The following is a 288358-nucleotide window of genomic DNA, read 5'->3' on the forward strand; positions in this document are numbered from 1 at the left end:
TCCTGGAAGATACCGCTGCCAGCATGTACCGTCCGTCCGGTAGCCCCGCAGTCCCCCAGCCCACGCCCGGCACCGCAGCGTGGGTGGAGGTCCGGACTGTCCAACTGAGCAGCCGTGTGCAGGTTCAAATGCAGCTTCTCCTGGAGGAGTGGGAGGCCGACATGGCGGATGTGGTGGCAGCCATACGGAGACGCGAGGTGGATGAAGTCTTGGAGGAGCAGGTAAGCGACCCACGCCCCTGTGTTCCTACGGGATCGGTCGTCGCGGCTGAGGGGCCCGCTCTGCGCCCGCTCACACTGCTGCCTCCCCGCTACCCGTGTTGGCTGCTGCCGCCCCGTCACTAGGCCCGCTACCCCTACAACCGGTAGCGGAAACCTGCCAGTCCGCCCGAGCGGACCAGCCTGCAGACAAAGTCCGCAGACGACCCGCACCGCTTCCGTGGAAGCTCCCGAGGGCAGCGTCAGTCTGCGAAGACGCACCGGCGGCATCGGAAGTGACCGCACCCTGCATCGTTCCGGCTCCGGTGATCCGTGCCATCCAGGAGGAGGCGGAGGCTCAGCAGGTGAGGACCCCTGTACCCATATCCCACGCCTCGGCTGAGGCTGCGCCGGGTCGCCGCTGAGAGGCAGCACCCCAGGCCATGACACCGCGGGACCTTCCACAGCGAACGCCATTAGTGGGCAGTGTGGAGGAAGTCCTGCGGGGCCCGTCCCGCACGCAGGGGCAGCCAAACGCCCCTTATTGGGACAGGGAGCCAAGCCAGCTGGGCCGGGAAATCGCGGACAGGGAGAAGCGGAAGGCTGAGCTGATAGCCCGCACGATTCAGGAAAAAGAGAACCTCTGCAGAGCCACCTTCCGGGTACGGGGCCCGAGATACGAGGGGCAGGTACAAAGATTTGACCCCCGCCGGGGTTATGGATTTATTTTTGAGCCGGGCCTGAAAGCCCAGGTGTTTGTGGCCCGTCGGGATGTCAATGCCCACCTACCAGAGGGCCACCCGGGTCGCAACTTGTTCCCAGGCGATTTAGTAACCTAGACGCGGCACTGTGGAGAGGGGCTGGTTTGCCCTTGATGCCAAGCTGAGAGGAGGCCAGGAGGCCCAAGAATCGGCCCAGTCCCCTCCTCCGGCCTGTGGTGTGGACTTGAAATAGGGCAGAGGTTCCCCCGTTGCACCGTTGTCCCCGTTGGGACCACCAGTACCGTTAACCTGTTAAGCAAATGAATGAATCAACCGAGTAAATCATCTGATTATCCGTCCGAAGAGAACCGTCCCCGTTGGGACTGGAGTTGTTGTCCCCTGATTAACCGTTGATTACCCCCCACCGTGCATAAGAAACTGCTTATGGACATGCCTGAGAACTTGCAGGGCACCCACGAACTTGTGGAATTGTAGATAAGTTGGGGCATGTTTCCGTTGCCGCCTCCGGAGAGGCAGGTTTGGAGGATGGGCCTGGAGGGAAGAGATGGCCCAGGCCCGCCACTACCGCAACCGGTGGCAATCCTCCGGGGGTCAGGGGTCCCCCATGGATGTGGGGTCCCCTGAAGTGACAGCCGGGTGCGAGACACCATACCCGTTCCCGCTCGGGCAGCCTAGATCTGGACTGGGGTCAAGGGGTACTACCCACTTCTTAGGGGCAGCATCAGGGCTAGTTTGCTTGGGTGGGAGAGCGGAAGCCGTCCGTTGTTATTAAAAATGTAAATATCTATGTGTTTTTTGCAACGTTCAAGATGACCTGAAGTATGCTTAATGTTTACCGTTACATGTTATTTATTATTTTTACAGTTGAAAAGAAAAATAAAACCGGCAATGCACGGGCAGCCCGCGGACGGTCTACATTTAACCAAGGGGGAATGTGGCGCCCTGGACTAGCCAGGTCATCACAGGTACTACAACATACACCCCCAACCTGAGACAGGCACATCAGCCAGACACAAAATCCTTGTTGCCTCCCTCCAGGGGCTGATGTCCACACCAGGTGGGGTGCAGCCAGGCGGTTTGCCCCACCCACCGAGGAGTTCACAGTCCTGGAGGCGGGAAAAGGAAGGCAGATCAGTTAGGGAAGTGCAAGTGGAAGGAGTGAAGTAGTAGTGGAGGAGTAAACTGGCCATGTCCGGGTGTGTGGCCCGGGCAACAAGAGCAAGGTTGGCAGACGGTGGTGGCCGTCTGCTGGAGAGGCAGATCAACGCAGAACCGTAGGACCGGGGACGGGCGGTGGCCCGCCGGTACCGAACCGGGGAGCGAAGTGAAGCCAGCACACACAGGCAGGGCCTACGGACCCCGACCAGGCTTGGAGTCGCCATTAGAGGTCAAATCCATCAGTGACCGGAACCCCAGGGGTTTCCTAACAGCCAAGACCCGATTGAAGGCAACCGTCCAACCAACAGAAGGAAATACAGCTACCGCCACAGCTAGAGTTCCAAGGGCCAGAGCCTGCGGGTAAAAGGTTTCCTCCGGCACATACACACGCTGGGGAGCGGGTTACCGGTGGGAATCCATCGGGACCGAACGTACACAAAGGTGCAGGGAAAGGCAGCCACCACTAACCGTCCAGGAGAAGCCACAGCAGCTGGCTGCGGGACCCGTCCATCCAGCCGTTTGGTTTACCAGAGACTTTGCGTACCTTTGTGGCTGAGTGAGTACTACCGTGCCGTCTGGCACCGCGCTGCGCAGCCCAAGCAACCCTGCACCCATCCAACCCTGCCTCCCTGTCATCTCACCAGGACCCGGGACCACCAACCCCTACCCACGGAGGGGGAAAACAACATCCCAGCTGCTCCCTGTCATCGCTCCCGGGATCCCCGTCACCAGCAGCAGTGGTGCCCAACCTCACCACAACCCGTGGGTGGTGTCACGGACCAAATCACCAAACTACCCCCTTTCACTCACGGGCGAGGAGCGCCGCTCGAGTCTCCGGATCCGGCCCACCGCTCGAGCCACCGAGCAGCCATCGCAGCAGCGCCGGACCCAAGCGTTAGCGAGCGCAGCGCAGCGGCGTCCTTCTCCGCCCGCAACAGAAGCGCCAAAGGACCCGAGGCTTGTAGCTTCCAGCTCAACCCAGGTTCTCCACAGCTACACAGGATTCTAGGGTCTGCGGCAAGAGCAGGAAAACACCCACGGCCCATTCCACACTTCACCACACCGGGATTGTAGGGACTCCGACCAGAAAGGACTCACAGTGGGAACACCGGCGGGGATCTCGAATTGCTCGGGATCGGCTGGGCCCATCATGGCGGTGACCAGCATCTTCCGGGTAACAACCAGGACAGTGAGAAAAGAGACCTTGTACCCACAGAGACTGTGTCTGCCCCTCCTTGCCGGCGCCGGCACCCTTCACTTCAGTGCCCGCCATTACTACTCCCCTCATCATCCTCCCCGAGGTCCGCTCCACCTGTGGGAAGCATGAATATCTTGGCTGCTACTACCAGCAGCCCCGGAGGACAGCAACAGCAGCGGCGGCTAAATCCCTGGTTGTGTACTGCAGGTAGCATCACGACAACTTTCACATCCAATTACTACCTCCATCCTCCCCCTCCATCCTCCACCATCCATCCTTCCCTTCTTTATTGTACGTCGCGGGGGCACGAAACCGGGCAGGGCCACCCGTGACATCCCAGACCTGACATCACCGAACCCGGCGACAAGTAAAGTTAACCCCTTGCCCCGTGGGTGCTACACATGCCTGACAAATGACTCATGATTTGGAATGCAGATGGGTTTAAGACGTGGATGCATACTTGAATTGCATCACCTCAAAATCCCATCCTTATGAGTAGCACTCCCTTTAGAAAATATCACAGCTTGTAAATACTTTTTGTAGTTTGGAGTCTTTCAATTCTTTGTGTGAGGGATTTTCATCCATTTGTACAAGCCATCCTCTTTTCAACCTCACCTATTTTACAGCAACATTTCTGGAGAAAACAAAGGCAGAAAAAGAGGGAAATAGGGTCTTAACTGGCCACCAAAAACAACAAGAGGTCCAAGGACACTTTAGTGCTTGGGTGACCAAGAACCATGTTATGATGCTCCCCTAAAATATTGAGGCTCAAATGTAATGACACATATAATTTCCCTGAAGGACAAACAGAAGAGGCATCCCCCTGAGCCTTCAACACCTCATCCTAACATCAGAGCACACGGTGAAAAAGGTAGAGAGGAGATTGTTCAGACAGTTATTCTTACAGGAATCACGTCATCTAATAATCTTCCTGGACTGCCAATCAACCAGCGGATTTTGCCTATTTATCCACAGGTTGTGCCTATTTACCCATGGGAGACTCAGTATAAAAGGTTTAGGAAGTCCTTCAAGAACATGACAAGATATAGGTTCATTTTGAAGGACCCCTATGCAAATGTTCAAATTATGCACAATTTTCATCAAACACCCCTGTGTTAGAGGCACAGAGTTGATACCAAGTATGAGGATGAGGTTAGGTTTCACCAGAATACTACAAGAAAGTCCATGAATCTGGCAAACCAAGCATCCACCATATTGGCACCCGCCCCATAATCCGAAAGAACAGAAATATTTTCAGTTTTCATACCTATAACCTGTGCAGGTAGGACAAACTGAGATGCACATGTGGAGGAAATATATACTCCCAGGCTGTAATCTTCAACACAGCTTAGGTTTTTTTTGTTTTAGTACCGAAGGACAGGCACCAACAAGATGACCCTTTTGGCTATAAACAAAACAAACTCCAACCTTGAGGTGAACTGCAGAAGGCCCAGACCAAGGAGCCAAGGAGAGATCCCCCCTAACTGCATGGTTTTATCCGGAACCACAGATGAGCTTTCACCCCAAGGGAGATCTATAGAACAAGGGGGGTCAATACAGGTCTATACTTTAGGCGTCAATCAATCCGGATGGCTGAAGCTATAGCGGCCTCTAAAGACTCAGGAGCTTTGTACATAGCCATGGAATTTTTCAGACAGACCCTGACAAAAATCACTTCTAAGAATGGGGTCATTTCAACCAATGTCAGTGGCCCATCTGTGGAATGCTGAACAACTGTTCTGCTGACTGACTGAACTCATTTTGTTTCTAGCTTAGGTTTTCCCAATTAAAAAGAAGCGGCATGCATTGGGACAAACAGCAATGGCTCCCCCAAAAATTCTGAATAAGCAATTAAAGGATAGCTGAGTCAAGTCCCCTAAGGGGAATAAAAAATAAAGTAGAAATAAAAAAAGGTTTTTAAAAACGCAAAAAAAAAATTAAAAATAGAAAATGTCAAATTACCCCTTTTTGCCCCATTAATAGTAAAGAAATTAAAAAAATGAACAATTTTGTATTGCCTTTATTTAGTCATACAAAAATCAAAGCCTCACATAGCTTCCCTGGCATAAATAGCTAACCATTATGTGTCTTTTTTTTTAAAAAAACTTCCCCCAAACATTTCATCACTTTAATAAAAAAAAATGTGCTAGTATGGTATCACCATAATATTACTGAGCCAGAGAATTATGTTCCAAGGGGATTTTTGTGAGACAAAAAATGCAGTAAAAACAAAATCCCCAAAACAATGTAGAAAATGTTTTTGTTTTGTTTTTTTCAATACTTCTTCCCAACTAGATTTTTATTTTATCATAGGATGGTATTTTATTAAACTAGGACTCACCCCACAAAAAAAAACATACTCTCATATGTCGACAGAAATATAAAAAAATGAGGCTTTTGGAAGAAGGGGAAAAAACCTAAAGAGCCCAAATAAAAAATTGCCTGGTCCTTAAGGGGTCTATATTCCACATTATAAAGATAGATTACTTTCTATGTCTGGCTAATCAGAAAGAAAATGATCTTGGATTATAATTGAATTTTAAGATCAAGTCTCTTAACATCTGCATCCTTTTGGACGACTGCCAGGAATAAATAAACTTTGCACCTGCACCACTTTGGACAGCTGCCTACTTGTTGGCAAATTTAAGATCCTTTAATTGGCTTCTCATTGCTGTATAAAACTGTAGCCTTTACCGCATTTAGGGTAATTCAGTACATTATAGAATACTTAGCATAAGTTATACAGAAATAGAATGTTCCATTTTTATTTTCCAGGGCAGAAAATGTTGATGCAGATACAAGTGCATTATCAATAAATTAGAATATCATCAAAAAGTTAATTTATTTCAGTAATTAAATATAAAAAGGGAAACACATATATTATATAGTCATTACACACAGAGTGATCTATTTCAAGTGTTTATGTCTGTTAATGCTGATGATTATGGCTTACAGCCAATGAAAACCCAAAAGTCTTCATTATCTCAGAAAATTATAATACTTACTGCAAAGGCTTTCCAAGCGTTTAAAAGGGTCCCTTAGTCTGGTTCAGCAGGCTACAAAATCATGGGGAAGACTGCTGGCTTAACAGAGGTCTACAAGGCAGTCATTGACACACTCCACAAGGAGGGTAAGCCACAAATGGTCATTGCTAAAGAAGCTGGCTGTTCACAGAGTGCTGTATCCACGCATATTACTGGAAAGTTGAGTGGAAAAAAAAAGGGGGTAGAAAAAGGTACACAAGCAACCGGGATAAACGCAGCCTTGATAGGATTGTTACGAAAAGGCCATTTAAAAATGTGGGGGTGATTCACAAGGAGTGGACTGGTATTAGAGGCAGTGCTTCAAGAGCCACCACACACAGATGTATCCAGGACATGGGCTACAACTATCGCATTCCTTGTGTAAAGCCACTCATGACCAATAGACAACATCAGAAGCGTCTTACCTGGGCCAAGAAGAAAAAGAACTGGACTGTTGCTCAGTGGTCCAAGGTGTTGTTTTCAGATGAAAGTAAATTTTGCATTTCATATGGAAAGAGTCTGGAGGAAGAGTGGAGAGGCCACAATCCAAGCTGCTTGAGATCTAGTGTGAAGTTTCCACAGTGATGGTTTGGCAAACCATGTCATCTGCTGGTGTAGGTCCATTGTGTTTTATCAAGACCAAAGTCAGTACAGCCGTTTACCAGGAAATTTTAGAGCACTTCATGCTTCCCTCTGCCTACAAGCTTTTTGGAGATGGAAATTTAATTTTACAGCAGGATTTGACACCTGTTCACACTGCCAAAAGTATCACTGTGCTTGATTGGCCAGCAAACTCTCCTGACCTATACCCCAAAGAGAATCTATGGGGTATTGCCAAGAGGAAGATGAGACACCAGACCACACAATGCAGATGAGCTGAAGGCTGCTATCAAAGCAACCTGGGCTTCCATAACACCTCAGCAGTGCCACAGGCTGATCGCCTCCATGCCACGCTGCATTGATGCAGTAATTAGAGATGAGCGAACCGGTCGCGGTTCGGCTCGAGTTCGGTTCGCCGAACGGGTGTCTCGTTCGAGTTCGGTTCGGCGAACGTTCAATGAACCGAACTCGAACCGCATAGGAAACAATGGCAGGCAATCACAAACACATAAAAACACCTAGAAAACACCCTCAAAGGTGTCCAAAAGGTGACAAACAACTCACAACACAACACAAACATATGGGAAAGTGACAAGGACATATACTCATGCGAAAACAAAAGAGCTGGACAAGGAAAAAGAGGAGGAGACACAGATATAGGTATGGCACGCCCTTCTAAAATCATGCAAAACACCACAAGGTGACTCCAAGCGGAGTCTCCCTTTTTTCCAAAAATTGGGCCCCACACACACCCACCCCTTCAGTGGCAGCATTTGTGTCCCAGTTGTACACTTCACAGCTAGATCTGCATCAAGCACATTCAAAAATACGCCATACTTAACCGTCCCCAGGATGACTCCGGGGTAGGTAGCAAAGTCTTTGCTGAACCATGACTTGTTCATCTTGGCTCCTTTTAAAAAACACAGCAAGGGTTACTCCAAGAAGAGTCTCCCTTTTTTCGAAAAAATTGGGCCACACAGACACCCCATCAGTGGCAGCAGTTGTGCCCTAGTTGTACACTTCACAGCTAAATTTGCATCAAGCACATTCAAAATACGCAAGCATTTACTCTCCCCAGGATGACACAGGGGTAGTAAATTCCTTGTGGATCCATGACTTGTTCATTTTGATGAACGTTAGTCTGTCCACATTGTCACTGGACAGACGCGTGCGCTTATCTGTCAGCACACACCCAGCAGCACTGAAGACACGTTCAGAGACAACGCTGGCAGCTGGACACGACAAAATCTCCAAGGCGTAAGTGGAGAGCTCTGGCCATTTTTCAAGACTTGAAGCCCAAAATGAGCAAGGCTCCATTTGCAAAGTAATGGCATCGATGTTCATTTGGAGATAACCCTGTATCATCCTCTCCAGCCGTTGACTATGTGTCAGACTTGTTGTCTCTGGTGGCCTTGCAAAGGAGGGTCTAAAAAATTATGAAAAGATTCAATAAAATTGCTGTTACCAGCACCAGATACGGTGCTACTGGTACGGGTAGACTGTTGAAGATGACGAGACCGTCCCATGTTTGTCAAGTTACAACTGGGAGATTCACTCCCTGCACCTGCACGGTTGTTTGGTGGAAAAGCCAAGCTAAGATCGAGTAACAGCTTCTGCTGATACTCCTGCATACGTGCGTCCCTTTCTATGGCTGGAATTATGTCACAAAATTTGGACTTGTACCGGGGATCTAATAGTGTGACAAGCCAGTAGTCATCATCACTTCTAATTTTGACAATACGAAGGTCATGTTGGAGGTAGTGCAGCAAGAAGGCACACATGTGTCTTGCGCAGCCATGTGGACCAAGTCCACGCTGTGTTTGTGGCATAGAGGTGCTAACCGTTCTTTCTTCCTCTGACATCTCCCCCCAACCTCTTTCAACTGAAATTTGACCAAGGTCTCCCTCATCCGCTGAGTCTTCCATGTCCATGGACAGTTCGTCCTCCATTTCTTCATGTTCTCCTGCACCTTCCTCAACATTTCGCCTGCTACCATGCGCCCTTGTTGATCCCTGTCCCCCATGGTCCCATGCCTGCCGCGTTGGTGATGATGAACGTCTGGACCTTAGTGATGTTGTTGTGTCTTGCGCATATGAATCCTCCTGTAGTTCCTCCCCTTCCTGTTGTCCCACCCCCTGACTCCGAATAGTGTTTAGCATGTGCTCCAGCATGTAAATGACTGGAATTGTCATGCTGATAATGGCATTGTCAGCGCTAAACATATTCGTTGCCATGTCGAAACTGTGCAGAAGGGTGCATAGGTCCTTGATCTGAGACCACTCCATCAGGGGGATCTGCCCCACCTCTGCATCTCGTTGGCCCAGGCTATACGTCATGACGTATTGCACCAGGGCTCGGCGGTGCTGCCACAGTCGCTGTAACATGTGGAGAGTCGAATTCCAGCGTGTCGCCACATCGCATTTCAGGCGATGAACCGGCAGGCCGAAAGACTTCTGGAGCGATGCAAGTCGCTCAGCTGCGGCGGTTGAACGGCGGAAGTGAGCAGACAGTTTTCGTGCCCTGGTCAGAAGGCCATCTAGGCCGGGATAGTGTGTTAAAAATTGCTGCACAACAAGGTTCAACACGTGAGCCATACAAGGCACGTGTGTCACCTTGCCCAGGCGAAGGGCCGCACCCAGGTTTGCAGCATTGTCACACACGGCCTTACCAGGCTGCAGGTTGAGTGGAAACAACCATTTATTAAACTCAGTCTCCAGAGCTGCCAACAACTCAGTCACTGTGTGACTCCTATTTCCAAGACATGTCAAGCTAAAGACCGCCTGATGCCGTTGCTCTCTGCTGCCAGCATAGTAATGAGGGGTGCGTGATTCCTTCTGCGCAGTGAGAACGCTGGTGGCCTGACCAGGCAGGCTTGGGGCGGAGGTGGAGGACCCAGATGAGGTGGAGGAGGCAGAAGCAGTGGCGGAACTTGGACAGATAGAGGATTGACACACAAGTCGTGGGGACGGCAAGACTTGTGCAGCAGACCCTTCACCATCTATCACCATAGTTACCCAGTGCCCAGTCAGCGACATGTAACGTCCCTGTCCATGCTTACTGGTCCAAGTATCGGTGGTGAAATGCACCCGTTCACACACAGAGTTTCTCAAGGAAGCGGTGATGTTGTGTGCGACATGCTGGTGTAGCGCGGGCACACCTTTCTTAGAGAAGTAGTGGCGACTGGGCATCTGGTACTGGGGCACAGCGACAGACATAAGGTCTCTAAAATCCTGTGTGTCCACCAGGCGGAAAGGCAGCATTTCGGTAGCCAAGAGCTTACAGAGGGATAAAGTCAACCTCTTAGCTTTGTCATGGGTCGCAGGAAATGGCCTTTTATTTGTCCACATCTGAGGGACAGAGATCTGGCTGCTGTGTGTAGACGGTGTTGAGTAGGGTGTCCCTGGAAAAATGCAGGTTTGTGAGGAAAGTGCAGGCGTAGACATGATGTTGCCTTCATCCAACGTTGGTGCTATCGATGTCTGAGAGAGCTGTACACACGCACTTGTTTCCCCTTCCAAACCAACTGACGACCTACCAAGCAAACTGCCTGTTGCGGTTACAGTGGTGGAAGTTGTACGTGGAAAACCAGGTGTGACAGCTGTCCCCACAGTCCTAGAAGATGAAGAGCACGCAGATGCACTGGAAGGGGCAGGCGGTGGATGGTTCGCTCCACTAGGTCACATTGCAGCACGGTGAGCTTCCCACTGGGACATATGATATTTATTCATGTGACGATTCATGGAAGAAGTTGTCAAACTACTGAGGTTTTGCCCTCTACTAACAGAATCACGACAAATTTTACAGATCACATAATTTGGGCGATCTTTTGCTATGTCAAAAAAGGACCAGGCTAGGCAAGGCTTAGAGGGCATGCGACCTGCTGATCCACCCCGACTAGTGCTCAGAGGCACAATGGTGGCTGATGATGCAGTTGGAGACGTGCTACCAGTACATCGACTCTGTCCAGGAAGGCGGAAGGTAACTTCGTCATCAGTTGCATCCTCCTCCACCATCTCTGTTGACCTCCTCGAGGGCCTGACTGTGGGTTGACAGTAGGTGGGATCTAGAATTTCCTCATCAATTGTTGTGTTTGCACGCCCCTCGCCCTCAAACCGAGCCTCTTCTTGCCCTGACCGAATATTTAAGTTGTCATCCCAATCTGGTATCTGCGTCTCATCGTCATCAGTATGTTCCTCATTGTCTATTACAACAGGTGTTTCAGTTTGTGAATAAGGGTCAACATTATGCTCAGAAACTTGGTCATCACGGCCTGAATCTGAGTCACAAAGGTTCTGGGCATCACTGCAGACCATTTCCTGGTCTGTACTCACTGTAGCTTGGGAGCAGACCTCTGATTCCCAGGCTATAGTGTGACTGAACAGCTCTGCAGACTCAGCCATCTCAGTTCCACCATACTGTGCAGGGCGGATGGAGACTTCAGAGCTGGGAGAAAGCAAGTGTGATTAAGATGACAACTCAGAGGACTGGTGTTTTTTGGATGCGGTAGTTGAGGTGGAGGAGAGGGCACTTGTTGGACCACTTGAGATCCATTCAAGCAGTTTCTTTTTTTGGCCATCATCTACCTTTGTTCCAGTTGTTCGTGTCCGTAAAAAAGGGAGCACATTGGATTGTCCACGGTAAGTAGTAGACATCTTACTTTTGCTGGAAGATGGTCTATCTTCAGCAGATGTTAATGGAGCTTTGCCACCTTCCCCACGGACAAACCCTTTTTTTCCTTTTCCAACACGCCTCTTCCCCTTTCCACCAGCATCTGTCATTTTGCCACTCATGTTGATTGCGACAAGATTGTGCACTTAAAATGTGGTAGTAAAAATTGAGAGGTGGTGTAGATTGCAGCGGTGGTCTATCTTTATTAACAGCAGAATAAACAACAATAACTATCCCTGACAATGCAACTACGGTGCAATTGAGTGTGCAATGCAGAGGTGATGCACATAGATTTGCACCAGTGGGACACTAATGGAAGTCCAACAGCCACTTTTAGGATGCCACTAAGTTTCCTCAGTGTTTGCTAGTATAATGGCTTAGTAACAATGAGTTTGAGTGTGCAAAGGGCAGGAGGGTACAGTGGCAGGGTTGTGGGTCTCTGGGTAGAGGAATGGAAGCCTGCTTTTCTATCCCTCCTAATGGGGAAATGCAGCGAGGAAATCCCTGACCTTAGCTACACAGACGCTGTTATCTGTAGCTGTTAAAATCTGTTTTCACGGACCTGACTGTCACCTATGGCTCTGACCCTGCCGGTATTAGCCCTTCCAAGGACTAATAGAAACTTCTATCCCTATTCTGTACAGCGCTGTGTATAGAGCGTACACAGCAGTATCGGAGATAGGAGCTGCACCAGCGGTGACTGACACCAAGATGCAGAAGGCAGATAATGGCGTGCTGGAGGAAAATGTCAGTTTTTATAATGCAGGGACATGTGACATGGACATCCTATCACACATGCCGTTGTTTCTCTGGCTAAAAGTCCACTTAGCTGTGTGTGTGTCTGGGATTGGCTGACATGCTGGCCCGCCCCACTACAAGCGCGCGCTTAGGAAAGGAAGACAAGGAAAAAAAAAAAAATGGCGATCGCCATTATCCATACAGCAGTGATCGGAATGCGCTTTTCCCGCACACTATACACTGAAATTTCATAATAGTGTGAGTCACAGAGTGTCTTACACTATTACAGCGGAAAGCCAGCTAGGAATTAGCTGGTCTTTTTGCTGCTAGAACGGTTCTTGAATGTATCTAAAACTATCGAGCTTTAGCAAAAAGCTCGAGTTCTAGTTCGATCTAGAACAGCCCCCAAAATCCCTCGAGCCGCGAACTGGAGAACCTCGAACCACGCTCAACTCTAGCAGTAATTCATGCAAAAGAAGCCCCGACCAAGTATTGAGTGTATTTACTGTACAGACTTTTCAGTAGGCGCCAATATTTCTGAGAAAAAAATCATCTTTTAATTTGGTCTTATATAATATTCTAATTTTCTGAGATAATGACTTTTGGGTTTTCATTGGCTGTAAGCCATAATCATCAACATTAACAGAAATAAACACTTGAAATAGATCCCTCTGCGTGTAATGACTCTATTTAACCCCTTCAGCCCCAAGCCTATTTTGACCCTAAAGACCAGGCCATTTTTTGCAATTCTGACCAGTGTCACTTTATGAGGTTATAACTCTGGAACGCTTCAGCGGATCCCGGTGATTCTGAGATTGTTTTTTCGTGACATATTGGGCTTCATGTTAGTGGTAAATTTAGGCCGATATTTTTTGCATTTCTTTGTGAAAAAAACGGAAATTTCGCGAAAATTTTGAAAATTTTGTAATTTTCAAACTTTGAATTTTTATGCTCTAAAACCAACGAGACATATGACACAAAATAATTAATAAATAACATTTCCCACATGTCTATTTTACATCAGAACAATTTTGGAAAAAAAAAAAATTTAAGGAAGTTATAGGGGTTCAAAGTTTATGAGCAATTTCTCATTTTTACAACAAAATTTACAAAGCCACTTTTTTTAGGAACCACATCCCATTTGAAGCAATTTTGAAAGGTCTACATGACACAGAACACCCAAAAGTGACACCATTCCAAAAACGGCACCCCTCAGGCTACTCAAAACCACATTCAAGAAGGTTATTAACCCTTCAGGTGCTTCACAGTAACTAAAGCAATGTGGAAGGAAAAAATGAACATTTTACTTTTTGCAACAAAAATGTTAATTTAGCCTCAAATATTGCATATTCACAAGGGTAGCAGGATTAAATGAACCCCAAAAATTTGTTGGGCAATTTCTACTGAACACGCAGATACCTCATATGTGGCGAAAAACTACTATTTGGGCGCACGGCAGGACTCGGAAGGGAAGGAGCGCCATTTGACTTTTTTGAACAGAAAATTAGCTGGAATCGTTAGCCGCACTATGTTGCGTTTGGAGAGCCCCTGAGGTGCCGAAACAGTGGAGCTCCCCCACATGTGACCCCATTTTGGAAACTAGACCCCTCATGGAATTTATCTAGATGTTTATTGAGCACTTTGAGCCTCTGGGGGCTTCACAAAAGTTAATAGAGTTGAGCTGTGAAAATAAAAAAAAAATTTTTTACCACAAAATTGTTACTTCAACCAGGTAGCTTTTTTTTTCACAAGGGTATCAGGAAAAATTGCACCATAAAATGTATTGTGCAATTTCTCCTGAGTACACAGACACCTCATATGTGGTGGAAATAAAATGTTTGGGCGCACAGCAGGGCTCGGAAGGCAAGGAGCGTCATTTGACGTTTCAAACGCAAAATTGTCTGGGATAATTAGCGTATTCCATGTTGCGTTTGGAGACCCCCTGAGGTGCCGAAACAGTGGAGCTCCCCCACATGTGACCCCATTTTGGAAACTAGACCCCTCATGGAATTTATCTAGATGTTTATTGAGCACTTTGAGCCTCTGGGGGCTTCACAAAAGTTAATAGAGTTGAGCCGTGAAAATAAAAAAAAACTTTTTTACCACAAAATTGTTACTTCAACCAGGTAGCTTTTTTTTTCACAAGGGTATCAGGAAAAATTGCACCATAAAATGTATTGTGCAATTTCTCCTGAGTACGCAGATACCTCATATGTGGTGGAACTCAAATGTTTGGGCGCACAGCAGGGCTCGGAAGGCAAGGAGCGTCATTTGACGTTTCAAACGCAAAATTGTTTGGGATAATTAGCGTATTCCATGTTGCGTTTGGAGACCCCCTGAGGTGCCGAAACAGTGGTGCTCCCCCACATGTGACCCCATTTTGGAAACTAGACCCCCATGGCATAGAAAAAAAAAACAGCGGAAGATGGGGGGGGGGGGGCGGCAGATGGGGCGGCAGCAGATGGGGGGCAGCGGCATATAAAGGGAGCATCTGTGATTGTGAGACGGCGGCTGGGATAGGGTGGGGGCGGATGGGAGAGGGCGCAGTGGATGCAGGAGCGGCAGAGGATGGGGGGAGGGAGCGGGTGGGGGGGATGGGTGGGAAGGGGAGTGGGAGGTGAGATTGGGGATAGTTACCCTACAGGATGGATCTAGGCAGCTGGATCACAGGAGATGAAGGAGGCAGCAGATCGGGGAGGGTGAGAGGTGGGGGAGGGAGCGCAGCGCAGATCACGGAGGAGACAGGTGAGCAGAGCATGGATCACGGAGGAGACAGGTGAGCAGAGCACAGATCACGGGGGTGAGAGGTGAGGGAGAGCGGACAGCAGATCACGGGGGTGACAGGTGAGGGAGCACAGATCACGGGGGTGAGAGGTGAGAGAGCGCAGATCACGGGGGAGACAGGTGAGCAGAGCGTAGATCACGGGGGTGAGAGGTGGAGGGAGAGTGGACAGCAGATCACGGGGGTGACAGGGGAGGGAGCACAGATCACGGGGGTGACAGGGGAGGGAGCACAGATCACGGCGGTGACAGGGGAGGGAGCGCACATCACGGCGGTGACAGGGGAGGGAGCGCACATCACGGCGGTGACAGGGGAGGGAGCGCACATCACGGCGGTGACAGGGGAGGGAGCGCACATCACGGCGGTGACAGGGGAGGGAGCGCACATCACGGCGGTGACAGGGGAGGGAGCGCACATCACGGCGGTGACAGGGGAGGGAGCGCACATCACGGCGGTGACAGGGGAGGGAGCGCACATCACGGAGGTGACAGGGGAGGGAGCGCACATCACGGCGGTGACAGGGGAGGGAGCGCACATCACGGCGGTGACAGGGGAGGGAGCGCACATCACGGCGGTGACAGGGGAGGGAGCGCACATCACGGCGGTGACAGGGGAGGGAGCGCACATCACGGCGGTGACAGGGGAGGGAGCGCACATCACGGCGGTGACAGGGGAAGGGGCGGGTAGCTGACCACGGGGGTGAGAGGTGGGGGGAGCGTGCAGCACATCACGTAGGGGAGGGAGCGAGCAGCACATCACGGAGGGGAGGGGGCGAGCAGCACATCACGGAGGGGAGGGGGCGAGCAGCACATCACGGAGGGGAGAGGGCGAGCAGCACATCACGGAGGGGAGGGGGCGAGCGAGCAGCACATCACGGAGGGGAGGGGGCGAGCAGCACATCACGGAGGGGAGGGGGCGAGCAGCACATCACGGAGGGGAGGGGGCGAGCAGCACATCACGGAGGGGAGGCGGCGAGCGAGCAGCACATCACGGAGGGGAGGGGGCGAGCAGCACATCACGGAGGGGAGGGGGCGAGCGAGCAGCACATCACGGAGGGGAGGGGGCGGGCACCGATCACGAGGGGGAGGGGCCGGGCAGCAGATCGGAGGGAGCGGTGGCACTATGACAGATGGAGGAGGACAGGGTGCACGATCCCTGTCCTCCTCCATCTGTCATAGTGCCACTGCTCCCTCCGATCTGCTGCACGGAGGTGAGGGGCCGGGCAGCAGATTGGGGGGAGCGGTGGCACTGTGGCAGATGGAGGGCGGCAGCGGCAGCGGATCGGGAGGTGTGGGGGTGAGGGTGCGGGCAGGAGATCGGGGAGACAGGTGGCAGATCGCGGAGGGCAGCGGCGGCGGCGGATCGGGACGCTTTTCGTACAGTGCAATGGCAGCGCGGCAACTTCCGGGTCCCATGCTCCGGTCTCATAACAGCATGGGACCGGAGCTTGTCGCCCTGCCATTGGACTGTGTACACTCACTGTGCTCAGTGTGCTGGCGTGCTGCAGGGACAAGTGAAGCTGATGGGGGCGGTCACCGGCAACAGGTCCACTGTGATTGGAGAAATCGGTCACAAGGCCGATCTCTCCAATCAGAGCATTGGAGCTGGGGGAGGGTGATCCAGTGAGGTCACCCAGCTCCAGCCAATGGCCAGTGCTACAGCTGCACTGGCCAGGGCTGGATTTCAATGTTTCAGTCATTTTAAATGGCTGGAACATTACAGTGGCTGTGTTTGGTTGAGCGGCGTTCGTCAGCCAATCACAGCCTCCGTAGGTCCGGGGAGGAGGCACCACCCCTCCTAAGGTCAGGAACAGGTCCCCTCCTCCCCGAATCTGCGGTTTTTGTTAACATATTGCAGTCACCGGAGGCTCCGGTGCCGCGATTCCGCCATGACGGAAAGATCCGTCCTTGGTCGTTAAGGCCCAGGGCACAAGGACGGATCTTTCCGTCCATGGTCGTGAAGGGGTTAAAATAAGCATTTCCTTTTTTGTATTGAATTACTGAAATAAATTAACTTGTTGATGATATTCTAATTTATTGAGATGCACTTGTATCTTTTATGCCATTACTAATTTTATAACATGAGAAAAAAGTGCTCCTATGTGCGAGCCTGAAACCAAAGAGAAGACACAGACTCTGTGTGAAATTGCTCACCTGGGTGAGTTGTGCTTTTTAGGCACAACTCTGATGAGATCTTGGGAACGTGAGTGTAGTAGACTGCTGTACCGACATCATAAGCCCCAGCTTGGAGATAACGGGATACAAAGAAATAAAACATTCGGATGAAAGATGTGTCCCTGCTATGTTCTGTGTAATGGCCGTGTCTGACCATACAGGGATATGGTCTGATCATGCCACAGATCTTGGCAGAGGGGGGACACAAAAGAGTATACAGATATTACAGCATGTGATCGCATTTGATTCTTTTTGTGAGGTAAAACATTTCCATGCCTGTTGTTAAATACACAGGGAAATGTTTTACCTCACAGAGAGCAGCATCAAAATAAAAAGTTAAAAGTCAAGTTTTATATATTGAAATATATTTGTTTCAATCTGTTTTTATTATTTCAGAAGGAAACGTTTCAGGATTTTACATAAAAAGTACTACTCACAGTACGAAAATTTTCTAGCCAGAATGTCTTTACAAGAACAGATGATAGCAATCCAAACACTCAACTTCTTTTACTGAGAGGCAGCAATGACTTGAAAGGGATTTGTACCACATCGTCGACCTACCACGCCATTATATAAGTTGAGGTCATTTGTTTGATGTTCTTTGAAGATGAAACATGTTGTAAGTTTCTCCCTTCTGATATCAATAACAGGAAACTTACAAGTCTTAATGGCTCAAACATTTTTACAGACAGAATTTACTTGTTATTCCAAAAAATCCTCCAGATCTGGGTTCTGTCACCAATGACTTTTGGCTACCTGTCCTGTATTATACAAACAGCTCTTTGATGGGAAAGAGAATTGTATAATACTTTTACGTGGTGACGCTACGAGGATGAACCTTTATTGCCATTTTTCCCTACAGATCACAGCTGATCACTGGGGACCACCCGCAGGTTGGCGCTTTGTTATCTCTTCATTGTCACATGCATATTTGCCAAAAAGGAATGTGTTTAACATCCCTAAAGCTGCATTCACACATTCCACCTGATGTTTTAGTCTTTTTGGCATGATAGTGGTAAAACCACAGGGTTTTGCCATGATTTCTATCAAAAATAGCAACAACCACAAAATATGAACACAGCCTTAAGGGAATATCTGATATGTTTAAAGTTAATTTCATTAATGAGATATACTGTACGTATATAGAAAAGGAAAAATGGGCAAATAATAAAATCCTAAATTCACCAAAATTCCAAAACTACATTGGTAGGTCATCAATTTCAGAGCGATAGAAGCTCTGCAGATGAGGGCAGATGCTTTGGTGGACAGAAGTAAATAGTGTATAGAGCTGGAGCTTGGGTATTGGAGCTCACTTTATATTGAAATGAATGAAAGCTAAGCTGCAGTACTCAAGAACAACCAACAACCACTATACAGTTAACAGAGTTGTAGTGGTGGCCTATCCTATGGATACCAAAGTCATGGACATCACCTTTACAGTAGTAATCAATGAGTAGCAAATCAGTCAATGAGTCTAAAGGGTGCTTTACACGAGACGATCTATCGTGTGATAGATCGTCGGGGTCACAGTTTTTGTGACGCACATCCGGCGTCGCTTGCGACGTCGGCCTGTGTGACACCTCCTAGCAACGCAGTATCTCTCACAAATTGTGAGTCGTGTATTCGTCGCTAGGTTTCATAAAATCGTTTATGAAACATGGCACCGATTGTTCATCGTTCCCGTGGCAGCACACGTCTCTCCGTGTGACACCACGGGAACGATGAACATCGCTTACCTGCGTCACACGGCTCCTGACGGCTATGTGGAAGGAAGAAGGTGGGCGGGATGTTTACATCCCGCTCATCTCCGCCCCTCCGCTTCTATTGGCCGGCCGCCGCGTGACGTCGCTGTGACGCCGAACATCCCTCCCACTCCAGGAAGTGGATGTTCGCCGCCCTCAGCGACGTCGCCTGGGAGGTCAGTACGTGTGACGGGGGGGTTAATGAGTTTGTGCGCCACGAGCAATAAATTTCCCGTGATGCACAAACGACAGGGGCGGGTACAATTGATCGTGAAATCGCACGATCGGTCGTCCAGTGTAAAGCAGGCTTAAGGCTCAATTCGTGTTTTGGATAATAAGCTGCTTTAGTGACTGCACCATATTATTCACCATCTTCCATCTATGCAGTAGCATTCACTCCCTGACAATGCCTGGTGTGATGCAATCTTTGGCTTATTGTTTGTAGCTTGTCTATCCACCATGGATATTCGGCCACTCTTTCTTTTGTCCATACAAGCTAAGCATGTACTATTAATTTATTTAAAAGGTGATCCATGCTTGATAAACACTGTCCCCTGCTTCAGATAGAAAGGTGCCTACCTGGCTTTAAATCAAAATATACTTCGCAAAAAAATAAGGGGAACACTTAAGGATTTTGTACAGAGATGATTGAATACCTCAAATATTCGGCTTTGCGAATATTTAACGAATAGGTTGCCGTTATTCGACTATTCGTGAATATTCGATGCGCAATGTAAGTCTATATGGGGCTTTACACGCATCGATATCACTAACGATATGTTGTCGGGGTCACGGAATTCGTGACGCACATCGGCGTCGTTAGCGACGTCGTTGCGTGTGACACCTATGAGCGAGTGTTAACGATCAGAAATACTCACCCAATCATTGATCGTTGACACGTCATTCATTTGTCAAATATCGTTCCTTGATCTGGACGCAGGTTGTTCGTCGTTCTTGAGGCAGCACACATTGCTACGTTTGACACCCCGGGAATGACGAATAACAGCCTTCCTGCGTACTCCGGCAATGAGGTGGGCGTCGTTAATGTGGCTGGTCTCCGCCCCTCCGCTTTTATTGGCGGGCCGCTGTGTGACGTCGCTGTGACGGCGAATGAACCTCCCCCTTAAAAAAGAGGTTGTTCGCCACCCACAGCGACGTCGCTAAATACAGTCAGGGCCAGAAATATTTGGACAGTGACACAAGTTTTGTTATTTTAGCTGTTTACAAAAACAAGTTCAGAAATACAATTATATATATAATAGGGGCTGAAAGTGCACACTCCCAGCTGCAATATGAGAGTTTTCACATCCAAATCGGAGAAAGGGTTTAGGAATCATAGCTCTGTAATGCATAGCCTCCTCTTTTTCAAGGGACCAAAAGTAATTGGACAAGGGACTCTAAGGGCTGCAATTAACTCTGAAGGCGTCTCCCTCGTTAACCTGTAAGCAATGAAGTAGTTAAAAGGTCTGGGGTTGATTACAGGTGTGTGGTTTTGCATTTGGAAGCTGTTGCTGTGACCAGACAACATGCGGTCTAAGGAACTCTCAATTGAGGTGAAGCAGAATATCCTGAAGCTGAAAAAAAAGAAAAAATCCATCGGAGAGATAGCAGACATGCTTAGAGTAGCAAAATCAACAGTCGGGTACATTCTGAGAAAAAAGGAATTGACTGGTGAGCTTGGGAACTCAAAAAGGCCTGGGCGTCCACGGATGACAACAGTGGTGGATGATCGCCGCATACTTTCTTTGGTGAAGAAGAACCCGTTCACAACATCAACTGAAGTCCAGAAAACTCTCAGTGAAGTAGGTGTATCTGTCTCTAAGTCAACAGTAAAGAGAAGACTCCATGAAAGTAAATACAAAGGCTTCACATCTAGATCCAAACCATTCATCAATTCCAAAAATAGACAGGCCAGAGTTAAATTTGCTGAAAAACACCTCATGAAGCCGGCTCAGTTCTGGAAAAGTATTCTATGGACAGATGAGACAAAGATCAACCTGTACCAGAATGATGGGAAGAAAAAAGTTTGGAGAAGAAAGGGAACGGCACATGATCCAAGGCACACCACATCCTCTGTAAAACATGGTGGAGGCAACGTGATGGCATGGGCATGCATGGCTTTCAATGGCACTGGGTCACTTGTGTTTATTGATGACATAACAGCAGACAAGAGTAGCCGGATGAATTCTGAAGTGTACAGGGATATACTTTCAGCCCAGATTCAGTCAAATGCCGCAAAGTTGATCGGACGGCGCTTCATAGTACAGATGGACAATGACACCAAGCATACAGCCAAAGCTACCCAGGAGTTCATGAGTGCAAAAAAGTGGAACATTCTGCAATGGCCAAGTCAATCACCAGATTTTAACCCAATTGAGCATGCATTTCACTTGCTCAAATCCACACTTAAGATGGAAAGACCCACAAACAAACAAGACCTGAAGGCTGCGGCTGTAAAGGCCTGGCAAAGCATTAAGAAGGAGGAAACCCAGCGTTTGGTGATGTCCATGGGTTCCAGACTTAAGGCAGTGATTGGCTCCAAAGGATTCGCAACAAAATATTGAAAATAAAAATATTTTGTTTGGGCTTGGTTTATTTGTCCAATTACTTTTGACCTCCTAAAATGTGGAGTGTTTGTAAAGAAATGTGTACAATTCCTACAATTTCTATCAGATATTTTTGTCAAACCTTCAAATTAAACGTTACAATCTGCACTTGAATTCTGTTGTAGAGGTTTCATTTCAAATCCAATGTGGTGGCATGCAGAGCCCAAGTCGCGAAAATTGTGTCACTGTCCAAATATTTCTGGACCTAACTGTAGGTAAGTACGTTTGATTCTTCCAAGCGATATTGTGTGCCACTGGCAGCGATTTGCCCGTGACGCACAAACGACGGGGGAGGGTGCTTTCACGAGCGACATCGCTAGCGATGTCACTGCGTGTAAAGCAGCCTTATGAGAAACCCGAATAACAACTATTCAGAACTATTCGGGCTTCCCATAGAATTACATTGTGCATCGAATATTCGCATAGCGGTGAGCTATTCGGAAAATATTCACGAAACCGAATATTTGAGGTATTCAATCATCCCTAATTTTGTATTTGGGTGTTCCCTTTATTTTTTTGAGTGTATATACAGTATACAGTCCTGTGAAAATGTATTTAATTCTTCCCACATTTTTTTATTTTTGCATATTTATCATACTGATTAATCATATAATTAAAATAATTAAACTACTTTTAATATTAAAAGATATTACAAATTATTTCTGAAGACAAAACACACTTAAGCCCAATCCGATCCTAGGTGAAAAAGAAATTGCCACAATACCTATTAAATCAACCAGTTAAAGGAACCTGTCAGCTGTTTTTATGCAGTGGTGTGAAAAGGTGTTTGCCCCCTTCATAAATTCTTATATTTCTTATTCTTTTGAATGTTTGCCACACTTAAATGTTTAAGATCACCAAATAAATATTAGACAAAAATAACAAAAGTAAACACAAAATGCAGTTTATAAATGAAGGCCTTTACAGGAATTACAGCTGAGTGCTCAGGGGACTAAGCCCAAACATCCGCCGCGAACGGTGCGCCACTGAGAAGGGTCAGGACAGTACAGGAATTACAGCTGACTGCTCAGGGGACGAATCCCAAATGTTTGCCGCGAACGGAGCACCACTGAGAAGGGTCAGGACAGTAAAGGAATTACAGCTGACTGCTCAGGGGACAAATCCCAAATGTTTGCCGCGAACGGAGCACCACTGAGAAGGGTTAGGACAGTACAGGAATTACAGCTCACTGCTCAGGGGACGAATCCCAAATGTTTGCCGCGAACGGAGCACCACTGAGAAGGGTCAGGACAGTACAGGAATTACAGCTGACTGCTCAGGGGACGAATCCCAAATGTTTGCCGCGAACGGAGCACCACTGAGAAGGGTCAGAACAGTACAGGAATTACAGCTGACTGCTCAGGGGACAAATCCCAAATGTTTGCTGCGAACGGAGCACCACTGAGAAGGGTCAGGACAGTACAGGAATTACAGCTGAGTGCCGGCGGGCATAGGAGAACGCAAGGGATGTGATGCAACTGAATGTGATGATGTGAAAGACTGTAACCCCTGTATTGAAGCTTGCCAGTGAAAGTTAGAACTGTTTGGAATAAAGCTACCGGTGTTGTCTCCTGTTTATCACAAGTCACTGCAAGGAAAGAGGTGATCCTGACAACCCCACAAAGGCAAATACGCAGACGAACCCCACACATCGATGGGCCCGGTTGTCTGTCTGTGAGCAGGGGCCAGGGGATCGCACGACCACGACTGCTACAGCGCCCCCCTGTGCCACCTGTTTACTTTGTGACAGCTGGACCCAGGGATATGGACATGGACGGTCTCAGATTTGGTAGGTGCACCTAGGATGGCTGATGCAACAGGCTTGGCCGATAGAGTATGATGCAGCAGCGGCCAGTATTGTGGTTTGCTGAAGTCCCAAATCTTTAGAAGTGGGTTTAGAACCTTTTCCAGACTTATAGATCTCAATTACTTTGTTTCTCATTTGTTCCTGAATTTCTGTGGATCGCAGCATGATGTCTACCTTTTGGAGATCTTTCAGACTACTTCACTTTGTCAGGCAGGTCCTATTGTGATTTCGGGATTAAGAACAGGTGTGGCACTAATCAGTCCTGGGTGTGGTTAAGGAAATTGAACTCAGCTTCCCAAAGATGTGATACACCAGAGTTATTTTTTGTTTTAAGAGAGGGATCACTTTTTCACACAAGACCCTGCTGGTTTGGCTTTCTATGTCTCTGTGAAATGTTGCCAGAGTCAGCGCATGTGAGTACTGCGATCTTCAGTGCCATTTTATTGAAGACACTGTGGAGACGATTATGAGAGGCAGGGTGTATGTGCAGATGAAAAAAAATTAAATCTGCACATCCTCGGACACCATTTTATTGAAAACAACATCACAATAGCAATGCACATGCGCCGCTAACAGCAGCAATGGCAGCGCGGCATAAAATCTAAATAAAGAAAAGGGGCAAGTCAGGAGGACGCAGGAGGAGGAATATATATAGAGAGGACCCAACCGACATAGTCCAACCCCAATGCACATGCCACTCAAGTAATGCACTCATTTCTGGACCTTTGAGAACGTTTTTTTCGGCAATCAAACATCCAATCTCTAAACTGAAGGTATGATATTGATTCACCTTCCTAGCACCAGTATGGCACTGCCTTTACTTTTTATTGGAAAAATCCTGCTGTTGGTTCCCTTTAATCTCTGAAGAGACAACTCCGGATATGACCCTGAGCATGTGCGCTCAAATTCTGCCGTGCTGCAGCTTAGTGTCAGGGTGTTGGCAATCTTCTTATAGCCTAGGCCATCTTTAAGTCCTGTATCATTCCTGTTTCACCCTTTACATGTGCACTTTTCTAAAATAAACTCTTTATATATAAAAATTATCTGGGCGTTTGGTCGTTTGTCCTCCTTTTGTTTTCTGTTAAATATTGCGACTAGCCCTTAATAGTCCATATTTGCACAGTGGTAGTTTTTTCATATATCCACTAATCCTATGTACTATCCATGTACTGGGCAGCAGTATACTATCTACCATGTGTAGTAGGTTGTTGGTAATTAATTATGTGGCCATCTTTATGTAGAGTAACAATTATTTTTCAGATACTCTGAGAATTCTTTGCCATGAAGAGCCATGTTGAACTTCCAGTGACCTGTATGAGAGTGAGTGTGAGCGATAACACCAAATGTAACACATATGTAGAAATAACACTAAGGAGACAATGTGCCAAAAGGGCACTGGGACCTAATAAATATACATTATATCAAAATGTACAAGCCTGCATATGTTAAACAGCAAAATTTATTAAGTGACAAAAATCCATTAAAAAAATCTTAACAAACATAACATACACAATGATGTACACAGTCCTAACATCCTCAGGGGTACTTTGCACGCTGTGACATCGCTAGCCGATGATAGCGATGCCGAGCGTGATAGCACCCGCCCCCGTCGCAGATGCGATATCTTGTGATAGCTGCCATAGCGAACATTATCGCTACGGCAGCTTTACACGCACTTACCTGGTCGGCGACGTCACTGTGACTGCCGAAGAATCCCTCCTTCAAGGAGGTGGTGCGTTCGGCGTCACCACGACATCACTAATCGGCCGGCCAATAGAAGTGGAGGGGCGGAGATGAGCGGGATGTAAACATCCCGCCCACCTTCTCCCTTCCGCATTGTCGGTGGACGGCGGGCGCAGGTAAGGAGATGTTTGTCGGTCCTGTGGCTTCACACACAGCGATGTGTGGAGCTGCAGGAACGACTAACAACATCGTACCTGCGGACGCACCGACATTATGAAAATGAATGACGTGACACAGATCACCGATTTTTGACTGTTTCACGCTCGTTCATCTTCTCTCCTAGGCTTTACATGTTGCGGCGTCGTTACCGGTGCCGGATGTACGTCCCTTTCGATTCGACCCCGACGATATCGCAGTAGCGATGTCGCAACGTGCAAAGTACCCCTTAGTCTCTCACCAATGCATAATAAAATGTGGATACAGGGGATACCCTGTCAATATTGAACAGGACAAAGAAAGAAGAAAGTAAATAAATGTACACATTACACATACGTCAAACAAAATGCATTAATGTACATGGTACATTTACTAAGCATTTAAGCAATATTCATGGTTATCAATAGAATACCTGTGGAGTCAAAGGGATAAATAATCCTGAGCCCATGTATCAGAAAGGGAAACACTGGGAGCCGACTGCTAGCCCCACGCATTATGCCATAGATCGTGTTAGGCTTCCTCAGGGGTGCTGTATGTAACACACCTGCTCTCCATTAACACCTGAGACCTTGTAACAATAATTTTACATTTCACCGGGGAAGGAAATGGCTATTTGGGCACAATTTGGCCATTTTAATTTAGGAGTGTACTGTCCTCTGTCCTCCAAATCTGCATGTGGCCCCCTCCATTGTCAAATAGAGGTGCTTGCCTGGGGTGTGATGCGCGGGTATCCTCTTGATCGGCGGCGGGTCCATACACCAGGAGGATGACAGAGGTCATGGGCCAATTGACTGTTGCGATTGACTACATTGGTGGCAGTGTGAGGATATCGGCTGTTCTCTGTGTGCGGCTTCCCTGCTGACAAACAGTGGTGCCTGCACCCTGACACCATATTTGGGTGTCTGATGCGCAGGTGCTCATCTGACTAGCAGTGGAGCTGCATTGAGGATAACAGTCATAAGAAGAGGATAACAGCAGTCATGCACCTACACACCATGTGACCGGAGGTCCTATTAGTTAAAAGGGGAATCTTTGCCGAGTTTTGCCACGCCCCCTGATGAAGAAACCAATGCGAAACGCGTGTTGGGGCAGCAGCAGACAGACCTCTGGCATCCCCGCTATGGATAAAATTATTTAATTTATGCCTTTATTTATTGAGTTCCACTTCCATTCTGGAACTTTTCTCATGCTTCTTATATCTGCACTTAGCAGAAATGATGCATTACACTGACCACCTTTGTGATAGATCTTAAATATGTGTCTTAAAAAGAGAATAACAAGTGGAGATCCACTAAGAGATAAACTTAAGGGCCCATTACACGCTACGATATATCTAACTATATGTCGTCGGGGTCATGTCGTTAGTGACGCACATCCGGCATCGTTTGACATATCGTAGCGTGTGACAGCTACAAGCGACTGTGAATGAGCAAAAATACTCAACTTATCGTTGCTCGTTGACACGTCGCTCATTTTCAAAAAATTGATCTTCCTTCTGCACGCCGGTTGTTGATCGTTCCCGAGGCAGCACACATCGCTCCGTGTGACACCATGGGAACGATGAACTGCAGCTTACCTGTGGCCGCCGGCAATAAGGAAGGAAGGAGGTAGGTGGGATGTTACGTCCCGCTCATCTCCACCCCTCCGCTTCTATTGGGCGGCCGCTGTGTGACGTCGCTGTGACGCCAAACGTCCCTCCCCCTTCAGGAAGAGGATGTTCGCCTCCCACAGCGAGGTCGTTCGGGAGGTAAGTACGTGTGACGGGGGGTTACCAACTTTGTGCGACATGGGCAACAAATTGCCCGTAACGCACAAACAATAGGGGCGGGTGCGATCGCACATGCGAACGCACGGTAAATCGACCCGTGTAACGGGCCCTAACTATGTGAGCACCTTTATTCAAAAAAAGATGAATAGTTATTGATATGGCCACCAGGTGGCAGTGTTTCCATACAGACTTTTTAGGGACATTATTCAAAGAATCTCCGAGTGTTATTATTACTATATCTTTCTCTCCTCTCTCATATGACATATTCTATAATACTTGATATATGATTGCAAATTTAAAACACTAATTCTACGATTGGGCTTCTGTGCAATTTTTGTATACCTCAGGGTCTGCCAAGCTCCTGTACTGTGGTCATTTACTGAAATAATCAATTGTATTTTTAATGTTTATTCAATAAAATGTTGTAGATTTTATCTTCTGTGCAAAAAAGACTCTGATTTCCTTTTTCTAAAATATGACCTAATGAAGTCAGCACTCAAATGTGTCATAAAACTGGGATTTTATTGATGTCAGTTTTGTTACTAGCGGTTTAGGCATTAAAGGGAACCTGTCACCAGATTTGGGGCTTATAAGCTGCGGCCACCACAAGTGGGCCCTTATACACAGTATTCTAACATGCCGTATATAAGAGCCCAGGGCGCTGTGTAGAATGTAAAAATCACTTTATAATACTCACCTAAACGGTCGCTGTGGTGCAGACAGGTTGGATGGGTGTTTCCGTTCTCCGTTACCAGCACCTCCTTTGTTGGCCATCTTTGTCCTCCTTCTTCTGAAGCCAGGGTTCATGACGCATACTACGTCATCCACACTTGCCGGCATTGAGGTCCTGCGCAGGCGCACTACAATACTGTCATCTGCCCTACATTACATTGTATCAAAGTGTCAGATCTTTAGTGTTGTCCGAAAAAAAAAAAAATAATAATATATTTACAAAAATGTGAAGGGTGTACTCACTTTAGTGATATTCTGTACAATAATCATTTAAAAGTTTAATTTTGTCTTTATCTTATATTAAAATAAGTTGGAGAATGTGAAACACTGAAATGCTAAATGAAAAATACTTTTTTGCACCACTGTTTGTTCAACAAAAATATCAGATATTCGCCATCATTTTACAGATAACAGATTATTCCACTACAACCATTCCAGAGCAGACATTCTTTAGAACAGGACTTAAGCGCCATCTACTGTAAGAATGGAATACTACAAAATAGCTTATATAAGCCAAATCTATATAGTATAAACGTTTCAGGAGATGCTAAAACCTATAAACATTTATTATACAGATGAGAACATGTTTTTAAATTCTATCTTGCGGACTTTGCAGAATTTTCCCCAAAAATTGATTTGCAACAAATAAATTTGCATGAATTTCAATACTAAAAAGCTTGTAATTACTCAAAAAATACAAGTGGGGGAGAGGAGAGAGCAATGACCCCACTAACCATAAGAGCTAACATTCTACAGAAGAGAAAGCGGTACTTTGCACGCTGCGACATCGCAAGCCGATGCTGTAATGCCGAGCGCGATAGTCCCCGCCCCAGTCGCAGATGCGATATCTTGTGATTGCTGCTGTAGCGAACATTATCGCTATGGCAGCTTCACACGCACTTACCTGCCCTGCGACGTCGCTCTGGCCAGCGACCCGCCTCCTTATTAAGGGGGCAGGTCGTGCGGCGTTATAGCGACGTCACACGGCAAATGGCCAATAGAAGCGAAGGGGCGGAGATGAGCGGGACGGAAACATCCCACCCCCCCTCCTTCCTTCCGCAGATCTGGCGTTAGACGAGGTGACGCAGGTAGGAGATGTTCCTCGCTCCTGCGGCTTCTCACACAGCGATGTGTGGAGCTGCAGGAACGAGGGACAACATCGTACCTGTCACTGCTGTTAAATTAAGGAAATGTCGGACACTACACCGATGATACAATAACGACGCTTTTACGCTCGTTAATCGTATCAAAGAGGATTTACACACTACAATATCGACTGCGACGCCGGATGTGTGTCACTTTCGATTTGACCCCACCGATATCGCACCTGCGATGTTGTAGTGTGCAAAGCCCGCCAAAAACTTAACCAGTGACTCTGGAGAAGGAAAAAGCCAATTTGCCATACAATCTGCGCTCTGCTGGGAACCGCTGATTTGTGATGGCCACCGCTACTGACCACCACCGTACAAGGTAGGATGATCCACTAGATGTCATAGCTTCAAGGCATTATGAGAGGCACGGTCCACTCTCTGATGCTTCAGCAGTGTGGGAAATGGTGGCGGGCAAGTTTTTTTTCTTGCAGACCTGAAATCAAATCTAAAAACATTAAAATAAATTAAAAATGGACACTAGCGCTCACCCATTGGGATAATGGGGGATGGGGAGAACCTAGTTGTAACTGTGTTAGAACTAGTAGTAGCTGCAGGTAGTAGGCAGGGTCTACGTAAGCCTGTCAGAGTTAGGGTAAAAAAAATACAAGTACTACTGCGCTCTCTAGAGGAGGTAAGAAGGGGTTTAGTGGGGGTGTCAGTCAGAAAAATAAATAAAATAATTAGATATGGGTGAGAATGTGGTAAATGATACGCTATAATACTGGTAATATAAAAATATATAGGTTTTATTAAATAAATATAAAATTCATTCAGGGTAATGCACTAAGGTGAGGCTCAGAGTGGCACTGAAGAGCCAACTTAGTAGGTGTGAAAAACCTGTCAAGAGACACACCTACCAAGTTGGCTCTTCAGTGCCACTCTGAGCCTCACCTTAGTGCATTACCCTGAATGAATTTTATATTTATTTAGTAAAACCTATACAGTGTGTCCACCCATATCCTGTCCACCGCCATTAACTTGAGAACGGCGGCAGCTATAGGCATAGAAGTGGTGTCTAGGTATAGTAAAGTAGCCATGCACTACGTAATGAAACCACCTATAGCGCCACCTGGTGGAAAGCAACAGAGTTAGCATTTTTACGGTATCTCGAAAACGGAACGAGATAGAGAAAAAAAGGAAATTAAAAAGTTGTACGGCATCATCAATTCAATATGAATCGACACCTTGCATACAGAAATGCTATGATTAGAACGTGTAAAACTCACAAGGCTGCAGACGTGAAACGATACCTCGTGGAGACCTTACTACAAGTCATTGGGTTTGGTGGCTACATGGAGTGGCCTCCCCACTCATCTGACCACATTGGACTTCTTTCTGTGAGGTCACATCAAACAGCAGGTGTGTGCGACCCCTCCAACAACATTGCAGGACCTACGACAACGTATTACAGATGGTTGTGCAAACGTGTCACCTACCATATTGCACAACGTGCAGCAAGATACAGTATGCTGTCCAGAGTCCAGATGTGCATTACAGCTGACGGGGGCCACTTTGAGCATAAAAGTTAAATGAGCGCCATATGTGTGACCAGCATTCAATGTTTTGGGGGGGTCATGGGTTTCCTATCATAGCAAGGTGTCGATTCGTATTGAATTGATGATGCCCTACAATTTTTTAAATCCCTTTTTTTCTCTATCTCGTTCTGTTTTTGAGATAAAAATGTTAACTCCGTTGTTTTCCACCAAGTAGCATTATAGGTGGTTTCATTGCGTAGCGCATGGCTACTTTACTATACCTAGACACCACTTCTATGCCTATAGCTGCCGCTGTTCTCAAGTTAATGGTGGTGGACAGGATATGGGTGGACACACTGTATAACAGCATGTGACCCAGGCTGGGGGACATTATATATCCTATAGATAAATCCTGGCTCCCATGCTGGTATATACAGTGCCTTGCAAAATCATTTGGCTCCCTTGAATTTTTAAACCTTTTTCCACATTTCAGGCTTCAAACATAAAGATGAAAATTTTAATGTTATGGTGAAGAATCAACAACAAGTGGGACACAATTGAGAAGTTGAATGAAATTTATTGCTTATTTTAAACTTTTTTCAAAAATGAATAACTGAAAAGTAGGGCGTGCAATATTCTTCATCCCCTTTACTTTCAGTGCAGCAAACTCACTCCAGAAGTTCCTTGAAGATCTCTGAATGATCCAATGTTGTCCTAAATGACTGATGATGATAAATATAAGGGTACTTTCACACTTGCATTTATTTCCTTCCGTTACAATCCGCCCTTTTGGAAAACAGTGGAATCCGTTAACGGATTCCGCTGTTTCCCATAGACTTGTATGGGTGACGGATTGTACCAAAAGGAGCTGCGTTGCTTCCGCTGGGCGATGCTCCATTGCTTCCGCCCAGCGGGAGGAACGCAGCATGTAACGTTGTTTTGAGCAGTGGAATCCTCTGGATTTCACTGCGCATGCTCCTTTTTTTTTTTTTTTTTTTTTTTTTTTTTTTTAAATCAAACTTTATTTTGGCTCGCGGTGGCCGAACGTTCAGCTGAGCGCCCGGGCGTCGGCAAGCGACAGCGCTCAGCTGAACGACCGGCCGCCAGCATGCCCGGCCGCCAGCAAGTCACAGCGCTCAGCTGAGCGCCCGCCCGCCGGCATGCCCGGCCGCCGGCAAGTGACAGCGCTCAGCTGAGCGCCCGCCGTCATGCCCGGGCGCCGGCAAGTGACAGCGCTCAGCTGATCACCCGGCGGCCGGCTGCAGGGAGCGATCAGCTGATCACCCGGCGGCCGGCTGCAGGGAGCGATCAGCTGATCACCCGGCGGCCGGCTACTGGGAGCGATCAGCTGATCGTTCACAATAGTCTGCCGCTGGTAAAACTGTAAAAAAAATAAAAAAAAAATCAAAACGAATTGCGTTGTTTTGCAGCATCCGTTGCATCCGTTGTGCCACTATATGAAACACATCCGTTGCATCCGTTACACAACGCAATGCAACGGATACCGTTCAACGCAAGTGTGAAACTAGCCTAAGCCACCTATGTGTAATCAAGTCTCCGTATAAATTCACATGCTCTGTGATAGTCTGTGTTCTGTTTAAGGCCGCTTTCACACGTCAGTGATTCTGGTACGTTTGTGCTTTTTTTAAAACGTACCAGAATCACTGACATATGCAGACCCATTATAATCAATGGGTCTGCGTACACATCAGTGATTTTTCACTGAACGTGTCTCCGTGCAGCGTGCACGCGTGGCCGTGATTCTGCACGGAGACATGTCAGTTTCTTTCTGGCATCACTGATGACCCACGGACCACACTATGGTGTAATCCATATGTGATCAGTGAAACACGTACAAAAAAATCAACTTACCTTGCCTGCGATGCGCTCTGCAGCCTCTGCTTTCGGCAGCTCCTGCCTGGCTCATGAATATTCATGAAAGCAGGAACTGCCGACCAGGAAGTAGGTGCTGAGAGCGGTGGGCGGACGCTGGAGACCCGAGGAGATCAGCACCATGGACAGCAGGAGCGAAGGCAGGTGAGTAATGTCCATATGCAATCACGGGATCAAGGATCACGGATTGCACATGGACAACCCACGTGTGCCGTGAATCACGGAACACGGAGGGACATGTGCGTGTTTTACACGTCAGTGAAGAACGTCAGTGTTTTTCACTGACGTGTGAAACGGGCCTAAAGCGCAGAGAGCATCATGAAGACCAAGGAACACAACAGGCAGTTCCATTATACTGTTGTGGAGAAGTTTAAAGCCGAATTTAGTTACAAAATGATTTCCAAAGCTTTAAACATCCCAAGGAGCATTGTGCAAGCGATCATATTGAAATGGAAGGAGTGTTGTCCAGCCCCAGGGCTATGGGGTACTCTGTTCCAGGCGGTGTACTACTGGGACGTGTCACTGGGTGGACGTTGCCCGATTCCGTGACCCTAGGGGGTCGCCTTAAAAGGATTCATGTACAGGGGAATATTTAATAAAGTTTATGTCGTGATGCCACTTGCGGTTATGGTAATGGTGTGAAGCCCCTCCAGTGTTGTGTCGGTGCATTACCTTCAGGGACTCCACGTAGCTGGATCTTGTCACAGGTAGGAGATCTTCTTTTAGGATTGTCGTGACGCCACTCTCAGAATTGCGGTCAGTGGGGACCGCCACTGCAGGTTAAGGGATGCCTGGGGCTGATGGTGGGTGCAGCCAGTTGTAATAGCCTCCTGAGAGTGAGGCAAGCCCCAGGGCCCTGTGTAGGTGTGTAGAACCACAAGGCGCAGAATAACTCCACACAAGCAGAATGTCTTTCAGGGGTTTTACTCACAGAAGGTGGCAGAGTGAGTAACCCGGGCGTAGCTGGGATGAACCAGGCTGGAACCAGGTGTCCTTCAGGCTGACTGATGAGGGTGGCTACCGACTCGCCTTCCTTAGCCCTTCTGTGGTTTGTGGTAACCCCGACTTTTAGTCCCTATGGGGGTCACCCAGGGAAGTAGCTGCTCCCCTCGTTTGTTTGCCGTTTGCTTGTCGCCTGGACCAGATCACTCCAGCTGCTTGCCTCCTGTGAACTATGGGCCCTAACTGTGGCTACGTGGCTGCGGCCTTTGGGGTGTTGTGGCGTGGGCTTTGAGGGCCCCACACCGGCAGGTTTAGCAAGGAAAGGTGGATCTATCCCCGCACCGGGATCTGCCGCCCGTTTGGGCCTGGTACTCCCTGACAGTCTCCGTACTTTCCACTACGCTGCTCTCTCTAGCTGTGTGTGGGGTTCGGGCAGCACTACCAGGTGACCGTTCTCCCCCGTCGGTAGTCACTGCGCGGACGCTGTTAGACTGCAACAGCTCCAGGGTCTGCTTCTGCTCTTCCTGAGCTGCACACTAAACTGACTCACTGTTCCCTCCTCTCCTGTTCTTGCCTACGTCACCTAGCAACCAGGCTCTCTACCACACCCCTTGAGTGGAGATGGAGGCTTTGCACCGGCTTCGCCCCCTCCTGGGATCCCCAGGGGTCCTCCCAAAGGTACATGTGTGAGACCTGATCACTATGCGCCTGTGTAGTCACACCTCGGTCAGCCTTCTGGATTACCTGTTTGTACTGTCCCCAGCATGGGTGCAGTACTCAGTGGTGCCTGACCAGGTCAGGGGCGCCACAATGGAACCGCCGCTGCACAGTCTCTCCGCTGGGGGTGATGTTGATGGCAGCCTGGATGTTGGGTTCTCCGCAAGTAGGGCCAGGGCCCCAGGGGGTGGGTGATAGAGTAGGCGCGGAAAGAAGGTAGGACACACAAGGGATTGCAGTGTAACTGGGTTCTTTACTCACAGCAGGTTGGTAACTAGTACCCAGAGGAAGGCGGGTGTTCACCACTGGTTCCCTTAGTTCCAGTGCCGGGTTGGTGACCTGGTGGCTTCTTTCCCCTGCACCTTTCTCAAGTTGGTGGGTCCCTGTGGCTTGGAGCGTCTGGGGGTCCCCTCCTGTTAGTGTCTCAGTCACTGGTCCGTACGGCGGGCAGTGTGAACCCTGTAGTGTCGGTGTTCCGTTCCAGTCCCTGGTTCTCCCGTTACTGCTGGTGCCCCCGGACTTCTAAGGTCAGTGAGGTCCTGGATGGTCCCCTCACTGTGCAGATTTTATCAGGTCTGCCTGGAGCATTTGCCTGACCTAGGGCTCTGTACCCCGCTGTACTCCACCGCCAACCACACGCCTGGTTAACATTGATGGGAAGATGGATGGAGCCAAAAAAAGGACCATTCTTGAAGAAAACCTGTTGGAGTCTGCAAAAGACCTGAGACTGGAACGGAGATTTGTCTTCCAACAAGACAATGATCCCAAACATAAAGCAAAATCTACAATGGAATGGTTCACAAATAAACGTATCCAGGTGTTAAAATGGCCAAGTCAAAGTCCAGACCTGAATCCAATCAAGAATCTGTGGAAAGAGCTGAAAACTGCTGCTCACAAACGCTCTCCATCCAAGCTCACTGAGCCCGAGCTATTTGCAAAGGAATAATGGGCAAGAATTTCAGTCTCTCGATGTGCAATATCGATAGAGACATACCCCAAGCGACTTGTAGCTGTAATCGTAGCAAAAGGTGGCGCTACAAAGTATTAACTTAGAGGGGCCGAATAATATTGCACTCCGCACCGGACAGTGACCCCCAGTTGATCTACGCCACGGGAACCCATTTACCAGAGACAGGTGCAGGGGAAGAATGTACCAGAGTACTGAACTGGCACTGGGACGAAAGGGACCTGAAGGCGAAACCAGCCGGCCTGGGGTAACCTGTGACCACCTACCAGTCGTGAGTAAAAAAAACAGTTGCACTATACCTCTGTGTGGACTAACTTCTTCCGACGCCCATCACAACACCCATCCATCCTCTGGGGCACGGCCCTTCTTGCGGGGGGCCTACCATCCAGGGTGCAATTACCACCAGCCCCAGTAGTGACATTTTAGAGAGGCGGCTCCATATACAGTGTGTCCACCCATATCCTGTTCACCGCCATTAATTTGAGAACGGTGGCAGCTATGGGCATAGAAGTGGTGTCTAGGTATAGTAAAGTAGCCATGCGCTACGCAATGAAACCACCTTTAGCGTCACCTGGTGGAAAACAACGGAGTTAGCATTTTTATCACGAAAACGGAACGAGATAGAGAAAAAAAGTGAATAAAAAAATTGTAGGACATCATCAATTCAATACGAATCGACACCTTGCATAGAGAAATGCTATGATTAGAACATGTAAAACGTATGTACACTAACCTAAATCCTCTGTAAATACACCCCACTACAAAAAGGGCTCAGGGCACGGAACCGGGCAACAGCCACCACCGTGACATCCCCAAGAGAGGAGGTCGGGAGCGGGGACTCCCGTAAGAAACTGTCTAGGTTGCAGACGGTGGTCTGGGCCTAGAGGAGTCGGACCCTCGGTCGCAGGGGATGGTGGCAAGGGGCTCGGATCTGTCAAGCAGGACAGCCGGCGGCCTTGCACCATCACCGGTTCGGGACCGAGGCACGACGGGGTACGTGGACCCTAGGTCGGGGAGTAGCTTCAAGCAACCCAATAATTTACCCGTGGAGAACAGAGCCTTCAAGATTCATTCCCAACCGCTCCAAAATCGGGGCACTAGCGCAACGAGGGGGATAGGACTTTACATCCAAAACGGTCCAGAAAATTCTAAGCGTGAGCCCTGAGAGCAAGCTCCCACACTTTGCCATAGTGGGGAGCGGGACCCGGCAAGTTTCACACTACCGGGACCACCAGAGAAGTAAACTCAGTGCCAGGAGGCAAGTCACGGATCACCAGGCAGCACCATTAGGGACATTACCCGAACTAGCTCCCCTCAGGGGCAGCGGTGTCCAGAGACTTGGTTTACCCGGTTGTCGGTGTCTGCTTAATGGACTGAGTGAGTACGAGAGTGATCCCTGCATCCCACGGCCTCACCCTCCCCCACCGAGTCCCGGGGCATTTTCCCTACCGGTGGAGGTTTACAACACCTGACTGCCCCCCGGCATCACCCCAGGTACTCCCCAACAGTAGCGGCGGTATTCTCCCCAGTTACCGCGCACCACGGGTGGCATCACAAACTCTATAATCCCTTGTAAATTCCCCCTTCGTGGCCGCATGACCCCCGAGTCCGGAAACTCCCGAGCCACTGAGAACCCGGATCCGAGCAGCTCGGGTGCTTCCACGGGGGCGGCACACCTCAAATTCCTGGCGTCACGGGCAGGATTCGAGCAGAACCTTACCTGGGTGACGTGCGCCTTAGAAGTCGAAACCGCGAGTCAAAAATATCATTTCCCTCCATTTCCGCCATCCTCCGCCATCTTTTGGCGCCAAAACGCCGTCTTCTCCACCAAAGCGCGTGAAGCCGAAGCCCTTCGTCCTGAGAGTCAGCCCGGAAACGGAAGTTCCCAGAGAGCCACAGCATCGAAGTGAGTGCTGGGTGAAAACCGAGGGGGCGTGACGGCATGTAGCAGCAGAAGAGGAGCAGGGATGCCAGGACTCTGCCATAACGTTCCTGGATCCCACAGAGGAAAGATGGCGGCTGCGTGAGACTGGTCACCGAAGCGTGCTGCTCCCGGGACCGCGACCTGGATCGAAGAGGAGACAGAGCAGCTCTGCAGGAGGATGCGGACTGTTGTGAATGTCAGTTATGCTTTTGCTGCTGTGAGGCTCCCTCTTGTGGCCAGGAATGGTTTGGTCAGAGACCAGGTGTGTTGAGCAATGGGCATTTCCATTGCTAACTCTCTGCTTATTTAAACCCTGGTCTGATAGCAGGCTATGCCGGATGTCAATTGTTCTTTGTAAACCAGCCTGCTTCATCCTGCTCCAGACCACATCTACCCCAGATAAGTGCTTGGCTCTCTATTTGTTGTTTGTTTGTTTTTTTGCTCTTATCTGAGTTTGTCATTTGCTGTGGTTGTTTTCAGTTTATTTGCATGCAGGGATCTTCCCTCTCAGTTGCTTAGCTGGGAAGCTCCCTGCAGCTATGTTTGGAGTATTGCTCCTATTAGCCCATGTGTTTGTTGCTTCTTGAATTTGTAATGATTCCTGCTTTCTGTTCATTGGTATGACAAGAGCGCCTGGTATAGGACGGAGTTCAGATCTAGCGATCTGAGGGCTTTTTGTACTATTAGGTTTTTGGATTTTTGCAGGGTTTTTCTCTGGCCACCATCAGTCCCTTTCCTATCCTGTCCTATTTAGTCATTAGAGCCTCACCTTTTGCTAATCCTATCATCTATCTGTGTATTGTGTTTTCCTATATCTCTCTCTATTTGTTGTTTGTTTGTTTTTTTGCTCTTATCTGAGTTTGTCATTTGCTGTGGTTGTTTTCAGTTTATTTGCATGCAGGGATCTTCCCTCTCAGTTGCTTAGCTGGGAAGCTCCCTGCAGCTATGTTTGGAGTATTGCTCCTATTAGCCCATGTGTTTGTTGCTTCTTGAATTTGTAATGATTCCTGCTTTCTGTTCATTGGTATGACAAGAGCGCCTGGTATAGGACGGAGTTCAGATCTAGCGATCTGAGGGCTTTTTGTACTATTAGGTTTTTGGATTTTTGCAGGGTTTTTCTCTGGCCACCATCAGTCCCTTTCCTATCCTGTCCTATTTAGTCATTAGAGCCTCACCTTTTGCTAATCCTATCATCTATCTGTGTATTGTGTTTTCCTATATCACCGCAGTCTTTGAATGTGGGGGGCTTGCCATTCTTTATCTATTTTCTGAGGCAGAGAGTTATTCATCTTTCCTTCCTTTAGGATAGCTAGTTCTCCGGCTGGGTTCGCGGTGCACAGGATGTTAGTTCACCCCTCGGCTACTTCTAGTGTTGATGGTTAGTAAGGGGATGGTGGCCAGATTAGTTGCCAATGCTCTTGTCACCTTTTACCAATGATTTATGGTGGTCTTCCATGGTTCCGGATCATAACAGCGGACGCAATTCCTTTTCATATTAAACCACTGGAGGGAAGAGATGAGGAGCCTGGCAGTGGCGTGCGAGCCTGTGAGATCGAAATCCCACATGAAGAGCGGGTAACCGGTTACCCAGTCCCAGTTGATTACCCTAATCCAGCCAATGTGGCTGTGGGATCTGGACTGCCCCCTCTCCGGGCAAGTACTCCACCGCCATCAACCCTGTCCTCGGTGGACGCCGAGCTGCCTATCCCCACCATGGCAGCGGAATCTTCAGCCCCAGTTTATGAAGAGCCAGCTGCGGAACTCCCGGTCCCGTCACCTGCCCAAGTCACGACAGCGGTCACCCCGGCTTCGGCCCAACCAGACCCGGCCACATCATCGGGCCTGTCCTTAGAGGCGGAGCACCCAGACTCCGCAACCCCGGCTGCGGAGCAGTCGGTTTCTTTACCCACGATAGCGGAGGTGGAACCTGAAGAGCTACCGGTTCTGCCACCGCACGGCATCCCACCGGCTGTTGGGGCCGCAAGAATACAGCTAAAACCCATGCCAGAAAGGGAGGCGAGGCCAGACGCTGACGCCCTCTACTGGGAAAAACACCAGCGAAAGCTACAACAGGAGATGACAACACAAGATCAGCGACAACGGGAGATTGCTGCCCGTACTCGGAGCAAGAAGGAGCATCTAAGGAGGGCCACCTTCCACGTCAGAGGGCCGCGGCACCGGGGCAGTGTGATGCGTTTTGATCCCGGAAAAGGATGGGGTTCCTATGGGAAGCGAGCCTCCAGGAGGAGGTGTTTGTCGCCCGGAGAGATATAGAGCAACATCTCCCGAGGGGACACCCGGGCCGTAACCTGGAGGCGGGAGAGGTAGTCACCTATACGCGGCATTGGCGAGAGCAGGGATGGTATGCCCTGGATGTAAAGAGGCTCGCCATGGTTAATGAGCAGGTCCTACCAGCTGCCGCCGTTGATTACCAGCCTCCAAGTGAGTGGTACCTTACAATTTAAGAATTAAAAACCGTTAGAAAATTGTTTTCTTTTATTATGTTTCATAGTTTGTTATTTTTCATAAAGAGTGGTGTCATAAAAAGAAAAGTTTTAATCAACCAGTTTAATCAACAGAGAATGTTACCTCATTAAGAAGAAGATATAATGTGTGCACTAGGTGCATGGACCCCGTTACTTTTATTATGCATCTGTGTTTTAGTAGTAAAAATGGACCATGGCTGTGGGACTGGTTGCGGCCAACACGAACTTGTGTAATGTAAATAGTTGCACCTCCTGTGCCCACTAGAGTCGTCTTTGCAACACCCGGGACCTTAACCTGGTCACGGACCCACGGATAGGTATGCAGTGGGTCAGGTTGTTTGGGTGGGGGGTTGATGGGATCCGGGACGTTGGGACTGGACTGTCGCAGGAAGAGGCTGCAACGGAGCAGGTTGAGTCTCCGCTATTAACATAACCGGTAGCGTTCCATTGTTGATATGATGAACTTAAGAGTTACCGTAACATTTAAGTAATGAGCCTCCCTAATGTGGGATGAAAACTTTGAATAAAAGTGTTCTTTTTCTATTTTTGCAGTTTTAAAAAAATAAATAAATAAAAAATAACCTCTGATGTCCTGTAGCTTGAGGACGAGCTACGTTTAACCAAGGGGGAATGTGACGCCCCTGGACTATCAGGTCGTCACAGGGTATTGCACAATCTACCCTCCCGTGCAGTATCCACCTCCCTCTTGGTTATGAGTCCCTAACCAAATGGTGTTGCCTCCAACAGCAAATCAAATCCTAGATACACCCTGAACCACACCCACCAGACACACCAGTGGACAGCTTGAATGGAATAGAGTCGCCCATCTGGGGGGTTAGGGAGGGGAGGTGAGGAGTGTAGTCAGTTGAGTTGAGTAGAGTGGAGTGGAGTTAAGGAGAGGAGAGAGAGTAGCCCTCGAACTGTGAGGAGCTCTGAGGAGGTCAGGAGCGGGGACTCCCGTAAGAAACTGTCTAAGTTGCAGACGGTGGTCTGGGCCTAGAGGGGTCGGACCCCCGGTCGCAGGGGATCGTGGCAAGGGGCTCGGATCTATCGAGAAGGACAGCCGGCGGCCTTGCACCATCACCAGTCCGGGACCAAGGCATGACGGGGTACGTGGATCCTAGGTTGGGGAGTAGCTTCAGACAACCCGATAATTTACCCGTGGAGAACGGAGCTTTCAAGATTCGTTGCCAACCGCTCCAAAATCGGGGCACTAGCGCAACGAGGGGGATAGGACTTTCCATCCAAAACGGTCCAGAAAATCCCAAGCGTGAGCCTTGAGAGCAAGCTCCCATACTTAGCCATAGTGGGGAGCGGGACCTGGCAAGTTTCACACTACCGGGACCACCAGAGAAGTAAACTTAGTACCAGGAGGCAGGTAACGGATCACCAGGCAGCACCATTGGGGACGGGACCCGAACTAGCTCCCCTCAGCAGCAGCAGTGTCCAGAGACTTGGTTTATCCAGTTGTCGGTGTCTGCTTAATGGACTGAGTAAAGAGTGATCCCTGCATCCCACGGCCTCACCCTCCCCCACCGAGTCCCGGGGTATATCGCTACCCGTGGAGGGTTACAACACCTGGCTGCCCCCCATCATCAACCCGGGTACTGCCCAACGGCGGCGGCGGTATTCTCCCCAGTTACCGCGCACCACGGGTGGCGTCACAAACTCTATAATCCCTTGTAAATACCCCCTTCATTTGAGTGGCCGCATGACCCCCATGTCCGGAGACCCTCGAGCTACTGAGAACCCAGATCCAAGCAGCTCGGCTGCTTCCACGGGGGCGGCACAGATGCACACAATCAAATTGCAGAGCATTTCTGCAACTTTGATTAAAGATATTTAATCAACCAAGCATCAGATCTTTCTATAACAGGTATACCTGCAATCAGCATCCGAGTGCCTGTATGGCACTGCCTTTACCTCACATAGAGAAAAAGGAGCCAGCACGATCTGAAATTGGCATGCATCATAGAAGCGGTTATATATACAGGTTACAGGTATGTGTGCTCCATTATGGTTCTGCTTTTAACTTTATCTAGGAGGCCGCATGGCACATGAAATACAGAATATAGAGTAGGACCCCCCTATTGAGATTTGCCGTGACGTTGGCAGGGGTGGCTCAAAGAATTGATCAATTATTTGCTAAAAATCTCATTTATATTACAGTACAGTTGGAATAAATCTGTGAATTTGCACCTTTTATATGATGCATGCCATTTTCAGATCGTGCTGGCTCCCCTCTCTCTCTGTTTGGTTGTAGTTATGCTACAAATGTCTGGTGGCTGGTCACCACCATGCTATGCACGCCTGATCTTGGTTTGCAATATATTCCTCCTGTTGGTAGCTGTACACATTCAGTTGCCTCACCCTTTCCACAAGCATTGCTAATTAAGCACCATACTTGGATCTGGTCCGCCTTTATCAATGGTTGCTGTCTGGCACTGGGAGGGTCAGTTCTGATATAGTACTGGTATGTGTAGAGCTTGCTCCACATGCTGAGACCTGGGCTGGCCTCTATCCACAATTGCCTCTTTTGCAACATAGAAGCGGTTATATATACAGGTTACAGGTATGTGTGCTCCATTATGATTCTGCTTTTAACTTTATCTAGGAGGCCGCATGGCACATGAAATACAGAATATAGAGTAGGACCCCCCTATTGAGATTTGCCGTGACGTTGGCAGGGGTGGCTCAAAGAATTGATCAATTATTTGCTAAAAATCTTATTTATATTACAGTACAGTTGGAATAAATCTGTGAATTTGCACCTTTTATATGATGCATGCCATTTTCATATCGTGCTGGCTCCCCTCTCTCTTTACCTCACATAGCAAATTCCTGGTGGTTGGTTCTCTTTAAGGTGTTTACACCAGATTTCTTTAAAAAAAAAAAAACTTTACTAAATCTTCCCCTAAAGGGTGCTTTACACGCTGCGACATCCCTACCGATATATCATCGGGGTCACATCATTAGTGATGCACAATCGGCACCGGTAGCGACATCACAGCGTGTGACACCAAGGAACGACGATCAATGATCGCAAAATCGTTCAAAAACGGTGATCGTTGACACGTCGCTCCTTTTCTTAATATCGCTGCTGCCACAGGTACGATGTTGTTCGTCGTTCCTGCGGCATCACACATCGCTATGTATGACACCGCAAGAACGACGAACATCTCCTTACCTGCGTCCACCGGCAATGAGGAAGGAAGGAGGTGGGCGGGATGTTACGTCCCGCTCATCTCCGCCCCTCCACTTCTATTGGCCGGCCGCTTAGTGACGTTGCAGTGATGTCGCTATGACGCCGAACGCGATAATGTTCGCTATCACCACATATTGCACCAATGACGGGGCGGGTGCTATCGCACTCGACATCGCTAGCAATCGCTAGCAATGCCGCAGCGTGTAAAGCACCCTTTAGTCCTCATTTCATTAAAACTGCCATTTTGTATTCTAGCCTGATGAACAGTGCTTTGGAGCACCTCTTAATTAATTGGCATATCTTTTAGCATGCATCAACACAATTAATTCCACATTTTTTTCCTTAAATCATGATGACTCTCTTGGCCACACTGGACCTAGCCCCTTCGAGTGGTCAGAAATGGAGTAAAAACATCAAAAGTCTGAACATTTTTGTACAATTTTTCAGTTGTGCAAAAATTTTGCAATATTGCAAGGAGTTTTCTATGATAAGGGCTCATTCAGACGACCGTTCCGTCTGTCCTGGTCAGTTCCTGTCTTTTTGCGGACCTACTGACGAGTCCATCTTTTCAATGTCTTTTGTGTAGGATAGGATGGCACATGGAAGCACTTCTGTGTGCATACGATCCTGCAAAAAACATATCAGATGCCGTATGTCCGTTTCGTTAGTATGGAACATATCCTATTCTGTTCCGTAATAATGGACTGTGACTCAATACAAGTCAATGGATCCGCAAAATCCACAGACGCCACACGTAAGCACTTCCGTGTGACTTCAGTCGGGTGCCCTGCAGTCTGTGTCCCTCTCCCATACCAGCCCCGCGGCTATTCGCACTGCAGTGTATCAGCATCTGCCCGCTCAGCAGTGTGTCAGCATCTGCCCGCACTGCAGTGTGTCAGCATCTGCTCGCACTGCAGTGTGTCAGCAGCTGCCCGCACTGCAGTGTGTCAGCAGCTGCCTGCACTGCAGTGTCAACATCTGCCTGTACAGCAGTGTGCGAGCAGCCACTAAGATGATGAGTGTTGCCGTCAGGAGGTTAGTAAAGTTCATTCTCTGCTGTGATGAAGTCTTGCCCTCCTGACATCAGCGCTTGTCACTGACTTCTATGCCCACCGCGTTCTCAGATCACCTCTCGAGGGCGGCCCCAGACTGTGACTAGCGGTGATGTCACGGGCCACTCTTGATAATTTTCTTGGGAACGCGGTGGTCATTGACAAGCGCGGACATAAGGAGTGCAGCAGATTCCATCACCGCAGGTGTACCTAGCTAACCTTCTGACATCGGCGCTCGTCATGCCCTGCAGTGACCTGGGCTGACCTCATGATGTTAGCTCAGGTTACTGCACTCTGCATTGCTCTTTCTGCCAACCGGGAACGTTCTGTTCTTCACTGACTGGAACAGTGAGTATGGATCGTCATGGGACCCCCTTATTAGATTATGCTGGACTCGTATTTGTTTTTTCTTTCCAATAAATTGGTGAAAGAGAGAATGTTTTGGGGAGTGTTTTTTAAATAAAAATTTGTTTGTCGTCTATTTTTTTTTAATACTAACTGGATTAGTGATGTCAGGTATCTGATAGATGCTGTGATATCATTAACTTCTGGGCTTGATGCCAGGTGACATTACACATCTGGTGTCAACCACATATATTACCCTGTTTGCAACCGCACCAGGGCAACGGAATGAGCAGGGTAAAGTCCCAGGACTGTCGTATCTAATGGATGCGGCACTTCCGGCTGGCTGCATGCTGATATTTTTAGTCTGGAGGGGCTCCCAATGACGTGGGTCTCCCCAGCCTGAGAATACCAGCCAGCAGCTGTGAGGCTTTATCTTGGCTGGTATCAAAATTGGGGGGACCGCACGCTGTTTTTTTTAATTACTTATTTATTGTACTGTACTATATAGACCTGCCCACTGGCGGCTGTGATTGGTTGCAGTCAGACAACTGTCACTCAACGTGGGGGTGCGTCTGACTGTAACCCATCACAAACGGGGGAGGAGTGAATATGTATGAGCCTAGTGAACGACCATCTCGGGAAGATCAAACAGCTGCTCAGTGATCAGTGAATAAGACAGAAGACAGCACTTGCTGTCCTCCTCGACAGTACTGTGCCCCTTACCACGATCTCCTGTGACCGGAGGTCCAGCTCCTAGTAGGCCCAGACTACCGTCTGTCACCTAGTACTTCCAAGGAGCCTGGCTCCTAACCTCCTCTCTTCTTCACTGCTCTACTCCTGACACTCCTGACCTTCCCTTAACCAACCCCCAAGGGTTAGGGCGGCCCTATTTCACTCAGACTGTCCACTGGTGTGTCTGGTGGGTGTGGTGCAGAGTGTACCTAGGACTTTGATTGACTGCTGTTGGCAACACCATTAGTTGGGGACCCACAACCAAGGAGGAGGTGGATATTGCACAGAAGGGCAGATTGCACAATACCCTGTGATGACCTGATAGGCCAGGGCGTCACATTCCCCCTTGGTTAAACATAGCTCGTCCCTGAGCTACAGGACATCAGAGGTTTTATTTATTTATTTATTTATTTTAAAACTGTAAAAGGGTAGAAAAATAAACATTTTTATTCTTACAACATACGTCCCTCATTAGGGAGGCTGGAAACTTGAACGGTACTTAATTTATGAGTTCATCAGATCAACGGTGGAACGCTACCAGTTTCAGTAGTAGCGGAGACTCAACCTGCTCCGTTGCAGCCTCTTCCTGCAACAGTCCAGTCCCAATGTCCCGGATCCCATTAACACGCCACCCAAACAACCTGAACCGCTGCATACCTATTGGGTCCGTGACCAGGTTAAGGTCCCGGGTGTTGTAAAAGACGACTCTGGTGGGCACAGGAGGTGCAACTATTTACAAGAACACAAGTTTGTGTTGGTTACAACCAGTCCTGTAACCATGGTCCATGTTTACTATATATATTGGTGCATAATTAAACAAAGTCCATGGCGTATCAGGTTGTCACAAGGGTGCCGTGCAATCTGCCCTTCTGCATGGTACCCGCTCTTCCTTGGTTACGGGTCCTGTCCCTTTGGTGTTGCTAAGAACAGGTATACACAAATCCTGAGGAACACTCTGCACCACTCCCACCACACCCCCCATTGGGCGGCCTGAGGGGAATAGGGCCACCCAGATGGAGGGATGGTAGAAGGAGGGCCAGAAGTGTCAAGGAGTAGTCAGTGAGAGTCAGTGAGCTGTGACAGGAAGAGGTCACGCTGCGGAGCTGGGCTCCTGTACCCATCCCAGGTGCCAGACGTTGGCCTGGCCTGGAAGGAGCTGGAACCTCGGTCGCAGGGGGTAGTGACAGGGGGCACGGTACTGCTAAGGAGGGCAGTTTGGCTGCCTTGTGCTACAACCGGGCAGGGACCAGGGCACGATGGGGTACGCGGACCCTAGGCTGGGAAGTAGCTTTATGCAGCCCAGTAATTCACCCGACGAGGACGGAGTCTTTCCGAGCTGTTCTCCACCCGCTCCAAAATCGTGGTACTAGCGCAATGAGGGGGATAGGACTTCCCAAAACCGTCCAGAAAATCCCAAGCGTGAACCCTGAGAGCAAGCTCACACCGCTAGCCATGCGAGTGAGCGGGACCCGAGTAGTTTCAGGCAAAAGGGATCCACAAAAAGTAAACACAGTGCCAAGGGACAAGGCTTCATACCAACCAGCAATGCCAAAAGGGCACGGACACAGCATATTCAAACAAAGGCTACAGGGCATTCAAGACTTTGGTTTACCCGTTGTCGGTGTCAGCATCTCTCTACTGTGTGAGTACGTTGTGCCCCCTTACTCCCGACGGGTCCCCAGCCCTCCAACACCGAGCCCTGGGACACCTTCCCACGGAGGGGTTAACATCACAAGCTGCCATCCCATCACTCCCGGGCGCTCCCTCCCAAACGCAGCAGCGGTGGTATCCCACTTTTACCACAACCCGTGGGTGGCGTCACGAACATTACTCAATTTTTCCACCCATTTTGTAAATATCTTTCCCCCTTTTTCATTTCAAGTGGCCGCGCGACCCCGCCTCGGGTCCGGAGACCCCTCAAGCCACTGCGAATCCGGTTCCGAGCAGCCCATCGGCTGTCGCGGGGGCGGCACACATGCATCGGTGTACACATTATGACAAATCTTCTTGATAATCTGGTAACCTTTCTCTTTTCATTCAACCCTGTTGATTAGACTTTACCTTTTAACATGCTACATGAAAAATAATAAACTGCGAAAAATAATAACCGAAAACACAGATACCTGTACTACACACATTTTACTGGTACCACTCACTGGGAGGCTGATAATCAACAGCGGCGGCTAGCACAACTCACTCATCAACCATAGCGAGCCATCCTCACATCTAGGGCATACCAGCCCCGCTCGCTCTAATGCCGCGTGTAAGTGACCACCTCTCCTGGCTCCAGGGTACGGCCCGGGTGATCCCTCGGGAGATGCTGCTCTATATCTCTGAGCGACAAACACTTCTTCGGGAGGCACGCTTCCCAGAGGAACCCCCACCCTTTTCCAGGGTCGAAGCGCCATACATGGCCCTTGCACTGCGGCCCTCGAACACGGAAGGTGGCTTTCCTCAGATTCTCCTTTTTCCTCCGGGAATAACTAGCTCCCGCTGCCGCTGGTCTTGGGTTGTCATCTCCGATTTCAGCTTTTGCTGGTGTCATTCCCAGTAGGTGCGTCAGCATCAGGCCTCGGCTCCCTAGCTTTAGGTGTATTTCTGCGGACCCAACAGCCGTCGGGATGTCGCGCGGTGGTAGAACCGGCAGCTCTTTAGGCTCCAACTCCGCTGTATTGGGTAGATGTACCGACTGCTCCGCAGCCGGGGTTGCAGAGTCTGGGTGCTACACCTCTAAGGACGTTTCCGGTGATGCGGCCGGGTCTAGTCTGGTCGGTGTTGGGGTGACCGCTGTCGTGACCGGGTCGAGTGACAGGGTTCTGCAGCTGCATCTTCATACACAGGGGCTGAAGGTTCCGCTGCCAAGGTGGGGATAGGCAGCTCGGCATCCACCAAGGACGGGGTTGGTGGCGGTGGAATGCTCACCGGGAGCGGGGGAAGAAAACCTAGATCTGCCTCTGGTTTTAGAATCTCCTACAATCTTTATTTCTACATTTAAATGCTTGTATAACTATATTCTTCCAGTAGATGGTGATACAGTACTGTTCTAGAAATATCTCTGCTAGAATGATTGCCATTGATCAGATTGTTATATTTTGGTATTTTGGAGGCTTAAATGTAGCCTCTAGCATCCCAAAACACTGTAGGGTAATTACTAAATACTTACAGGTATGGTTAACCCTTTATTGCACTCTTTGCAAGTATCAGTTTTAAAAATATTAGACTCTGTGGTCAGTAAGACGATCTGTGTAGTTATATACAGTTAGGTCCAGAAATATTTGGACAGTGACACAATTTTCGCGAGTTGGGCTCTGCATGCCACCACATTGGATTTGAAATGAAACCTCTACAACAGAATTCAAGTGCAGATTGTAACGTTTAATTTGAAGGTTTGAACAAAAATATCTGATAGAAATTGTAGGAATTGTACACATTTCTTTACAAACACTCCACATTTTAGGAGGTCAAAAGTAATTGGACAAATAAACCAAACCCAAACAAAATATTTTTATTTTCAATATTTTGTTGCAAATCCTTTAGAGGCAATCACTGCCTTAAGTCTGGAACCCATGGACATCACCAAACGCTGGGTTTCCTCCTTCTTAATGCTTTGCCAGGCCTTTACAGACGCAGCCTTCAGGTCTTGCTTGTTTGTGGGTCTTTCCGTCTTAAGTCTAGATTTGAGCAAGTGAAATGCATGCTCAATTGGGTTAAGATCTGGTGATTGACTTGGCCATTGCAGAATGTTCCACTTTTTTGCACTCATGAACTCCTGGGTAGCTTTGGCTGTATGCTTGGGGTCATTGTCCATCTGTACTATGAAGCGCCGTCCGATCAACTTTGCGGCATTTGGCTGAATCTGGGCTGAAAGTATATCCCGGTACACTTCAGAATTCATCCGGCTACTCTTGTCTGCTGTTATGTCATCAATAAACACAAGTGAACCAGTGCCATTGAAAGCCATGCATGCCCATGCCATCACGTTGCCTCCACCATGTTTTACAGAGGATGTGGTGTGCCTTGGATCATGTGCCGTTCCCTTTCTTCTCCAAACTTTTTTCTTCCCATCATTCTGGTACAGGTTGATCTTTGTCTCATCTGTCCATAGAATACTTTTCCAGAACTGAGCTGGCTTCATGAGGTGTTTTTCAGCAAATTTAACTCTGGCCTGTCTATTTTTGGAATTGATGAATGGTTTGCATCTAGATGTGAACCCTTTGTATTTACTTTCATGGAGTCTTCTCTTTACTGTTGACTCAGAGACAGATACACCTACTTCACTGAGAGTGTTCTGGACTTCAGTTGATGTTGTGAACGGGTTCTTCTTCACGAAAGAAAGTATGCGGCGATCATCCACCACTGTTGTCATCCGTGGACGCCCAGGCCTTTTTGAGTTCCCAAGCTCACCAGTCAATTCCTTTTTTCTCAGAATGTACCCGACTGTTGATTTTGCTACTCCAAGCATGTCTGCTATCTCTCTGATGGATTTTTTCTTTTTTTTCAGCCTCAGGATGTTCTGCTTCACCTCAATTGAGAGTTCCTTAGACCGCATGTTGTCTGGTCACAGCAACAGCTTCCAAATGAAAAACCACACACCTGTAATCAACCCCAGACCTTTTAACTACTTCATTGATTACAGGTTAACGAGGGAGACGCCTTCAGAGTTAATTGCAGCCCTTAGAGTCCCTTGTCCAATTACTTTTGGTCCCTTGAAAAAGAGGAGGCTATGCATTACAGAGCTATGATTCCTAAACCATTTCTCCGATTTGGATGTGAAAACTCTCATATTGCAGCTGGGAGTGTGCACTTTCAGCCCATATTATATATATAATTGTATTTCTGAACATGTTTTTGTAAACAGCTAAAATAACAAAACTTGTGTCACTGTCCAAATATTTCTGGACCTAACTGTATATGTGGCTAAGCATTTACAAGTTGCATTTATTTTCCCCAGATGGCAGCATATAAAAATCAGTGTTGCTTACAGCTTACATTGTGCATAAACTGTAAAAAGTACATCATGGTTATAGCATTTGGCAAGATTTTTTTATTATTATTGACATAAATTATGTTTTAAGAGGGCTGTTAAGTGAAAACAAGTTACCATACAGTATATCCACAGGATTGGTGATAATATGCTGATTGATGGGGTCTGACCACTGGGACCCGCACCGATCGGTAAAATAGGTAATTTTGTTCTCTGATGGGGCACTTTAATCCCAGTTACACAATGGAGAAGCAGCTCACATGCCCAAATGCTGCTCCATTACTTTTCTATTGGGCAGAAAGAAGAAGCCAAGAGTTGTAATTAGTTTTTGCACCAAATCTGCAAGGAGAAAATACTCAATGTGTGCACTACACTTCAGAATTCTCATAGACTTTGCCTGCACCAGAATTTTCTTGCAATTTTAGGCCCTGTACACACACTGCGGATTTTACCGCGGAATTGCCGCGGATTTCACTGAAGGAATGCTGCAGAAAATGTTTATAACAAAACCTATAGGGATAAAAAAAAATGATGTGTGCACACTGCGTTTTTTTGTCCCTGCGAGTTTTGCTGTGGAATTTCCGCTGCGGAATTAATGAGCATGTCACTTCTTTTACGCAGCTTCCTGCCGTTTTTGCCATAGATAATGGTAAAAAACGGTAGGGAACAACCTGCGGAAAATTTGCAGCAATACCGCGTCAAAATCGCGTCAAACCGCGGTAAAACCGTATGCGGGTTTCGGGTGCGGTTTGCTGCGTTTTCTTACTGCAGGTGCAGTAATCTTTCAGAGGGTGCAGAATTTTCTGAAGAAAATTCCATTTTCTAGTGCGCACTGGGCCTTAGATCAAAATTGCACTCAAAAACGCATCAAAAAATGAGATAAAAACACACCGTGTGCACACAGACTAAAAGTTCCCATTCTGCTGAACAGTTCAGTTACCAGCAGTTGGAACGCCACCGATAAATAAGTTATATCCTATCTGGATAAGGATTAGATGGTAAGTTGGTTTCACCAGACAACCTCTTTAAGCATCATCTTTCTAAATGGCTTTCATTAAAATTTTTCTTCCATCTTGACACTGAAAAGTATCTGTAAGTTCTTCACCTAGATGAGTGGTCTGCAAGAAAAGATCTGCTCACCACTTCGGGCTCCGTGTCACCTTCCCAGGTCCGCAGCCCCTGGGTCTCACCCGCGCTCCTGCCGGCATACATGCGGCCGCCCGTGCTGAAGCGCCGACAGCCCGCTCCAGTCTCCTTCTGTGTACTTCCTGCTCTGGCGTCTGGGTCCTGGGACTAACGCATGCTCACTAGGGTGCGGGTCCGTGCACTTCTCTCTTCTAAAAGGGCCAGCACCACCCAACCCTGATGTTCCTCCTATAACCTTTTGCAAGTACTGGGTACTTAAGGTATCCATTGGGAGATGCCTGTTCAACATGTCCCTGTAGCTTAATCTCTCGTGCTAGTTGTCTCATCCCTCCGTGCTGTTCTGCACTCAGTATTTGTGTTGAATTAGCTTCTGTTTCCGCCTATAGTGCCTGTGTTCCAGTCTGACTGCATCCGTCTATCACCGCTCCTGCAAATACCTTCCACCAGCCTGCTACCACCTGCACCAGCCAGTCCCAGACCACACCTGACTCTGTCTTCATCTGTCCCAGTTCCAGACCCACATCCTGTGGCGCCAGCTGCTGAGGTATTGTTAGGGCCAGATGGACGGGCAGACCCGGGAGGTGGATCCACTGGGCCGAACTCCCCGATGAGGGAAAGGGGTCCGGTAGCCGGAGCACTTTAGGTAGCAGGACAGTCCGTGCACTGGAACACAATGGAGAAGTCCCTGGGACCACGAGGTCACTGATGGTGGTCCGGGTGACGGAGCTCAGGTTCGGAAGCCGTGATGATGTCAGGCGGGGTCCGGAACCGTTGGAGCGAGATGACGGGTTACCGCAGGGAACCGAGATGGTACGGACTGTCAGGATGGCAGATGGGCAGCGTTCGGGGTTCGAGATACAGCAGGACCGGATGGCGATGCAGGATCGGCTCTAGAAGACAGAGAGGTAAGTATCTCACAGAACACAAGGAGACCTGACTCCTAGCTTGGGAAAACATGAAGAACAGGCCCCGTTCCCTTGGACATTAACCCCCTTTATACCCTGTACCTGTATGCATCATTTCCTGTCAGTGGACACTGGCCCTTTAAGAAAGGGTCAGTGACCGTGCGCGCGCCCTAATGCGCATGCGCGCGGCCCGGGTGCCAGAAGCCAGGGCAGGAAGCTGAGAGGAGGACGCAGCAGAGCCGGCCAGGGACTGGGAAGCCGACGGGCGCCGGGAGCGGGGACCAGGAGGCCTGGGAAGCGCGGGTACTGGAGGCTGGGGAGCGGGGAGCATGGCAGGTGAGCCGGGGAGCGGAGCAGAGGACCCGGGGAGCGGAGCAGAGGACCCGGGGAGCGGAGCAGAGGACCCGGGGAGCGTGACAGTACCCCCCCCCCCACGCCCCTCTCCCCGCAACCGGGACAGGAAGGCACGGATCAGAGGAGTGCCCACGTTCTCCCTGGGCTCCCAGGACCTATCCTCAGGACCATACCCTTCCCAGTCCACCAGGAAGAACTGTCGACCTCGTACGGTCTTCATGGCCACGATATCCCTTACCGCATAGATGTCGTCCTCAGCAATAGGAGGAGGAGCCGGACTGGCGGCAGCGGAGAAGTGACCAAGGACAACCGGCTTGAGCAGAGACACGTGGAAGGAGTTGGGTATCCTCATCGTGGCCGGGAGCTGTAGTTTGTAGGAGACCTCATTGATCTTGCCGAGGACTTTAAATGGTCCGATGTAGCGAGGTCCCAGCTTGTAGGATGGTATCTTCAGTCGGATGTATTTGGAAGCAAGCCAGACGAGATCTCCTGGAGAGAAACACGGAGGATCCAGACGTCTCTTGTCCGCGTGTCTCTTCATCCGCAGGGATGCACGTGCAAGGGAGGCCTTAACTGAGTCCCAAATGGTTGTAAAGTCACGGAGTACTGCATCAGCAGCAGGGATGTCCGAGGAAGAGGATACAGGCAAGGGGACAGACGGCTGAAGTCCGTAGACAACATGGAAGGGAGAACTGGAGGAGGACTCACTGACGTGGTGGTTATGGGAGAATTCAGCCCAAGGAAGAAGCGTAGACCAATCGTCATGATGGGCGTTGACGTAGTGACGTAAGAAAGAGGTCAATATCTGATTGACCCGTTCCACTTGGCCGTTCGACTGAGGATGGTAGGCCGAAGAAAAGTCCAAAGTCACTCCCAGATGTTTGCAGAGAGCCCTCCAGAAGCGGGAGGTGAACTGAGTTCCTCTGTCGGACACTATGTGTGATGGAAAGCCATGCAAGCGGAAGATGTGATGTATATAGGCGTCCGCGAGTACCTGGGCAGAGGGCAGTCCAGCCATAGGAACGAAATGGGCCATTTTAGAGAACCGATCCACCACGACCCATATGACTGTGTGTCCGGAGGACAATGGCAAGTCCGTAATAAAGTCCATCGCTATGTGTTGCCAGGGAACTGAGGGTATGGGCAGAGGCAGAAGACGGCCATATGGCAGGTGTTTGGGAGTCTTGTTCCTGGCACAGGAGGAGCAGGCAGAGACAAAAGAGGCGACATCCGTGCGAAGAGATGGCCACCAGTAATGACGTGCAATCGCACTCCATGTTCTCTTCTGACCTGCATGACCGGCTGTTTTCGAGGCATGGCCCCAGTGTAACACTTTTTGCCTGTCAGGCTCAGAGACATAGGTCTTCCCAGGCGGTATCTGGGCCAGGGTGACAGGAGCCACCGGAATGATCTTACTAGGACAGATGATGGGTTGGAATGTCTCTTCCTCCTGCTCCATGGGCATGAAAGACCTAGACAAGGCATCAGCGCGTACATTCTTGTTCGCGGGTCGGAAATGGAGCTGGAAGTCGAACCGGGCAAAGAACAAGGACCACCTGGCTTGCCGGGGGTTCAGACGCTGAGCCGTCCGCAGGTATTCCAGGTTTTTGTGGTCCGTGTAAATAATGACGGGGTACACTGCTCCTTCCAGAAGATAGCGCCATTCCTCCAGAGCCAGTTTGACTGCCAATAGCTCTCGATCACCGATGGTGTAGTTGCGTTCAGGCGCTGAGAAGCTCTTGGAGAAGAAACCGCAAGTCACCATCTTCCCGGAGGAGGACTTCTGCATGAGCACTGCTCCGGCTCCCGAGGAGGAGGCATCCACCTCCAAGGTGAACTGGCGGTTTAACTCTGGACGGTGGAGTACAGGAGAGGAGGCAAAGGCTCGCTTTAGAGAGCCAAACGCGGCGTCGGCCGCAGGTGACCAGTCCTTTGGATTAGCCCCCTTCTTGGTCAAGGCGGAAAGAGGAGCAGTCAGAGCCGAGAAGTGAGGAATAAACTGGCGGTAATAGTTGGCGAATCCCAGAAAGCGTTGGATTGCCTTCAGTCCAGAAGGAGGAGGCCAGTTGAGAACGGAAGAGACCTTCTTTGGATCCATCTGCAGTCCGGTATCGGTGATGAGGTAACCCAGGAAGGGGAGAGAAGACTGTTCGAAGACGCACTTCTCGTACTTGGCGTACAGGCGATTTTCTCTCAGTCTTTGTAGAACCAGTTGCACGTTCTCTCGGTGGGTCTGGAGGTCCGGAGAGAAGACAAGGATGTCATCCAGATATACCACCACACAAACGTAGAGAAGGTCCCGGAACACATCGTTCACTAATTCTTGGAAGACTGCTGGTGCGTTACACAGGCCGAAGGGCATCACGCAGTATTCATAGTGCCCATCGCGAGTGTTGAATGCGGTCTTCCATTCATCCCCTGAGCGGATACGGACCAGGTTGTAGGCACCCCGAAGATCCAACTTGGTGAACACACGAGCTCCTCTGAGCCGATCAAACAATTCGGGGATGAGCGGCAGGGGGTACTTGTTTTTTACGGTGATTAGGTTCAATCCCCGGTAGTCTATACATGGGCGTAAGTCGCCCTCTTTCTTCTTTACGAAGAAGAAGCCTGCTCCAGCAGGAGAGGAGGATCTCCGAATGAATCCCTTAGCCAGGCTCTCTGTGATGTACGTAGACATGGCCCTTGTTTCGGCTGGAGACAGTGGATATATCCGTCCTCGAGGTGGTGTAGTTCCCGGGAGCAGGTCAATGGCACAATCGTAAGGACGATGTGGCGGAAGTACTTCGGATTCCTTCTTATCAAAGACGTCCACGAAGGACCAATAGGCTGAGGGCAGTCCCGGTAGGGACTCGGGAACCGGAGGTCGCCGGATAGGTTGTATGGTCTTCAGACAGTTCTCATGGCAAGAAGACCCCCATCGAGTGATATCGCCAGTGCCCCAGCTGACTGAAGGCTCGTGTGTCCGCAACCAAGGAAGGCCCAGCAGGATTTGATGTGACATATGTGGGAGGACGTAGAGAGCGATGTTCTCGGTGTGCAGAGCACCGATACGCAGTTCAAGCGGCTTGGTGATCCAGGAGATGGTGTCAGAGAGGGGTCTCCCATCCACAGAGGCAATCACAAGAGGTTTGGCGAGTGGAGTAACAGGCACCTGGTACTTGTCCACCGTGGCCTGCTGGATGAAATTGCCTGCTGCCCCAGAATCGAGGTACGCCTCAGCCGTAAACCGCGTCTCTCCCGTTGTCACTTGCACAGTCCATGTAACTGGGTCTGAGAGAGTCCCAGCACCTAGGGTGGCCTCTCCTACCAACCCTAGGCTTTGGAGTTTCCCGGCCTCTCTGGACAGGAGCGTAGCAGGTGTGTGCCCTCTCCGCAGTAGAAGCAGAGACCCTTGGTGAGCCGCTCTGCTCGGCGTTGTTCAGACTGTCGCACACGGTCGATCTGCATGGGCTCATGAACGGAGACACCAGAGGCCGTTGAGTGGAGTACGGCGGGCTTCTGTGGAGGAGAGGAATGCCTTACCGGACATCTCTCACGGGACACCTCTTTGGACCGCTCCTGAAAGCGTATGTCCACTCGAGTCGCTAGGGTAATCAGGGCGTCCAGGGTGGACGGTACGTCACGTCCAGCCAGCTCATCTTTGATTCGACCCGAGAGTCCTTCCCAGAAGGCGGCGGTTAGGGCCTCGTTATTCCACCCGAGTTCTGAAGCCAAGGTGCGGAAACGGATGGTGTATTGACCCACTGTCAGAGTTCCCTGACGTAACCGGAGAAGAGATGAAGCAGACGCGGAGGCGCGTCCGGGTTCGTCAAAGGTGCTGCGAAAGGCCTGCAGGAACTCCTGGAGGTTCTTGGTCATAGGGTCCTCCTTCTCCCACAAGGGGTTCATCCACGCCAGTGCCTCGCCCTCTAGGTGAGACATGATGAAGGCGACCTTGGCTTGGTCGGAGGCAAACAAATGTGGCAGCTGCGTGAAATGGAGGGAGCACTGGTTTATAAACCCCCTGCAGGTCTTGGGATCTCCGGCGTACCGGGGTGGTGAGGCCAAACGCAGTCTGGAAGCATCCGAGGAGGCTGCCACGGGAGCGGGGGCCGTGGATTGACTAGTGGAGACCCGGGGCGCTGAAGATGTGACCGAGGCTTGTAGCGTGTTCAAGCGGGCGTCCACGGAGGTCATAAAGTTCAGCATGCGGGTCTGGACTTCACGCTGGCGTTGGAGTTCCTCATGCAAGGCCGCTAGTGCTTCGGCGGGATCCATGGCCTGTTCTTACTGTTAGGGCCAGATGGACGGGCAGACCCGGGTGGTGGATCCACTGGGCCGAACTCCCCGATGAGGGAAAGGGGTCCGGTAGCCGGAGCACTTTAGGTAGCAGGACAGTCCATGCACTGGAACACAATGGAGAAGTCCCTGGGACCACGAGGTCACTGATGGTGGTCCGGGTGACGGAGCTCAGGTTCGGAAGCCGTGATGATGTCAGGCGGGGTCCGGAACCGTTGGAGCGAGATGACGGGTTACCGCAGGGAACCGAGATGGTACGGACTGTCAGGATGGCAGATGGGCAGCGTTCGGGGTTCGAGATACAGCAGGACCGGATGGCGATGCAGGATCGGCTCTAGAAGACAGAGAGGTAAGTATCTCACAGAACACAAGGAGACCTGACTCCTAGCTTGGGAAAACACGAAGAACAGGCCCCGCTCCCTTGGACATTAACCCCCTTTATACCCTGTACTTGTATGCATCATTTCCTGTCAGTGGACACTGGCCCTTTAAGAAAGGGTCAGTGACCGCGCGCGCGCCCTAATGCGCATGCGCGCGGCCCGGGTGCCAGAAGCCAGGGCAGGAAGCTGAGAGGAGGACGCAGCAGAGCCGGCCAGGGACTGGGAAGCCGACGGGCGCCGGGAGCGGGGACCAGGAGGCCTGGGAAGCGCGGGTACTGGAGGCTGGGGAGCGGGGAGCGTGGCAGGTGAGCCGGGGAGCGGAGCAGAGGACCCGGGGAGCGGAGCAGAGGACCCGGGGAGCGGAGCAGAGGACCCGGGGAGCGTGACAGGTATCGTGATCCCCTGGGGCTGTCTCAGTGCAGACACTTACCAGCGTGTGTACCTACTGCCTCCTCCGGTGTCAGTAGCGAAGACTCGGTGACCACTCTCCTGGGTCAGTGAATGGTACCTTGGTCCAGTGGACCCACTTCCAACTCGTCCGGTAACCCAGATGTGACATATGCATTATGGATGCAACTAAACAACATTCTCTTTATCCTTTCCTATCTCTTGGTTGAACTTGATGGACAAGTGTCTTAAATTGTACTATTAAAAAAATTAGAAACAGAAGGTTGAACTAGATGGACCCAGGTATTTTTTCAACCTATGTAACTATGTAAGGCGCTCCTACATCAATCTGTTGAACCATATGAGAATATTAAGTAAGTGAAGGCCCTCACCTACTCCTGTTGTGCTGTCACGCACAACACTGAATCAGAATATGACTGTGAGTGGTCAATCCATAGGTAACCAATCACCACCACGGCACAGGATAAGAGGCCCACTACTGACCGATGACAATCCTCACGTCCAGACAATGGAACCCCGCGGTGCCACGGATTGATGACGCAGAACCACCACTCAGGTGAAGGAATCACCAATGGAGCCGGATCCTGCTGCTGCACAAGACATCAGCTCCAAACCAGGTGGGTGCTTGACTCAACGATACTTCCAAGAAAAAAGGCGGATAGCAGGGCGCTGCAGAATTGTACTATGTAACAGTACAGAGATTTGTTTAGTGATTTTTCATGCCTACGACTGTAACATGACAACTGGGGAGACCTCTGTTTATTATTATTTTTATCATTTATTTTTAAGCACCTTTTACTCCAAAGTACTGTACATGTGAAAATGGTTTACAGCACATAACTTTCCTTTAAAGCATCACTTCAGCGTTTCTTGCTTTTTATTTCCGCACTGGAATGTTGCTTTAAATGTAACTCCCCTGTTACAGGTCTTATATTCACCCTCCGGTGGCTTCATCTGTTTCCAGTATTGATCCAGTCGTTGTCCGGTGATTTGTGACCTGCCGGCAGTTCCAGTGTATTATGGATTGCACCGGAGGTCACAAATCAATACAACTCTAGGAGAGCCTCATTCTTGCTCTCATAAAATTGTATTAACCGCTTTTGATGTAACTTCTGACTTCTGGACAATCAAAAGCTATGGGCACAAGATGGCGCTGCGGACCAGAACTGCGGTGATATATGATGAAAACATTGAAGGGTGAGTGTACGTCTGGGAGCAGGGGGCTTAGATTTAAAGCACGACTCCAGTGCTGAAAAAAGAAATGCTGGACTGGGGGTTTAACAGTACAGAGCAAGGTATAAAATAAGTAAAAATAAACCAAGAAAGGTGATAGACAAATACTATGGCACAGAGAACTTTGCCTTGAATGGCTTACAATCTTTGGAGAAGGAGGAACGTGGTGACGCTAGAAGCTGTTGATTTGGCACGTGGTGGTACCTGGGTTATTGCATGTGGTCAGCTTTCTTGAAGAGGTGAGATTTCAGGTTGTGTTTGTATACTTTATTAAATTATAATGGGCTTACAATAACAGGGGAGGGGGTAATTGAAGTATTTAAAATGCATTCTTAAAAATATTGTTGAAAGAACAAAGAAGGGGAAGAGGAAGGGAAGAAAGGGTAGGCTAAAAGAGGATGGGGAAGGGGTATTGGAGGGGAGGTGGGAATGGAAGGAGTTAGGGAATATAAAGGGGGAGGAGAAAGGGAAGGAGGAAGACGTTGAGGCAATTCGTTAAGTTTCAAAGTCAAGCAAGATTATAAACTCTTATATTCATTTAGCACGGTAAATAAACACATTCGGAAATAACATATTATATTTATATTATTTAGAGAATGTCAATGAACTAAGTCAAAACAAGGTTTGGCATGTATTTCTGGGACCAAAGAGACCATCTAATTTTATATCTTTGATAGTTTTTTTCTTTTAACGCAATATTATACTCATATAAATTATGAGCTGAAACCCTGTCCGTAACTTCTGAAATAGATGGTATTCTTTCTTTTCTCCAGTTGGCTGCTAATAAATTCTTAATAGCTAAAAAAATGTGACAGACAATGTATCTATATTTTTTCTCGTATTCTTCTAACCCTATGGAAAGAATAACCAATTCTGGAGTAAGATTTATATCTTTTGTAGTTAATTGCTTTAAGAGGTCTCTGACTTCCTTCCATAAGGGTTTAAGTAAAGGACATCCCCAGAAAATGTGGATAAAGGATCCATTTTTCCCGCAACCTCTAAAACATAGTGGTGAGTTTTCAGCAGAAAACTTGCACAACTTTAGAGGGGTATAGTACCATCTGGAATACACTTTATAATATGTCTCCTGAAGAGAAGCACAGGTTGCAGTTGCATATTGTTTCCAGAGCTTGTTTCCATGTACTTATAGGGGATTCCTCGTGCAAATCTTTCTCCCAATTATTTAGGTTAAGCTTTTTCTCAAATTCATAATCTTCATTTAGCAAGGAATATATATTACTGGTTTTCCAAATAATTTGGTGTAGTGGATTAGGTTAAGTTCACACTTCAGTTGTTTTAAATCCGTCAGGTCCGTCAGCAACGGATCAGTCGTTTTCAAGATGTCAACTGATGCAACGGATGTGTTTTTTACAGGATTCCTTTCACAGGAATCCTGTGAAAAAACTGATCCGTTGCGTCCGTTACATCTGTTATGCGTCCGTTTTTTGACGGATCATTCATGATCCGTTTGTGTGTGGGACAGCCCAGGGGGTGTGCCAAACATGCTGGGCATGCTCAGTAGAGCATGACGGAATCCTGCGCTGGATTCAGTCGTAAGACGGATTACGACGGAATCCAGCACCATAGACATACATTACAAGCTTGACGGATGGCAACGGATTCCTGCGGGGCGCGTTTATTTTGACGGCCCGAAAAACGTTACATTCTGCGTTGCTACCCGCTCGGCGGTCAGTCAAAAACGACGGACCGCGACGCAGCGGATGCAACGCAGGGTCATCAGTGGCAATCCGTCATTAATAGAAGTCTATGGGGAAATACTGGATTCCTGCAAAATATTTTGCAGGATACCGTAATTCCCCAAGGCGACGGATTGTGACTGATGCAAAACAACTGAAGTGTGAACTTAGCCTTATTCAATAAATTTATTAGGGGTTTAGCAAGCTGAAATCTAAGTTTTTTGTTTGTAAGAAAATTTTCTATACGGTACCAAATTTTTTTCTCTTTATTTCGGATGTTGAATTTACTTTGTATGTTGGATTTTGTTATTTTCTATTAGGTCGAGAAAATTGTTTATGTTGTATTGTTTCCATTTTATTATGTTCATTTTGGGAGTCAGAATTTGTATTGTTTCAATTGGGCAGCATTTAATATCCTCCAAAGGTACATTATCTTTCATCAATGTTTTTAATAGGGATTTCCATGCCCATAGTTCTGCTTTACTTGTTTGAAATTTAGTTAATGTTTTTTGTGTGTTTAAAAGTTGGGCCAAAATGATATCTGATTTGGGAATCTTTCAATTATAATGTTTTTCTATATGTACCCAACTATTTCTAAATTCTGTAATTAGACTATTTTGGGTCTGTTTAATGAAACTAGTTAAATAATAAGCGTAAATATTCGGTAAACCTAGGCTTCAGGTTGTGTTTGATGTAAAAAAGTTATTGAAGTAGCTAGTTTAAAGGGAACCTGTCACCAGATTTTTCCCTATTAAACTAAAGAATCACCTTCTGCAGCTTCTGGGCTGCATTCTATGAAGGTGCACCTTGGCCCTGACTCCCCTTCCAGACCCCAAAAATAACTTTATAAAACTTGGCCGTTAGGTATGCTAATTACCTTTGTTGGCCAGATGGGCAGGCTCATTTTCTGCTTCTTTATCCCCCCTCCTGCCGCTGATCGCTGTCCTTCTTCCTTGATTGACGGGATGACGCCCTCCGTCATCATTCTCGTCGCATTTTCAAATCTTACGCCTGTGCAGTTAGGTCTGCTCGCGCAGGCGCAGTTCGCTCTGCCATATCGCGGCCAGAGCAGAAAACAGCTGCCCTAGCTCACGCCGGTGAGCTAAATGCGCAGGCTCGAGATTATGGTTGGCGCTGTGCATGACCTCAGCAGCGCCAGGCTCATACCCGCCCATAATCTCGCGCCTGCGCATTTAGATCACCGGCACGAGCAAAGGCAGCTGTTTTCTGCTCTGGCCGCAATATGGCAGAGCGAACTGCACATGCGCGAGCAGACCTAACTGCAAAGGTGCGAGATTTGAAAATGCAACGAGGAGGATGACGGAGGTCATCATCCTGTCAATCAAGGAAGGAGGACGATGATCAGCGGCAGGTGGGGGATAAAGGAGCAGAAAACGAGCTCTCCCATCTGGCCAACCAAGGGAATTAGCATACCTAACGGCCAAGTTTTATGAAGTTATTTTTGGGGTCTGGAATGGGTGTCAGGGCCAAGCTGCACCTTCATAGAATGCAGCCCAGGAGCTGCAGAAGGGGATTCTTTTAGTTTAATAGGTAAAAATCTGGTGACAGGTTCCCTTTAAGAGTAGAGGGAAGCACAGGACAAATCAAGGTTTGCTATGCTGTTCATGCAGAGAACTTATTGACCTCGCTACCACATCATATAGTGATGGTTTTTGCAATTTCCTTTTTTTTACCTTACCCTTCTTCTTAAAGTTATATTTTTTTCACAGACATACCCATATGATGACTTATGTTTTGTAGGATGAGTTGTAAGTTTGAATTACACCAGTAACAATATATAATACGCTGGAAAATGGGAACAAAAATTCTTAATGGGTTGAAATGGCCATTGTTTTTTACAGCGTTCATTGTCGGTACAAATGACTTGATTCTACTGGTTAGTACAATTAGGATGATGCCAAATGTGTGCATTTTTTAGATTTTATATCTATTTAAAGATTCAGAATATTGTAAAAAAAAAAGAGTGTTCTCTATTTGTAATGTCTGTCTCAGACTACAGGCTCATAAAGGCTACCTCGGACAGACGTGGCACAAACCACTCCAGTTGGCAGGTTCCAGAGAAATCTCGACAGACACCATTTAGCCCCTATATAGGGATCTGGATTTACAACGGGGTCCCGTGGATTGCTACCTACAGAGGTGATGCCGTCCGGAGGAGCGAACCAAAGACAAGAAAGGTTGCGAAGCAGAGTCAAAGCTGAGAAGTCGCATAAAGGACAAAATCAAGATCCATAAGAATAGTAAAAAAACATAAGCTGAGATCAAAACAAGGTGCAATGATAACAACAGACGTTAACAGACAAGACTGACCCAGAGAATCACAAGACTATATCTGGCAGCTTCCAGCAGTAAACTGGAAGCTTTAGTAGGGTGTGGTGCCTTCTAATAGGGTGAAGTAAGGAGCAGATAACTAGAGAGCATACACACCCATACTGTCAGGCAGGAAAATACTGCAGGTAACAGCCAACCCAACCTTAGTGGATGGACACAGTCTGCACTATCAAGAGCTTCTGGTTCTAACTAATGATGAGCGAGTTTCGAAATACTCGGATTCACTATACTACCGTGTTTCCCCGAAAGTAAGACAGTGTCTTACTTTCTTTTTACCCCCAAAAGTGCCACTATGTCTTACTTTCGGGGTATGTCTTATATTGGAAAAAATCCCACAGCAATCGCAGCAAGTCTCCATGCAATGTACCGTATGGGGACTTGCCGCGATTGTGCCCTAAGTGTACCGCAAGTTAAGGAAACTTAACCACCAGCGGCTGCAGATGAGGGCACTGAGGCTGTGTGATTTTGTATGTTGTCCATGGTCCTGATGGACCACGGACAACATTACTACAACATCTCAACATTTCTCGGTAGCCGAGCGCTCAGCTGAGCGCCCGACCGCCGGCATGTGTCAGCTCTCAGCTGAGCGCTAAGCCGCCGGCATGTCAGGGCGTTCAGCTGAGCGCCAGACCGCCGGCATGTGTCAGCTCTCAGCTGAGCGCTTTGCCGGCGGCATGTCAGGGTGCTCAGCTGAGCGCTTGGCCGCCGGCATGTTAGGGCGCTCAGCTGAGCGCTTTGCCGGCGGCATGTCAGGGCTCTCAGCTGAGAGCTGTCACATGCCGGCGGCATGTCAGGGTGCTCAGCTGAGCGCTCGGCCGCCGGCATGTTAAGGCGCTCAGCTGAGCGCTTTGCCGGCGACATGTCAGGGCGCTCAGCTGAGCGACAGACCGCCGGCATGTGTCAGCTCTCAGCTGAGCGCTTTGCCGGCGGCATGTCAGGGCGCTCAGCTGAGCGCTTTGCCGCCGGCATGTCAGGGCTCTCAGCTGAGAGCTGTCACATGCCGACGGCATGTCAGGGTGCTCAGCTGAGCGCTCGGCCGCCGGCATGTTAAGGCGCTCAGCTGAGCGCTTTGCCAGCGGCATGTCAGGGCGCTCAGCTGAGCGCTTTGCCGGCGGCATGTTAGGGCGCTCAGCTGAGCACTTTGCCGGCGGCATGTCAGGGCGCCCAGCTGAGCGCTCGGCCGCTGTAACTGTACTGTAAAGAGGAAAAAAAAAAAATAAATACATTTTTACTACGTCTTACTTTCGGGGTACGTCTTACATTAGCCGACCCCCCCAAAACCCCCACTACGTCTTACTATCGGGGGTGTCTTACTATCGGGGAAACACGGTAGTAACGAGTACTGTCTAATACTCTTGTATGCATTCCGAATAGTGCGTGCAATGCAAGTCAATGGGGAATACTCGCAATGTAACGAGTAACACACATCAGGAGGGTGGATGTGAAGAGGCCTGTTCCATGGCGTTAGTAACAGCCAAAACCCCTGAAACATCTGCTTCTGTTCTGTCTGAGATTAGGGGGCATGGCCTGTTCTCGGACTGCAGGGGTCAGCTTTTAACAGTGAGCTGTCTTATACCCCCTGAAGAGGGGAGGGGGAGCAGAACAGTGCATCTCCTATAACACTGAATTACAGGTGCAGGAACAGCACTGTGCATCTCATTTTTATAGTTTATGAGGGCAGGAACAGTGAAATTTTTTTATCTTTCTATAGTACCCCTTTAAAGGGAACCTGTCACCAGATCAAAATACTGTAGTGGGTATCTGTGGACGGTATTTGAATTTTTCTCATGCCTGCAGATTAAAATATTTTGCTCTGCCCTCAGCAGGGCAAATCAAAGTGTGCATATGCAGAAGCGCAATGATGGTCTCTGTGTGGATGACGCAGGACACGTTATGTACACGGGGCTGGGAAGGAGGACAGCAACTGCACAAGATTGAGGAGGTGCTGAACTGAGAGCAGTAACACCCATCAGACCAGACTGCTTCTTAGTTGAGTATTATAAAGGTGTTTTTTATGTTCTACACAGCGGCCTGGGGTCTTATATACTGTATTCTAGAATACTGTATATAAGCGCTCACTGGTGGTGGATGCAGCTTATAACGGAAAAACCTGGTGACAGGTTGTCTTTAAGGAAAAATAATACCACAGTGATCTAGACTGCCTCTATGGATTGGGAGCCTAATAGGAGCAGGTTTCAACTTAAACAGGTTGGCCAACACATTTTTTATTGATAGCTTATCCATAGGAAAGGCCATCAATATCTGGTTGGTGACAATAAACGTTTATCGATGCCTGCTGGATAGTTCTCGGATGCTGCCGGAACACAGCAGCACTGTCATTTCTATATTGGCTGTGGCCACTTTTATTTTCACTAAGCTGCTGTGTTCTGGCAGCATCCAAAAACTTCAGGCTGCTACTTGTGATAGTAACAGCTGGTAGGTGGGGGTTTCGGGTGCAGCAACCCCACCAATCAGATAGTGATAGACTATCCTTGGGATAGGTAATCAATAAAAAAAATAGTGGCCAACCTCTTTCATAGGAGAATAATGACAGGAACATACATTGTTAGGCCTGGTTCACACGTCAGTGATTCTGGTACGTTTGTGCTTTTTTTTAAACGTACCAGAATCACTGACATACGCAGACCCATTATAATGAATGGGTCTGCTCGCACATCAGTGATTTTTCACTGCACGTGTCTCCGTGCGGCGTACCCGCGTGTCCGTGATTGCCGCATGGAGACATGTCCATTTTTCTCTGGCATCACTGATGTCCCACGGACCACGCAGTGGTGTGGTCCGTGAAACACGTGCCAGAAAAAAACGTGCTTTTAAAATAAAAATCATTTTTACTCACCTGGCTCCAGCGATGTCCTCTGCAGCCCGTGCAGCTTGCTGGTTCTGAGCCGGCTCATTACTGTCGCGCATATTCATGATGCACGACACAGCCGACCTGGAAGCAGCTGCTGCGGGGGTCAGCGCCGGCCGGATGCTGCACCGCGGGAGCGATCAGCACCATGGAGAGCGGGAGCGCAAACAGGTGAGTTAATCTCTAAGTGCAATCACGGGCCACGAAGAACGGAGCCCGGATTGCACTTAGACAACCCACGTGTGCCGTGATTCACGGCACACGGAGGGACAAGTGCGCGTTTTATACGCCAGTGAAAAACGTCAGTGTTTTTCACTGACGTGTGAAACGGGCCTAATACATAGGCGATCACATCCTCTAAAAGGCCTAAATAACGTTAAAAATAATGTGAAATAAAAATATTTGTAATTTGTAAAAAAAAATTTTATAATTCTTTATTTAACCGAAAAACATGGGAATACATCAATCCAGAACAGTAGCATAACAATTTACGACCATTGTACATTGTCACCCATCAGGCTAACTGTAACATCTGATAACTACCACACTTTGACTCCTCCATGTTTACCCGGGAATTTTCAAGTATAGAGATTCTGTAGAGAATTAAGGAGAGAGAGAGAAAGAAGCAAGAGAGCAGAAGAAAGTAGACCATAGATGAATAGGAGGGAGCACACAAAAAGGGGGGAAGGAAGGGGGGGGTAAAGAGCAGAACATAAGGGAACAAACAGCCACTAGGCAGAGATCCATCATCTCAGAACACCACTGTCTAACGGCAGAAGAAGACCCCCTCAGTCAGGGGGGATCCAGGTACCGTATTCCTTGGAGAATTTAAACTCGATCCAGGGAAACCAAGTCCTGTGAAAAGCCTCATGTCTGTCGTGGAGAGACGCCGTCAGGTCCTCCATATGCAGCAATTCATTCACCCTGTTCGCCCACATTGATAGTGTCGGCGGAGTGGGGGATCTCCATCTCAGGGGGATGCACGTCCTGGCGGCCATCACCAGGAAGCTTAATAGAGACCCCTTATAAGCACGGACAGAGGAGTCGGGCAGTTGAAGCAAGAAGAGCTCCGGGCCCAGGGTCTGCGCGTGTCCAACCACATGCCCGATCACCCCCCGCACCCCCTCCCAAAACCGCTGCAACTCCAGGCATGCCCAGAATATGTGCAGGAAGTCACCTTCCCCAGTCCCACATCTCCAACAACTGGAATCTACACCTGGGAACATCCTGTGGAGTTTCGTCGGGACCCTATACCATCGAGAGATACATTTATAGTTGGCCTCTTGGAGTTTGGAGCTAACTGATGTTTTGTGGGCGAGTAACAGCACTTTATTTCTTTGCGAGGTCGAGAGGGTGAGGCCCAGGTCTGACTCCCAATGCAAGAGAAACCCTGGCGGGGACAGGTCTGTAGAGTTGCATAGCATGGAGTGTGAAATGGCCAGGGAGTGTCGGAGAGACCCCCTTTCCATACACAGCTTCTCAAAGTCGGTGAGGGGTCTGTCAAACTGACTATGGACCGGTAGAGTAACGAGAAAGTGTCGCAGTTGTAAGGAACGCCACAGGCCCAGGGGTCCAGGGACCCGGAAGCTCCGAAGTTCCTCTATTGTTGGCCAATGCCCCCTGACTCCGATTTGTTGAGCGCGGAATCTATTCCGTGAGATCCAGAGGCGAAACATCGGGTCAGAGAAACCCGGCGAAAAATTCGGGGCGCCAATGATCGGAGAAAGGGGAGAGGGCAAGGGCAGTAGGGCTCTCCGGACTACCTCCTGGGAACAACAAGATAGCGTAGCACCAATCGTAGGATGGGATTTGAGTTCTGTGCCCACAGGGGGAAGTGCCCAGGGAAGCCCCGCCAATGGCATGTCAGTAAAGCTCTGCTCCACCTGAACCCAAGCCTTGACTTTAGAATGGCGACACCAGTCCACCCCCCTGGCCATGTGTGTGGCAATGTAATACGTCTTGAGGTCCGGGAGACCCAGCCCCCCCCCCGAGCCCTAGGTCTACACAACAACGACCGTGCCAGTCTCGCCGGCTTGTTTGCCCATAGGAACTTCGTTTGTAGAGAGGAAACTTCTCTAAAGAATGGCCTGGGGATCCCTATGGGTAGGGTCTGAAGGAGGTACAAGAGTCTCGGAAAAATGTTCATCTTAAAAATCGCGGCCCGTCCGAACCACGTGAAAGTACCAGGTTTTACAGTCTTCTTTAATTTTTTGGAGCAGAGGGGTAAAGTTCAACTGGAAAAGGGAGCTCACGTCGGCCGACAATTTAAGTCCCAAGTATCGCAGGTACTGAGGAGCCCACTGAATATCAGAGGTTCCCCGCAGCTGCGAAACTACCTCCGTGGGGAGGTTAACGCCCAGAGCCTCCGATTTAGACAAGTTGACCTTGAAGTTGGAGAGGAAGGAGTAACGATTAAATTCCTGCATTAGCACTGGGAGTGATTCGGCTGGGTCAGCGATAAAAAATAATAGATCATCCGCAAAGGCTGCTATCTTATGAGTCGCTCCCCCGATCTCCGGTCCCTTAATGCTAGTGTTCATCCGAATGTGTCGCAGTAGGGGCTCTAATGTGAGTATGAATATCATTGGGGAAAGCGGACAACCCTGCCGGGTGCCATTGGTAATTGGAAAACTCTCTGAAAGCACTCCATTAACCCGAACATGAGCCGACGGTGCACTATATAGAGAACCTATCCAACTTAGCATGTTCCCCCCAGCCCTAGGAAAGCAAGGACACCGTCCAGGAACGTCCAGCTGACCCGGTCGAACGCCTTCTCGGCGTCTGTCGACAACAACATGAGAGATCCACCATCAGACCTGGCCCTATGAATCAGGTTTATGGCCCTCGTGGTGTTATCCCTAGCCTCCCTGCCCAGCATGAACCCGGCCTGGTCAGAATGGACTATACCCCCTAGCAGTGGGGACAGTCGCTCGGCCAGAATCTTAGCAAACAACTTTAGGTCCACATTGAGCAGGGAGATTGGGCGATAGTTGGCACAAGTGGAGGGATCCCTCCCCTCTTTAGGAATAACCACATTGGTAGCAGCGAGGGCATCTCTTGGTAAAGGTGGGGATGGACACGATGGGATGTTGTTGAAGGCTGCTAGAAAATGGGGGGTCAATATAGGACCCAGCTTCTTGTAATAGGCCACCAGGAGCCCATCCGGCCCTGGTGCCTTACCCGAAGGGGAATTCTTAAGGGCCGCAGATAGCTCCGCCTCAGAAATCGGTGCCTCCAGTGCCTTTATATCTTCCGGTTTAAGCCTCAGGAGTCCTGAGGATCTTAAATAATCCTGGATTCTTTCCCTGGCTGTCTCCCTATCGTCCGTAAAAGTCCCTAAATGCAGCAGCAATGTCAGCTGGTAGTGAGGCTCTCTCCCCAGATTGTTTCCGTATATGTGGTATAAACCCCTTCAACCTTTGAATCCGCAACGCCCTTGCTAGAGTCCTGCTATTTTTGTTTCCGAATTCATAAAAATGCCTTCGGCATCTTGCTAATGAGGCTTTAGCTTTGTTGGAAAGTAGCGATTTCAACTTTTCTCTTTTCTGAAAGAGAAGGGTTTTGGTCTCATCATCTAGTCGGTCCTTGTGAATCCTCTCCAACGCGTGTATGTCTGCCAATAGCGACTCGATTTCCGCGTTTCTCTCCCGTTTCAACCGAGCGCCATGTTTAACAAACAGACCTCTCACTACACATTTATGTGCTTCCCATGTTACCGCGGGTGTGGTGTCTCCCCGGGCGCAGAGGTTGAAGCACTCCTCCACCGCCTCCCGAATTTCCTGCATGGTCCCACGATCCCCCAGCAAAGAAGTATTCAATGTCCATTGGCCTTGTTTAACCAATGGGCGCACTAGGGAGACATCTAGAATTATTAAAGCGTGGTCAGAAAACAAGATCTCATCTATTTCAATACCCACCAGGTAGTGGAGATCCCTGTGTTTGATAAAGAAGTGGTCCAACCTTGAGTACGTATTATGGACAGTGGAGTAGAAGGAATAGTCCCTATCTGTCGGGTGTTGCACCCTCCACACGTCGACTAGCTGGTATTCGTGTAACCCCCGTTTGACCCGACTATGAGCGGCTCTAGACATAGTTGCGGCACTCTTTGAAGTATCTATCTCTGGGTCCATAACAAAATTAACATCCCCTCCCACTATCAACGTGCCCTCTGAGAACTCGTCCAGGATGCTCAGGTATTTTAGCAGGGCTGAGCATTGCCCCGTGTTGGGAAGGTAAAGGGCCGCAAAGGTGAAGACCTGGGACTGGACACGACCTTTTATCATGATCAATCTCCCCTCCTTGTCCGTGTGGGTCCCCATCAACTCCCATGGCAGAGAGCTCGCAACCAGAATGCTTGTCCCCCTGGATCATGGGTCAGGTGATGGCGAATGGTAGACCGTCGAGTATCTCCGGTCAGACAGCTTATATGGTTTATCCAGGCAATAGTGGGTTTCTTGTAAGAAGATTACCTGAAGTCGCCTTTTCCACAACAGGTTCAGGAGGATTGAGTGCTTCTCTGGGCTGTGAAGGCCCTTGACGTTCAGGGACCCCACTCTAAGATCAGGTTTGGACATCGGCTTCGCAGCTTCAACAAGGACCTATGGGGAAACGACAAGGACAAGACGCACAAACACACCACGGGGAAAGGTATTAAAGGGAACCTGTCATCAGAAAATTAGCTATAAAGCTAAAAGTTCCCCCCTCTGCAGCTCCTGGGCTGCATTCTAGGAAGCTTCCTATAGTTTTTTTGGCACCTTTTATAACAAAATAAACACTTTGTAAACTGGTACCTTTTCGTATGCAAATTTCTAAAATCGTCCATGGGGGCGGGCTGCCTGGGGTCCGTTGCTGTCCTCCTGCAGATTTACGCCGCCCCCGAACGCTGAATTTCAAAAGCTCAGGATGCCGCCCCCTCCTTCCCATCTATTTCCTGCTGCTGAGCAGGATGGGAAGGAGGGGACGTCCGGGCATCAGGCCAGCGAGCGCTTGCGCATAACGCTGGAGTCATAGGGGAAAGTGCGGTCACGAGGTTATGGGCGGCACTTACTGATGACACTCACAGCGCCGCCCATAACCTCGTGCCCGCGCCAAGCGTCACTAGCGGTCACACGTGCACGCAGTGCACGGCACCGCTACAATGGAACAGCACATGCGCGGGACCACGGGCACCCAGGGGCGGCATCCTGAGCTTTTGAAATTCAGCGTTCGGGGGCGGCGTAAATCTGCAGGAGGACAGCAACGGACGATTTTAGAAATTTGCATACGAAAAGGTACCAGTTTACAAAGTGTTTATTTTGTTATAAAAGGTGCCAAAAAAACTATAGGAAGCTTCCTAGAATGCAGCCCAGGAGCTGCAGAGGGGGGAACTTTTAGCTTTATAGCTAATTTTCTGATGACAGGTTCCCTTTAAGGGGGGGAGAAAAAAGGGGGAGATGTAGAAGTAGAGGGAGGGTGAAAAAGGAGAAAAAGGAAAAGAAAGAAAAATTAGGCGAAAAAAGGAAGAAAACGGAAACCAAGAAAAGACGCTCTCAAAGAGCTTGCAGGCCTATGGGCCCACTCTAGGCCTACTAGGGCAGTCTCAACGAAGACGGTAGTGAACACACGTATGAAGCCTACCTGCCCCCCCACCCCGCTATATACTGGCTATCACCCCTGTAAAGCCACAGAAGGCAATGCTTATTATGAATTCCAACAGCCTCTCCTCCGCAGCCACCTTCAGACCATATGTATGGCACACCTCCACCCCCCCCCACACTGGAACAGAAACCCCAGAAAATGCAAGGGTACGCAATACACCAAAACAGTAATCCAAGAATGGAGCCTTGTAAACTTCTCAGCCACTGCCACCGCTTGGCACGAAACCTGGAACCTTTCCCCTCTTCTGCATCTGGGGGCTCGTGGACTCCCAGGATAACTAGTCTGGAATGGGGAGATCGGGCAAATCCAGGAATTTGTATATGGCCGGCAGGTCCGCAGGATGCTTCAATAGGAAGACAGACGACCCTTTCCGGACAATAAGGTGGACTGGATGGCCCCAGCGATACGAGGCGTTCACCTCCTTGATTTTAACCAGGAGTGGTTGAAGCTGACGCCTCATGTAAAGTGTGCGGCTAGAGACATCAGAGAAAAGCTTAATAACTGCACCGTCCATCTTTACAGGTCCGAACTCCCAGGCCCTCCTCAGGATCTGCTCCTTGTCCGTGTAAACGGCAGAGAACGTCTCTTGGTGCGGGCGAGCCGGCTCCCTGGGTGGCCCTGGCAACTCTGTGTACTCTGTCGCATAAAAACGTGGCATCCAGTGGTCTATTAGTGACAGTATTAAATATTTCTTGCACCTTGGTACGGAGCAACTCAGTGGGCCAGTCCTCTGGGATACCTTTTACTCTTATGTTGTTGCGGCGTCCTCTGTTCTCTTGATCGTCCAGCAACAGTGTCATATGCTTTAAGCGGTTATTGTAGGCCACACATTCTTTCTCCAGCCGTGTGACTCTGCTTTCCATAGAATCTTGAGCCTGTTCAGTGGCTGTGACCCTGTTGTCCAAGGCCCCTATCTCCTCTCTCACCGCAGTGATGGCCTGTTGATGAGATTGCTCTATTCCTCAGACCAGTGCATCTAGGTCACTTTTACTTGGAAGGGCTAAGATTAACTCCCTCAGTGCATGTATATCTGGTGTATTATGAGCAGGGCTCGCACATGTGGGGGAGGGAGCCGGGCTGCCCAGGGGAGGCCCCCCCACAGGGAGGAAGATAGCTGGAATGTCTCTGCCTGGGGATTTCTCTGGTGAGTGCAGGGAGCAGCTCTCATGCACTGGGCTTGTGCTGGCCGGGTGCTGCAGGCCCGTCAGGGCCCCCACGATCTGGGCCTCCCCCCCACTCCTCCGTTTCTCCTCACCTTCCTCCTCGCGGTGCCCTGCGGGTCCCGTTGCGTCCCCGCTGTGGAGCTTTTCAGCTGTGCGGTGTCCTTTCATCGGCTGGGCCGCCCTCTCTGCAGCCGCTCTCGTCCCTGCTCCGTTGCGGGGGCTCACGCCGGCCGCCGCTAACTTCTGCGGCGTCCCTGCCTGTGGGGATTCCCCCCCAGCGGGCCGCAGCATGGGAGCCGGCGCCATCTTAACGCTGCTGCCCGCGCTCCTTATCTCCAGCGGCGCCCCGCTGAAGAAACGCTCCATTCCTCCTCCTGGTCGCACAGCTCCAGCCACCGTGGTGAGTGCTCCCTGGGGCTTCCTGTGGCGCCCCTGACCTGGTCAGGCACCACTGAGTACTGCACCCATGCTGGGGACAGTACAATACAGGTAATCCAGAAGGCTGACTGGGGTGTGGAACACAGGCGCATAGTGATCAGGTCTCACACATGTACCCATGAGAGGACCCCTGGGGATCCCAGGAGGGGGAAAAGCCTTCACCTTCACTGGAATAGTGGAGGGGGCCAAAAGCCTCCATCTCCTCTCAAGGGGTGTGGTAAGAGAATCTGGTTGCTAGGTGGCGTAGGCAAGAACAGGAGAGGAGGGGCAGTGAGTCAGTTAGAGCAGAACTCCATAGGGCTCAGTGAGGAGCAGACCTGTGGGGCTGTTGCTGTCTAACAGCGCCCGCGCAGTGGCTACTGACGGGGGAGAACGGTCAACTAGGAGTGCTACCCGAAAGCCATCTTCAGCTAAAGAGAGGGCACGGAGTGGGAAGTAAGGAGACTGCTAGAGAGTACCAGGCCCAAACGGGCGGCAGATCCCGGAGCGGAGATAGATCCAACTTTCTTTTGCTAAACCTGCCGGTGTGGGGCTCTCAAAGCCCACGCCACAACACTACCAAAAGCCGCAGCCACGTAGCCACAGTTAGGGCCCATAGGTCACAGGAGGCAAGCAGCTGGAGTGGCCTGGTCCAGGCGACAAGCAAACGGCAAACGAAGGGGAGAGAGGCTGCAGCATCTTCCCTGGGTGACCCCCATAGGGACTAAAAGTCGGGGTTACCCCAAACCACCAAGGGCTAAGGAAGGCGAGTTAGTAGTCACCCTCACAAGTCAGCCTGAAGGACACCTGGTTCTTACTTGGTTCATCCCAGCTATGCCCGGGTCACTCACCCTGCCATCAACTGTGAGTAAAAACCCTGAAAGACATCCTGCTTGTGTGGAGTCATTCTGCGCCTTGTAGTTCTACACATCTACACAGGGCCCTGGGGCTTGCCTCACTCTCAGGAGGCTACTACATCTGGCTGCACCCACCATCAGCCCCAGGCAGCCCTTAATCTGCAGTGGCGCTCCCCACTGACCGCAATACTGAGAGTGGCGTCACGACCATCAAGAAGAAGATCTCCTACCTGTGACAAGATCCAGCTACGTGGAGTCCCTGAAGGTAATGCACCGACACAACACCTGTGGGGCTTCACATCTGGCGTCACGAACAGGATAAGGACTAGACCTGTTCAGACAGGTGACCATGTGCCTGGGCGGTCCGCTTGAAAAATTGGAAGCGCCGCCATATTGCCACCATGAAAAGCGCGCTGAAAAACAACAGCAGCCCGCGCTGGAAGAAGATACCGCCCACGAAGAGGTGTGGCTACCCAGAGATCCCCTGCAGAGTTCTGACCTCGCAAGTGATGAGAGCGGAGGCGTCCAGAGACGTCGGGAAGGAAAGAGAGCCACAAGCCTGCTGCTGCAGAGAGAAGAGATGGAGTCCGGACGTGGATACCCAGAACCAGGCTCTGCTGCCTGGTGGTGCCGGGAGCTTGCTATCTTCTGCGATCAGCTGGAGGCCAGGATTATGCGACAGCTCAGTGAGGGACGCACGGAGCTTCTGGAGATGGCTGCGGCGGTTCGGACCTACGAAGAGGGAGCCGCGCGACGCATGCCAGATCGAGCGGCGACGACTCAGATCCCGATGGTGCCACCGATGGGTGAGTCCAGAGTTGCCCCGGCCAGCGCAAGTGCTCCGACCCCTGCTGCTACGACCACGGTCCCAGAAGAGGCGACTGGCGCGGCGACGCTGAGCGAGGCCGCAGCCACGCTAGGTGCGGCCCGCCAAATCCAGGCCGCCGCAGCGACACCCCGCCTGGCCCGCAAAGGTCCGACTGCCACGGCGATACTCATCCGTGCCGCAGGTGTGACGCTGACCCAGGCTGCCACCCTGCTGAGCCCAGTCCGCCAAGACCCCACCGCAGCAGCGACGCTCGTCCGAGCCGCAAGTGAGATGCTGAACCAGGCCGCAGCCCCGCCAGGTGCGGCCCGTCAAGCCCCGATCACTGCAGCGATGCCCAGCTCCACCTGCACGGACCCCATCGAGGATGCGACGCCAATTCAGACCGCGGCTGCAATGCCCAGTCCGGCCCGCCAAGAACTGGCCGCAACAGCGACGCAGATCCAGGCCGCCGCCACGCCAGGCTCGGCCCGCACAGACCAGGCCGCCGCCATGCCAGGCGCGGCCCGCCAAGACCAGGCCGCCGCCATACAGGGCGCGGCCCGCCAAGAGATTGCATCACCATTTACCCCGGCCTGCAAGGCCAGAGCAGACACCGCTCCCCAGCCTAAGGAAGTCCCTACTAGGAAATCCCTGATAGGTGAAGACTCCGCATACTGGCAGCTGAAGGCTGACCTGGAGGCCAAGTTCCCACAGGAGATGGTGGACCGATACATGCTCCCTCCGCACACCCCTAAGGCAACCCCTGCGGCAACCACGCTGAAGAGTCCACCGCCTGGGCCAGCTGAGGAACACTCATCCCCGGCGCTGCCACGACCAGAGTGCAGCGAAGAACTAAGGGGGAGAGGAGGGCAAGAAGCTGAGGAGTTGCCCCCGGAGCCAGCAGCAGTGCTAGTCCCAGAGCCGGAGATGCTGCCATATTCCCGCTGGGACGAGGAAGACCTGACACCTCCTGCTGACGAAGAAGACCTGACACCTCCTGCTGACGAAGAAGACCTGCCCAACCGCCCTACCTGGGAGCTTGTAAGCTGCACTTCGCAGAATCCAGCCCGCAAGACGCAGCGCCGCAGCAGAACTCAGTTTTCCCCTGCACCGCCATCCCCAGAGCAAAGAGATGACATCACGGCCAGAGACCTACAAGAAAAAAGGTTCCTGAGAAGAGCCAAAGCACAGGTCCGAGGACCCCTTTGCAGAGGAGTAGTGGAGGACTTCAGCCTCAAGTCAGGATACGGGTTCATCGTAGCACCTGGTATCAAAGAAGGCATTTTTGTCAATAGGAGAGACGTCAGAGCTCATCTGCCCAGAGGACATCCTGGCAGAAACTTAAAAATGGGAGACTCCGTACAGTTTACCCTGCATCAAGGAGAAAGAGGCTGGTATGCCCTAGATGTAGTGCCATGTCCCAAAGAAGAAAGGAAAGACAGCCATAAAGAAAGAAAAGACCAAAGACCTAATGATGAGACCACTACAGATGAGGAAAAAGGTCAAGAAACCAACAGGTGCCGCAGCCCTACAGGCCCAAGCCCTGGTGAAGAGGAATCTGCCTAAGTTCAAGTAAAGTACAGCAAGTTTTGACCAGTTGGAAAGTTTGTTTTGCAACGTTTTAAAAGTTCAAGCATGTGCCCACAAAAACTCATGTGAGAAATGAACCTTAAGGCTATGAACTGGCTATAGCCACAAACTCTCGCAGTGTAAATAGTTACACCAGAGGGCACCACCACCACCAGAGTCAGCCTGTTTAGGGGCTTGGCTCGTCTGCAACCAGGAGGAGCCCGTCCGTATATAGGGCCTTGGCTCACCTGCGACCAGAGAGCATGCCTGTTTATGGGGCCTGGCTCTCCACCACAAAGAGGGTACCTGGTCAGCACCAACTGTGGAGGCCGCCTCTACATCCTGCCAGAAGAGGCTGAAGGCGCGGATCCACCAGGCCAGGTATACCCTGAAACCCCCAGCCCATGAAAGCCGCCTCTACATCCTGCCAGAAGTGGCTGAAGTCGCGGCCAACGTGAAAGGGTTTTGGGTGGGTTAACGGACTTGTGGGTGGAGGGTGGTGATGTATGGTACCTGGTGCTTTTAAAATGTTTTACATGTTTTAATGTTTTATGCACTTTTAAAATGTTGTCTTGCAGCCCGAGGACGTGCTGGTGATAACTAAGGGGGAATGTGGCACCCCTGACCTGGTCAGGCACCACTGAGTACTGCACCCATGCTGGGGACAGTACAATACAGGTAATCCAGAAGGCTGACTGGGGTGTGGAACACAGGCGCATAGTGATCAGGTCTCACACATGTACCCATGAGAGGACCCCTGGGGATCCCAGGAGGGGGAAAAGCCTTCACCTTCACTGGAATAGTGGAGGGGGCCAAAAGCCTCCATCTCCTCTCAAGGGGTGTGGTAAGAGAATCTGGTTGCTAGGTGGCGTAGGCAAGAACAGGAGAGGAGGGGCAGTGAGTCAGTTAGAGCAGAACTCCATAGGGCTCAGTGAGGAGCAGACCTGTGGGGCTGTTGCTGTCTAACAGCGCCCGCGCAGTGGCTACTGACGGGGGAGAACGGTCAACTAGGAGTGCTACCCGAAAGCCATCTTCAGCTAAAGAGAGGGCACGGAGTGGGAAGTAAGGAGACTGCTAGAGAGTACCAGGCCCAAACGGGCGGCAGATCCCGGAGCGGAGATAGATCCAACTTTCTTTTGCTAAACCTGCCGGTGTGGGGCTCTCAAAGCCCACGCCACAACACTACCAAAAGCCGCAGCCACGTAGCCACAGTTAGGGCCCATAGGTCACAGGAGGCAAGCAGCTGGAGTGGCCTGGTCCAGGCGACAAGCAAACGGCAAACGAAGGGGAGAGAGGCTGCAGCATCTTCCCTGGGTGACCCCCATAGGGACTAAAAGTCGGGGTTACCCCAAACCACCAAGGGCTAAGGAAGGCGAGTTAGTAGTCACCCTCACAAGTCAGCCTGAAGGACACCTGGTTCTTACTTGGTTCATCCCAGCTATGCCCGGGTCACTCACCCTGCCATCAACTGTGAGTAAAAACCCTGAAAGACATCCTGCTTGTGTGGAGTCATTCTGCGCCTTGTAGTTCTACACATCTACACAGGGCCCTGGGGCTTGCCTCACTCTCAGGAGGCTACTACATCTGGCTGCACCCACCATCAGCCCCAGGCAGCCCTTAATCTGCAGTGGCGGTCCCCACTGACCGCAATACTGAGAGTGGCGTCACGACCATCAAGAAGAAGATCTCCTACCTGTGACAAGATCCAGCTACGTGGAGTCCCTGAAGGTAATGCACCGACACAACACCTGTGGGGCTTCACATCCCTTTTAGGCGGCATTAGATTGCGGAGAGGCTGTATTTTAGCTGAATACGGGCAGTGGGTGTGGGAGCTCAGGTAGTTTGCTTCCTCACACCACTATGTTCAAGCCACGCCCCCCGTAATTTGTAAATTTAAAAAATATATAAAGTAATAAAAACATAATTGGTATCACTCCAGATGTATAAGTCCAACTCAAGCCCTGGCATAGCTTAATCTACAGAAAAATTGGTCATGGAACACAGTACAAGGTGACCCAACCAAAACTCTTTGTCTTTTAATTTTTAAGCTTTTCTTTTGTAAAAATAGTAAAGCATAAAAAAATGAAAGATTTGGCATTGCTGTAGAATAAACTGAACATATCATGTTTAATGAAAAGTAAAATTGAAACCCAAAATACAATGGCCGCACTGGTGACATTGTCATTAGAGTGCAGTAAAGAAAGTCAAACATGGCATGCGCACAATAGAACTCATATATAGTCCATAGCTAAGAATCAGACGTGCAACCATTGCAGACACACAGAGGCTCCATAGACATAATACAGTAATATTGTCAGCTGTTTCATACCAGAATTATGACTGACCTGCTCCCTTTTAAGGTTGATACGGGAATCTCCATTTTTACAGGGAGCACAAGGCTTCAAGGTTGGCATCTTGTCTGCGGCTTATAAATCATTTATTGACATGGGGATGACAAAACCAAGCACACGTGTTTATAAGTCTCATCCCCTGCACAATTGTCGGTAGCAGCTGCTGATGGGTGACTCAGAGTTACCATAAAAAATCCCTAAGTTGACGTAATCATAGAGCAGATGTAGAAACATAACCGAGTGATCCCAATTAGATGCAAATAGATACAGTCATGGCCGAAAGTGTTGGAACCCTTGAAATTGTTCCAGAATATGAAGTATTTCTCCCTGAAAATTATTGCAAATACACGTTTTCTTATACAGATATTTATGACCTTGGAACAACACAAAAAACAGGCAAAAGGCCAAAAGGCAAAAAAAATTCACACAAAACCCCAAAGCTGGACAAAATTGTTGGCACCCTCAACTTAATATTTCACTACACACCTTTTAATATAAATATCTGCAATCAATCGCTTCCTATAACCAGCAACGAACTTCTTACACTTCTCACCTGGAATTTTGGACTCTTCTTTTGCAGACTGCTCCAGGTCACTAATATTTGAAGGCGCCTTCTCCCAACAGCAATTTTAAAGGGGTAGTTTACTACTCACCATTAGTGGCCACATTGCTGTAAAACTCATAGGGAAGGCTTTTGTCAAATACTTTGTGTAGTACATTCTGCCTCTGAGCGGCGCTATTGCGGTCCAGTCATCCCCATCACATGACCACCGGGCTCCGTGAATGCTGAGATATGATGATGTCATATTAACTTCTAGTTGACCCGACATCACCGAGATGGCCCCAATCTCCCTGATTGACTGGGTTGTGGGCGGAGTTTCACTGCTCATCACAGCTCAGCATCTTGCATGCTCTCTCCTTCGCTGCAGAGCGCCACAAGCAGGAGCAATACTGGGCTGTGATGAGCAATGAAACTCCACCCACAGCCCAGTTACATCACTGGGGCCGTCTTGGTGATGTCGGGTCAACTGGAAGTTGACGTGACATCACCGGATCTCAGAGGTCACGAAACCCAGGGGTCACTTGATGGGAATGAGCGGACCGTAATAGTGCTGCTCAGAGGCAGAATGTGTTACACAAGGTATTTGACAAAAGCCTCCCCTGTGAGTTTTTTGTGGCCACTATTGCTGAGTAGTGAACCACCCCTTTAAGATCTCTCCACAGGTGCTCAATGGAATTTAGATCCGGACTTATAATTATCTCTTCAGAACTCTCTAGTGCTGTGCTTCCATCCATTTTTGGGGGCTTCTTGAAGTATTTTTGGGGTCAAAATCGTCCTAAAAGACCCATGCTCAAATCCCGCAGCAATGGCTAGCTGCAGATTCCAGGGAGCAGCTGCAGGAAACCTGTAGACAAACCTGTGGCAAAGTCTGCAGGTACATTGTCTCATGGCACATGAACTAAAGGCCACTTTACCCGCCCCCATCTGTTGTGCGACACGGGCAAATCACTGCCCGTGCTGCACAACATCGCCCAGACCCGTCACATTACTTACCTGCCCGGGCGACGTCGCTGTGACCAGCGAACCGCCTCCTTTCTAAGGGGGCGGTTCGTTCAGCGTCACAGTGACGTCACAGCTGCGTCACTGAACCGCCGCCCAATAGAAGCGGAGGGGCGGAGCTGAGCGGGACGAACATCCCGCCCACCTCCCTCCTTCCGCATTGTGGCCGGGAGGCAGGTAAGGAGAGCTTCCTCATTCCTGCGGTGTCACACGGAGCGATGTGTGCTGCTGCAGGAACGAGGAACAACTTCGTTACTGCTGCAGTAACGATTTTTGAGAATGGACCCCTCATGATGAGCGATTTTGCACGTTTTTGCGACGATGCATAATCGCTCATAGGTGTCACACGCAACGGCATCGCTAATGCGGCCGGATGTGCGTCACAAATTCCATGACCCCAACGAGTTCGCATTAGCGATGTCGCAGCGTGTAAAGCCCCCTTAAGGCTATGTGCGCACTTTGCGTCGAGGTAGTTGCAGTTCTAAACGCATCCTCTGGCAGAAATGTTTCTTGCCAAACTTGGTTTTGACAAAAACGCTATAAATACGCTTGCATTTTTACTGCGTTTTGCCGCGTTTTTACCCCGATTTACGTGCTTTTTCACTGCTTAAAGGCAGCTGCGTTTTGACTACAAATACAATGCTAAATAAAGTTTAAACATACAAACACTATGAAAAAAGAAGATAAAAATGATAACAAATATCATGATTGAAATCATACACATAATGGCTTATTTTATTACAATGATAACTGTTTGTTAATATTTTTGCATAAAATAACGCTAATTTCTTGATTTTCATAAATTTAATTGTCAGACTGTGTGTGTGTGTAAAGGGACACATCATGCCCTTAATATTTAGTTAAAAACACATGCATTTATTTGGTCCAAAAAGCATGCGTTCTGCATCAAAAAAGCATGTAAAATGCTAGAATTTTGAAGAATGTGTTTTGAAATTTCTCATTGACTCTAATGTTAGCAAAACGCTGCCAAAATGGCAAAAACAATTGACATGCTGCTTCTTTAAACGCTGAGTTTTTGCCCAAAATTATGAAAATGAAATGCAGCGTTTAGAACAGCATAGTGCGCACAACAAATCTCTATTTCCCATAGACTTTACTTGAACATCAAAACACATGCCTTTTGGCATTAAAACGCTGCGGAAACGGAGGTAAAAACGCAAAGTGCGCACATAGCCTAAAGCACTATTGCACTGCAGCGTAAACACATTCGTCCCCAGCACAATCTATGAAGATTGGGCATAATCCTTGTGCACAATGCTTTTTTGAACGCAGCGATTTTGGATGCTGAAATTTTTAGCCAAATCGGTGCGTTCAAAAATGCAGCATGTCACTTCTTTCGTGCGCTTTGGATGCAGCTCCCGCTCTGTTTATGGCATTGCGGTGACAGCGCTGGAGACAGCATCGCTGGGGACATCGCTAGTGACAGGTGAGTATCCTGCCAGCAGTGTGTGTGTGCAGGGACGTCCAGTCCAGGAGGTCATCGGATTTCCCAATGAACTCTGATGACCTCCTGATGACACCCCTGCGACAACTGCGCTACAGCGAGTGTCACGACGGTGACATCCAGGGGTTCATGAGAGTTCATTGGGAACTGCAATGACCCCCTGGATGTCACTGCACAAACTGCTGTATACTCACCTGTCACCGGCGATGTCCCCGGCGGTGCTGCTCGGCGCTGTCCCTGCGATGCTCCGGCTTCCAAATCCTCGGGCAGTGAATAATCAATGAAAATAATGAGCAGGGGTTAGGAGCGGGAGGCAGCATCGCTGGATACAGGTAAATATAGAACATCTTTTCATTGCAGAGACATGTGTTTTACCCTGTACGTGTCACACGTATGCAAACACGGATGTTACACGTGTAACCATAACCATTCGTGTGACTGGTACCTGATTAAACATGGACGCCTGAAACTGGCCTATGGCAGAGGCAGCATCCCGAGCGAATGAAATCGGCATCTATTCTGCAGACTCACTGCATCTATTACACAGTGGTTCTGCAGCGATTTTCAATCGCATATGAGCTGTCAAATCACTGCAGAATTTTCTGCAGTGACACGACGCAACGTGCGCTCATGCCCTTACACTCAAACGTGCGTATGACATGTCTGTGTGCTGTCTTATTTATCACATAGAGTCTCATGGAGCCGTTCACAGATCCCTGAAAATCCCAGATCCAGGTGTGAGATCTGTGACGCGCAGGGCAGGTCGGGTTCTAAGCTGATTTTGAGGATAATAATAGGATATTACTTAGTGGGTCTGTGTGCTGTCTGCTAAATGTTGTGCCGACAGTCACACGAATGTATAAATTCAGCATTAGATTAGTTAAAAAAGGGGAGATGAAAGCAGCAGAGTAACAGAAGCATGTGCGCCCCAATGCAAAGTCTTCAGCAACATGGAAATAAGCAAGTTTACAATTGACTTGCTTCTATCAATCACCTGAAATGAGAGCTTTGATCTTACATGGTGTACAGCCTTTTTTTTTATCTTACATAGTGTACAGCTTGTTTTCAAGGTCAGCCACTACTCTATCCTGGCAAAATTATGTGAACTGTGGCCAATTTTTTATATAAATACAAGTCACAGCCCTATTGTTTTCTAGCCGTTATGTATCGGATAAGTAACAATCAGATGTCGCTTACATTTTGTGCAGTTTTGGAAAACGTAATCTGATTGGTTGCTGCAATGTAATCCACACTTATGCTGTTATGACAGTTATGCTGTGGAAAATTGACTTTCTGTAGGATTAATACCCAAGGCGAGGTGAGGACAGAGGGCTCCGCCACACACAGCGACGAGAACTACAACTCCCACAGTGCACCGGTGCCGGGGAATCCAGGGACTTCCGTGTTTACGCGTCACGTGACGACATTGCGCAGCAGGGCCGTTCCTCAGACCCCCGGGCTGGCTGTACTTGTGAAGCAGTCGGTGGCCGCCCACCACCACGGAGCACTACACCGGCACCAGGCAGCGGCGGCCCCTGCAGCGCTCCCGGGGGCCGGCCCGTCACACGCAGCTCCTGTAGGCCGCGGCTGAAGGTGGCGGGGGGAGCAGCAAATGGTTGGGCCGGAGGATGCCGGCGGCCGCTGCGGGGAGAGCGTGACCGAGGAGGGAGAAGAAGCGGAGGAGGAGGAGACCGGGCCGTACACCGCGGGCATGAGACTCCCCAACGGAGACCTGGGCTACATGCCCGGCGGGGCCAAGCTGCCGAACGGCGGGGGCTGCGCCTGTCACCGGCAGTGCTGCTCCGCCCCGGCCGCCGGCACCCCGCCGCTCAGCCCGTCCAGCTCCGACTCGTCCCCGCTCAGCGCTCACACGGTGGCCGGCTACTTCGTGTCCGCAGAGGCCGATCGGTTCCGTTTCCTGGATGTGACTCTGAGCTCCCGGAATACGTACGAGGTCAGCCGGCGGCAGAGCGCCCCCGACCACCTAGCGGACGGCCTGAGCCTCGCCGAGGGGGGCCCGGAGGAGCAGGATGGGGACCGGCCCTGGAGGATGGGCATCACCGACTTCTTCACCAGGTGAGGCCCTCCTGTCACCATGGTGACAGCTGCTGTGACGTCATAGAGGACCAGGAGGGCATGTCACCTGACTCCCCGACTGTGGGAAAGCTGTCTGACAACGCGCGCCCTGCCGTCTGACAACGCGCGCCCTGCCGTCTGACAACGCGCGCCCTGCCGTCTGACAACGCGCGCCCTGCCGTCTGACAACGCGCGCCCTGCCGTCTGACAACGCGCGCCCTGCCGTCTGACAACGCGCGCCCCTGCCGTCTGACAACGCGCGCCCCTGCCGTCTGACAACGCGCGCCCCTGCCGTCTGACAACGCGCGCCCCTGCCGTCTGACAACGCGCGCCCCTGCCGTCTGACAACGCGCGCCCCTGCCGTCTGACAACGCGCGCCCCTGCCGTCTGACAACGCGCGCCCCTGCCGTCTGACAACGCGCGCCCCTGCCGTCTGACAACGCGCGCCCCTGCCGTCTGACAACGCGCGCCCCTGCCGTCTGACAACGCGCGCCCCTGCCGTCTGACAACGCGCGCCCCTGCCGTCTGACAACGCGCGCCCCTGCCGTCTGACAACGCGCGCCCCTGCCGTCTGACAACGCGCGCCCCTGCCGTCTGACAACGCGCGCCCCTGCCGTCTGACAACGCGCGCCCTGCCGTCTGACAACGCGCGCCCTGCCGTCTGACAACCTCTGCCTGGCGGGGATGTGTGGCTGCAGTCCCTACAGGAGAGCCTGGGAAAGCTGGAGGAGGTGCAGGGGGCTCCACAGAAGACACTGATTTGTGGAGCCCCACTTACTTTGGTGGGCAGTGAATGGACTGACATACTTGCACTTATTGCTGCTTCTTTATTCATTGCCTTTGGGTTTGCCATAATGGTGACCATGACGCTCCACCACAAGCCACCATGCGTGATCCTGACCCACAGTGACCCGACATTTATCACATGTCATAGATGGATCCCTTTAAAAAAACCTGCTGACAGATTTTCATCTATGTATTTTGAGAGCAGCAAAATGTAGGGGCTGAGACCCTGATTCCACGGATGTCACTTAGGCTGCTTTCACACATCCGTTTTTTGCAGAGCCGGCCAATCCGGCTGTGAAACCTATGCAACGGATGCAACGACAATACCGCATCCTTTGCATAAGTTTTTTACATGCGGCCCGTCCGTTTTTTGCCACTTGCGGCAGGCTACTGAGCATGCGCAGTGTTAAAAAATGCATTCGGCGGCTGAATGCGGTTTTTGCCGCAGGAAGCTGCATGCGGCGTCCATAGGCATGCATTGCAAATCGCGCCGCATCGGCCGGATGCGGCGCAATGTGTTTTCTTTTTTTTTTGCCGGATAAAAAAAACGTTCCAGGCAACGTTCCATCCGGCCGCCGCATCGGCTAAATCTGCTGCATGCAGCAAAAACCGGATGGAACGCAAGCCTATGCGGCACAATATGGCACTAATGTAAGTCTATGCAAAAAACCCGCAACCGGCGGCAAAAAAAAAAACTGTTGCGTTTTTTCTGCAAAGAGCCGGATTGTGTCGCACAGGAAAAACCGGATGTGTGAAAGCAGCCTTAATGGACTCTGAGTTATTTCAACAAAATCAGTAATTAATCGGCAGATAAACCCTACAGGACTATTTACCTTGTGCCATGTAGTCCTCCATATAACCCACCCACACCACTGATGTTATAGTGTACACAGGAAGCTGCAATCAGCTGTGTGGGTGGGTTATACAGCGCTCCACATTCAGAGCACTGCTAGATCTACAGCAGAGAAAACAGGGATTTTATCTCAATGACAGCAAACAAGCTCAATAAGTGACACATCACTAGATTCAGGATCTCTTCCCCTACATCATGTTGTCCTTAGATGACATAGAAAAAACCTGGAGACAGATTCCCTTTAAAGAGACTGTTCCACTGAGTCCAATCATATACACAGTAAGCCAAATATATACCATGGTTATACAGTGGATATATAAAGTCTACACACCCCTGTTAAAATGGCAGGTTTTTGTAATGTAAAAAAGATGATGCCATGAAGAATTATTTGAGAACTTTTTCTACCTTTAATCTGTGCATATCCATTAAGAAACAATCTGAAATAATTTTGATGAGCGAAATAAAACTAAAATAATGTTGCATAAGTGTGAACACCCTTTTTAATAATTGTGGATGTGGTTGTGTTTAGAATTGGCCAATCACATTTACACTCATGTTACTTAGTAGTCAGGACCCAGCTCTCTCATTTCCAGGGATTCTGGTTAACTCTGTGCATACAGTTCAGCTGTTGTAGGAGTTTTTTTCTGAGAATTTCTTAGTTTTGTTTTATAGCAAAAACATGGTCTGCAAACAGCTTATAACACAGCAAAGGGATCTCTCTGTAGAAAGTTATCAGGAGCTTGTAGAATTATTTCCAGGACATTAGATATACCATGGGACACTGAAGACTTCATGAAGAAGTGGCTTAAATTTGGCACAAATGGTGACATTACCTAGAACTGGATGTCCCACAAAAATTGATGAAACGAAATGAAGAGTATTGGTCAGTGAGGCTGCTGGAGATCTACAGCAGCATTAAGGAGGTGCAGGTATTTCTGCAAATACTGATTGTGTACTGCATGTGACAACGATCTCCTGTATTTTGTATGTCTGGCCTGTAGGGTAGGGTGGCAAGATGGAAACCTTTTCTTCTAAAGAAAACCATTGAAGCCTAAAACCTACATCAAGTCTGCCAAAAGTATGTGGGAAAATAGGTTATGTTTTGATGAGACCAATGTTGAATTTTTGGGCTATAATTCCAAAAGAGATCTTGGGAGCAAAGCCAACGCTCTGTTATCGCCATAAGGACACCAAACCCACAATGAAGCATAGTGGAGGCAGCATTATCATTTGAAGCTACTTTTTAGCAGCTGGAACTGTAGCTTTAGTAAAAGTGGAGGAATTATAAACATTCCAAAGTTCAGTAAATTTAGCTTCAAAACCTGCAGGCCTTTGCTAAAAAGATTAAAGGGAACCTGTCACCAGAATTTTCGCTATTAAACTAAAAGAATCCCCCTTCTGCAGCTCCTGGGCTGCTTTCTATGAAGGTTCATCTTGCTACTGGCCCTCCTTTCAGACCTAAATAACAACTTTATAAAATATTACCTTTTGCTATGGTAATGAGGTTTGTTGGCCCCGGGGGCGGGCTGTATTTCGTCTGTTATCCCCCCTCCATGCCGCTGTTCGCCGTCCCCCAGTGTTCATTTACTTAGATGAGGCCGCCGCCCTCATCTTCTGCAGTGCTTTGGGAGTCTCGCGCATGCACAGTGGCACTATCGCGGGACTGTGCACAGTTTTCAAAACGCGAGCGCCAGGGATGTTATTGCGCAGGCACGAGATTATGGGCGGGTACTTGGATGATGCTGGCGATGACCTTCACAGCGCCGCCCATAATCTCCCGCCTGCGCAATAACATCACCGGCGCTCGCCTTTTGAAAACGGTGCTCTGTTCCGCGATAGTGCCACTGCGCATGCGCGAGACTTCAGGACCACTGCGTCAGATGAGGGCGGTGGCCTTATCTATGTAAATGAACACTGGGGGACAGCGAACAGCGGCAGGAGGGGGGATAACGGACGAAATACAGCCCGCCCACCGGCCCAGCAAACCTCATTACCATAGCAAAAGGGAATATTGTATAAAGTTATGTAGGTCTGAAAGGGGGGCCAGCAGCAAGATGAACCTTCATAGAAAGCAGCCCAGGAGCTGCAGAAGGGGATTCTTTTACTTTAATAGCGAATATTCTGGTGACAGGTTCCCTTTAATTTCACCTTTTAGCACCACAACCACCCACAGCATCTCAACAAAAGGATGGCTTCACCAGAATATGACTGGTTGGGAATGACCCAGAGCGCAGACCTAAATACAATTGAACATTTGTGGGCGACCTGAAGAGGGCGCTGTAATCAGGAGATGCCCTCACAATCTGACAGATTGGGAGCTGCTGCCAGGAAAAGTGGACAAAGATCGCCAATTCCAGATGTGCCATGGTGATAGACGCCGACCAAATAACTGAATGCTGCCGGAAAGTCAAAGGGGACGTCAGCAAAGTGTTAGTATTGGGGTGTGCAAGAGAAATTGACACATTGCGGGTTTGAAGAAAAAAAAAATGCATCTCGGGTCCAATTATGCAGATTAAAAAGCTCAGCGGGCCGGAGATTTCTCTGCAGCTCATCCGCTTCGCTGGAGGTGGCAGACGCTGTGTTGTTGACAGTCAAAATATGTAGCATCAAAATCTCAAGGTGGAAAAAAAATTGTAATGATTCTTCTTGGTATGATTTTTTTTTTTTAATGTCAAAAGCCTGCCATTTTAAGTGTGTAAACGTTTTCTATCCTCTGTATATTTTCCCTGCTGGAGCCTCTGGGGTGTGGACCCCACAAGCCCAGCTCCTCAGTGTTACCCAGGGACAGATGTGGCCAATTATGGTCTCTGCTCTGCGCTCCGGACACATTTCGACTGATCGAGGCTTGTATAGTTATGCCTCTTGTGTTTACCCCTCCGCCTCATCTCAGATTGTCCTTGTGAACGTGAGGATTTCGCGCTTGTCACTGCTGACCCCGATGTGTACAGGGTCATCCCATCACGGCTCGGTAGTTGTGTGGTGACATCTATGGTGGATTTGCTGTTGACATGTGTACCATGTGCATGTATCTTTCACATGAATGTTTTTTGTTTTTACCATCCATGCCTTGAGGCGCTGTATCCAATGTACAGACAGTATAGTCGTACAGCGTCCGGCAGGTGCTGTTCATACTGGGTGTGTTGGAAATCCTTTGTCATTTCCATCATTTTGACAGGTGATCATGTGATCATGTGTGAATATATTCACTGCCCCCCGCACCATCATCAGTGAATAAGTTCGGTACACTCACCGTTCCCTGCAGCATTGCGATGTCCTCCTTCTGCTGGCCCGCTGATGTGTGTGGAGCCATGTGCACAGCAATGATGTCATTCCTGTGCGCCCTGCTCTCCACACACATCAGCGGGCAGGCAGAAGGAGGACATCGCAATGCTGCAGGGAACGGTGAAGGTCAGCGGCGCTGCTGCTGGCACAGACAGGAAGATGAGCGATGCTGCTGGCACAGACAGGAAGATGAGCGATGCTGCTGGCGTGAGGAAAGGTGAGTATAAACGTTTAATTTTTTTTTGTGTGCCACAGGTTGCAAGCCATATAGCAGGGTGGGGGCTATGCCAGGATGAGGGACATATGTACAAGGATGGGGATCATATATAAGGCACGATGATCATTACCTTAGAGAATTTGGGGACATTACCCCCATAAGTGTCAGCAGCAGATCCTCGTCCCATAAGTGTGTCATGACCACACTTTTTGCTTAAAATTTTATTTTCCTATCCTCCTCCTCTAAAATCAGGGTGCGTCTTATAGTCTAAAAAATAAATCCGGTAATCTTCTCTGATGAGTCTTAATTTTCAGCTTTGCCCAACGCCTGGTCATGTAATGGTTAGACGGAGACCCGGAGAGGCTCTTACCCACTGTGACATTTGGTGGAGGATTGGAGATGATCTGGGGACGCCAGGGCTGTGGAGTCGGAGTCGTGGAGTCGGAGTCGGAGTCAGAGCTCATTTTGGTGGAGTCGGAGTCGGAGTCGGTATAAAATGCACCGACTCCGACTCCAAAAATATATAATAAATTGGGGACAGGAGTGCAATGCAGAATGTGCTGAATATTTTACTAAATAATAACATTTAGTATAATGCTTATATTTAAGTGAAAAATTTATTGTAGTACAATGTGAACATCAGACATTTAATTGTTTTTATGATACAATAATCAAGACATTTGGATAGAACATAAAATATTTATTGGAATACAACTTTAGAACACAAAAAACTAATAAATTGTAAATATGTAAAATATATATATATATATATATATATATATACACACACAAGATATATATGTAATCTACTGTATATTACATAGTGTATTACATATTTACAATTTATTACAGTTTTTTGTGTTCTAAAGTTGTATTCCAATAAATATATTTTATGTTCTATCCAAATATCTTGATTATTGTATCATAAAAATTATTAAATGTCTGATGTTCACATACACATAGTCATGTACTACAATAAATTTTTCACCTAACTATAAGCAATATATGTAGGAGTCGGAGTCGGAGCCGGAGTCGGAGTCGGTGCAAGAGAATTTGAGGAGTCGGAGTCGGAGTCGAAGGTTTGGCTTACCGACTCCACAGCCCTGGGGGACGCTTCAGCAAGGCTGGAATTGGGCAGATTAAACGTTGCGAAGGACGTATGAATTAAGCCGCATTATTTCTTTGCATTATTTAAGGTCTGAAAGCAATGCATTTTTTTTTTTCATTTTGACCATTTCTCATTTTCAGAAAATAAATACAAAACTTATTGCTCGGAAATTCGGAGACGACGTCAGTAGTTTATAGAATAAAAGAACAATTTACATTATACTGAAAAATATACCTATAAAGAGAAAAATCAGAAAAACTGACCATTTTGCAGTGGTCTCTTAATTTTTGCCAGGGCTGTATAATGACAGTGTAGCTCATTACAATGTAGCGCAGATCACGCACACCCTGTAGTACAGTGATGATGAGCGGTGATCTTGGCATCGCAAACTATTATGCTGCGGGCCCAGAGGCTTCCTGCCACCAGGAATGTGTAGTGCGATGTGCACGCCTGGTTCTGATCACAGCCGGATGTAGAACCCCTGGAGGGAAAGCAGAAGTGAACCCGGCCCCAGCTGCGTCCAGTAGTGCAGAACATATAGCATTAACTATTTCACAACAGTTGGCATTCTCCAGCTTTTAATACCAGTCATCGGGAGGTTGTAATATTCTTCAGGACCGGCGCGGACCATAGACCTCAGACTGGGAGATGTTACTGCTGTTCCATATTTCTGCGGCGTCTGAGACCAGCTGCTTCTTGACACCTTTTGTGACCCTCATAATGGGAGAAATAATAGGATCACACCATATGAAATCCAGCCGTTCTGATCCTTGTTAATCCGGTCACAGACACCTCAGCTCTGTCTGTGGCCGGCTGCGAGTCTTTCTCTTTGTTTTCTGGGATTTGTGGCTGTAGAACTTTTTTTCCTTTTACATTAAAAAAAGAAATAAGAGTACAAGAACGCTGAGCAATTAGCCCACCGCTTTGTATGTAGTATATTATGACCATGCAGGACACTGTTTCCTGAGCTTTTCAGGATTGAGCTTCTCCCGGGGGAAAAAAAACAAAAAACCTTTAACCTTAGGGAACTCCTATGGAATAGGTTTTTTTTTTTTAATAATAAATATATATATATAATGACAAAACTTCGCTAAGGGAAAAGTTAATACCTCTGAATTTCAGAAAACTGAATCAGAATGTTAATGTGAATGGAAGAGCGAAGCTTGCACTTTCTCATTGACCCCCCCCCCCCCCTGCTTTATGTACAAAAGCTGACTCGCTAAGTTTACAGAAGTCGATCGATGGCTGTTACCTTTATACTTCATGTGGCTAATTTGGGGAAAAAATAGGATGCATTTTAATCATTCCTGGCACAATTAGGACTGTTTCACATGTCCTTAGTTTCTGTTCTGTGTGGGTTACAGACTCCCTTTCATGCTGGTCTCACACATCCGCTAGATCCTTCACAGCCTGAACGAAAAGCCCCCTCTTTCACCATTTTATTAACCCCCCCCCCCCAACACACAGGTCTGGTGTAATCCACCGAGGTCCCACGTCTCTTCCAGCCGCGACTCACACTGTACTGAATGCAGCCTTACAACGAGCCTGCAGAGAGGTAATTACAGGTCATTTCCCACGGTCGGTGATGTAAACACACTATCGCCGGCAGAAATGCAGCGTGTCGATTGTTGATTGATTTGTTGATTGATCTGTCCTCTATCGATCTGTTCTTCTATATATTTATCTATCTATCTATCTCAGAAGGAAATTTCTTTTTTTTTCCTTCAATGTGGTTTATTGCACTGAATGCATTAAAACACATGTACCAACCCGCGTTAAAACCGCGGCAAACCTCGTGGTTTTCGGGTGCGGTTTGCCGCATTTTTTTACCGCGGGTGTGGTAATCTCAGACCCTGCGGAATTTTCTTAAGAAAATTCCGTTTTCCAGTGCGCGCACAGGGCCTTATACTATACTCTAACCTATATGGAACAGGGTAGACGGATAGGAATGGAGTCCGCCCAAATGTCCGTTTTGGCTGGAGAGCCTTTGTCAGGGGACAGTATGATAGAGGGAAGGGGCAGTATAAAAAGCGGCATCAGCCAATCAAGTCGCGGTGGGCGGGGCTATGCCGCATGCGTAACCACGGCAGCGGGAACGCCACTCTGTCCTTTATGCAAGCATCTTCACTCTTAAGTGGACCTCTCATCATTCCTCCCTATGTGAGTGCACGGTCTATGTACACTTCTGGGTCATTACTTTCTACCTAGCCTTGGCGCTATTGTTTGGGTTTTGGAATGGCGCTCCCTTTGTTTATTTATGTAACTTACCACCATTGTTCACTTGTATAATAAAGTTCACCACTTGATTAATGGTGGTGTCACACACAGCGACGACAACGACATCGCTGCTAAGTCGCCATTTTCTGTGACGTAGCAACGACCTCAACAGCGACATCGCTGTGTGTGACACATAACAACGATCAGACCCCTGCTGCGAGATCGCTGCTCGCTCTTGAATATTCCAGGTCATTTTTTGATCGCTGCTATCCCGCTGCGCCACATGCATCCTTGTGTTTTACACCGCAGCAGCAACAGTCGCGACGACGCTGAAGGCAGTGACGTAGGACTGAAAGGCAGGACAAGGGCGTGTTTTTGCGGTGTATTTTACAACGCCCCCACGACTCCAATTGGTGGTCATAACAGCGTTCCAATTGGGTAACTTGCCGAAGGCGTTACAGTGATTTCATCTTTAAGTTCCATTCTTTGTTCCACGTAGTAGTGTCTCTGTCTGGTGTCGCTAGTGCGTCGTTCTTTGTGTCTTCCTTTGTTTGGCACGGTCACCCAATCAGGCGCCGCTGTAGTGATCACCAATCGGAACAGAGGGGCGTGAAAAGAGGCAACACAAAATATGTCAAGGGGTAAACACCACGCCTCTATCAAGGTCTGAGTCGTCGCACAGCGACGCGTGTGACACCGCACAACGACCGTTGAGGTCGCTATGATCGCTGCTCTGTCGCTGCTTAAAATTACATGTTTGACAGCGAACTAGCGATCATGTAAGGTTGCTGTTGCGTCACAGGAAATGGTGACGTAACAGCGACGTCGTTGTCGTTGTGTGTGAACCCAGCATAAGTATACACTGTGTTCCAAATTATTATGCAAAAAGAGTTCAGGAGTGATAAGGTTAGAAATTTTTTGTTTGTCATTTATACTCATTGCTGGTGATGGTGTCAGGGCTCTTTATATTACTGAAAGCAATTGCAGATACCTGTGCACATTAGTTTGGCAGGTGTGTCCAAATAAAGGCAAGACTACTGAAGAAGGCTGTTCCACATTATTAAGCAGCCTACATTTTTTGCCAAAATGGGAAAGAAAAAGGATGTCGGCTGCTGAGAAGCAACAAATTGTGGAGTATTTAGGTGAAGGCATGACAATCAACATTACCTAGACACTTCATCGTGATCATCGCACAATCAAGAAGTATGTAGCTGCTTCACAGCACACACGTGTGCGTGCTGATAAGGAAAAATTGAGGACTCTTTCCAATGGGCAATTGCGTCAGGTTAAAAGATCAGCAGCTAAAATGCCTTGTCATAGCAGCAGACAAGTTTTTGAAGCTGCTGGTGCCTCCAGCGTCCCCCGAACAACAAGATGCAGGGTCCTTCAGAGGTTTGCAGAGTAAGCCATCCTGTCGACCACCTCTATCCACAGCACACAAGCAGAAACTGCTCCAGTGGGCCAAACGATACATGAAGACTGACTTCCAAACTGTTTTGTTCACCGATGAGTGCCGTGCAACGCTCGATGGTCCAGATGGATGGAGTAGAGGATGGCTGGTTGATGGACACCCCATGAAAACACGGCTAAGGCGCCAACAAGGAGGGGGTGGAGTAATGTCTTGGGCTGGAATCATGGGGAGAGAGATTGTTGGCCCCTTTAGGATCCCAGAAGGGGTAAAGATGAACTCCATAATCTGTGGAGTTTCTAAAACAGCACTTTCTGCCATGGTTCAGGAGGAAGAACCGTGCATTCCGCAGCAAGATTATTTTCATGCATGATAATGCACCGTCTCATGCTGCAAATAACACATCTGCATCTCTGGCTGCTATGGGCATAAAAGAGGACAAAATTATGGTGTGGCCACCATCTTCCCCTGACCTCAACCCCATTGAGAACCTCTGGAGCATCATCAAAAGGAGTGTCTATGATGGCGGGAGGCAGTTCACATCTAAGCAACAGCTCTGGGAGGGTATTCTGTCCACATGCAAAACAATCGAAGCACAAACCATCCTAAAACTGACAAATTCAATGGATGAGAGAGTTCAGAAGCTTCTTTCAAACAAGGGGTCCTATGTGCAAATGTAGTATCACCTACAGTTAAGTTGTGACTTGAAAACTGTTTGATTACATTTTGTAATAAGCGGATAATGCTTGTAATGTCACAATTGACCATTTTTTGTTTTTCAAAATAAAAAGGCTGAAAACTCTGCTGTGCATAATAATTTGGAACATGCATTTTGAGTGTTTATTATTTTTAAAAATATACTGTTTTCATAGGCAGTTTGATCAAAAACATTTCAATTATACTCGAATAGTAGATGACCGGAAAATAACAATGACTGCAATTCATAAAGTTAATTTAGGAAAATATGAAAAAATATTTTTGCATAATAATTTGGAACACAGTGTATGGATGTCTGATCGCATTCTTTCTCTTTCTGGCTCGTGTTTATGTAGCGATTTTTCCCAGGTCCATTAATTCTGCATATTTTTAGGTCATTATATTTGGTTTATCACCATTTTTGGTCACCATGCAAATTTTGTTACTGTTGACGTTTATTGACAAAACTGTTTGTGACTGATGGAAAAAAAACTGTGTGAAAGGGGCCTTACATTACTGGGTGCAGCTGTTCTGACACAATCAGAATTTTTAGATTTAGCCATCTAGCAGAGCTGAGAGCTGTCCCCACCCCCACCAGACTCTCTATAGATATTGAACATTGACAGTGAGGTGTCAATCACTGGAGGGGGAGTGTCTTCCTGCGGTATAAACAAACAGATTGGACCTTGACAAGACAGGCATCCCTGAATTCTATGTTTTAACCTTTACAAAATATTGTCTTCAGATTACATAGCAAAAAAACTGACAGATTCCCTTTAAGTTCAATGGTTTTTTTTTGGGGTTTTTTTTTTTTTGCCTCTGAACCAATTTGGCTCTAGAACAGAGTAATCTGTACAACCTGCCAGTCTATCAAGGTGACAGCCTGTTATCTGAGAATTTCACTAGCATCCAATATAATACACTAGAAAGGCATTGCTCACGCCTCACGGTTCTGTGTTTTTTTTTTTTTTTTTGTTTTTTCTTTTTTTTTTTCTCTTTGTTCGGTCAGGTGGAATAAGGAATTGTATAAAGCCCTGGGTCTCTAGATGTCTTTGAGGTCATGTTGTGCCAGAAAAAGATATTCATTGCCCTATGTTTTCTCTTCTGCCAGCCAAGTCTGTGGCTATGATAAGAGTCCTGATGCCTGTGGTGGTAAGCGGCTCTCATGGCTTTATCGCTCTTCCCTCGGGTGGAGTTCTTGGTTTCTCTGGTGATTACCAACTGACTCAAAGTGACATAAAAAGATATATACATATACTAAACACTGAAATTGCAACAGCAAGAAGGAAAAGTTGTGGAATTAGAGATCACAGGATAGATAGATGCGTTAAAGGGAACCTGTCACCACTTTTTTGGCCTATAAGCTGCGGCCACCACCACCGGGCTCTTATATACAGTATTCTAACACGCTGTATATAAGGGCTTGGGCCGGGGGTATAACATATAAAACACTTTAATACTTACCTATCGGTCTCGCTGTGGGCCTTATGGGCGTCTCCGTTGTTTGGTGCTGGAGCCGCCTCTTTTGGCCATCTTTGTTCTCCTTCTCTAGCCGCGGTGCATGACGCGTCCGACGTCATCCACACTCGCCGGCATTCAGGTCCTGAGCAGGCGCACTTTGATCTGCCCTGAGCAGGGCATATCAAAGCATTGTAGTGCGCCTGCGCAGGACCGGCGAGTGTGTATGATGCAGACGTGTCATGTCCACAGGCTTCAAAAAGAGGACGAAGATGGCCGAAAGAGGAGGCGCCGGACAACGGAGACACCCATAAGGCCCATAGCGCGACCGTTAGGTAAGTATTATAAAGTGTTTATGTTCTACCCCTGGCCCGGGCTCTTATATACAGCGTGTTAGAATGCTGTATATAAGAGCCCGGTGGTGGCCGCAGCTTATAGGCCAAAAAAGTGGTGACAGGTTCCCTTTAATGATGGGCAGATTTGGAAAGGATGGAAACAACATTTTGAAAGCATCTCGATTTATTTCATTTGTTTGAGCATCATGTGAAGAAGTAGACGCTTACATATCTCTGCATCTATCAATGATATTATAGGTTATTAATGGTTGAGGAATGTTCTACCACACTGAATACATTTGGGCAAATTCTCAAGATCCGCTACGGACAGCTTCTTTTTGCAGTTGCTGATCAATGATGCCCAAGATATGCTGAGTGGGAGACAAGTGCAAAGACGTTGCAGGCCATGGTAGCATGTTTTTATGCCATGCTGGCGGCTCACAGTAGCACATGGAACATGAAGCTTGGATCCTGAGACGCTCTGGAGAAATGGTCCTTCTACTTGTTCCATGAACAAATCAATATAGCACAGAGCTGTTAAGGGTACTTTACATGCTGTGATCTCACTAGCGATATTGCTAGTGAGTGTATCTGCCCCCATCGGTTGTGCATCACGGACAAATTGCTGCCCGTGGCGCACATCGCTTACACCCGTCACACGGACTTACCTTCCCTGCGACGTCGCTCTGGCTGGCGAACCACCTCCTTTCTAAGGGGGCGGTTTGTGTGACGTCACACGGCAGCGGTCCAATAGAAGCAGAGGGGTGGAGAGGAGCGGGCGGAATATCCCGCCCACCTTCTTCCTTCCTCATTGCCGGTGGAGGCAGGTAAGGAGATGTCCGTTGTTTCTGCGGTGTCACACAGCGATGTGTGATGCCGCAGGAACAACGAACAACTAGCAGCATGCACCACCAACGATATTATGAAAAGGAGCGACGTGTCAACGATCAACGATTTTTGACGTTTTTACAATCGTTGCTTCTAGCTGTCACACGCTGCGATGACGCTAACGGCGCCGGATGTGCGTCACTAACAACGTGACCCCGACGATATATCGTTAGTGATGTCGCAGCGTGTAAAGCACCCTTTAGTCTACCTGGAATGAAGACCAGCTTCCTATCTCCTCCTATGTGGGCCACTTCATAGCATTGCCTATGTGGTCCAGACCATTCTGCAGCTATTATTGCGTCCAAGATAAAAGCAGGACTCCTCCTTTAGAAAGATAGACCTCCATTTAAGCCTCCATTACTGTCTTGCTTTTCACCATGATGCTTTTGAGAGCGGTGGTCAGAGGTCAGTGCAATACCTGTAGCCAGACTTCTGGCTCGTAAAAAGGAGAAAACAGTACACATAATAGAGGCGCACATCAGGATAGATGGCTCGTGTCATTCAAGCTCCTTCTAATAGTGTTGTGAGGCATAATATATGGTAGCTGGACCCCTCTAGACTTCATTCCAGGTACACTAACATCTCCACATTATATTGACATGGTGGTGGAACCAGTGGCACAGACATTTTTCAAACCTTTTTTTTTTTTTTTGTTTTTCACATTTTTTTTGGTCTTGTTTGAGCAATAAGGCTACATGCGCACGCTGCAGTTTTTTCTGCACACAAACTGAACCTTGTCAGAGCCTGGAAATGATAGAAAAAAAGGCTTGTAATGTAGGTGCGTTTTTGGTGTGTTTTCAATGTTTTTGTTATTGCTATATTTTTTTTTTTTATATAGTAGAATCAAAATATGATCGGAAAGGATAATGGATAGATGGCTAGAATAGATGATAGAAAAAAATAGAATAGATAGATAATAAGAAAGAACAGAGAATACATAGAAATAACAGAATAGCTTGATAGAGGGATAGCCAGCTTGGTTAGCTGTTTGTTTTGCTTTTTTTTTTTTTTTTAATTTGTTTTGGGTTAAAAAAACAAAACAAAACAAAACGTGGGGTCCCCTCTTTTTTCATATCAAGCACAGGAACCACAGCAGCTACAGGCTGCAACCCTCAGCTCTCTGCTGTACCTTGGCTGGTTATAAAAATAGAGGGGATCCCACACTTTTTTTTTTTTATTTTTTTTTAAATTAACATGGGATCCCCCATTTTTCTAATACCAGCCAAGCTGCAGCAGACAACTGATTTTATTAGGGTGGGAAGGGCCATCGTTATTTGGCCCTTTCCAGCCTAACAATAGCAGCCCACAGCCGCCCCAGAAGAGGCACATCCATAAGATGCACCAATTCTGGCGCTGGGCCCGGCTCTCCCCGTTGCCCTGGTGCGGTGGCAATCTGAGTAATAAGGGGTTAATGGCAGCCCATAGCTGCCACTAGGCCTTATGTTAATGATGTTAGGTGTCTGAGACACCCCACATCACTAATCTGTAAGTGAAAGTAAATAACCAAAAACAGCCAAAAAAAATCCTTTATTTGAAATAAAATGACCCCTCTTTCACCACTTTATTAACCCACGAAACACCCCTCCTGGTCCGAAGTAATCCACACTAGGTGCCACAGCGCTTCCAGCTCTGCTACATCCCTGTCCTGTCACAGCCAGCGGTCATACAGCATGGCTGCCAGCTGTGAGTGTGGACAGACCTGCAGCAATCAGAATGAACTAGGGTGAACCCCTGACGTCACAGCTACGGGTCTCGCAGTATGGTGGGTGTCGCAGCAATGACGTCACGGGTTAACTACGGTTCAGGCCGCTACTGAAGTGAGCCGCGCGATCGGCGGTGCAGTCACTCACGTGAGTCCTCCAGCTGTGGCTCACTTCAGTCGCGGCCTGATTTGCGCTCACAGGTAGAGGACTTGAGCTGTGACCACGAACACCTGAGTGACGGCACCGCTGATTGCTGCTGACTTCAGTCACTTGGGTAGTTTTCTGTGATAGATGTGGAGCGACGGTACCACTGATAAAGCGACTCTCTTCAGTGCTGTACAATGTAGACACGCCCACCGGTGGCTGTGATTGGTTACAGTCAGACAGCTGTCACTCAGCATGGGGGCTCGTGTGACTGCAACCAATCACAGATGGGGTTGAGGATTCAATATGTATGAGGCTACTGAGCGCGTCTGGAAGAAGAGTGTGTAAGCAGTGTGACAGCCGGTGATCGGTGAGTATGTAGTGCTTGGGGGGGGAGAGAGAGACAGACACCGGCCCTGACATGGCTCCGACACACGGACACCGGCCTGCCAAAATCACTCCAGCATTAATTTTGTCGTTCTGGAACTAAGTTGGTGAGCTGTGTTTTTGTTGACAAAACTGCAAGTAAAACACATGCCATGCCAAACGCACCAATTTGATAGCATGCATTTTTCCTTGCGTTTTTGATGCCCTCATTGATTTCAATGGGGGACAAATGGTGACAAAAACTCAAGAAAGAATGAACATACTTCTCTTTTGTCACAAACTCTTGTAAAAAAAACGCTGACAAACTACAACGTGCACAAAGGAAATCTGACTTCTCATAGACTTTGCTGGGAAGTCAGATGCCAGAAACTTCTGACAACAAAACTGCACCAAAAAACGCGACAAAAACCCGAAACAAACGCAGCGTGCACCTATGTAGCAAATGTTCCTCCAACACCTCTGTAGTATGGAAATATGCGGTCACATCCCGTGATGTCCTGACGGTGCACAACTTGTTTCTTTTTTATCTGCAGTTACATAGTTCATCAGTGAATATATAGATGTCTTATACTTTGCCCCTACGGATGACGTGTGCTCCTCGCCTGACAGTGTATTGGCACCATAGAAGCTGTTACCTACGGTATATGACGTATGTGTAGGATGGAGACACCGGACATAGGAGGAACCTGCACATCACTTGACTTGCGCCTCTCCCTTCTGCTGCAATTTATTTATTTTTTGTTCATGTGTCACTTATGAGCACGTTACAGATGGGGCAGGAGAAGCAGAGCTTCAAGGGGCACAGAATGTAGTTGGCCTATTCAATGGGCGAGTGATCAAGAGATCAGTAGAATGTCTGACTTTTAGGAACACTGTTCCATCTGAATGTGAAGGCTGCAGCCTCTGATTGACAGCAGCGGTCCCACAATGTCCCCTGGCCATGAAGTGAAGGCAGGAGACGGTGATGCATACTTGGCTGAGTATAAGGCCTTGTGCGCACACTGCGTTTTTACCCGCGTTTTTTTTCCTTTTTTGCTGCAGAAATTTCTTGAGAAAATGGTTGTACCTTTCTGCAGACATTCCCCAGCAAAACCTATGGAAAAAAAAATAGCTGCGCACACTGCGTTTTTTTTCTCAAGAACGTTCTTTCTGCAGAATTTCTTGAGGAAAAACAATGTGCATGTCACTTCTTTTCCGCAGGTAGCTGCGTTTTTTGCCATAGATAATGTTAAAAAAACGCAGGGACCAACCTAAAAAAAAACAAAACGCAGGGACCAATCAAAAACGCGGTAAACACATGCAGTTTTCAGTGCGTTATTGTTGTGTTTTTTTGACTGCAAGTGCGCTAATCTTTCAGACTCAAGAAATTTCTTCAGAAAAATCCTTTTTCTAGTGCGCACAGGGCCTTAATGTCTGGTGCTAGTCAAGCAGGTGTCTATTGATTCCCCCCACTACCTTTTAATTAGGTTTTGTAACTTAGTGGAGAACCCCCTTTTAAAAATTAATGACCACCTATCCACAAGCTGGGTAATTAATATGAGCCTTTTGGGTATGTCCCTACACCCCCGCTGATCAGCTGTTCTGATTTGCTGCGGGGGGCGATAGATGCAAACACTATTAGGCTATGTGCGCACTAGGCCGTTTTACCCACAGTTTTGCTGCGGAAATTTCTTGAGAAATGTTTGAAATCTTTCTGCAGACATTTCCCAGCAAAACCTATAGGAAAAAAAAAATAGCTGTGCGCACACTGCGTTTTTTTTCTCAAGAACATTCTTTGTGAAGATTTTCTTGAGAAAATTTCTTGAGAAAATGTGCATGTCACTTCTTTTCCGCAGGTACCTGCGGTATACCCCGGTATTTTACTCCATTCACTGTAATGTAATCGTGAAATACCAGGGGTATACCGCAGGTAGCAAATGATGTGCGGTATACCCCCGGTATAGTCGCGATTTACCTGCGGTAATGTTCATCGCTGCCTGCAGTTTTGCAGGAAGTGATGTCATTATGACAGAAGAGGAAGCGGAGCAAAGTAAACACAGACGTCACACTCCCTGGACGCCGCACAGAAGCACTTCCAGGTGCCCGTGCAGTCTGTGTCCCGCTCCAGCCCCGCCGCTGCCTGCCCTGCAGTGTGTCAGTGTCTGCCCGCAGTATCAACAGCTTGTCACCCTGCAGCGCAGGCAGACACACACACACACAGCAGTGCGTGCAGCTGCGGGGATGACGGGCGCTGCTGTCAGGAGGTGAGGTGAGATCAGATCATTACCTGCGGTGACTATCTCCTGACGTCACCGCTGTCACTGCCGTCTATGCCCGCGGCCCGAGACTGTCACTAGCGGTGACGTCACGGGCTCTCGCGATACTGCTGAGAACGCGGCGGGCATAGAAGGCAGTGACAGCGCTGATGGCAGGACTGCAGGAGATCATCACAGCAGGTAACGATCTCATCTAACCTCCTGATGGAAGCGCTCGGCATCCCCTGCAGTGACCTGGGCTGACCTATTGATGTTAGCTCAGGTCACTGCACTGCTCTCCCAGCCAATGGGGAACATTCTGTTTTTCACTTACTGGGACAGTGACTATGGTATGGATCGTCGTGGGACCCTTATTGGATTACGCCGGACCTGGATTTGATTGTTCTTGTCAATAATTTGGTGAAAGAGGGAATGTGGGGAGTGTTTTTTCAAATAAAACTTTTTTTGTTGTCTATTTTTTATTTCTTACTGACTGGGTTGGTGATGTCAGGTATCTGATAGACGCGTGACATCACTAACCCCAGGGCTTGATGCCAGGTGACATTACACATCTGGCATCAACCCCATATATTACCCCGTTTGCCACCGCACCAGGGCAACGGGATAAGTTGGGGGCGAAGCGCCAGGATTGGCACTTCTAATGGATGCGCCACTTCTGGGGCGGCTGCAGCCTGCTATTTTTAGGCTGGGGAGTGTCCAATTTTATTATTATTATTATTATTATTATTTATTTATAGAGCACCATTAATTCCATGGTGCTGTACATGAGAAGGGGGTTACATACAAAATACGTATACAAGTTACAGTAGACAGACTAGTACAGAGGGAAGAGGGCCCTACCCTTGCGGGCTTACATTCTATAGGATTATGGGGAGGAGACAATAGGTGGGGTGTAGGTCAGGCGGCAGCTCCGCACGGTGGTCGGGCGGCAGCTCCGCACGGTGGTCGGGCGGCAGCTCCGCACGGTGGTCGGGCGGCAGCTCCGCACGGTGGTCGGGCGGCAGCTGCGCACGGTGGTCGGGCGGCAGCTGCGCACGGTGGTCGGGCGGCAGCTGCGCACGGTGGTCGGGCGGCAGCTGCGCACGGTGGTCGGGCGGCAGCTGCGCACGGTGGTCGGGCGGCAGCGAGTTCATTGTAGATTGTAGGCATTTCCAATAACCGTGAACCTCCCTAGTCTGAGTATATCAGACCCCAGCTGTCCGCTTTACCTTGGCTAGTGATCCAATATGGGGGGAGACCCCACATTTTTTGTTTTAAATTATTTATTTAAAGTAAAATAACAGCGTGGGGTGCCCTCTGTTTTGGATTACCAGCCAAGGTGAAGCTGCCAGCTGTGGTCTGCAGGCTGCAGCAGTCTGCTTTACCCTAGCTGGCTACAAAAGATGGGGGGACCTCACGTCATTTTTTTTAATTATTTATTTTTTGGCTAAATACAAGGCTAGGCACCCTTTAGTGCCACATGAAAGTTACTAAAGGGTGCCAGCTTAGAATATGCAGGGGGGTGGGACATTATATAGGTCTTTCTCATCTATCTCTATCTATTCATCTATCCATCTTTCCCTCTATCCATTATCTATCTATCGATTATCTATCTATTATCTATATTATTTATTGCAGTTCAGCATAAAAAAAACCGCAGGGACCAACCTGCGGAAAAACCGCGGCAAAAACGCATGCGTTTTTCCCTGCGGTTTTGGTGTGTTTTTTTACCGCAGGTGCGGTAATCTTAAACTCCCAAAAGTTTCTCAAGAAATTTTTTTGAGAAAAAGCACTTTTCTAGTGCGCACAGAGCCTAAGCAGTGCAGCACAATTCGGTGTCGGTCAGTGTCCTGCACATCAACTCCTACATACATAGGATCTTACACACGGATTGGAGCTGCACTTTGCAGATCTATTTGAAGTGTTGACATTTGGCCATTACTGGAGCCTGTAACATCTGATCAGTGGTGGTGCAGCGTGTCAGACCCCCACAGACTTCATATTAATGACCTATCTTCTGCATAGACTCAATATGTTGTGTTCATTACCTTAGAACTCTCCTGTAAGAAGGACTTGCTGACAAATTCTCAGTTAACTTAAAGGGAACCAATCACCAGGATTTTCGTACATAACCTAAGGGCGGCTTTGCACGTTGCAACATCGCACGTGCGATGTCGGTGGGGTCAAATCGAAAGTGACGCACATCCGGCGTCACTTTCGACATCGTAGTGTGTAAAGCCTAGATGATACGATTAACGAGCGCAAAAGCGTCGTTATCGTATCATCGGTGCAGGCTCCGACTTTTTCATAATCACGCTGCCGCGACAGGTACGATGTAGTTCCTCGTTCCTGCGGCAGCACACATCGCTGTGTATGAAGCCGCAGGAGCGAGGAACATGTACCTGTCGCCAGCTGCAATGCAGAAGAAAGAAGGTGGGCGGGAGGTTTACATCCTGCTCATCTCCGCCCCTCCGCTCCTATTGGCCGCCTGCCGTGTGACGTTGCTATGACGCCGCACGACCCGCCCCCTTAGGAAGGAGGCGGGTCGCCGGCCAGAGCGACGGTCGCAGGGCAGGTGAGTGCATGTGAAGCTGCCGTAGTGATAATGTTCGCTACGCCAGCTATCACAAAATATCGCACCTGCAACGGGGGCGGGGACTATCGCGTGCGACATCGCAGCATCGGCTTGCGATGTCGCAACGTGCAAAGCCCGCCTAAATCCAGTGCTATACTGGCACTATCAGGCTGATGCTATACATACCTGTAGTGGTCAGCTCAGATGTTTAGGTTTTGAAATCCAAGAAAGTGAAGTTTGTAAAATTAGCTGCTTGAGTGACAGTTGCACTGGAGCAGATCATATATTCATAGTTATCCCCTCCCCCTGTTAGAATTAGCATAAGCATTATACAAACGACTCACTTTGTCTAGCAGGACCTGTGTGAGGTCATACCCATGTGATGAGAAAGGGGTGGGGCCTCAGCCACCAAAGCTGTATACCAGGTCACATGGGTGTGACCTCACACAGGTCCTGCTAGACAAAGCGAGTCGTTTGTATAATGCTTATGCTAATTCTAACAGGGGGAGGGGATAACTATGAATATATGATCTGCTCCAGTGCAAATGTCACTCAACAAGCTGGTCACTACAGGTATGTATAGACCCAGCCTGATAGAGCCAGTATAGCACTGGCTTTAGGTTATATATGAAAATCCTGGTGATTGGTTCCCTTTAGTTCCAGAGCTAGTAATAGACAATGCAACCAGAGGCTATAGAAGGCAATTGGTGCAAAATATTTAATTGGACTACATTGAGAATTTTTTTTTTTTTAAACAAAAATACATATTTAAGTAAACACCTGCAGCTGAGGGGTCTATTCTGCAGGGGAACATTTCTTCTTTACTGTATTTGGGACCGTAATAGAATGAGGCCTTGTTATCAGTTTTGTGGGTTCTGGTTAGTTGCGTTGTTGCATTAGTTTTTATGTACAATGTCACAGACAGTTGCGTTGTAATTGGCAGACATTGGAAAACAGGTCGTCGGCTGGAAAGTAACACTGAGGCTTACCAGACAAAGCTGGGTCCTGTTTCCATCGTGTCTTTGTGCAGATGGAAATTTCCAGCGCTGATTCCTCAAGCAAATTGTGGACATTTCTTACATATATTATGATGAAAACAGAACTTTCTCTGAATTTTTTTGATCTGTCACTGATGAATAAGAGATGTGCGTCACTGCAGTTGTCCGTGGTGGATCCTTCTTTCTCTATTTTCCTGTCCTACGAAGCTCCCAGTCCGCTCAATGATCCCTTCAGTTTTGCTTTTTCAGGGGCCTGATTACAGCTATTTGCATTCAATAGCCTTAATCTGGAAATCCTGTTAGAATGATGTCCTGATCTGTCATAGATGTCACATTGGTGACGTATCAGATCTCAAGGGCCATGGATCAATAAAGGGTATCTCTAAGGCTGGGTAAACATATCCAGCTTTTCGCTGGTTTGACGAATGCGGCGCACGCCAGCACAGTGTATACAGTACAGTGGCAGCACAGCAAGCGCTGGTCACATGCTGTCATGTGACCGGAGCATGTGACCCGGAAGTTGCGGCACTGTCACTGTACTGTATCATACTGTACTGGCGTGCGCCGTATCCGCCAAACTGGCGAAAAGCCGGATATGTTTACCCAGCCTAATAAAGGTCCACGCACTCCTCATTTCACAATGCGAGATGAGCCTCTTCTATTTCGAAGAAAAACTTTGTTGCTCATAGCAACCAATTACAGCACATTTCATGTTTTTTTTTTTTTTTTTTTTTAACTGGGTTTGTTAAAATAAAACCTGCATTGTGATTGGTGCAGTTATCCAAAACAAATTATATAAACAAAGTGGCTACAATTCCTAGGTAATTCTGATTTCTTCTGTTCTGTGCTTGACGCTCTTCATAATGCATTCTCATGACTACTAAGGCTGCTTTCACACATCCGGTAGGTGCAGAGCTGGCCAGTCCGGCTCCAAAACCTATGTAACGGATGCCGCTAAAAAGCCGCATCCTTTGCATAAGTTTTTTAAATGCGGCCCGCCCAGTTTTTGCTGCTTGCGGCATGCTACTGAGCATGCACAGTGGCAATAACCGCATGCTGCGGCGGGATGCGTTTTTTGCCGCATCGCGCCGCATCTGGCATCCATAGGCATGCATTGAAAATTGTGCTGCATCGGCTGGATACGGCGTGATGCGTTTTTTTTTTGCCGCACAAAAAAACGTGCCAGGCAATATTCCATCCGGCCGCCGCATCGGCTAAATCTGCCGCATGCGGCAAAAAACGGACGGAACGCAAGCCCATGCGGCACTATGCGGCACAAATTAAAGTCTATGCAGGAAAACCGCAACCGGTAGCAAAAAAAAAAAAACTGTTGCGTTTTTCCTGCAACGTGCCGGATTGTGCCACACAGGAAAAACCTGTGTGAAAGCAGCCTAAGGCATTAAAGGGAACCTGTCATGTAAAAAAAAAAAATGCTAATAACCTGCAGCTATGGGGTTAACCTGCACTTTGCTGAGAGCCCCACTGCCGGGAGGCAGTGAACTTTACTCCTCCAGACAACGTCAGGCTTTCCAACATATGCGATTCTGTGCTGTAATGTGTTGATACCATACTTCCTCCCCAACACAGGAGATGTGGTATGATCAGACCATGTCCCTGTACAATCAGACACGGCCATTACACAGTATATAGCAGGGACACACAAAGTGTGTCCACTCATATCCTGTCCACCGCCATTGACTTGAAAACGGCAGCAGCTATAGGAATAGAAGTGGTGTCTAGGTATAGTAAAGTAGTCATGCGCTACGCCATGAAACCTCCTATAGCACCTCCTGGTGGAAAACAACGGAGTTAGCATTTTTATCTCAAACGGAACGAGAGAGAGGGAAAAAAAGTGAATTACAAAGTTGTAGGGCATCATCAATTCAATACGAATCGATACCTTGCTTACAGAAATGCTATGATATGAAACCCATGACCCCCCCCCCCCCCCCCGAAAACATTGAATGCTGGTCACGCATATGGCGCTCATTTAACTTTGATGCTCAAAGTGGCCACCATCAGCTGCAATGCACATCGGGACTCTGGACAGCATACTGTACTTGCTGCACGTTGTGCAATATGGTAGGTGACACGTTTGCACAAGCATCTGTGATACGTCGTCGTAGGTCCTGCAATGTCGGTGGAGGGGTCGCATACACCTGCTGTTTGATGTGACCTCACAGAAAGAAGTCCAATGGGGTCAGGTCAGGTGAGCGTGGAGACCACTCCACGCAGCCACCATACCCAATGACATGTAGGAAGGGCTCCATGAGGTATCGCTTCATGTCTGGAGTCTTGTGAGTTTTACACGTTCTAATCATAGCATTTCTGTATGCAAGGTGTCGATTCGTATTGAATTCGTTTTCCAGATAAAAATGCTAACTCCGTTGTTTTCCACCATGGCTACTTTACTATACCTAGACACCACTTCTATGCCTATAGCTGCCGCCGTTCACAAGTTAATGGCGGTGGACACACTGTATATAAAATTCTCAGCACAGGGACATTTTTTTTTAATCCCATCCAAATAGTGGAAATTAATGTGTTCTAAGATCTGCTGATTAAAATTAACTTTGTTCCTGAGAAAACCCCTTTAAAGCAGCACTCCAGCGGGTTTTTTTGCTTTTGTGTTTTTTTTTTTTTTTTTTTCCCAGCGCTCGATTGGAGCTCTAAATCTTAGTCTCCTGCCCCTGTCTTATACTCAAGCTCCGGCATCTTCATCTGTTTCCATTGTCGCTTCAGTCAGTAGTCTGCAGATTGTGACCTGCCGCCAACTCCATTGTTTGCTGGAGCAGATCGGAAGTCACAACTCAATACACGTCTATGGGAGCCTCATTTTTCTTCTCATAGACTGGTATTGAGACCTTGTGGCGTAACCTCTCACTTTCAGTTAAAAGTTATGGTCACAAGTCGGAGCCACAGAACTGGAGCAGCACCGAAGAAAGGTGAAGACGCCAGTGGGTGAATCTATGACCGTGGCGGAGGATGCAAATTTAAAGCACCACTCCAGCACTACAAAAAAAAAACAAAAACTGAAATGATTGTTTAGAAAAAAACTAAATAAACTCACGTACTGATTTTACATTATGTTTTAAGTCATCGTCCATCTGTGCTGTGAAGCGCCTTCCAATCTACTTTGCTGCCTATGGTGGAATCTGAGCAGAACGTATAGCCCTGTACACTTCAGAATTCATCTGGCTGCTTCTGCCTTCAGTCACATCATCAATAATCACCAGTGACCCAGGGTCATTGGAAGCCATGCATGCCCGGCCATCACACTGCCTCCACCATGTTTTATGGTGGTGTGATGTACTTTGGATCATGAGCTGCTCCAAGCCTTCTCCATACTTTCTTCTTCCCATTGTTCTGGTACAGATTGATCATAGTTTCATCTGTCCAGAGAATAATTTTATAGATCTGGGCGGCTTTTTTAGGTGGGTTTTTTTTTTTTTGGCAAAGTCTAATCTGGCTTTTCAATTTTTAAGGCCGATTTAATGGTTTGCACCTTGTGGTGAACCCTCTCCATACACTCTTGTGAAGTCTTCTCTTTAGGCCTCTGCTACACTTGCGCATCGCTTCCGATGTGTGCGCATCGGGAGTGATATGCTAATGACCCTCGGCTCAGGTTCTGATGTGCGCATGAGCCTAGTGTCAGTATACTGTGATCCAATCTTGTGATCGGATCACAAAGGTGGAGAAGAAGGGGGAGCACTTTCTTGCTCTTCTCTGCGGCCTGTCTCTTTTTGTATATCATATTTCTCTTCCATTGGGAGCTACTTTGACCACATGTTGAGTTCACAGCCAAATCTTCAATGTGCAAATGTCACACCTGGAATCAGCTCCAGACCTTTTACCTGCTTAAATGATGATGGATTTACAAGGCTGCCCATGCAGCCTATTGAAGAGCTTTTGAGATTGACCGATTACCTTTGGTTTCTTGAAAAAGAGGCAGCTACATATTAAAACGCTGTCCCTTCCTCCAGGCTGAGTCAGCCCATTAAGTCCATATTTATTATATCACTGTATCTTTAATATGTTTTTGGTGAACTGATAAAATGCCAAAATGTGTGACACTGTCCAAATATTTCCAGACCTAACCGTTTGTGCAGATATCAGGCCACGTGACAGCGGGGAAAGTCATGGGGTGGAAAATGTGCTCATACACACAAGTTGTAAAAGATGATAAATCCCGTTGTTTTGTGGAATGCGTATAATGAAGAGTTTCTAATGAGCGTGCATCTCCCGATTATAACAAATACCATACATACTCTTTCAGCATTAGAGGACGAGAGTTTACAGCCCTGTCAAGAAAAAAAAAGTGAAATGCCCTCTAAGAAAAGGCAGGAAAAATCACAGCATGCTACACTTTTTTTTTTTCCTGGCAAAATGATGGCCCAGAGGACCCCATTAAAGCCTGAACATTTGAGTCTGGCTTGTATCCTTACAGCTATGAAGTCTGTTTTCTATTCTTTTCCAGCAGAAAAGCATAATGCAGATGTGAACAGAGCCCAGTGGTGCCCATACACCATCCATAACTGCGGATCTCTTGCAGACATAAATGCTGGGGTCACAGTGGGGCGCGGAGTGAGCGGATGTCAGATACCGCTAGTGGCTCATCCAGCAGAGGAACCAAATCAGTGATTCTATCCGCCCCCCCCCCTCCCATATATTGCTGTGTATAGATTAACCTGGGAGTTATATAAAGAACTTGCCCCCAATAAGGGGCATAGTGAGAGGTCGCGGCTTATATATATATATATATATTTTTTTTATATCGCACACAGTGATTGGAATAAAATGACTATTCATCTGTATCTTAGTTTGTGTCTTGGAATGATATATCGTCGGGTGTGTCCGTCTTGGTAATTCTCGCTATTGTTTGCAGCAGGAAAGGGATCTACATGGTAGAAGTGTGTGACCTCCTCCCTGAGATGCAGCTGATTGCGGAGTGCCAGGCCTGCACACACCGTCCTCACACACGTACCGTTCTTGCTGTGCTGGTATCTTGGAAGATTTACTCGCCTGTAAATATTCTTTGTCCTAAAGCTTATTTTTTTTTACGAAAAAACAATGGGCAGCGCAGTGCAGAAGACTAATCTTGCTTTGCTCAGGACTAGCTTGGAAACGCCAAGACCAGACACGTACTCCAAATGAATGGCCAAACGCCTCTAGGTGTATGTATATAAGACACTGTATACCCCATGTATCTGGTATTTGACTGCAGCTGAATGTGCAGCATTTATGAGATGCGATAATTTGATTTTTGGGGATAACCCTTTTACTCTCTATTCATTGATAAGGGATAAGTTGCTGATTACTTAAGGTCCAACCAATGGGACCCCCAGTAATCTCGAGAATGGGGCTTCAGCCCTGTACTGAATGAAATGGAAGTGCGCATGCTCAGCCACGGCTTCATTCATTGTCTATTGAACTGCAGAGCATTCAACTAACGTTTATGGCTGCCATGAGAATATTTTTTTTGCTTTTAATTAAAGTGATTCTTTAACCCCCTACCACATTAGAATGTGAATTAACATCCTGCGAAGGGTCTACATGTATGGATGGGCTGCGGAGTTCAGCTCCCCCCACACAATGCTGTTGCCGGTTATATTCCATAGCCGACATCTGTCTCTCAGGCCGTGGTCACACGGGTGTATATTTAATATGTAAGGTCATCAGATGCGATATGCTAATGACACTCAGCTCTAACTGCTGCGAGCGTGAGCCGAGGGTCCTTCACTGTGCTCCATTTTTGTCACATGCTATAATGGGGGATCACAGGTGAGGAGGAGGAGAGATTAATTTTCCTTTGTGTCAGCGTAAATTGAGCTGCACTCTGATGTTATCTGAGTGGAGTCTGACGTTTCACACGCACTCATAGACTTGTATAGGTGTACACCATCTTATATATGCTGCTGATCACAGCCTTTTCCCCCAACGTGGACTTTTTTTTTTCTCCACAGTTTTCAGTACATTGTATGGCAAAAGGAATGTGGTACCGTATTTTTCGCTTTATAAAACGCACCGGAATATAAGACGCACCCCAAACTTAGACATAAAAAAAGGTAAAAAAAAGAAAAATGGGGTCCGTCTTATACTCCGGTGTTCTCTTACCGGAGGGGGGCAGCAGTGGTGGTGAAGCGGGGTCACAGGAGGCACAGGTTGTGCTGGTAGACGCGGCGGGTCAGTGGCAGTGGGGTCCATGGTTGCAGGTGCCATGGCGTCCGTGGTTGCAGGCGCGGTGGTTTTCGTGGTGGCAGGAGCCGTGGTGGCGGCAGCAGCGGTGGCGGGTGAGCCGTGCAGCAGGCCGGTGCAGTGAGTGTCCGCGGTCCCGGTTCAGTGGTGGCAGTGGCGGCGGCGACTGCTCAGTGGTGGCAGCGGCGGGGACTGCTCAGTGGTGGAGCAGACGGATGCGGTGTTTTCCCAGTGTGTCCGCGGTCCCGATTCAAGTAATGGCACCCGGAGCGACTCATGCGCAGATGGAGCTCTCATCCAAGGGCTCCATCTGCGCACGCGCTGACTCTCGGAGCAGCGCGTGCGCAGATGAAGCTCTTATCCAAGAGCTCCACCGGCGTCATCATTTGAAAGTGGGACCGCGGACAACTGGTAACATGCTGCACAGCCGCCCGCCCCGCATGCACAGAGTGGCAGCCAGCAGGCTGCCCACCCACCCTGCGTACAAGCCACCGGGTACCTGTGCTTGCATGCGGTGGCAGCCGGGTACCCATGGCTGTGTGAGGGCGGCAGCCGGGTGCCTGTGTGAGGGTGGCAGCCGGCCGCCGCCCGCACGGGCACCCGAATGCCGCTCGCACACAGCACCCGGCTGCCGCCCGCACACAGCCACGGGTACTCGGCTGCCACCGCACGCAAGCACAGGCACCCGGCCGCCCGATTGCCTCAGACAGGAAATCCCCCACCCCCCCCCCAGGTACCGCTTTACAAGACGCACCCCCCATTTTCCTCCCAAATTTTTGGGAGGAAAAGTGCGTCTTATAAAGCGAAAAATACGGTAATTAAAAACTACAACTTGTCCTGCAAAAAACAAGCCCTCAAACACCTGCTTTGACAGAAAAATAAAGTTACAGCTCTTAAAGCGAACCAACCTTCAGGATTTTCATATATAAAGTAAAGCCAGTGCTATACTGGTGCTAGGATGCTGAATGTAGCCATAGCTTTTGATCTATGATTGGATGTTTTATTTCAGAAATATGTGCAAGTAAAGTTCCAGCAATGCACTATTTGATTGACAGATGCAACAGGAAGGGAATATGTGCGTCAGGTCTTACACATATTCCCTTCCTGTTGCATCTGCCAATCAAATAGCAGGGCGTTGCTGGAACTTTACATGCACATATTTATGAAATAAAACATCCAATCTCAGTACAAAAGCTATGCTTACATTCACCATCCGAGCACCAGTATAGCACTGGCTTTACTTTATATATGAAATCCTGCTGGTTGGTTCCTGTGAGGCAAATCCCGGGATATGAAGATGAATTATGACTCCAGTCATAATCCCTCATCACTCCCTGGCAGTGCCCCCTCCCTTCTTGTTCTCAGTGTTCCACTTACACCTCCATGGCCATGTCCTGTGATATGGAAATTAGGTGGCTTGGGGACAATGGACACAGGATGACTCCCTGCCGTGACCCTGTAGTGGGGGCTGCTAGCTAGTTAGCAAGGCTATGGAAATAGCCAGACAGAACGACTCCAGTAAAAAATGGTTCATATCTCGCAAGCCATATTTCCGATAAATATGGCAACCATAAAAATGGTGTCTCCGCATGCGGACGATGCTGGCACACCCTTTTTATGGGAGCAGGACATTGGGAAATGCCCCAGGCGTGATATCAGCCAATGGGGAACTGGCAGACAGGTCATGAGTCCCCTCGTTCTGTAGCTAAATTCATAACTGTCACAATGAGAGCATTGGCGTCCGCCTACGACGCTCCCAGGCAAAGTTATGGCCCATATTCCATGTTGTGGATTGTCCATAACTCAAGCCAGGGGTGGAGCAGTGCTCCCTCTGAGGTCACTAAGGTAGGAGGGGACCTGGATTTGCCCAGGTTGATAACCCTACTTCGGCCATTTTCCAGTGTTCTTTTCGCTGGGGGCACGTGTAGGAAACATCTGTGGGAAGGATCCTAGAAACCTGGGTACAGCGCCCCCCTGTGGCCAGACGCAACAAGGTAACTGCTGGAACTGTGTATGCCTGTTTGTAACCCATGCTTTGATTGTAACTGTACTCTGACATATGTATATTCTGTAGATTCCCTATTGTATATATTGTAGTTTCTAGTGTGCTTTAGGCTGATTAAATTATATAATTAATCTTGGGCTGTTCTGTTATCTCGATCTTGAATCCCACGTCTGTGTGTTCGGCTAATAGTTACCGTGAAGCGGTTGGTGGCAGCGAGTTGTGCCAAGGATTATTGTGGGGAGGCCAGTGAGATTCGGGGAGATTTTATATATTCCGCCCGCGGAGGTCGGGGGAATATATACCCTACTCTCACCGGGGACCCTTCAATAATCGGCATAAGTAGTATAGCGGCCTCCTTGCTTATTGTCGGGCAATTCCATAATTGGCCTGACTATAAGAGGGGCGCTAGAGAGCGCGTCACGTGCTCTGTCTGTCGGTCGGGAGGTATAAAGGAGGGGTGACCCCCACTTGTTACCCCCCGATTGTGACGTACTGGTAGCCAGCGCGGGGGATTTCTGAGTGACCCCCCCCGGTGGTTTGTGACATATTGGTGGCATAGCGGTGGGATCGAGATAATAGTGTGTGTGAGTGTGAGACCCATACTCCCAGACACTAAAGACTGCCTGCAGCAGCTGTGGCTGCTGGGGTCTTCAGACTAGCTCAACACTAGAGTGTCAGAGTGCAGATACTGTAAGGTGTGTGGAGGCATCAGGTGTCAGTTCTGTGTCAGTGACCAAAAGTCTGCAAGAATGGCTGATGGCACCAGGAGCAGAGCTATGCAACTGGCCAATGCTAAGGCAGGAGCCGAAGAGAGGGAGGACGGTGCTGTGGACAGCAATGAGGAGGTTGCCCACGAGTCCTCCAGGAGCTCGACGCCAGAAAACCGTTCTGCCGAGGACATTGCGCAACCTGGCACTGCTGGACAAGATGAGGAGGAGCTCACCCAAGGTTCCTCAACGAGCCAGATGCCAGCCCTCCGCTCTGAAAGGGACAGTGAATCGCCTAGCTCTGCAGCGTGCCGCAGATCACCACGTGCCATCCCACCGAGCCTGGGAGGCTCGGATAGCCTTCTTCAAATGGCTATGGCCCTTCTCCAGGCTGGAGACCAGAAGGGCTACAAGGAACTCCTGGCAGAGCGCAGGGCAGAGCGGCAGGCAGCGCGTGACGCTGAGGCTGCGGAGCGGCACGCAGAGCGTGAGGCTGCGGAGCGAGAGCGGCAGGCAGCGCGTGAAGAGCGACAGGCAGACCGTGACTACCAGCTGCAGCTAGCTCAGCTCCGGCCCTCATCAGCCACATGTGACCTTCGAGACACCAAACTTCCAAAGGTCCGTGTTGAGGACTTCCCAGTGCTGGAGAAGGATGGAGACTTGGACTCTTTCTTGACTGCTTTTGAACGGACTTGCTTGCAGCACCATCTGGACAAGGACCAGTGGGCCAAATACCTGACCCCCCGTTTAAGGGGTAAGGCCCTGGATATCCTTGGGGACTTGCCTGCTGAGGCAGATCAGGGCTACGACACCATCAAGCGGGCCCTGATCCAACAGTACAACCTCACTCCAGAGTCCTACCGCAAGAAGTTCCGGAGCCTACAGAAGGGACCAAAGGACTCCTGGGCTGACCACCGGCGGGCACTTGCCCGAGCTGCCGACCACTGGACCCAAGGCCTGCAGCTTTCCACCGGACCGGAGATCCTGGACTTGTTCATCACGGAGCAACTCTTGTGGAACTGCCCTGAGGATCTCCGCCAGTTCATCCGAGACCAGAAGCCAAAGGGGTCCACGGCTACAGCTGCCCTTGCCGATGACTACACCAACAACCGGGCCCCTGAGGCCAGGAGAGCGGCCACCAGCAGCACCTGGAGAGGGGGTAAGATGAATTCTGCGACTGCCCCACCTGCCCCTAGACTGCAGGGGGTGTCCCCCTCAACTCCCCTCTCCAGGCCCGTGGCGGAACCAAGACTGTGCCACCAGTGCAACCTACCTGGACACTTCAAGGCCATGTGCCCTCAGCGTCCCAAGGCCCCGGCTCCGTCCCCGTCCCAAGGGCCGCCCAAGGTGTATTGTGTGGGTGGGGGTGGTGGTAGGTCCCTGGACAGCTTCCAACCTGTCACCGTCGGCCGGTCTGTGACCATAGGACTGCGAGACAGCGCCTCGGAGGTGACTCTGGTGCGGCCTGAGATGGTGTCCCCCCAAGACTTGATCCCTGGAAAAACCCTCGCTGTCTCCGGGATTGGAGGCACTGACCCGGCGCTGCCTGTTGCTGACATTTATGTGGACTGGGGCGCAGGGCGGGGGGTGAGGGAGGTGGGGGTAACTGATCGGATCCCTGCAAACGTGCTACTTGGGACAGATTTGGGGCAGATAACCTCCCAGTTTGGGCCCCCCCCAAGGGCTGAACCTTCAGCCCGTACTGACATGACTCCTAACAATGTTAATGTGTTATCTATGAATGATGTAAGGGAGGAGGGAGTGAACTCTGATATTTCTGCTTGCATAGACACCATAGACACCATAGACACACACTCAGCTGCAGCTGTGACAGGGGAGGGGGTCAGAGAAAGGTGTGACAATGCCTCTACAAGTAACCAGCCTGTGAGCTGGGATCTGTTGCCCTCTGCAGGGATAAGCAGAGAGCAGGGTGCTGCAGGGGGAGGACCAGTGTGTGGGGTGGGGGCTACCACAGCAAATGTGGGGTCCCCAGAGATTTCACAGCGGGGTTCTGTTGCTGCAGGAGGGGAACAGGCAGGTGAGATTGGGGCCGGTCCAGGAGCGGAAGTGCTCCCAGGTAAGATCTCGGTGCATGGTTCCCCCACAACCGGGGTGTCAGGAAGCCAGGTAGGTCTGCCTGAACCGGCGACTTGGTCAGGAACGGAGGAGGAGCAGGCACGACCCACGGTCGCAGCGGCTGTGGCCGCTGTCACCCGCAGTGGGAGTGCTGGAAGCCAAGGGGCCTCCCGGAGGTCCGATAGCTCTTCCCCTTCTGACCAAGTGGCAGCCGAGTCAGGTGGAGGCCAGGACACAGGTCCCGGGGTACTGACTGAAGATGTGACAGTCTCGTCGATTCTGGCCACATCTAGTCAGGGGTTTCAGGCAGCGTTAGAAGCTGACGACAGCCTGAAAGCTCTTAAGGAGCAGGCGGCACAGCCTCCCTCGGACTCGGACCCGGAGCGAGTGGTCTGGGACCAAGGACGGCTGTACCGGGCCACGGTCCAGCAGGGTTCACCGGAGGCGTGGCCCAGGGACCGACAGTTGGTGGTACCCTATCCGTTCCGGACGGAGTTGTTGCGGATCGCACATGAGATTCCGATGGCCGGACACCTAGGGATCGCTAAGACCAAGGCCAGGTTAAACCAGCATTTCTACTGGCCAAAAATGGGGGCCGATGTGGCTGCCTACTGCCGTTCGTGTGAAACCTGTCAGAGAGTGGGGAAGGCGGGGCCACGCCCCAAAGCCCCACTGGTATCTCTGCCAATCATCGATGAGCCTTTCAGGAGGGTGGCTGTGGATCTGGTCGGCCCGCTGGCCATCCCCAGCAGCTCCGGGAAACGCTTCCTACTGACGGTAGTGGACTATGCCACCCGGTACCCAGAAGCAGTGGCCTTGTCGTCCATTCGGGCTGACAAGGTGGCCACCGCATTGCTGGAGATTTTCTCCCGAGTGGGTTTTCCCCAGGAAATGCTCACTGACCGGGGGACCCAATTCATGTCCCAGCTGATGGAGGCCCTCTGTAAGCAAGTCCAGGTGCGACATCTGGTGGCCAGCCCGTACCATCCACAGACTAATGGCCTGTGCGAGCGGTTCAATGGCACCTTAAAGCAGATGCTTAAGATGTTGGTCGACTCCCATGGGCGTGACTGGGAGCGGTATCTCCCACACCTGTTATTTGCTTACCGGGAGGTTCCACAGGCCTCAACAGGATTCTCACCGTTTGAGCTCCTGTACGGGCGACGTGTGCGGGGACCCCTGGCTCTGGTGAAAGAGGCTTGGGAAGGGGATTTGGCCACCCCTGGAGTGTCGGTTATCGAGTATGTCATGCGCTTCCGGGACAAAATGCAGGCCTTGACGCAACTGGTACACGACAATATGGCTCAAGCCCAGGCCGATCAGAAGCGTTGGTACGACCAGAACGCTTGTGAGAGGACCTACCAAGTGGGTCAAAAGGTGTGGGTACTGGTCCCCGTACCACAGGACAAGCTTCAGGCAGCCTGGGAAGGCCCATACCTCGTGTACCAGCAGCTCAACCCTGTAACGTACCTGGTCACCCTGGACCCTGCCCGTGGAAGGCGGAAGCCCTTCCATGTGAACATGATGAAGGCACATCATGAGCGGGAGGCATGTGCGCTCCCCGTGTGCAACCTGCCCGAGGAGGGAGAAGCGGAAACCCTCTTGGATATGCTAGCCCAGGTTAGGGCAGGCGGATCCATTGAGGATGTGGAGGTTGGCCACCAGCTCTTGGAAGACCAACGGTCCCAGCTGTGGGCCACCCTCCTCCCCTTCCGGGGGTTGTTTACCAACCAGCCCGGAAGGACTGACTTGGCTGTCCATCACGTGGACACTGGGGATCATCCCCCGATCCGGCGTTCAGCATATCGGGTCTCCCTGGAGGTGCAGCAACACATGCGCCAGGAGATTGACGAGATGCTGAAGCTGGGGGTGATCCAGGCATCCAACAGCGCTTGGGCCTCGCCTGTAGTCCTCGTCCCTAAGAAGGACCGAACCACTCGGTTCTGCGTGGACTACAGGGGGCTCAATGCGGTCACGGTCGCCGATGCGTACCCAATGCCACGCATCGATGACCTGCTCGATCAGTTGGCCGGGGCTCAGTACCTGACCATCATGGATCTGAGCCGGGGATATTGGCAGATCCCCCTGACTCGCAAGGCCAGGGAACGCTCTGCCTTTATTACCCCATTTGGACTGTACGAGTCCACGGTGATGCCATTCGGGATGAGGAATGCCCCTGCCACTTTCCAGCGGATGGTCAACACCCTGCTCAAGGGACTTGAAGGGTACGCGGCCGCGTACCTGGATGACATTGCCGTCTTCAGTCCCACCTGGGAGGACCACCTAGAGCATCTAGCACAGGTGCTCAGGCGGATCCACCGGGCAGGTTTGACCATCAAGCCGGGAAAGTGTCAGCTGGCCATGAGCGAGGTCCAGTACCTCGGTCACCGGGTAGGTGGGAGAACACTGAAGCCCGAGCCTGAGAAAGTGGAAGCCATCGCATCCTGGCCCACCCCCAGGACCAAGAAGCAGGTGATGTCCTTCTTGGGGACCGCTGGGTACTATAGGAGGTTTGTTCCATGCTATAGTAGCCTGGCAAAGCCCTTGACGGACCTCACCAAGAAGAAGCTGCCCTCTGCAGTCGATTGGACAATGGACTGCGAGACAGCCTTCCGGGCCCTAAAGGACGCCCTGTCCAGCCCGCCCGTGCTACAGGCAGCCGACTTCACGCGGCCGTTTGTAGTACAGACCGACGCCAGTGACTTCGGCCTCGGTGCGGTGCTCAGCCAGGTGGACTCTGCGAGCCAAGAGCACCCAGTCTTGTACCTGAGCAGGAAGCTGTTACCAAGGGAAGTTGCCTATTCCACGATGGAGAAGGAGTGCCTGGCCATAGTGTGGGCCCTGCAGCGTCTGCAACCCTATCTATACGGGCGCCACTTCATCGTGGAGACGGACCACAATCCCCTCAGCTGGTTGCACACCGTCTCTGGGACGAATGGGCGATTGTTGCGATGGAGCCTTGCGCTCCAGCAATACAACTTCACCATTCGCCACAAAAGGGGCCGTGACCACGGTAACGCAGACGGGCTGTCCCGACAAGGAGAGGTCGCGGACGGGCGCACGGGGGAACACCGGAGTGTGCTGCCCCCTAGCGCCCTCAAAAGGGGGGAGGTGTGAGGCAAATCCCGGGATATGAAGATGAATTATGACTCCAGTCATAATCCCTCATCACTCCCTGGCAGTGCCCCCTCCCTTCTTGTTCTCAGTGTTCCACTTACACCTCCATGGCCATGTCCTGTGATATGGAAATTAGGTGGCTTGGGGACAATGGACACAGGATGACTCCCTGCCGTGACCCTGTAGTGGGGGCTGCTAGCTAGTTAGCAAGGCTATGGAAATAGCCAGACAGAACGACTCCAGTAAAAAATGGTTCATATCTCGCAAGCCATATTTCCGATAAATATGGCAACCATAAAAATGGTGTCTCCGCATGCGGACGATGCTGGCACACCCTTTTTATGGGAGCAGGACATTGGGAAATGCCCCAGGCGTGATATCAGCCAATGGGGAACTGGCAGACAGGTCATGAGTCCCCTCGTTCTGTAGCTAAATTCATAACTGTCACAATGAGAGCATTGGCGTCCGCCTACGACGCTCCCAGGCAAAGTTATGGCCCATATTCCATGTTGTGGATTGTCCATAACTCAAGCCAGGGGTGGAGCAGTGCTCCCTCTGAGGTCACTAAGGTAGGAGGGGACCTGGATTTGCCCAGGTTGATAACCCTACTTCGGCCATTTTCCAGTGTTCTTTTCGCTGGGGGCACGTGTAGGAAACATCTGTGGGAAGGATCCTAGAAACCTGGGTACAGCGCCCCCCTGTGGCCAGACGCAACAAGGTAACTGCTGGAACTGTGTATGCCTGTTTGTAACCCATGCTTTGATTGTAACTGTACTCTGACATATGTATATTCTGTAGATTCCCTATTGTATATATTGTAGTTTCTAGTGTGCTTTAGGCTGATTAAATTATATAATTAATCTTGGGCTGTTCTGTTATCTCGATCTTGAATCCCACGTCTGTGTGTTCGGCTAATAGTTACCGTGAAGCGGTTGGTGGCAGCGAGTTGTGCCAAGGATTATTGTGGGGAGGCCAGTGAGATTCGGGGAGATTTTATATATTCCGCCCGCGGAGGTCGGGGGAATATATACCCTACTCTCACCGGGGACCCTTCAATAATCGGCATAAGTAGTATAGCGGCCTCCTTGCTTATTGTCGGGCAATTCCATAATTGGCCTGACTATAAGAGGGGCGCTAGAGAGCGCGTCACGTGCTCTGTCTGTCGGTCGGGAGGTATAAAGGAGGGGTGACCCCCACTTGTTACCCCCCGATTGTGACGTACTGGTAGCCAGCGCGGGGGATTTCTGAGTGACCCCCCCGGTGGTTTGTGACAGTTCCCTTTAAAAGGTTCCAGTAAAGACCAGACTGTGGCTCTCCACGTGGGCAGCTGCTAAGCTTCATTTATTCCAATCAACGAATAAACCATCCGGACGACTAGATGTCAACTCAGTCAGATGTGCAGTGGAAATAGCGTCAGGTTTTCTCTCCTCCTTCACCTCCTCTCTGCCTGAGATTCTCTGCTCAGTGCATGTCACCAGAATTACTTTTCATTCATTACATCAGTTTCCTAACAGTCGTTCAGATTATCCCCCTGTGTCAAGGGACCTTAAAGGGGTCTTCTCATTTGTAATATCTTAAAAGAGAAATCTGCTTTTTGCCTCCTGGACTGATCAGTCATTCTCAATTCTGAGAAAATCTGTATTCAGTGAGGACTTTACCATTAGGCCTAAGACACACGGCATGAAAATCGAAGCGAGTGGAGTGCGATAAAACATCACATTCCACTTGGACCAACATTAGCCTATATGCCAACACCCGTGAGCGATTATTTGCTCAGGCCTAATCAGACCGAGAAAATAGTTGCAGCATGCTGCTTTTATAATGCGAGACTTTCTCTCGCACCCATTCAAGTGTATGGGGTGAGAGAAAGATCACACTGCACTCGCATTACATCGGTGTAATGCGAGCACAGTGCGATCTTTCTCTCGCCCCATAGACCGGTGTAATGCGAGTGCAGGGCGAGAATGGCAATAGCCAGCTACGGAAGAGAGAGGGAGATAAATCCCGCCCGCCCCTCCTCAGCGCTGGCCCGCCCCTCCTCAGCGCTGGCCCGCCCCTCCTCAGCGCTGGCCCGCCCCTCCTCAGCGCCGGCCTATCCCCTGCAGCTGTGGTCCGGTCGCATGATCGGACCTCAGTCGCAGTGACACTCGCATGACACTCGGCTACCACTGTGCTGCCAGCGTGAGCTGTGTGTCATGCAAGGATCGCATTAGTCCCCATGTGGCCCCGTCCTTACAGAGATAGTAGATGGCAGTTGGTGCTTTTAAAGGGAACCTGTCACCTGGTTTTTCCCTTTTGAGCTGCGGCCATTGCCAGTGAGCCCTTATATACAGCATTCTAGAATACTGTATATAAGAGCCCAGGACGATCTGTATAATGTAAAAAAGAGCTTTATAATGCTCACCTAGGAGGCGGTCTGGAGTGATGGGTGTCTCTCGGTCTGGTACCGCTTCCATCTTGTGGGAGCTTTACTGGTGGTGGCCGCAGCTCATAAGGGAAAAACCTTGTGACCGGTTCCTTTTAACATTCTATGGAGGGCGAGGAGCTGGAGGCCGACAGAACTTCTGCTGCAAATTCCCCTGAAATGACAGATACTATTTTCCATAGAATCTCACCAGCACCAACTGTCATCTCCTATCACAGTAATGGGAAAGTCTGGATTCATTGCAGACACATTTTACTTGTAAATTGAGAATTTTGAGAAGGAATGACCGGGCCAGGAGGAGAAAGAAGCAGATTTTTCTAATGAATGATATATTACAAAGTTTCTTATTTTCACATATACTATTGATTTACTGAGAAAAAAAAAAAATATTCTTTAAGTATTAGTGACATTTCGTAGCTGCAGTCGCTATTGGTTTGCCCTTAGTGGTCTCCGAGGTCAGACCTGACATTTACATTTAGACATGGTGGTAGATGGATAGTGACATTCCCCATCCAAAGGATGAAACGGTCTAGAATATCCACATTGCAGGATGAATACGCCAGTCATACCCCCACCCTCATGTCAACAATAATTTGCGTGCGTGGGTGGGGGGTGAAGGTCACCAATCTGCAGATCGGGCAATCACAGCCCCGTCCCTTTAGCTGTATTTTGCCTTTCAGCTGGTTCCCAGTGCGGAATTGCTGTTTTCTTATTTTCGTCCCTTTCAATGTCACCATTAAATGTTGCTCTTTTAATTATAAATGCGTTTTGCTCATGCGTCTATAAAGGTGGCATGGAATCTGTGGTTTATTTTTTGGATGCCGTGTCCTCCTGACTGGTCTCCCTCATTAGAAGCTGATTATGCAGGACCTCTCCGTCGTGTTGTTGTACTGGAAGGACGTCTCCAGCGATGTCAGTGGTGAATGCAGAAATAAGAACCTCGGCCCCACTGGACTCATGCTAGAGATCATCATGGAGGGTTCATTCACACATATGTCACAGACCACAATGCGGACTGACCGCGGGTCTCACAAGCCTCAGGCTGTAAGCGGCCAATCCATGCGTCCATTTATCAACACTCGGACCGCGACACATTGATGTGTGGATCCTGCCTTTAATTTTCTGATTGTTTTGCATAATGAAAACCCCATTTTACTTTAATGAAAGGTTGTGTTAGCATAACACCCCCCTTCCATATTGAAGGCAGCCCAACTACAATAATGCAGTGCACATGCTGCAGCCAATCACTGGGCTGAAAATGATGTCATGATGGCTGGCACACAACTGCTGAGCCCAGAGATTGGCTGCAGCCTGTCAACAAAGACCAGGGGAAGCGGTGAAGAGGCAGCATTTGGAGCAGAGATGAGAACAGTAAATTATTTTTTCACTAGACAAACTATGGCACATAAATAATTATTCATGGAAACCCCTTAACCCAAAACTGGTCAAGTCCAAGATTTGTTAAAGGGAATCTGTCACCAGGTTTTTGCCACCTAATCTGAGAGGCAGCATAATGTAGAGACAGAGATCTTGATTCCAGCAATGTGTCACTTACTGAGCTGCTTACTGTAGTTTTGATAAAATCACTGATTAATCAGCAGTAGATTATCATTAGAGGACTACTTGGTGTGCTGCAGGTAGTCCAGCATATTCCTGAGATCTATATAACTGCTAGATCTGCAGCAGAGAAAATATTGATTTTATCAAAATGACAGCAAACAGCTCAGTAAGGCTGGTTTCACACATCCGGCTGTTTGCCGGATTCGGCGGACTCCAGTACCGTGTGATGCAGTACAATGGCACAGCGGTAACTTCCGGGTTACACGCTCCAGTCACATGACGGCATGTGACCGGAGCTTGTTGCGCTGCCATTGTGCTGTATACACTGTACTGGAGTGCGCCAAATCCGGGAAACAGGCAAAAAGCCGGATGTGTGAAACTAGTCTAAGTGACACATCACTGGAATCAGGGTCGTTATGCTGCTCTCAGATGGGGGAGCAAAAACGTAGTGACAGATTCCCTTTAGTGTTTTGGACTCATTCCTGGTTTCCAGCTTTTACAGGTTGTCATGCTCTCTGCAGACATATGGACAGAATAGAGGGGGGCACTAAGGCTATGTGCGCACGTGTGCATATTGCATGCAGTTACGCTGCGTCCTGCGTCCCCAGCGTAACTGCATGCGTCCTGCGTCCCCTGCACAGTCTAGATTGTGATTGTGAGAGATTGTGCAGGAGCCGTGCGCACGTGGCGTATTAGAACGTAGCGATTCTGCTGCTGCCCGAAGCGTGCGTTCTAAGAAGTGACATGTCACTTCTTTCGTGCGCTCTGCATGCTGTCTATAGGGAGAGTCAGCAAGCAGAGCGCACGAATTCTGCAGGCACCAGGCGCTTCAGAACGGAGCTTTTCAGCTGCGCTCTGAAGCGGACCTTTTGTGTGCGGTGCAGAGTGTGCACATAGCCTAATAGTGACAATCACAAGGAAAGCTACTCTGTGCTAGTGGCTCCATCCCTCCTTGTATTTCAGGAGCAGCCATTCCCTGCTGTGAAGCTGTCTGGTCCTGACTTTTCACTGTAAAACGAGCTTTATGATGGGAGCACAGGAATCCGGACATCTTGCTGTCCAAATCACGTGCAGTATGGACCGGAGCCACAGCCAGACACGACACTGGACATGACCCCAGAGGCTCCTGCCGTCCGGATCACTTCTCTGCGCTGATTTTCTTCGTCCTTCTCCTCCTCTCCGTTTCTTGGATCTTGTTTTCCTGTTGGCTACAGTGATAGTTTCCTCTTTCTCCTTTTCTCCCTACAGAGGCATAGTAAATACATGTGTACTGATTGAGGGCTGACCCAATATTTTTAACATAACTGAGCAAAGTTTTCATCCTAAATCCATAGACTTTAGCACAACGGACTCTCCCGACTCCCCCATACACATGTGCGCTCAATATGGCTATGGAGACAGCACTGGGGGCTGTAATGTGTTCTGTCAGCATCCTGGCCTAGCAAAAGGATCAGGCATACTGAAATCCAATCTACCCCATCCTTCTTTCCCCAGACATCTGCCAGTTTGGAGATCAGCGATTCCGGCTAGAATCTATATATTGCCACTTCTAGGCTTCGTTCTTGATACAGTAAGTCTAGTCTTTTTTGGGGCTGAGCTGGAATCAAATGATGAAACGTTCTGCAGCTTTGTGCTTGGGCATCCAGCATTTCATTGTCGACACAAGACCTCAGACACAAGCTAAGAAGCCATCAGATTAGTTTTGTTCCCCTTTCCCTTTGCTGCTTTTGTATTACACTGTAGAAAAGTGGCTGCCTGATCATACATATGTGAACCAGTTTTTCTTTTGCCCTGAAGTGATTGGATGACAAGAAAAAGGTCAAATAATAACAAAAAAGGGTGTCTGAGTCCTGGGGTTGTCTCCAGCGCTGGCTGCATAGTTTGTGCTGAGCTGTATGGGACGCGGGGGTATGACACATGGTTTCACTCAGATTTCATGGAAGAAAAAGAGCAGAGGAAATAGCTGTGGTAGATCACAAGGATTGAGGAGAAATCACACACCACTCTCCAGCAAAGGGGAAAGTGACTACAGCATTTGGATGATCTATTTATCTTGGAAGAACTGCGGCTCCACCCAGAAGTGGTTAATAAAGGACGTTTCTGAGGAGACATCACTGACCTGTTACTTAAGTAATTACCGAGGTCAGATCTCATCAGAGATGGTGATGGCACATTCGGCTGCATCATTAAACTGGACCTCTGAGCCATTAAAGTATATTTACAGAAGAAATACTCATAAAAAGTGAGCTTCCAGGAATCACCTGAAGGGCTGCTCCCAACGATAACATTCAGCCGAAGAAGCTCATGCAGTCTTAGGCTATGTGTCCACGGTAGAATGTACCTGCGGATTTTTCTGCATGAAAATCCGCGACTTTCGCGGCAAATCCGCACCTTATTTTTGCCGCGGATTTACCGCGGATTACCGGGAATTCCGGGAATTTGCCGCGGATTTTGATGCGGATTTTTTTTTTTTTCCCCATTCTATACCCAAAATCCGCACCAAAATCCGCAACAATAATTGACATGCTGCAGATCTTTCCGGATCAAAATCCGCGGCAAATCCGCCGCGGAAAAATCCGCAGCATGGACACAGCATTTCCAAAATGCCATTGAAATGGCTTGGAAGTGCCGCTGCTGCAGATTTTTGGAAAATCCGCGGTAAATCCGCGGCAAAATCCGCAGCGTGGACACATAGCCTTAAAGGGAATCTGTCACCAGGGTTTTACCACCTCATCTGAGAGCAACATAACGTAAGGGCAGAGATTGTAATTCCAGCGGTGTCACTTACTGGGCTACTTACTGTAGTTTTGATAAATCTACAGCAGAGAAAAGAATTATTTTGCTCTCAGTTGGGGTAACAAAAACCTAGTCATGGATTCCCTTTAAAACTGAGCCGAAGCTGTATTTTTACACAACTGTTTGATCATTGTGTGTGTGTGTGTGTGTGTGTGTGTGTAAATAAAAAAAAAAAATCCAGAGAGGCAAAAAGTGCACCAACAGTTCTGTAAAAATGTATTCAGATTCCAATATGTTTGGAAAAATTGTTAAAATCTTGACAAAAGCGATCTGAAAACCTACAATGCTTGAGGAGCTTCCATCACACGTGTCTGTGCCCCCCCCCCTTTTGGGTCTGTGGCCCCCCTTTTGTGTCTGTGGCCCCCTTTTTCTATATGAAATGGCACAGCAGAGAAATTGAGAAAACGTCTGCCAAGGGGTATTTTTAAAAAAAAAAAATCTATATACATTGGGAGCCTATGGGCAGCATATTTACATACATATTACATATTTTTGCCTTTACAGTGGCACTTGTCTGCTATACATCAAGGACTCGATGGACACAGAAAATTGCAGTTTACAAAGACCCAAAGGAATGGGAGTTGGCCTATATTCACAGCCATATCTCACGATGCTTTTGCATGTAATTGATTTCACACATGAAAAGCATATTCTAGGCTTGTGTGTTTTAGGGCAAGATATTACATGTTTAAATGGCCGACATCTCCATTATATAGATGAGAAATTTAAAGCAACACACGGCCACAATTTCCAGATGTTACTGGTCTGAGAATTGTAAGTTTCCTCTGAAACTCACCTAAATCATTAAAGAGCAGCTCGACCTAAACTTGCTGTAAGTTTATGGCCGGGGCCACACTGGGATCTACCACGATCCTTGCATGACACTCGGGTCACACTGGCAGCACAGCAGAGCCGAGTGTTATGCGAGTGTCGCTGCGACTGAGGTCCGATCGTGCGATCAGAGCACAGCTGTCGTGGGAGGGCCGGCGCTGTGGAGGATAGGGAGGGATTTATCTCCCTCTCTCCTCCGTTACCAACTATTGTCACGCTCGCCTTGCACTCGCGGTACATCTGTGTACTGCGAGTGCAGTGCGATATATATTTTTTTTTTTCTCTCACCCCATAGACTTAAATGGGTGCGAACGAAACTTGGATCACATTGCACCCGCAGCATGCTGCGATTGTTTTCTCGGCCCAATTAGGGCTGAGAGAATAATCGCTCATGGGTGCTGACACACAGGCTATTGGTCCGAGTGGAATGCAATGTTCTATCACACTCCACTCGCTCTGATTTTCATGCCGTGTGGCTTAGGCCTAAGAGGTCTGATCGGTATCTTTTTTTCATTGCCATTCAGTAAAAAATTATGTCATCAAGCAACCCCAAAAAACTTGGATTAATTTTTCCAGGCACTTTGTCTGCCGTGGAAATTGTCCAGGACTGTGAAGACAGAAGAGTCAGTTACTTTTGGGTAGAGTCAATTTGAGGAAATCTATAAACTTCAGCTTTTAAAAAAACCGTGATTAATTTCTTAACTTATTTGTTGCTGCCTGTTATTGTTAGGAGACGTCATACCCTTGGCTTACCGGCCCCTGTCCTGCTTCTATCAGCGGAGATGTGATCTTCACTATTTTGAGCTCCGGTGTACAATATTATGTGACTTGTTATTTTGATAAGAAGCATCCTGCTAATTGTTACTAATTGTTAATCTCTGCTCTCTGGGGAGGTGTCAGATCCATTCATTGATGATTCATGTGGCTTGATGGCTAAAACAGCCCTTTTAAAATGTCTTTCTTTTTCTTCCAGGAACTTCTTTTCTAAAAGATCAAAGGACCTGAAATCTGCAGCATCGAGTGCCCCCGGCTGGAAGCTGTTCGGTAAAGTCCCTCCTAGAGAGCATGCTCAGAAAGACTGTAAGATCATTCAGCAGGTGAGCGGCCTCCTTGTATAAACACCATCCATGCCCCCATAGGATCCGCCAGAAGCCGTTTACATGCAATCCTTCCATGGGGCATCTTAGCGGTGCGACCGTAGCCTTGTGTTTAGCCGGCTCTGTCTAGGCTTTGTGCACAATTTACAGATGTAAGCATCACTTCTCTGCACTCGGTTTCCCAAACCTATTTTTTGTCCTTAGCTGGTACCATGGGGTTAATGTGACACCATGCAGATTGGTACAGCTAATGTTTTTATTTCATGGTACCAGACAGGGGTTAGGATAGGATCATATGTACTGGATTTTTCCAATGGAAAATGAATGGGTGGACAAACTACAATGTAGTAAAATCTACAGCGCCATCTTTATCAGCTATGTGCAGTATGTTTGGGGCTTTGATACCCTCAAGTCTCGTAATCCTCACTATACGTGTGGCATTTAATTTTTAATCATCTTTTCGTTTATTTATTATTTTCCTTGCTTATTTAGCACCATTAATTTCCTCAGCGCTTTACAGATATCATGATCGCTGTCCTCTGGGCCCACAATGTAAATTCCCTTTCAGTTTTGTCTTTAGTGTGGGGGGAAATAGGAGAACCCGGAGCAAACTTACACAGAACATACAAACTCCCTGCAAATGTTGTTCTTGGTGGGAACCCAGGACTCCAGCGTTGCAAGGCTACATACAGTGCTAACTACTGAGCCACCATGCTGCCCAGTGGTTTGTACTTTATAATCATTCTGTCCTCCTTTTATTAAAAATCCACTCTCCAAGCACTGACTCCCTGTTGAGCTTGTAATAGTATTGTGCTTCTATGCAGCAGTCATCAGTGGAGGCAGACTCCTGGGGAAGGGCAAGCTGGTAATATGTAGTGTGTCCCAGACTACGTCACACTCCCGGTAAGCACTATAGCTTACCTGTAGTCACAGCTATAATGAGCAGCAGCTGTGAATGCGCCCCCGACAGTGATTGACAGCTGGGTGTAATGCTGAGCTGGCTGTCAGTCAGTGCTGGGTGCAGTTACCACTCTCCATACACAGAGCTGTCACTGAACCAGGATATGTGTCCTGATATCTCGCAGTGCAGCCTGGACTCCCATGGACTCTCTTCCCTATTATATCAGGCGCTCTGTATTCGCACCATCCCGTTTTGATGCCCCTACTTTTTCAAGCTGACTGCAAAAAAGCAACCAGGAAATGAGGTTTCTGATCAGTTGAAGTCTTTTCTGAAACGATTGGGTTCATCATACCCTCATGCCATTCACAGCAGTGCACCAGTATACATACAGGCGCGTAGGTGTGGAGGCTGCATCCAGGTCCCCTCTGCCACATGACACGGCCCCATTTTTATATGTGGTGGTTGAGCAGACCCTTTTTACACATTTAGCACTGGAATCTAAGCTCTTTATATTTCTGCAGAAGTACTAAATAATGTCATGTAGAAAGAGCCGATCTGTCACAGGCAATCAACCAAATCTACAGAGTTGTTCTTCATAACCATGTCCACCAGCAGTGCTGACATTTCATGATTTTGGAACAATATTTCGTACCCTCCTATTCTCTGTGTAATAACACTTTGGAGACTACTGTGTAGCCATTAGGCCTGTGAATAAAAAAACTAAATCCCATCTCTCCTTTTGAGCTCAGTATGTATGGACACCATATTGCAGCAGCCTCGGTGCGTCTCCTTGAAGGGGACTTGTCAGCAGCTTTCCCATTTCTGAATAGCTCCCATCACTGTAATTTGCTTCCATAGTCTAATTTTACTACTTCTTATAACCTGACATGCATGTGCAAATGAACTATACTCTGTGCCACTTTCACTATACTTTGCATGGAAATGACCGCTGAGTAGGCCAATGGCCACGTCTGGTCTGACGTCTGCATCCCCTGTAAGGGGTACGTCTCACATAGCGAGATTGCTAGCGAGATCGCTGCTGAATCACGGTTTTTGTGACGCACCAGTGACCTCATTAGCGATCTCGCTGTGTGTGACACTGAGCAGCGATCTGGCCCCTGCTGTAAGATCGCTGCTCGTTACACACAGTGCTGGTTCATTTTTTGCTCGTCGCTCTCCCGCTGTGAAGCACACATCGCTGTGTTTGACAGCGAGAGAGCAACGATCTGAATGTGCAGGGAGCTGGCGTCTGGCAGCCTGCGGTAAGCTGTAACCAAGGTAAATATTGGGTAACCAAGCGAAGCCCTTTGCTTGGTTACCCGATATTTACCTTGGTTACTAGCGTCCGCCACTCTCACGCACCCAGTGCCAGCTCCCTGCACACGTAGCCAGAGTACACATCGGATAAATAAGCAAAGCGGTTTGCTTATTAACCCGATGTGTACTCTGGCTAGGAGTGCAGGGAGCCAGCGCTAAGCGATGTGTGCTGGTAACCAAGGTAAATATCGGGTAACCAAGCGCTTGGTTACCCGATATTTACCGTAGTTACCAAGCGCAGCACCGCTTCCACGCGTCGCTGGGGGCTGGTCACTGGTCGCTGGTGAGATCTGTCTAACAGCTCACCAGCGACCATGTAGCGACGCAGCAGCGATCCTGACCAGGTCAGATCGCTGGAGCATCGCTAAAGTGTGACGGTACCCTAAGTCCTTGAGATCCGCTCTCACCTCTGGACAGGTGGCGTTCCCTCAATCATCCTGTGCATGCAGCGTTCAGTAGAGACCGGTTGTGCATGCACGTTACACACTGCACTGTTCATTACCAGCTTAGGTAAAGTGTGCCACAGGCAGGGTGAGCGCCAAGAGCAAAATCTCGCTCTTTCACTGCAACGGGACACAGAGGGCCCAAAAATTGTGGACCAACTTTGTTAGAAACTCAGGTTCTTTCAGCTTTCTTAACAGACCCTTAACATTTTATACATAACTTAAATTTAATAAAATTCCTAATATTGGTCCCTTTATATATTTGTATAAATAGTAAATGAATGAACAGTGGCTCAGTGGTTAGCACTGCTGTCTTGCTGGGGTCTTGAGTTCAAATCCCACCAAGGACACCATCTGCAAGGAGTTTGTATGTTCTCCCCGTGTTTGTGTGGGTTTCCTCCTTTCCTTATTGGCTTCCAGCTCCTCCATCCCAGCTCCTGGCAGTCTGGCTTCTTTCTGGTCCTTTCTCTGACATTGGCCAGTCCTTGGGCAGCATGTGATTGAAGAAGTGTTTGACTAGCCCCATGCTCTGTATATTAGCTTTGGCAGAGAAGGGATCTGGCTTATCTATTAAAATAAGCAATCAGCAAACCCCTTTAATGCCCTTCTTCTGTCATTTGCTGACACAGGAAAAGGTCTCCTGCATCAAGCCCTGGGCTGTAGGACAAGCTGTATGGAGCAGCTCTGGAGCAGCGGGCACCTGGCATATCTCTGAGCTCCACAACTTGCTATTCTCATGGGGAATTTATCATTTCTTTTCTCCTTTTATTGTTCATACAAGATATTTGGAGCTCTGTTATAAAAACTGAGCTCCAGCCACCAACATAGATCAAGAAAAACATTGTCCCTCAATTTACCCCCAAATCCAAATTCAGCTGCTTAAACATTTATGTAGGGGACTTGACCCTTAAAAATAATGCCAGCAATTTACGTTTTAGGCTTTCATTCGCCAGTAATTAGATTTTTCATCCAAATGATCACATCTGTAACGCACTATGGCATTAATAGCACTAAGTGAGTGAAATAAAAACCGTAAATATGCAAATGAGGGTGTTGCAATGCACCCCTGGTGTCAGCTGTATTGGTACACCATTGCGACCTCTAATTTGCATATCCAGCCCTGTCCCCGGTTTTGATTGACAGCACATGCTTTCTCACAATGATCACTACCTAGACTCAAATCCTTCATCCTCTGCACTGACAATGAAGGATCCGGAGGTGTAGCAGGCGGCTTCAGAGAGAAGTCTGAGATGAGAGGCCTCTGCCGCCCTGAGTGGGCGCCCCCTGCATCTGCCGCCCTGAGTGGGCGCCCCCTGCATCTGCCGCCCTGAGTGGGCGCCCCCTGCATCTGCCGCCCTGAGTGGGCGCCCCCTGCATCTGCCGCCCTGAGTGGGCGCCCCCTGCATCTGCCGCCCTGAGTGGGCGCCCCCTGCATCTGCCGCCCTGAGTGGGCGCCCCCTGCATCTGCCGCCCTGAGTGGGCGCCCCCTGCATCTGCCGCCCTGAGTGGGCGCCCCCTGCATCTGCCGCCCTGAGTGGGCGCCCCCTGCATCTGCCGCCCTGAGTGGGCGCCCCCTGCATCTGCCGCCCTGAGTGGGCGCCCCCTGCATCTGCCGCCCTGAGTGGGCGCCCCCTGCATCTGCCGCCCTGAGTGGGCGCCCCCTGCATCTGCCGCCCTGAGTGGGCGCCCCCTGCATCTGCCGCCCTGAGTGGGCGCCCCCTGCATCTGCCGCCCTGAGTGGGCGCCCCCTGCATCTGCCGCCCTGAGTGGGCGCCCCCTGCATCTGCCGCCCTGAGTGGGCGCCCCCTGCATCTGCCGCCTTGAGTGGGCGCCCCCGCATCTGCCGCCCTGAGCTCATCCAGTGTCAGTGCTCAGGAGCAGGGAGTTGACTGCTAGCTGTAATAGCATGCGCTGCCAATCAATATCGGGGGCAGTGCTGGAAATGCAAAAGTGGCCATGTCAAGGGTGCACCAAAGCGCCCTTAGTAGCAGATAATGAAAAGTGAATATAGCTTCAATTACAACACTAAAATGGTTACTAGTAGGTGCTAAGTCCACTATGTAAATGTTTCGGTAGCTGAATTAGCATTTTGGGGGGGTGACACTCTTAAGAGATAATTTGCATATTGATTCCCTTTATAACAGTTAATAGCACTTTATAATGGCTTGCTGTCCATGCATTTCTGCAGTCAGGAGCTGGCAGCTGTGCCCGCTCAGTCGTAGGAATGTGCTTTACCAATCTCATTTAGATATGAATGACTAAAGATATCAGCTTATGGAAACTGTGATGGGGCTAATGCGGCTGAACGACTCCTACCCCTGACTGTATGGGCCCCCTCTATTGGACACTATCTGTGCTGTTCCTCCTGTTGTACACTGATACACCGTCTCTCCGCTGCTTCTTGTGGAGTTTGGTAAGGAGATGAGTGAGAATTTTGGAATGTGTGAGGAGTGGGAGAGGCATCTCAAGTATCCCAGAGCCGGTCCTTTTAAACCTCTTCAAAGAGACAGATGCTCCGAGCTTTCCTACGCACCCATATATAACAAATAACAATTTCCATAGGGATTACATTTAGTGTGCCCCTTTAAATAGTTAAGGAGCATAAAGCATACTCAAAGACAATAAAAACCGGAGAAACAAGAGTATAATGCTTGCAAAAATGATTTTATTGATTACTGTGGCAAATTCAATTAAAAAACCCCCAAGGGGTTAAAAGAGAGAAAGTGGAGAGAGAACGTGAAAAGGGGCCCAGAAACAATGGTTAAAAGCCAATCAAAAGGTATACAGAAATGTCCGAAAAGTACAGGGACAATAAATACAATGAAATTGCACAAAGCCCAAATAAATAAGTCAAATAACGGACAAAATTGGAATAAATAACATATATAAAGTGCCTGTGTGTTAAGAAAGATGTAAACAAAGATTGGATGTGAGTGCCAGAGCTAAAGTGCTCATAGTGTAACCGGCGCCTCAAAATAAAGGTGCACAGACCAGTATTCTCAAAGGTCTCAAAACACAAATACAGGCATCAATATAGATCAGCAAACCATGGATCCTGGGACCAAAGAAAACACCCTACGTGCGTTTCACATGAGTGAGGTAACCACCAGCTTCATCAGGGGAAGAAAAGATGAGGCGCCGGTTACACTATGAGCACTTTAGCTCTGGCACTCACATCCAGTCTTTGTTTACATCTTTCTTAACACACAGGCACTTTATATATGTTATTTATTCCAATTTTGTCCGTTATTTGACTTATTTATTTGGGCTTTGTGCAATTTCATTGTATTTATTGTCCCTGTACTTTTCGGACATTTCTGTATACCTTTTGATTGGCTTTTAACCATTGTTTCTGGGCCCCTTTTCACATTCTCTCTCTACTTTCTTTCTTTTAACCCCTTGGGGGTTTTTTAATTGCCACAGTAATCAATAAAATCATTTTTGCAAGCATTATACTCTTGTTTCTCCGGTTTTTATTACCCATATATAACAGTATCAGGGGACCTTGTCTCCTTTTTACTCAATGTCCAAAATAACCCTATGTACAAATCTGCAAAGATATGAGGAGGATTACCTCTGCTTGGAGTCAGGTTTTTTTTTCTTCACTTTTATTTGCGGGGATAATGAGGAAATACAGTCACGTTCAGTGAAAAGACGTTCTCACCTATCCTCGGGGTGCGTTATTGATCATTGGGAGTCTGAGCGCTGCATATGTACCAATCAACAGAATGGGGAATTTTTTTCCCCTGTCCCATGAATGGCAGTGCGCAATCCTGAACTCCACTCCAGTCCTCATCCATTTCCTATGGGGCTGCCGACCTCTACGCTCGGCTTTATGAGAGCCCCATAGAAAATTAGTGGTGCAACCGTCCAGCATTTGATTTGCTGCCCCATTTTGGAACTTGGATAAAAAATTCCACGATTCTGTCAATTTTTGCAGGTCCCAGTGGTCTGACCCCACCGATCAGTATATGATCACCTAGTCACATGTTTTCAACCTACAGTCTCCTTTAAATTGAAACACATAATAAACTATGAATCGGTGTAACTTTTTTCTGATTGTGATCCATCTATAATTCCTTGAAATCCCATTCATTCATTCATTCATTTCATTTTATTCATTTATATAGCGCTATTAATTCCACAGCGCTTTACATACATTGGCAATACTGTCCCCATTGGGGCTCACAATCTAGAGTCCCTATATGTATGTTTTTGGAGTGTGGGAGGAAACCGGAGAACCCGGAGGAAACCCACGCAAACACGGGGAGAACATACAAACTCTTTGCAGATGGTGTCCTTGGTGGGATTTGAACCCAGGACCCCAGCGCTGCAAGACTGCAGTGCTAACCACTGAGCCACCGTGCCGCCCATTGATCTTGTTTCATGCTCCACATGTCTTGGTTTGAAAAGATTACAGAATGTGTAAAAACACTTTAAGGCTATGTGCGCACGTCGCGTAAAAACATGCAGTTACGCTGCGCTTAGTTGCGCAGCGTAACTGCATGCGTCCTGCGTCCCCTGCACAGTCTATGGAGACTGTGCAGGGGCCGTGCGCACGTGGCGTTTAAGAGCGCAGCGCTTCGGCTACTGCCGAAGCGCTGCGCAAAAAGAAGTGACATGTCACTTCTTTCCTGCGCTTTGCCGGCAGCTCCTGCACGGTCTATGGCAGGAGCTGCAGGCAGAGCGCATGGAATCGGCGCTCACTACGGACATTTCTGCAGCGATCTAAAGCGCACATGTGCTCTTCAGATCGCTGCAGAAATTTCTGCAGGGCTTGTACGCAACGTGCGCACATAGCCTAAGGCTACATGCGCATGCTGCGTTTTTTGCTGTGTTTTTTGCTGCAGTTTTTGTTGTCAGAACTTTCTGACATTTGACTTCCCAGCAAAGTCTATGAGAAGTCAGATTTGCTATGCGCACATTGCAGTTTGTCAGCATTTTATATGTCAAGTTTGTGACAAATAAAATGTAGCATGTTCATTCTTCCTGCATTTTTGTCAACATTTGTCACAAAAACACACGTTGTGAAAAACGCACCAAAAATGCACCGAAAACGCACCTACAATTACAAGCATTTTTTGTGACATTTCCAGGCTCTCTCTGACAAGGTGCAGTTTTGGCTGCAGTTTGTGAACACAAAAAGATGGAGCATGTAGCCTAAGGCAGGCATGTCAAACTCCAATACATAGAGGGCCAAAATGTAAAACTTGAACAAAGTTGTGGGACAACCTAGTTGCGGGCCCCACATAGTCCTCCATACAGATTAATGAACCCCTGAATAGTCTTCCATACAGAATAATGTGCCCCCTCCCCATAGTCCTCCATACAGAATAATGGGCCCCACATAGTCCTCCATACAGAATAATGGGCCCCACATAGTCCTCCATACAGAATAATGGGCCCCACATAGTCCTCCATACAGAATAATGGGCCCCACATAGTCCTCCATACAGAATAATGGGCCCCACATAGTCCTCCATACAGAATAATGGGCCCCACATAGTCCTCCATACAGAATAATGGGCCCCACATAGTCCTCCATACAGAATAATGGGCCCCACATAGTCCTCCATACAGAATAATGGGCCCCACATAGTCCTCCATACAGAATAATGGGCCCCACATAGTCCTCCATACAGAATGGGCCCCACATAGTCCTCCATACAGAATAATGGACCCCACATAGTCCTCCATACAGAATAATGGGCCCCACATAGTCCTCCATACAGAATAATGGACCCCACATAGTCCTCCATACAGAATAATGGACCCCACATAGTCCTCCATACAGAATAATGGGCCCCACATAGTCCTCCATACAGAATAATGGGCCCCACATAGTCCTCCATACAGAATAATGGGCCCCACATAGTCCTCCATACAGAATAATGGGCCCCACATAGCCCTCCATACAGAATAATAGGCCCCACATAGTCCTCCATACAGAATAATGGGCCCCACATAGCCCACCATACAGAATAATGGGCCCCACATAGTTCTCCATACAGAATAATGGGCCCCACATAGTCCTCCATACAGAATAATGGACCCCACATACCCCTCCATACAGAATAGTGGGCCCACATAGTTCTCCATACAGAATAATGGGCCCCACATAATTCTCCATACAGAATAATGGACCCCACATAGCCCTCCATACAGAATAATGGGCCCCACATAGTCCTCCATACAGAATAATGGGCCCCATATAGCCCTCCATACAGGATAATGGGCCCCACATAGTTCTCCATACAGAATAATGGGCCCCACATAGTTCTCCATACAGAATAATGTACCCCACATACCCCTCCATACAGAAAAATGGGCCCCACATAGTTCTCCATACAGAATAATGGGCCCCACATAGTTCTCCATACAGAATAATGGGCCCCACATAGTCCACCATACAGAATAATGGGCCCCACATAGTTCTCCATACAGAATAATGGGCCCCACATAGTCCTCCATACAGAATAATGGACCCCACATAGTTCTCCATACAGAATAATGGGCCCCATATAGCCCTCCATACAGAATAATGGGCCCCACATAATTCTCCATACAGAATAATGGGCCCCATATAGCCCTCCATACAGAATAATGGGCCCCATATAGCCCTCCATACAGAATAATGGGCCCCACATAGTCCTCCATACAGAATAATGGGCCCACATAGTTCTCCATACAGAATAATGGGCCCCACATAGTTCTCCATACAGAATAATGGGCCCCACATAGTCCTCCTTACAGAATAATGGGCCCCACATAGTTCTCCATACAGAATAATGGGCCCCACATAGTTCTCCATACAGAATAATGGGCCCCACATAGTTCTCCATACAGAATAATGGGCCCACATAGTTCTCCATACCGAATAATGGGCCCCACATAGTCCTCCATACAGAATAATGGGCCCCACATAGTTCTCCATACAGAATAATGGGCCCCACATAGTCCTCCATACAGAATAATGGGCCCCACATAGTCCTCCATACAGAATAATGGGTCCACATAGTCCTCCATACAGAATAATGGGTCCACATAGTCCTCCATACAGAATAATGGGCCCCACATAGTTCTCCATACAGAATAATGGGCCCCACATAGTTCTCCATACAGAATAATGGGCCCCACATAGTCCTCCATACAGAATAATGGGCCCCACATAGTTCTCCATTCAGAATAATGGGCCCCACATAGTTCTCCATACAGAATAATGGGCCCCACATAGTCCTCCATACAGAATAATGGGCCCCACATAGTCCTCCATACAGAATAATGGGCCCCACATAGCCCTCCATACAGAATAATAGGCCCCACATAGTCCTCCATACAGAATAATGGGCCCCACATAGTTCTCCATACAGAATAATGGGCCCCACATAGTCCTCCATACAGAATAATGGGCCCCACATAGTTCTCCATACAGAATAATGGGCCCCACATAGTTCTCCATACAGAATAATGGGCCCCACATAGTTCTCCATACAGAATAATGGGCCCCACATAGTCCTCCATACAGAATAATGGGCCCCACATAGTTCTCCATACAGAATAATGGGCCCCACATAGTCCTCCATACAGAATAATGGGCCCCACATAGTCCTCCATACAGAATAATGGGCCCCACATAGTTCTCCATACAGAATAATGGGCCCCACATAGTTCTCCATACAGAATAATGGGCCCCACATAGTTCTCCATACAGAATAATGGGCCCCACATAGTTCTCCATACAGAATAATGGGCCCCACATAGTTCTCCATACAGAATAATGGGCCCCACATAGTTCTCCATACAGAATAATGGGCCCCACATAGTTCTCCATACAGAATAATGGGCCCACATAGTTCTCCATACAGAATAATGGGCCCCACATAGTCCTCCATACAGAATAATGGGCCCCACATAGTCCTCCATACAGAATAATGGGCCCCACATAGTTCTCCATACAGAATAATGGGCCCCACATAGTCCTCCATACAGAATAATGGGCCCCACATAGTTCTCCATACAGAATAATGGGCCCACATAGTCCTCCATACAGAATAATGGGCCCCACATAGCCCTCCATACAGAATAATGGGCCCCACATAGTTCTCCATACAGAATAATGGGCCCCACATAGCCCACCATACAGAATAATGGGCCCCACATAGTTCTCCATACAGAATAATGGGCCCCACATAGTCCTCCATACAGAATAATGGGCCCCACATAGTTCTCCATACAGAATAATGGGCCCCACATAGTTCTCCATACAGAATAATGGGCCCCACATAGCCCACCATACAGAATAATGGGCCCCACATAGTTCTCCATACAGAATAATGGGCCCCACATAGTCCTTCATACAGAATAATGGGCCCCACATAGTTCTCCATACAGAATAATGGGCCCCACATAGTTCTCCATACAGAATAATGGGCCCCACATAGTTCTCCATACAGAATAATGGGCCCCACATAGTTCTCCATACAGAATAATGGGCCCCACATAGTCCTCCATACAGAATAATGGGCCCCACATAGTCCTCCATACAGAATAATGGGCCCCACATAGTTCTCCATACAGAATAATGGGCCCCACATAGTCCTCTATACAGAATAATGGGCCCCACATAGTCCCCCATACAGAATAATGGGCCCCACATAGTTCTCCATACAGAATAATGGGCCCCACATAGTTCTCCATACAGAATAATGGGCCCCACATAGTCCTCCATACAGAATAATGGGCCCCACATAGTTCTCCATACAGAATAATGGGCCCCACATAGTTCTCCATACAGAATAATGGGCCCCACATAGTTCTCCATACAGAATAATGGGCCCCACATAGTTCTCCATACAGAATAATGGGCCCCACATAGTCCTCCATACAGAATAATGGGCCCCACATAGTTCTCCATACAGAATAATGGGCCCACATAGTCCTCCATACAGAATAATGGGCCCCACATAGCCCTCCATACAGAATAATGGGCCCCACATAGTTCTCCATACAGAATAATGGGCCCCACATAGTCCTCCATACAGAATAATGGGCCCCACATAGCCCACCATACAGAATAATGGGCCCCACATAGTTCTCCATACAGAATAATGGGCCCCACATAGTCCTCCATACAGAATAATGGGCCCCACATAGTTCTCCATACAGAATAATGGGGCCACATAGTCCTCCATACAGAATAATGGGCCCCACATAGCCCTCCATACAGAATAATGGGCCCCACATAGTTCTCCATACAGAATAATGGGCCCCACATAGTTCTCCATACAGAATAATGGGCCCCACATAGTCCTCCATACAGAATAATGGGCCCCACATAGCCCACCATACAGAATAATGGGCCCCACATAGTTCTCCATACAGAATAATGGGCCCCACATAGTCCTCCATACAGAATAATGGGCCCCACATAGTTCTCCATACAGAATAATGGGGCCACATAGTCCTCCATGTACTACGTTTGGGTGTCCGCCTGCAGAAAATGTATATGCCTGAAAATGGAGCAAGACAGAGCACACGCTTCCGGAGTCTGCTCCATTATAGTCATTGGCCCTGTCGGCGCATGCGTCTGAAGCACATTTTGCAGGGTGGGGGAGGGGCGGTTCGGACGGATGCCCCGACGGGACACTGAAAGTATGTAAAAGCGCAATGTGACAGGGGCCTGGTTAGTGGTCCCCAACCTGTAGCTTGGGAGCCACATGTGGCTTGCTGGCCTGTGATGTGTGGCTCGCGGCTGTCTGCCTGCTGGATGCATAAGCAACAAACAACTATGAAGAGCAGGTCTCCAAATGGTGACTTTTGTGTGTAGCTCCACATACAAGAGCAGGTCTGAATGGGGGTAGGCTGGGATCCCCTGGATCATGGTATACTGCCTTGGTGGGCTTTGGCTGTCAATATACCGGTAATGGGGCCTCTGGGTGGGAGATAGATGGGGCTTGTGACCCTCTCTGAGCTGAATGTGGCTCTCAATGTCATGAAGGTTGGGGATCTCTGGTCTAGGTGAGGAGGATACCCCCAGGACATGCAGGGAGACAAGGCTGGCGCTGTATGAGGATTTGGGGTAGATCTGTTTGTTGATTATTTGTGACTTGTTGTTTGGGCTCGTGATGTTTATTATCACAGATGACATTGATTGCGCTTTCTTCCCCTCCTCCATGTTCGCTGTCACTAAGCCTTCTTTTCTGTTTTTCTCATTAGGATGACGGCTCTGGCAGTCTCTCTTCAGTCTCCACGCCAAATCTATTAAACACCGGGGTATGGAATTAATCTCTTCATTTCCTATTTACTGTTTGCTCCATGCATGTGTGACCGTGAGGTCTTGTGCGTGTTTATTGCAGCCGCTGTGCGTCCTAACCAGCGTACCGTACATACCCGCTCTCTCCTTCCTTGCTCTGATCACTTCACTCTCCAAAAAGTGACTTTTTTGTGCAACTTTGAGCTTTGCATAAACATTGCACTATTTCAGACATTTTATTTTTACAAGAGTTCTATGCAAAACTGGTTAATCAAGGCCTTGGAGTATTCTTTATTCCTATGACAACACTTCCTGTCACTGCACAATGGTAGTGTGGATTGAAATCATGACTAGCCTAGGGAAATTGCATACGTGTTTCCAGGGATTTTTTTTTTAAAGATTTATCAGCTCTTCTGACTCGACTGTGTTAATAATTACTCACATTTCCTATGTTTTAGCACCTTTTCTTTGAACTCTGTATTGTGCTGTCCTCAGTTATTCCACTTGTACGTTCATGAATAAATGAACCATTCAGTTTCCTTTGACAATGAAAGCCGTAATGCTGTGACTGATCCATGATCTGAGGCCTGCTGCCGCACATTGGCCGCAGTACGGGGCCACCCCGCACTGCTACGGGGCCGCCCCGCACTGCTACGGGGCCGCCCCGCACTGCTACGGGGACCGCCCCGCGCTCCTACGGGGGCCGCCCTGCGCTCCTACGGGGGCCGCCCCGCGCTGATGTCTATGGGGTGAAGCTTGACATGAAGTTGCATTGCAGCTTATCATCGTCATCAGTGGGGTTGCATTTCGCCCCACAGCACAGTAAGACATAAGGGGAGCAGAAATGCCATCCCTGTTAGATTTTGGGTTGCAAGTTGCACAGTTTCCCCCTTAGGTTTCAGTATAACAGTTTGGGTTTTTTGTTTTTTTACAGCCTAATCCCTTCTCTAAAATACTAACATCACAGCAAGTCACATCACTGGTTCAGATGACTTATTTCCGTATTTTTCGGACTATAAGACGCACCTGAACATAAGACGCACCCTGGTTTTAGAGGAGGAAAATAGGAAAATAAAATTTTAACCAAAAAATATGGTCATGACACACTGTTATGGGGCGAGGATCTGCTGCTGACACTGTTATGTGGGTAATGTCCCCAAATTCTCTACTAAGGTACCCCATTCTGATAAGGATCCTCCTGCCTTGTATATGATCCTGCTAATATACCCCCCCATCCTGCTAATAATATACCCCCCATCCATCCTGCTAATAATATACCTTCCATCCATCCTGCTCATGATATACCCCCATCCATCCTGCTCATGAAATACCCCCATCCATCCTGCTCATGAAATACCCCCATCCATCCTGCTCATGAAATACCCCCATCCATCCTGCTCATGAAATACTCCCATCCATCCTGCTCATGAAATACCCCCATCCATCCTGCTCATGAAATGCCCCCATCCATCCTGCTCATGAAATACCCCCATCCATCCTGCTCATGAAATACCCCCATCCATCCTGCTCATGAAATACTCCCATCCATCCTGCTCATGAAATACCCCCATCCATCCTGCTCATGAAATACCCCCATCCATCCTGCTCATGAAATACCCCCATCCATCCTGCTCATGAAATGCCCCCATCCATCCTGCTCATGAAATACCCCCATCCATCCTGCTCATGAAATACCCCCATCCATCCTGCTCATGAAATACTCCCATCCATCCTGCTCATGAAATACCCCCATCCATCCTGCTCATAAAATACCCCCATCCATCCTGCTCATAAAATACCCCCATCCATCCTGCTCATGAAATACCCCCATCCATCCTGCTCATGATATGCCCCCATCCATCCTGCTCATGATATAGCCCCATCCTGGTAAATGGCGTGTATCCTGTGGCACAGGAAAAAAAAATATAAACGTTTATACTTACCCTTCCTCACTCCCTGAAGCACCGATCTCTGTCTCAGCTGCAGCGCCGCTGTGTGGAGCCGTCACCGTGTGTGGAGCAGTCACCGTGTGTGGAGCCGTCACCGTTGTCTGCAGCATCGCGTCTTCCTGTCTGTGCCGGCGGTCAGCTGATCTGGACACTAGCGGCGCGCACCGCAATAACGTCATCGCTGTGCGCGCCGCTAGTCCACCAGCTAGTGTCCAGATCAGCTGACCGCCGGCACAGACAGGAAGACGCGATGCTGCAGGGGGGCGGCTCCACACACGGTGACGGGTGAGTACACTGATTCACTGCACCCCGCGCTGATAATGATGCACGGGGGGCAGTGAATACAGCCGCACATGATCACTCCAGGCTGTAGTTGCCAGGGGTGATCACGGCCGGCTGTTAATTATGCACACCCCCCCTTCCCGCCCATCACCCCGCCCACCTGTCAGCGCCGGTTTCGCTGAGAGATGATGGGCGGGAGGATGGGCGTGCATATGTAATGAGCGGGCCCACGTGGTCACGGCAGGCTGCTGCAGGCTGCTACAGCCTGCTGGTGCCGCCGATGACCCGCTCCACCGCGGCACCCTCATTCCCCGCACCCGCAACCTTATAGTCAGACCATAAGACGCACCCCCCACTTTCCCCCAACATTTGGGGGGAAAAAAGTGCGTCTTATGGTCCGAAAAATACGGTACTGAACAGGTCTGGGCCTGAGAGCCAAAATGTATTCATATTTTTTTTCAAAGTAGTAACAGGAATGGCAAGAACCTGTAGTAGACTCATTGCTATCACCAGCATTTTCTTACACAGGAGAATGGCCATGCCTTCTTTAAAGGGACTTTGTCACCAGGTTTTTGCTCCCCATCTGAGAGCAGCATAATGTAGAGGCAGAGACCCTGATTCCAGTGATGTGTCACTTACTGAGCTGTTTGTGGCCATTTTGACAAAATCAATGCTTTCTCTGCTGCAGACCTAGCAGTTATACAGAGCTGATGAATATGCTGGACTACCTGCAGCACACCAATAAGTCTTGTAATGATAATCTACTGCTCATTAAACAGTCAAAACTACACTTAGCAGTCCAGTAAGTGACACATCGCTGGAATCAGGATCTCTGCCCCTATGTTATGCTGCTCTCAGATTAGGTGGCAAACACCTGGTGACAGATTCCCTTTAAATGCAAGGTGATGATGTATGCGGTGCTGTGGAGGATTCCTGAGAGTGGGATGTAATGGCGCTGGGTCTGTGCGTCATAGGATATATTTACAGCACATTTATATTGTGCAAATTGTTCTCCTGACAAAAAGATGAATAACTGTAACAAGTGTACAGCGGGTATGAGCCGTCCCATCCAAGTAAGTGTGAAGATCAGTGAAGAAAAGCTGGAAAATAACACAGGAATGCCTGGCTATAGCTAATCTGATATCCGTAGTGATGAGCGAGCACTGCCATGCCCGGGTCTTAAGAGCAGTGGGATGCTCGGATGGGCACGACTCGAGTACCCGAGTATAACGGAGGACCATGGGGGACTTGAGCATCTTTCCTTAAGATTTCCTGGAAAAATGCTTGAGTCCCCATTGACTTCCATTATACTCAGGTGCTTGAGTCTCGCCCATCCGAGCGTCCGACTGCTCCTTACAAGTACCGAGCTCCCAGGCATGGTAGTGCTCGCTCATCCCTACTTATCAGGAAATTAGGGCTAGACGTTTACAGTCCCAGGATTTATGGGTGAGGGAACGAGTCCTGAACAAAGTGAATCGCCTGTCCACCAGATGTGTGACTGTATGACCCCAAGGCCTGCGTGCTGTGTTCACCCCCCCCCCCCCCCCCCCCCACGGATAGAGCAGTGGTGTCACCTGCATTCATTGTCTATAGGACTGGTGGATGGCAGAGTACAGTATACTGAATGTGTAATCAGAAGTGTTGTGCGTGGTTCATGTCCCTTAGGTCTCATCCACATCTTTCTCAGATATATTGGATCCAAGCTTCATTAGTGTTTGTTCTTGGTTTCAGGGTTTCATCAGTGATATTCACGTGTGGGTAGGAAAAGCTTTCTTTATTTATTGCAATGCTAATCACACAGCACTTGTGCACTGAAGCCATGTGTGCGCTGTTCGTGAGTTTGATGCGGACCCATAGACTTTTATAGGTGATTTTGATCTGTGACATGACTCACACGGTCTGCAAAGTAACACCGGTATGTGACCATCGCTACAGACTATACTAGGTATGTTATATACGTGCAAAACACTGATAGGACATGTACATGAAAAATAGTCTGAATTAGGCCTTAAAGGGGGTTGTCCACTACCCAGCCACCCCTTCTGGATCCCTCGGTTTCCTCCCAGTAAGATCACACTTCTTCTATACTCCTCTCCGCTGCCATTGACGTTCCAGCGGATTTGGCACAGGTTCTCCTGGGGCTCGAGTGACATACCGAGCCCTGCGGCCAGTCAGCGTTTCTGGAGGAAGTATGTGCTGCGGCTGACCACCTGCCTCCTGATGTCAATCATTTCCGTCTCTTACCAGAAAGCTCTACATTTTTGCAGCCAATGAAAGGGGTCTTCTATAATAAGGCTATTCCTGTAAAAATCAGGCTTGCACGAGAAGCAGAACGGGGAGCTTTTTCTGCTCCATTTATTCCCATCGAGGATAAAACGTCCCCATTCTACAGAGAGGTTCCAGCAGATGGACCGCCCGCAGATCACTGTTCTCATCTATCCTGATACCCTGTGCATAGCTGAAAAGTTTTCACTGATCATCCCCTTTAATACTTCAGCGAGTTTTCAGCAGCTGCACAGTGACCTCTGCAGACCATCAGACCGTCTGTGCTGGGGCCATGGAAATGTGCTATCCTCACTCCAAAGGCAATGCAATGTTTGGTGTTGTCAAAGATGTCTGACAAAGCCTCTCCTCGCCCTCCAGGCTGATAATACATGCACAAACCTTTATACCAATCTCCACAACATTGCAACAGAGCTAAAGATGCCCATACACCGCCGCCCGGTCAGCCATACATACGCACCGTTCACCCTAGCATGTAAATGCGCTCATCACTTATCTCCTGTAAGAGCATGGGATCAGGCATGCTGAAATGCAACATGCTCAATCCTCCTTTCCCCATCATTATATTTTTGGGAAGTGTCTGGAGGCCCTGATACACAGAAGAGCATGTGTCCCATACACTTCCCTAGTTGTCCTCTATCTGTGAAATGGTCACCATTGTAGCCTTTTCTTCCTCACTTTTGGAGGAGCACTTTCTCCTACATACCAGGGATTTTCCTGGCTAATTCCTATAAAGTGGAGCTGCAGCTGGGGCCTGACTCATAGACGTGATCCTGGCAAGCAGCGAGTGTGAATCCTCCTGTGATACCGCCGCAGTGACCTCATCCCAGCCTGAATATGTCATGGGGAGGGGCCGCGCCACCTTGTGACCCTTTGGCTGCCTCTGTAATGGCATCATTCTGATAAGTGGGGACATCATATTTGTGTTGCCAGGAGCACGGAGAGGAATGGAGCCGTGATTTATACAAAAAGAAGAAACCGCGTCCAAGGACATTGCAGAAGGCAGCAGACCGCCCGGATGTTAATTATGTCATCCACAACACATGGACCATCTCTGATCAAGTCACACTATACCCGGCCACTCTGCTGACATGAATACACTGCTGGAGCATCTCTTATAGCCCCGCCATTCCTCTGCTATTCCTCCTGGCATTAAGTCACAACGGGCTGTTACAGTTCCCTTGTCACGTTTTGTTTTTTGCCCATGTTTGGTTTTTGAGGGAGAATCTGTCAGTAGGTTTTTGCTATGTAATGAGGACAGTATGCAGTAGGGGTTAAGACACTGTTTTCAGGGATGTCACTTATCCTGTGTTCCAAGCATGGAGTGTTCCAAGCATGGAGTGTTCCATCAGCAGCAGATCTCTGCCTGGTCCCAATTAAATTAAGTGATGCTTCACTGGAATCATGGTCTCTTTTTTTCCTATTTTGTTTGCTCTGAGAGGAAACAAAAATCTGGTGACGGAATTCCTTTACAGCCCCCTCATACACATTAACCGAACGTCTGCAGAACGTGTCGATATGGATGGATTTGTCCTACAGTCTCATGTATATGTGGTCATGTGATAATTTTAAAGTCATACTCGGAGGAGATAAAACAAAAAAAAAAATTCTACTGTCCCTGCCGTCATACACTATGAAGCGGAGCTGTCACTGCAGTTGTAGAATCTTGTAAATCAATAAAATGGTAGCTGCCCCTCACCCCTCCTGTATGGGACGCTACGTCACAACCAGTGGGGAGCGCTGTGCTGCAGCAGAGAATGGGGCGTGGCCCCGGCTCCATGCTCCTCCTACCTGCCGGTCCCTGATACTTGCTCCTATCTAATCTTAGAACAGGGGGCGTGGCCCTGGCTCCATGCTCCTCCTACCTGCCGGCCCCTGATACTTGCTTCTATCTAATCTTAGAACAGGGGGCGTGGCCCTGGCTCCATGCTCCTCCTACCTGCCGGCCCCTGTGATACTTGCTTCTATCCAGTCTTAGAACATGGGGCATGGCAGGTAGGAGGAGCATAGAGCCAGTGGCCCTGCCCCCTGTTCTGTGCTGCAGCACGGAGCTTTACACTGGTCTGTGCTGTAACATCCCATACGGGAGGGGCGAGGAGCAGCTACTATTTTATTGATTTACAAGTGATCTAAAGGTACTAGAACTGCAGTGGCCAGTTCAGCTTCATAGTGTTTGAGCAAGCATTGTTGACCTTAGGGAGATCAACATATCCACTGCGGAGACACCATCACGTGTTTCTCAACGCAGTGATTCTAGAGCAAAGCCCCCTGGGAAGTATGCAAATGAGAAAGCCGCGGAGACACCATCACATGTTTCTCAACGCTGGCAGGAAACTAGCCAGGTCTTTCACCGGGAAGGAACAACCACGGGAAGGGCAGTCTCCAGTCAAGGAAACCACCTATACCAAAACATGGTATCCATCCACAGACAGCCGTTTCGGGGTATTTGCCCCTCATCAGTGTGGAGTGGGAATCTGGCTAGTGGGGGCAGATTCCTACTCCACACTGATGAGGGGCAAATACCCCGAAACGGCTGTCTGTGGATGGATACCATGTTTTGGTATAGGTGGTTTCCTTGACTGGAGACTGCCCTTCCCGTGGTTGTTCCTTCCCGGTGAAAGACCTGGCTAGTTTCCTGCCAGCGTTGAGAAACATGTGATGGTGTCTCCGCGGCTTTCTCATTTTCATAGTGTTTGAGGGCAGGGATTGTACAATTTTTTTTTTTTTATTTATTTATTTTTTTTTTTTTTTTTTAAATCTCCTCGGAGTACCCCTTTAAGGAAGTGACAGCTGACGATTCCTAGATATCTGCAGTCTGTGAGCGGATCAAGGGGCAAAGCTTGGCTAGCAGACAGACTGCTATGGCACTTGTTTCCTTACATGCCATGCACTCTCTGTTCAGCTGAGTAAATGTGTTTCCATTGAGGACAACAGAGTACGCTGCTGCCAGACACTTATCTCTAGGGAAAACTAAAGGATTGGGTATTTTATTTCTGACTGCTCAGTCCTTCTCTTCCCAACATTCTGTTGGAGGAGAGTCAACACTTTCCTATGCACATTAGATGGACGGCCAGACCCTCCGAAACCACTTTGTTCAGCCGATCTTGTGTTTGGGGGCTTTTTTGGCTTTGTAACTTGCTACCTATGTGACATTAGTTGTGAAACATGCAACTTTCTCCTCCACATGATTCTTTTCTTTTTAGGCTATGTGCGCACGTAAAGACTAAATCAGCAAAAATACCTAAAATATAACCTTTAATAGTTTCTCTAAAAAGGGAAGGAGTACCTTACCTCTATATTATAAAAGCAATGTCTGCTGCAGAGACTGAAGTGCTCAACACCCTTCAACCACATAAAGGGATTAGTGCACCCTGCCACATGACATGTCAAGATGTTGTAAATGGTACAATCAGGTGTCACATCCGACCACATAGGTACACATTGGTTCTGCACAAAATGGCAATGCCCAGGGGTTATAAACAGTTGGTTCCACTTATAACATTGCCTGCATAACAATGCAACAATACCCCCTACTTGTTAAAGGGGACTAGTGCACATTAACAAACGGACATCCAGACACCTAACCTGATGTCCAGGTATCAGACCAAAACATGTACTCAAGGTTCAGATGAGACTTGACAGTGCTCTGAGATAACCATACATAGGGATCTCAAACATAGCAATGTCTAAAAATGTGGAAAAGGAACAGTCTCACCCGCTTTGGTGTGGCCTTTTTCCACAAGGGCAGCTTGTCCTCATTATAGGCGTCTCCACGGCCCCTCTTAAACTGGGCCTAGGATCCCTTAGGAGTAGACTAGCTGTCCCATCCCAGATTCTCCTCCTCCCGACGCGTTTCCTAATCTTTATTCATCAGGGGAGCTTGAAGAGATATAGGTTTCTAGTATGAAACCTCTCATGGGTTAACTAGAAAGAAAAAAACTGGACAATAGAGCAGAGGTTCCATATGCATAAATCCCCTATATGACTTTCCCTTAGCAAAGAAACCAGGAGAAGCAGACTTACCAAACGGTGACAGCACGAATCCTCTCAGCTGTACACCGCTGTCAGCAGTCACCATGTTTAAATAATCGTCGCTCTCCCGCCGACGTCTGATGTCACATCCGTAATTGCGCTCCCCGCTTCCGCCTAGCGCGGTGAAACGCATACATGGAACGCAAGTCCCTTAGGATGCGACTTCAGAACCTCCCGGCGCAATCATGACGTCTCCAAACTGAGGCGCATGACCAGGACGCATTAGCGTCCACAAAGCCCGCCCCTCCACAGAAAAGAAACAGTGCTCTGCAAATAACCTTATCGCGCATGTGCTGAGACCTTAAAGGGGCAATTCTTTCTGTGTATATTAACCGCTTCTATCAAAATAGAGCGGAGAGGTAGCGGGACAAGTAATTTACCAGACAATATGTACGGGCCTACAGTGACCCAGGAATTGCTCAAATATAAAATGAACCTTTTAAGGAAGCTTCTGGAGAGAAAAACCTCACAAATATGATAAATAAGATGACTATTCATCATTGAGGACTTAAATGTATTTAAGGACTGGATTTACATTGAGAGACATACCAGAGACACAAAATGACCACTAATGGCAGAAAATATCTAAATGGAAAGAATTCAAAGGCCCTAGCTTTAGAAAAATCTGACAGTACCCCATAGAAGGAAAAATAGAGAAATAGAGGCAACCTATCAACTCCACCACCGGCTACACTAACTAGATATAGCTCACCCTGCCTAGCTGCGGCGGTTGGCACCCTACATTGCGGTGGTTGGCGCCCCTGCTCATATGGCGGCTTTCCGTCCTAGCTGTTCTAATCCTTCACCTACAAAAAGGGTGCAAAGCACAGGGATTCATTCAGACCAAGGGGGTGAACCGTCTTAAGCCGAAAAATCCATCTACATTCTTTCTGGAGGATCTTCTTGTCCCAGTCACCTCCTCGTTTAAGCGGTGGGACAACATCAATACCTTGGATGACATCTTTATCCTGTGGAAGGGCTCAGGGTCAGAACTATCTCAAATGGTAGGGGAATTGAACAAGAATGATCTTGGTTTGTTCTTTACATTTGAAGTGAATAATTCCAAATTGCCTTTTCTGGATGTCCTCATTGAGAAATCTAGTGAGGGGAACATTGTCACCAGTACCCACCGCAAGGAGATGGCAACGAACTCATTATTAAGATGGGAGAGCGGTCATCCAATTGCTCTTAAAAAGGGCATTCCCAAGGGCCAATTTTCCAGAATTAAGAGAAACTGTTCGAATGAAGAGAAGTGTTTGCTACAGTTTGATGACCTTGAGAACAGGTTTCGTGAAAGAGGGTACCCGAATAGGGTCATCAAAAAGGCACGGGAGGAGATCCATGACATAGGAAGGCCGGCTCTACTCTGCCCCCCACCAAGAGAGGGAGGTACGGCTGAACCGGTCCGCTGCATTACAACATTTAATAATGGCTCAAAGGCCATGAGAGAGATACTGGAGAGACATTAGCCTATTCTCAAAATGGATCTAGATATTGGCAAGTTTGTCCCTGTTGAACCCCAGATCACTTATAGGAAGGCAAGATCACTGCAGAAGAAAAAGAACAGGATGTGATTGGCTTAAGAGCAATTTGAAAGGATGCTTTCGCTGTAGTGGGTGTCTGGCTTGCAGTGTGCTGAAGGTGGGGAAGAAGTTCTGGGGTAACAATACAGGGAGAGAATATGACATCTGGTGTTTTGTCAATTGCCGGACAAGAGGTGTTATTTACAAAGCTACATGCTATTGTGGGCTGGAATATATAGACAAGACTAGGAGAGAATTCAGGAGGAGAATAGGAGAGCATTTAAGGGATATCAGACTAAGAAATGACACCCCATTGGCGAAGCATGTGAATTCAATTCATGGGGGAGGCACTGGTCATGTAACGTTCCAGGGTATTGATGTTGTCCCACCGCTTAAACGAGGAGGTGACTGGGACAAGAAGATCCTCCAGAAAGAATGTAGATGGATTTTTCGGCTTAAGACGGTTCACCCCCTTGGTCTGAATAAATCCCTGTCCTTTGCACCCTTTTTGTAGGTGAAGAATTAGAACAGCTAGGACGGAAAGCCACCGTATGAGCGGGGGCGCCAACCACCACAATGTAGGGTGCCAACCGCCGCAGCTAGGCAGGGTGAGCTATATCTAGTTAGTGTAGCCGGTGGTGGAGTTGATAGAGGCAACCTATTTCTCTATTTTTCCTTCTGTGGGGTACTGTCAGATTTTTCTAAAGCTAGGGCCTTTGAATTCTTTCCATTTAGATATTTTCTGCCATTAGTGGTCATTTTGTGTCTCTGGTATGTCTCTCAATGTAAATCCAGTCGTTTAATACATTTAAGTCCTCAATGATGAATAGTCATCTTATTTATCATATTTGTGAGGTTTTTCTCTCCAGAAGCTTCCTTAAGGCTCTGTGCGCACTGGGAAATGGAATTTTCTTGAGAAAATTCCGCATGCCCTCAAAGATTACCGCACCCGCGGTAAAAAACCGCGGGAAACCGCATGCGGTTTGCCGCGGTTTGCTGCGGTTTTACCGCGGTATTATTCGCGGTATTGCCGCGGTTTTGCCGCGTGCGGGTTGGGATGTGCTTTATTGCATTCAATGCAATAAAGCACATTGAAAAAAAAAATAAAAAAATACACATTTAATTCTGATAGTGGATAGACAGAAGAATAGATAGAGAGATAGATAGACAGACAGATAGATAGATAGATAGAGGGATAGATAGAGGACAGATCGCTACATTTCCCACGGTCGGCAGTGAGTTCACATTACCGGCCATGGGAAATGACCGGTAATTACCTCTGCTGTCTGCTGCATTCAGCCTGTATCTGTGACGGTCGCGGCTGGATGTCAGCAGTGCAGGACGCCGGAGCGGTGGATTATGTCGGAGCTGTGGACTATGCCGGAGCTTTGTTTGGGGGGGTTAATAAAATGGTGAACGAGGCTTGTTTGTTTTATTTAAAATAAAGGATTTTTCGGTGTCTGTGTTTTATTCACTTTACTTACGGGTTGATCATGTCAGCTGTCACATAGACGCTGCCATGATCAAGCCTGGGGTTAATGGCGGTGGTCCCCCATCACCATTAACCCCTTGTATTACCTTGCCACCACTGCTACACGGTGGCAAGAAGAGCCGAGGACACGCCGGTATTGTCGCATAATGCATGCGACAGTGCCGGGGCAGCTGCGGCTGATATTCTCGGCTGCCGGAGGGGGAGTGAGGCGGGGGACATTAACCCTGCCCCTCTCCCTCCCCAGCCTGAGAATACCGGGCCGCCGCTGTGTGCTTACCTCGGCTGGAAGGTGAATATGCAGCGGAGCCCACGTTCTTTGTTTTCTATATTTCCGTTTTCTTTCTGTGTGTTCTATGTGATCTATGTGTCTGTGATGTCTGTGTGTGTGATGTGTGTGTGTTTACTCTCTGCACGGCTTCCTCTTCCTGTAATGACATCACTTCCCTGCAAAACCGCAGACAAGCGATGCACATTACCAGAGGTAAACCGCGAAATACCGCAGGGAATAACGCAGGAAAACGCAGTGAACCGCACAGAATTTGCTGCCTGCGTTATTCCCTGCGGGATTTCATGATTAACATTGAGTCAATGGAGTGAAATCCCGCAGCGATGTGCGGAAAAGAAGTGACATGCACTTGTTTTTGCTGCGGGATTCCCGCAGCAAAACATGCAGCTGTCAAATTCCGCCCAGTGCGCACAGGATTTTTTTTCTCCATAGGATTTGCTGGTGATTCACTGCAGAGATGTTATGAACATTTTCTGCAGCGAAACATGCAGCAAATCCGCGGAAAATCCGCGGCAAAATCCGGTAAGTGCGCACATAGCCTAAAGGTTCATTTTATATTTGAGCAATTCCTGGGTCACTGTAGGCCCGTACATATTGTCTGGTAAATTACTTGTCCCGCTACCTCTCCGCTCTATTTTGATAGAAGCGGTTAATATACACAGAAAGAATTGCCCCTTTAAGGTCTCAGCACATGCGCGATAAGGTTATTTGCAGAGCACTGTTTCTTTTCTGTGGAGGGGCGGGCTTTGTGGACGCTAATGCGTCCTGGTCATGCGCCTCAGTTTGGAGACGTCATGATTGCGCCGGGAGGTTCTGAAGTCGCATCCTAAGGGACTTGCGTTCCATGTATGCGTTTCACCGCGCTAGGCGGAAGCGGGGAGCGCAATTACGGATGTGACATCAGACGTCGGCGGGAGAGCGACGATTATTTAAACATGGTGACTGCTGACAGCGGTGTACAGCTGAGAGGATTCGTGCTGTCACCGTTTGGTAAGTCTGCTTCTCCTGGTTTCTTTGCTAAGGGAAAGTCATATAGGGGATTTATGCATATGGAACCTCTGCTCTATTGTCCAGTTTTTTTCTTTCTAGTTAACCCATGAGAGGTTTCATACTAGAAACCTATATCTCTTCAAGCTCCCCTGATGAATAAAGATTAGGAAACGCGTCGGGAGGAGGAGAATCTGGGATGGGACAGCTAGTCTACTCCTAAGGGATCCTAGGCCCAGTTTAAGAGGGGCCGTGGAGACGCCTATAATGAGGACAAGCTGCCCTTGTGGAAAAAGGCCACACCAAAGCGGGTGAGACTGTTCCTTTTCCACATTTTTAGACATTGCTATGTTTGAGATCCCTATGTATGGTTATCTCAGAGCACTGTCAAGTCTCATCTGAACCTTGAGTACATGTTTTGGTCTGATACCTGGACATCAGGTTAGGTGTCTGGATGTCCGTTTGTTAATGTGCACTAGTCCCCTTTAACAAGTAGGGGGTATTGTTGCATTGTTATGCAGGCAATGTTATAAGTGGAACCAACTGTTTATAACCCCTGGGCATTGCCATTTTGTGCAGAACCAATGTGTACCTATGTGGTCGGATGTGACACCTGATTGTACCATTTACAACATCTTGACATGTCATGTGGCAGGGTGCACTAATCCCTTTATGTGGTTGAAGGGTGTTGAGCACTTCAGTCTCTGCAGCAGACATTGCTTTTAGAATATAGAGGTAAGGTACTCCTTCCCTTTTTAGAGAAACTATTAAAGGTTATATTTTAGGTATTTTTGCTGATTTAGTCTTTACTGTACCTCCAAATACCATACCAGTGGCTGTATTATGTTATGTGCGCACGTAGCGTTCTTTCCCTGTTGAAATTTCTGCAGCGATTTGAACAGCACACGTGCGCTTCAAATCGCTGCAGAAAGAGTCTGTAATGAAAAAAAAGAAGCCGATTTCATGCGCTCTGAGTGCAGGTCCTCCCATAGACAGAGCGGGGGCTGCAGGCAGAGCGCAGGAAAGAAGTGACATGTCACTTCTTAGAACACGCGCTTCGGGCAGCAGCCGAAGCGCTGCGTTCTACTATGCCACGTGCGCACGTCTCCTGCATAATCTCCATAGATTATGCTGGGGACGCAGGACGCATGCAGTTACGCTGCGGTGCAGATCGCAGCGTAACTGCATGCAAATACACAACGTGCGCACATAGCCTTAAAAAGGAGACTTCACACACAGCAGTCAGAAAAGGATTCAAGGGGAATGGGGAATCTGAATGAATGACTTTTTTACTCCTCCTTCCCGCCCCTCTGCATTCTTTTTCTGCACTGGCCATGAAAAAAAGCAAAACAGAACGACATTATGTGCTGTATATAAAACTACCCATAGGATGGTAATAGAAAACCGCAGGCACAGCCCAGATCACACACTGCTCTTGGCTATAGCCCTGATGAACTCTTTGTGAGGCTGTTATCATAAGTGGTCAGGAGGTAGCAAGGGACTGGGGATTCTAGACTGGCCCTCAGGATAGAGAGCCCTAGCTGTTCCTGATCTCAGAGGTACGTCTAATGGTGGTGATGTCTGGGCAGTCTTCCTTGCCCTGCTCCTGGCCAGCCCTGATCTAATACCTCCTCTCCCCCACCCCAGGTGAAGGCCGGGACAGGAGTGGTTGAACCCACAGAAATGGACAAATAGGGAAACCAAAACTCTGACACAGCTAGCACATACAGAGGTATCAGACAAGTAGGTGATAGGGAGGAAATAGAGATGACGAGCATTTCAAAAGCACACCAAGCAGCACGCAAAATAATCACCAGCAAACTGGGATACAACAGCACACGGACCGGTTTAGCATAAGCTATAGTTGGCGTGAGAATACAGATTCCACCATCTTAAAAAGTCGTGACGTAACTGTCATAAGTTTCCCACATGTGATCCTAGAGGTAACCAGCAGGCTAGCAAAGATTTCACTCCTACTAGACCGATCACTAATGAGCACACAGCTGGTTGATGCCCGAGCCTGCCTGTACAACTCAGAAGCACCACAGAAACAATAGCGTGGAGTGACACTCTCTAGTGTGAACAGCATCTGATGCCGCCATGACACGCAGTGAGTTTTGAGCAAAACACCATGTGGCAGCCATTCAGTTGTTTCTATCTACCAGTTTCAACATTTTTTTTTTCTTTGAAAAAAAAAAAAATTAGTGGTGTTGACGATGTTGCCTAAATACTAGAAAATATTTAAAGGGAACGGTGTTTGTCTGCAGCCATAGTGGTAATCTGCAGGTAAACATTGTTATAAATGTGCAGCAGTCTAAAGGCCCCGTCACACTAAGCAACATCGCTAGCAACATCGCTGGTAACGAACAACTTTTGTGACGTTGCTAGCGATGTTGCTGTGTGTGACATCCAGCAACAACCTGGCCCCTGCTGTGAGGTCGTTGGTTGTTGCTGAATGTCCTGGGCCATTTTTTTAGTTGTTGCTGTCCTGCTGTGAAGCACAGATCGCTGTGTGTGACAGCGAGACAGCAACAACTAATGTGCAGTGAGCAGGGAGCCAGCTTCTGCTGAGGCTGGTAACTAATGTAAACATCGGGTAACCAAGAAGCCCTGTCCTTGGTTACCCGATATTTACCTTTGATACCAGCCTCCTCCGCTCTCACTGCCTGTGCTGCCGGCTCCTGCTCTGTGCACATGTAGCTGCAGCACACATCAGGTAATTAACCCGATGTGTGCTGTAACTAGGAGAGCAAGGAGCCAGCACTAAGCAGTGTGCGCTGCTCCCTGCTCTGTGCACATTTAGCTGCAGCACACATCGGGTTAATTAACCTGATGTGTGCTGTAACTAGGAGACTGGGGGCTGGTCACTGGTTGCTGGTGAGCTCACCAGCAACTCGTGTAGCCACGCTCCAGCGATCCCTGCCAGGTCAGGTTGCTGGTGGGATCGCTGGAGCGTCGCAGTGTGACAGCTCACCAGCAACCTCCTAGCAACTTACCAGCGATCCCTATCGTTGTTGGGATCGCTGGTAAGTTGCTTAGTGTGACTGGACCTTAATTGGAAATCATGTTCTCCCTGCAGCCTCTCTGTTTGTCACTGAGGCGGTCTTTGGTCTGATCAGTCAAAAGCTCTCTGCAAAGTGATTGTGCTGTAATCTGGTATCAGAAGTGTTTTGACATGTTTTCTGCTTATTTAGGGAAGGACAAATCCCAATAAAATGACCCAGTTGAACTTAAAAGAAACATACCCACATCATACGGCAACCAGAGACCCAGACCGAGGAGAAGCTCTCCTAACTGCATGGGTTCATCATTGCACACAGACAGGGCTTCACCCCTAGGAAACACAACTGGGGGTGGAGAAAACACCAGTCTATTCCTAAGGCACCTATTAATCCGTATAGCCAGGGCCATAGTGGCCACTATAGACTCAGGCGTACTAATAACCAGAGCGTCCTTTAGCTTTTTGATGGACTCTTGACAAAAATGGCATCTTAAAGCAGGGTCCCTCCATCCGGTGTCGGTAGCCCACCTACAGAACTCAGAATAGAACTTTGACTCTGCAAGGGAAGCACAGTCAAGATCATCATAGATGAGGCCCAGAGCTGCAAAACAACCATCACTGGAGTGACAGAGTTGATAGGAAGCGAAAAGGCCCAGGATTGAGCATCACCTTGCAGGAGGTAGATAATCCCTACCCGTGGTTCCTCACCCTCAGTAGAATGTGGGCAAAGCTTGAAATGAAGTTTTCCCGAAAAACCACAAATGTATCACTTCCCCCAGAAAACCTATCCTGAAGAGCTACCTTAGGTTCCGGTTCAGACTGGCTGTCAAAAACAACAGATCTGAGGACTGCGTTGATGTTGAAAAACGCCAGACTGCAGATCTTACAGATGCCGCAACTGATCTGGAAGAGCGGTGACAAGCTCCATGTGAAAAAATGTGGGCCAGTGATAATGTCACACCGAATGTGAGAGGACACCCGGCAAGCGTCCCAACACATAGGGAAGACAAGGCAAGAAGTATAACGGAAAGCTCTGGCGACAGGAGTTGACCCTCCTTCCTTCTCACTAACACTCCCCTGAATCTGATCCATGCACTCTTTAACGTCCCTAGATGAGTACTGCCATCACGCACCTAGGCCATCGCTGGCCCTAAACTCACCCCGACTAGTGTGAAGGCCAGCAAGACCCTAGTCTCAGTACTACAATAAAAAACACAATGAGGTTAAGAAATGGGTGCGAACACAACAAATAGCAGTCCTCGGCTTCTTCAGTAGAAACTTCACAGCTGTAACTGAAACAAACTTCTCCAGAGACAGTTCTTCTATACTGATCCCATTGAAGGAGCCCATCACTGGCATGGAGTGAAGTCAGGAGTGGGTAAGTATAGGGAGTGATAAGAAACTGCAGCTGTGATTAAAGGCCCCTTTACACACTGCAACATTGCTAACGATATTGCTGTAACGTCACTGGTTTTGTGATGTAATGGCGACATTGCAGTGTGTGACAAGCATCAGTGACCTGGCCCCTGCTGTGAGGTCGCCGATCGCTACAAATCTTTCAGGACCATTTTTTGGTCCTGTGTTTCCAGCTGCACAGCATGTATCGGTGTGTTTGACACAGTTACAGCGACTTCGTTAACGACTTCCCTTTCAAATAGCTGCTTTGACTTTCCCCAACGACCAGCGAGGTCGTTCTCTAGCTCCGTATCGCTGCTGCGTCGTTGGCCAGATCTGCCTGTTTGACAGCTCACCAGTGACTTTCCAGCGATCCCTGCCAGGTTGGAATCGCTGGTGGGATTGCTAGACATTCTTTGTGTAAAGGGGCCTTTAGACTAGGAGTACTTTCAGCCAGGCCCACGAGGGAAATGCCTTTAACCCCTTCAGCATCAAATGAAAGAAAATCCAGTACCAGATGAGGATCCAATGGAGGACCTGCGATCAGTTAAATGTTGAGACTTCCTGATCTCATCCCCCAGAGATGGCATGTAGATGCAACAAACGCTCTACACAATCTCTCCACACGTGGATGTCTGTGAAAGCAGAGTCATTTCAGCACACTCCTGTGCGGTGAGCGCTGACTGCTGTGCCGTTAAATAGAAGCAAGGAATATAACTTCAAGGAATATAACCTTGTTTTCTCCCTGCAGCTGCTCTTCTAATGCGACTGCTGCACATTTAAAACCGTTTTTGCCTCCAGGTCACCACTAGGTAAGGCTCGGCTCACATTAAGGCTGTGTGCGCACGTTGCGTCGTGTCCCTGCAGAAATTTCTGCAGGGATTTGACAGCACATGTGCGCGTCAAATCGCTGCAGAAACACTGCATAATGAATGCAGTGTTTCTGCAGAAAAAAAGCCGATTCCATGCGCTCGGTATGCTGCCTCTCCCATAGACAGAGCGGGAGCAGCATCCAAAGCGCACGGAATAAGTGACATGATGCTTTTTAGAACGCAGCGATTTGGAACAAAATTTTGGCATCCAAATCGCTGCGCTCTCAAATGCAACGTGCGGATGGATTATGCACAATCTACATAATTGTGCTGGGGACACAGGTCACATGCATTTACACTGCGGTGCAATACACAGCGTAAATGCATGGAATTCGGCAACGTGCGCATGAACCCTAATAGTGTTGTCTGCAGAGCACGGTCAGTTTCTCTGAATCCCTCCCAAAAAAACTTTTTGTTTTGCATCAGGAACCCCAACATATCCAGACAGCAATTCACGTGAATGGGTTCTCAAGAGTCAGTGATCAGGTAGCCTCTATCCTGGCAGAATCCATCTTTTACATGCACTTAAAACAATGTGCACAGTGACTCAGTCTCCTTCATTCAAGTGAATGGCTGTCAGATTTCTCATCAGAATGCTGTTTTTTGATTATTTCAACTCAAAACCCGATGTAATGCTCAGCGTAGATCACTGTAATAATTTGAACCTAGCCAAAATACTGTTTGTTTTTTTGTTTGTTTTTTTTTTGGGGGGGGGGGGGGGGGATACTGACTGGTTTAATTTAACCAAATATTTGGCAGATCTCCCAGATTGTCGCTATGGAAGCAGGGCTAAGCATCTTTGTTGGAATAGAATCTGGGTTGTAACATTGGAGGAAAACCCATAATCATTTGCACATAATTGTTTCTTCAGACTGGCACCAAACAGTAACCACAATTTATTGAGGGGAGTTAAGCCCTCCATACATATTGGATAGCGGTTCGCCAAATAATCCTTCACCCGATCTTTAGGCTATGTGCCCACGCTGCGGAAAATGCGCGAAATTTGCCACGAATTTTTTGCGGAAATTCCGCAGATTTTTCAAAAATCCGCAGTACAGAGAGTCCCCAGCCATTTCTATGGCATTTGGGAACTGCTGTGCCCACGCTGTGGCTATTTCCGCAGCGGAAATAATGCGGATTTCCCTGCGGAAAAATCAGCAGCATGTCAATTATTCCTGCGGATTTCTCCGCAGGGTCCCATATACTTACCTGCCATAGCAGACACCCAAGTCACTTTCTCCGTCCGGTGTACAGCAGCTCGGTGGATCCAGGTACAGGAAGGAAGAGGTGGGCGGGGCCTGCACGAGCTCCTGTCATGTGACAGCCGGAGCTAGTTTAGGCCCGCCCACCTTCTCCTGCAGACACTGACAGAGTGACCCGGCCGCCGGAAAGCGAGGTGCTGCATGATGGAGGTAAGTATGAACACCCGATCACTGCAGCACATGTTCTGCATTGAGGATGCAGTGCCGAAGCCATGGTACTGTATCCTCCATGCAGAATGTCCACAGCATATCCGCACGACATTCCGCAGCATGGAAACAGACAGAAGTTGTGGTGCGGTTTCCTGGGAGCTCCTGCGGATATATCCGCAGGACACTGTCCCTGTGGGCACATAGCCTTAGGCTGACACCCATCTCGGCCGTCTCACCCATACATAGCTGCACTCGTTCGGTTGAGCACATCCGTGTTGCCTAAGAGAGACCAGACCTGTGTGGCTTTGGTTTATCTCCAGAAGAACAGAGTGATGGACAGTCCAAAATTAAGCATGCCCAATCAACATTTCCCCTGACAATCAGATGGCGCCCAATACACATTAGGGTACTCTCCAAACCTGTGTGACCGACCATTTGTGTAATGTGTATGTTGGCTTTAAACTGCGGCAATTGTATGTTGCAGCCTGTCAGGTGGTTTTCCTCGGTTAGCTGACATTGGGGACAGTTCTGCACCTCTAGTGCGGCTTGCTCTTTCCTTTTGATAATAAACATACAGTGGCATGTAAAAGTGTGGGCACCCCCGGACAAAATTACTGTTATTGTGAATAGTTAAGCATGTTGAATGTGAAATAATCTCTAAAATGACACACATCCTTTTGAACTTTAGCAATTTTTTTTCCATTTTTTTACGGTTTAAAAATTACAAAAAGGAAAATGGGCAGATACAAAAGTTTGGGCACCCTTGGAGATTTGTGTGATCGGATAACTTTGCTCAAGGTTTCAGACCTTAATTAGCCTGTTATGGCTTGTTAGGAAAGGCCAAGTGATGTACATTTCACAGCTTTTTGTGCCAAAAAACAACCACCATGGGTTCTTCTAAGCAGCTGCCTAGCACTTTGAAAATGGTGGAGTCCAACAAAGCAGGAGAAGAAGATAGCAAAGCGTTTTCAAGTGGCCCTTTCCTCATTTTGAAGTGGAATTAAGAAATGGCAATTAACAAGAACAGTGGAGGTCAAGATAAGGGCTGGTAGAGCAATCAAAATTTCTGTGAAAGCTGCTCCTAGGAGCTCTAGAGCTGCAAATCAGATCGCCACCTAACTGCAAAGACCTACAGGAACATTTCAGACTCTGGAGTTGTGGCACATTGTTCCACTGTTCAGAGACACCTGCACAGATATGGCCTTCATGGAATAGTCATCAGAAGAAAACCTCTCCTGCGTCCTAACCATTAACTTCAGCATCAGAAGTAAGCAAAAGAACATCTAAACAAGCTTGATGCATTTGGAAACAAGTCCTGTGGACTGATGAGGTTAAAATAGAACTCTTTGGCCACAATGATCAAAGGTATGTGTGGAGGAAAAAAAAAAAAAAGAACACAGGAACAGAACAACTCACCAACCCTTAAGCATGGTAGTGGATCAATCATGCTTCGGGATTGTTTTGCAGCCAATGGCACAAGGAAGATTTCATGGGTAGAGGGAAGAATGGATTAAATTATTCAACAATTTCTAGATGCAAACATAACACCATCTGTGTTATGTTGACGTTGAAGAGAGGATGGCGTCTACAAATGGATAATGATCCTAAACACACGTCAAAATCCACAATACACTACCTCAAAAGGTGCAAGGTGACTGTTTTACAATGGCCCTCACAGTCCCCTGATCTGAACATCTTTGAAAATCTATGGCTATACCTCAAAAGAGCAGAGCATACAAGACGACCAGGAATCTCACCGAATTGGAAAACGTTACCAAGGAAGAATGGATGAAAATCCCTCAAACAAGAATTGGAAGACCCTTGGCTGGCCTTAAAAAGCGTTCACACGCTTTGACACTTGCCAAAGGAGGTTCTACTAGATACTAACCATGCAGGGTGCCCAAACGTTTGCATTTGCACATTTTCCTTTTTTGTTAACACTTTTTTTTTTTTTTCACCTCTTTATATATTAAAGTTTTGGGGTTTTTTTTTTTTGTTTTTTTTTTCCTCCCTAAAATACAAAGGAAATGTGGAATCTTTATCTTTTGTCTTTTAGAGGTCAGTTCACCTTCAGCTTGCTTAACAGTTCACAATACTAGTAATTTTGACCAGGGGTGCATAAACTTTTACATACCACTGTATCTCTAATGAGATGCAAATAAAAAGGTTGTGTTCACATCATAGCAGATAAATAGGAAATACATTTCAGAACCATCCCCCCTCCTATACCTTGTGACTTGTGGAACTGCCTAGCCATACGGCAGCACATGTTGGCTGCTGTTTTTTTTTTTTTTGTGGTCCACTCTATAGCAAAGCCCACTCTTACTGTTTCATAATGGCCGGGGCCACATGGGGACTACCGCGATCCTCGCATGACACTCTACTCACGCTGGCAGTATAGCAGAGCCGAGTGTCATTGCGACTGAGGTCTGATCATGCGATCGGACCACAGCTGCAGGGGGGCGGGCCGGCACAGTTGGGAGGGCCAGTGCTGAGAGGCGGGCCAGTGCTGTGGAGTGGAGGAAGGGATTTCTTTCTCTCTCTCCTCCTTTGCCAGCTATTGCCATTCTCGCCCTGCACTTGCGATATACCGGTGTACTGCGAATGCAGTGCGATTTTTCCCTCGCCCCATAAACTTGAATGAGTGCGAGAGAAACGAGGATCGCATTGCACCCGCAGCATGCTGCGATTGTTTTCTCGGTCCGATTAGGGCTGAGAGAATAATCGCTCATGGGTGCTGACACACAGGCTAATATTGGTCCGAGTGGAATGCGATGTTTTCTCGCATTACACTCGCTTCGATTTTCATGCCGTGTGGCTTAGGCCATAGAGACCACATGGACGGTATTTTAGCCTCCTATAGGGTTTGAGTTATAGGTTTATGTACAGTGCTTTCCCAGTGCAGACATGTCCATGACACATGATGTAAGCACAGCCTTAAATTCACAGCCAAGTGCAGATGCTCGCCCCTGTCTTACACCTCCTGGGGGAAGAATATCCACAGAAATCTGCTTACACGTGCGATTCTTGTATGACGTTCTACCTGCAGCCGGCCTCTTCTTGCTTGTACTAAAATGTCTGTAAAAACCATAGTAACCCGTTGTAGTCAGTTTTTCATGGTCTCCTTTAGGCTAGAAATGGGAACGTTTTGTATCTCTGAGAACACATTCAGTTTTTCATCTGCAGAGATTAAAATCACCTCGTGAGTCATCGAAAATCTCCAGCTCATTACAATGAAACAAGCGTGAAATGAAGTCTGTGAAATGTGATGTCATCAGCAATTGCCAAATGTAAAAACCTGTGGACCCTACTTAAAATTATATATATTATATACCTTGTGTGAGAAAAGCGTAATTTAGAGACCCTGAATCCAACCATGTATCTCTTAGTGGATGCAGCAGTTAGATGTAACATGTAGCAGTGCTCAGAAAACTGACAGTGTCCATACCACAGCTTCCTGTACATTGTCTATTGACAGTGAGCTGCTTATCATAGGAGGTGGCATGGTCGATCTATGTCTCACAAGCTGCTGTAGTCTGATCAATGATAATCTCCTGTTTATAAAAACCTTAAGTAAAAAAGCGCACACAGCCTGATAAGTCACACATCGCTGAATTCAGTGTTTTAACCCCTCCATTGTGCTGTCCTCAAGTTACATAGCAAAAACCTTTTGACAGATTCCCTTTAAAAAGTTTTCTCTGCAGATCTCCTAGTTGTCTGAATACGGAGCTCTGTATAACCCTCCCCTACCACCGATTGGCATTGGCAGCATTTTGTGTACACTGTGCGTAGGCAGAAAGCTGCTAATCACTGGTGAAGGCAAGTTTTGGACTATAATCCTATAAATGACCACTAGTACTTAATAATGTAGTCTAATAAAGTCAATAGACAAGATTTATGCAAAAAACAGTATAAATTTATTGTTTATAAATAATTAGGAGGCACACAGTGCATGAAGTGAATTTTAAAACCATGCATACATATGACAGGACAGTGCGTTAGATCTATTTTCGTAATGGCGCTGGTAAGAAAAAGTGGTAGAGGCTAGTAATATATGTTGTTAATCAAATATACAATCAATATAAATGGTTGTTAATGCAGGACCAATACATCAGTATTAGATAGTTACTTGCCCGGGAGTATATCCCAAATTTTTAAAATATATAATACTGGCGTATAGTGTAGAAAAAACGTCCTAAAAGGCACAGTACACAGATCTTCAATTACAATTGATCACTGAACATAGGGTAATTATTCACAACATATGAATAATGTGCACATATGGATCATCTAGTCAAAAGATTACATCACAAAGATCATCATTTTATAGACTCATATGGCACAAAAGACAATAATATGTCCCAATAAGTAGCACATATATCATTCACTTAGTGTAATTTTCATCTATACTTATATTACCCAAAGTCAGGGATGATATGGCTGTCATCTGGGGGTATACATCCCAGAATCTAAGATAAAAGCTAAAGAAATGCTATATATGGTGCAGAATTATTGATAAGTCAGTATTTAATCATAGAGTATACTCCCCACCATAATGTGGTATATGCATACAAGCCATAACTCATTAAGCTACCACACAAAAGAGTATCATATGTCTCAATGTGAACATTACTCATGCTCCAAACATCCTGGTAGTTAGCAATATTAACAAATTGACATTGTATAAAAGCCTCATAGACATAACATACCAGCTGTAGCCATTAGATACTTAACACACTGCCCCGCACAAGTTTTGGACTAAGTTACAGCACAGTATTTTATACTTCACTGGAATCTGGATCTCTGCCCCTACATTATGCTAGTCTCAGATTAAGAAGAAAAAACTTGGTGACAGATTCACTTTAATGAGGATCTTTCACCAAATTTTTCGTGTGGAACTACACACTATACTCAATGTAATAGTGCCTGCAGAATGGACTTTTTTCTTTTTCTTTTTTTTTTTTCTTTTATCTCCGTTCCGGAGATATCAACAATCCGAAGTATTTGACACCTAATGAGTTAACTTACCAAGTTAAGTGGGTGTTATCAGATATATACTGTATATACATGGAGAAATACATGCCCCAAGTGAAAACTATTTAATACCCACTTGGATTAAAAAAAAAAAAGATTAACTTATTCAATGCCAAATACTTTGATTGCTTTGATATGCCTGCAACAAAGAGGCCAAAAAAAATAAATAAATTATTCTCTCTGCAGGCTAGTACTATTCCATTTGTATCCAGTTCAACATGAAAAATTTGGTAAAAGGTCCTATCACTAGGATTTTTGCTATGTAATTTGAGGGCACCATTACATGCATGTCACTTTCTGGGCTGTGTTTTGCTGTTTCATTACAATCAGTGTTTTATCAGCTGGAGATTATCAGTACAGGACAATTTGCCCCAGGCCTCCTGGTGCAGCCACACCCCCTGCACTAATTAGCAGCTCTTTGTCACTATACATTGTGCATAGAAAGTGGTGTACGGGTTGGATGGTTGTGTACGGGTTGGACAATGGACATATTTTAACAGTGTGTTAGGGTACTTTAAGATGAGTATAATACAATCGCAGGTCCTGACCTCTTCACAGGTCTGCAGATCTTAACACGGCACATCATCATTTCTCCTTGGTAAAGGTGTGTACATGTGATGCGGAGTGCCTCCATGCTTTTAGTATAATCTTATTGTATCATTGGCTGCTTTTTTCTCCATTACCCATTTTTGTTATCTATTGTTAGTCACTAGCCATTTATTATTTTTTTAAGGAATATGAAGCAAGGAATATGAGGACCTGCAAAGGCCCAGCCCAGTCCACAAGACGTAAAAAATTTGAGATTGAACCACTCTCAACCACCGCTCTCATCTTAGAAGATCGACCTGCGTGAGTATAGGCGATATGACTGCAGTAACGTCAATTATGTTTTTGTTTTTTTTTTTCTCTCTATTATATTGCAGGATAGCCTATCCTTAGGTAAGGTAATCAATGGCTGATCGGCCAGGATCAGACACCCAAATAGGTACAAGGCACTCTAAAGGGTTAATTTTCATATAATTTATTCCAAAATAGTTTTAAACATGTGACGTTTCAGCCACTAGGTGGCCTTCATCAGACAACTGGTATCATAAACTGGCCAAAATTGGAGTGTCATGCCCACGGTATCCACCGCTATGCTGCGTTCTCCACAGCATAGCGGTGGATACCATGGCCTTGACACTCCAATTTTGGCCAGTTTATGATACCAGTTGTCTGATGAAGGCCACCTAGTGGCTGAAACGTCACATGTTTAAAACTATTTTGGAATAAATTATATGAAAATTAACCCTTTAGAGTGCCTTGTACCTATATGATTGACTTACGGTTTGGAAACCATCAAGTGCACCTCAATATACCTCCACTATATTGACTGTGTCTTATCCTTTTACAAGGGTCAGACACCCGGAACCCTCACCGATCAGCTGTTCTCTGCAGCACGCGGCCAGAAATGCTCAATTCCGGAGCTGCCCCGTCTTCTGATGGCAGCCGAGGCCGGGTACTGCAGACCTGCCTCCCATTCACACCAACAGGAGGCGGATGTGCAGTACTCAGCCGCTATCAGAAGACAGGGCAGCCCCGGAACTGAGCATTTCCAGCTGCCTGCTGCCACCGCCAGCACCGAGAACAGCTGATCGGCGGGGGTGCCGGCTGTCAGACGCCAGCCGATCACACATTGATGACCTATCCTAAGGATACACCGTCAATGTAAGAGTAGTGGCCAACCTCTTTAATGAAGGCAGCACCTAGATTGTATAGTCTCGTTGAAAAGTACATAAAGCTTGATATTTAAGGGTCTGTTCTTCTATCATCTGAACTTTTGAATCTGATTTCCATTTATCCTGACAGATCCCTCTAGTATATTTTTTCTTCTGTCCTAACGTATCACATCACTGCTTAATACAGAGATATATTGACAGCATTTTTTAAATAACCATTACTTTTATAGGAATTTGCCAGCAAAATCCGTCCATGAGACCCTGCGCCACCGACAGGAGTATGATGAGATGGTAGCGGAAGCTAAGAAACGAGGTACGAGGAGTTTTCCCTCTATAATCTCTGTTTTACTATATATATTGCCTAATGTTTTATGAGCAGAATATGTGAGAAAACTGCTTAAAATATAACCTTTAATGAATAGGTTTAAAAGAAAAAAGTCACACATGGGACGTATAACACCACAAATGACAATCAAAAGACTTGGTTCAATCCAGCCTTTATGGTGTAAGGTCCTGGAGAAAGTGCAAAAAGAAGGGGGAGTTGAGGTCATTACCTACACTGTAATATGTCCACCATATGTACAATCCAGATACAGGACAATTACTGGATGAAAAAATGGAATAATCTCCCCAAAATCTTGGCGTAAGCTGTGAAATAGCGGTATCCCAGTGATTCATGGTGCCCTCTTCACTTGCCGTATATTCAGGGGAGCAATCCTTCGAGAATTTGCCCTGTAAAGGCCTGTGAGGCTATCATGACCCTAAAACCCCAGTCCGACTCCTGCACTTCCAAGGGCAGTCCACTCCTGACCCGGTAACAGCTTGCCCTAGAAGTCCCTGCTGGTCCCGACGCGTTTCCTCCTTTGTGGATTCATCAGGGGATAGTGCCAGGGACTTGGTGTCTAAACACACCAGGTGTTCCTTAATCCGAATCCCTGTGTAGGGAACATTTGTCAAGGACTTGCGGCATATTAAACCTTAGGATTTATATAGAGTATGTGGAGGCAGATTAACCCCCACACGGACAACTTGTTTTTTCCAGTGTCGTTTCAGTCCGGCACGTCACCATGTAGTCACACTCTGTCTATAGAACACATCAGCGGGTGTGACGTTTGCCACGTGTTGCCCCGTGAGCGGCGATCCGACGTCCCCTCCGGTCTTTAAACCGCAGGAGCAGATCTGATGTCTGCTACGTGTTGCCCTGTGGGCGGCAACCACGTCACGTCCTCACTCCAAAGAGGTAAAGCTGGAAATAATGCGTATCACAATGAAACGCAGCTCACACTGCCAGCCAGTACCTGGTTGTGAGCCTAAGGAGGTGAGCCATTGGTCACGCTTTATACCTCGATTCTGCAATGCACGTTTTGGGGGCATAACTAGGTTAAAAAATTTAAATTAATGGTGACGAATCAACAAGAAGTGGGAACAATTGTGAAGTTGAGCGAAATTTATTGCTTATTTTAAACATTTTCAAACAATAAATAACTGAAAATTATGGTGTGCAATATTATTCGTCCCCTTTAAGTTAATACTTTGTAGAGCCACCTTTTGCTGTGATTACAGCTGCAAGTCGCTTGGGGTATGTCTCTATAAGTTTTGCACATCAAGAGACTGAAATTCTTGCCCATTCTTACTTTGTAAACATCTCGAGCTCAGTGAGGTTGGATGGAGAGCATTTGTGAACCGCAGTTTTCAGCTCTTTCCACAGATTCTCGATTGGGTTCAGGTCTGGACTGTGACTTGGCCATTGTAACACCTGGATACGTTTATTTGTGAACCATTCCATTGTAGATTTTGCTTTGTTTGGGATAATTGTGTTGTTGGAAGTCAAATCTCCATCCCAGTCTCAGGTCTTTTGCAGACTCCAACAGGTTTTCTTCAAGAATTGTCCTGTATTTGGCTCCAGCCATCTTCCCATCAATTTTTACCATCTTCCCTGTCCGTGCTGAAGAAAAGCAAGCCCAAACCATGATGCTGCCACCACCATGTTTGACAATGGGGATCGTGTGTTCAGGGTGATGAGCGGTGTTGCTTTTACGCCAAACATATCATTTGGCATTGTGCCCAAATAGTTCAATTTTTTGTTTTCATCTGACCAGAGCAACTTCTTCCACATGTTTGGTGTCTCCCAGGTGGCTTGTGGCAAACTTTAAACAACACTTTTTATGGATATCTTTGAGAAATGGTTTTCTCCTTGCCACTCTTCCATAAAGGCCAGATTTGTGCAGTGTACGACTGATTATTGTCCTATGGAAAGACTCTCCCACCTCAGCTGTAGATCTCTGCAGTTCATCCAGAGTGATCATCGGCCTCTTGGCTGCATCTCTGATCAGTCTTCTCCTTGTTTGAGATGAAAGTTTGGATGGACGGCCGGGTCTTGGTAGATTTGCAGTGGTATGATACTCCTTCCATTTCAATATGATCGCTTGCATAGTGCTACTTGGGATGTTTAAAGTTTTGGAAATCTTTTTGTAACCAAATCCAGCTTTAAACTTCTCCACAACAGTATCACGAGCCTCCCTGTTGTGTTCCTTGGTCTTCATGATGCTCTCTGCGCTTTAAACAGAACCCTGAGACTATCACAGAGCAGGGGCATTTATACGGAGACTTGATTACACACAGGTGGATTATATTTATCATCATCAGTTATTTAGGACAACATTGTATCATTCAGAGATCCTCAATGAACTTCTGGAGTGAGATTGCTTCACTGAAAGTAAAGGGGACGAATAATATTGCACGCCCCACTTTTCAGTGTTTTTTATTTTTTAAAAATGTTTATAATAAACAATAACAAGGGACACATCGCTGGAATCAGGCTCTTTTCCTCTACATCATTCTGCTTTCAAATTACATAGCAAAAACCTGCTGACAAATCATGGGTGATATCCATTGCAAATTTTGTATTCCTAAATATACCTGTAAAATTTCTGTGTGTGCATGCTCCAGAGGTAGATGTGAGGGGGCCGCTTTCACACCACTGCCCGGTACATTCCGGTTAATGACATGATCAGTCGTTCGGTTGCTGTAGAAGATGGTGAAGTTCCCGGTTTCTCATTATACACAGTTTGATAGGGAAACAGAAGGTTATTACAGTCTTTATTCTCTAACAGTCAGTTACCCAGTACATGGAGCAGGGAGGGACAATACACAGACTGGCAGCACTGTATATATGGCTGCAGACGGTGCAAGCTATAAATTGTCATTTCATCCACACGTTTTATTATTGGTGTCTTATAAAGCCCCAATATCTTCCCAACCATTCAGTTTTATGCAAGGTTGTATAAAAGCAATAAAATAAACTTGCTTTGCCACACTTCTTACTTCATAGCCTGGTCTTCAGTATTGGAAGGGGACATTGCAGTTATGGGCTGTAATGTTGGATTATACAGCATGCTGTCATATAAATCTCCTCATTGTCATCTGCTTTGTTACCCCCCTCTCTTGTACGTCCTCTGTTATCTCGAGCAGCATTACCACAATCGATATAAAAAAACCAAACCACTGCTAACAAGCCTGACGGGTCACCGGGTCACCGCTGTAATAAATGCTGTGTGTACTGCGAGGCGCAGAGATTTTAATTAAATCAAAGCTCTGGGCTCTGGCCCCTGTGACAGGTCCATCAGGGATGCATTATAGCGAGACTAATGTACCAGGCTCATCGAGACCAAAGGCCTTCTGCAGAGTATGTCTGCTCTCTCACTTTCCTGCGCACTTGGTAATCGCTCCTATTTCACGATGAGCATGTTACCGCTCCATTATCTGCTGCCTCTCCTGGCCCAGCGCCTTTATGTACTCTTACTGTTTCTTGCTATGGGGTATGTTTCACTCCTTATGTTTTTGCTACAAAGAACACAGCATTTTACTGTCTCGACAAACTGCATGAGATTTCTGAAATTTCATCCACATGTTGCCTATTTTTTTTCTTGCAGATTTGAAGCAGTTCCTAATCTGCAGCATGTCAGTCTTCAGGGGTTTTCAACATTTTTCCACCATTCTAATGATTGGAAAAAACATCAGAAATGTGTGTGGGGGTTTTATGCAGCATAAGAGACACGGTTCTGAGACAGAAATTATAAATAAATGGGTTGTCTGGCCTTTAAATACAAGTCTATAGTCAGTCTGTAACTGCAGACTTGCAGATCCTCACAGCACGCAATATGTGCACTGTCAGGATGCTTCGACGTGATTTGCATACTTCCAGCCATATTCCGACTTGATTCTGCCGGCCTCCCTGAATTCACCTGTATTAAGGGAGGCTGAGGAAATCCAGTCCACACATGACCCCATGTATGCAAGTAATGTACCAAGCCGCTCTCTGCTCCGGAGAATCCTGACTGTGCTGTGAGGAGTCACAAGTCTGTCGTCGTTGCATGCACCACAAAACCGGACATCCCCGTTAATGTATGCACATACCGCGCGGATTCTGCGCACACACACACACACACACACACACACACACACACACACACACACACACGTTGTTGTATACACATACATAAGCATATGTCTGTGTATATACATAAATATGTATATGTAATATAATATACATACCATATTTTTCGCTTTATAAGACGCACCTGATTATAAGACACCCCCCCCCCCCCCCCAAATTTGGTGACGGAATAGAGAATTTTTTAATAAATGGGGTCTGTCTTATAATGCCAGTGTCCGTCTAACAAATCATATAGGGTATATGTCCCTCATAGCCCCCCCCATCCTAAAATTAGCCCCCTTAATCTGGATATGGCCACCTTATATTGAATATAGCCCCCTGTGGCTGGCACACGGCCCCCTGTGGCTGGCACACGGCCCCCTGTGGCTGGCACACGGCCCCCTGTGGCTGGCACACGGCCCCCTGTGGCTGGCACACGGCCCCCTGTGGCTGGCACATGTCCCCTATTGCTGGCACATGTTTTTTATGGCTGGCACACACGGCCCCCTGTGGCTGGCACACATCACCCTGTGTTAGATATCGCCACCAGGCTGCTGCTTTTAGTAAAATAAACGCTTTCCTTACCTTCTCCAGCACTGTCCTCCCTGGCGTCTCGCTCCGTGTGGTTGAGCTCCTCCAGTCTCCTGCACCTCCTACTTCCTGGTTCTTGGTGCGGTCATGTGATCGGCACAGCAGAGAGATATCTCTGCGTGCCTCATCACAGCAGCAGGAGGGAGACCGGGGAGACACGCTGGAGGAGGTAAGTAAAGAGTTTTTTTATTTTACTATGGGCAGCAGCATGGGGGCCATATCTAACACAGGGGGGCATGTGCGATCAAAGGGAAACACAGGCAGAATAATATGCGCTGCTCCCCCAGCCCATCACCGCGGTGCGGTTTCAGCGCCACGGTGATGGACAACGGCTGTGCATATTATTATGAGCGGGAGCAGGAGATCTCCCGCTGTAGCCTTCCCCAGCTCACCAGCCTCAACCAGCCTCCCTCAGCCCTAGCACAGCTCCAGAGCGGCCACCACATCCCCTGAACCCTGCAGTATATAATCCGTATATTCGGATTATAAGATGCACCCCCAAAATTTGACCAGAATGGCCAGAATTCACCATTTCAGACAATGTCTACTTTCTGTACCATATATTGGGTCCTTTAAATACAAGATTGGATGTAGCAGTCTTTTGGCTTTGTGGCAATCTATTGTGTGACCTGATGATCCTACATTACGCTGCAACATCCCTCGCATCTAGTTGTCAATGAGGTCACACAGCGACCACAGCAATGCTACTGTCCCAGGAATTCCAGACCAGTTAGTGTTTGTACTCTATGCAATTTTGCCTCTACAGATTTCATTGGAAGTCGTATAGGACTGCAACCTGACCTTTTTTTTTTTTTTTTAACAATTTGGACACGATTCTAAATTAGTCCCTTAAAGGGAACCCGTCACCAGTTTTTCAGTCTATAAGCCACAGCCACCACCAGTGAGCTCTTATATACAGGATTCTAACATGCTGTATATAAGAACCAAGGCCGCTGTGTAGAACGTAAAAAACATTTGACAAAGGCATAAGACCTGTGGAAAAGAAAGCGCATAGGGTCTTACCCTGATAACCAGGGGGTGCAAAAGAGAGTAATCCTACTCACCGATCAGGGTTGTGACAGGCACAACTCCTATAACAGCATGTATGTAGATCAGCGGCAGCAGTACCCCAAGCGGTAGATAACAGAGAGAGATAGTGGAAAGGGGCTTTCAAAAACCGCGCCAAAGATCCCAGATGTAATCTTGAATTAATGTATTTTTATTTCGGCATAGGTCTACGCGTTTCAGGAGGCTCAGCTCCCTTCCTCAGGACCAGCAAGCACAAGATACATCAAATCTCTGATGTATCTTTGATGTATCTTGTGCTTGCTGGTCCTGAGGAAGGGAGCTGAGCCTCCTGAAACGCGTAGACCTATGCCGAAATAAAAATACATTAATTCAAGATTACATCTGGGATCTTTGGCGCGGTTTTTGAAAGCCCCTTTCCACTATCTCTCTCTGTAAAAAACATTTGACAATGCTCATCTAAACGGTCGCACTGCGGTGGATTTGGGCCATATGGGTGTCTCCGTTCTCTGGTGCCGGTGCCTCCTCTTTCTGAAGCCTGGGTGCATGACGCGTCCTACGTCATACACACTCGCCAATCCTGCACTACAATACTCTGATCTGCCCTGCTCAGGGCAGATCAAAGTGCGCATGCTCAGTACCTCAATGCTGTGTATGATGTAGGACGCGTCATGCACCCTGGCTACAGAAGGAGGAGGATAAAGATGGCCGAAAGAGGAGGCGCCGGCATCGGAGAACAAAGACGCACATCTGAGTAGAATCCACCGCAGAGCGACAGGTGAGTATTATAAAGTGATTTTTATGTTCTCACAGTGGCCTGGGCTCTTTATATACGGCATGTTAGACTGCTGTATATAAGAGCCCGGTGGTGGTGGCCGCGGCTTATAGGCCAAAAAACTGGTGACAGGTTCCCTTTAAGTCGCAAATTGCGCAAAAGTTGTTATTCACATGACTGAGAATTTCTCATCATTTAGTCGTAGCCTAATAACCCTTTGTGGTTAGGACTGTACTTCCCCTATTTACCCAGTCTTTTGTAGAAGCCATATTGAGCCAGTTAGCCTATTAAATCAATTTTTTCATAATTCACGCTATATACATTATTAGATTTTGTAGTCCTGATGAGGCTGATATATTTACTATAGAAATCTATGTTGGGATGTTCCTGATGTGGGACCAGCTAAAGAATGAGCGTTTAGAGTCAGTGTATTCAGGAATCACTCAGCTTGGCCGACACCTGCAGCTTGTACTGAGCAATGTGAGATCTCCGCAGCAGGGAGGAGGTACCCTGAGGCGCTGTCAGTCAGGCCAGCTGGACAGAGATTGAATGTAAACTTTCATGAACTATACAGTCGTTCTGACATTGCTTATGAAAATAAGTCTACCAGCCTCATCAGGTCTAAGAAATCTATTAATGTATGTGTCTTGTATTGTGAAATCTGTTGTCAGAGTTGCGTAACAATATTCGTGTCGTAAGCTACTTAACTCCTGCTTTCCCACATCTGTTTTGCCCTTCACTTTGCTATCTGGAATTATCACGAGATAAATTTGGGTCGTTCTTTCCGAGCACCGTGCTTGGCGCCAGAATAACATAAGACATTTAGAAGAAAGAGATATAGCGGGAATGAAAGCCGCAATCAGTAAGGCGTTATTGGGTAGAGGCTGTTTACAGCACACAGACGGGGAGCCGATCAGAGCGCATATAAATCCTCTATACCCCATGTGGCTTCTCATAGACTCTGCTGGGAGCGATTTCCTGCTCCGTATAGTTCATCATCCCTGCGCAGCGGCGGAGCGGCTCACATGCAGAGTTCACCGCAATGATGGGGAATGGTGAAAAGTGGGGAATAAATCATCATCTGTAAATGTTCACTGACCTTTCCATTTCCTCTATCACTCACAGGGGCAATAACTTAACTGAGAAATGGATTTTGATTAAAAGTCTCTTCCGAAGTCCCAGGGAGCGTGATGTGCCCACACACAATCTAAAGCCGTGCTTCATAGAGCTGTCACCGGGCTGCCGAGTGATGGCAAATAATGTCATTTACAGGAGGCGCACGGATCTGCTTTATGTACTCCAAACCATTTAGCCGCAGCTTTATGAGTCAGTGTTGGAGGAAAGGAGAGGGGGGTTTTTGTTTGTTTTTTTTCAGTAGTGTTTTTTCTGAAATTCATTTTGGCTGCAAATGCAAATACTTTTACGGTTTTAGATGATATTGATAAACGCTTGTCAGTTACACCCAAATTATGAAGAGAGATAATCAGGGGGTTCATAAAATAAAAAAAACTATCCATCAATATTAAAGAAAATCTGTCAGCAGGTTTTTGCTATGTTATCTGAGGACAGCATAATGTAGGGGCAGAGATACTGATTCCAGGGATGGACTTACTGGACTGCTTGGTGCAGGTTTGATAGTATCACTGATTTCTATGCTGTGCAACTAGCAGCTCTTAGAATGCTGAGCCTTATATAACCCACACCACTGATTGGCAGCTTCCTTGTACAATGTGTCAATCAGAGAAATTCCATAGTTTCAGAAATCTCCTTCTTAACAGCGAATGTCTGCTGAAATCTCTGATTAATAGTCACGGAGTGCCGGCGGAGAAATCCAGACCACACAACATCTAGTATGAATTCTTACTCAGTGATGGTGCCCATGTGAATTGCTTTATTTTTAGAAGTCTTTTATAGAGCTGTAATGGGTTAATCTGTTAGTAAAATTCACAAGTATGCCATTGGTTATATTAAAAACATATGCAAAAAGTCTGTGACAGTTAGCCATTTTTTGGGACTTCCCCTCCTGTGTCTCCAACTCCATATCTTGCAGAGTTTTTGGCACGTAGCACCTCAGGCCATAAATTTGGACTTGCGCAGATAGCTAGTCTTTATCAACATCTGCATTCCGTTCCTTTGTATCAGTCTTCAGCTGCTGACCTTGGTATACACATACCTGCTTTCCTGATATGCAGCAATAACCAGAAAACAGGCTCTCTTCTTACTTGTATAAAAAAAAAATAGTTTAGTTATAGAAAAGCATATAGAAACAATAGTGTGTGTGTGTAATTAATAAATATATATATATATGAGAGAGAGCTACACCGTGTGCAGAATTATTAGGCAAGTTGTATTTTAGAGGATTTGTTTTATTATTAATCAACAACTATGTTCTCAATCACCCAAAAAGACTCATAAATATCAAAGCTTAATATTTTTGGAAGTTGGAGTGTTTTTTTTTTAGATTTGGCTATCTTAGGAGGATATCTGTTTGTGCAGGTAACTATTACTGTGCAGAATTATTAGGCAACTTAATAAAAACCAAATATATTCCATCTCGCTTGTTTATTTTCACCAGGTAAACCAATATAACTGCACCAAATTTAGAAATAAACATTTCTGACATGCAAAAACAAAACCCCCAAAAAATTAGTGACCAATATAGCCACCTTTCTTTATGTTGACACTCAGCAGCCTACCATCCATAGATTCTGTCATTGCTTTATCTGTTTACGATAAACACTGCGTGCAGCAGCCACCACAGCCTCCAGACACTGTTCCGAGAGGTGTACTGTTTTCCCTCCCTGTAGATCTTACATTTTATGAGGGACCACAGGTTCTCTATGGGGTTCAGATCAGGTGAACAAGGGGGCCATGTCATTATTTTTTCATCTTTTAGACCTTTACTGGCCAGCCATGCTGTGGAGTAGTTGAATGCATGTGATAGAGCATTGTCCTGCATGAAAATCATGTTTTTCTTGAACGATACCGACTTCTTCCTGTACCACTGGTTGAAGAAGTGGTCCTCCAGAAACTGGCAGTAGGTCTGGGAGTTGAGCTTCACTCCAACCTCAACCAGCAAAGGTCCCACAAGTTCATCTTTGATGATACCAGCCCATGCCAGTACCCACCTTCACCTTGCTGGCGTCTGAGTCGGAGTGGAGCTCTCTGCCCTTTACTGATCCAGCCTCTGGCCCATCCATCTGGCCCATCAACACTCTCATTTCATCAGTCCAGAAAACCTTTGAAAAATCAGTCTTAAGATATTTATTGCCTCAGTCTTGACGTTTTATCTTATGTTTCTTGTTCAAAGGTGGTCGCTTTTCAGCCTTCCTTACCTTGGCCATGTCCTTGAGTATGGCACACCTTGTGCTTTTTGATACTCCAGCTTCACACTTGATTTTCCTCAAGTCATGGGCAGTTATTTTGCGCCTTTTTTGGCCAACACGCTTCTTGCGACCCTTTTGGCTATTTGCCATGAAACGCTTGATTGTTCGTTGATCATGCTTCAAACGTTTGGGAATTTCAAGACTGCTGCATCCCTCTGCAAGACATCTCACAATTTTGGACTTTTCAGAGCCTGTCAAATCTCTCTTCTGACCCATTTTGCCAAAGAAAATGAAGTTGCCTAATTAAGCTCACCTTATATAGAGTGTTGATGTCATTACACCACACCCCTCTTCATTACAGAGATGCACATCACCTGATTTACTTAATTGGTAGTTGGCTCTCAAGCCTATACAGCTTGGAGTAGGACAACATGTATAAAAAGTATCATGTGATCAACATACTCATTTGCCTAATAATTCTGCACACAGTGTGTGTATATATATATATATATATATATATATATATATATATATATATATATATATATAATGTATGTATATATATATGTGTTTGTGTGTGTGTGTGTGTATATATATATATATATAAAAATCTCTCTCTCTCTCATATATATATATATATATATATATAATGTATCTCATATCTGTAACTCCACCCCCACAAGTGATTGGCAGCTTGCTCACAAAGTGCTTTTGTGCGAATACAAAATATTTTGTTATATACTCTTTACTGTTCGAAATATATCTACATCTCTCATATTATATATATATATAGATATGAGATGTAGATATATTTCGAACAGTAAAACGTATATAGAAAAATATTTTGTATTCGCACAAAAGCACTTTGTGAGCAAGCTGCCAATCACTTGTGGGGGTGGAGTTACAGATTCACCTGACTACTTTGCTTGGCACTCCTAGTCCTGTAATGATCTCCTTTTAAGAAAACATTGATTCTAGCGATGTGCCACTTACTGTGCTGCTTCACTACAGTCAGACTCTTTGCCCCCTACGTTATGCTGCTCTCGGATTAAATGGCAAAAACCTGTTAACAGATTCCCTTTATCATTTTCTAAAGTATGAGGATATTGGGTGTTACATTTGACTAAAAACCTGAGACCTACAACCCAGGGTTCTGAGGATGACTTAGAACAATCTTGGGATTAAACATTTGTATTCATTTTATCAAGTCACATTACGCGTTCTTTCTGCAGAGGTTAAAGAGGCACAAAGAAGAAAAAAGATGATGAAGGAAAGATTCAAGCAAGAGGAAAATATTGCAAGCGCCATGGTCGTCTGGAACAGTGAAATCTTGCCAAACTGGGACGCTGTGTAAGTTTTGGGGGTTTTTTTGGTGTTTTTTTTGTTTTGTTTTTTTTCCTTTCTCTTCCCAGTGTATCAACATTGAGCGGAGAGTCTGACCTTGTATAAACTATGTTCAGGCGGTTAGCTAGCATCATGGCTGTGTTCTGGACACCTCACATTCTCTACGTAGAAGCTTTTTATCACCATTAGTGATCGTTTTTTGTCCGATTTTATTATGTGGGTTCCTCCTTTTAGTCAGTGCTTTTTAATGAAGGAGGAGACCATCTAGAACAGAGACCCGTTATAACAGAAAGCTCCGTGGCTTCAATGCTCTGCCGCTAGAGCAATCAGATCTTACAACCTAGTCTAACTGTGAACACTAGTGATAAGCGGGCACTGGCACGCTCGGGTGCTCGGTACTCGTAAGGAGCAGTTAGACACTCAGCCAGGCTCGACTCATGTATAGAGTATAATGGAAGACAATGGGGAACACAAGCATTTTTCTGGGTGATTTTCCTGAATTTACCATGTACTTTCAGTATAGGGGTCGAGCCTGTCCGAGTGTCCCAACTACTCGCTACAAGTACCATGCACCTGAGCATGCCAGTGCTCGATCCTCACTAGCTCCACTGGTGATTTTTAGATTTCTGACCAACAGATTCTGGACAATATTCAACAAAATAGAAATTACTTCTTATCATGTAACAGAACTGATGGCTAGACATAATAAAGGGGATATCCTACCTCAGACAGGATATGCCATTAATGTCTGATAGACGCCGGTCCTAGTACTGGGACCTCCATCTATCTTGAGAACAGGATCTTGTTTTCCACAGTCGGGATTGAGTTGTTAGCAGGGTATGTTTACTTGTATGGGAGACTTGAAAACCACAGAGCAAGCGTGCTGTGCCATTTCCAGAACTGCTGTGTATACGACAAACATGTCTGAGCCCAGAATGCAACATAAAATAATAAAAATCTCTATACATACCTCCAAGACAGACGTCATTCCTTTAGTTTCAGCACAATATTCCTCAGCAGTCACCTGACATATCAATGGCCACTCCACACAAGTAGCTTTACAGTTTTGTTGACCATACGAAACACCGTTCTTTCACTCAGGTAACCGCGAAAGCTATAGCCAATTGGTGGCTCACATGACATGTTACAGGACCAGTGGGGAAAATGGTGGCAGTCTGGAGGGTAAATATAGAGGTTCTATATTTTATGCTGATTCCGGGGCAAGGGTTAAGAACATAGAGGTGAAGATCCCGATTCTATCTCTGGTCGACCCTGCTCATCCTCCTATTGCATAGACCAATAGTCATCTGTAGCAGCTGTAAAATTAGGCTGCTTGCCTGGGACAATCAGTTTTATGAAGAAAACTTAAAGGGGTGGTTCACTACTCTGCAATAGTGGCCACATCTCTGTAAAACTTATAGGGAAGGCTTTTTCTAAATACCTTTTTAAGCCAATTCTGCCTATGAACTATTGCGGTCCACTCATCCTCATGAAGTGACCCCGGGCTCCTTGACCTCCCAGATCCGGTGATGTCACGTCAACTTCTAGTTGACCTGACATCACTGAGGCCGGCCCCAGTCTCCTTGAGTGACTGGGCTGTGGGTGGAGTTTCACTGCACATCACAGCCCAGCATTGTTCCTGCTTGCGGCGCTCTGCAGCGAAGAAGAGAGCGCCACTTACTGGGCTGTGATGCGCAGTGAAACACAGCCCAGTACTCGGCAAGACGGGCCACCTCGGTGATGTCAGGTCAACTGGAAGTTGACGTGACCTCACCAGATCTCAGAGGTCACGGAGCCGGGGGCGGGGAGCGGACCACAATAGCGCCGTTCAGAGGCAGAATGTTCTACACAAGGTATTTAGAAAAGAGCCTTCCCTGTCAGTTTTACAGTATGTGGCCATTATTGGAAAGTAGTGAACCACCCCTTTAACCTTACTAGTTTTCAGTATTACTTACAGCAAGATGGGCTGCATTGTGTACATCGCCCTGGCCAAAAACTAGTACTCTAGCATGATACAGCTAAACCCCCACTAAAGTGGAAGCGTCACAGGTGCAGGAGGAGCAAATCACACACACACCTCCATAGAATGGAGGAGGGTGATTGCTAGATGATAAAACTGCACACTAGTGGCTTGCATAGAGCGCTGTTCACATATGCAGATAACACAGTCACAAGCCCGCAGCCTATTAGGTGACGCCCATACTATTAGATCAGGCGGGCTGCCAAGCCGTACCCCACTGTGTATCATGCACGGACAGACACTCTACAGTGCAAGGCCCAACAGAAAGGGGCCTGGCTGTATCCTGTCCAAAAAAAATAAATATGAGGTTTTTGTTGGTATTTATGGCCATAAAAACGTAAGCCTACAACCCGCGTCACGGAACCTCATGCTTGTAGGTCCCTACACTAAATATAAACATAGCAACAAAAAGAGGAAAATATCCTCCAAAAATTAAGTATTACTTACTATTTGTTGCTATGTTTATATTTAGTGTAGGGACCTACAAGCATGAGGTTCCGTGACGCGGGTTGTAGGCTTACGTTTTTATGGCCATAAATACCAACAAAAACCTCATATTTATTTTGTTTGTACAGGATACAGCCAGGCCCCTTTCTGTTGGGCCTTGCACTGTAGAGTGTCTGTCCGTGCATGATACACAGTGGGGTACGGCTTGGCAGCCCGCCTGATCTAATATTATGGGCGTCATCTAATAGGCTGCGGGTTTGTGACTGTGTTATCTGCATATGTGAACAGCGCTCTATGCAAGCCACTAGTGTGCAGTTTTATCATCTAGCAATCACCCTCCTCCATTCTATGGAGGTGTGTGTGATTTGCTTCTCCTGCACCTGTGACGCTTCCACTTTAGTGGGGGTTTAGCTGTATCCTGCTAGAGTACTAGTTTTTGGCCAGGGCGATGTACACAGTGCAGCCAATCTTGCTGTAAGTAATACTTAATTTTTGAAGGATATTTTCCTGTTTTTGTTGCTATGTTTATTACTAATTTTCAGGCAATAGTTAAACTAAAGAACGATTCATATTGTTATCTCGTGTAGTCATTCTTTGTTCACATGTCCTATTAGAATATATGGACATCATCCCCAACCGGTGTCCTCCCTGTGGGCCTCAACTGAGTGTTTTCCATCGGACTCCAGCTGTCCATGTATTACAGAGTCTGCCATTCATCTTAAGCTTTTCTCAGCCACATCTGTAGATGCCTTCACATATATTCAGTATCTATAGTACTTTTCAGACTAAAGTCACCATCCACACTCTGCAATAATAACTGGGGTCAGAAATACTCTTGGGGTGGTGTTGAATTAATGAATGTTTTGTACAGATTGCTAATATAAATATATGGACAAAACTATTTCCTTTTGGATGAAGAATTCTGTTGCTGTCGGTTTTCCATTTGGAGTCTGTTCCTGGACCTCTTTGTGGAAGACGTTTTCTGCTTGCTCAGGCCTTTGTAAAACCACATCTGTTCTGGAAGTAGAATATCTGGTTTAATGAGCATATCTCCTATTTCCTCCTTTCTTCCAGGAGAAATACAAGGAAAGTTCGAGACCTTTGGTGGCAAGGCTTACCACCCAGTGTGCGCGGCAAAGTATGGAGCCTGGCTGTAGGGAATGAGCTGAATATCACCCCCGGTGAGCACATCACGGGTTAATGATCTGGTGGGTTTCTTCTCAGGCAGCGTTCTCTTTTTATTCCCATTGTTATTTTTCGTTTCCAGAGCTTTATGACATCTTCCTCTCTAGAGCTAAGGAGCGCTGGAAAAGCTTAAGTGAGACAACCTCTGAAAATGAATCTGAAGGTAAATATACTTTTATTGTATTTTTCTCTGTATATTTAAAGGGGTTATCCGGCTTATTTTGCTTATTTTTGTTTATTGCACTATTGGGCTACATAGGGGCAGGTAAGTAGATAGCAACTACCTACCCATCCTGCTGTCAGCCCCTCTTCCCGACTCAGAGCGGTCATGTGACTGCTCCTGCCGGGATTTTGCTGCTTTCTGTTCTGTCACGTCGACAGGGGCAGGAGCTTATGGTCGCCTTGTAGACTGGCATCACAGCAGACGTCATGTAGTACAGTGTGTGGCGTCCCCGCCCCCTTCCTCCGCACCCTCCCACACATTTCGTACTCTCCCTTGCCACTTCTGTTACCCGTGAGTGAGGGGAGGAGACTGGCGGCGGCTGCTGCCCGCGGTGTCAGCCCCAGTATCTGGCCCTCTGCTGAGGATCGCATGTTCAAATGTATCGGCAACACGAATGCCAATACATTTCTAAGCGCCAGATGAGAGGGACTGCTGCGCTGCTTTTCCTCAATGTCTCGCTGTCTGTGTTCTCTGCAAATCAAAAAAGTCCGTGGAGCCTCTGTTAAGTCTCGACACAGAAACTCCTGGAAGGACCTAGCCAAGGAGTGGCTCTTTTTAGGAGACCACCATAACCACCACATTAAGTGGCCCTTTTAGTCAATATCCAACTCTTTGACAAGTTTAAAGATATGACAAGGGAAATACCAAGGCCAGGTATCCATCCACAGACAGCTGTTTCGGGGTATTGCTCCTCATCAGTGTGGAGTTTTGATTTGCATTTTTCCCAGGGGGCAATGCACCTAGGATTTCACTGTGTTGAGCGCCCTCGTTGGCTGCCGGCAGTGTTTTCTCTGGCTGGTCTCCCCGAGATCAGTGATTGTTTTGTCTTGTCTGTGTTCTCTGACAGTTCAGCACAGCGGTGGCGTCACTACTGTGCTGATATGGACAAAGCACAGACAGCGGGGACCGAGGACAGGAGAGTATGTATTTATTTACTACACTGTGGGGGTGTATGATGCTATAATGGGCTACAGAGCGCCGTGGGGGGGTAGTGCAGAGTGTCGTGTGGGTGCTGAGCGCCACACGGGGCTGTTACTTGCAATTCTGTGGTGATGAGGTCAGTGATGGGCAGAATACTGACAGCCAATCAGTGTGCAGCGGGCAGGTCTGGACAGTGAGGCTGGGCGGTGCCAGCTCTGACTGTGAGGTTTGGTATAGGAAAATTTCATGTTTGGTTGAGCTGCAGGTGAATAAAGTGTCAGCAGAGAATAAAGGGATAATTTAAGAGGAACAAAGATTGGAGAAAAAAAAATAAAATGTAGGGATGTTTTATATGACAATACAGCATAGGTTAACGTAAAAAAAAATTGCGTTTGTCGGACAACTTCTTTAAGAGGGGGGCATATTTAAGTCATTGATTTGTTTAAGTGCTATTTTAGCCATAAAAAATGTGTCCTTTACTTATCTGCTGCACATGTGCTATATGATGGGGGTCTGACTGCAGAGACCCCTACTGATTTCTGAAGCTAGAAGGAGTATGAATGAAACAGAAGGGAAACCTGAACCCTGCTGTTTTCAGCAGTTGGCGCTCCACCAATCTAGGATTAAACAGCTATCCAGTGGATAGGTGACAAATGGCTGGAATCTCTCCTTAATAAAAGCCATCCTAATGTAGCCTATTAGTGGGTCTTCATTCCCTGGGTTTTAATCTACCCCATGAGTGTGCCAAGTCTGACTACTTCTCGCTCTCCTTAAACTTTCCTTTCTTTTCCCTTCTCCCTTCTTGTTTTCCTTCTATCTCCCCTTGCTAATTTCTTAATTCTGTGTTTGAAACGTTTATATACGGTGAACCTGTATTAGGTCTTTCTGCTGCCTATTCAATCTTACTTAAGTGAGTAATTCACACTCTCCTGTGTTTTCTATATGCGTACTAGTTTTTCTTTGTTAGTTGCTTATCTGTCTGACAAATGTTCAGTAAAGCGTGATTTTTGGCTAAAATGGGCACCAAACTGTTAAAGGAAACAAAACTGTCCATTAGATGTTACAACAGGAAACTAAGCATGTGCAGTAGGAAGATCCACCACTATGACCTAAAGACATCTTTCTTTGTCGCTCTATTGGGAGACCCAGACAATTGGGTGTATAGGCTATGCCTCCGGAGGCCGCACAAAGTATTACACTTAAAAGTGTTAAGCCCCTCCCCTTCTGCCTATACACCCCCCGTGCTCCCACGGGCTCCTCAGTTTTTTGCTTTGTGCGAAGGAGGTCAGACACGCACGCACAGCTCCACAGATTGGTCAGCAGCAGCTGCTGACCATGTCGGATGGAAGAAAAGTGGGCCCATATAGGGCCCCCAGCATGCTCCCTTCTCACCCCACTCTTGTCGGTGGTGTTGTAAGGTTGAGGTATCCATTGCGGGTACGGAGGCTGGAGCCCACATGCGGTTTTCCTTCCCCATCCCCCTCAGGGCTCTGGTGGAAGTGGGATCCTATCGGTCTCCAGGCACTGAGACCGTGCTTCATCCACAACTCCTGTGGAGCCTGCTGGATAGGAGCCGGGTATCGTTCAGGGACATGGCCCTGCTACTTGGAGGTACTCTGTATCCCGGTGGGGACCGCGCACAGCAACACTCCAGCTTTGCTGGGTGTGCTAGTGCACCGGGGACCGCGGCGCTGACCGGGTTAATATGTGCCATTACACACTCAGCGTTGCTGAGTGTGTTTATGTATAGGGACTGCCGCACTGACCGCCGCTGCCATGGAAACACTGCGGCGCGGCTGGGACTTGTAGTGCGCCGGGGACTTCCACGCCGGCCGCGCTTTTACGGCGGCCGCGTTTATTACTAGAGTCCCCGGCTTTTTGCGGCCTAGTTCCTTTCCTCCCACCCCCAGCCCTGACAGGCAGGGGAAGGGCGGGACGCTGCTCAGAACGAGCAGCACTGAGGGCTGGAGCATGCTTTGCATACTCCACTCCCCTCACTGTGCACAGTGCAGGCACCAGTTCCCGCTCTTTCTGGGTCACGCCCACGGCTCCCTCCTCTCCTCAGGACGCATTCCTGTCAGCTCCTCGGACGCTGCAGAGGGGGACAAAGTCTGGGAGACCCAGGCAGGGACTCTGGTGGCCTCACAACCGCTTTAAGCGGGTGGTAAGCAGCACCTGTGGTGCTAGCCCCATTGTGCAGTAGTGTAACATTATATGTTTATTTTACACTGTATAGTGCACAGTTGATTTCTGGCTATATACCCTATTGTGTTGCTCAGGGAAGATAATAGCATGGCGCCCACGAAAGGCAGGGGTGCCAAAACACAGGCTTATTATGTTGCCTGCGCCGCATGTACGACCCCGCTACCGACAGGTTCCACTGACCCTCATTGTGTGCACTGTTCGGCCCCTGTGGCACTTGCTCAGCCAGAGCCTCTGCTAGGGGGGGCCCAGGGGGAGCCACCTGCTAACACTGTTCAGGTGACAGGGACGGAGTTTGCAAAACTCTCTGAGACTATGGCTAAGATACTAGAAGCCTTGCAGTCCAGGCCGGTATCTCAGCACAGGGACTCTGTTGAATCTTTGTTCCCTGGCCCACCTCAGCTGGACCAACAATGTCCTCCCGGGGTATCTCATGGATCCCAAGCTGAGGGTTCTGACACAGACCCCAGCCCCAGACCGACTAAGCGAGCTCGCTTAGATTTTCCCTCGACATCATCATATTGTGCAGGGTCTCAGAGGGGGGAATCTCTGGTTGATGATGCGGAGACAGCTGATCAGGATTCTGATCCTGAGGGCGCTCTCAATCTTGATACTCCGGACGGGGACGCCATAGTGAACGACCTTATTGCGTCCATCAATCGTATGTTGGATATTTCTCCCTCAGCTCCTCCGGTGGAGGAGTCAGCTTCCCAGCAGGAGAAATTCCGTTTCAGGTTTCCCAAGCGTACACCGAGTATGTTTCTGGACCACTCTGATTTCAGAGAGGCAGTCCAGAATCACCATGCTTGTCCAGATAAGTGTTTTTCTAAGCGCCTTAAGGATACACGTTATCCCTTTCCTCCTGACATGGTCAAAAGTTGGGCTCAGTGTCCCAAAGTGGATCCTCCAATCTCCAGACTGGCAGCTAGATCCATACTTGCAGTGGAAGATGGGGCTTCACTCAAAGATGCCACTGACAGGCAGATGGAGCTCTGGTTGAAATCCATCTATGAAGCTATCGGCGCTTCTTTTGCCCCAGCATTCGCAGCCGTATGGGCGCTACAAGCTATCTCAGCAGGTCAAGCGCAAATTGACGCAGCCACACGCACGTCCGCGCCACAGGTGGCGTCCATAACCACTCAGACGTCGGCATTTGCGTCTTACGCTATTAATGCTGTCCTGGACTCTGCGAGCCGTACGGCGGTTGCAGCCGCCAATTCGGTGGTACTCCGCAGGGCCTTGTGGCTACGGGAATGGAAGGCAGATTCTGTTTCCAAAAAGCGCTTAACCAGTTTGCCAATTTCTGGCGACCGATTGTTTGGCGAGCGTTTGGATGAAATCCTCAAACAATCCAAGGGAAAGGATACATCCTTACCCCAGCCCAAACCGAACATACCCCAACAGAGGAAGGGGCAGTCGAGGTTTCGGTCCTTTCGGGGCGCGGGCAGGTCCCAATTCTCCTCGTCCAAAAGGCCTCAGAAAGATCAAAGGAACTCTGATGCATGGCGGTCTAAGTCACGTCCTAAAAAGACCACCGGAGGTGCCGCTACCAAAGCGGCTTCCTCATGACTTTCGGCATCCTCACTCCGCATCCTCGGTCGGTGGCAGGCTCTCCCGCTTTTGCGACACCTGGCTGCCACGGGTAAAAGACCGTTGGGTGAGAGACATTCTGTCTCACGGTTACAAGATAGAGTTCACCTCTCGTCCCCCGACTCGATTCTTCAGGTCATCCCAGCCTCCCGAGCGAGCCGAGGCTCTTCTGCAGGCGCTGGGCATTCTGAAGGCAGAAGGAGTGGTGGTCCCTGTTCCTCTTCAGCAACAGGGCCACGGTTTTTACTCCAACTTGTTTGTGGTCCCAAAGAAGGACGGGTCTTTCCGACCTGTCCTGGACCTGAAACTTCTTAACAAACACGTAAAGACCAGGCGGTTCCGGATGGAATCCCTCCGCTCTGTCATCGCCTCAATGTCCCAGGGAGATTTCCTTGCATCGATCGATATCAAAGATGCTTATCTCCACGTACCGATTGCTCCAGAGCACCAGCGCTTCTTGCGCTTCGCCATAGGAAACGAACACCTGCAGTTCGTGGCACTGCCGTTCGGCCTGGCAACAGCCCCACGGGTTTTCACCAAGGTTATGGCTACTGTAGTAGCGGTCCTCCACTCTCAGGGTCACTCGGTGATCCCGTACTTGGACGATCTGTTGATCAAGGCACCCTCTCTAGAGGCATGCCAACACAGCCTCGACGCTACCCTGGAGACTCTCCAGAGTTTCGGGTGGATCATCAATTTTCCAAAGTCAAATCTGACACCGGCCCAATCGCTGACATACCTTGGCATGGAGTTTCATACCCTCTCAGCGATAGTGAAGCTTCCGCTGATCAAGCAGCGGTCACTACAGACAGGGGTACAATCTCTCCTTCAAGGTCGGTCACACACCTTGAGGCGCCTCATGCACTTCCTGGGGAAGATGGTGGCAGCAATGGAGGCAGTTCCTTTCGCGCAGTTTCACCTGCGTCCTCTTCAATGGGACATCCTACGCAAATGGGACAGGAAGCCGACGTCCCTCGACAGGAACGTCTCCCTCTCGCAGGCGACCAAAGCTTCCCTTCGGTGGTGGCTTCTTCCCACTTCATTATCGAAAGGGAAATCCTTCCTACCCCCATCCTGGGAGGTGGTCACGACGGACGCGAGTCTGTCAGGGTGGGGAGCAGTTTTTCTCCACCACAGGGCTCAGGGTACGTGGACCCAGCAAGAGTCCTCGCTTCAGATCAATGTTCTGGAAATACGGGCAGTGTTTCTTGCCCTGAAAGCGTTCCAGCAGTGGCTGGAAGGCAAGCAGATCAGAATTCAGTCGGACAATTCCACAGCGGTGGCAAACATCAACCACCAAGGCGGCACACGCAGTCGGCAAGCCTTCCAGGAAGTCCGGCGGATTTTGATGTGGGTGGAAGCCACGGCCTCCACCATCTCTGCAGTTCACATTCCAGGCGTGGAAAACTGGGAAGCAGATTATCTCAGTCGCCAGGGCATGGACGCAGGGGAATGGTCCCTTCACCCGGACGTGTTTCAGGAGATCTGTTGCCGCTGGGGGGTGCCGGACGTCGACCTCATGGCGTCCCGGCACAACAACAAGGTACCGGCGTTCATGGCTCGGTCTCAAGATCCCAGAGCTCTGGCGGCAGACGCCTTAGTTCAGGATTGGTCGCAGTTTCAGCTCCCTTATGTGTTTCCTCCGCTGGCACTGTTGCCCAGAGTGTTACGCAAGATCAGGGCCGACTGCCGCCGCGTCATCCTCGTCGCTCCAGACTGGCCGAGGCGGTCGTGGTACCCGGATCTGTGGCATCTCACGGTCGGCCAACCGTGGGCACTACCAGACCGACCAGACTTGCTATCTCAAGGGCCGTTTTTCCATCTGAATTCTGCGGCCCTCAACCTGACTGTGTGGCCATTGAGTCCTGGATCCTAGCGTCTTCAGGGTTATCTCAAGAAGTCATTGCCACTATGAGACAAGCTAGGAAACCAACGTCCGCCAAGATCTACCACAGGACGTGGAAAATTTTCCTGTCGTGGTGCTCTGCTCAGGGTATTTCTCCCTGGCCTTTTGCCTTGCCCACTTTTCTGTCCTTCCTTCAATCTGGACTGGAAAAGGGTTTGTCGCTCGGCTCCCTTAAGGGACAAGTCTCAGCGCTCTGTGTTTTTCCAGAAGCGCCTAGCCAGACTTCCACAGGTACGCACGTTCCTGCAGGGGGTTTGTCACATCGTCCCTCCTTACAAGCGGCCGTTAGAACCCTGGGATCTGAACAGGGTGCTGATGGTTCTTCAGAAACCACCATTCGAGCCAATGAGGGATATTTCTCTCTCACGCCTTTCGCAGAAAGTGGTTTTTCTAGTAGCAGTCACTTCACTTCGGAGAGTGTCTGAGCTAGCAGCGCTGTCATGCAAAACCCCTTTCCTGGTGTTTCACCAGGACAAGGTGGTTCTGCGTCCGGTTCCGGAATTTCTCCCTAAGGTGGTATCCCCCTTTCATCTCAATCAGGATATCTCCTTACCTTCTTTTTGTCCTCATCCAGTTCACCAATGTGAAAAGGATTTGCACTTGTTAGATCTGGTGAGAGCACTCAGACTCTACATTTCTCGTACGGCGCCCCTGCGCCGCTCGGATGCACTCTTTGTCCTTGTCGCTGGCCAGCGTAAAGGGTCACAGGCTTCCAAATCAACCCTGGCTCGGTGGATCAAGGAGCCAATTATCGAAGCTTACCGTTCGGCTGGGCTTCCGGTTCCCTCAGGGCTGAAGGCCCATTCTACCAGAGCCGTGGGCGCGTCCTGGGCTTTGAGGCACCAGGCTACGGCTCAGCAGGTGTGTCAGGCGGCTACCTGGTCGAGCCTGCACACTTTCACGAAGCATTATTAGGTGCATACCTATGCTTCGGCGGATGCCAGCCTAGGTAGACGAGTCCTTCAGGCGGCGGTTGCCCACCTGTAGGAAGAGGCCGTTTTACGGCTCTCTTACGAGGTATTATTTTACTGCTTTTGGACGTCCCAATTGTCTGGGTCTCCCAATAGAGCGACAAAGAAGAAGGGAATTTTGTTTACTTACCGTAAATTCCTTTTCTTCTAGCTCTAATTGGGAGACCCAGCACCCGCCCCTGTTTTTTTGTGTACACATGTTGTTCATGTTGAATGGTTTCAGTTCTCCGATATTCCTTCGGATTGAAGTTACTTTAAACCAGTTTATAATTTTTTTTCCTCCTTCTTGCTTTTGCACCAAAACTGAGGAGCCCGTGGGAGCACGGGGGGGTGTATAGGCAGAAGGGGAGGGGCTTAACACTTTTAAGTGTAATACTTTGTGCGGCCTCCGGAGGCATAGCCTATACACCCAATTGTCTGGGTCTCCCAATTAGAGCTAGAAGAAAAGGAATTTACGGTAAGTAAACAAAATTCCCTTCATTCTAACTATAGTCATTCAGAATATTAGGGAGAACAACAGTGTGAGCAGCCTCTTCTTACCTCAGCACCCCTGGTATCACCAGTATTTTATCAGAAGGACTGAACTGCAATTGGAGTGGTCTTTTCTTATCTCCGTACACCTGGTATCCCCAGTATTAGGTCAAATGGAAAGCCGTGTGAGCAGCCTCTTCTTACCTCAGCATCCCTGGTATCCACAGTATAAAATATGAGCAACCTCTTACTTCAGCACCCCTGGAATTTCCAGTATTGGTTCAAAAGGACAGGGTCGATAGCAATGTGAGCAGCCTCTTCTTACCTCAGCACCCCTGATATCTCCAGTATTAGTTCATAAGGACAGAGTGGACAGCAATGTGAGCAGCTTCTTATCTCAGCACCCTTGTTATGCCCAATATTCATTCAGAAGGACAGGTTTGACAGCAATGTGAGCAGCCTCTTCTTACCTCAGCACCCCTGCTATCTCCAATTTTTAATCAGATGGATAGCAGTGTGAGCAGCCTCTTCTTACCTTAATACCTCTTAGTAAACATATCTAACAATTTATAATTCTATGTCCTTTTATGTCCTTCATTTTTATTTATTTTTTATTGCATAAGAATCTTTTAAAAGCTTGAAAGTGAAACATTAGCTTACTGTGTAGTATTGTGCTCAGTGAATGGGATTATTCATTAAGATGCTTGTAAAATATGGCCTTGGAAGTGAGAAATTACAATTACTGTTGGCATGTGTTTCTGTTCATTTTTCTTCTGACTATATAGCTATCAATATCTGCTCAGTCTGCGCCGCTCGAGTCTCTTACCCTTGGAATTAATTAGTTGTGTCTTTTGGCGCTATTGATTTATCCAGCATTAAAGATGATGTATCCAGTGATACCGCCGCTGATGTATGAGCCGTTGTAGCTATTGATTTATCCAGCATTTAATAATCTGCTCTCATTGCTGATTTAGACTCGCTGAAGTGTCCGATGGCTTTTCTTGGCGATTTCCCATGTCTTTCTATGTTTCATTTAGATGCCGGGGTGTCAGTCGCTGACAGAGAAGCCAGTCTAGAGCTAATTAAGCTAGACATATCCCGAACATTCCCGTCACTGTATATTTTCCAGAAGGTAAAAGTTTCTCAAGTTTGTTTTTATTATTATTATTATTATTATTTAAATGGGTTATCCATATATCTGTCTGGATCCTATTTATATATATATATATATATATATATATATATATATATATATATATATATATATATATATATATATATATATATATATATATATATATATATATATATATATATATAAATATTTGAAACAAAGTATTTTTATATATTTGCATACCCTTAAAAAAATTAAAAAAATAAAGGGTTATCCATATTATGTGACTGTTGAAAGAAGTACATACTGCTGATCTATTCCAGCGCTTCATCTCCACCTGTTTACATTGAGTACAAAGACCAACACCTAAATAAATCACATACCTCTGCAGTCAATCAATGCAGTTAATGCTCTTGGGCTGTACAACAGTGATTGGCTGCAGACGTCCTATAGATTCCCAACCTACAGTGCAATGCATACTCAATGCAGACTGTTTGTTTTGTTGGGACCATGGGGAAAAGTGAAGCTTTGTCCTAGTGCCTTGTTCCTCTGCCCCAGAAATTCTAGTAGGGTCTTGTACATTTGGTTATATGTACACCACTTTGTTTCTATGACCAAAAAATCCCAAGCTGATTCTCAAATTTCGGCCACGGATTTGCAGTTTGCATTGGTGCAGACCTCCACGGGGGATTAGCTAATCCTCGCGTCTTCCTTGCCATGTCAACAGGAAAAAAGGAGCAACTCCCTTTTTCATCACCAATTTAGGCTACTTTCACACATATGGTTTTTGCTCTGCGGCACAATACGGCGCTCTGCAGAAAAACCGCAACCGTATTTTTTGCCGCCGGTTGCGGGATTTTTTGCATAGACTTATATTAGTGCCTTATTGTGCTGCATGGGCTTGCGTTCGGTCCGGTTTTTGCCGCATGCGGCAGATTTAGCCGATGCCGCGGCCGGATGGAACGTTGCCTGCAACGTTTTTTGCTCCGGCAAAAAAAAACACATTGCGCCGCATCCGGCCGCTGCGGCGCATTTTTCAATGCATGCCTATGGACGCCGGATGCGGCGCGATGCGGGAAAAAACGCATCTGGCCACCGCATGCGGTTTCTTCCACTGCGCATGCTTAGTAGCATGCCGCAATCGGAAAAAAACGGACAGGCCGCATGTAAAAACTTATGCAAAGGATGCGGTGTTTTCGCCACATCCGTTGCATATGTTTCACAGCCGGATTGAGCCGCACTGCTCAAACCGGATGTGTGAAAGCAGCCTTATTCTTCACAGTGACACCAAAAATCCATGTGGAATATTCTGAATGTATTTGAATGGGGCTGTGGAAACTCCATTTACAGGTCTGGGATGGGAATTCCTTGTGGATTTAGGTACAGAAAAAAGTGTTGTGCAAACATATCTCAATGAGGTTTCCACACAGTGTAAAGAATGAGGGTCTGCATAGTCCCGAGAGTCCATTTAATCTCGGATCCTGTTACTAGCGGTGCAGGGTCATGGAGGTTTTCGAGGTTACAGCACCACTCGGGATTATATTTATTCATGTTTCCAGACATCAGGTAAATTCACTGTGAAGGTTATCTGCCTCCTGCAGATTTTGCTCGTCCTAAATCTTGTAAACCATATTGCCACATTGTGAGAACAGAAGCATTCCTGCTGCTGAACACACACCCATCCTGTAAGGAAGTCTCGCTGCTCTGTATCTGAGTCTTGTAATGGCCTTTCATTTACATGTAAACATTGTACATAGTTTTTGTTTTTGAGTTCACTTAATGTAATATTGATATGGCGCGTGGCCTTTTTTTTTTTTTTTTGTTTTTACCTCTGTATTAAAGAGTTAAAGACATTGTCTCCCGCCTGGACTACTGCAACCCCCTGCTCTGGGGCCTACCTTCAAATAGTTTCACACCCCCTACAATCCACCTGTCCCCCGCTATTCCTTGGATTCTCCTCTCTGCCAATCCCATCACTGGCTTCCCATTGCCCAACGACTCAAGTTCAAAACTCTAACCATGACATACAACGCCATCCACAACATGTCCTCTCCATACATCTGTGACCTAGTCTCCCGCTACTTACCTGCACGTAACCTCTGATCCTCACAAGATCTCCTCCTCTACTCCTCTCGCATCCCCTATACTCTGGAATGCTTTGCCACAACATATAAGACACTCACCTACCTTGAAAAGCTTCTTCCGACAAGCCTACAACCTTCCGTAACCATCAGTCCTCCATAGCCCCGCACAACCATCTCTACCCTCACCTACGGTATCCTCACCCATCCCCTGTAGACTGTGAGCCCTCGCGGGCAGGGTCCTCTCTCCTCCTGTACCAGTCTGTGCCTTGTATTGTTTGATTATTGTACTTGTCCCTATTATGTGTACTCCTTTTCACACATAAAGCACCATGGAATAAATGGCGCTATAGTAATACTAATAATCACGTTAACCATATGTCTCTTGGATTTCAGGGGGGACCATACCATGACTTGCTGCACAGTGTGCTGGGGGCCTACACGTGTTACAGACCAGATGTTGGCTATGTATGTTGACCTTTTTACCTTTGTGTTGAGCCTTCGTATAAAGCGTGTGGTGTTATTTTTGCAGCCTTCGTGTTGGCCATTATAGGCTGCTTTTCTGTCGTTTAACCCTGATGAGATGAAGAAATAAGTTAACCCCTTAATGGGGTTTACCAGTTTTTCATGTAATTTGAACCTACGTTTAAATGGAGCGGTGGTCAAGAATGCTCCATGGATCAGTAACACATGTGCTCCTTTTATTTTCCTCTGGACTGCCGAAGATTGAGTACTGCACTTGGTATAAACTCTTTAAAGCATCACTCCAGCTAGGTTTTTTTTATTTCTCTACTGTAGCGGTGCTTTAAATGTAAGTCCACTGTCATATACTCACCTCCCGGCGTCTTCAACGTTTATCCAAGCCACTCCGGTCCCGCGGCGCCATTTTGTGACAATACCTTCTGACTGGCCGGCAGTCAGACGTTATATTACAGACGCTCAATGCATTTCTGAAAGCCAGAACAAGGCTCTGAGATGCATTGATGGGTGACCTCTGGTGCTCCATGAAACACCAGAGCTGCCGGCAGGTCACAAATTGCCAAGCCCAACAGAGCAGTAGTGATAGTCGATGAAGCCGCCGGAATTCTGGTATCAGACCAGGGTCAAGGGACTTGTATTTAAAGCATCACTCCAAAACAAACACCACCTCTGGAGTGCGGCTTTGAGTTTTTTGTGAATTCCTTCTGCATACTGTATTTTTTTTGCCCAAGTAATTTAAAGGGGTGTCAAAAATTAAAGACGGTTAAAAGGTCATCCTTACAAACAGCACACAATCTTATATATGATCCAGGTGTGGAATTTGACAGAACCACAATGTGGACAGGAATCGAACTGTTTCAGAAACAATATAGCAGACCTTCACAGACAACCCATTTTAAGGCTATGTGCCCATGTGTGTGCGCTCTGCACAGCAGCGTAATGTCACCGCATGTCCGCTTTAGAGCGCAGCTGAAAAGCTCCGTTCTGAAACTTTGGTGACTGCAGAATTCGTGCGCTCTGGATGCTGCCTCTGCCTATAGACCGAATGGAGACCGCATGCAAAGCGCACGAAAGAAGTGACATGTTGCTTTTTAGAACGCAGCGATTTGGCAGCATGCAAATCACTGCGTTCCAAAACGCAACGTGGGTACGGATTATGCACAATCTTCATAGATTGTGCTGGGGACGCAGGACGCATGCAGTTATGCTGCAGTGCAATACGCACACGTGGGCACAGAGCCAAAAGGTCCTGTTCACCATTCGATATCACATACCTTGTATAAATTAGGGCTCACTCACACTTGCGCTATTTTGACGCAAACGGAATCAGTCACTAATGTAGTACAGTTCATTTATTTACAGTGGAAGTGCGACATCGTGTGGACACAAGCGGGTACTGCATGAGACACACACGCGCCATAGTAACGCGCTTCCACTGTAAATAAATGAACTGTACTACATTAGTGACGGATTCCGTTTGTGTCAAAATAGCGCAAGTGTGAAACTAGCCTTATAAAAACTAACAATGTTTTCCATTTATATCTTGTTATAAGCAGGACAAGTTATGACATGTACTTACATAACCACTTGGTGTCTTATGTGTAAAGCAATGTGAATGTCCACATAGTAAACTGTGTACTGAGGACACACACGCTCAATTACACTCACAGCTTGTTTTCTACATGGTGATATGTTGCAAGGCATCCAAAAAATATCTAACCTGCTGCCCTGCTTGTTAAGAAAGGAGCCGAGCCTCTGCAGTAGAATGGCTGACTCCATCAAATGGGAAGTAAGAAGGGATTCTGTTGTTGGCTGCCAGAGGGGAAGACCTTAAAAAAAAACAAAAAAAACCCCATTGTAAATTACTTTAAGATTGCTATTACAAGCCTTTCGGGACTTGTGTGTGATGATTCACAGGATAACCCCTTTATGCGTTTCAAGTCTGTATTTCTCCATTTTCCTGTTTACCTTTTGTGGATAAAAATAAAGTAGGCAGAGGCTGCAGACTTCAAAATATACTTGTATCATTTAGCCCTGATATAATCCGCCTCGGGCTTTGCTGTAAATGCCCCAATGCCATGAATACTTTGCAAAAGTTTTAGGCGCTGTGGAAAAAATGCCAGCAGTGGATCTTGATGATTTGCCAAAGTGCATTCAGCATGGCAGAACATTCCTCAGACGACCATTAGTAACTTGATATAAAGCAGCCAAGCTGTGTAAGTGCGGGGATTTTTGCTTGTGGTGCCAATACTCTATACTTAATAAATCATGATGTTCTCTATTTTCTCATCATTTGCATATCAGTAACCTGTCTGTTTCCACAATTTCATGACTTTTCCTTCTTGGTGTTGCAATATCAATATTGAATTGTGTATGAAGTATAAGGCTGCCACACACACCCACACAGAGATACGGTGGAACCTCAGATTACGAGTAACCCAGCGAGCATTTCGCTATACAAGCAAAGCTTGCTGTAAATTTGTAACTCTGTTTACGAGCAATGCTTTGCTGTACGAGCAAATACTGCATACACTTCCGGTTCCGTACTTTAACCGTGCTCTGACCCGCTCTTGTAGTCCGCACAAACACACACAACCACACACAAACACGCATACACACATTATGCTCACCTTACCTTCCATTCCATCGCCGGCCTCCTGGTTCTTGTAGTTCGCCGGTACAGGATGTGTATCGGGTAACCATCGCGACGAGGGAGGAACTTCCGCTGTCAGCCGCTACTCAAAGGCAGCGCGCTGGCCAGTCAGAGGCACGCGGCTTCTGCCTTTGACGTCAGCACTCTGGCAGTGAAAGGTTCGGCATCGGTCGCTATGGTTACTCGATACACATCCTGTACTGGAGAACTACAAGAACCATGGGGCTGGTGATTGAACAGAAGTGTGTGTGTGTGGCCATAATAGGGGACCAGGATGGGACATTGAACAAATTGTGGAACGAATTGTCTGAGCTTCCATTATTTCCTATGGGAAATTTTGCTTTGCTAGACTAATTTTGGTTTACAAGCACACTCCCAGAACGGATTGTTCTCGTAAACCAAGGTTCCACTGTATATCAAATTGCACGCGGCAAATGTTTCCGCAGCTGGAACGTGTGTGGCTCATTCCATGATGATCAGTAGAGTGGGTACTCCTGCTCTGTAATTGTCAGCCTTTCGTATGTGTGTGCCTACAGAGATGACGGTCAGTCACTATTGGGATCGCACACTTCACTGAAAAGTCCCAGACTGGGCAGGCATAGATGAAGAAAACACAGGTTAGAAGTAAGTCTCATCCCAGATCTCTCAGCTCCTCCTAGTTTGATGCATCCGGTGCATGCACTGTGACACCAGGTTACTGGCCTCTGCCTGACCTGCGCATGCACCGGGTGCTGCCAGGGCTAACCTGTGCCAATGTACCTGAGCTAAGGGGATATCCGTCAAGCCAGAAAAGAGGCTGACCAGTGCGACTGTTCAGGGGCGAGGAGCTGCCTCTGTCTTTTTAGCAACCTATAATGCAGGAAAACAAAATGTGTGTGGAGACCTATTCAGAAACCATATCCCCTGCATTATAAACCAGGACTAGCTGCTTTGTGGGGTGAGAGGTCCTGACCGTGTCTCTACAATACTGGCTCCTCCATTCTGTGAATGAGTTCTGTGACTGGATACAAATGGTTATTATTGTTTTATTGACTCCTTATTGCTGCACAATATTGCCGGATACGTATTCCCCATTATTCTGAGCTTATTCATTGGTGTCCTGTGGCAGTAGCCGTATCCCGTGCATCCTGTGTACTGTATACAGCAGTTGTCACACCAGCCCAAGCTTCCAGCTGTAGAGCGAATCTATAACTATTTATTAATGAAGCTCTTCTCTTCATTTTGCTGTTTCCGGGCAGGTCCAGGGCATGTCCTTCATCGCAGCAGTGCTCATTCTGAACTTGGAAGAAGCTGATGCATTCATCGCCTTTGCAAATCTTCTCAATAAGCCATGCCAGCTGGCCTTCTTCCGGGTAGATCACAGCATGGTACGCCATACCAATATCTCCGCCATGTGATAGACTCACACAGCCATTCTTCATAGTGGACTTCTTGGCTTCCTGAGTTGGCAGCCTTGATAAAAGAGCCTTTTTACTGGGACACAATGTCTTCTGTGATGCAGAGCAGAATATTTTCTCTAATTGCCTATAAGATTTTAGTCTGAATGGTGCTGATGATACCTTTATTACTAATAGAACGATATTGTGCGCTTTCCGGGTTTTCGTTGGTTTTTTTTTTTAATTTATTGTGTATTGTGCATTTTCTTCTCTGTATAGGTCTCGTGGAGTATATGAGTTGTCTTACCTGCATGCATTTCACTATTGTAATTTGGTATCCGCTTTTAGTTTTATACAGAATCTGTCACCAGGTTTTTTCCTCCCCCCATCTGAGAGCAGCATAATGTAGAGATAGAGACCCTGATTACAGCGATGTGTCACTTACTGAGCTGTCTGCTGTCATTTTGTTAAAATCAGTGTTTTTTTTCTGCTGCAGACCTACCAGTTATACAGAGCTCATGAATATGCTGGACTACCTGGCAGCACAACAAGTAGTCCTCTAATGATAATCTACTGCTAATTAAACAGTGGTATTATCAAAACTACACTAAGCAGACCAGTAAGTGACACATCGCTGGAATCAGGGTCTCTGCCCATACGTTATGCTGCTCTAAGATTAGCTGGCAAAAACTGGGTGACAGATTCCCTTTCAATAAGTATTATATATAAAGAATGGTACAGCAACATCTTGGGACAAGTGGATCCTGTTTTGAGGGACAGGCGCAGGTCTTCGCTTCCGCTGCATGAGATTTTCTGAAGGGTAAGGCTAAGTTCACACTTCCGTTGTTTTGCATCAGTCACAATCAGTCTCCTAGAGGAATTACGGTATCCTGCAAAATATTTTGCAGGAATCCTGTTTTTCCCCATAGACTTCTATTAGTGACGGATTGCGACTGATGATGCTGCGTTGCATCTGCTGCGTCGCGGTCAGTCGTTTTTTAACTGACCGCCGGGCGGGAGCAACGCAGCCTGTAACGTTTTTTGAGCAACGTAATCCGTAGGATTTTGCTGCGCATGCGCTCTCTGGCTCCCTGCACCCGTAACCAGGATACACACCGGGTAACCAAGCAATGCGCTTTGGTTAGTTACCCGATATTTACAGTGGTTACGGGTGCAGGGAGCCCGCGCTAAGCGGTGTATGCTTCGGGTAACTAAGCAAAAAGTGCTTTGCTTTTAGTTACCCGATATTTACCCTGGATACAGTGTGCAAGGAGGCCGACACTTCCCCACTCGGTTCCGCCCCCTCCCACACTCCGCATGTGTGCACTCACACACACACACACACACACACACACACACTCACTTGTCCCCAGCCCTGCAGTCCCTGCGGCTCTGACATCCTCGGCTCTGCCCCCTCACGCTCCGCCCCCTCACGCTCCGCCCCCTCACGCTCCGCCCCCTCACGCTCCGCCCCCTCACGCTCCGCCCCCTCACGCTCCGCCCCCTCACGCTCTCCGCCCCCTCACGCTCTCCGCCCCCTCACGCTCTCCGCCCCCTCACGCTCTCCGCCCCCTCACGCTCTCCGCCCCCTCACGCTCTCCGCCCCCTCACGCTCTCCGCCCCCTCACGCTCTCCGCCCCCTCACGCTCTCCGCCCCCTCACGCTCTCCTCACGCTCTCCTCCCCCTCACGCTCTCCTCCCCCTCACGCTCTCCTCCCCCTCACGCTCTCCTCCCCCTCACGCTCTCCTCCCCCTCACGCTCTCCTCCCCCTCACGCTCTCCTCCCCCTCACGCTCTCCTCCCCCTCACGCTCTCCTCCCCCTCACGCTCTCCTCCCCCTCACGCTCTCCTCCCCCTCACGCTCTCCTCCCCCTCACGCTCTCCTCCCCCTCACGCTCTCCTCCCCCTCACGCTCTCCTCCCCCTCACGCTCTCCTCCCCCTCACGCTCTCCGCCCCCCTCACGCTCTCCGCCCCCCTCACGCTCTCCGCCCCCCTCACGCTCTCCGCCCCCCTCACGCTCTCCGCCCCCCTCACGCTCTCCGCCCCCCTCACGCTCTCCGCCCCTCTCACGCTCTCCGCCCCCTCACGCTCTCCGCCCCCTCACGCTCTCCGCCCCCTCACGCTCTCCGCCCCCTCACGCTCTCCGCCCCCTCACGCACTCCGCCCCCTCACGCACTCCGCCCCCTCACGCACTCCGCCCCCTCACGCACTCCGCCCCCTCACGCACTCCGCCCCCTCACGCACTCCGCCCCCTCACGCACTCCGCCCCCTCACGCACTCCGCCCCCTCACGCACTCCGCCCCCTCACGCACTCCGCCCCCTCACGCACTCCGCCCCCTCACGCACTCCGCCCCCTCACGCACTCCGCATGTACATACACACACACACACACACACACACACACTCACCTGTCCCCAGCCATGCTGACCGCGGCACTGACGTCCTCAGCTCCGCCCCCCGAACTTCGCCCCCCCGTACACTCGCCCACCTGCACACAACGGAGTCCGACAATGAAATTCTTTTCTTTGTCATCCGTTGTACAATGCATCAGTCACATGCGTCAAACAACGCATGTGACTGATGCAAAACAACGGAAATGTGAACTTAGCCTAAGACACACAGAGCATCAATCTCCTGCGGGCGAAAGTGTTGCAACAGCGGCCATGATTGTTTTCAGGTGACTTATGGCTGCTCTATTTTGCAGGTGAAAAGGAATTCCATCATAAAATAACGTGTCCATTAATGATTATTACGTTGTTTTCAATATTTATTGTTAATTTTTAATGGCATTGTGGTTTGGTTTTAAAGGACAATCAGCAAAACCTTGCTGTCATTAATTAGTTTTGAGAAACCTAATCTTGTCTGTGTCACACAGTTTTTCTCAGTGTCTGCTACTCTGTATGTTCATACCTTAACCCCTTCACGACCGCGGGCAGTAAAATTACGTCCTATTTTAACGTGACTTAACGACCAGGGACGTAATTTTACTGCCTAAACTTCATTTGATTGCCGTGGCCATAGCAACGGCTTTCAAATGATGTCCCCTGCTGTTTCTTACAGCAGGGGACCTTTGCTTGACCCTAGGGGGGGCGGCATCGCCACCCCCTATCGACGATCGATGTGATTGGCTGTTCAAATCTGAACCGCCAACCACATCGATCGCACTAATTTCGGCAAAAAAAATGCCCGAATTAGTGCGATCCTGTGAGATCCAGCTATGAGATGCCGCAGCTGCTGCAGCATATCATAGGTGGACCTCAAACATGTCTCCCCCAGCCCCTGCAGCACTGATTGGAGCGATCGTGCTATGACGCGCAATCGCTCCAATCAGTGTGCAGTGGGGCGGTGTGATTTGCCGGTGGCCGCCCTCCCCAGGCCTGTGCTGGCCTGCGAGCCCTCCCCCAACATGTCTGCAGCGTGCAGTGGCTGGTACTTGTGGTACCACGCCACCGCCGCTGCTGCCGCCGCCGCCGCCCTAGCTGTCACCGCTGCTGCACGTGAGTACTGTGCACACTTTGCAGCCAGCCCGTGCGCGCTCCCGTGGTGCCCCTGCGCGCTGCCATGGTAGCCCCTGCCGTGCCCCCCCCCGCGATCTGCTCCCCCCAACCCCCCCCCCCCCCGACATCCCGATCTGCTCCCCCCGCGATCTGACTGCCTCCCCCATTATCTCTGTTCTGCAGCTCCCTCTCCGGTCTCCCCCTCTGCTCTCCCACCCCCCCTCTGCTTCCCCCCCCCCCCCTCTCTGCTCTCACTCCCCCCCCCTCTCCCCCTCTGCTCTCCCCCGACGTCCTCTTACCTGTCTTCACCGGCCTGATCACATCTGCGTCCATCGCTGGGTCCTTCCTGGGCATTCTGCTGATCTGCCTGCTGCTCCTGTAAAGCTGTCCATCTCTCTGCCATCTATTCCTCTGCAGCTCTTCTGGTCAGTGTTCCTCCTGCTAGTCCTCTGGGTACTGTGAGTATAACTTTTTTTTTTTTTTCCGTATCCCCTGTCCATTTTTACACCTCATCTGTCCGTGCGTCCCGCCAAGCGCTGATCAGGGATGCAGATAACGGATCGGCATCCCTGCTCAATTTTTGGCGTGACTTTTTTTTTTTTTTCCGTATCCCCGACGCTTTTTGTATCGCATCCGTCCGTGCGTCCCGCCAAGCGCTGAACAGGGATGCAGATAACGGATCGGCATCCCTGCTCAATTTTTGGCGTGACTTTTTTTTCCGTATCCCCGACGCTTTTTGTATCGCATCCGTCAGTGCGTCCCGCCAAGCGCTGATCAGGGATGCAGATAACGGATCGGCATCCCTGCTCAATTTTTGGCGTGACTTTTTTTTTTCCGTATCCCCGACGCTTTTTGTATCACATCCATCCGTGCGTCCCGCCAAGCGCTGATCAGGGATGCACATAACGGATCTGCATCCATGGTCAATTTTTGGCGTGACTTTTTTTTTTTTTACGTATCCCCGACGCTTTTTTTTATCGCATCCGACCGTGCGTCCTGCAGCGGCCGATCAGTGCACTGCGTCTGTGCGTTTGAAAAGTCAAATGGCGCTCCTTCTCTTCTGAGCCCCGCCATGCGCTCAAACAATTTATTTCCACCACATATGAGGTATCTGCGTACTCAGGAGAAAATGCACAATACATTTTATGGTGCATTTTTTCCTGTTACCCTTGTGAAAAAAAAAGCTACCTAGTTGAAGCAACCGTTTTGTGGTAAAAAAAAAAAATTTTTCTTTTCACGGCTCAACGCTATAAACTTCTGTGAAGCCCCCAGGTGTTCAAAGTGCTCACCAAACATCTAGAAAAATTATTTGAGGGCTCTAGTTTCCAAAATGGGGTCACTTGTGGGGGAGCTCCACTGTTTAGGCACCATAGGGGGTCTCCAAACGTGACATGGCGTCCGCTAATGATTCAAACCAATTTTGCTGTCAAATGGCGCTCCTTCTCTTCTGAGCCCCGCCATGCGCCCAAACAATTACTTTCCACCACATATGAGGTATCTGCGTACTCAGGAGAAATTGCACAATACATTTTATGGTGCATTTTTTCCTGTTACCCTTGTGAAAAAAAAAGCTACCTAGTTGAAGCAACTGTTTTGTGGTAAAAAAAAAAATTTTTCTTTCTTTTTCGCTCCTAATTGGGAGACCCAGACAGTGGGTGTATAGCTACTGCCTCTGGAGGCCGCACAAAGAACTACACTTAAAAGTGTAAGGCCCCTCCCCTTCTGGCTATACACCCTCCCGTAGGAGTACGGATTCCTCAGTTTTAGCTTTGTGCGCAAGGAGGTCAGACACGCACGCATAGCTCCATTGTTTTTAGTCAGCAGCAGCTGCTGACTATGTCGGATGGAAGAAAAGAGGGTCTATACAGACTCCCAGCATGCTCCCTTCTCACCCCACTTATGTCGGAGGTGTTTGTAAGGTTGAGGTACCCATTGCGGGTACGGCGGCAGGAGCCCACATGCTGATTCCTTCCCCATCCCTTTTTACAGGGCTCTGGGTGAAGTGGGATTTACCGGTCTCCAGGCACTGAGACCGGGCTCCATCTACAGCCCCTGGAGAAGATGCTGGATGGAGCGGAGTACATCAGGGACATGGCCCTGCTTCCTTAAGGTACTCTGTGTCCCCGTGCATTTGGCGCTCACACCGCAGCATGCTGGGTGTTGTAGTGCGCCGGGGGACATCAGCGCTGCGGCGCCTGTGCCATGGCCTCATTCAGCTTAGCTGAAGCAGGCACACTTATGGGAATCGGCCGCGCCGGCCGCTGGGACTGCGGCACGGCTGGCACTTGTAGTGCGCCGGGGACTTCAGCGCGGCCTGCGCTTTTACGGCGGCCGCGCTGATAACTACAGTCCCCGGCTTTTGCGGCCTGCTTCCGTTCGTTCCCGCCCCCAGACCTGCCAGTCAGGAGAGGGGCGGGACGCTGCCCACGTCTAGGACTCGGTCGCGCCGGCCGCTGGAACAGCGGCGCGGCTGGCACTTGTAGTGCGCCGGGGACTTCAGCGCGGCCCGCGCTTTTACGGCGGCCGCGCTGATAACTCGAGTCCCCGGCTTTTACGGCCTGCTTTCGTTCGTTCCCGCCCCCAGACCTGCCAGTCAGGAGAGGGGCGGGACGCGGGCCAGTGCATCAGCGCTGAGGGCTGGAGTCGTTTTTACATACTCCAGCCCTCACAGTCAGCACAGAGGGGACACTGTTCCCGCACTTTTGTTTGGGAACTCCCACGGACCGCCCCTCTCCACATTAGCCGGCAGCCATTCTTGCTGACACGCTGAGCTGCAGAGGGGAGCCGGGGAGACCCAGACAAGGCATTCTGCAGCCTCTTACCCGCTGTTCAGCGGGCGGTAAGCAGCCCTCAGGGCTCACCCCCTCTTGTGCTCGTAGTATTCTTAGTATTTTGTTGCTACAAATACTTGGTATTACATAGCGCTGGTCGCCCTTTGGCTATAGACTCTCTCACATGCAGAGAGCCAGCAGCATGTCGCCCGTAAAACGCAAGGGTGCCAAGGCACAGACATTGTATGCTTCCTGCACCGCATGTGGGACTTTTCTACCGGCAGGCTCCACGGACCCCCATTGTGTGCAGTGCTCGGCCCCTGCGGCGCTTGCACAGTCGGGACCTCTGCTGGACGTGTCCCAGGGTGTACCACCTGTGAATTCTGTCCAGGTGACAGGAACTGAGTTTGCAGCTTTTGCTGACAGAATGTCTCTCACTATGTCACAAATTCTTGACACATTGCGAGCTAGGCCTGTACTTCAGACCACGGACACTGTGCATGTATTGCCCCCTGGTCCCCCTCAGCTCCTAGCTCCGGGACGGGCATCTACACCTCAGGGTGAAGACTCTGACTCGGACGATGGCCCCGGGCAGCCTAAGCGGGCTCGTTATGACGGGCCTTCACATTCATCTCAATGGTCTGGATCCCAGCGGGATGAATCTATGGGTGATGAGGCGGACGTAACTGATCAGGATTCTGATCCTGGGACCGCTCTCAATCTAGATACACCAGATGGTGACGCCATAGTTAATGATCTTATATTTAACATCAATAAGATGTTGAATATTTCCCCACCAGCTCCTCCTGTAGAGGAGTCAGCTTCGCAGCACGAGAGAATCCATTTCAGATACCCTAAGCGTACATTAAGCACTTTTCTGGACCACGCTGACTTCAGAGACGCAATCCAGAAACCCCACGCTTATCCTGAAAGGCGTTTTCCTAAACGACTTAAAGATACACGCTACCCTTTTCCCTCTGAAGTGGTCAAGGGTTGGACCCAGTGTCCAAAAGTGGATCCTCCAATTTCCAGGCTGGCAGCTAGATCCTTGGTTGCTGTTGAAGATGGAGCGGCACTTAAAGATGCCACTGACAGGCAGATGGAGCTCTGGCTGAAATCCATATATGAAGCGATTGGAGCGTCATTAGCGCCTTCTTTTGCGGCCGTATGGGCACTCCAAGCTATCACGGCCGGGCTTGCGCGAGTCGACTCAGTCACACGTGCATTTGCCCCGCAGGTAGCACCATTGACCTCGCAAATGGCGGCATTCGCGTCGTACGCGATTAATGCTGTTTTGGACGCTACAAGCCGCACGGCAGTGGCGTCAGCCAACTCAGTTGTTTTGCGTAGGGCTCTGTGGTTGAGACATTGGAAAGCAGATTCTCATTCCAAGAAGTGCTTAACCAATTTGCCTTTTTCTCGTGACCGATTGTTTGGAGAGCGTTTGGATGAAATCATCAAACACTCCAAGGGTAAGGACTCTTCCTTGCCACAACACAGACAAAACAAGCCCCAACAGAGGAGGGGTCAGTCTGGTTATCGGTCCTTTCGAGGACAGGGCAGGTCCCAATTCGCCTCGTCAAAAAAGACTCAAAAGGACCAGAGACGTTCAAATTCTTGGAGGTCTCAGTCACGCCCAAAAAGACCAGCCGGAGGAACCGTTGCCAAAACGACGTCCTCCTGACTTGCGGTCTCCGATGCCCACACCCGCGGTCGGTGGGAGGCTGTCCCACTTTGGCGACATTTGGCTAGCAAGCGTCAAGGACCGTTGGGTGAGAGATATTCTATCTCACGGGTACAGGATAGAGTTCAGTTCTCGTCCGCCAACTCGTTTCTTCCGAACTTCTCCACCACCAGACCGAGCCGATGCTCTGTTGCAGGCGGTGGCCGCTCTAAAGGCGGAAGGAGTGGTGACCTCCGTCCCTCTTCAGGAACAGGGTCACGGTTTTTACTCCAATCTGTTTGTGGTCCCAAAAAAGGACGGATCGTATCGTCCCGTCCTGGATCTGAAGTTGCTCAACAGACACGTAAAAGTCAGGAGGTTCCGGATGGAATCCCTACGCTCCGTCATAGCCTCAATGTCTCAGGGAGATTTTCTAGCATCAATAGACATCAAAGATGCGTATCTCCACGTGCCGATTGCACCAGAGCATCAGCGTTTCCTACGTTTCGTCATACACGACGAGCACCTACAGTTCGTAGCGTTACCCTTCGGTCTGGCAACAGCCCCCCGGGTCTTCACCAAAGTCATGGCAGCAGTAGTAGCTGTTCTGCACTCGCAGGGTCACTCGGTCATCCCGTATCTAGACGACCTGCTTATAAAGGCATCCTCTCAAGAAGCATGCCAACACAGTCTGAAGGTGGCGCTAGACACCCTCCAGACTTTCGGGTGGATTATCAACTTTCCAAAGTCTCATCTAACCCCGACCCAATCTCTGACTTATCTTGGCATGGAGTTTCATACTCTATCAGCGATAGTGAGGCTTCCACTGGACAAGCAGTGCTCGCTACGGACTGGAGTGCAATCTCTCCTTCAGAGCCAGTCGCACTCACTGAGGCGCCTCATGCATTTCCTAGGAAAGATGGTAGCAGCAATGGAGGCAGTCCCGTTCGCGCAGTTTCATCTGCGCCCTCTCCAATGGGACATTCTGCGCCAATGGGATGGGAAATCGACGTCCCTCGACAGGACTGTCTCCCTCTCTCAGACTGCCAAGGACTCTCTACGTTGGTGGCTTCTCCCCAACTCATTGTCACAGGGAAAGTCGTTCCTTCCCCCGTCCTGGGCAGTGGTCACGACAGATGCGAGCCTATCAGGGTGGGGAGCGGTGTTTCTCCACCACAGGGCTCAGGGGACGTGGACTCAGGAAGAGTCCACCTTGCAGATCAATGTTCTGGAAATCAGAGCAATCTATCTTGCCCTGCGAGCCTTCCAACAATGGCTGGAAGGCAAGCAGATTCGGATTCAGTCGGACAATTCCACGGCGGTGGCGTACATCAACCACCAAGGGGGAACACGCAGTCGCCAAGCTTTTCAAGAAGTCCAGCGGATTTTGACGTGGGTGGAAAGCAGAGCGTCCACCATATCTGCAGTTCACATCCCAGGCGTGGAAAACTGGGAAGCGGACTTTCTCAGTCGCCAGGGCATGGACGCAGGAGAATGGTCCCTTCACCCGGACGTGTTTCAACAGATCTGTTACCGCTGGGGGTCGCCGGACGTCGATCTGATGGCGTCACGGCACAACAACAAGGTCCCAGTTTTCATGGCACGGTCTCACGATCACCGAGCGCTGGCGGCAGACGCCTTGGTTCAGGATTGGTCGCAGTTCCGACTCCCCTATGTGTTCCCACCTCTAGCTTTGTTACCCAGAGTTCTCCGGAAAATCAAGTCCGACTGCCAGCGAGCCATACTCGTCGCTCCAAATTGGCCAAGAAGGTCGTGGTACCCGGATCTGTGGCATCTCACGGTAGGCCAACCGTGGGCACTACCAGACCGTCCAGATCTGCTGTCTCAAGGGCCGTTTTTCCATCTGAATTCTGCGGCCCTGAACCTGACTGTGTGGCCATTGAGTCCTGGATCCTAGCGGCCTCAGGTTTGTCTCAGGGAGTTGTTGCCACAATGAGACAGGCTAGAAAACCATCCTCAGCTAAGATCTATCACAGGACGTGGAAGATATTCTTAGCGTGGTGCTTGGCTCAAGGGTTTTCTCCCTGGCCATTTGCATTGCCAATTTTTCTTTCCTTCCTGCAGTCTGGGTTGGAAAAAGGTTTGTCCCTTAGCTCGCTTAAGGGTCAAGTCTCCGCGTTATCCGTATTCTTTCAGAAGCGCTTGGCACAGCTTTCTAAAGTACGCACGTTTCTCCAAGGAGTTTGTCATATCGTTCCTCCTTACAGACGGCCATTGGAACCCTGGGATCTGAACAAGGTTCTCCTTGCTCTTCAAAAGCCGCCTTTCGAGCCCTTGAAAGAGGTTCCCCTTTCTCGGCTTTCACAAAAGGTAGTTTTTCTTGTAGCGGTCACATCTCTTCGAAGAGTGTCCGAGCTGGCGGCGTTATCTTGCAAATCTCCCTTCCTGGTGTTTCACCAAGACAAGGTAGTACTGCGTCCAATTCCAGAGTTTTCTCCCAAGGTGGTTTCTTCCTTTCATCTCAATCAGGATATCACTTTGCCATCTTTGTGTCCGCATCCAGTTCACCAATTTGAAAAGGGTTTACATCTGTTGGACCTGGTGAGAGCACTCAGGATTTACATTTCTCGCACGGCGCCTCTACGCCGTTCGGATGCGCTCTTTGTCCTAGTCGCTGGTCAGCATAAGGGATCGCAAGCTTCCAAATCCACCCTGGCGCGGTGGATCAAGGAACCAATTCTTCACGCATACCGTTCTGCTGGGCTTCAGATTCCATCTGGACTGAAGGCCCATTCTACCAGAGCCGTTGGTGCGTCCTGGGCGTTGAGGCATCAGGCTACGGCTCAGCAAGTGTGCCAGGCGGCTACCTGGTCGAGTCTGCACACATTTACCAAACACTATCAAGTGCATACCTACGCTTCGGCAGACGCCAGCCTAGGTAGACGGGTCCTTCAGGCGGCGGTGGCCCACCTGTAGGAAGAGGCTGTATGACAGCCCGTTCATGTGGTATCTTTTTACCCACCCAGGGACTGCTTTTGGACGTCCCACTGTCTGGGTCTCCCAATTAGGAGCGAAAAAGAAGAAGGGAATTTTGTTTACTTACCGTAAATTCCTTTTCTTCTAGCTCCAATTGGGAGACCCAGCACCCGCCCTATCTGTTTTTAGGGTTTCGTTTTTTCGGGTGCACATGTTGTTCACGTTGTTTCTTAAGTTCTCCGATCTAGTTATCGGATTGAATTTGATTTTGAAACTGTTATTGGCTTTCCTCCTTCTTGCTTTGGTACTAAAACTGAGGAATCCGTACTCCTACGGGAGGGTGTATAGCCAGAAGGGGAGGGGCCTTACACTTTTAAGTGTAGTTCTTTGTGCGGCCTCCAGAGGCAGTAGCTATACACCCACTGTCTGGGTCTCCCAATTGGAGCTAGAAGAAAAGGAATTTACGGTAAGTAAACAAAATTCCCTTCTTTCACGGCTCAACGCTATAAACTTCTGTGAAGCCCCCAGGTGTTCAAAGTGCACATCAAACATCTAGAAAAATTATTTGAGGGCTCTAGTTTCCAAAATGGTGTCACTTGTGGGGGAGCTCCACTGTTTAGGCACCATAGGGGGTCTCCAAACGTGACATGGCGTCCGCTAATGATTCCAACCAATTTTGCTGTCAAATGGCGCTCCTTCTCTTCTGAGCCCCGCCATGCGCCCAAACAATTACTTTCCACCACATATGAGGTATCTGCGTACTCAGGAGAAAATGCACAATACATTTTATGGTGCATTTTTTCCTGATAGCCTTGTGAAAAAAAAAGCTACCTAGTTGAAGCAACCGTTTTGTGGTAAAAAAAAATTTTTTTCTTTTCACGGCTCAACGCTATAAACTTATGTGAAGCCCCCAGGGGTTCAAAGTGCTCACCAAACATCTAGAAAAATTATTTGAGGCCTCTAGTTTCCAAAATGGGGTCACTTGTGGGGGAGCTCCATTGTTTAGGCACCTCAGGGGGTCTTCAAACCCGACATGGCGTCCGCTAACAGGTGCAGCTAATTTTGCACTCAAAAATTCAAATGGCGCTCCTTGCCTTCCGAGCACTGCTGTGTGTCCAAACATTTGATTTCCACCACATATCAGGTATCTGCGTACTCAGGAGAAAATGCACAATACATTTTATGGTGCATTTTTTCCTGTTACCCTTGTGAAAAAAAAAGCTACCTAGTTGAAGCAACCGTTTTGTGGTAAAAAAAAATTTTTTTCTTTTCACGGCTCAACGCTATAAACTTATGTGAAGCCCCCAGGGGTTCAAAGTGCTCACCAAACATCTAGAAAAATTATTTGAGGCCTCTAGTTTCCAAAATGGGGTCACTTGTGGGGGAGCTCCATTGGTTAGGCACCTCAGGGGGTCTTCAAACCCGACATGGCGTCTGCTAATGAGTGCAGCTAATTTTGCGTTCAAAAATTCAAATGGCGCTCCTTCCCTTCCGAGCTCTGCCGTGCGCCCAAACAATTGATTTTTACCACATATGGGGTATCAGCGTACTCAGGAGAACATGCACAATAAATTGTATTGTGTACTTTCTCTTTTCTCCCTTGTAAAAATGAAAATTTTATGGCTAAAGTAACATTTTTGTGTTAAAAAGTAAAATTTTCATTTTTTCCTTCCACATTGCTTTGGTTCCTGTGAAGCACCTAAAGGGTTAATAAACTTATTGGATGTGGTTTTGAGCAGTGTGAGGGGTGTAGTTTTTAGAATGGGGTCACTTTTGGGTATTTTCTGTCACCTAGGCCTCTCAAAGTCACCTCAAATGTAATGTGGTCCCTAAAAAAATTATTTTGTAAATTTTGTTGGAAAAATGAGAATTTGCTGATGACCTTTGACCCCTTCTAACTTCCTAACGGAAAAAAAATTTGTTTCGAAAATTGCGCTGATGTAAAGTACACAAGTGGGAAATGTTATTTAGTAACTATTTTGTGTGACATATCTCACAGATTTATGGGCATAAATTTTCAAAGTTTGAAAATTGCGAAATTTTCAAAATTTTCGCCAAATTTCCTAAATTTTCACAAATAAACGCAAAAAATATCTGCCTAAATTTACCACTGACATGAAGTACAATATGTCACGAAAAAACAATCTCAGAATCGCCAGGATCCGTTGAAGCGTTCCAGAGTTATAACCTGTCAAAGTGACACTGGTCAGAATTGCAAAAAATGGCCCGGTCATTAGGGTGTTTTAGTGGCCGGGGGTGAAGGGGTTAAGGCAGGGGTGCACAATTATGGTCCTCTTGGCCCACTAATAGGGCATGTTTTCAGGATTTCCTCAGTATTGCAAAGATACTTCTGCAGGTAATCTAATTATCACATGTGCAATACTTAAAGGGAACCTGTCACCAGTTTTGGTGACTATAAGCTGCGGCCACCACCACTGGGCTCTTATATACGGCATTCTAACATGCTGTATATAAGAGCCCAGGCCACTGTGTAGAACGTAAAAGTCATTTTAGAACACTCCCCTAAACAGTTGCTGCGATGGAGTTAGGTCAGATGGGCATCTTCATTCTCCGCTGCTGGCGCCTCCCTCTTTCGGCCATCTTTGTCGTCCTTCTTCTGAAGTCTGGGTGCATGACGAGTCCCACGTCATCCACACTTGCCGGCATTGAGGTCCTGCGCAGACGCACTTTGATCTGCCCTGAGCAGGGCAGATCAAAGTATTGTAGAGCGCCTGCGCGGGACCGGCGAGTGTGTATGACGTAGGACGCGGCATGCACACAGGCTTCTGAAGATGGCCAAAAGAGAACAGAGACACCCATATGGCCCAACTTCACGGCAGCAACCGTTTTAGGTAAATATTATAAAGTTCTTATTATATACATTCTACACAGCGGCCTGGGCTCTTGTACACAGCATCTTAGAATGCTGTATATAAGAGCCCAGTGGTGGTGGCCGCAGCTTATAGGCCCCAAATGTGCCGACAGGTTCCCTTTAAGAAACCCTGAAGACATGCACTGTTTGTGGGCCTTGAGGGCTAGAGTTTGGCACAGCTGCCCTAAGGTGACTTTGAGGTGAATATTTACATTCACAGGACAGTCCTGTCCACTAGAGATGGTGCTAATCACTTTGCAGGACCCCATCCAGCAGCCACGTCAGTATTCTGTGGCCATTGGATGTTAACGCTGAGATCCGCTTCCTACCTTCTGTCATCCCAGTCCTCCAGCTTTCTCTTTGATTAACCAGTTTTGTGTGACAACATCGCTGCGGAGTGACACCCACATGGCTTCGCCAAGCCAGCTCCTCAAAATTACAGCTGCAGATGCTCTCAGGTAAAAGGTGGTTCTTGGGTCTCCTGTCCAGTGCCCACAGATTGACATCGCTGCCGGATAGGTTCCATTGTGCACGTGCTTTCATCTGCAGCTCGGTACGATTGACCATATTGCAGACAGGTGAGCAAAGTTTGTTCTGTTTAAAACAAGCAATGTCTCATCTTCAAAAACTGATACAATATCACGCGTTGCTCTTTTTCCCCCCTCGTGAGCCATTGCTTGTGTGCAGGAGATTGACTTACCCTGGTCAGTGTGCTTTGCTGCTCATTGTGCTCACGGATGGTAAATATGTGCCAAATGAAGCCTAAAGCTAGAACTAAACCTACAGTGTCTGTAGTAAGATTTTTTTTTCCACTATCCAGTCATTAAAACTGTGTAAGTTATTTTAATGCTGTTGAGTGCACTGAAATGCCAAAGCATGCAACTATGAATGTTAGAATATAGATATTATTATTATTATTATTTTATTTATTATTATAGCGCCATTTATTCCATAGCGCTTTACAGTGAAAGAGGGTATACATACAACAATCTTTAACAGTACAAAACAGACTGGCATAGGAGGAGAGAGGACCCTGCCCGCGAGGGCTCACAGTCTACAGGGAATGGGTGATGGTACAATAGGTAAAGACAGAGCTGGTTGCGCAGTGGTGTACTGGACTGAGGGTTAATGTAGGTTGTAGGCTTGTTGGAAGAGGTGGGTTTTGAGGTTCCTCTTGAAGCTTTCCACGGTAGGGGAGAGTCTGATATGCTGAGGTAGAGCATTCCAGAGTATGGGGGGAGGCACGGGAGAAATCTTGTACGCGATTGTGGGAAGAGGAGATAAGAGAGGAGTAGAGAAGGAGATCTTGTGAGGATCTGAGGTTGCGTGCGGGTAGGTACCGGGAGACTAGGTCACAGGTGTAAGGAGGAGACTGGTTGTAGATGGCTTTGTATGTCATGGTTAATGTTTTGAACTAGAGTCGTTGGGTGATGGGAAGCCAGTGAAGGGATTGGCAGAGTGGCGAGGCTGGGGAATAGCGAGGGGAGAGGTGGATTAAGCGGGCCTCAGAGTTTAGGATAGATTGGAGCGGTGCGAGAGTGTTGGACGGGAGGCCAGAGAGCAGGAGGTTGCAGTAGTCGAGGCGGGAGATGATGAGGGCATGCACTAATGTTTTTGCTGATTCTTGGTTAAGGAAAGCACGGATCCGGGAGATATTTTTGAGTTGTAGTCTGCATGAGATGAAGAGGGCTTGGATGTGTGGCTTGAAGGATAGATATGGATTACTACTCAAGGGAATCTAGGAATAATCTAGGAATAATTGAGATATTTACCATATAAAAATGGCCATTTCTATATCTGCGCAGTAGCCACATCAAGGCATATCTCATATACTGGGTACCTACTGTAACACCTCTCTCTGGGTTAAAAACCTCCTGTGGATGGGCAAGTAGGAACCTGCTACTAGAGAATAAAATCACCTGTGGCTACTGGAGGAGGTTCCTACTTGCCCAGACATAGGATGTTTTTAACCCAGAGAGAGGCATTAGAGTAGGTATGGGATAATGCCTTCACGTGGCCACTGGGCAGATATATGGCCATTTTTATATGCTAAATATCATCTAAATTTTTCCTAGATTTCCTTAAGCAGTAATGCATGTCTATATTCTATCTAATATTCATGGTTTGCATGCTTTAGCATTTCAGAGTGCAACTGTGTTTTGTTTTGTTTTTTTTTGCTATTTTCATGCTGTTAATCATGTACCAAGAAAATGAGTAACTTCTTTTTAAAAACACATTAAAATCCCTGCATGTAGCATTAAAAATAAAATGGCTAGCTACCCACTGGGCCGCTGCAATTTTGAAGAGGTTTTCAGGCTATCATGTTGCATACATATGGAGAGTAATATCACGGCAGTATGTTATGGTGTGAGCGAACATTTGGTCTAGCACTAGACCTTCCTGAAAGAAATATTATAAGACATCGTATCCAGATAATAGACGCATTAGGGGCTACTTTTTGGTTTTGTTTGTCTACTGTGGGTATAGGGGTTGTCCACTTCTTCATAACAGTATAAACAAAACATGACCTCTGCAGCCAATCGGCTGCCACTAATTGGTCCTCACCAGAAGAGAAAACCAGGACACCAGTGGGGTATGCAATGCTGAGTATGGAAAACCTGCACCTGTAGCATGCGCAACAGACGTCTTTCCCGAAAACCATGTTCTCAAGACCTCCATACAAATTAGAGCGGCAGTCGAGCCAGTCAATATCCATGTGTTTAGCCAACATTGTGTATAGGGGTCTTTTAAGGATGAATGGATGTATATACGTTAGCAGTACGATTATATGCCTTAATGAGGGACAATAACACTGCTTGTTGGCCGCGCTCTCCTGGGTATATAATATCTCTTTCATCTTTCCTTTCTAGATGCTGAAATATTTTGCCGCCTTCGAAGTATTTTTTGAAGAAAATCTCCCCAAGCTTTTCCTGCACTTCAATTCCTATAGTCTTACTCCAGACCTCTACCTGATAGACTGGTACGTTACCTGGAGGCCAGAGAGCCTTGTGCACACAAATACCTACTAAGAATTATACATCCCTAATGAGAAATGAAGCACATTATACGTTTTCTTTACATTCTCCTATATTCTGGGTTTACACATAGTGTTCCCTCATTCAGAAGACTCCAGTTATTTCTCTTTTGGGAGGATGACCACATGAAGATAAGAGTCGGTATTGTAATGTGCAATTGCTTATCTAATGCCCCCCTGTACATCTTCTCACTTGTTACATAGGGGGAAAAAAGCCAGTAGAGCACATAATATATAATATTTATTCACTTATATAGCGCCATTTATTCCACAGCGCTTTACAGACATTGGCAACACTGTCCCCATTCGGGTTCACAATCTAAATTCCCGATCAGTATCCCGGTCTTTGGAGTCTGGGAAGAAACCGGAGAACCAGGTGGAAACCCACGCAAATACGGGAAGAACATACAAACCCATATGCTCTAATATTGGTGGGTCCCCATTTGTGGTGACTAAATCCTGTACAGAGGGGTGAAGATGGAGAAGATGGTAGCAGACCGTGAGCTTACAGCGCCCTTGATACAACAAACATTGTTTATGACAACACTTTTGCTTCTTACATAGTCAGTGTATACATTCCTCCACCAATTTCTCTTCCCGTTGCACCTTCTGACACTCTTGCATTGGTCACTTCCAGGTTACTTTCATTTTTTGGGTCACACACAGGCTTTATTTGACAGAGAAATATGCTATATTTACAATATTTATTTTTGTCTTCCCTTGGCTATAATATACTATAAAAACTATGGTTTTTGAAGCTATAGCATGAAAGCTAGTGAATAATAGACTAAAGCAGCGACCACTCAAATAGTGTTGTATAAATACCCAAAAATCCTGAGTCACCTATATATTGACAATATTACTTATAGCTCATCTTTTGAGGACCATATCGAAAGTGTACACAACGCTTGTTTGTGCATTATTATTTTTTTACTATAATATAACCCATGATTAACCTTTGTGGCAGTATTGCCATGAATTAGGGTATGTGCACACAATCACGATCCATTGTGTCCTGGACGCAGCGTGTCCTGACCTGAGAGGCCATGAGTCTCCTCCACAGTAGACTGCAGCTGCTCGTGGCCACGCTCCGGGCTTGGACAGTTGCGGTCTCTTGCTGTGATCTCCCTGAAGAGAACGTGTGCATCTCCGCAGCAAATAATCGACTTGCTGCAGCTCTGGAAGCCTCACCGCAGGTCCGTCTTCACTGCAGCAAAAACAAGCACAGGGGCATGGTATTTTTAGAAATCACATCCACTGTGCTGGTACTGTACAACACAACGCTTTGGACGCAATGTAAACACACTGCATCCGAAACTCTGTGAACCCTGATCGTGGGCACTCAGCCTTAGGATGTTTTTGAACATGGATCAGTTGTATTATTTAAAAAATAAATGAAAAAAAAATGTTTTTAAAGGGAACCTGTCACCAGTTTTGGGGCCTATAAGCTGCGGCCACCACCAGTGGGCTCTTATATACATCATTCTAACATGCTGTATATAAGAGCCCAGGCTGCTGTGTAGAATGTAAAAATCACTTTATAATACCTAAACGGTCGGTGCAGTGCAGACTGGTCAGATGGGCGTCTTCGTTCTCAGGTGCCGGTGCCTCCTCTTTTGGCCATCTTTGTCGTCCTTCTGAAGCCAGGGTGCATGATGTGTCCTAAGTCATCCACACTTGCGTAGCATTGAGGTCCTGAGCAGGGCAGATCAAAGTATTGTAGTGCGCCTGCCCGGGATCTGCGAGTGTGTAGAACGTAGACGCGTCATGCACCCAAACTTAAGAAAGAGGACAAAGATGGCCGAAAGAGGAGGCGCCGTTACCAGAGAAAGGAGACACCCATGTGGCCCAACTCCACCGCAGAGCGACCGTTAGGTGAGTATTATAAAGGGATTTTTACGTTCTACACAGCGCCCTGGGCTCGTATGTGCAGCATGTTAGAATACTGTATATAAGAGCCCACTGGTGGTGGTTGCAGCTGATAGGCCCCAAATCTGCTGACGGGTTCCCTTTTTAATGTTGGTAGTTTTATAGTGGTTTCAATGAATTTGACTTTTTTTTTTTTATTTTCTGCCTTCAGGATATTCACTCTATACAGTAAGTCTCTGCCGCTTGATCTGGCCTGTCGAGTGTGGGACGTGTTTTGCCGGGATGGGGAGGAGTTCTTGTTTAGGACCGCACTGGGAATCCTGCGACTGTATGAAGAGATCCTTTTACAGATGGACTTTATCCATATAGCACAGTTCCTCACAAAACTGCCTGACGACATTACATCAGAAAAGCTGTTCAACTGCATCGCCGCCATTCAAATGCAAAACAGTAATAAAAAGTGGACACAGGTTAGTGTGAGGCCCGGTGGGGTTTAGGTAACCTTTCAGCTTGTGAGGATCAGATCCTACGTTTCCACCACTGATTGCATGCAATCCTGTCCTTGCTGCTCTCCTAGATCTGCACACAACTTATAGCTCAGGGTTTTCTTTTGACATCTGTATAATAACTGACCAAACTCACCATGAATGTAAACTCCATGGATCATAAAGGATCCATTACATACACAGACTCATGATCCCTTATTCTCTGGATATTCATCTCTTCACACAGGGTACTAGACTACTGAAATAAAGGAAAGTTATAAAAACTTTGGGGTTACATGTTAAGACTTTTTTTTCAGGTAAATAAATAATATTTTTATAGATTAGCTTTTAAATAGATTTTAGACGATTGATGGGAGATCCTTGAGATTCCTGTTACTCGGTAGGAGGAGTGGACATTGGTAGAGATGAGCGGACCTGTAGGTAAATGTTAGTTTGGGACCCGGACTTGTCACTAATTGGGTAGTTCGGGTCTCTGCCCACATGCAGCCATCCATAAACAGATCACTTCCAGGGGAGGATGGATAGGGTTTTTCCATTTTGTTTGGTGCACACTACATCCGCTCACATTGCCGTTAGCCCCAGCGTGATCAAACACTGCAAGCGGCTCTCATTGGGCCGGGCACTGAGTGTCCCAGAGCGCAGTGATGCTCGCGCAAGTGGTTTGCATACATAAAGCTCCTGAACTGTTTTTTTTTTGTTTTAGTTTGTGTTTTCATATGAACACCGAACCTCATGTTTGCTCATATCTAGTCACTGGGGTTCACGGTCTGGCATCAGTATTGGCACAGCGACAGTTGGTTTGGTCCTAGGGTTAGGAATCTCTTTTCAGCACCATCTCAGTTGAATCTTGAGCTCAGATTTCTGCCCATATTGAGCACCAATCATCACTTTTTGAAAAAATTGGAGATAAAATAATCGTTCTTTGCAATAAAGTTGGCAGTATGTCCATTTCATAAACGTGGCTGATGTACGGTCAACAATTTTAGTTTGGTCTGCATAAATGACACAATTGGCTGTTTTGCTCAGAGGCCAATGATCAAGAATGACTGTACTCATTCAGCCAATGCACACAGATCTGTGGCGTCAGTAACATCTGGACCCATATAAACTCAATTTCATTCCAGGTAATATTTGGGGGGGGGTTTGTTAGTTTTCTAAATTCCAACATGTTTATGTGTAAATCTTATGTGGCTTTAGTGGGTGGCATTAAAGGGAACCTTTTACCAGTTTTGGTGACTATAAGCTGTGGCCACCATCACTGGGCTCTTATATACAGCATTCTAACATGGTGTATATAAGCGCCCAGGCCAAAAAAGGAGGCGCCAGCACCGGAGAACGAAGATGCCCATATGACCCAACTCCACCGCAGCAGCCGTTTAGGCAAGTATTATAAAGTGATTTTCTTTATCGTTCCTTCCATGGGAGACCCAGACCATGGGGTGTATAGCTAGCGCCTCCGGAGGACACACAAAGCACTACACTCAAATGTGTAGCTCCTCCCTCCGGGCTATATACACCCCCTGGATGACAATCTACCCAGTTCAACGCTTTGTGTTCCAGGAGGATCACACACATATTTTTTATTTTAATTTTTAAAGATTTGGAAGAAAAGCGGGTCCAGTCTGGACTCCCGGCATGTCCCTTCACGCTCCACTCTGCGGGGTGCTGTTAAGGTTGATTTTACTAAGGCTGGAGCCTTCACATGCCGAGCTCCTTCGCATCCTCTGTCGAGGCTCTGTTTGAAGTGGGAGCCATCACGGTCCTCTCTGCTTGCAGAAGACCGGTCTCCATCCGCAGCCCTGTCTGGTCCCTGCTGGAAGGAGCGTTAACCCCCACTCAGGGACATGGCCCTGCGTCTCAAAGCTAAGTATTGAGACGTTTTTTTCAGGGGTCCCGGGCACTTTTATTAGGGGGACAGTATGTGCTTTAGCGTTACTGTTAATTTCGGCCGGTTCTGGGAATTTTCCATGTGAACCGCGCCGACGGTGCCTGCTCGTCGGCCGCACTTTAAAATCTAGGCCCCGGCTTCAGTTTGGGCCTAGTTTCGTTTTCGGCTCCTATGCATGTTTTGCATACAGCGCCGCCCACCGCCCGACCAGCAGAGGGGAGGGCACTCCTCTCTAGGGAGATGTCCCCTCCCCTGTCTACCTCCCTGTGTCTCTCTGCCCTCTGTGTTTCCCGCTCCTGGGCTTATACACGCACCCCCTCCTTCTCCCAGCGCCATTTTCTCAGCGTTTCTCACACTGGGAAGCGCTGGAAGCTGCAGCTGCATACTATCTGGAAGGCTGACACTTCACAGGGGAGCGGTGAAATCCGGAGGACACACAGAGAGCAGGGCTGGTAAGCCACAACCCCTGGTTGTGGACTTTTTATTACACTCTCAGGCTTTCTACAGGAGTGTATCTGGCTGCAGAACTTCCTCCACAGCAGCATGTCTGTCACTAGGAGCAAGACTGCAAACATGTATGCTATATGCACTGCTTGTAAGCTAATTCTGCCAGAGCCAAGCACATACCCACATTGTGATACCTGTGCTAATATGGTTGTGTCTCAGCCTGGAGCCTCCGCAGGGGTCCCTCCGGCTGCGCCGGCCCCGGTGGCTGAACCCCCGGCTTGGGTAGCATCTTTTTCACAAGCTCTTTCCAAGTCGTTTGCCGACTCCATGGGGCAGCTGTCCCGGACGCTGCTGTCTATGCATCAGCCTCCCTCTCAGGGTGTCTCTGCGGCTCCGAGCTCTGCAGAGCCCTCAGAGCAGGTCCTAGGACCCCGTCCCCCTAAACGGAGACGCACGGACCCTTCTCCTTCCTCGTCCCACGGCTCTGATTCACAAGCCGAGGTGCAGGGCGAGGAGGATTCACTTGCTGTGGGCTCAGACGCTGCCTCTATGTACCCCATTGACTTGTCTGAGGGTGATGCGGATGTTAGTGACTTGATTACGTCCATTAACTCCGTGCTGAACCTCAACCCACAAGAGTCAGAGGAACAACCCTCTCTGGTAGAGGTACACCAGTTTACCTCTCCTAAGAAACCTAGGAGTATGTTTTTTAACCATTCCAGCTTTCAGACCACTGTTAACAAGCCCAGGGCCTGTCCTGACAAACGCTTTCTGAAGCGTAGTTCAGATGACAGTTTTCCTTTTCCACCAGAGGTGGTTAAGGAATGGGCCCAGTCTCCAAAGGTGGACCCTCCGGTGTCCAGAATCTCAGCCCGCACAGTCGTTGCTGTGGCTGACGGCACTTCTCTTAAGGACCCCACTGACCGCCAGGTTGACCTTCTGGCCAAGTCTGTATTTGAGGCGGCAGGAGCCTCCTTCTCCCCGTCTTTTGCGGCAGTGTGGGCTCTTAAGGCTATCTCTGCCTCGCTGGCGGAGATTCATTCCCTCTCCAGGGACTCTATTCCTGAGATGGATGCCTTAACTTCTCAAGCTTCGGCTTTTGCATCCTACGCCATGTCTGCCATCCTGGAGGCTTCTCACCGCACGGCAGTGGCCTCCGCTAACTCCCTCGCGATCCGCAGGATCTTGTGGCTTCGAGAGTGGAAAGCGGACGCTTCCTCTAAGAAGTACCTTGCGAGTCTCCCTTTTACTGGGTCCCGGCTGTTTGGGGAACAGCTTGATGGCATAATTAAGGAGGCTACTGGCGGGAAGAGTACTTCCTTGCCACAAACTAAAGCCAAGAAACCTGCCCAGGTCAGGAACCAATCGAGGTTTCGTTCCTTTCGTTCCTCTAACTGGTCATCCTCTAAGCCCTCGGCCTCGTCCACTACCGCCAAGGATCGTAAATCCAACTGGCGCGCAAAGCCGCGTCCTCAAAAGACCGGAGGAGCCGCTGCCACCAAGGCAGCCTCCTCGTGACTATCTGGCCGCGCCAGCAAAGTCCTTGGTCGGTGGCAGGCTCTCCCACTTTGGCGACGTGTGGTTGCAACACGTCTCCGATCAGTGGGTGCGGGATATCATCACCCACGGCTACAGGATACCTTTCTTTTTCGCTCTATTGGGAGACCCAGACAATTGGGGTGTATAGGCTATGCCTCCGGAGGCCGCACAAAGTACTACACTTAAAAGTGTTAGGCCCCTCCCCTTCTGCCTATACACCCCCCGTGCTCCCACGGGCTCCCCAGTTTTCTGCTTTGTGCGAAGGAGGTCAGACACGCACAGCACAGCTCCACAGATTAGTCAGCAGCAGCTGCTGACTATGTCGGATGGAAGAAAAGTGGGCCCATATAGGGCCCCCAGCATGCTCCCTTTTCACCCCACTCTTGTCGGCGGTGTTGTTAAGGTTGAGGTACCCATTGCGGGTACGGAGGCTGGAGCCCACATGCTGTTTTCCTTCCCCATCCCCCTTAGGGCTCTGGGCGAAGTGGGATCCCATCGGTCTCCAGGCACTGAGACCGTGCTTCATCCACAACTCCTGTGGAGCCTGATGGATAGGAGCCGATACCGTTCAGGGACATGGCCCTGCATCTTGGAGGTACTCTGTATCCCTGTGGGGACCGCGCACGGCATCACCTCAGCTTTGCTGGGTGTGCTAGTGCACCGGGGACCGCGGCGCTGACCGGGTCTATATGTGCCATTACACACTCAGCGTCGCTGAGTGTGTTTATATGTAAGGGCTACCGCACTAACCGCCGCTGCCATGGGACACTGCGGCGCGGCTGGGACTTGTAGTTCGCCGGGGACTTTCACGCCGGCCGCGCTTTTACGGCGGCCGCGTTTATTACTAGAGTCCCCGGCTTCCTTGCGGCCTAGTTTACTTTTCTCCCGCCCTCAGCCCTGACAGGCAGGGGGAAGGGCGGGACGCTGCACGGAGCGAGCAGCTCTGAGGGCTGGAGTATGATTTACATACTCCACCCCCCTCACTGTGCACGGTGTGAGCACCAGTTCGCGCTCTTTCTCGGCCACGCCCACAGCTCCCTCATCTCGTCAGGACGCCGCAGCCATTCCTGTCAGCTCCACCGACGCTGCAGAAGAGGGACAAGTCCTGGGAGACCCAGACACGGTCTCTGGTGGCCTCACAACCGCTTTAGGCGGCTGGTAAGCAGCACCTGTGGTGCGAACCCCATGGTGCTGTAGTGTATTGGTACATTATTTGTGTATCGTATATACTTTACACTGTATGAGCACAGTTCATTCTGGCTATATACCCTTTTGTGTAACTCAAGGAAAACTATAGCATGGCGCCCACAAAAGGCAGGGGTGCCAAAACACAGGCTTATTATGCTGCCTGCGCCGCATGTAAGACCTCGCTACCGGCAGGTTCCACTGACCCTCATTGTGTGCAGTGTTCGACCCCTGTGCCACTTCTTCAGCCGGAGCCTATGCTAAGAGGGGCCCAGGGGGAGCCACCTGTTGACACTGTCCAGGTGACGGGGACTGAGTTTGCTAAACTCTCTGAGACTATGGCTAAGATACTAGAAGCCTTGCAGTCCAGGCCGGTATCTCAGCAACGGGACTCTGTTGAATCGTTGTTCCCGGGCCCCCCTCAGTTGGACCAACAATGTCCTCCCGGGGTATCTCCTGCATCCCAGTCTGAGGGTTCTGACTTAGACCCCAGCCCCAGATCGACTAAGCGGGCTCGCTTAGAATTTCCCTCGACATCATATTGTTTAGGGTCTCAGCGGGGGGAATCTTTGGTTGATGATGCGGAGACAGCTGATCAGGATTCTGATCCTGAGAGCGCTCTCAATCTTAATACTCCAGACGGGGACGCCATAGTAAACGATCTTATTGCGTCCATCCATCAGTTGCTGGATATTTCTCCCTCAGCCCCTCCGGCGGAGGAGTCAGCTTCTCAGCAGGAGAAATTTCGTTTCAGGTTTCCCAAGCGGACACAGAGTATGTTTCTAGACCACTCTGATTTCAGAGAGGCAATCCAGAATCACCATGCTTGTCCAGATAAGCGTTTTTCTAAGCGCCTTAAGGATACACGTTATCCTTTCCCCCCGGACGTGGTTAAAGGTTGGACTCAATGTCCCAAAGTGGATCCTCCAATCTCCAGACTGGCGGCTAGGTCCATACTTGCAGTGGAAGATGGGGCCTCGCTCAAAGATGCCACTGACAGGCAGATGGAGCTCTGGTTGAAATCCATCTATGAAGCTATCGGAGCTTCTTTTGCCCCAGCATTCGCAGCCGTATGGGCGCTGCAAGCTATCTCAGCAGGTCAAGCGCAAATTGAAGCAGCCACATGCACGGCCGCGCCACAAGTGGCATCCATTACCACCCAGACCTCGGCAATTGCGTCTTACGCTATTAATGCTGTCCTGGACTCTGTGAGCCGTACGGCGGTGGCGACCGCCAATTCGGTGGTACTCCGCAGGGCCTTGTGGCTACGGGAATGGAAGGCAGATTCGGCTTCCAAAAAGCGCTTAACCAGTTTGCCAATTTCTGGCGACAGGCTGTTTGGTGAGCGTCTGGATGAAATCATCAAACAATCCAAGGGAAAGGATACATCCTTACCCCAGCCCAAACAGAACATTCCCCAACAGAGGAGAGGACAGTCGAGGTTTCGGTCCTTTCGGGGCGCGGGCAGGTCGCAATTCTCCTCGTCCAAAAGGTCTCAGAAAGAACAAAGGAACTCTGATGCATGGCGGTCTAAGTCACGTCCTAAAAAGAACATTGGAGGCACCGCTAACAAAGCGGCTTCCTCATGACTTTCGACCTCCTCTAGTAGCATCCTCGGTCGGTGGCAGGCTCTCCCGCTTTTGCGACGCCTGGCTGCCACAAATAAAAGACCGCTGGGTGAGAGACATTCTGTCTCACGGTTACAAGATAGAGTTCACCTCTCGTCCCCCGACTCGATTCTTCAGGTCTTCTCCGCCTCCCGAGAGAGCCGAGGCTCTTCTGCAGGCGCTGGGCACTCTGAAGGCAGAAGGAGTGGTGGTCCCTGTTCCTCTTCATCAACAGGGCCACGGTTTTTACTCCAACTTGTTTGTGGTCCCAAAGAAGGACGGGTCTTTCCGTCCTGTCCTAGACCTGAAACTTCTCAACAAACACGTAAAGACCAGGCGGTTCCGGATGGAATCCCTTCGCTCCGTCATCGCCTCAATGTCCCAAGGAGATTTCCTTGCATCGATCGATATCAAAGATGCTTATCTCCACGTTCCGATTGCCCCAAAGCACCAGCGCTTCTTGCGCTTCGCCATAGGAAACGAACACCTGCAGTTCGTGGCACTGCCATTCGGCCTGGCAACAGCCCCACGGGTTTTCACCAAGGTTATGGCTACTGTAGTAGCGGTCCTCCATTCTCAGGGTCACTCGGTGATCCCGTACTTGGACGATCTGTTGATCAAGGCACCCTCTCAAGAGGCATGCCAACACAGCCTCGACGCTACCCTGGAGACTCTCCAGAGTTTCGGGTGGATCATCAATTTTCCAAAGTCAAATCTGACACCGGCCCAATCGCTCACATACCTTGGCAGGGAGTTTCATACCCTCTCAGCGATAGTGAAGCTTCCGCTGATCAAGCAGCGGTCACTACAGACAGGGGTACAATCTCTCCTTCAAGGCCAGTCACACCCCTTGAGGCGCCTCATGCACTTCCTGGGGAAGATGGTGGCAGCAATGGAAGCAGTCCCTTTCGCGCAGTTTCACATGCGTCCCCTTCAATGGGACATCCTACGCAAATGGGACAGGAAGCCGACGTCCCTCGACAGGACCGTCTCCCTCTCTCAGGCGACCAAAGCTTCCCTTCGGTGGTGGCTTCTTCCCACTTCTTTATCGAAGGGGAAATCCTTCCTACCCCCATCCTGGGAAGTAGTCACGACGGACGCAAGTCTGTCAGGGTGGGGAGCGGTTTTTCTCCACCACAGGACTCAGGGTACGTGGACCCGGCAAGAGTCCTCGCTTCAGATCAATGTTCTGGAAATTCGGGCAGTGTATCTTGCCCTGAAAGCGTTCCAGCAGTGGCTGGAAGGCAAGCAGATCCGAATTCAGTCGGACAATTCCACAGCGGTGGCATACATCAACCACCAAGGCGGCACACGCAGTCGACAAGCCTTCCAGGAAGTCCGGCGGATTTTGATGTGGGTGGAAGCCACGGCCTCCACCATATCCGCAGTTCACATCCCAGGCGTGGAAAACTGCGAAGCAGATTATCTCAGTCGCCAGGGCATGGACCAGGGGAATGGTCCCTTCACCCAGACGTGTTTCAGGAGATCTGTTGCCGCTGGGGGTGCCGGACGTCGACCTCATGGCGTCCCGGCACAACAACAAGGTACCAATGTTCATGACACGGTCTCAAGATCAGAGCTCTGGCGGCAGACGCCTTAGTTCAGGATTGGTCGCAGTTTCAGCTCCCTTATGTGTTTCCTCCGCTGGCACTGTTGCCCAGAGTGTTACGCAAGATCAGGGCCGACTGCCGCCGCGCCATCCTCGTCGCTCCAGACTGGCCAAGGAGGTCGTGGTACCCGGATCTGTGGCATCTCACGGTCGGCCAACCGTGGGCACTACCAGACCGACCAGACTTGCTGTCTCAAGGGCCGTTTTTCCATCTGAATTCTGCGGCCCTCAACCTGACTGTGTGGCCATTGAGTCCTGGATCCTAGCGTCTTCAGGGTTATCTCAAGAAGTCATTGCCACTATGAGACAGGCTAGGAAACCAACGTCCGCCAAGATTTATCACAGGACGTGGAAAATTTTCCTGTCGTGGTGCTCTGCTCAGGGTTTTTCTCCCTGGCCATTTGCATTACCTACTTTTCTGTCCTTCCTTCAATCTGGACTGGAAAAGGGTTTGTCGCTCAGTTCCCTTAAGGGACAAGTTTCAGCGCTCTGTGTTTTTCCAGAAGCGCCTAGCTAGACTTCCACAGGTACGCACGTTCCTGCAGGGAGTTTGTCACATCGTTCCACCTTACAAGCGGCCGTTAGAACCCTGGGATCTAAACAGGGTGCTGATGGTTCTTCAGAAACCACCATTCGAGCCAATGAGAGATATCTCCCTCTCACGACTTTCGCAGAAAGTGGTTTTTCTAGTAGCAGTCACTTCTCTTCGGAGAGTGTCTGAGCTAGCAGCGTTGTCGTGCAAAGCCCCTTTTCTGGTTTTTCACCAGGACAAGGTGGTTCTACGTCCGGTTCCGGAATTTCTCCCTAAGGTGGTATCCCCCTTTCATCTCAATCAGGATATTTCCTTACCTTCTTTTTATCCTCATCCAGTTCACCAATGTGAAAAGGATTTGCACTCGTTAGATCTGGTGAGAGCACTCAGACTCTACATTTCTCGTACGGCGCCCCTGCGCCGCTCGGATGCACTCTTTGTCCTTGTCGCTGGCCAGCGTAAAGGGTCACAGGCTTCCAAATCAACCCTGGCTCGGTGGATCAAGGAGCCAATTATCGAAGCTTACCGTTCGGCTGGGCTTCCGGTTCCCTCAGGGCTGAAGGCCCATTCTACCAGAGCCGTGGGAGCGTCCTGGGCTTTGAGGCACCAGGCTACGGCTCAACAGGTGTGTCAGGCGGCTACCTGGTCGAGCCTGCACACTTTCACGAAGCACTATCAGGTGCATACCTATGCTGCGGCGGATGCCAGCCTAGGTAGACGAGTCCTTCAGGCGGCGGTTGCCCACCTGTAGGAAAGGGCCGTTTTACGGCTCTCTTACGAGGTATTATTTTACCCACCCAGGGACTGCTTTTGGACGTCCCAATTGTCTGGGTCTCCCAATAGAGCGAAAAAGAAGGGAATTTTGTTTACTTACCGTAAATTCCTTTTCTTCTAGCTCTAATTGGGAGACCCAGCACCCGCCCCTGTTTTTTTGTGTACACATGTTGTTCATGTTGAATGGTTTCAGTTCTCCGAGTTTCCTTCGGATTGAAGTTACTTTAAACCAGTTTATAATTATTTTTCCTCCTTCTTGCTTTTGCACCAAAACTGAGGAGCCCGTGGGAGCACGGGGGGTGTATAGGCAGAAGGGGAGGGGCCTAACACTTAAGTGTAGTACTTTGTGCGGCCTCCGGAGGCATAGCCTATACACCCCAATTGTCTGGGTCTCCCAATTAGAGCTAGAAGAAAAGGAATTTACGGTAAGTAAACAAAATTCCCTTCTTTTCTTCCAGCCCGCCAAACAGATTTTTTCTGTCCATCCCCCCCTGCTCCAAAGCCGCCGCCTTCTCTCAGGCCGTGGCATCCCTGCAGGCCAACGGTGTAATTGTTCCGGTCCCCGCCCGGGAACGGTTCAGCGGTTTCTACTCAAACCTCTTTCTAGTCCCCAAAAAGGACGGTTCCTCCCGACCCATCCTGGATCTCAAGCTTCTCAACAAGCATGTTCAGGTGCGGCACTTTCGCATGGAATCTCTGAGATCGGTCATTGCCTCAATGACCCAGGGAGATTTTCTGGCATCCATCGACATCAGAGATGCCTACCTGCATGTGCCTATTGCGGTCTCACACCAGCGCTGGCTACGCTTTGCAATCGGAGAGGAACACTTCCAGTTTGTGGCTCTTCCCTTTGGCTTAGCCACGGCCCCTCGAGTGTTCACCAAGGTCATGGCAGCAGTGGTTGCGGTCCTGCACCTCCAGGGATTGGCAGTGATTCCTTACCTGGACGACCTTCTAGTCAAGGCCTCATCCAGTGTAGACTGCCAGCGGAGTGTCTCTCTCACTGTCACCATGCTAACTCAGTTCGGGTGGCTTGTCAACCTCCCCAAGTCGACTCTGACCCCGACCCGGGTACTTTTGTACCTAGGGATGCAATTCGAGACTCTGCCGGCACTTGTCAAGTTGCCCTTAGTCAAACAGCAGTCCCTTCGTCTGGCGGTGCGCTCTCTGCTGAGGCACCGCCGTCATTCCATCAGACACCTCATGCAGGTGCTGGGTCAGATGGTGGCGTCCATGGAAGCGGTTCCCTTTGCCCAGTTCCATCTGCGTCCCTTGCAGCTGGACATTCTCCGCTGTTGGGACAAGCGGATCTCTTCCTTGGACAGGCTGGTGGCTCTGTCATCACAGGCCAGGAACTCCCTTCAGTGGTGGCTTCAGCCCCTCTCCCTGTCACAGGGACGTTCCTTCCTGACTCCGTCCTGGGTGATCCTCACCACGGATGCCAGTCTCTCCGGCTGGGGAGCGGTATTTCTCCATCACCGAGCACAGGGCACTTGGACTCCGTCCGAATCAGCCCTCCCGATCAATGTGCTGGAAATCAGAGCTGTGTTTCTAGCTCTCCTGGACTTTCACCACCTATTGGCGGGCAAGCACATTCGGGTTCAGTCGGACAACGCGACAGCGGTTGCCTACATCAATCACCAGGGCGGAACTCACAGCCGTCTGGCGATGTTGGAGGTTCAACGAATCCTCCAGTGGACGGAGGACTCCAAGTCCACCATATCCGCAGTCCACATCCCAGGCGTGGAAAACTGGGAGGCCGATTATCTCAGCCGTCAAACCGTGGACGGCGGCGAGTGGGCCCTGCATCCGTCAGTGTTCAGATCGATCTGCCGCAAGTGGGGCACTCCGGAAGTAGATCTAATGGCTTCCCGGCACAACAACAAGGTTCCGGTTTACGTGGCTCGCTCCCACGATCCTCAAGCCTTCGCAGCAGACGCACTGGTTCAGGATTGGTCTCAGTTCAGTCTGGCCTATGTGTTTCCCCCTCTAGCTCTCTTGCCCAGGGTTCTGCGCAAGATCCGAATGGAGGGCCGTCGAGTCATACTCATTGCTCCGGACTGGCCCAGGCGAGCCTGGTACCCAGATCTGCTCCGCCTGTCCGTAGAGGTGCCGTGGCATCTCCCGGACCGCCCAGACCTTCTCTCTCAAGGTCCGTTCTTCCGCCAGAATTCTGCGGCTCTCAGATTGACGGCGTGGCTCTTGAGTCCTGGATCCTGACGGCTTCAGGCATTCCCTCTGAGGTCATCTCCACCATGACTCAGGCTCGGAAGTCTTCCTCGGCTAAGATTTACCACAGGACTTGGAGAATTTTCCTGTCCTGGTGTCGCTCTTCCGGCCATGCTCCTTGGCCGTTCGCCTTGCCGACCATCCTGTCTTTTCTACAGTCAGGTCTGCAGTTGGGTCTGTCCCTCAATTCCCTTAAGGGACAGGTGTCGGCTTTGTCGGTATTGTTCCAGCGGCGTATCGCCCGACTGGCTCAGGTGCGCACCTTCATGCAGGGCGCATCTCACATCATCCCTCCTTACCGACGGCCCTTGGATCCCTGGGACCTTAATCTGGTCCTCACTGCCTTACAGAAACCCCCTTTTGAGCCTCTCAGGGAAGTTCCTTTGTCTAGACTTTCACAGAAAGTTGTCTTTCTAGTAGCCATAACTTCTCTCAGGAGAGTTTCTGATTTGGCTGCGCTTTCTTCGGAATCCCCCTTTTTGGTGTTTCACCAAGACAAGGTGGTTCTGCGTCCGACTCCGGACTTTCTCCCTAAGGTGGTGTCTTCCTTCCACCTTAACCAGGACATTTCATTGCCCTCTCTTTGTCCGGCCCCTGTGCATCGCTTTGAGAAGGCGTTGCACACCCTGGATTTGGTGCGGTCGCTCTGAATCTATGTGTCTCGCACCGCCGTTTTTCGGCGGTGCACCTCACTTTTTGTGCTAACCACGGGTCAGCGCAAGGGCCTCTCGGCGTCTAAACCGACCCTGGCTCGTTGGGTTAGGTCGGCTATCGCCGATGCCTACCAGTGTTCTCAGGTGCCTCCCCCGCCGGGGATTAAGGCGCACTCGACCAGAGCTGTCGGTGCCTCCTGGGCTTTCAGACACCAGGCTACGGCTCAGCAGGTGTGTCAGGCTGCCACTTGGTCCAGTCTGCACACTTTTTCTAAGCACTACCAAGTGCATGCTCATGCTTCGGCAGATGCGAGCTTGGGCAGACGCATCCTTCAGGCGGCTGTCGCCCATTTGTGAAGTTAGGTTTTGCCTACTTCTCAGTTTAGTTTATTTCCCACCCATGGACTGCTTTGGAACGTCCCATGGTCTGGGTCTCCCATGGAAGGAACGATAAAGAAAAAGAGAATTTTGTTTACTTACCGTAAATTCTTTTTCTTGTAGTTCCGACATGGGAGACCCAGCACCCTCCCTGTTGCCTGTTGGCAGTTTTTGTTCCGTGTGTTTCACGGCTGTTGTTAGTAGACAGAGTTCTGGTTTTGCCGAGTTTTACTCTATCTCTACTTATGGGTGGATGTCCTCCTTCAGCTTTTGCACTGAACTGGGTAGATTGTCATCCAGGGGGTGTATATAGCCCGGAGGGAGGAGCTACACATTTGAGTGTAGTGCTTTGTGTGTCCTCCGGAGGCGCTAGCTATACACCCCATGGTCTGGGTCTCCCATGTCGGAACTACAAGAAAAAGAATTTACGGTAAGTAAACAAAATTCTCTTTTTTATGTTCTACACAGCGGCCTGGGCTCTTATATACAGAATGTTATAATGCTGTATATAAGAGCCCACTGGTGGTGGCCACAGCTTATAGGCCCCAAATCTGGTGACCGGTTCCCTTTTTAAGGGGTCATCTGACAGCGACATATGCAACTAGATAACACCTTTTTATTATAACAGATCCTCATTTTGGAACAGTAATGGCTTTGTTATATCCTTGTTCTCTGTTTTGTCTGATTTGCCCCATGTCTGTATTGCAGGTATTCACATCACTAATGAAAGACTACAAAGAAGCTGACAAAAATAGTCCGGCAACAAAAAGTTAACTAATGAGCTCTTCTGATTACATGAAACCACTCCAACAAGCGGCAGGACACGCTGTGTCCACGGATTGAGAACCACTACAGACAAGTATGATATGAGAATCCCTGCCGGGGAATTGCACATTTACTACAACACCAGGGAATAAAAGCAGACCAGTCCTTCTCTTGTCAGTATTAAGAATAATCCCCCAAATCTGTGCTTTTATTTTCTGGAGGACTCGGAAGGGTTTTTTTTCCCCCAACTACATGGGACATATATAATATTTAATGCAATAAACCTTTGTATTGGAACTTTTACCTGGTACACTAAGTTTTCAAGTATACATATGAAAAAGACACTTTTAGTTACCGTTTGGTAACAGCGTGAATGTTACGACCAGACATCAAACTGCAATCTGAACCCAACTGCTTGGTACCAATAGTTGGTAGACATGTGTGCGGTCAACTCCACAGAGGTCCAAAGGCATGTCTGCCTTTGGAACAATGGCGGCCATCAGCCAGCTACTGGAGCGACCATGCCCAAATGCCGTATGACGTGTGTGGGGTATGTATGTATTCCCTACTGTCCCCAACAGTCACTCCGAGCACACTTCACCCGACTCCTAATAATGTGACTCAATCTGTGGGGGTCTGATGGTAGCATTTTCTTTATTTGTAATCCATATTCCATTGAAAAAAGCAGCAAACAAGAATATCTCTGATCTGTACAGCTCACAAACTCATAACCGCAAAATGTGAGAGGAATAATAAAACAAAACTTTTACTACGGTCATTAAAAATAACTGCAATATGTTCAGAATTAGTGATGAAGTTTCAGTCACCTAAAAAACTTGATGATCTTTGTATCCCTGAAAGTGATATACAAAGTATCAGCAAAAACGTGACACAGAGCAGTTTGTGAAAATAATCGAGTAATTTAGGGTAAATATTAGTAATGAGTGATCACTACTGTACTTGGGTGCTCAGTTGACACTCAGATGGGCTCTAGTACCAAGTATAATGGAAGTCAATGGGCAAGTCGTGCATTTTTCTGTAAGATCTTCTGGAAAAATGCCCATGTTTTCCATTGACTTCCTCCATACTCTGTACTCCATCCAAGTGTCCGACCTCCTTGTTTCGAGTACTCAGTAGTGCTCACTCATCACTAGTAACTATCACTAATCTAAAATGGTTATCTTGACAGTGGTCAGATCTTAGTGTGGTTGCGTGGTCTAAATCCATAAGTCTGCAGTCGCTCTGTGTCATTCTATGTAACTGCAGACTTGTGAATCCTCACATTGCAGACACTGCGCGCTGAGGATTCCCTGGTGTCCGAACCGGGAACGGCGGTCATGTGGCCTCTAGTACGCAATATGCAATCTACCGGCCAGAATCTGACTAGAGGTGTGCGGCCTTGATCAGGTGAAGTGCAAGCGATGTGAGGATTCACAAGTCTGTGGTCACTAAGTAAACAGAGCGACTGCAGACTTGTGGATTTAGACTGGATAATCCCTTTAAGGAGATCGATATAACCCATATATTGCACATCAGTATTAAATAAATAAAAAAATAGAATCAAAACAACATGGTGGTGTTGAAAATCCTCATCCATCACCTATTGTTGATATTTTTAGTGTGCGTCGTAAAACATATGTTTTATTATACCTCGCATCATCCTGTTGTCATTGCTCCCAGATGGGGTAGCAAAAACCTGGTGACAGATTCCCGGTCAGTCTAAATAATAATGCTCCTACGGTAAAACAAAGCAGATTTTCCAGACCTAGGAAACCTCATGCACCCGCAGTGGGGATTGTCTGCATTGTAATTGCAATCAGATTTAAGATCTGCAGCGTGATAGTTTATTCTGCTGATGTTACCACAGACTCCATCTTTTTGCCATGTGGCACCATTTTCATAATGAAATCCTCGCTGTGGTATTTCTGTTGCAGGAGGTCTTAGTGCCCTTATTGTACCTCTGCAAGGCCACGTTATCATTTGCTGTATTTCCGTTCTCTTTCCTTGTGTTTTATATTTAGCTTTACGTAATAGCGAGTCGACCTGGTACTTTAATTTTTTTTTAGGAAGCTTCTGTTCACATTTTTCATCCATTTATAAACAATCCAGTATTGAAAAAAAGAAATGGATCTGTTTTTAAAGGGAGGAAAAATGCATGCAAAGCTTAAACCATCCGTTATGATTAGCTTCCCCATACATACATACATACATACATACATAATTTATATATATATAATGTTTTGCAGTCAGACTAGTTTTTTTCATCCAGCTTAAAAAAAAAAAAAAAAAAAAAAAAACACCAAACTTTTAGCAGCTTGAAATTCAGCATGAGCGAGCACCATCATGCTCTGGTCTCGTTAAGAGCAGTTGGACACTTAGATGGCTGCTACTCAAGTACCCAAGTATAATGGAGGTCAATGGAGGACTCAAGGATTTTTCCGGGAAATCTTCCAGAAACATGCTCGAGTTCCCTATTGACTTCCATTATACTCCGTATACAGGTCGCGCCCATCTGAGCGTCCAACCTGCTCCTAATGACACTCGAGCAGGGTGTTGCTCACTCATAACTTAGTATGCACAGAAAAAAACACTTTATTCAAATGAATGGCTCTTGTACTGGAACGTTTTATCTCCTTTATATGATCCCAAAATGGATGCAACAATGGAGAGAGCTACTGGACATGTGAACAGAGCCTAAGAAATATAGATTTTACCCAGCGCTAATGCATCATTTAACAGGTTTTATGACTTTAGAAATAAAGTTTAAAAGGTCTCCATCGTGAAGACAGAAATCTTACTGCTCAGTACATGTACGTGCTGCCCTGCACCGTTCCTTCCCGTTGGCTTCTCTTCAGGTGATAGCCCATGTGTATGTCTGGCATCGGAGATCCGCATCTGTGGACGTCCTGACCAGAGAGGGCAGACTGCACATCATCCTAGGTTAGGAGGTGAATGAATACATCCGCATTGTAAAACATTTTTTATTGACCCTAAAAAATAACTGTTTTTATCTCCGATTTGGTCCAGTGGATCTCCTTGTCAGCAGACTCTCTGCAGTTCTAGAAAGTTTAAGAGTCAATTTAACCTTCTTACATTATTAAACATGGCCATTCAGATTAGATAGATGGCCCTCTATACTGATTTTCTGTTCTGCCAGGTGAAATATCTGCTGGAACTAGTCTCCCCAGACTGAATGTTCGAGTCTATAAGGAGGTCGGGGTTGATAACTGTTCAGCCACCAACTAACTTGTATATGGTCAACTGAAAGGGCCCATATCATAAATATCGCCCTATCCTTCGGATATGGCATCATTTACTTTGGTGGGGTCTGACTTCAGACTCCTATTGATCCTGAGAATGAAAGGGCCGCAGCCGTGATTTATACAGTTTTCTGACACTGCGGCACTCCTGGCTGTGCAGATAACGGCAGCCTGCCTCACCATCTCAGCACCCCCCTGTCAGAAAGGGGCCGTAGCACTGAATCACTGCTGCAGACACTTCTTCCTCAGGATCAATCTGAATCCCAACAATCACAGCATATCCTAGCAATAATTTAAGAGATGGGAATATCCCATTTAGATTTTATAGTTTTTGAAGAAGGCCCAATGTGATGTGATGTGAGAGCTTCATTATGTAGGTATTATTCACGTAACAAACACGTCAATCACGCTTGTAAGCCGTTTATCATTAGAACAGTCTTATTGCATCTTGTACCAATGGCTGATGTAAGAAAATACTCCACTGAGCCAACACATCAAGCGGCGTATTAAGGTGTAACCAATTTGTAGATTGGTGGAGATCCGGGTCCCGAGACCCCTCACGGATTGCTCAGACTCTGCTGAAGCACTTGGGCTGAGCTCCTGCAGGAGGACTGTACAGCGCTGAACTCGCCCTGTATTAAGCCCTTGAACTGACATTCACACGCTCATGCAGGAGCTGAGGGTCTCTGCCCAGTCTATGAACGATCGGTGGGTTCGCAGGACCAAGGCCACCACTTCTCAACCGGACCTTTATTAATTTAGGTACACTTTAACCGGTACACTTTAACCTGCATCTGTCTTCAGTAGAGTGCACTTTATTTGTGGACATCTATGAAGTGCCCAGATTCAACAGCCTATATACAAGTTGCTCTTAGAACTCACACTTTGTTTCACTCCCGTGTTTGTTTGTTTTTTACCATTTGTTCAATATTAGATTATTTTATTTTTATGTCCTTGGGTTCTGGATATGTTCACACAGGACAGATGAATAGCAGGTAAAGATGGATGAAAAACCCACAGCATATCCACCATGTAAACCTATTTTAAGGGAATGTTCACACTCAATCTGCCGCTGTGGTCTCTCCATGGCTTTCCTGCTCAAATACTTAATATTGCAAACAAATGGCTGTTTTACCTGCAAGATCTCGTGAACGACCGTAATGGTCATTCTGCAGTTGAAATGGCTCTTTCCCTGCACAGTAAAGTGAATGAGCAGAGAAATTGTGGGAAAACCACAGATGCACAGGCTATTGCAGTTTAAAGGGAATGTCCATTACTTGGACAACCCCTACTCATTCCCTAGCCCCCCCCTCCTAAAAATAAGCCTATACTCTCCTCTGGTGCGGTTGCCATTCCAGTGAAATGGAATGGCGATGTCTGAAGCCTCATTCCCGGGGTCCATGTGATATTATGATACGTGAGCCCTGCGACCAATCAGTGCCCGGTGACTGTCTCCCCACCTTTTGGACTTTTGAGTAGGATGTGAGCTCAGCGCGTACGTCCTGCTCAGTTGTCCAGAGTCAGGGTGAAAGAAGCCGACTCTGGTCGCAGCATGTGAACAAAGCCTATATATATAGATATAGCTAGATATATATCTATCTATCTCGGCTTTGTTCACATGCAGCGGTCATACTATGGCTTTTAAGGGGATGTCCACATTTTAGACAACCCCTACTCATTTTTTAATTGAATCAGTCATTAACAATATGTAGTACTAATACTGTTATGGCACAAAGTCAAGGAAAGTGAATACATAGGAAGTTATTACTACTTTATATGTGTGCTCTGCAGAGGAGTGCTGCTCTAGTATGGCTCTCCCGTCATACGTGGGCCGTGCGGAGCCGAGATTTCCCGCACTGTTCCTCTACGGCACCTGTGAATGGTAAATGTGAAGGCCAGCGTTCCTGGCTACCTTTATCCTGACATCCGTTGTAGGCAGTCCAGATGTCATTACCCCTGAGAGATTCTGTACATTTTCTCAATAACACTAAGCTGAGCTGGTTTCATGGCTTTGTACTTGCTGACGTTTGTGCAGATATATTGCTATGTGTAGAACGGGGGTCTCAGTGCTACTTTTTATGTGATCTGAAGGTGCTATATTTTGATGGTTTTATGATGTGCAATACTGAATGTCCAGGCGTTTCTTCTGGCATCTTTTTAGCCCAATCCATTTTGCTTGAGATTGTGCACTTGTCTTCGATCTTGGTTGCTTTGCAGCCTTCTTGGGAAGGGGGGGGGGGGGGGGGGGGGGAAGGGGTGCAATCATAGAGTGAACATTTTTCTTTGGAGATTTGGGGGAAGTTTAAATGTCTGCACAGTATTTTATCATTGTTGTCATTTTGGTGATCAGTGCTGTCATAATCGAGGTAAGTTTGTTCACATTTATTTATTTCTTTTGATGTATGCGGCAATATATTTCCATTAAGATCCCAGTTTCCTGATGGAGGCAAAACTAGTGTCATTTTGGCTTTTGTCAGACTGGTATGCATCAGCAATTCTTTTTTTCTTGTATAGGAAGGTAATGTGCTGCAATTCTATATTCCATGGATCAGCACAAAGTGTATCCCTTACAGAATAGGTGACGCTCGCTACTTGGACATTCAGCCCATATAAAGCCCTTCTGTTCGGCACATACGTTGAGTTTTACCTCCATATATATGCGGAATATAAAGGATATCATTTATTGAAGTGGAGCTCCAGCAGCAGTGAGTGTGTATAGACACCCTCTTGCCCAGAGTGACGGAAGAGGACAATGAGTGGCGTGGAAAATTTGTCAATGACCTCTCCAAATTATCTGCTGTTGTCTGTGTATACAACAGTCCAGAGAAATTCTTGACTACAGCTGGACGTATACGTGTTTAGCCAGTGTTCTTCTCTTTTGACCACCGTGAACAAAAATCCTTAGTTTGGCCACACAGCCATATTTGTTTTATTGGCGATAGGGAAATGTGCCGATAGACACACCTTCATGATACTTTTACCCAATGATCAGGCACATTGAAATCGAACATGTCTGATCTTTCTCCAAGCTTATACTGTATGAGGGAAAGTATGCAACCCCCATACTTTAGATTGTCAGCCAGTTTTACCATAATAGGGGAGTTCAGCGCTACTATTATCAGAAGTGCTTGACCAGCTGAAGTAAGCATAGATCACTGCCTTAAAACAGCAAGGTGACCATACACGGGGAAAACACCTTTTATTAACTTTTACAGTTGTAAATAGTTAGGAAAGTGCAAATACTTTGCTTTACTGTTTTTATATCACTTTTATGTTTTATGCTGATAAAACATCAACAGATAAAGTAGTACACAATGAGTAAAGCAAACAATGTACACCACTTTTTACCTTGGTTGATATTGTGGCACATGGTGAAAAGTCATTAAGGGCGGCTCCTCACTAAAGATCGGAGTAGTCTTGTGCTGTTTTGTACCATTTTTAATGTTAAAGGGAAATCTACCTAAATTTTATCTACATAAATAGGTCGAGAGACGACTTGGTGGGGACGGATCACGGAACCCACTAATTTTCCAACCCACTAATGTTCCATAAAACTTGATGGACCCTCTCAGATTTCTTCTCACTACAAATAATGGAATTCAAGACTGAGACTCGTACGTATGTCATAATACTGCCCGGGACACTGGTCCAGTCCTATGGAAGCCACAACTGGCTCGTGAAAGGCTACTGACCAAAAATGTGTGAAGAATTAGTTGGAACAGATTGGCTTTGGTCCCATAGACTTGGGTTGTAAAAAGGCAAAAGTCTAGGACCAACTTTTTGAAGTTCTCAACTAGATTTATGACATGAACATTTCTTGGTAATCTATTACAATTCCCAATATATTAACATTTTTTTATTGTATTGGTAACTTACAATGACGTATTTCATGTAGAAGTCACTACTTTTGATTGTAGTTCTCCCCAAACCCTCTGGGTCTTCTGAGACAATTACCGTTCAATGGTATTGTGTGTATGTTGCTTATTTGTGATTTAGTACTTTCTCCTTCTCCGCAGAGACTCCTTTTCTGCATATGTGGGACATAAAAATAAATAAAATTCCAATGTAAATTGTTCAATGTATTACCAGGCCTGGGCAGCAATGAGGCGGTGGAGGACCTCCACTAGACTGGCTCACATGCCCCCTGTCTTGTGTTGCTGCTCTATGAGTCTTCTGAAGCCCTCACGTGTAAACTCGAATGTTACATATAATTTATGTATTTCTGTTATTCAAAGTATTTCTAATTTTTTGTGGCTATTGTACAGTTTTCTTACTTTTCAAGTATAAACCTGTATATAGAACATGTACATAGAAGGGACTTAGCCTTCATTTGAGACCACTAGATGAACAATTCCTATGTAAATAAAACTTGGAAGCTAAAGATTTTATTCTGTGTTTTGTCTTTATTGACCACAAGTAGACTAATTCTCCAGTAGGTTCACTCATCTCTGTGGCTTTCACTTTTGTATGACACCCCCTCCCCTCTTCCCACCCCCAAAAAGAAAGAAACAGAAACACACGTCCGTGAAAAACACTGACGTTCTTCACTGACGTGTAAAACACGTACATGTCCCTCCGTGTTCCGTGATTCACGGCACACATGGGTTGTCCATGTGAGATCCGTGATTGCAAATGGACATTACTCACTTGCCTTCGCTCCTGCTGTCCATGGTGCTGAACTCCTCGGCTCTGCACCGTCTGCCCACCGCTTTCTGCAGCTACTTCCGGGTCGACTGTGCCTGCTTTCATGAATATTCATGAGTCGGGCAGGAGCTGCAGAGAGCGGAGGCTGCACAGTGCGTCGCTGGAAAGGCGAGTTGAAAATGTTTGTTATTTTATATGTCTGTGTTTTTCTGGTACGTGTTTCATGGATCAGACACGGATCACACCATAGTGTGGTCCGTGGGTCATCAGTGATGCCAGAAAAAAACAGACTTGTCTCCGTGCAGAATCACGGACACGCGTGTACGCTGCACGGAGACACGCTCAGTGATGTGTGAGCAGACCCATTGATTAGAATGGGTCTGCGTATGTCAGTGATTCTGGTACGTATAAAAAAAATCACATACGTACCAGAATCACTGACATGTGAAGGGGGCCTAAAAGGAACTTGGATAAATAGGAGGAAGTCCGGTTTAAGAGATTTGATGATCTTTTTGCCTGATGTCCTGATGAAGGGAGCTGAGTACTCCTGAAACACGTAGACCTGTGCATGAAAATAAAAGGCATTAATCGTACATTTGCGGAGTGGTGAATAGCGCAGCGTTTAAACCAGACTTCTTCCTCCTATTTATCCATTTACTCTACCCGGGGCTGCAGCTTTCCACCAGGAGTCTACATGCGATTAAAGGGGTTGTAACTGGCACAACTCCTATAGGTGAGTGGTTTCACCCTCAATTTACTCACATTATCGTTGGTAAGACCTTATTGCGCTTTTTTCCCCCACAGTTGATATCATTACTAAAAGGAACTTGTCAGAGCTATCCTACTTCCCACAAACCATTAATGCGATTGTATACCTTTTAAAGGATAAGCCAGTCAATCCCTTAAGTGGTAAGATATTTGTAACAATAAATATAGGAATGTAGACATGCATTACTGCTATGAAACACATGTAAAAGAAAAAAAAAAAGATGATTGACAAACAAAAATGGCCAATTTTGTGTGAGCCCAACAGCCAACGCCAAGGCAACATCTTAATTTTGGGTCCCTGCTTACTCTGTTTCCTGTGTTTGGGTTAAAAAAAAACATCCATTTTATGGGCTGACAGGAACCTGCAAATGAAGAATTAAAGTTGCCTAAGGCTGAAAAGCAGGAGTGCTCAATCAGAAGGTATAACCCTGTAATCCGAGAAAGACTGATGGCACTTCCTAACATTCTAATGTGAACAGGTGCATATGAGCATAAAACATTAGTATCAAAAAGGAGACAATTGCACTCTAGTGTTAAGATGTATAACAATGAATATAGGAATATATACATGCAATACTGCTATGGAAAATATGGAAGAAAATGAGATACTTGGCACACAAAAATAGCCAGTTTTCTGTGAGCCCAACAGCCAACACGACCTCTTATTGTTGGGTCCTTGCCTACTCTAATGCCTCTTATTATGGGTTATGGGCAGACAGGAACCTGCAAATGAATTATTTTAATTCATTTACAGGTTACTGTCCGCCCATAAATTGGAGATTTTTTTTTAACCCAAAGAGAGGCATTAGAGCAGGCAGAGACCCAACAATAAGAGGTCGCCTTGGTGTTGGCTGTTGGGCTTACATAAAACTGGCCATTTTTGTGTGCTAAGTATGTTAATTTTTTGTTTTCCATAGCAGTAATGCATGTCTACATTCCCATATTCATTGTTCCACATATCTGAGCACTACAGGGTGCAACGGTCTCTTTTTTTTCTTACTATGTTTCATGTTCTTTATGCACCTGTTCACATTAGAAAGTGCCATTTAGTCTTTCTTAGGTCGATCCTTTTATGACCCGAAGTGCTGCTCCAGAAGTTAAAAATCTTATTTGAAAGTTGTCTGGAAGTGCATTTCGGCGTGACGATGCACTTACAGCTTTTCAGCTTTGTGCTGTATTTCCTACTTGGCTGTTACCTTCCAAGAACATTCCTGACTGTTATCCCCTTATAAACAGCAGGGCAGTCATTAAAGGGATCGCTTGGTTTTGACCATGCCAATTCCGTTTTTAAATTGCAGGAGTTTCTGTTCTCACCGAGGGTCTGTGACATCACGTTATACAGGACCCACATAGTGCGTGGACTCTGGACTTCAGGTTCATATTGGGATAACATGCTGTATGGGTTAACCTCACTGAACTCCACAATCCTGGTTTCCCATAGAGGTTTCTGGGACATTTTCTAGAATTAGTTCTTGAAGAAAAATTCCCTGTGCTGCTACTTAGCTTTAAAGTAGATAACATTATAACCATTAGGAATCCTCTTCTATTACTAATCCCATTTACTATTCGCTCTATCAGCCATTACCCGCTTACTAATTAAAATCAGCCACAGGAAGCTGGTAATGATCTTTTCTCAATGTACAAAGCAAATTATGTGCTACAAAAGCAAATTTCATTGTGACTGCACCCACATTGTGTATCCATGAGCCTTACCCTATAACTCCCTGAGGGCTGCATGTATTCAGGCATTAAAGGCAAGATGTCAGCAGTGCTTACATTATTAAAGGTAGGGTGTCACGTTTTTTTATTTTTGTATTTATGGTGATTATGAAATCAAGTATTTTTAATACAAAATTAAATTTGCTGTTTATTTAGTTTTTATTTAATTTTAGTTTTACTGAAGCACTGGGGGCTGCCATGCTGGATTTGCTGTGTGTTACGACAGTTACACAACCTCACACTGTACCCCCATGGCCTGTCACCCGTCTGCCTATGTGAATAGTGTACACCCTTCCGGCGTTCATGCAGAGCATTGTGTGTGTGTGTGTGCGTGCGTGGCAGAGCATTGTGCATGTGTGCGTGTCGCAGAGCATTTTGTGTGTGCGTGCATGGCAGAGCATTGTGTATGCGTGCGTGTGGCAGAGCATTGTGAGTGAGCGTGCGGCAGAGCATTGCGGGTGTGCGGCAGAGCATTGCGGGTGGTCTTGCATGCAGAACATTGCACAGTCATGCTGCTCGGTCACACACAGTATATACACAGTATGTACACAGTGTTCACACAGTATATAGTATGTACACACGCTGGCTCTGCCTCCCTCATGCTGCTCGGTCACACACACAGTATATACAAACTGTACACACGGTATATAGTATATACGCACAGTACATGGTATATAGTATATACACACGCTGGCTCCGCCTCCCTCATGCTGCTTGGTCTCTCACACACAGTATATACACAGTGTTCATTCAGTATATAGTATATACACACAGTATATGGTGTGTGTGTATATATGTATATAATATAATCATATACACATGCTGGCTCCGCTACCCTCATGCTGGGTTCTCGGTCACACACAGTATATACACAGTGTACACAAACACACTGCGTCCGTGTGGCAGAACATTGCGGGTAGGTGTGCATGCGGCAGAGCATTGCTGGATCGGGGTGTGCAGAGCATTATGTGGGGAGCACAATGTAGCTGTCCTTGGTGACACTTTAGACATTTGTGGTCACCAACAAAATGGCTCCGCACTGTGTCCTTACACTTCTCTTTTATCAGTTGGAAACACTCAGATTAGGAGGGGGGAGGTGACATCACACACAGGAGAGCAGACTCCGCCCACTTTACTGCAGCTGTAATCCAGGCTAATTCTACAACGGGATTTCTGTAGGATTTCAGCAGCTGCTCCCCCTAGTGTTTAAAAGTGGAAAATATCAAACTTTTTAATTTTTTTTTATATTTTGCTCAATTAAAAACAAATAATATTTAAACAAAATATTAATACTTTACATTTTTTCAGATATTGATTTTTTTTTTTTTTTTTTGGCCACGACACCTTCCCCTTAAGCAAAGGAGGAGATAGTGCTTGCTTATTCCTTTCTAGATATGTTCCTGTGGATATCAGCAGTTTACTAGTAAGGAGAAAGTGAAGTCTTATCACTGCGCATGCTCACTGCTGACTTCATATGGTATCTGTTCTTATCTGTGGTGTGACTGGAGCCATTGGTAATACACAAGCATACACAGTCTGAGACTTACACTAATTGTCACAGTTTGCTGCTTCAGTTTTTAGGCTATGTGCGCACGTTGCGTAAAAACATGCAGTTACGCTGCGCTTTGGAGACTGTGCAGGGGCCGTGCGCACGTGGCGTTTAAGAGCGCAGCGCTTCGGCTACTGCCGAAGCGCTGCGCAAAAAGAAGTGACATGTCACTTCTTTCCTGCGCTTTGCCGGCAGCTCCTGCTCTGTCTATGGCAGGAGTTGCAGGCAGAGCGCATGGAATCGGCGCTCACTACGGACATTTCTGCAGCGATCTAAAGCGCACATGTGCTCTTCAGATCGCTGCAGAAATTTCTGCAGGGCTTGTACGCAACGTGCGCACATAGCCTTATAGTGTCAAATTGCATTAACTCTAGCTTATGAAGAGTGATCAGATGAATTGCAAAACATAGCAGTCCCTCACTAGGAAAATTAACACCTTAACGACCCATGATGTGCTGTGTTATGACATGCGTCGCCTCCCTGCCTTTGAGGTGGGCTCATGCAGTGCTCGCATCTGTCCCTGCAGATGAAGGCTGAATCATTTAGCCTTCATCTGCCTCTAGCAGCCACAGGTAGGGCGGCACTTGGCCCTCGTCTGTTTACATTTTAAATGCCGCTGTCAATCTCTGACATCGCTATTTAACACGCGCTGGCAAGGGGACCCCTCATCGAGGTGACATGATCATGGGACGCTGATGTGTTGTCATGACGACCATGGGTCAGCTGATGACCCCTGTGTCTGTCATCCTGGTACCATGAAAGCCAGCCTTCGTGGCCGGCACTCATAGAAGACTGGTAAGAGTGGCAGTGAGCGAAGTTTGGTAGCCTGATAGTGTAATAGTAATGCCAGGCTACTGAGCTATTCTCACCACTAGAAGTTGGTACCGCAGCTCTACTCTCACTGCTCAGAGTAGGACTATAGAGGTGACTTCTTCCAGCAGTGAGAACAGCTTACAAGCCTGACCATAGTAGTACAATGTCAGGCTGCTCCTGCCTTGGACCTCTATAGCCCTGGACCTCCTGTCACTGCTGAACATTGTGTGAACAGTGATGGGAAAATTGTAGCTCTCACTGCATTAAAAAAAAAAGCTGCTGGCTCCACTCACATTTGTGAACAAGAAAGCATAGGAATATGCCCAGCTCACAGCGGAGACCACCACAGTGCAGGTCATGCAGCCGGACACTGACACTGACCGCAGTCTCCTGTTGCCCGGAGCTGCCATATTTGCAATAGGTAAGTGTTGGTGTTGGATTATAAGATTATAAGGCGCACCCCAAATTTAGAGATAAAAAAAGGTTTAAAAAAAAAAAATGGGGTCCATCTTATACTCCAGTAGTGTCTTACTGTAGGGGGGGTGGCAGTGGTGGAGGAGCGGGGTCACAGGAAGCAGGGAGGGTGCTAGAGAAGGGCGATGCTGGCTGCGGTGTGGCCGGCTGTGCTGGCTGCAGACGCAGTGCTGGCTGTGTGGAGCAGGGCGGTGCGATGGGTGTCCCAATTGCTGTCGGCGATACGGGTTTCAAAAAAAATGACAACCGGAATCAGTGGCTGCGCAGATTGAGCTCTCAGCTCAATGACAATCCGAGGTCTCAACTGGGCACAGGCCATTTTCCGGAGGTGGTGTGTGCGCAGATGAGCTCCATAGGCACACGTGACGACTCCGGGTGGCATTATTTGAAGATTGCACCGCCAATAGAGCACCGCACCCGCAGCACCGCCCTGTTCCACACAGCTCCCGCCGCAGCTAGCACTGCCCTGCACCGCCGAAAGAGCATCTCATCCGCTGCAGCCAGCACAGCCACACAACGCCCTGCACCACACAGCCCCCACCGCAGCCAGCACAGTCTCCCACCGCTGACAGAGTATCTCACCCGCTGCAGCCAGCACAGCCCCGCACCACCAACAGAGCATCTCACCAGCTGCATTTCCCTGCTCCACACAGCCCCCACTGAAGTCAGCACAGTGCCCATTCTCTACCTCCTGGCATGTTACATTCAGATTTTAAGATGCACCCCTCATTTTCCTCCTAAATTTTTGGGAGGAAAACTGCGTCTTATAATCCGAAAACTACGGTATATAAATCTGGTATCATTGTAATCGTACTGATTTGAGGAATAAAGCCACCGAATCACTCATACTGCAGTGAACGGCATAATAAATAAAGCCAAATTTTCAACTGCTGTAGATTTGTTTACATGACATCATTATTTACATTAGATCACAGGCTCGGCTCACATTTATCTTGCTCTCTATGTTGAGCACTTACATCAGGATTTACGTGTAAATCTCTAAAAATATGATTCAGACAAAATTCCCTACATAAAATTCACAATAGACTACTTCTCAACACTATTGTTGACTGCACTTTTGTGCATGTCTAAATAGACACACAAAAAGACAGACACTGCCACTCCTAAAAACCTACTTGTAAGGGCGGCGAGTACCCCCCTCCATAAAAAGGTGGAGGCTGGAGTGCACAACCAGTCAAAGGGCATTACTCCATATTGGATACAACAAAAAGAAAAACTGGCAGCACTTCTAATAGTGTGAACAGGTGCGTATCTGTTCATAATGGATAATGCCATTTGACTAGCTGTGCATTCCAGCCTCCACCTTGCCCATTAGCCCCGGGTGTGTTTAACTTTTAATGGAGGTCGGGAGAGGGTGGGGCACTCGCCGCCCTTTAGGCCCCCTTCACACGTCTGTGATTCTGCTACGTTTGTGCTTTTTTTTTTTTTTTTTTATACGTACCAGAATCACTGACATACGCAGACCCATTATAATCAATGGGTCTGCTCACACATCAGTGATTTTTCACTGAACGTGTCTCTGTGCAGCATACACGCGTGGCCGTGATTCTGCACGGAGACAAGTCCGTTTTTTTCTGGCACCACTGATGACCCACGGACCATACTATGGTGTGATCCGTGAAACACGTACCAGAAAAACACTGACATATTAAATAATAAACATTATCAACTCATCTTTCCAGCGACGCGCTGTGCAGCCTCCGCTCTCTGCAGCTCTGCCCGGCTCATGAATATTCATGAAAGGAACAGCCGACCCGGAAGTAACTGCAGAGAGCGGTGGGCGGACGCTGCAGAGCCGAGGAGTTCAGCACCATGGACAGCAGGAGCAAAGGCAGGTGAGTAATGTCCATTTGCGATCACGGATCACAGATCACGTATTGCACATGGACAACCCACGTGTGCCGTGAATCACGGCACACGGAGGGACGTGCGTGTTTTACACGTCCGTGAAGAACGTCAGTGTTTTTTACTGACGTGTGAAACGGGCCTTACATGTAGGTTTTTAGGAGCCCAGACAGAGGCAGTATAGAGGACACAGCATAATGAGATTGCCGTGACGTGGCTGCTGGACAGGTATTGAAATCTCCATTCTAATATGTCAAACACCTCAAAAAAACTTTTCTAGATTGCTATTAGTATTTTAAATTTTGACATTATAGTGTGTAACTCCTTTTTTTTTTTTTCTTTCTTTATCTATCTATCTGGCTATATCCTTATATTTTGTTTGTGTCTGTATATGTGTTTGTGTGCATTGATTGATTGCTCTCAGTGAGAGAAACAAAATTATAATCTTGTAGTTCTGATACCTTTTTAATGGCTAACTAAAATAAAATAGATGATGTTACAAGGCAAGCTTTAGAGACATCTCAGGTCCCTTCAACAGGAGAAGTCTAGAAAGCTTGCTTTTTAACATCATTTATTGTTGGTTAGACATTAAAAGGTATCAGAACTACAAGATTATAAATTTGTTTCTCTTCGGCCTGTTTCACACATCAGTGATTCTGGTACGTATGTGCTAGTTTTTATACGTACCAGAATCACGGACCCATTATAATAAATGAGTGCGCACACATCAGTGATTTTTCACTGACCGTGTCTCCATGCAATGTACACGTGTGTCCATGATTGACGCATGGAGACATGTCCATTTTTATCTGCCATCACTGATGTCCCATGGACACTAAGGTGATCGTGAAACACGTACCAGGAAAACACGGACATTGAAAATAAAAAGCTTTTCAAACTCACCCGTCTCCAGCGATGCTGTGTTCAGCAGCTGCTCTCTGCTTCTTCCTGGCTGGCTCATTACTGGCATGCATATTCAGTTATGCAGCCATAGCTGACCCAGAAGTAGCTGCAGAGGCGAGAGAAAAAGCGACCGGATGCAGCAGAGTTGAGAGTTCAGCACCACGGACAGCAGGAACGGGGCAGGTGAGTTTTTCTCCATGTGTAATCGCGAACCACGGAGTACGGATCACGGATTGCACATGGACAACCCACATGTGAACCACAGCACACGGACGTACATATGTGTTTTTAACATGTCAGTGAAAAACGTCTGTGTTTTTCACTGACATGTGAAAGAGGCTTCACTGAGGGCAATCAATCATTTTTCAACTGGCTAACACGGTACCAAAACTTTTAACTATGTGTTTTGTGGCGTGAGTGGTTCTAACACTGTATTTCTTATGAGATGGGGAAGGTTAAAATTATGTATGATTTTATACCACTATAATCCGTAATAATAAACTTGCTTTTTTTCTTTGTGCAACTTCGTTTGCTCGGCTGCCTGTATTTCAACCAACTTTATTGAGACAAAAACACGTGCATCAGAAAACTCATGTAACAAAAAGCAGACACAAAAATGCAAAGAAAAACTGCAAGTAAACGAAAGTGTGAAATTGGTGCAGAAATTCTGCAGCATCAAAAACTCAAGAAACACTGATGGTGGGAACGCAGACTTAATCCCATCCACTTTGCTTGCACTGTAAAATGCTGCGTTTCTGCCGCAGTGAAAACAGGCAGCATTAAAAGCGTGAGTAATACTCAGCGTGGGCCCGTACCCGAAATCTAAACGAACTAACACTATAAGGGTATGTGTACAATAAGCTACTTTGAAAAGTAGCACAAAAAGTTGACCCTGCTGGGCTGCACAAAAATCTTCTGACCCCCTTCATTAAAGGGAGCTAACCAGCGGGATTTTGCTGTATGAGGTAAAGGCAGTGCCATACTGATACTAGGATACTGAATCCAGGCAGAACTGTTGTAGAAATATCGGATGCTTGGTTACAGAAATATATTTAATCAAAATTGCAGAAATTCATTGCAATTTGACAGGCGCAACGGGGGCTGGTCTTTGTGGGTCTGGTCCTCACTGTAAAGTCCTCCTACATCTTGTATTGCATGAGCTCTCTGTTTCTTATTGCTCCATGCATCCATTGCAGCTGTTGGCGGCACATGAACATTGGCGATGGTAATGATGTTTTCATTAAAATGGCGCCTGAGTACACGCATGTGCATAATGCGATCTCCAGTGCCGTTTTATTGAAGACACTGTAGAGAAGACTGAGTGGAATCGGCACGTGCGCAGATGTAGAAAAAGAAAAAAATCTACACGCCAATGCCGCTCATAATCTTCTCCAAAATATCTTCAATAAAATGGCGCCGGAGATTGTGGTTCCAGCGCCATTTTCATGAAGATAGCAGCAATGGTGGTGTGGGGAGATATTCAATATGGAACAGAGGGCATTCAGGAGGAGAACTTTTTGTCGAGGGCCCGCCCCACAAAGGCCCGCCGCACAATGCACACACCTATCAAAGTGCAGTGTATTTCTGGAACTTTGATTCACTTTGAAGCGGTTTACCCATATTTATTACTGGCCACAATGATATTATGTTGAAAAACAAGGTTTCTCTCAAATACCTTGTGTTACCAATAGTGTCTGTGAGCGGAGCTATTGCAGTCCGCTCTTCCCCATCGCCTGACCCCCGGGCTCCATGACCTCCCGGCTCCGATGTCACGTCAACTTTCTACTGACCTGAAATCACCACGGCCGGCCCCAGTCTCCGTGAGTGACTGGGCTGTGGGCAGAGTTTCACCGCTCATCACAGCCCAGCGTCCCTCCTGCTTGTGCACTCTGCAGTGAAGGAGGAGTGAGCAGGGAGGTGCTGCGAGGTGACGCTGGTCTGTGAAGACTGGGTACGGCCGTGGTGATGTCAGGTGAGCAGGAAGTTGACGTGACATCACCGGATCCCCGAGGTCAGGCAATGGGGAAGAGCAAACCACAATAGCGCCGCTCACAAGCAGATTGGCAACACAAGGTATTTGAGAGAAACCTTGTTTCTCAACATATTGATGTGACCAGTAATGAACATGGGTGAACCACCCCTTTAAAGATATTTCAGCAACCAATCTCTGAATAAAAGGTATGCCCGGATTCAGCATCTTACTGCCTGTATAGCACTGCCTTTACTTCACATAGCAAAATCCTGGTGGCTAATTCCCTTGAAATTCATGAGGCGCTGTGCTGCTCCTTACGGCACTAATATTACTCGTCTGGAGGCGCCAGCGTGTCGTCACCTATGGATCACATGCCTTGCACTCCACCTTGTCTTTCAATAGTCTCAGGATTTTTCCTTAGGATTTTGGAATAGAAACTGAGCAGAGAATCCAAGCTTGTGAAGAGCTTTTGAGTTCTGATGAAGATTTTTATAGTTTCTATTGCAGGAACCCTTCATAATACTGTGTGCACATAGCTGAAGAATAACTAGGAAGAGCTGCGATTTTTCCCACTGCTCCACCTTAGGCCCTGTGTGCACACTGCGGTTTTGCTGCATGAATTGCTGCAGAAAATGTTCATAACCTTTCTGCAGTCATTCTCCAGCAAAACCTATGTAAAAAAAAAATGGTGTGCGCACACTGCGTTTTTCCCCCTACAGGTTTTGCTGCAGAATTTCTGCAGCAAAAAGAATGAGCATGTCACTTGCTGTTTTGCCATAGATAATGGTAAAAAAACATAGGGATCAATCCGCGGAGAAACTGCGGCAGAACCACGACAAAACAGGCGCGGTATTCTGCCAGAGAGTGCGTTTTATCTTAAGAAAAGTCCATTTTCTGTTGCGCACATTATTATATTGAGCTTTCTCACACTCCAGCTCCATGCCTATGCCCCCATATCAGACCGTTGTCACATCACTTATACAGGAGACCCGTATGTGGCTGCGCAGACACTGCAGTTATATCGCCCCCTGTAGACAGAACGTAGAGCTGCAGTTCCGCTTGCTGCCGGCAGGTGGCGCTGCCACATATCCGCTCTGCTCGGTCCTCTCTAGCCCGCAGCTGCTCTCTATGTGCGGCCGCACTTCCTGTGCTCACACGTGTGTAGTGGAGCTGAGGACGCGTCTCCCGGGTCGCAGCCGCCATGAAGCCGGTGAGTGGCTGCTGTGTCTCCGGTTCTGCCATGTAAAGTGCAGGCAGTGTCTCTGTGCACCAGGCTGACGTGCGCGCATGGACTGTGCCTGCCTGTTATCAGCTGTTCTGCACTGACTGTTCTGTAAGGGGGAGAGGCTGCTCTCCAGTTATTGTGGAAATCCCACTGTGTCCTGTAGGCTTCCAGGGCATGCTGAGACTTGTAGTTTTGTAGTAGGAGGCTCGTGCTGTCATGTCTCTGATGCTCAGTGATCCCATATATGTGCGGAGGTGTATACGGCAGAGGGTGAGGCTGCGCAGCGGCAGAGGGTGAGGCTGCGCAGCGGCAGAGGGTGAGGCTGCGCAGCGGCAGAGGGTGAGGCTGCGCAGCGGCAGAGGGTGAGGCTGCGCAGCGGCAGAGGGTGAGGCTGCGCAGCGGCAGAGGGTGAGGCTGCGCAGCGGCAGAGGGTGAGGCTGCGCAGCGGCAGAGGGTGAGGCTGCGCAGCGGCAGAGGGTGAGGCTGCGCAGCGGCAGAGGGTGACGCAGCGGCAGAGGGTGACGCCGCGGCAGAGGGTGACGCCGCGGCAGAGGGTGACGCCGCGGCAGAGGGTGACGCCGCGGCAGAGGGTGACGCCGCGGCAGAGGGTGACGCTGCGTAGCGGCAGAGGGTGACGCTGCGCAGAGGTAGAGGGTGACGCTGCGCAGCCGTCCCAACCTACAATAATAATTATTCACATATAGCGCCAGCATATTCTGCAGCACTTTGCAAACATCAGTAGCACTGTCACCTTTGGGGATCACACTCTAAGATCTGTTAGTATGTGTCTTTGCAGTGTGGGAGGAAACCGGCCTCGACATAAAGTCCATGGGCAAATGCCGCGTCGTTCCTCAAATATAATTATAGTGACCAGTAGTCTTATCCAAAGGCAAAACTAATCAGTGTGAATGTCATGGTGGCACGAGCTCTCCTGCTGCCCCTTTGTCCGTATGGCTGCAGTGGGCTGTCACATTGATATGTGACCACTGCAGTCAATCACTGGGCTCAGCAGTCTGGTACCATCGACATCAGTCCTTTCCATACTAGCAGGACATGTGAATGATTCAATGCCATAAAGCTCCCTGTTTGAGTGCAGGGGACAGGCCATGAGATTTTTGGCCTCAGATTCGTCAACCTGTATTAATTTCTCTTGTGATCTGTCGTCTTTTTCTAGAGAAGACATCGTAAGCAAGCTCCAAGCTTCCGCAAGCTCCTGAAGACCAGCAAAGTAAAACTTCACAACAAGCTAAAGAATAAGCAATTTAAGCAGGAGAGTTCAGCGAAGAAACGCAGGAAAGAGCAGAAGAAGCTCCGCCAAGCTGTGCGAGATGTTTCCTCCAAAGTGCCAAAACCCCTGGAGGAAGTTAAGAAGCCACAAGGTACTGGCGGCTGGAGACCGTTAACTTACTGGGAAAACGTGTAAATCCCTATACAGGGCATAAAAAAAGTCTCACATTTTTGGAAAAGCTGTATTTGGAATGATTTGCAACTTTTTTCATTTTTGCGCCAACCTTGTTACTATTATAAAGAGAGAGCAGGACCAACCACTGCACGACGGATTGGGGTAAATTATCAGCCAGCTCATTGCTGGCAAACAGACCAAAGATGCACCACATTTATTATGAGGTGTGCGCCTCTTTGGGAATGTAGCTCATCTTGGGGGATGTTTTATTTAAGCTTGGCATATAAACTCCAATTACAGCTCAAAATATTCTAACAGTCATTTACAGCGAAAAAAAGAGGGCATTCCGGAGAAAGCCTTAGTAATAATGTTTAAGTTGGTACGTATTAAAGGGGTTGTCCACTACTCTGTCAATCCTTTAGTCTGAGTGTTTGCCCTGTTAAAATAAAATGACTTCTACTCACCTTCGGCACCGTTCCGGCAGTGTCAGCACTTGCTCTCCCGGGGCTCACGTGAGATTGTTACGTCATGCGAGCCCTGTGTCCAATCGCCCTCCGACTTCACTTTTCCGGCTTTTGGATACATAAATGGGAAGTGAGTGGCCACAGCTCTGACTGCCCCCTTCATGTTTGATGTGTCTGAAGGCGGAGAGAGTGAAGCCGGTGGTGATTGGGCACAGGGCTCGCGTGACATAACCTTACGTGAACCCCAAGAGAGTGAATACTGACACCACTGGAACGGCACCGGAGGCGAGTATAGGTGTTTTTATATTAACGAGGGCAAACACGTAGATTGAGAAGAGGTTGTCCGAGTAGATCCCCTTTAAAGTGAACTTGTCAGCTGCAATATAACCACGAGCAGTTCTGGGTGCATATTTCTAATCCCTGCCTAACCGTCCCTGTATACACTAGCATAGATATAGAGATCTTTAGAAAAATTATTTCTAAAGATCTCGTATATTATGCTAATGAGCGCAGGAACTAGTCCCAAGGGTGTTATAGCCCCTGATTAGTCCGTCCTCCTAGCATGTTACATCCACAGGGGCGTGCAAATATGCTTTTCAATGCAGCCACCAGCGGTGCCGTGTGTTCCTGTGTTCGCTGTGACCGCGCTTCTGAATGCCGGGCATTTCCAGTCATGCGCAGTATGAAGCCGGGTGTACGCATCTTTGCTTCAGAGAGGTCTACTGCGCATGACTGGAAGTGCTGGGCATTTAGAAGCGCGAACACAGGTACATGTGGTACAGCTGGTGACGCTGCATTGAATAGCATGTTGGTACACCCCTGTGGGCTTGCTAACATGCTTAGAGGATGGACTAGTCAGGGGACGTAACGCCCTGGGACTAGTTCCTGCGCTCATTAGCCTAAGATAAAAAATCTTTAGAAATACGTTTTCTAAAGATCCCATTATCTATGCTAGTATATACAGGGACGGTTAGGCAGGGATTAGCAATATGTACCCAGAACTGCTCGTGGTTCTGGGTGCATATTGCACCAGACAGTTTCACTTTAATGCTCAGGTGTATGAGGTAGTAGGAAGAGATCGCTGTCAGTCCAAGGAGCATTCGACCTATCATTATCTAAGGTTTCTGTGTGTCAACCCCCTTTTAGTAAAACAAGGAAGCCGTGGAGACACCATCACATGTTTCTCAACGCTGGCAGGAAACTAGCCAGGTCTTTCACCGGGAAGGAACAACCACGGGAAGGGCAGTCTCCAGTCAAGGAAACCACCTATACCAAAACATGGTATCCATCCACAGACAGCTGTTTTGGGGTATTTGCCCCTCATCAGTGTGGAGTAGGAAACTGGCTAGTGGGAGCAATGCCTATTAGAGGACTACATAGGTAAGGATGGTTGACCTCGGGGATTATCCTTACCTATGTAACCCCCTTTTAGTGTCTGTTATATTAAAGGGTTTGTACCAAAATGTCAAATTATTCATTATCCTCAAGATCCTGTTCATGAGGGGGGTTCAACCACTGGATCTCCCAGCGATCCTAAGAATGGAGATCTAAAGAACCCCTTTTGAATGGCTCTGTGGTCAACCGTGTGCACCCCTGATCCATTCATTCTCAATGGCAGCAATGGAACTGGTCGATAGATGATAACGTCACATCTTAGCACAAAGCTACAAATCCTTATAAACTCGAGTTTCTTGTATGGAAACCTTTTTTTCTTACATTTTCCATTTTAGTTAATGAAGAGGAGGAGTTGGATGAGGAATCCCTGCCCTTGGACATGATAGATGAAGATGACCTACAGCTAATGCGAGAAATGGCTCAGCGGGCATCGTTTATAACCAGGGATCTCTCCTCCAGGTACGGGGCTTCTAGTCTAACAGAATTCTGGGAAACTTCTCATTGTGAGTCTAAATGTAGCTTGTTCCCATTAAACATGACCTAAAAGTCCTTGCAATATTGTGACATCAGTAATAAGACAATGTCATGTTTAAAATTGATTCCTGTAGTTTACTGTGAAAAATAAACTTCATCTGTATAGAATCGTTACTTATTCAAAAGTGAGCGACCAGGAGAAGGTAACACGGGAGAGAAGCTGCAGGGAAAGCAAACCCAGCAAATATTTTTGCCCAGCAATGATCAGGGGGGATTTATCAGTTTGTTCCCCATTTTCCGTTTTGTTGGCAGCAAACTCTTGTATACATGGAGGGGGGGAGGACAATGCAGATATAGGTAATATGTAGTCCACAAAACATGTGATCAGCTATTTTGTCGGCAGATTGATTGGCATGTCATAGCAGCCTCCGCTTTTGCCCATATCAGCCATGTGTCTCCGGTCTTTCCACAGTTTCCCTGCACCATCGTGTAGACTAGGGATACATGGCAAAAGGTGTCGTAGTGACATTGGAAGTAATTTCTTGTGGTGTTGCGTTGACCTGTAACATATTGCTACAGTCACATATTTTTCCAAAGCTATTGGATTTTCAGTACCTATTTGAAAATTGGACTTCACACACTTACCATAGACTTCACTGCAAATCACATGCGACCTGGCCATTTTATTTACAGCAGAATCACATCTCTATAATAGTCTTGCAACAGTAAGTCGCACAAATATGATTTGTTGGACTGCTGTCGCACGACGCGTGTTGCCGTGTTCCTCAGCCTAAAGGCTGCTTTACACATTACAATTTATCGTGCAATCGCGTTTGCGATCGCACCTGCCCCCATTGTTTGTGCGGCACGGGCAATTTCTTGCCCGTGTCGCACAATGTTGTAACCCCCCCCCCGTCACACGCACTTACCTTTCCAAACGACCTCGCTGTGGGCGGCGAACATCCACTTCCTGAAGGGAGAGGGACGTTTGGCGTCACAGCAATGTCACACAGCGGCCGGCCAATAGAAGCAGAGGGGCGGAGAGCGGAGATGAGCGGGACGTAAACATCCCGCCCACCTCCTTCCTTCAGCATTGACGCAGGTAAGCTGTGTTCATCGTTCCCGGGGTGTCACACGGAGCGATGTGTGCTGCCCCGGGGACAATGAACAACAGGACGTTCGATTTTTAGAAAATGAGCGACGTGTCAACGATGAACGAGAAGGTGAGTATTTCTGCTCGTTCATAGCTGTCACATGCTACGATATCACTAACGATGCCGGATGTGCGTCACTTACGACGTGACCCCGCCGACATCTCGTTAAATATATCGTAGTATGTAAAGCCCGCTTTAGGCTTGAGTCTCACACTTGCGAGTGACTTAGGCGAGTCTCGAATCTCGTCACCCAGCACAGCCTGCTGTTCACCGGACAGGTGCAGGTCTGCTGCACAGAAATAGATGCAGCTGACCAGCTCCTGTCCGGAGAGCGGCAGGCTTTGCCGGGTGATACGATGCGAGACTAGCTCAAGTCACTCACAAGTGGGACTCCGGCCTAAGCTTTGCAAGTGAACGGCTGTTTTCCTGCAAAATTAGGTGAACGAGCTTACTAACTTTTACGTGCACATAGTGGCTTAGGGCTACTACAGATTAAAGCCGAAGCGTGACTGCTGCGTGTGAACACAGCCTGAATGTTTGGTCATCCGATCAGCCCATGTAGCAGAACTTTGCTCCTGTGTAACTGAATGATGAGAGAATTTTTCACACTGTTCTCATTTATTAGTGAACCTGTTCATGCCGCCAAACGAAAACGGGACAGTGTGATTGACAAGTATGAGAAGACGCCCCGGCGCATGAAGTTTGAACCCGAAAAAGAAGTGATTCATCTTCTGCCCATCAAAGATAAAAGTGGAATTATTCCCCAGAGTATGGAGAAGCCAGGTAGCTGCACAATTATATTTTTTTTAAGTAATGTAAGTAGGGTTAATTTAGGCCAGGTCTGCACAGTGTCACACGAGTGGCCGTACAATAGTGGATTACCCAGAGTGTATCACTACATCACTAAGTGGAAAAAGAAAAGATACTTCTCAGCCAATCACAATCAGAAGCGCCGAGTACCTTGAAGGTAGAGCTGCACAGATACAAAGACTCCAGCTGTGTACTGGGTGGAACGATGAGGTAGGAAAGGAAATCCAGCCGTCCCATTGAAAAAATATAATGTTTATTATGAAAAGAAACAAACATGATGAACATAAACAGGAAAATGTAAGATTAAAAATACATAAAGATGACGCGTTTGGATCGTACTGGTTTTTGGTCACATCATATACCTTGTGTCAGATAACAAGGCCTGCAACATTTCCCACTTAATTCTCTGCTTATGTTAAATACAATAACATAAACTTACACTTTACATTACAACACTATCAAACCAGAGTCCCGTTTTTGGAAATCTACATTATGGGGACAGTGTATGTTGCGTAATCACTAAATGTCCTTTGAGTCGGTGCTATCTAACATAATATATGGTATGAATAAGGACCAATGTGGTCCGAAACGCATCCTCATCATGTATTTTTAATCTCACGTTTTCCTTTTCATGTTCATCATGTTTTTTTTTAATTTTTTCATAATAAAGTTATCTTTTTAACACTAGAAGTCCCAGAGAGGGGTCATTTAACATTTCTACCTTTTGGAACCCAAAGACCAGTCGAATGACCTGAAGGATTTTATCTAACATCCTATAATCACAAGACAATTGCCCCCTGCAGATTCCTCAGGCCACTAGAAGTCCCAGAAAGGCCACATTTACAAATGAAAGGATGCTAATTGGAGCCATCGGAGTTGTCAGTTTAGACTAAGGGTCATTTGACCCTCTTTCGGGACTTCAGGGGGGAGCTAGAAATTTCTGGGACTTCTAGTGTTAATGGGATTGCTGGATTGCCTTTCCCACCTTATTGCTACTTTAATAGTTCTCTACTTGGCAAAAAATGTCTTTTCTCTGACGCCTCATTGGGGGACACAGGACCATGGGTGTTATGCTGCCTATCCATAGGAGGACACTAAGTAGATGCAAAAGCATAGCTCCTCCTCTGCAGTATACACCCCCTGGCCGGGCCAGGCAACCTCAGTTTTAGCTTAGTGTCTATAGGAGGCACATCTCTGCAGACTACTGCAGCAAGAATTTTTTGTTTTTAGAGGGCGACAGTTCCTTCGGGGACCGATTTCCCAAAACCATCAACAAGCGGGAACGCGGAGTGTTGCCTTCCCTTACCACCTCCTGTGACGCTGGATCCTGGGCTGTTACTCACTGGACGACAGGTCTCATGGCACAGATTTTCCAGAGCCCAGAGCAGATGAAAACTTCCTCAGCCCCTCTTGCAGGCTCTGAGTTGATATTCGCCCCGCACCAGCGTGACCAGACTGCCATCTCCACAGGAGCTGAGGTGAGAGAATTCCGATTTTTCCAGAGCCCCAGAGCATTCCTCAGTCCCTCTGGCAGGCTCTGAGTTGATACACGTTCTGTGACCGGGCACAGCAGGCGTCAGAATCTGCATTCTTGGCTCCCTGACAGGAAACTGGAGAAAAGGTCACACTGACTTGATGCACATGGGCTGTGATTGCAGACACCTGCAGAGCATTCCACCTGTGGCGGGGGGAGGGGACAACTCCCTGGACTAAGTGCACCCGCAGCTGCGGTACACTTATAGAGGGTTTTCTGTCCACCATTGTTGTACAGGGCTGGAGGGGGGAAGGGGAGTCCCTTCCCACCATTTTTTTGTTTATTATATTTTCTCATGCCTTCTTGTCAGAGCTAAGCCCTACCCCCTACGACACTCGATAAGCCACGCTCCCTCATGAAAGCGCGCGTAACACTCCTCACACAGGATCTGCAGAGCATTGCTGCAGAGCATTGCTCCCTCTTGTTGTGCTCAGAGCCTGTGGGCGTCTCTCAGAGCTGGCTTCCTCCTTCCCACAGGAACTGTGACGCAGGAGGGGGAAAGGGTCATCAGGGCTCTGGATGAGTTATAGCCTCACTTACATATTAACTCTGCTGAGCATTGCTCCCTCATTACAATCAGAGTTTGTGGCTCATCAGCCAGGGGCTGCAGTCACATGTTTTATGCCCTGCACAACTACAGCAACAACTATAAGGCTCTGTGCGCACTGGGAAATGGAATTTTCTTGAGAAAATTCCGCATCCTCTCAAAGATTACCGCACCCGCGGTAAGAAACCGCACCCGAAAACCGCATGCGGTTTGCCGCGGTTTGCCGCGGCTTTACCGCGGTATTGTTCGCGGTATTGCCGCGGTTTTGCCGCGTGCGGGTTGGGATGTGCTTTAGTGCATTCAATGCAATAAAGCACATTGAAGGAAAAAAAAAAAAAAAAAATACATTTAATTCTGATAGTAGATAGACAGAAGAATAGATAGAGGGATAGATAGATAGACAGACAGATAGATAGAGGGATAGATAGATAGAGGGATAGATAGAGGAGAGATCGCTGCATTTCCCACGGTCGGCAGTGAGTTCACATTACCGGCCGTGGGAAATGACCGATAATTACCTCTGCTGTCTGCTGCATTCAGCCTGTGTCTGTGACAGTCGCGGCTGGATGTCAGCAGTGCAGGACGCAGGAGCCGGAGCTGTGGATGTCGGAGCGGTGGATTACGCCGGAGCTTTGTTTCGGGAGGGGTTAATAAAATGGTGAACGAGGCTTGTTGGTTTTATTTAAAATAAAGGATTTTTCGGTGTCTGTGTTTTTTTCACTTTACTTACGGGTTGATCATGTCAGCTGTCACATAGACGCTGCCATGATCAAGCCTGGGGTTAATGGCGGTGGTCCCCCATCACCATTAACCCCTTGTATTACCTTGTCACCACTGCTACACGGTGGCAAGAAGAGCCGAGGACACGCCGGCAGTGCCGCATAATGCATGCGACATTCGCGGGGCAGCTGCGGCTGATATTCTCGGCTGCCGGAGGGGGAGTGAGGCGGGGGACATTACCCCTGCCCCTCTCCCTCCCCAGCCTGAGAATACCGGCCGCCGCTGTGTGCTTACCTCGGCTGGAAGGTGAATATGCAGCGGAGCCCACGTTCTTTTTTTTCTATATTTCCGTTTTCTTTCTATGTGTGTTCTATGTGTCTGTGTCTATGTGTTCTATGTCTGTGATGTGTTCTGTGTCTGTGATGTGTGTGTGTGTTTACTCTGCACGACTTCCTGTTCCTGTAATGACATCACTTCCCTGCAAAACCGCAGACAAGCGATGCACATTACCGGAGGTAAACCGCGAAATACCGCAGGGAATAACGCAGGAAAACGCAGTGAACCGCACAGAATTTGCTGCCTGCGTTATTCCCTGCGGGATTTCATGATTAACATTGAGTCAATGGAGTGAAATCCCGCAGCGATGTGCGGAAAAGAAGTGACATGCACTTGTTTTTGCTGCGGGATTCCCGCAGCAAAACATGCAGCTGTCAAATTCCGCCCAGTGCGCACAGGATTTTTTTTTCTCCATAGGATTTGCTGGTGATTCACTGCAGAGATGTTATGAACATTTTCTGCAGCGAAACATGCAGCAAATCCGCGAAAAATCCGGTAAGTGCGCACATAGCCTAAGACTATTAATGTATCCTGCCACGCTGAGCTACTAGGGGATGATAGCACTTCTTCCTTCTGTGAGTCCGGTGCCTTTGTAGCCCCCCCCCCCCTGCCACCACCGCAGCAACCGCTGCCAGCCCAGAGCCTACGGCTCCCAGTCCCCCAGAATGGGCACAGTTCCCAGAACCTGGTGCTGGCTATGCAACATCGTCCTACACCCCTCGGGGCCCCTGGACAGAACGCAGCCTGATGACACCTCTATAGAGGGTCCTTCTGATAAGAATCAGCCCTGTGCTTCACCGGTTGCAGATCAGAAAAAGGGCATGACCCCCATGGGTCTCCCTCTGGGGTTCACAGATGGGGTTCTCCCACATGTTACGTGGTCTCTGAGGAGCCGGAGGAAGGGGAATGATGTTTGTACCGGGATGATTCCTTGGTTTCAACCTCCCCGAGCGATCAAGCTGCGATGGACTCCCTTAGTGCAGCAATCTACCAAAACTCTGCATGTGGAAGATCTCCCATCCACTACTACTGACCCTGCGGTCTCCTTTAAAAGGGTGAAGAAACTTCAGAAAAAAAAAAGAGCTTTTTGACGCCGCTTCGGTATCTGTAAACTCATGGAGTCCCGGTACCCCTTTGGCTTAGCTGTCTCTAAGGGCTGGGCCGATCCGGCCTCGGTGGACCCTCACCCGGCTTCCGCCTGCCTTAAGGACCCTCCTGTCTTTTACTTGATGGATCCTCCTTCAAGGACCCGACAGACAGACAAGTGGAGCAGCTCGATCGCTCTGCCTCGAGGCCGCGGGTCCCTCTCCCCTTCCGTGTGGGTCGCACAGGCACCAGGACTACCAGTTTCCCTCAGACCCTCACAGATGTAACTGTTCACATTGCTGCGGCGGCGGAGTACCTCATGCAGGCCTCCCTCGGCGCTGCTACCTGCGCAATTATTGCCGCCTCAAATACCATAGCCATCCGTAAGGCCCTCTGGTTCCGATAATGGAGAGTGGACTCGGTCTCTAAGAAGCCTCTCACAGTACTCCTTTCCAGACCGATGGTTTGCCGATCGTCTGGACAGGCTTTTTTTTTTTTTGTCTGACGCCACGGGAGGAAAAGAGTACCTCTCTCCCCCAACTCTAGCCCAGGATGTTTTTTACTAGACACGCAGGGCCCGACCTTCTCAGCCCTCCCCGAGTGCACCTCGTCCTGGCAGTCTAGACAAAGACCGAGAAGTCTCGTTCTTCTCCATCTGGGCCGCCGCCTCAGACCACAAATGGGTGTGATACCTTGTGTCTTCCGGTTACCACATTGAATTCTGGACCCGATCCCCTGGTCAGTCTTTTCTCTTAAACCCCCCCAAACGCTCCAAAACACCACGAGGCCTTCTCCTCAGCGATCCACTCCCTCCAAACGGGGGTGATGGTACCTGTTCCGGACGGAGAGAGGTTCAAGGCTATACCTATCGTGGTCGCCAAAGAAAGACGGGTCAGTTCATCCCATCCTGGACCTCTAACACCTGAGCAAACATGTGCACGTAAGGAGATTTAGAATGGACTTTCTAGGGTCCATTATTACCTTTATGGTCGAAAGAGAATTCCTTGCTTCCCTAGCTATCAGGGACGCGTACCTGCACATACCCATCGTTCCAGCTCACCAAAGTTTCTCCGCTTCGCGGTTCAGGACTTCTTGTTTTCATTTGTGGCCCTACCCTCGGCTCTGCCACAGCACCAAGGGTCTTAACTAAGGTCATGGGAGCCGCCATGAGTGCCCTTCACGCCAGGAGAGTGGCTGTTCTGCCTTGCTTGGATGACCTCCTCATCAAGAGTTCAACCAGCGTGCAGATCTCTGTGGGCACCCTATCCCGCTTAGGGCGGCTTCTGACTCCAGTCAAATCATCCCCGGTCGCGTCAAAATCCGTCACCTCCCTGGGCATGTCCCTGGACACTCTTCGGGGCTTGATATTTCTCCCTCAAGTAAAGGCGACCGCTCTACAACAAGCGGTACACTGTCTTCTACGTACTCCTGTCACTTCATACGATTCCGTATGAGAGTGCTAGGTACGATAGCGGCGGCTATAGAGGCAGTGCTGCTCGCTTAGCCACACCACCGCCCACTGCAGCTTGCACTTCTAGCTGCCTGGGACAAGAGCCCCTTTTCCTTGGACAAACTTTTCACCTGACACCTTCAGTCAGGTATGCGCTTTACTGGTGGCTTCAGTCCTCTTCCATATCGAGAAGGAGTTTTTCTCCCCCAAGTGGACTGGCTACTCCTGACCACGGACGCCAGCCTCTTAGACTGGGGAGCAGCGTACTGGCTCCACACTGCTTCGGGACATTGGACACCCCAGGAGTCTTCCCTTCCTAGAAATCATCCTGAAAATCAGCGCGATCATCTCGCGCTCAGGTCCTTCCCCTTTTCTGCTAGAAGGTCGTTTGATTCGGGTCCAATTAGGCCACAGCTGTTGCATTGTCAATGTCAATCAGCAGGGAGGTACCAGCAGCAAGACAGCTTATCTCGAGGTCCTCAGGATCCTCACCTGGAGGGGGTCTGTGTTTTCAACATTTCACATACCGGGAGTAGAAAACTGGGTGGCGGACCTTCTAAGTCGCCAAGGCCTGGCCGCCGGAGAGTGGTTTCTCCACCCAGAAGTGTTCCCACACATCTGCACTCACTGGAGTACACCAGACGTGGAATTAATGGTGCTCTACAAATAAATAATAATAATAATCTAATGGCCTCAAGGTTGAACGCAAAGGTACCGGCGTTCTTAGCCAGGTCACGTGACCCACAGTCCATTGGCGCGGATGCTCTGAAGTAGTTTCCGTCCAACTTACATGTTTTTCGCCTCTGTCCCTGCTGCCGCAAGTAATCAGGAAGATCAAGGCAGAAGGAGTCCCGGTGATACTAATAGCACCGGACTAGCCCAGGTGCGCCTGATATGCTGAATTAGTACAATTGCTCATGGCGCCTCGTAAGCATCCCAGACTTGCTGACCCCAGGGCCCATTTCCCATCAGAACTCCAGAGCCCTGAAGCTGACGGCCTGGCCATTGAGACCTGAACTTTAAAAAGAGGGAGATTCTCTCCTGCGGTCATCTCCACCTTGTACAGTGCCCGAACGCCGGCCTTCATCCCATATTTACCACCATACGTGGAAAACTTTCCTTTTCCAGTGCAGGGAATCTAATGTCCAACCTATGCCTCTGGCGATCCCCAGAATTCTTGATTTTTTTTTTTTTTTTTTTTTTTTTTTTTTTTTTTTTTTTTTTGCTGTCAGGTTGCAAAAGGGGTTGGCCCTCAGCTCCCTTAAGGGGCAGGTTTCATCTCTCTCAATATTCTATCAATACCGCCTAGCTTGCAATCCGCAAGTCAAGACTTTCCTCAAGGGTGTTTCCCATTTAGTTTCCCTGTATAAACGGTCGCTGGACCCATGGGACCTCAATCTCGTTTTAGACGGTATCCAGAGGTCCCCTTTTGAACCTCTTAAGGAATCTTCTCTTGCTCTTCTCTCCTGAAAGGTAACATTCTTAGTGGCGATTACGTCCATCAGACAAGTTTCGGAACTGGCATCACTCTCTTGCCACGAACCCTTTCTGATCTTTCAACAGGACAAGGTGGTTCTACGCCCCCTTCCGGATTTTCTTCCGATGGTTATTTCCCCATTTCATATGAACGAGGACATTGTTCTGACTTCCTTTTTGTCCACACCCAGTCCATAGGGTGGAAAGGTTTCTACATTCGCTAGATCTTGTGAGGGCTCTCAGATATTACGTACCCAGGACAGCCCCTTTAGGAACATAGACTCCTTGTTCGTCATTCCTGAAAGGCCTAAGAAAGGACAGGCAGCTTCATAGGCAACACTGGCTCGCTGGATTCGCTCTGCGATCCAGGAAGTCTACCGCTTGCAACTTTAAGCCCATTCCTAGTGGGCTGCGGACTTATTCCACGCAAGCAGTTGGCGCCCCTTGGGCCATTAGGCATCAGCCTTCAGTGGAACAGAGGTGTAAGGCTGCGACCTGGTCTTGCCTACATACTGTTTCAAAGCATTACTGAATCCATACCCAGGCTTCGGCTGAGGTGAACCTAGGTAGGAAAATTCTGCAAACGATAGTGCAGTACCTATCTCAGTAGGCGCTCCTGGCTATCTGGGACTGGTTCCTAGTCCTTGGGTTGCGTTTGTTTACCCAACCATGGACTGCTTTAGGACGTCCCATGGTCCTGTGTCCCCCAATGAGGCGTCAGAGAAAAACGGATTTTTGTGTACTCACCGTAAAAACGTTTTCTCTTAGCCATCGTTGGGGGACACAGCACCCACCCTGTTGCCCTGTTGGGCCTTGGTTCTCTCAGTACCTTATTTGGTTATGACTCTTTTTTTTTCCTCATGTTCCTCTGAGAAGTTTTTACTGTTTTTTTTTTTTTTCTCCTACTGCTTGTGTACTAAAACTGAGGTTGCCTGGCCCGGCCCGGGGGTGTATACTTCAGAGGAGGAGCTATGCTTTTGCATCTACTTAGTGTCCTCCTATGGATAGGCAGCATAACACCCATGGTCCTGTGTCCTCCAATGATGGCTAAGAGAAAACGATTTTACGGTGAGTACACAAAAATCCGTTTATTATATCCTCAGATGTTTAATTAGGGGGGGTTATTTGGTACAGGGTGGCATGTCCTCTTCTCCCATGGGGGACATTGAGGTTGCTCGCTGACGTTGCTGTGTAGTTGTATCCTTATTCTCTAACCCTAACCTCATATAACCGCTTGTTTATCTTCTGCAGTTGGCCCTTCTGAGAATCATGATGAGGAAGAGGAGATGGATGTGGAAGAGCCGGAAGGTATCTATTCTGCATCTTTATCACTATATTCTTGTTTGTGTTTTTGTTTTTTATGGCGACTTAGATTAAAATAATAAAAATCCATAGGTGGTAGCATAAGTGTTGGAGATGTCTAGAAACTATTTTTGGAGGTAACTCCTGTCTGAATATTTGCGACATAACTGGTTTTTACTTTACCTATAGAAATGTTATTATTGAATCGCTGTGACCCGAGTCCTCTCAGCAGTTTTCCATCCTGATAGTTTAGGCTTTCTACATGTTCTTGTTGTGATGTTCACACTAGTATAAATCTAGTGTATAGCATGGACGGATGCTATCCAATGTTTTATTGGACAGCACTTGCTCCATTGTTACACTGAGGCAGTGCTGACCAGACTTCTTTCTATTCTCCTACATGCTGATGCGGCATGATAAAATATAATAAATTGCTGTGATTGGCCACGTATTTCTTTGTCGCTCCATTGGGAGACCCAGGCAATTGGGTGTATAGCTTCTGCCTCCGGAGGCCACACAAAGTATTACACTTTAAAAAGTGTAACCCCCTCCCCTCTGCCTATACACCCTCCCGTGCATCACGGGCTCCTCAGTTTTGTGCTTTGTGTTGAAGGAGGCACACATTCACTCAAGCTCCACATTTTAGTCAGCAGCAGCTGCTGATTATATCGGATGGAAGAAAAGAGGGCCCCAGGGCCCCCGGCATGCTCCCTTCTCACCCCACTAAGTCGGCGGTGCTGTTAAGGTTGAGGTACCCATTGCGGGTACAGAGGCTGGAGCCACATGCCGTTTTCCTTCCCCATCCCTTAGAGGCTCTGGGAGAAGTGGGATCCTAACCGGTCATCCAGGCACTGGGACCGGGCTCCCTCCGCAGCCCCTGTGGGAATCTGCCGGACAGGAGACAGGAGGCCCTGCATCCAAAAGGTACTCTGTGTCCCCTTGGGGACGGTGTATGGAGCGCTCGTGTCACTGACACTGCAGCGGCTGCTGTATTTTTAGGATGGCCGGGACTACCGCGCCGACCGTGCCTGTTTGTCGGCCGCGGTATTAAATTTAGTCCCCGGCTTCTGCGGCCTAGTACCATAACTCCCGCCCCCGGGCCTGCCAGTCAGGGGTAAGGGCGGGACGGTCGACCTGACGTCGACAGTGAGGGCTGGAGCATACTTGGTGTCCTCCTCCCCCCTCACTGATCACTGTGGGGCACCAGATTCCCGCACTTTATTAGTCGCCGCCCACGGCCCCCTCCTCCCCTGAGAGCTCCGGCAGCCATTTTTACAATCATTCTGCCGGTGGAGGATTTCAGGAAGAGCTCTGCAGCTCTGGGAGGCCCAAGGCAGGGAATCTGGTGGACACACAACCGCTTTGGGCGGTCGGTAAGCCACACCGGTCACCGGTGCTGGTCCCCCCAGGGTGCCGAAGTGTATATATTTATATATATATCTGTATACATTTTCTCTGTTCGGCCGCATTGTTTTTGCTTTTGGCTATATACCCTCAGTGATCACTCTCAGAGGAGACAACAGCATGTCGTCCGCAAAGAGCAATGGTGCCAAGACACAGGGTTATTTTGCAACCTGTACCTCCTGTGCGGCTATGTTACCTGCAGGTTCCACCTACCCGCACTGTGAGCAATGCTCGGCCCCTGTTGCACTCGCTCAGCCGGAGCCTCGGGCACTGGGACCCTCGGCTCAGGTAGAACCCCCGGCCTCCACTGTCCAGGTGGCAGGGACAGAGTTTGCAGCTTTGGCTGAGAAACTCTCTGAGTCGCTGTCACAATCCATGGCTCAGTCTATGGACAGATGGTCTGCTAAGATACTAGAAGCTTTGCAGTCCAGATCGGCCCTTACACAGGCCTCGGGCACTGTGAGTTCATCGCCCCCAGGCCCCTCTCGGTCTGCGCAGCAGCGTGCTCCTAGGGTGACACCTGAGTCTCACGGGGAGGACTCCGACACGGACCGCAGTCCCAGACCGGCTAAGCGGGCTCGCTGGGAACCTTCCCCGACTTCATCACGCTGTTCGGGGTCTCAGCTTGAGGACTCTCTGGAGGATGAAGCGGAGGTCGCAGCTCAGGGCTCTGACCCTGACGTTGCTCTCAATCTTGATACACCGGAAGGGGACGCCATAGTAAATGATCTGATAGCGTCCATCAACCAGGTGCTAGATCTTTCTCCCCCACCTCCACCTATAGAGGAGAGTCTGCTTCGCAGCAGGAGAAACGCCAGTTTAGGTTTCCTAAACGTACACGGAGTGCGTTCTTCGATCACTCTAACTTCAGAGATGCTGTCCAGAAGCACAGAGCATTTCCGGACAAGCGCTTTTCTAAGCGTCTTAATGACACACGCTACCCTTTTCCTGCTGATGTAGTTAAGGGTTGGGCTCAATGTCCCAAGGTGGATCCTCCAGTCTCTAGACTGGCGGCTAGATCCGTAGTATCAGTGGCAGATGGTTCATCGCTCAAGGATGCCACTGACAGGCAGATAGAACTCCTGATGAAATCCATCTATGAAGCCATAGGCGCGTCTTTTGCCCCAGCCTTTGCAGCAGTGTGGGCACTCCAGGCTATCTCAGCTTATCTATCTGAGATTAATGCGGTCACACGTACCTCTGCTCCGCAAGTTGCGTCTTTGACTTCTCAGGCGTCGGTTTTTTCATCCTACGCCATGAATGCCGTCCTGGACTCTGCGAGCCGTACAGCGGTAGCGTCCGCCAATTCGGTGGCAGTCCGCAGGGCCATGTGGCTACGCGAATGGAAGGCAGACTCTGCTTCCAAGAAGTTCCTAACCGGTTTGCCATTTTCTGGCGACCGTTTGTTTGGCGAGCAATTGGATGAAATTATTAAGCAATCCAAGGGAAAGGATTCGTCCTTACCCCAGTCCAAACCAAACAGACCGCAGCAACGAAAGATTCAGTCGAGGTTTTGGTCCTTTCGGCCCTCAGCCAAGTCCCAATCCTCCACGTCCAACAGGCCTCAGAAGGGCCAGAGGAACACTTATGCATGGCGGTCTAAGTCACGTCCTCCAAAGACCGCCGGAGGCACCGTCTCCAAGGCGGCCTCCTCATGACTTTCGGCCTCCCCAAACCGCATCCTCGGTCGGTGGCAGGCTCTCCCGCTTTTGCGACGCCTGGTGGCCACATGTCCAAGACCGATGGGTGAGAGACATTCTGTCTCACGGTTACAGGATAGAGCTCAGCTCTCGTCCTCCGACTCGTTTCTTCAGAACATCTCCGCCCCCCGAGCGAGCCGATGCACTTTTTCAGGCGGTGAACACTCTGAGGACAGAAGGAGTTGTGATCCCCGTTCCCCTTCAAGAACGTGGTCGCGGCTTTTACTCCAACTTGTTCGTGGTGCCAAAAAAGGACGGATCATTCCGTCCTGTTCTGGACCTCAAACTGTTCAACAGACACGTGAGAACCAGACGGTTTCGCATGGAATCTCTCCGCTCGGTCATCGCTTCGATGTCACAAGGAGACTTCCTAGCATCAGTCGACATCAGGGATGCTTATCTCCATGTGCCGATTGCACCAGAGCATCAACGCTTCCTGCGTTTCGCCATCAGGGACGAACACCTTTGTTTGTGGCACTGCCTTTCGGCCTGGCGACAGCCCCACGGGTCTTCACCAAGGTCATGGCATCCGTGGTGGCGGTCCTACACTCTCAGGGCCACTCGGTGATCCCTTACTTAGACGATCTCCTAGTCAAGGCTCCCTCCCGGGCGGCATGCCAATACAGCCTGACCATTGCTCTGGAGACTCTCCAGAGGTTCGGGTGGATCATCAATTTCCCAAAGTCAAAATTGACACCGACCCAATCACTGACGTACCTCGGGATGGAGTTTCATACTCTCTCAGCAATAGTCAAGCTTCCGCTGGACAAACAGCGTTCGCTGCAGACAGGGGTGCACTCGCTTCTTCGGGCCCAGTCACACCCCTTGCGGCGCCTCATGCACTTCCTAGGGAAGATGGTGGCAGCTATGGAGGCAGTTCCCTTTGCGCAGTTTCATCTGCGTCCACTTCAATGGGACATTCTCCGCAAATGGGACAGGAGGTCGACGTCCCTAGACAGGAACGTCTCTCTTTCACTGGCAGCCAAAACCTCTCTTCAGTGGTGGCTTCTTCCCACTTCTTTGTCGAGGGGAAAATCCTTCCTGCCCCCATCCTGGGCTGTGGTCACGACGGACGCGAGTCTGTCAGGGTGGGGAGCGGTTTTTCTCCACCACAGGGCTCAGGGAACCTGGACTCCGACAGAGTCCTTCCTTCAGATCAATGTTCTGGAGATAAGGGCAGTGTATCTAGCCCTAAAGGCGTTCCATCGGTGGCTGGAGGGCAGGCAGATCCGCATACAGTCGGACAACGCCACGGCGGTTGCGTACATCAACCACCAGGGCGGCACACGCAGTCGTCAAGCCTTCCAAGAAGTTCGGCGGATTCTGCTGTGGGCGGAGGCCACAGCCTCCACCATCTCCGCAGTTCACATCCCGGGCGTAGAAAACTGGGAAGCAGACTTTCTCAGTCGCCAGGGCATGGACGCAGGGGAATGGTCTCTTCACCCGGACGTGTTTCAAGAGATCTGTTGCCGCTGGGGAACGCCGGACGTCAACCTCATGGCATCTCGGCACAACAACAAAATCCCGGCATTCATGGCACGGTCTCAAGATCACAGAGCTCTGGCGGCGGACGCATTAGTTCAGGATTGGTCGCAGTTTCGACTGCCTTATGTATTTCCTCCTCTAGCACTGCTGCCCAGAGTGTTACGCAAAATCAGGTCCGACTGCCGCCGCGCCATCCTCGTCGCTCCAGACTGGCCGAGGAGGTCGTGGTACCCGCATCTGTGGCACCTCACGGTGGGTCAACCGTGGGCACTCCCAGACCGCCCAGACTTGCTGTCTCAAGGGCCATTTTTCCATCTGAATTCTGCGGCCCTCAACCTGACTGTGTGGCCATTGAGTCCTGGCTCCTAGCGTCTTCAGGGTTATCTCAAGATGTCATTGCCACTATGAGACAGGCCAGGAAACCAACGTCCGCCAAGATCTATTACAGGACTTGGAGGATCTTTTTATCCTGGTGCTCTGATCAGGGTTTTTCCCCCTGGCCCTTTACCTTGCCCACTTTTCTTTCCTTCCTTCAATCAGGAATGGACAAGGGTTTTTCGCTCGGTTCTCTCAAGGGACAAGTATCGGCGCTTTCCGTGTTTTTTCAAAAGCGTCTAGCCAGGCTTCCGCAGGTCCGCACGTTCCTGCAGGGAGTTTGCCACATAGTCCCACCTTACAAGAGGCCGCTGGAACCATGGGATCTTAACAGAGTGCTAAAGGCTCTTCAGAAACCACCTTTCGAGCCACTGCGGGATGTCTCTCTATCACGTCTTTCGCAGAAGGTGGCATTTCTAGTGGCAGTTACATCGCTCCGTAGAGTGTCGGAGTTGGCAGCGCTGTCATGCAAAGCCCCCTTCCTGGTTTTTCACCAGGATAAGGTGGTTCTGCGTCCGGTCCCGGAATTTCTCCCTAAGGTGGTATCCCCTTTTCATCTCAATCAGGATATCTCCTTACCTTCATTTTGCCCTCATCCAGTTCACCAATGTGAAAAGGATTTGCACTTGCTAGATCTAGTGAGAGCACTCCGGCTCTACATTTCTCGCACGGCGCCCCTGCGCCGTTCTGATGCGCTCTTTGTCCTTGTCGCTGGCCAGCGTAAGGGTTCGCAGGCTTCCAAGTCAACCTTGGCTCGGTGGATCAAGGAACCGATTCTTGAAGCCTACCGTTCTTCTGGGCTTCCGATTCCTTCAGGGCTAAAAGCCCATTCTACCAGAGCCGTGGGTGCATCCTGGGCATTGCGGCACCAGGCTACGGCTCAGCAGGTGTGTCAGGCGGCTACCTGGTCGAGTCTGCACACTTTCACGAAACACTATCAGGTGCATGCCTATGCTTCGGCATATGCCAGTCTAGGTAGGCGAGTCCTTCAGGCGGCGGTTGCCCACCTGTAAGAAGGGGACGTTTTCGGCTCTTTTTACTCGAGGTATTCTTTTACCCACCCAGGGACTGCTTTTGGACGTCCCAATTGTCTGGGTCTCCCAATGGAGCGACAAAGAAGAAGGGAATTTTGTTTACTTACCGTAAATTCCTTTTCTTCTAGCTCTAATTGGGAGACCCAGCACCCGCCCCTGTTCCCTTCGGGCTGTTGTTCTTTTTTGTACACATGTTGTTCATGTTGAATTGTTATTTTGGTTCATGGTTCAGTTCTCCGAACATCCTTCGGATTGAATTTGCCTTAGACCAATTTATAAGTTTCCTCCTTCCTGCTTTTGCACCAAAACTGAGGAGCCCGTGATGCACGGGAGGGTGTATAGGCAGAGGGGAGGGGTTACACTTTTTAAAGTGTAATACTTTGTGTGGCCTCCGGAGGCAGAAGCTATACACCCAATTGTCTGGGTCTCCCAATAGGAGCTAGAAGAAAAGGAATTTACGGTAAGTAAACAAAATTCCCTTCTTTGGATGGGGGACACCCATTCATGTCTATTGGTGAGTGGAAAACATTGGACTGCACTCGGATAATTTCTACGTTTAGTCTGATAGATGTCAACAGACAATGGAGGTAATGAAGAGATGAATCCCTGCGTCTACCCCTCACTTGAGCTCGGATTCTCGCATGTTCGGACAGATGCCTCGACAGAACCACTGAACGTAGGGAAAAACGCAATGTGAAAGTAGCCTTAGGCTATGTGCCCACGGGACCTTGTTTCTGCGGATTTTGCCGCGGAAAACCTGCGGATTTTTCTGGATATTCCAGATAAATCCGCAGGTTTTAGCATGTACAGTCACTCCCCATGTTATCCTATGGGGCATGGGGAGTGCTGTGTCCACGCTGCGGAAAGTGCGGCTGCCGACCATGCTGTGGATGTAGGCATCCGCATGTATAATTGCATGTCAATTATTCATGCGCAATTACCTGCGGATGTCCCGGCCCTCCGCTATGGAGATAGAGGCCGGGACGTCCGCAGGTATGCCGCATGAATCTCCGCATGTTTCCCGCTGCTATTCCGCTGTAATCTAGCAGCTAAAAATAGCTGCGGACGCCGGCGGGCAGCTGCGGGAAACATGCGCTCGTACCTGTGGATACATCCGCAGGTACGAGCTCCTGTGGGCACATAGCCTTAGGGTTCGCTGACATGGTATATGTTCTCGCATGTGAGAGAATCGTCCCCATTATGCTAATGACACTCGGATCAAACTCTTATCAGTCATTTTACTGTGATCCGATTCTCACACATGCGAGAATCTGAACTCTGGTGAGTAGAGATGAGCGATCCCGATGTTCGGAGTTCCCGCGGAGGTGTTTATGGCAGGCTGCATGTAAGTGGAAAGCCAAACTGCCAATCAGTGACTTAAAGGGAGTTCAGGGCAAGTCCGGGTCCAGAACAGCACTTTATAAAAAAATATTTTGGCAAAACCGAATATTCACAGGTCTGCTCATCTCTAGTGAGGAGGAGACTGAGAGATGACTCTCTCCATTGTCTGTGTCGTTTTATATCAAGACTGCACTCGGATGATTTCCACCTACCCATACACTTGTATGGGTGTAACATTGGGCTGAGTGCTCTCCGACAAACCTTTCATAGTGCCCGGCCGTGTAATACGCTTGTGTAAGCCAGCACATCGTACATTTTCCATATGGTCCCATTGTAAAATAAATGTATGCACTTTACGGTATAACGTTTTATTTATTTTTGTGTTTGAAATAGGCTTTTGTATAAATAAATGGTATGCTGTTGCATTTTACCTCGAAGGAGCTCAAAAGGACAAAGGATACCTAAATTGTGACTGGCTCTTTGCTGGTTTTATAATAAGAAAATTCTTCATATCATGGCAACGGTTCATTTTTTTTCCCTGCAATCGCTGCAGAATCCCAATGGTTTTTGCTGCTAATTTGGAAAATAAAAGGCCACAACGTGTGAGCATAGCTTTAGTGTTCAGTTGAGAAGTGTTTGATAGATATTTAGCCCTTTTGGTAGTCACCCAGGTATATAATCGCCATTACATTTGCTGAGAGTGGATGCGTGTGTCTTCCCAGTTGTGTCTGCAGAGCCTGTACCTGTACGGAGCACAGAGGAACTGATCGCACATAGGAGAGCCGCGCTGGAAGAAAAGAAAGTCCACATTGCATCTCTGGCCTCGGCTATACTGGCAGATCCTGAGAACAGTGTAGGTGCTTTGTATTTTTAATAAAGGATGCATTTAGGTCATATTATATTATATTTTTTTTTTTTGTATTTTTTTTTTTGTATTTTTGGACAGAAAGCATAGGATTATGGATTCCTCTCAAAGTAGACCTAAGTCATGGCTATGAAAGGTTACAAATAATTGGGCAATCATTCAGATTGCTCTGTCGTTATACCTTTTTATTACTCATTCAAATATTGCTTCTACAGAGGGCTGTACCTATGGTAAATGTTGAAATGTAAAGCTTGCATCAGTAAAACGGCTCAGACGACTAAAAAATGTAAAAATTGGATTGATATATGCTTATTATAAAGATTACTCGGACTAATTGATATGTTTACCCCAATAGATTAAAAAGCTGAAAGAGCTGCGTTCTATGCTGATGGAACAGGACTCCACAGTGGCAGTGACCATTCGGAAGCTTGTGCTGATTTCGTTAATGGAAATATTTAAGGATATTGCCCCTACTTACAAGATCCGCCCTCTGACAGAAGAAGAAAAGAATGCCAGGGTGAGAGAACGTTTTACTAAATTAACACCTAAAGGGAGAAACAATCTGTACCAGCCAAATTGTCAATGGTGCTTTTGATTCAAAGGTGTAAAATTTCCACAAATTACAGGTGGAATTTGGTCAAAAAAATTGGCACAAATTTACTGCATTGACAGTATGCTACTGATCTACAAAATCTGTTGGTGATGCCCGTTTTTAAAGACTGGGTTCTTGTAACAAGGTGGCAGGAGAGCGCACTGTGGGTGCACAAAAAGGATACCCAGTGTGCAGAGATCAGCGGTGCTCCTACAAGTGAGGTCACTTGTCCTCTGTATGTCGCTTATTATTATTATTTATTTTTTTTTTTTAAATCAAATGGTTTTTATTGAACAATCTTTGCATTTTACACACAAAACAGTGTGAAACAGGGACCAAAGATAGTATAAAGGGAAAATCCCCATGTATCACGCAGGAATAAAGGAGAATAGAGCATACATTTGGCACACAGTCTCGATATCCGTACAAGTTATGCATAATAGCAGGCAAAGTGTAATGGCAATAAAGATAAGTACAGTAACATGTCTCGCCATTAATAATGGCGATCTGCTCTCAAGGTAAACTATGAATCCATATGAGCTGCTGACCACAGCACATCCATTAGCATGTAGCCCTTAGGCTACATGCGCACGCTGCATCTTTGTGTGTTCACAAACTGCAGCCAAAACTGCACCTTGTCAAATAGAGCCTGGAAATGTCACAAAAAATGCTTGTAATTGTAGGTGCATTTTTGGTGCGTTTTTGCTGCATTTTTGTGACAATTGTTGACAAAAACGCAGGAAGAATGAACATGCTGCATTTTTTTTTGTCACAAATATTTGACAAAACGCTGACAAACTGCAATGTGCGCATAGCAAATCTGACTTCTCATAAACTTTGCTGGGAAGTCAAATGTCGAAAGTTCTGACAACAAAACTGCAGCCAAAAAACACAGCAAAAAACACAGCGTGCGCATGTAGCCTTAGGGTATGTGCCCACGGGGACAGTTTTTCCTGCGGTTATATCCGCAGGACATTCCGCAGGAGCTGGCAGAAATCCGCAGCACAACTTTGTCTGTTTCCATGCTGCGGTTGTACAGCGGAATGTCCTGCGGATATGCTGCGGGTATTCTGCATTGAGGATACAGTACCATGGCTTCAGCACTGCATCCTCAATGCAGAACAAGTGCTGCAGTAATCGGGAGTTCATACTTGCCTCCATCACGCAGCACTTCTCTCCGGCCATGTCTGCCTGCACTGTGCAGGAGAAGGTGGGCGGGCCTGAACTAGCTCTGGCTGTCACATGACCGTAGCTCGTGCAGGCCCCACCCACCTCCTCCTTCCTGCTCCTGGCTCCACTGCGCTCCAGTCTGCACCGCTGCTATCAAGGCAGGTAAGTATGGGACCCTGCGGAGAAATCCGCAGGAATAATTCACATGCTGCAGATTTATCCGCAGGGAAATTCGCATTATTTCCGCTGCAGAAAAAACGCAGCATGGCCACAGCCCTCCCCAAATGCCATAGAAATGGCTGGGGACTTGCTGTACTGCGGATTTTCCGCGAAAAAATCACGGCAAATTTTGAGAATTTTGCAGCGTGGGCACATAGCCTTACACTGGCAAAGAGGATTGGACACAGCATAATTTTACAACACACACTGACTGCGCTCTCCTGCCGGCTCGTTACTTCTGATCAATGCCAGTGAGTGAGCGCACTGTCACTGTGCATAATCCACTGAGTATTCTTCGTAAATGACAAACGACGAATACTAAGTAGAGCAGAGACTAGCCCAACCCCTAAAATGGAGGTCACTGAAAACGAGTCGTCTGATACAAGAACTTGTATCCTTTTTACGATTTATAGTCATAGTCTGATCTTTTTTTCATAATGATTAGATCATGACTCTCAGGTTTAGCGCTCTCTCACTCGAACAGTCCATAGCAGCATATAAAATCTCTGGCTTACTCTGACCCTGCAGTTCACAGGATCTTCCAGGTACTTTCAGCAAAAAAGTCTTCGTCAGTTTTGCCTCTTTTTTTTTTTTTCTATTTTTTTTTTTTTTATTTTCTTTCGCAACGACACCATGACAGGTTACGGCATCGCACTGTTTCTTGACAGCACTTGGGTTCTGGGTTCAGATCTCACCATGGACATTTCCACAGGGAGTTTGTATGTTTTTCACCATATTTGTGTGGCTTTACTCCAGCCACTCAGATTTTTCTTTTAGATCCGGGAGGGATCTTCGCTTTTTTCTTTGTCGCTCCATTGGGAGACCCAGACAATTGGGTGTATAGCTTCTGCCTCCGGAGGCCACACAAAGTATTACACTTTAAAAAGTGTAACCCCTCCCCTCTGCCTATACACCCTCCCGTGCATCACGGGCTCCTCAGTTTTATGCTTTGTGTAGAAGGAGGCACACATCCACTCATCTTCTCATTTTAGTTATATCGGTTGGAAGAAAAGTGGGCTCCCACGGGGCCCCCGGCATGTTCCCTTCTCACCCCACTTTGTCGGCGGTGCTGTTAAGGTTGAGGTACCCATTGTGGGTACAAAGGCAGGAGCCTCATGCCGTCTCCTTCACCATCCCTTAGCGGCTCTGGGAGAAGTGGGATCCTCAGCGGTCATCCAGGCACTGGTACCGTGCTCCCTCCGCAGCCCCTGGGGGAAGCTGTCGGACAGGAGTTCGTTTATCCTCAGGGACCGGGCCCTGCATCACTAAGGTACTCTGTACCCCCATGGGGGATGTGCATGGAGCGCCTACATCCCGGACGCTGCAGCAGCTGCTTATTTGTGACGGCCGGCGGACTTCCGCGCCGACCGCGCCTGTTTGTCGGCCGCGGTACTAAATTTAGTCCCCGGCTTCAATTGCGGCCTAGTTGCAAAATTCCCGCCCCCGGGCCTGTCTATCAGGGATAAGGGCGGGACTGCTGGCCTGACGTCGGCTGTGAGGGCCAGGGCATCCTGTATGTTCCTCCCCCCCTCACTGATCACTGTGGGGACTCCAGATTCCCGCACTTTTTCTAACGCCGCCCCCGGCTTCTCTCCTCCCCTGAGAGCTCCGGCAGCCATTTCTTTGGCATTCTGCCTGTGGAAGTTTTTCCTGGAAAGAGCTCTGCAACGCTGGGAGACCTAAGGCAGGGAATCTGGAGGACACACACTCCGCTTTTTAGCGGTCGGTAAGCCACACCGGTCACCCGGTGCTGGTCCCCTCAGGGTGCCGGAATAGATACCATATATATTTATATATCTCTGTTCGGTCGGGCTGTATACCCTCCCCATATACCCTCAGTGATCACTCTCCTAGGAGACAACAGCATGTCGTCCACAAGGAGCAAGGGGGCCAAGACACAGGGTTATTTTGCAACCTGTACCTCTTGTGCGGCTAAGTTACCTGCAGGTTCCACCTACCCTCACTGTGAGCAATGCTCAACCCCTGTTTTGCTTCCACAACCAGAGGCTCGGTCACTAGTGGGCCCCTCAGCTCAGGTAGAATCCGTTGCTCTCCCTGTCCAGGCGGCAGGGACAGAGTTTGCAGTTTTTGCTGAAAAACTCTCTGAGTCACTCTCACATTCCATGGCTCAGTCTATGGACAAATGGTCTGCCAGGCTGCTTGAAGCTTTGCAGTCCAGACCGGTCCCTACACAGGCCCCGGGCCCTGTTGGATCTTCACCCCCAGGCCCCTCTCTGCCCGCGCCGCAGCACGTTCCCAGGGGGGGCCCTAGGTCTCACGTGGAGGACTCCGGCCCGGACCACAGTCCCAGACCGGCTAAGCGGGCACACTGGGAATCTTCCCCGACTTCTTCATGTTGCTCAGGTTCCCAGCGTGAGGACTCTCTGGAGGACGAGGCGGACGTCGCAGCTCAGGGCTCTGACACTGACGCTGCCCTCAATCTTGATACACCTGATGGGGACGCTATAGTAAATGATCTTATCTCGTCTATCAACCAGGTGTTAGATATCTCTCCCCCACTGCCACCTGTAGAGGAGTCAACTTCTCAGCAGGAGAAACACCAGTTTCGGTTCCCTAAACGTACACGGAGTGCGTTTTTCGATCACTCTAACTTCAGAGATGCTGTCCAGAAGCCCAGAGCGGTTCCGGACAAGCGCTTTACTAAGCGCCTTACTGACACGAGTTACCCCTTCCCTCCTGACGTTGTCAAGGGTTGGGCTCAATGTCCCAAGGTGGATCCCCCAGTCTCTAGATTGGCGGCTAGATCTGTGGTATCGGTTGCAGATGGATCATCGCTAAAGGATGCCACTGACAGGCAGATAGAGCTCCTGATGAAATCCATCTATGAAGCCACGGGGGCATCTTTTGCCCCGGCCTTTGCAGCCGTGTGGGCACTACAAGCTATCTCAGCTTGTCTGGCTGAGATTAATGCGGTCACACGTAATTCTGCTCCGCAGGTTACGTCTTTGACTTCCCAGGCGTCAGTTTTTTCTTCCTATGCCATGAACGCAGTTTTAGACTCTGCTAGCCGTACAGCGGTGACATCCGCTAACTCTGTGGCAGTCCGCAGGGCCATGTGGCTGCGCGAATGGAAGGCAGACTCTGCTTCCAAGAGGTTTTTAACCGGGTTGCCGTTTACTGGCGACCGATTGTTTGGCGAACGATTGGATGAGATTATTAAGCAATCTACGGGAAAGGACTCCTCCTTGCCCCAGTGTAAGCCAAAGAGACCTCAGCAGCGACAGATACAATCGAGGTTTCGGTCCTTTCGTCCCTCCGCCAAGCCCCAATCCTCTTCGTCCAGCAGGCCGGAGAAGGGCCAGAGGAACTCCTATGCGTGGCGGGCTAAGTCACGCCCCCAAAAGGCCGCAGGAGGCATTGCTTCCAAGGCGGCCTCCTCATGACTCTCAGCATCCCCGAACCGCATCCTCGGTCGGTGGCAGGCTCTCCCGCTTTTGCGACGCCTGGTGGCCACATGTTCAAGACCGATGGGTGAGAGACATCCTGTCTCACGGTTACAGGATAGAGTTCAGCTCTCGGCCTCCGACTCGTTTCTTCAGAACCTCTCCGCCCCCCGCGCGGGCCGATGCACTTTTTCAGGCGGTGAACGCTCTGAAAACAGAAGGAGTCGTGATACCTGTTCCCCCCCCCCCCCCCCAGGAACATGGTCGCGGCTTTTACTCCAACTTGTTTGTGGTGCCAAAGAAGGACGGCTCGTTCCGTCCCGTTCTGGACCTCAAACTACTCAACAGACATGTGAGCACCAGACGGTTTCGGATGGAATCTCTCCGCTCTGTCATCGCTTCAATGTCACAAGGAGACTTCCTAGCATCGATCGACATCAAGGATGCTTATCTCCATGTGCCGATCGCTCCCGAACATCAACGCTTTTTGCGCTTCGCCATCAGGGACGAACACCTTCAGTTCGTGGCATTGCCTTTCGGCCTGGCGACAGCCCCACGGGTGTTCACCAAGGTCATGGCATCTGTTGTGGCGGTCCTACACTCTCAGGGCCACTCGGTGATTCCCTACTTAGACGATCTCCTGGTCAGGGCACCCTCTCAGTTGGCGTGTCAAAACAGCCTTTCTGTCGCTCTGGCGACTCTCCAGCAGTTCGGTTGGATAATCAACTTCCCAAAATCCCAGTTGACACCGACCCAATCACTGACGTACCTTGGGATGGAGTTTCATACACAGTCAGCGGTAGTCATGCTACCGCGGGACAAACAGCTTTCTCTGCAGGCAGGGGTGCAATCTCTTCTTCGGGGTCAGTCACACCCCTTGAGGCGCCTCATGCACTTCCTGGGGAAGATGGTGGCAGCGATGGAGGCAGTGCCGTTCGCGCAATTCCATCTGCGGCCACTCCAGTGGGAAATTCTCCGAAAATGGGACAGGAGGTCGAGTTCACTCGACAGGAACGTCTCTCTTTCCCTTGCAACCAAGACGTCACTTCAGTGGTGGCTCCTTCCCAACTCTCTGTCGCAGGGGAAATCCTTCCTACCCCCCACCTGGGCTGTGGTCACGACGGACGCGAGCCTGTCGGGTGGGGGGCGGTTTTTCTCCACCACAGGGCTCAGGGAACCTGGACTCCGATAGTCATCCCTTCAGATCAATATTCTGGAGATAAGGGCAGTGTATCTAGCCCTATTGGCCTTTCATCGGTGGCTGGAGGGCAAGCAGATCCGAATCTAGTCGGACAACGCCACGGCCGTCGCTTACATCAACCACCAAGGCGGCACTCGCAGTCGTCAAGCCTTCCAGGAAGTCCGACGAATTCTGCAGTGGGTGGAAGCCACAGCCTCCACGATCTCCGCAGTGTACATCCCGGGCGTAGAAAACTGGGAAGCAGATTTTCTCAGCCGACAGGGCATGGACGCGGGGGAATGGTCTCTTCACCCAGACGTGTTTCGAGAGATCTGTCGCCGCTGGGGGACGCCGGACGTCGATCTCATGGCGTCACGGCACAACAACAAAGTCCCGGCATTCATGGCCCGGTCTCAAGATCACAGAGCTCTGGCGGCGGACGCATTAATTCAGGATTGGTCGCAGTTTCGACTTCCCTATGTGTTTCCTCCTCTGGCGATGCTCCCCAGAGTGTTGCGAAAAATCAGGTCCGACTGTCATCGCGCCATTCTCGTCGCCCCAGATTGGCCGAGGCGGTCGTGGTACCCGGATCTGTGGCATCTCACGGTGGGTCAACCGTGGGCGCTCCCAGACCGCCCAGACTTGCTGTCTCAAGGGCCGTTTTTCCATCTGAATTCTGCGGCCCTCAACCTGACTGTGTGGCCATTGAGTCCTGGCTCCTAGCGTCCTCAGGGTTATCTCAAGATGTCATTGCCACTATGAGACAGGCCAGGAAACCAACGTCCGCCAAGATCTATCACAGATCTTGGAGGATCTTCTTGTCCTGGTGCTCTGACAAGGGTTTTACGCCCTGGCCCTTTGCCTTACCCACTTTTCTTTCATTCCTTCAATCCGGAATGGACAAGGGTTTGTCTCTCGGCTCTCTTAAGAGACAAGTATCTGCGCTTTCCGTATTTTTTCAAAAGCGTCTAGCCAGACTTCCGCAGGTCCGCACGTTCCTGCAGGGAGTTTGCCACATAGTCCCACCTTACAAGCGTCCGCTGGATCCCTGGGACCTCAATAGGGTGCTAACGGCTCTTCAGAAGCCACCTTTCGAGCCGCTGCGGGAAGTTTCTTTATCACGTCTTTCGCAAAAGGTGGCATTTCTAGTGGCAGTCACATCGCTCCGTAGAGTGTCGGAGCTGGCAGCGCTGTCATGCAAAGCCCCCTTCCTGTTTTTTCACCAGGATAAGGTGGTTCTACATCCGGTGCCGGAATTTCTCCCTAAGGTGGTATCCCCTTTTCATCTCAATCAGGATATCTCCTTACCTTCATTTTACCCTCATCCAGTTCACCAATGTGAAAAGGATTTGCACTCATTAGATTTAGTGAGAGCACTCCGGCTCTACGTGTCTCGCACGGCGCCCCTGCGCCGTTCAGATGCCCTCTTTGTCCTTATCGCTGGCCAGCGTAAGGGTTCGCAGGCTTCCAAGTCAACCTTGGCTAGATGGATCAAGGAACCGATTCTTGAATCCTACCGTTCTTCTGGACTTCCACTTCCTTCAGGGTTGAAAGCCCATTCTACCAGAGCCGTGGGTGCGTCCTGGGCACTGCGGCACCGGCCTACGGCTCAGCAGGTGTGTCAGGCAGCTACCTGGTCTAGTCTGCACACTTTCACGAAACACTATCAGGTGCATGCCTATGCTTCGGCAGACTCCAGTCTAGGTAGGCGAGTCCTTCAGGCGGCGGTTGCCCACCTGTAAGAGGAGGTCGTTTTTCGGCTCTTTTTACTCGAGGTATTCTTTTACCCACCCAGGGACTGCTTTTGGACATCCCAATTGTCTGGGTCTCCCAATGGAGCGACAAAGAAGAAGGGAATTTTGTTTACTTACCGTAAATTCCTTTTCTTCTAGCTCCTATTGGGAGACCCAGCACCCGCCCCTGTTCCCTTCGGGCAGTTGTTCTTTTGTGTACACATGTTCATGTTGAATTGTTCTTTTGGTTCATGGTTTTCAGTTCTCCGAACATCCTTCGGATTGAATTTACCTTAGACCAATTTATAAGTTTCCTCCTTCCTGCTTTTGCACCAAAACTGAGGAGCCCGTGATGCACGGGAGGGTGTATAGGCAGAGGGGAGGGGTTACACTTTTTAAAGTGTAATACTTTGTGTGGCCTCCGGAGGCAGAAGCTATACACCCAATTGTCTGGGTCTCCCAATAGGAGCTAGAAGAAAAGGAATTTACGGTAAGTAAACAAAATTCCCTTCTTTTCCCAAATGAAATATGGTTTACAGCTCTAACCTTCAGCTCGCTGCAAAATGTTTACGTCTTTTGTAGCACACCTTGTTTGGGTTCGACTTTTAGCAGATCAGAGTCGTTTCCTGATCCATTTCAGTGTCTAGTCCTTCGGAGCATGCTGTTTCGTTCTGCACGAGCAGCATTCTTCTTCCTGTAGAATATTTCTCCACTCTTCTTGGAGCTCAATTTCTGATCTTGTGTTCCATGTTCCTCTCATTCAAGCAGTTCTATTGTATAACAGTCTCTTCTTCCCCAGTCACGTTTTCTTGACCTGGTGGTGGTCTACTCTCATTCTTCACAAGAGACCCTTAAAAGTTATCAGATGTTCGTCATGACTGACATCTTTATGTTCAGTTGGGGAAATTCTACTCCAGTGTCTTACAGTTCTGGGTCGCTGGTATACTCTGTAACCCTTCTCTCCTATCTTCATCTGGAACCTAGTCATCAATCTGCCCCTCCTCGTTTGGCAGGATCTTCTTTTAATCCGCCATCCTCTTCTAATTCAACAACACCACATCTTTAATCGTTCACAAAGGTGGAACCCTGCCCCTATCGATATCATCTAAGGTATCTATTCATGGACTGAACACTGGGTGCCAGTGTTTCTTCAGCGCTCTATTGGGAGACCCAGACGATTGGGGTATAGCTACTGCCCTCCGTAGGCCACACAAAGCACTACACTAAAAAGTGCAAGGCCCCTCCCCTTCTGGCTATACCCCCCCGTGGTATCACGGGTTCTCCAGTTTTCAAGCTTTGTGCGAAGGAGGTCAGACATCCACGCATGGCTCCACAGATTTTAGTCAGCAGTAGCTGCTGACTATTTCGGATGGAAGAAAAGAGGGCCCATATAGGGCCCCCAGCATGCTCCCTTCTCACCCGTGGATGGTGTTGTAAGGTTGAGGTACCTATTGCTGGTACAGGGGCTGGAGCCCCACATGCTGTTTTCCTTCCACATCCCCTTGTAGGGCTCTGTGGAAGTGGGATCCTGCCGGCCTCTAAGCTCTGACGCCGGGCTCCATCCACAGACCCATAGCACCTGATGGATACGGAGCAGGAGTACAATCAGGGACAAGGCCCTGCATCATACAGGTACTCTGTGTCCCCGGCAGGCACAGACACACTCCGGGCTGGCTGGGTGTTGTAGTGCGCCGGGGACCGTAACGATTGAGTTGGTGTTCCTGCAGTTTACTGGGGGACTTTTGTGTTGTGGGAACGCAGCGCCGACCCCCACTGGACCGGCGGCGCTGCTGTGACTTGTAGTGCGCCGGGGCCACGCCGACCGCGCTTTTACGGCGGCGGCGTTTATAAATCCAGTCCCCGGCTTTTGCGGCCTAGCTCCGCTTCGTTCCCGCCCCCACCCTGTCAATCAGGGTAGGGGAGAGACGCTGTTTCGCAGCAGCGACGAGGGCTGGAGCCTGATTTACATGCTCCAGCCCTCTCACTAGGCACAGAGGGAAGCAGGCTTCCCGCTCTTAGTCAGGAACGCCCAGGGCCCGCCCCCCCTCCTCTCCCAGGACGCCGGCAGCCATTACATGCAGTCTGGCTATAGGAAGGACGCAAGGCTCTGGGAGACCTGGACTAGGGGGCTTTTGGAGACCACACACCCGCTCTTAAGCGGGCGGTAAGCGGCATTTCAGCTGGCCCCTCTAGTGCCTCAGTGTGCATTGGTGTACTGTGTCACCAGATATATATATTTATTTATTTCTTGCACTGTGAGGTCGCTTCCTGGCTGGATACCCCAGATCGCTCTGAGGAGGCAGCAACATGTCATCCACAAAACGCAAGGCTGCCAAGGCTAGGGCTGTGTACACTGCGTGTGCTGCATGTGGGGCTGCTCTACCAGCAGGTTCCAAAGACCCCCATTGTGTGCAATGCTCAGATCCGGTGCTGCTTCGCCAGCCGGAGTCCGGAGGGGTAGTGACCCAGGCTGAGACGCTTGTAAGTCCTGCCCCGGTGTCAGGGACAGACTTTGCAGTTTTTGCTGATGGAATGTCTGTGACTATGGCAAAAATCCTTGAAACTTTGCAATCCATGACTGGGGCTCAGTCTATGGACACGGCGAGGTCTCTGTCCTCTAATCCCCCTCAGTTGGAATTAATCCAGACTGCAAGGGGGTCCCCGGCTTCCCAGGCTGAGTATTATGACTCAGATGATAGCCCCAGCCACCCTAAGCGAGCTCGCTGGGAAAGACCCTCAACGTCATCACACTGCTCAGGGTCTCAGCGCAATCAGTCGCCCTGTGATGCGTCTGAAGAGAGTGATCAGGAGTCTTATCCTGGAACCCCTCTCAATCTGGATACCCCGGATGGGGACGCCATGGTAAACGAGCTTATCTCAGCCATCAATAGACTGTTGGATATTTCTCCCCCAGCTCCTTCTGCAGAGGAGGCAGCTGCAGAGCAGGAGAAGTTTCGTTTCCTCTATCCCAAGCGTAAATTGAGTGCTTTCTTGGATCACTCTGACTTCAGAGAGTCAATCCAGAAACACGACGCTCATCCAGAAAGGCGTTTCTCTAAACGTTCTAAGGATACACGTTTTCCTTTCCCCCCTGATGTGGTCAAGCGCTGGACCCAGTGTCCAAAAGTAGACCCCCCGATTTCCAAACTTGCAGCTAGATCCATAGTTGCAGTGGAGGATGGCGCTTCACTTAAGGCTGCCAATGACAGACAGATGGACCTTTGGTTAAAATCTGTCTATGAAGCTATCGGCGCGTCGTTTGCTCCAGCATTCGCAGCCGTATGGGCACTCCAAGCTATTTCAGCTGGTTTAGCAAAAGTGGATGCTATCATACATCCAGCGGTGCCGCAAGTGGCGTCCCTTACCTCGCAGATGTCTGCGTTTGCGTCTTACGCTATCAATGCGGTCCTAGAATCTACCAGCCGCACCTCAATGGCGTCCGCCAATTCGGTAGTTTTGCGCAGAGCCTTGTGGTTAAAGGACTGGAAAGCAGATGCTGGTTCCAAAAAATGTTTAACCAGCTTGCCTTTATCTAGAGATAGACTGTTTGGCGAGCCATTGGCTGACATCATTAAACAGTCCAAGGGTAAAGACTCTTCCTTACCCCAGCCCAGATCAAGCAAACCTCAGCAGAAAAAATGGCAGCAGAGGTTTCAGTCCTTTCGAGGTTCGGGCAAGACACAATTCTCCTCGTCCAAAGGGACTCAGAGGACGCAAAGAGTCTCAGATTCCTGGCGGGCTCACGCACGCCCCAAGAAAGCAAATGGAGGAACCGCTTCCAAAGCGGCTACCTCATGACTTCCAGCCCCCCCCCTCCGCATTTCCGGTCGGGGGCAGGCTCTCCCGCTTTTCCGACATTTGGATGTCACAGGTCAAAGACCGGTGGGTGACAAACATTTTGTCTCGCGGGTACAGAATCGAGTTCAGTTCTCGTCCTCCAGCTCGGTTCTTCAGAACCTCCCCACATCCAGACCGAGCAGATGCCCTGCTGCAGGCGGTGGACTCCCTAAGAGCGGAAGGAGTAGTGGTTCCTGTACCGCCTCAGGAACAAGGGCGAGGGTTTTACTCCAATCTCTTTGTGGTTCCAAAAAAGGACGGCTCGTTCCGTCCTGTTCTGGATCTAAAGCTGCTCAACAAACATGTGCACGCCAGACGGTTCCGGATGGAAACCCTCCGCTCTGTCGTTGCCTCAATGTCTCAAGGAGACTTCCTTGCCTCAATAGACATCAAAGATGCTTATCTCCACGTGCCAATTGCTACAGAACATCAACGTTTTCTACGTTTTGTGATAGGAAACGACCATCTTCAGTTCGTAGCTCTGCCATTCGGTCTGGCGACAGCCCCCCGGGTCTTCACCAAGGTCATGGCGGCGGTGGTAGCAGTCTTGCACTCTCAGGGACACTCGGTGATCCCTTACCTAGACGATCTACTTGTCAAGGCACCCTCTCAAGAGGCATGCCAACTCAGTCTACATGCTACGCTGGAGACTCTACAGACGTTCGGATGGATCATCAACTTTCCAAAGTCGAATCTGTCACCGTCACAGTCGCTAACGTATCTTGGCATGGAGTTTCATACTCGAGCAGCGAGAGTGAAGCTTCCGCTGAACAAGCAGCGGTCCCTACAGACAGGGGTGCAATCCCTCCTTCAAGGCCAGTCGCACCCCTTACGGCGCCTCATGCACTTCCTCGGGAAGATGGTGGCAGCCATGGAAGCAGTTCCCTTTGCGCAGTTTCATCTGCGCCCACTTCAATGGGACATTCTCCGCCAATGGGACGGGAAGTCAACGTCCCTGGACAGGAAAGTCTCTCTTTCCCAGACGGCCAAGGACTCTCTACAATGGTGGCTCCTTCCCACCTCATTGTCTCAGGGAAGATCCTTCCTGCCCCCATCCTGGGCAGTGGTCACGACAGATGCGAGTCTGTCAGGGTGGGGAGCAGTGTTTCTCCACCACAGGGCCCAGGGGACGTGGACTCCGCAGGAGTCCACCCTTCAGATCAATGTTCTGGAAATCAGGGCAGTGTATCTTGCCCTACTGGCCTTCCAACAGTGGCTGGAAGGAAAGCAGATCCGAATCCAGTCGGACAACTCCACAGCGGTGGCATACATCAACCACCAAGGAGGGACGCGCAGTCGGCAAGCATTCCAAGAAGTACGGCGCATTCTAATGTGGGTGGAGGACACAGCATCCACCATATCCGCGGTTCACATCCCAGGCGTAGAAAATTGGGAAGCAGACTTCCTCAGTCGCCAGGGCATGGACGCAGGGGAGTGGTCCCTTCACCCGGACGTGTTTCAGGAAATCTGTCGCCGATGGGGAGTGCCGGACGTCGACCTAATGGCGTCCCGGCACAACAACAAGGTCCCGGCATTCATGGCGAGGTCGCGCGATCAAAGAGCTCTGGCGGCAGACGCATTAGTTCAAGATTGGTCGCAGTTCCGGCTCCCATACGTCTTCCCACCTCTGGCACTCTTGCCCAGAGTGTTACGCAAGATCAGATCCGATTGCAGCCGCGTCATACTCGTCGCCCCAGACTGGCCGAGGAGATCGTGGTATCCGGATCTGTGGCATCTCACGGTCGGTCGACCGTGGTCACTGCCAGACCGACCAGACTTACTGTCCCAAGGGCCGTTTTTCCATCAGAATTCTGCGGCCCTGAACCTGACTGTGTGGCCATTGAGTCCTGGATCCTAGCGTCCGCAGGATTATCTCAAGGAGTCGTAGCCACAATGAGACAAGCTAGGAAGTCAACGTCTGCTAAGATCTACCACAGAACGTGGAAGATTTTCTTATCCTGGTGCTCTGCACAGAGAGTATCCCCTTGGCCATTTGCATTGCCCACCTTTCTTTCCTTCCTGCAATCGGGGTTGGAAAAGGGCTTGTCGCTCAGCTCCCTTAAAGGGCAAGTCTCGGCACTATCTGTGTTTTTTCAGAAGCGTCTAGCACGTCTTCCTAAGGTGCGCACGTTCCTACAGGGGGTCTGTCATATTGTGCCCCCGTACAAGCGGCCGTTAGATCCATGGGATCTGAACAGAGTACTAGTTGCTCTGCAAAAGCCGCCCTTCGAGCCTCTAAAGGACGTTTCCTTTTCTCGCCTGTCACAGAAAGTGGCGTTTCTTGTTGCGATCGCTTCGGCGAGTGTCTGAGCTGGCAGCTCTGTCATCCAAGGCTCCCTTCCTGGTGTTCCACCAGGACAAGGTAGTGCTGCGCCCCATTCCGGAGTTTCTCCCTAAGGTTGTATCCTCGTTTCATCTTAATCAGGATATATCCTTGCCTTCCTTTTGTCCTCAGCCGGTTCACCGGTATGAGAAAGACTTACATTTGCTAGATCTGGTGAGAGCACTCAGAATCTATATTTCTCGCACGGCGCCTATCCGCCGTTCAGATGCACTTTTTGTCCTTGTCGCTGGCCAGCGCAAGGGGTCGCAGGCTTCTAAAGCCACCCTGGCTCGATGGATCAAAGAACCAATTCTGGAAGCCTACCGTTCTGCTGGGCTTCCGGTTCCTTCAGGGCTGAAAGCCCACTCAACCAGAGCTGTGGGTGCGTCCTGGGCTTTGCGACACCAGGCTTCGGCTCAACAGGTGTGCCAGGCAGCTACCTGGTCGAGTCTGCACACTTTCACCAAACATTATCAGGTGCATACCTATGCTTCGGCGGATGCCAGCTTAGGTAGAAGAGTCCTGCAGGCGGCAGTGACATCCCCGTAGGGGAGGGCTGTTTTGCAGCTCTAACATGAGGTATCTCTTTACCCACCCAGGGACAGCTTTTGGACGTCCCAATCGTCTGGGTCTCCCAATAGAGCGCTGAAGAAGAAGGGAATTTTGTTACTTACCGTAAATTCCTTTTCTTCTAGCTCTTATTGGGAGACCCAGCACCCGCCCTGTTGTCCTTCGGGATTTTTTTGTTGTTTGCGGGTACACATGTTGTTCATGTTGAACGGTTTTTCAGTTCTCCGACGTTATTCGGAGTTAATTTGTTTAAACCAGTTATTGGCTTCCTCCTTCTTGCTTTGGCACTAAAACTGGAGAACCCGTGGTACCACGGGGGGGTATAGCCAGAAGGGGAGGGGCCTTGCACTTTTTAGTGTAGTGCTTTGTGTGGCCTCCGGAGGGCAGTAGCTATACCCCAATCGTCTGGGTCTCCCAATAAGAGCTAGAAGAAAAGGAATTTACGGTAAGTAACAAAATTCCCTTCTTTCCACAATTCCCATCCCTGGAGTTAACTCTGGACCGCCGACTTCGTAACCTATGGAAAAGCCTTCAACAGGAGATTGGTTATCTCATCAGACACTTCTTATCCATATCCATTTACAGCAGAACACGCCTGACATCAATCTAATGGCTTCCAGGGTGTGGGTCCCCCTGTCCGCATGCATGTTTTGCAAGTCTCAGCGGTTTTTTGACGCCTCGTTGGTCTCCGAGGCTAACCATTCTTCCCTACCCTTCGGTCTTCCTCTAGTTCCGCAGTAATCAAAGGGTTTGACTCTACCGAGGGGGTCTATCATCTCCCCGAGGTAGACTACCTTCTCGCAGATGCCTTGTGGAAACTTACATAAGTTACCCAGGCGCCCCCCACCCCCCTCCTTCTCCACTTGTCGCTTCCTTCCTCCTGGCCTCTTGCTGTCAGACATGAGTTCAGTTGTTCTTGCTCTGTTTTCCCATTTTGCATCCTCATAACTGGTCTCTTAAGATATTTTTTTTGTCAGCGTGCGTCTTTCTCTGAACCCCCCCTTATCTACTCGGGTAGGTTCAGTCAGACGTTCGGATTCCTTGTTCGTATTCTGGAGACATCGTAATTGTCTTCTGATCTGGATCTGCTTTTCCATTCTGGATGCATTCTGGGCACGGGTCAGAACACCCTCTGGTTTTCCGGCTCTATTCTATGACTGGGGCTTCCTAGACCATTTGTTATCAAGTCTTTGTCGGCTCTCTAAGGTGCATCCTAGTCATGAGTACTTGTCTGTCTTAAGGTCTACAGAGTACACACCTTCTTACCTTTTTCCTTTTTGGCGGTTCCAGGCCCAGTTAGAAAAGGTTTTTCAATTTGCAGTGGCCAGTTTTCCTCTGTTCTTTCATTCTTCTAGTCCTTTTCTTCCGACCCTTGTAGACTGCTTTGGCATTTCCCA

The 288358-nt window shown here is 48.5% G+C and overlaps 2 protein-coding genes across 2 annotated transcripts in view; both read left to right on the plus strand.

Moving 5' to 3' along the window:
- The first annotated feature begins 82555 nt into the window (after positions 1-82555).
- TBC1D12 (TBC1 domain family member 12) lies at positions 82556-230687 on the plus strand. The gene is made up of 14 exons (XM_075348763.1): positions 82556-83216; positions 127191-127314; positions 140191-140247; positions 165509-165624; positions 166724-166806; positions 177879-177996; positions 181532-181638; positions 181725-181805; positions 190964-191058; positions 193518-193589; positions 197493-197621; positions 214242-214351; positions 216486-216744; positions 230330-230687. Exons 1-14 carry the CDS (start codon positions 82753-82755, stop codon positions 230393-230395), a joined length of 1881 nt encoding a protein of 626 aa, XP_075204878.1. The 5' UTR covers positions 82556-82752; the 3' UTR covers positions 230396-230687.
- Positions 230688-249478: 18791 nt separating this feature from the next.
- The window catches only part of NOC3L (NOC3 like DNA replication regulator), a 196118-nt gene continuing 157238 nt past the window's right edge, over positions 249479-288358 (plus strand). The window contains exons 1-7 of the mRNA XM_075348773.1: positions 249479-249564; positions 250754-250958; positions 253176-253299; positions 255094-255251; positions 263679-263735; positions 271791-271921; positions 272289-272450. Of these exons, the coding sequence (XP_075204888.1) occupies positions 249556-249564; positions 250754-250958; positions 253176-253299; positions 255094-255251; positions 263679-263735; positions 271791-271921; positions 272289-272450 (846 nt within the window). The 5' untranslated portion in view covers positions 249479-249555. The remainder of the gene's footprint in view (positions 249565-250753; positions 250959-253175; positions 253300-255093; positions 255252-263678; positions 263736-271790; positions 271922-272288; positions 272451-288358) is intronic.

Source organism: Anomaloglossus baeobatrachus, chromosome 5 (genome assembly GCF_048569485.1).
Source record: "Anomaloglossus baeobatrachus isolate aAnoBae1 chromosome 5, aAnoBae1.hap1, whole genome shotgun sequence".
In the NCBI taxonomy this organism is placed as follows: Eukaryota; Metazoa; Chordata; class Amphibia; order Anura; family Aromobatidae; genus Anomaloglossus; species Anomaloglossus baeobatrachus.

Coding starts and splice junctions, on each gene's coding strand:
- TBC1D12 (XM_075348763.1), top strand. CDS start 82,753: ATGGTTGGGCCGGAGGATGCCGGCGGCCGCTGCGGGGAGAGCGTGACC. Junction 127,315..140,190: donor ACTGTAAGATCATTCAGCAG/GTGAGCGGCCTC, acceptor TTTTCTCATTAG/GATGACGGCTCTGGCAGTCT. Junction 140,248..165,508: donor CAAATCTATTAAACACCGGG/GTATGGAATTAA, acceptor TATTTTTTTAAG/GAATATGAAGCAAGGAATAT.